A 285,494-nucleotide genomic window follows, 5' to 3' on the forward strand; every position below is an offset into this window, starting at 1 on the left:
CATAACCTTGCTATGAAAGGAGTTAATAAGGAAAAAAAATCAAGCAAGGGCTTTGTTTTTGGAACTGCTATGAAGTTCTTGATTAATTGATAATAAAATAGGCTCTTAAGAAACCAAGAAATGCTTAAGAAATTATTTCATTTTACAAAGCTCTCGTTCATGAAGAACAACTCCATAAACGTTATAACTTCTGATTAATGAGTCATCCTCCACATATTTGTTGCTCTACTATTATGATCCAAGTTTTTGTCATACCGAATGAATCTCTTAAAACCGATATACATGATCTCTCTTGGTCATACAGTTTAATATATTGTTGTTTTTTTGAAAGTTGTCTTTTATATCCATCAATTTTTTTGAACGGCAGATTAATGTGATAGAAGCCATGAAGGATAACCAACTGAAGAAATATCTGCAAACCAGGCCAAAAAGCTTGAAAGTGCGAAGACAGTGAAGGTTGCACCAAAAAAGAAGGTAAATTGAACCTATCTACCGTTTTAGTCTGTACGTTGAATATGTTATGGATTGTTCTCTTCTCCTGATCCTTACGTCCTGACAGCAACAACTTTTGTGTCATGGATGTTCGTGTCAAATAAAAAAGGACTACTGGATACGCTCGGTGGGAACGCTAGCTGGTCCAGCTGGCACTGAGGTGGCGCTGGGGTGACGTAATCATGGGGTGTCCCACGGGTCGGAAAGGGTATGAGCAAAATTCCTACCTGCATCGAACATTTCCTGGTGGAAGGAGGGCTCAGTGGGGGCTGCTACGCGGGGTGAGGTTCTGCTCCCCCCTCTCCTTTTGATGTACCAAAAAAAAAAAAAAGGAGGACTGCTGGAGTATCTGCAATGCTCTTTGATCATGAAGAATGGATATTATTTCTTTTGTTGCTGCTGGGAAAACTAAGATGTTGTATATTACTGTTCCTCATGAATCAGTGGAGTTTATAACTAAAGAAAACCTCATTTATTTCATCCTCAAGTTGCATAGATGGTGTTCTTTGAAGTTTGAAGACAATTGCTTGACGCTGCTCAAGGAGTTCATTGCAGTATTGTAAGTATTGCATGTTTTCCAACACTTACAGTGTTTCGATTGCTTGGTGGAATGGTTGCAGAAACTAAGCTTAACCCATAAAACAGTAGGTTGTCTATTTTGCATCTGTGGCATAGGCTGTTGGAACAGATCATTTGCAATCTTGTTCTGCAGAAAGAAAAAAAGAAAAAAAAGAGAGAAAAGAAAGAAAGATATTTGAGGATACAGGATGAAGAATAATCATAGATTAGCAGACAGATGGAAGCAGAAAAGTTCTTCCTTCAATGACTGTAATCTGATTTTTCATGATTCAGATTTTATAATCATAGTTTATAACCAATGAAATTATTTATCTTTCAATAAAAAATGGTCCGTGAAAGAGCAGTGGTCATTTACTTCAAAAAAGAAAGAGCAGCAATTACTATCTATATTCAGTTTGCCAGACGTCAGGTGAACCTCCAAACTGTTCATTGCATTCTAAAGGCCAAATTGTTGAGTTAGTTTATTCATGCATCTGCCAATTCCTATTAGTTTAGATAGACTTTGTTAATCAAGAAGTTTGTCATATAAAATGAACTAGTCATGCATATGTAGCAATTTCTTCCAAGGAAAAATGAAAACAACAATACTGTTTCAGGACTGAATTATCACCTATAAGGGCATACTGAAATTATTTATCTGCAAACTTCAGAGGAACTAGTACACTTATTTTTGACAAGCCTGCTAACTCTGCAGAGCATCATGTAGCCTTATGTGTGAAGGCATTCATAAAATTCTTAAATTGGAATCTGAAATCTGCAACATGCCACATAATCCCATATTTTTTCATGTCAGATAGGCATGCATTCAGTTATTCAGCCTCAATGCCTAAATTGAAATAAACTATGGAAAACAGTCCACAAACCTGTTTGAGAAGGTGGATACCGTGAGTACAAATTTCGAAATTTCGGATGTATCACGGCAGAAACAAACTAACAGCACTATTAAGACAATATCCTCCAATAGCACCTAGAGATGCATTAACATATATAGTTCATGTAAACAATAACTCCAGTCACTGAACCTGGATACAAGGATGGCTATCACATGGCTCTCTACTCAATGCAAGCTGCCTCGTAAAATATTTCATCCATGATAGCAACAGAGAGCCAAAACATCCATCCCACTCCCAAAAAATATACCTAGTCATACAATAATTTCAAAAAGCTGTGGCTTCTTCGAAAACTGTCTCTCTAAGATGCATCGGCGTTGTGCAGTCCTAGTGTTCCGCTGTCTTCAAGACATCACCCAACCTAATATTCAAACTGTTTCTCATGGTCCTCCTGCCAATTCCTCCAGTGCCCTTTCTCATCATTGCTGAAAACTCACTGTAGTCTATTTGTCCATCCTGAAATTGAGAGATGGAACTAGATTCAGTGAAATGGACATGAGTAACAAAGGAAGCACCAAGGATTCTGGCAAAAAAAAAAAAAGTGGAAGTTCACAACTACTTTCCTGAAGGAAAAATCACACTGCAACTAAGCTAAAACAGCTAATAATATTCAGATCTGGAGAAAAGGCTCCATTCTGGGGGATCCTCTGGCCTATCTTCTTCCAGTATACATTTTATACTCTCTTTCAAATGAATTGGATGGTGGATGTCTCCCTACCGGAAATGGGCTGGAAAAAGAAAAGAACTAACTCCAAATATTCAATCATAGAGATAAGAACTCACATTGTCTTGATCAACTTCTCTAATCATCTCATCAAGATGAACATCATCAAGACCAAATTCTTGACATGCCTGTGAGAGTTCATCAATGGTTATGTAACCACTTCCATCTTTGTCAAAAAAGGAGAATGCTGATATTAAGTTTTCTTCTCTCTCCAACTTATTCATGTGCACAGTTGCAGCAAGAAATTCACCATAATCTATTGTGCCACTGTTGTCGATATCAGCCTGTCACCAGTCCACACAAATCTGAATTAGAGCCTAAACAGTACAAATATAATCTGAAGACCCCAACTATCAAATGGAGTAGCACGGAGAATTCAAGCAATAAGATTTAACAAATATACCATGATAAGGTATCTTGTTTATGTACATACCGCATCCATAAGTGCCTGAATTTCAGACTCCATCAGATCAGACCCTACTCGTCTTAAGCCATCTTTTAGTTCATCAAATGTTATTGTCCCACTATTGTCAGTATCAATCATCTTGAACAGCTCTTTTAGGCCACCAATTTCTTCCTCTGAAAGATTTTCTGCAATAACCTGCAAGATAGACAATTTCCCTGTAAATGAAAAAGCTGAGCTTTTTCAAAGATAAGGTTACGATACAAGATATAGCAGAAGTGCAGTTTCCATAATCAGCTCGACGCTAGTGGCATTGTTTCATTCAAAAAAACAATACTTAAAACCCTGTGTATGCACAAGAACTCGAATGTCTTTGAAGATGAAGACAATAAATCCCTAAGCATCGGTTACAATCAGTCCTAACAAATACTCATTCAATGTAAAGGTTTATATAAAGCAAGATCTGCCTTTTTGCGGTCAGCATCTGGTGATGCGGTGTGGACCACTATCAAAGCCACAAAAGAGTAACACCGCCCTTGAATTTAAGCTGACAAGTACGGTAAGGTATTTCCCATATAGCCAATGCATGTGTGATATATTATCATTGCATCAGATATACACAGCTTGTAAATCTGGTTACCAATGGATCCAATATCTTAAATGCATTTGTTAAGTTCAGAAACACTATCTAATGGGACAAAGAATGCTACATGATTTAATTTTATTTGCAAGAAAAGCTAATTTATAGGATTCTCAATTTTCCATTGTCAAGTTTACAGAATCCCTTCCCACTCTCTCTCTCCCCCGACCATGTGTCTGCATGCACCATTTGGTGCTAAAAGAAAAGATACAAAAATCATGCCACAGAATTCATGTAACATATATGAAACTTAACATGCTTGTGCACTAGCAGAATCTTAAGTATCTTATTCCTTCTAACACAAACATAAACAGCCAGTTTTAGTCCAACTTCAGGAAGAAGCAGTATCAAAAAAATTATGTTAAAGCAGAGCACAAATACATAGAGCATATTATTAAAGCAATAACAGGAAAAAAAATTCCTGGGCTTGTTCCACCCGCAGTATCAGGAAAAAATTTATTGGCATTTTATTTTGCTTCAAACAGTTACAGCATAAGCTGGCCACAACTAGATAGATAATATGATATGTATCTTTCCGAAAAGAACAAAGATGGTTATGATAAAATAAGGGAACATAAGAAATTCTACCACAGCTTTGGACAATAATCTTGTAGATAATGACAATTCTAGTTTTCAGGACTAACAAGATTATAGACAGCTCATCATATAGAAAGGCAAAATAACAAAACCACTGTTATCAGTTCTCTACTCAAGGAGCCATATCCCATAATTTTGGTATGGTTGTATTTGTGATTTGTTGGAAGCCAATGTGATGTAAGTTTGCACAATGGGGGTGTCCTTCCATACATAAGCAGGAGGAATGGCTTGATGGCAGCAAATTCGCTCTGCAAAATGCAGAGATAGCCTTGTACCAAGATTTCTTGTTCTAGATTACAAATCAAATTTAAGAGAAAAAGAAGCCAGTCCTTAAATTTCTGAAAGTGTGATATCACAATAATAATGGACTTGGAACTTCTGAAACATTTCTAAGTTGGAATAGATCTGCAGCATTTCTCAGTCCTTTAGAACAAAATCGATTAATCATAATATAAGACAGAAACTATATGAATAAAGCAGATAACCTTCAACAAGTCCAAAAGTAGCTATATTTTCACGTGAGGCATGATAACCAACGGACGGGGATATATGTATTGTTGAATGTATGAAGAAAGATGTAAAACCGACTTAAACTTTTAAATGATCACTGTTCATGAATATCATGTCAATAACTTTGCTGCATTAGCATCAGAATGAAAAATCTTATTGCTAGCTTTACATAGACATTAAAATAACATGTGAAGAAAGATCACACCCGCAAAGCCATCTTTTTTAGTTTGTTCATTGCTGAGAACTGCTTCAGGCGTGATAAGACAGCAGAATCCAGAGGCCTATCAGGTGCCACTTTGTCATCTACAATCCATGGGTGACCTGCATGAACAACCTCACTGTCAGAGAAGGCCATACTTATTCTGCTACAAACCTTACGAGTGGCTTCTTTAATCAAATCCACATCGACATATGGGTACTTACAAAGAACTTCATGAGCTGTAAATCTTTTCTTTGGATCCCGATTTAGCATATTACGTATCAGCTCCTTAGCACTGTCAGAAATGCCAGGCCAAGGTTCAGATTCAAAATCCAAACGCCCTTGTAAAATCTGTCTGAAGATCCCTGCTTCAGTTTCTGTGGGTAAAAGAAGATGCAAATACAATGCCAGTATAAGAGATATTAGAATTAATGATCCTTTAATTTCACGGATCAACCAATATGCAAGACAAAGATTTATGGTACCTGCCCAAAAAGGTGGAACACCGCTTAACAGAATATATAAAATGATTCCAGCACTCCAGACATCTGCTTCTGGACCATAATGTTTACGCAATACCTCGGGTGCAACATAATAGGGACTTCCCACAACATCAGAAAATGTCTCACCTAAAAAAATATTAACATCATTAGCTCTGGTATAACAAGGCATGAACTAAGACACAATTTAGTCGCTGTAAATTTTTCTAAATTTAATTTCTTTGCATATAAATGAGCTAGGGATGCCAAGTTTCAGGATGATATAACCTTGCATAGATGATCGAGGACATCTGTGCATTAGTTAATGGACATAAAGAAATATGTTGGTTATATTTGCAAGAGAATTCAATCATAATTAACTTTTGAGTATTCATAAAGGATTGTGTTAGGTATCAATTGACAGATATTCCTTCTCAGACATCCATGTTTGTATGTCTATGTAAAGGACATGCTATGAGAAAATCAGTCTTATGTACTTCTTCAATCAATAAACTTTGATATGCTCATTGATCTACATTAATTTCATGCAGACTAATAGAACATTTGATCCCGTGAAAAAAGTGGTGTTTCTGAGAATACCCTAAGAATGTTAGACTAAGATTCGCTAGGTCAGTTGCTGGCTTTAATTTGGACACCTGTGCTTTACATATTTATTTATCTAATTTTATAGCAATACAAGATTAGTGTTGGAACAATGGGGAAGCAAATTTCACCTTTACAAGAATGGAACAAGAGTGCATTGCAATATCTAAAGATGCTTCCCCTAATTGAAACCCAGAGCTTTGCAAGAGAATCTGGCATATCATGGGAGCTCTGTCGAATATAAGAGCACATGACACCGTTCACTTTAGAAGCAATGTCTCGAACATTAGCTATTGAGAGAAACATCTTCCAATGGGCCCTCACATCCAAGTTCGAATGGATTGTCCATTACATCTGCATTATCTATATTGAGGGAAACAACTTTCAACGGGCCCTCACACCCAAGTTCTGATGGCTAATCCCCAGATGTTGTTATCCTTAACATGATTGATGATAATGGCAAATTCTATAAAAGATGCATAACTTCCTTTTTGTTAGATGCATTTCATGTTGATGTCACTCAACACCTTTTCGATATCAAAGGAGGTTGAAAATATAAGAAAGCACCTATGGAACTTCACTCACCAGTTGGGTGGTATCACCTGCCGTAGTGTAGATGTGGATCAACTAGATGAAAAATTAGCAGAAAGCTTTCAAGTGGAAGAGAAAAACAACCAAAGAACAATATAGCTTTTGGCATTTTTAGCAACTATTTCCATCAAGCAGTATTTTTTTTCGGAAAGCAATAACTTTCCTTCCATAGTTCCCAAGAAGCTTCTACATATAAATTATATCCCAAGCTTCCTTACCTAGAGTGGCAAAATTACCATACCACCCAAACTTCATATTTAAGAAGGTATGATTAATCACCCTTCCATATAGATCAAGAAAGTATCTTCCGATATGCAGATATTTTTAGCAAGAACAGGTTTATTGCTCAGTAATACTTCATTTTCTTTAAGACATGTGGCAAATTGTAAGATGGAGTGGCACCCGTCAGTTGTACTTTATAATGTATTTGCTTCTAACGGTTATAACTTGAAAGAGAAACTAACAAGAATATCCAAATATCCAACATTTAGTGAACCATACCATCACAATTAGTCCAAACATGAGAGATATGACGTCTAGAAACAGCCCACTGAAACCATGCCATCCAAACCACCCTTTGTGAGTGATACTCGATAACTCGACATAGTCATGGGTCCCTCAGCCTTTGCAGTTTCAACTGAACATATTTTAGCTTCCAGATTATGATCTTTCAAGGAACACAAATGGCCTGAGTTCTCAATTGAATCCCTAGACACACAACCCACAATAAACAAAATGAATTTCACGGAACTACCATTTGAAAGAGAGAAAAAAAAAATTCCATGAAAGTAACATAAGCACCTTTCCATCTAGTTCGTTGTAGGTGCAGCTCCTATACTTATGCAGAATTCTCTCCTGTTGATCCCTCATTATCAACCCCAAATGCCTAATGTTTGGGAAAAAAATGCTAGCTTTTTACTGTTTGTGAACCCCCCTTACCCTTAACCCTCTTATTCGGTCTAGAAGTCATCCGGACTCTTCTACTTCCTGTTCCCTCTAGCCAACATATCATCTTTCCAAATGTTTCTTTCATTGGCATTCTAAAAACTGCTGAACTATCACAGTTCCATACCTTAGATTTAAGCAATATGTTTTTAATTCACGGGCAAGAAATGATACACATGATCTGGAATAAACAAGGCACCATATACATATATGTATATATATGTGCGTGTATGGCTGGCCAAATCATCTAGAATTAACAGTAAAAGAAAGATCCTTTTTCTGCATAAATACTGATTTAAAAAAATCTCTCCAAAATGAGAAGCTAGAGATGTCACTACAAAATTGAATGCCGGGAAAGACAAGGAACCAGATATACCTTATTCTTGCCCGTGATCATTGGATTATACCTTGCAGGGAGGTAAGCAGAAAAAAATTGTTGATGGAAACTAATCAATGTCAGAGCATTGAACATGAAGAGGCGTTTTTAAAGCAAAAACAGATTTTCAAGGTTTCCAGTCAGGCAACATGAATCCTCAGCTCCTTGAGATGGAATTCACCAATAGAAATTTTGTTCCGAACACACCATGCATAAACCTTCAATAATAATAAGTGAACAGGACTCGACCATTTAGATCGTCCAGCAAACCAATAGAACAAAGACTATAATAAAGGGCAACTGAACAATTTTATAGAACCAATAAACACAACAAAGGGGCAGATAGTTTCAAACAACCACATTCCTCAGCCCATTTTAATAATTACAAGAGGCATCAGAATTCATTCTCTAGCATTTAAAAGACAGGCAGAATAAGGAGCCAACCCCCCCTCGCCAAGAAAAAAAAAATCAACGGACAGAATTGAATCTCTCAACTAATCAAAGCCACATGAACAATGAAATCTGGGTGTTAGGATCAACGATATAATTTTTTTTTAAAAAAAAAAAAAATTGGTCTCAAACAAGAAGCATAAATTAAACCCAACCTGGCTTGTAGAACACCGAGAGCCCGAAATCCGTGGCCTTCAGCATCGCATCCTCGTCGGCGCTGGCGAAGAGGAAATTCTCCGGCTTGAGATCCCGATGCATGACACCTAGCGAGTGGCACGCCTCGACCACTCCCACAATGGTCTTGATCAGCTGCGCCGCCTTCCGCTCGGTAAAGTGCCCCTTCTGGATGATCCTGTCGAACAGCTCGCCGCCGGCGCACAGCTCCATGACGAGATGGACGAAGAGGGCGTCCTCGTAGGTGCCCTTGATGCGCACCACGTTGGCGTGCTCGGAGAGGTGGTGCATGATCTGGATCTCGCGCCACACGTCCTCGTAGTCCTCCCGGCAGAGGAGCTTGCGCTTCGGGATCGACTTGCAGGCGTACTCCGCGCCGTCGGCCTTGTCGACGCAGAGGTACGTCGTGCCAAACTGCCCCTGCCCGAGCTTCTTGCCGATGCGATAATGGTCCCGGAGGTTCGGCGTCTTGTAGGGGAGGACCGACGCCGGCTTCGAGGAGGACGGGGGAGGCTGGGAAGAGGAAGATTGCTTCATTTGGAAACAAAATTAATTCCAACTACAAAGTGAAATTTCAGCTGAAAATCAAAGGAGGGGTTCTTGAATGCCCCCAAGAGAAGTAAAAACGGGGTTTTGGTTTGGCTTCTTGAAAAAGATCGAATCTTTATAGAGGATTTGGGGGATTGCAGGCTACTTCTGGGGGAAATGGGTTCTGGGTTTTGTGGGAGAAGGAAGGGTTAGGTTTTTCTTCTTTTTAGGTATTTTTCTCTCAGAGAAGCGTATGATAAAGTTGACGCATTGGAGGGTTTTAAGGTGAGGTTTGGGGTCGAGGGATTTGGTTGCTGAGGAAAGATGGAAACTTGGGAGAAAAGAGGGACTAATTTGGACCAGAGTTTAGGGTTTGGGGAGGGGTAAGGTGGGAGCTATTGCAGTAGGGAAAAGAGGAGGAGAAGAGGGGAATTTGGGGGTCAAGGGAGGAAGAAGAAGAACAGAGGAGAAGGAGAAAAGGTCACTCCCATCCCCATTTGTGGCAAGAAGAAGATGGAAGTTTGTTTCTTCTCATTTTGTAAAAAGAAATGGTTTTTCTCCTCTGGTAATTATCATGATTAGACTCGGATTTTTAGATCCTCAGATAAACCTAAGAGGAGTCGGTACGTAAGTTGTCTCGCAGGTTTGCATTAATCCTTGTAATTGGGCAAATTAGGGATTTGGATTCTGGGAGTATGCTGGAGATGTTTTGGGTCGTTGACTTGTTCCGGCAGGGCATCGGAAAGTAAAGAGCGTTGACTGGAGGGGGGTGGCTGACTGTTAATTACTGTCATCTTTGTATCAATTAGTATTAAGACTTGGGATGGTGGTAATTAAAAAATTGACAAAAGTGGTCCCCTTCGGTGGAGATCTATTTTAACAAAAAATTATGAAGGAATTTTAGCGCTTCGCTTTCCATTTTCCACATTTCCTTGCTGAGTAGATGAAGTGCAGGATCCTGATGGAGTCATCTTGTTCAGTGTATCAGATTGCTTTGTATTCTATCCATCGTATCTCTAAACAGCATACATATGTATACGTATATATACATATGTATGGACAAAATAAAACTTAACTGCATGAATGTGATGAAATGGGGTTAGATTTGATTTTGCCTTCAAAAATGATGGATAAGAGCCCTTTTATTCAATTAAACGATTATGACAAGTGATGACATATGAACCAGATTTATTCCAAGTACCCCAGACTCATATCTAGGGTTTGATGTAAATGTCGATCCAAATCCAACAACAATGAAAAAATCAGATCAAGTTAGGATTTCTTTTTTGAGATGATGATATTTACTACTTTAAAACTAAATTTAGAATTAAATATCTGAATCTAAGAATAATATCTTTCAGTCTTCATAAAATCTTAGCATATGGGCTAGATACGGATATGTTAAAATCTCCATCGATACTCATTCGGTCCGGGTCAAGCATCAAGCATGGAGTGGATTGGGTAGAAGAAATGAGACAAGAAGAAAAAGAAAATAATCTAACAAGTGGGTCGGGCTAGATTTAGACCGGTTAGATATGTATTTAATTTAATTTTATTTTTATGCCTGACTTATAAGTTTAACAAAATAAATTAACAGACAAAAATATAAACAGAGAGAGACTTGGCTGCACGCTCCAGCCCACAGAACACGGCATGTGGATAGCCATGGGATTTGCTCCAAAGGACGTGGATTCCAACATCTCACGCCCCCCACGGTCCAATCCACGTGGCTAGATGAAGGGATAAGTTATCCCACTGCATGCAATCCTTGCTTTAAAAAAGCAAAAAAAAAAAAAAAAGGACACGAAGGGAACTCTTTACATCACAAACAAAACTGAGAGCAACAGAAGTCTTGTGGAAAGAATATCACCCATATTTTAACAAGATTTACAGCTCACGTACACCTCATCTGATGAACGAGTCCAAAGTGGGATAGCGTGTCGGTGTTCAAAGTTGGACAGAATCCAACCGGAAGGAGCACGACGCTGCTTCGCAATGAGACAAAGCAAGAAGCTAAGGAGCACCGGCCAGACCGCCAGTGATCAAGTAGAGTTGCATAGAGCACTCAAGTAACAAACAGAGAAACTTTTGAATTTACAATCTGACAAGACAGGCTTTTCCCAAAAATTTGCAAGACAGTGAGAAGCATACTTTTAATTCTTTATGCCAGTGGAAGTAGATCTGTATTTCTCTATTTAGCTTGGCATTGGCATTACTGTTGAGTGTTTTAAGCAAAACTAACACTCAAACCCCTCTGTATATGTAGATTAGCTCCAATGTTTTTAAAGAGATGACACAATGAACCCCTGCGAAGTCAGAACATTCATTACGTATGATTCATCAGAGGAAACAATCATCGCATTCGTGCGAAGAATTGATGTTGAATTGAAGGAAACTCTGAGGACCACCATGAACAGTCACAATGAGACCCACATGCTGCACAAGGGAATCAATTTGTAGTCTCTGCACCAGAGGTGCTATCAGGTCGGGTCGGATCTGAGTATTGCTGAACTTAGAACCCTACCCTCAAGATTTTGCATCTAACTTTTGTTCGATATCCAGTCCATTAAATGGTCATGTTAGGCTCGGATCAGGTAATAAAAATATATACTTGGTTCGATCCAGCGGAGATTAGGTCTGAATGCATGTTATATTATATCTTGAAGAATTAATCAAGCCAAACAATCCATGCCATGGTAAGTTTATCAATAAAATGTCCAATACTTCTATGAAAATTAAACCATGAATAACAAAAATATGATGATGAACTATATAAATTTCATTCCCTGTAGGATGAAAGCCACTACCTCCAAAGTCTGCTGATAGTAATATTATGTGTCCTTGCAATGTTTCTTCTCTATGATATCTAGTCCTGCAATGTGTAGTCCAAAGTCTTTTGAGACCGGAACCGATCAGGCTTGGAGAAGACACAACGTTCATGTACAAAGTCAGAGACCCTGCTTGCGCTTGCTCAGTCTAATTTTCCAGGAAGAAGGCACAAAGGAAGTGGCGCTACACTTCCTGCAGAAGCAAATAAATTGGATTCATTAGCTTCCATTGCAACTGACTTATTTGGACTGGTTTTGGAAATGAAGATTATGGATCAGATATGGATTACAAAGTGACCCAAAGTGAACCCGAATTAGCACCATGTATTTTTCATAATCCTCCTCAACAGTACATGCTGTATCTGGCATGGGATCCTGGATTCTTTTGGAACCTGTTGAGTTTCTTGAAATCAATCGACCATGTCAAACAAACTTGCCTGCTTTGAAACCATCTTATGCATCAAAGTTTAATATATTCCAACAAATTAACTTCAATTATGATTGTTCTTAGGTAGGCAAGCATACCGCCCGGGCATGGGATACTTTTAAAAAAAAATGATTCTCAAATCTTCACAAACTTAGTGCAGGCTCGGATACAGAATTTTCGACCATTTGAAGACCCACTCGAGCCCATGATTTCGTGAATTCGCATACAGAGAAAATTGCAGTAATATGTGTACATTATATTGTATCTGCCACTGGTTTTCTTGAATGCTGAGCGGAACTACCCACAATCCTCAAATGTTAATCAGAGAAATTTTCAATCAATGGATACAAAAAATTATAGTGTTGTCATCAGCTGGATCTTGTGGAATTTGGAACTTACCCTAAATCTGTAATCCCTGCGTAGGTTGTCTTGAACAAGAAATCCAAATTGGGCAATTACCGAGCAAGCTAAATTTAATCTCCAAGCTAATTCAAGTATGCCAGCACCAAATCTTGGATGATACGTGAGTCACTGGTTTTAACCTAAAGTACTTTCTTATAGTAAATGAACAAAGAATAATATTAAGTTTGGGCTCCTGCACTGTTGAATCAGCCAAAAATGGTTGTCATGCATGCAGGTCTTGCATTTTGCAGAAAGATGTGGTGGTATAAATACTTAAGCAATGTTTTAATACAAAAACAATTAAGGTGAGGGGAAGAAGAAAAGAAAAATGATGCATGGTAAAAAGTCTAATGACATGTTTGGAAAGAAGAAAAATTGTGTCAACAGTGGCCTTTATCGTAGGCGCATCAGAAAAAGTTTAGAAGCAATGGCCAACTAAATTGTAAGATAAAACTATCTCTAATAGTTTATAGGTCTTGTGCATCATTTGCTAGATATACCTGAAGGAGAAACCAAAGAAAGTATAGGAAAAACTGAGTAAAGTTTTCAAGGTATCAGGCCTTCCAGGGTATTTGACTTCAGCAAGGCAGTGGCAAAACCATGTCAAGTCCCACACTAGATCGGGATAGCTATAGCACCTTGCAACTAAGGTTGGAAAGAACTTGATAGAATCACGTGTTTCTTGATCTACTGTCATCTAATTGTTTAAAGCACCTTCCATTTTATGATCTTCATGGAAAACACTCCGCGAAAATTGCATAAAATATTTATGTTTCCAAATACATCAGACATAAAGCAACCCACAAAGTAACATACAAATGCACATAGTGGTGCAACTTGATTAGCTGTAACCGAAAACAACAGAAAGTGCTCTTAGAGCTGATATGTAGAACAATGTATAGAATTAACCATGAGCGCACAGGGGTAATGCTCGAGTATTTAAAGCTCAAGGAGATAGAAGCTCAAATCTTAATGCATATTGTTGGGGGGAAAAATGGACCACCCCACAAATACAATTAAAGCACCCAAATCCGACAGCAAGGCCGAGCTCATCCAGGCCAAGCTCATCCAGGTCGAGCCGAGCTCAGAAGGCCGAGCCGAGCTCAGAAGGCCGAACTCGTCATCCACATGCTGCAGCCACGACCTGCAGCAGTCTCATCCAAGCTGAGCTCATGCAGGCCGAGCCAAGCTCAGAAGGCCGAGACCAGAAGGCTGCCGAGCTCCGAAGGCTGCCGAGCTCATTCAGGCCGAGCTCATGCAGGCTGCCGAGCTCAGAAAGCTGCCGAGCTCATGCAGGCTGCCGAGCACAGAAGGCCGAGATCAAAGGCCGAGACCAGAAGGCCGAGCACAGAAGGCTGCCTAGCTCAGAAAGCCGAGCACAGAAGGCTGCCGAGCTCATTCAGGCCGAGCTCATGCAGGCTGCCGAGCTCAGAAAGCCGAGCACGGAAGACCGAGACCAAAAGGCCGAGCACAGAAGACTGCCGAGCTCAGAAGGCCGAGGTGACCTCAGAAGGCCGACCTCGTCGTCCACATGCTGCGGCCATGCCCTGCAGCAGCCTCACCGCACATGCAGGCTGTCGAGCTCAGAAGGCCGAGCACAGAAGGCCGAGACCAAAAGGCCGAGCACAGAAGGCTGCCGAGCTCATTCAGGCCGAGCTCATGCAGGCTGCCGAGCTCAGAAAGCTGCCGAGCTCATGCAGGCTGCCGAGCTCAGAAGGCTGAGCACAGAAGGCCGAGACCAAAAGGCCGAGACCAGAAGGCCGAGAACAGAAGGCCGCCTAGCTCAGAAGGCCGAGCACAGAAGGCTGCCGAGCTCAGAAGGCCGAGCTGACCTCAGAAGGCCGACCTCGTCGTCCACATGCTATGGCCATGCCCTGCAGCAGCCTCACCGCACCATGATTTACTTGCCGGCCACGCCACGACATATCAACCAGGGACCATACCCTACTACGACTGTCAACGCCTCACCATTCCCAAGAATGGACTGCACTGCGCGCCACAAGCAAGCTCTGGCTGCATGCCATCTCCTCCTATGATGGGAACGGGCCATTCACGGCAACTCATTACTTCCACGCCCACGTCGAATCGTGACGGTAACCCATTAATTCGCCCAGTCACGTCACAGGTAACCCTGGCACTCCTATAAAAGGGGAGCTTCTCCCTCTAAAAAGGGGCTTCTTCCTCCCAAGGGAGGGCTTCGGACTTCTACATACAGTCCCTCTCCTTCTCCAAAATTAAGCCCCCCTCTAACTTAAGCATCGGAGGGCCGGCACCGGAAACCTCGGCCACCGGCATTTTGCAGGTCCTCCGGAGGACGCCGCCCGCCGATGTACCGCCATTCTCGCCGGAGCTCCTCCTCCTCGGTCCGCGGCCGCCCCCGGGTTCAATTTCCAGCAACACATATAAAACAGAAAAATCTCCGCTAAGAACAATAGTTTGATTATGTAAGTATGATTACAAATCCAATGAATAATTATATCAGAGCAGTCATATGCGTACCGCTAATAGGGGCGTAACAAATCATTGATTTATGAAGAACAATAGTTGGTTTCCGTCATTATTAGTTGCTTAAAATAATTATCACATCTAAATATTAAAACAATGATTATTTAAATGAAGATACTTGACTGAGAATTGAAGAAATGTAAGCTGTGCAAGTCTTCAGTACAATAAGTTGAAAAAAGGGTTGAAATTTACATAACTTGATACTAATCACTCTTAGTTTTATGTCCATTCTTCATATCAGATGGATCAAGATATCTCCATATAAAACCCAAAGTGCTACCCATGATATTCATAAGCACAGCTGACAATGCAGGCGGTAAGGCGACGAGCGGGGATGAAAAGTGGGCAGTCGCTAAAACAACGCCCAAGGAAGAGTTTTGCATACCAACCTGTGTTCAAACATGAAAAGCTTTCAGCATCCTTATAGCCACTAATCCATCATGTCATGCATCTTTGCATGAAATAAATACAGTTGTAATAATTCTTAACAATACCATTACATGTTCAGAATATATACATTAAGGAGCAGAGGATATAATGTGACAAGAATTTGTTGACATAAAGATTAAAATGGTATTGAATTTTCATAAAGGTCTTTCAGGTTGAATCAGTGAAATGCTTCTTCAGTCTGCATCATAAGGCAACAACATTTGTACATGTTTTATGTAACAAAATGCTACTGCAAAATGACAGATATCAATTCCTTATTATCACACCTAAGTACATATGCTAACAGCTCTCACTAAATTGAGTTACTGCTCTGATACACAATCAAATAGCAATACCTCAATTGAAATTGCTCGACGCTGCCTTTCTCTGAAACCACAAATGGTTGCAGACAGATATCTGTAGATGAAGCATCCTTAGTAATGAGTATAAGAAAAGAGATACTGGTGTTCTAGGAAAATGTTTACAAAACCTCTTTGAGCTACCAAAGGAAAACATCTTTGTAAGTTATAAATAACAATTCTCAGAGGAGAAATTTTTCCCAGCTAATACTGTATAAACATAACTTCCTTGACCAAAAATTTATGTATGGATGGGAAATTCAAACCAGCTAGATGGCCAAGGACAATCCATACCCAACGAAAAAGCCTGCAAAATGTAATAACAGAACTGACAGTACTGCAACCCCGAAATCTCCAGAAAATATGCCCTGGATCCCAAAATTTGATGCATCGGTGATTGATGATTTTAGACGCACAACATTTTCTGAGAATACACTGCAATTTTGAAAAAAAAATCATGTGTTATATTATGTGTAGATTAAAGAGAAGCAAAAATTAGTAAACAAAAGAAAGAATATTTGCTCAAAACAGACCTGCTTGCTAGAAGTGAAGAAGATGACACCGCAAGAAGAGGAGCAAAGGGCGTAATAACTTTTACAATGGCAGGAAATTTGCTTTGCATGTAAGAACCCAACAAAATGGGAGCAACGACCACCTATAACCAATCAATTTTAAATCAGACAGGACAAGGTGAAGATCATAAGAATGGATAGCTTTTACCTGCAAAGTACTGATAGAAAGTGTCACGGCATCCACAGGGACATAGGTTCCAGCCAGCATTTTGGTCAAGGTAGGAGTGAGAAGCACTGCAGCTAGAGTGGTGCACACAGTCATCACAATGGATAATGGCACGTCTCCTTGGGCGATTAATGTCACCTGTGACGCTACTCCAAAGATAAAGATAAATAAATGGAAAAATCTTACAAAGTATTGTAATTGTAAGCAGGTGGTGCAGCATGCTCCTTAAAATTAAAATCCCTAATGCATATGTATGCAAGACATTAGTTTCAAATTGCTTTGATGTAGCAATATGTAGTGTTAAACCTCAGAGGTTTTAGGAGGATTAGGTTGCAAGCAATGCCAACATTGAAATGCATTGCCTCAATGATGATTTAGAAGGCTGAAAGCCTACAGAATTCAGGTTTATTAGGGTAGTTAACAGTACAGAAGAAGGGACAATAAGTTAGCTGTCAGTATTTTCTCCATTTCTTCTCATCACAACCTTTTCTTTTGGCGGTCTTATCCACCGAATACCATGCTACTCTAGTAAATCTAGCAGTCCAAATGAGTGTCAAAAAATCCAAAATTGTTCTTCTCTACCACTGAACTTTTTAAGGAAACATGGTGATGGAAAAAGTTTTGAATAAAAAGGTGATTAGAGAAATTGCAGAAATTTTGCACGTATATTGGAAGGCAAACGGTGATGCAGATTGGGTTGCTTTTTTCGCGGCTCATCACTCTGGAGGTTTCATCTGGACAGACCACGGAGCTGTGTCAATGCCTTTACGTAGTATTTTGTTTTCTGATTTTGTTGGTTGTATCCACACCCGTCGAGTGTAAGCCGCCGATGTACCAAAAAAAGGAGAAATTGCAGAAATTTTAGGAATCCACATTCACTCACCATCTTTCATATCTTGCATCTTCCATCTGGAGAACTATACTTTATCTAACCAATAAACACCACTTCATCTATTTGGATCAGCTAAATCAGTACTATTTTACTCTATGTTTTTATAACAACCCAGGACTTCACCCAAAATGGCTAGCTGGAAGATATTATTTGGGTTTCTTGATCCTGTATAAATACCCAAGATCTATCCAGCGAATAACCGATGTGGGACTAAACACATGCCCGCACGGGTCCTCACATACTCCCCTCGTTCAAGCCCTGACGTCCTCGTCAGGCTAAGGGTTCATATCCATTCAAATCTAATCACAAACACCACGATCGGCTCGTAGTCAACCCCAATGGATCCGTGCTACAGTGTCCCCTAGTCCACATAGGTTATGGGCCAGGTCCGCTCTGATATCATTTATAACAACCCAGGACTTCACCCAAAATGGCTAGCCGGAAGGTATTATTTGGGTTTCTTGATCCTGTATAAGTACTCAAGATCTATCCAGCGAATAACCGATGTGGGACTAAACACACGCCCGCACGGGTCCTCACAGTTTTATCGACAAGATTATCTTAAAAGCCCAACGTATGGACTTGACAATCTAAGAAACCATAAAGACATTTAATCGTTCAACAAAATTTTAAACAAATTTGATTGTCGAGGAAGTTCCTAGTTCTTTGATAAATTTATTTCACTAATCATTACCAGTTGCATTCGGCATTGTCCATTTGGAGAGCAAAGATAAATGATTTTAACCAACTAGGCATATCCAATCAATCTGTTGCCAGCCTCACAAATTCCTCATCAACATTATGACTTATCAACTGCTAAACCAAAAGCCAAAGCAATGTTGACTAGATCGTACAAAACAACCCTATACAGGTATAACCCCCTTTTTCTTTCCTAGTCTTCCACTGAACTTTGAACTATTATCGGAACAAAAATCTCCTTCAGCCTATGTTGCACATCAAGATAACAATTCTTTTTTTTCTTTTTTGAAGAGTACATCAAGATAACAATTCAAACTACTTCTCACCACTTTATTTGTCATCGGTGCAACTTGTTAGCTTCCAGTCTTATACTTTTTTTCAAGTACCTCGCCATGCATCCTCCTTCCAATTCTCAAACATCTGGGATACCCATCTCATGTGCCCAGATCGTCTCCACTGGACAACATGCCAATCTATACAACACTAAGTTCTTTATTATCTTCCAATCCTTGAGGGGGGGCAAACTTTACCGATTAAGAAGCTGCAGTAACACGGTGGCAGAGCCACAAGCTCATTTTATTGCAGGAATGAAATGGGCAACCAAAGGCAAGATGAAGTAATCTCAGATGACTAACTGCTTAAGAAGCTGAATGGAAGTTGGCAACACATGCAATCAGCAAAATCATTAACCTACTGTATAAAGATGGTGGATGGTTAGATCCACTCTTAACATCTATTCGTACCTTACATTCATACAATCTTTCAAGATTACAAATACAACACTTGATGGTAGAGCAATTCATCAGAAAAAAAAGTGGATTGTTCAGAAAACCAGCAGATAAGCCCCAGTTGGATGATCTAAGATTGGTTTGAACTAAACGTCTTTGAGAAAATCCCACAACCATCTATTTGGAGGAAATATTTTGCCCAATTTTTTGTTAACAATAATTTGAAGTTGAGTACTGTCAATTTATAGCCAAAAACTGCACATGTTATTACATACAGGATTTGAGAAGTTCAGCAAGAAAGGATGGAGTTTTGAAGCTTTCTTGCAGCTTCTTTTTATGTAGTTGATGTCCTTAAAAGATTCTTCAGTTAAGAAGAACATAGTCTTCTAAGGAATGCCATACTGAAATAGTTGTTTTAGTATAATGTTAAGAATGATGCATAAATAATAGAAAGACTGGCTACATCATAATCAGTTTGTATTTATCTGCAATAGTATTTTGAATCTAGGTAAATCCTAATATCTTCTTCCTCACTTCACAAGGAAGAACATTTGGCCAGCCCCAAATTGATTCAGTATATAAAACAGAGTTTTGATGCAGAGAAACATGTCACCACACACAAATATGCATAAGAACTCAATATGTTGCCAGAAAAGCAATCTATATAAATTAAGACACAAAACAGCAATTATAATCACTCTATCAGCTTCAAGAAATCGAATAGTACATGCTCAAATGGCTACATGATTTGTTTTTGATGGGACTGTGGGATGGTGACAGCAAAAACTATGTCATAGGTCAATGAAACAAGCAAAGAATCAGAGTTATTCTATGAAGAAAAGCAAAGGCCAGATGAACAATGAAAATGAAAATGTTACCACATTGGATGCCATGAACAATGAAAATGAAAATATTACCACATTGGATGCCGTTCCTCCAGGACAACATGCCAGCAGAATGAGACCAACTGAAAGGGATGGTGGAAGTGCAAGTGCTCTGCTAACTATAGCTCCAAAAGCTGGCATTATTGTGTATTGAGCAACACAACCAAACAGTATCTGACAATAATACAAAAGGAAAAATAAAAGAATTGAAGAAAACACAGTAGGAGCAATCAGGTGTATTGAACATTGACAATATAACAGTCAGAAGAAGATTTTGATCAAATAGCAGCCATAAGATCATATAAGGAATCCTTATACATAATGAAGTTTGGTTTTGCCACATGACTAATCTGACAAATGGTACCACAGTAAGAAGCATATGATTCTTTAGTGACCTTCCAATAAAAGTTAGCAGCCACTCAGATGTAAAGCTTGACAGGGAATTGGGAATAGTTTCCATTTTGGGAAAAAAGGAAAAAAAATCATAGAGGAGAAGGGATCTCTTGGTGTCCCCAAAACAAACAAATTTCGCAGCTTATCCCAGTCTTACACAATTTCTATATAAATATGTATTAGCAAATAACACAGTACATGGCTGCTTATACTGTACAAAAGATCAACATGCACTAGAAATCCTCCTTCCAGCCTCTCCAATTTTCCCTTTACTTGCAACCAAAGACCTAGCATAAAACTGTTTCATAAATTGCAAGCTTGCAACCTAAAGAAAATGCCTACGGAATGTAAATACAGCACTTTTCCCCTTCTTTTTCCAAGCTAAGTGAAAGTTCTTAAGCTTGAGAGGAACTCAGGTACCATTAATCAACCTTTAAGTTTCTCATAAACCAGCTAACATCTGAATTACATTGACACTCAGCCTACATGTTAAATAGAATGTCAATTTGCATGGGCACAAATGAGCTCGGCTCCCTTTAATCCTGATATAAGTTAGAATATATAAATCAACCATAGCCATGCATAATTTAATTTCTGTGGATTAACTTCAAGATATTGCACAATTTTCATTAACCACCATACCTTTCTAAGAAAAGGCATACTGCATTGATGCCTATGAGATCATATTTTCAAGAAAGATAAAGCCTCTCTAAAAATGGGCATATTGCACCAAAAACCAAGAACCCAAAACTCCACTAAAAACTTCATCTTTAATTGCAAAACAACATCAGATATCTAACACATATATGTGCACTCAGTTTTCTTGAATAACTTAAAAAGCTATTCTAGAAATGTCAAGGAAGGCCACGTCGTTCTTAAATAAGCACAACTGCATTAGAAACCAAGAATGCAAAATTCCAACCGAGACCATCTTTAATTGTATAATAATATCAGGAAACCAACACAGAGCTCACATTCAATTTTCTAACCATAAACTTTAAGAAATTCTCCAATGTTCAAGAAAGATCAAATCTTTCCGAAATAGGCATCAAATCCATGCATGCAAACGTCCAAGAAATATCAAATATTTCCAGAATGGGCATACTTCATCTTTTTTAATTCCAAAGCAACATCATGCGTCGTAATCCGAAAAGTCAAAAAGAAGAAGAAGAAAAGATAATCAAGAGGCTAAAGTTTCTTATGACTCACAGAGAAAGGCCTTTGGCGTAGGAGGGAAAAGAATTCCCTCAGCTCCAGGGTAAGGCCCATAGCCAACATTATAAAACCCAGAGAGAAGCTATATGAGGCGGGCCCCCGCTCCACGAACCACGAGAAAGCCGAGGGCTTTACGCAGGCAACGGCGCCTCCGAAGGTCACGTAAAGCGGGTACAGACTAGCCGCGGTCGATAGCATCTTCTCCCATACGGGTTTAACCGGCGAGGCCGGGTCCGGGGTTCCGGCGAGGGATTTGACGGTGAGGAGCTTTGGAGGGCGATAAAAATTGGATCTTGGAGGGCGGAGAGCGAGCAATTTGGCTTGGCGTTTGTGGTTGGGGATCAAGGGTTGGATGGAAAGGCGGAGAGACATTGACAGCAGCAGCAGAAGCGAAACAGAGAGATGATAGGCAGTATGCGCTGTCTACCGTTCTCAGGAGAAGATTTGGTGAGGCTGAGATGTGCTTTGTAGACCGTGCAACAAGAAATGGTACATGTATGGGAGACACGTGTGAACCAAGACCTTGCGGCGCAAAAGCGTGGAAAGGTCTGTACCACTGGATTCTTAATTTAACTCTTATTTTATGTTTAGCCTCTAAATGAACTACATAATTACATTTGTTTTTTCAAATATCCTTGGGTTTGTTTAATAGCTCTTGTTTTCCAACTACTTACAAGTTTTAGTGAAAATCTCTAAATGGTGTTGTGTGTCACAGGCTCATAATCTAAAAGCTTAAACTATGAAAAAAACAATTAGTTCGGACAAATAAACTCATATAGCATCCTTTTTGTTAATCGATGTAGGACTATAATAATTTATCCCACTCAATCTTATCATAGTTGTCTCTTACTTAAGAGGAGAGGCCTACTTATAGCTTAGGTCCTACTTAACCTTACTAGATCCATCTCACTTTTATATTCTTTAGTGGGAGCCTATACGATTACTAAGGGTAGTCAAATTTACTGTGCATAGCTCTAATACCACTTATTACAGGTTCGATATTTTCCCAAGCACCCATGCGGCATTAAAAAGCTATGCTTGCCTGCAATAGTCTTTAAATCAGCTGATCGCCCTAACTCCTCAAGTTAGAACTCTAAGAAAGAGAGGAGCACAAACACGGGAGAAAGTAGAATTTGGGATAATGAAGAGTAGTATTCTACTAAAACACTCGTGCTTAATGATTTGACCAACGAGACCCTTTTTTTTTTTTTGTAGACTCTACCAGATATAATAAATGGTTAGCAATTACACAAGTGTTACAATTTAAATGGTTCGGATCATTCTTTAGCCTCATTTTAATAGAAAAAAAATGAACACCCAATGTTGCATGGCATGGGATTTGTCATCGAAAGGTAATTTGTTACGATTGATCTATTATTCCCTCCAAAACAGATCAAGAAACCTGCCATTTTCTTAACCAGAATCTCAGAACAAATACATATTAGGAATTACCACAATGATAAAGTTGACGTTTACAAGTTACTGACTGTATTTGTTTCTTTATTTTTTCTGGTAGACTATCTTTTGGTTGCATATAATTTGCATAATTCGAATTGCCGATCACTTATTCCCACATGCAGCTCTAATGTTACTGTTAGGAAGAAAGCATTGGCCTCAAAATCTTCAATCTTAATAAACAGGAACCGAGCCATGGTCATGGCATCAACCAATAATGATCTAAAAAAGAAATAATGATCTGGCAGCAGCAGCAAACATCAACCTCTGCTGTGATCTCTTAGATTAGTAGCTCGTTACACTCAATTGTCTGTCAGTGAGAATTCTATGACTCGCCATCTACCTTGGCATTTCATTGAGCTGCCATCACTGTACCTGTCACTCCCAGCGGTATCTCAGCGAGAGTGTTGTAGTTCCTTCAACCACTTAACAATTAACAAGCAGAGGTGATCAAATTAAGCAGCTGTGGTGAAGCTTATTCAATCATGCTAGGATTCAGGAATCATGTTCGCATAGAAGTCATTCATGTTCTTGGTAGACTGGTCCCAGAATTTGAATGCTTTTGAATCATGTATGGGTGGTTTACAGGATTGTACAATGATAGGGCTTTGTGATTGCTTATAGGTGGTCCTGCTTTTAGCTTCCACTGCAACCTGCCTATTTGCAAGCTCAATGATGCTTACTGTTTTCTCACCCCTCAAAAAGAACTGATGAATTCTGTTTGGAGCAGAGAGACAGAGTATCAGTCATATAATTTTTTTTCCTGCAACTCTTGTTTTCTCCAGTAACTATTCTAAAACAAAAGCTGCACAGGTGATTGTTTAATAATTGAGTCTCTCTCTCTCTCTCTCTCTCTCACTCACTCACTCTCTCAAATCTGCTCCTTAGCTAAGAAATGATGAACTGCCTCTAAGATTTGTATTGCCAATGAAATGGAGATTTGCATTAGAATAAAACCAATGCTCGTGAATAAGAACGTGTGCACAAGGTTAAGACCATATGAGATGATGTTGGCAAATATAAGGTGTCTAGTGAGAGCCAAAGATTATGATAGAAGTGATACTGAGGAAATATATTTATGTAGTACCATGATTTGGAATGAAGAGCAGAGCATACGACAATCCTAAGTTGGACTTGTGTTTGCATTAATGCATCAGGAACGTGAAGGTGGAAAGTTAAGAAAGTTTAATTTCCCTGTATTTAAAATTTATTACAATAAAGAAAAGAATGGACTGAAAGGTGATGAATGATTCAGAAAATTACCCTACTAAATGGTGTCGATTTGATCATCGATATTAAGCACCTTACTGTTCACCAAGCAATCTCATTTTATTATCCAAGATGGGTATACATACACACACATGCACAAATACTTTGATCCCTTGCAGCTCCAGAGACAAGTATAGCACAATTAGTGCTAACTGAACATACGGTAAAAAGGAGTTTTAGAAACCAGTACCTTACAGTGAGAACTTTAAAAAAAAAAAAGAAAGAAAATCACCCTGAAAATACTTTACTATTGCTGGAAAATTCATAATACTAGATCAAAAAGAAGGAAAAAAATCACTCAAAGCTTCACAATTCCATAATATGGTAAAGTTACTAAGAAGAAAGGAGTTCCTTTTTCCCCGAGAACTCGAAAGCAGAAGACTAAATCAAACTACAAAGTCAAAAGCTTGTCCACCTAATTCTCACTCGACTTCATAAATAGTTTTCCCTCTATTTCTTGTTCAGTTCTGGAGATGCTATGCAACTGCTACAGATCACCATGAACCAGCTTAAAACATTGTGTCAAACTAAAGTCCCCGATACTAGATTTAAAAGGACAGGAAATGATCTTGGTTTCGAGCATCTATGTCATAATCCAGAGGATTTAGTGGCACATTTGAGTTAGAAGATGCAACTGATTCATTCAGCTGTGATGCGAGCAACCTATCTAATACTTTCCAATCAATGAACTCTCCCCTGCAATCATGTCTTTCGTCACCATGGTCCTCATTAGCCACAATACTAGGTTCAAAGCATTCCTTCACAGCTAAATTTGTTGGTAGACTTGGACTACCAAGTGGTGGAATCTCAAGGGCATGATTAAGGTGGGTCTGTCCACATCCAAGCTCCATCTCACATCCAAATGACTGCTCATGAAAAGTTTGTGCTGCAATCGAGTTCACCAGATGAGCAGTCATACAAGCATCGGAAAGCGCTTCTACTCCAGAGCAGTTATGATCTCCAATGTAGTATCGAGGATTGTAAGTGTCTAAGCATGGCCTCTGATTGGTATTTTGTTTTTTAAATGCTCGGCATACAACCCATCCTTCCTCCTGTAATCCAAAGAATGTACATGAAGTTGAATTGAGTATTAAAAGAACTTCAAAGATTAATATAACTAAGAGCAGTTGTATTCTTGTGCACATAAGTTCAACATAAGTGTTAGTATAATTTTAGGATAATTCTGTATCAATCAATATTATTTTTTTTTGTTAGCATGATCTTATTAGAATGATTTTAGAAATCACATAATAATTTGTATCAGAGAGTAATATTTTTCTCTGTTAGTATGATCTTATATCAGCTTATATTATTATTCTTATATGAAGTGATAGAATAGAGATATAATATTTCTTTTTTTTTTGTTTTTCTCTTCTTCTACAAATCTTTTAACAATAAGCAAGGAACTTGAGATTTAATTCTTTATCAAGCTTATATTAACATCATCAAGTATCAATATGGATTGGTTAACTTGCCTGAGGGGGACCATTTTCGCTTGACTGAAGGCGGTATTCATGCATGATCCAATCTGTTTTCCTGCCATTAGGTGCACGGCCTTCATAAAACACAAGAGTTTTCCTCATTCCTATAATTCCATATTTTGAAATCACAGCCTTGTCCCGTCCTGTAGCCTTCCAAAATCCAGCAGTGGTGGCCCTATTAGTGCGTGTTCCACTTGGATACTTCTTATCTTTATGGCTAAAGAAGTACCACTCGTTCTGCTCCTCATAGCCAAGTTTGCACCTGTCTGTTAGACTAGAAGATGGCAATTACGTAGGTGTTCAATTAGGCATGCATATGATCTTTCGATGTTAAAGTTACCAACCTTGCAGATCCCAGGGTTCTATTCTGTAGAGGTCTATATCTGTAATGACCTCCAGATCAATCTTTTGGGAGGAAACTTTTCTTGCGAGGTAGTATCCCACAAGTTCTTCTTCTGTGGGATGGAATCTGAACCCTGGTGGGATACAAGACTCCACTTCCATGGTCAAGTGACCTGAAAGCACAAGAACTGTAGTTAGATGTAGATGGTGATGCGGACCCAACATGACTTCACACCTAATGCTGAGAATACTAGATTCTTAAGATCCATGTGGTATATAAAATTATTGGAACGAGACAGCCTTAATGCTCCATACTCTTGAGCTAAGCCCAAAAATAAACCTTTCATAGATTGTTAGATCTGCTGACTCTCAACTGTACTGTACATTGGATCATCAACTGCATGGGTGGTGGAAGATACATGATTCTTTAATAAGTTTTATGTTATTTTAGGTACCTATCAGACATCCTCAAGCACACGCTATAGAAGCCTTGGTAAAAGGTAGACAGGAAAATTGACTTTTGAGCTGCAGTCATGTCCATGTTCCTTTGAGTGCGCTCCATGGTTGGGATCAATGCTTTCACACAGCAACTCCCTCCACACTCCTTTTTTTTTTTGAGAAAAATAATAATAAAGAAAGAGATAAAGACCTCATCCACTGTTTAGATGCCAGGCAAAAAGAAGAAACACACTCATTCTCCGATTCATCTTCATTCTCCACAAAAACCAACAAGCACGCACTCATTGAAGGATACAACTAACCAAATATAGAACAAGAAAGAAGGAAAAACATGTTAAAACAAATCCACATGGAACCCAAGGATCCATTACCATGCATTCCAAGTGCCCTACTTCTCTTCCCAGTTCCCCTTCCTGTCTTTAACTTTGAAACACAGGGAAGATGGTAACACATCCTCATGCACGAAGCTACATATCTTAGCATGCACTAAAGATGGCATTACTCACCCAAAAAGGTGGTCTCGCTGCCCCAACGTAATTGCACTCTCACGGGAGGCGAGGAGGGAGAGGGAGGTGTTTGTTTAGAGGAGTGTGTGCTGTATCGTACTTGGTTTATAAGAGTACAGTATGTGCGTGGAGAAATCCAAAGGTTTATAATGTGGGAGGAAGGAGATGTCGAACGAAATATATAGAAATACATGGGAATGAGAAGAAAGGGACAGAGGGTACATAGCCATCGATTGCGCGTGGGGTGGCAGAGAAAGAGAATGAGAGAGGACGGAGAGTGATTTGGACGGCGGGACTATGAAAAGAACCCCTCTCTCCACCACCTCATTCTCTCTCGATCTCCCCATATAGAAAGCGGCTCCAGGCTAGCTACTGTACTGCCGACCATGCCAAGTGTCCATACCACTGTGCTGCCACCCAGAAGGAATCTTGTATTATACCACCAATCATTTTTGTTCTTCTATTTCTTATTATCTCTTTCTCTCTCTGAAATATATAGTCTGTGTATGATTAGCCATATAAAATGTCATCCAATTAGCTACACTAGTAGCTTTCCAGTATATATATATTACCTCACGCCAATAATCCTGGACAATAAGATGGTGTCTATCTTCTGTGGATGGTGAGCTTAAAAGCTACCTGATAGTTGTTAAAGAATCACCCTCTGAGCAAATATGTGAGACTCTTAAAATATCTGAAGCATATATTAGCCCTTTCCATATAGCATGCAGTTTTGCTATTGAAATCATAGTATCATAAACCTTGACACTACCAATAGTTATAAAGTGCCACTGGCACTTCTACTAACAAAACCTAATCCATCAAAGGCACTTCTCTCTTATTATACACTGTTGTTGAAATTAATCTTGAGGAAATAGAGAGTGGTGGCTTCCAGAAAAAATATGTTACCTGTAAAATTACAGAATCTGCATGGAAGAAGCCACATATTTTTTTCTGCCGTCAAATATTAATTCCTTTAGAGCAATCACTTGAGTTTAGGATACTCTAAAAAGAATTACTCTTAACACTTCGACTCATGCCTTTGGAAATAGGGTCATTATTTGCCAACTCTCTCTCTCTCTCTCTCTCTCTCTCTCTCTCTCTCTCTCTCTCAAAAGAATTAAGTTTTCTAATTTGGCGAGTAGTAGGATCTAAGCTAACTCTTTTCCATCCTGCCTCTCGCTCTTCTCAGGCTTTGGAAAGTTGACAGGAACTGTCTTAGAAACTAAGACACCTATATGGTTGCACCACAAGGACCTAAAAAAGGCCTTCCTCTTTTGCTCTTGTAGGCAAATTTGTTCTGCTAGCCAGGCCACCCACCACCCATTCATTAAAATATGAAAGCCCTAGGTAGGCAGTGCAAGTCTAGGTGGACAAGCCAATGGCAACTATTTTGGACACGAGTAGAAGCTCCTATCCACAACGACTAGAGTTTTATAGTGCAGTGTGTCGCTAAAGATTTAAACCGAGTGTCATGCTATAACGGCCTTTGTTTGTTTCTCATTAATCTCTTTTAACTAAATAAACTGCTCGACTTTCATATAAAATAAGATGTGGATGGTGCTAGATTAGCCGCCACATAAATCTCTCTCTCGTTTGGCTTTTTAGTTTTTTCTTTGTTTTATGGTGGGCAGTGCAGGTTTGTTGAGGTAGGCCACAAGGCTTCCCTTCCAACAGTGACGTTTCTCCTGCATGCCAGTTTATTTTAGCTGGAAAATTTTCCCTCAGAGGAGGATGAAACATACTGGATTACCGACCTGAAGGCTACATATATGCCTACTATAGGTCCGGAAACTATGCATGTCATATTTTAATAATCACAATATATATAGTGTTTTTAATTAGCGTCCAAGTGACAGGCTAACAGCCTAGTCAGTGAAGTCTTTGAACTCTTCAGAGCTCAGACAGCAACATCACTACAAAGTGGAGCAGCAAAATATTTGTTTTATTGTACTGAAAATCATTAAGAAATTGCAATTTTGCATGATTTTGTGTAAATTAATTAGTCATATGAGATGAGCTAGTATTTGGCGTTCAACTATTTATGAAACATGCGATGCATCCCTACAAGTTGAATTCAGAATTGGTGATGCAATAATCCTCCAGAGGTCAAATGCTTTAACCATAGCAAAGATTAATTCTTTGAGTGTATGTATTTAGACAGAAACAAATGTCCGCACACTGTAGTGGAAGAGCAAGAGAGCCATCGACCCTGCAATATGATCTAGTAACTATGATGATCATCTAGTACCTCTCTCCCTCTCTATCTCCACCTACCAAGAAGTTGATGCGGTAGGACCATATAATTTCCAATGAATAAAATCTCCACCAGCGATAGTTCATGAAAAGACCGAGTCAATCGATGATTTACCAAGAAAGCTCTATAACAGTTAGAATAGAGCACCTACAAGTTATCATGAGTCATGGAGAACTAGGATTCCAGCTAATTAAGCCTGGTTTAGAAGTTAGTTTAGACTGTAAATTTTTCAATAAGCTAGCTAAGGTGCAACAAAAAGGATCTTCTTCTTGTTAGGACCTCTCACTCCCCTCAAAACTTGTTCTAGAATGTACAAAGCTATATTCTTGGGGACATCGACATGCAAACTGCTTTGCATTATCTGACATATTTTACTGGGGTTGGCTTGCCTTCGCAACTTGCATGTAAAAAGGAGAGTGATTTTTTGTGAGCTGCCAGGAACAAGAAGGGCAATGAAGCCTTTCATGAATCACCTACCCCCTTGTGTATGGAGCACAAAAACCCGGTTTGATGCTCATTCGGGGCACACTGAGTGGTAGGCAAAGCAGTACTCCACATAAAAAATACTGCACCTCTAAGTTTGTTGGTGGGGTTTGGGTCGGCTTGTGGGGCGGAGAGGACTCCTTTTGCCACCCTATTCTACAATATCACCATCTCCAACTATAACCATATCTAAGCTTTTCCTGTGACAACTAAAGAAGGGTGTGAAACAAGCTTCTAGACCCTTAAACTAGCTTGAAAATGACCTACCTCCTCCCACAAACATCTCTACGTCTTAACCAATCCTTTGGCACCTTTTGGCAAGTGCAAGAAACATCTGATTTTTTATTCCTTTGCACCTAATTGAGCTCTTCTAAGAAAATAAGTTTCCTTTGATTCCTTGAGCTTGACTAAGTACTGTGTTTAATTGTTCTGCGGGAACAAGGTATGTGCACCCTGATTTAGCCTCAGTTCTTAGCTTCAGGGTCGTAGTCAGGTGTAGGTGCAAATAGTTGGATTATGCTTTAAAAACAGTATCATGTGATGAATATACGCACTATCCATGCTGCAGTTTTCATTATATGATAAATTATGTTAGTGCGATTTTAAACTAGACCAAAAAATCAAGGTAAAAGTGTAATTTAATTGAGCTCAATGTTGATACTATTGTCGTTGTCCATGAAAAAGCAAGCATCACCATCATTTGTCGGCATAAAGTGGTCCCATTCCATGGGTAAAATGAAGGTAATTTGTAGTTAGTTATAGTTACTCATGAACCATTATGTCTTACTTCTCCAAGGAGGGAACATGAAATCAATAGGGGAAGAACCAACGCCATTAATTGTTCTACACCCTGCGATAAGAATTAGACTTTCTGCTGCGTTTGAAAGAGAGATGGAAGAGAAGCTTCTTAGCTTCTCATCACATATATATCCTAGATCAAATTCTGGTTCTCACCGGAAAACGGTGTCTTCACCATAATTTCATGGAATGGCTAACAAGGAAACAATGGAGGAGCTTGAAGCAGCTTCTGAATTCATTTTCCTGGATCAAAGAAATACTTCACACCGTGAGTAAGAGAAGTGGATAAGAAGCTTCTCAATGATATCATTCTTTCCTCCTTTGTAAGCACAACGTATTAAAAGTTTCACACTCAAATCCACAGTTCAAGAATCGTGGTAGTTGTTAGGGGACAGAGAGCCCAAGAGTATACAACTCGAGCTTGGGTGCTATCAACAACCAATGCACCCGCCTCTAAGTTTAGCAGGATTAAGTTCATATATATAGTATCAGATGTTGCAGATTATCTGATCATTCTAATCAGTGCTGATGATGCTGTTCATCCTGAACTCCCAAGTTAATTGCAGTGGGAATTAGTGTCTGAAGAGGGACATGGGAAAGAGGGAATTGGATTTGCAGAGGATGGACTTCACAAGAGCATGCTAAAGAAAGATTATTTATAGTTACATAATTTATCTAGACTTCTTATATGGATAGTTTAAAAGTCTAATTTTACGAGTGGAATGACCTATATTAACAAAATAAGAGCATCTAATTAGAGGAAGTTGTGTACTAGTAAACATGAGAAGAAAATTGCCTACAAGTTGGCCCTACGTGAGGCCTCAAGCTAAAGGCCAACACTACCGTTTAGAGCCCATGAGGCATCTGTTGCACCAACCAAAGAAAGACACCAGCCTTCATTTTTAGGATGTTCTTATGAAGTGACCAGAATGAGAGTTGCTATTACCGCATCTCAAAAATATGTGATTCTTCATTTTTTGCACCAATGCTGATTTCTCTTTTACAAATCCTCTATACAAGAACCTGTGCAGGTATGTATTTAGTCCCACATTGGCTATACACTAAATAGATTTTGAGCATTTATACAGGACTAAGGAGCTTAAAATAATATTTTTCGACTACTCTTTTTAGGTAAGATTTTGAGTTGCTACAAATGATATCGAAGCGGACTCTGTTTCTAATCTATATGAACTAGAAGATACTGCAGCATGGGCCCAAAAGTTGATTATTATAATTGAGTTTGAATAAATTTGGATTCTTAGCTTAGTAAGGACGATTTCAGAGCATACACAGAAGAAGTATATATATATATATATATATATATATATATATATGAGGGACCCATCTGCTATAAAATCTTGTTATTTACAACCCATCAAATGAAAATTCTATTCCATGTAGAACATAAGCAAGACCATATTATGTTATAGAATCAAACATGCAAGAGTTGAATCGTTTATGTTTCTGGAGAAGGAAACCCACTACCTTACTTGCTCATTGGCACATTGTTAATTGTTTATGATTAACAATTGTTGCACCAACTGTATGTTCTACTTCTATCAACCTCCTTTCCAAATTGAAGCTCTAATTGTGCCATCCCTCACAGTCATCTTCCATTCTGAAGCTTTTTGGTGGGTATGCAGCGACCTGTACGCTTCTTTATGCACTCTGTTGGTCGAGCCCGTCCTCTCCTCTCTCTTCCTTTTGGTGGCTCCGGTGGCATTCAGTTTTCCAAACAGATCATTGGTGCCATTTATAACGGGCCGGGGTGGAGCTTTGCAATGCTGAATTCACGCAGAAGCTTGGTAGCTTCTGATCTGCGTCCTTCCCATGCATCTGAGGGGCTTGAAATCGCGTAATTATTTTTGGCATTAATACTGTGGAGTTGCTTCCTCTTTGCTTCCATGTGTTTTGGCAACCAAACCTACCTCCCATGGAGATGTCTTTATTCCACTGCAAATTAAAGCATAAGGAAGAGAGATTGTAATGTTGGAATCTCGTTAAATTGTGGCCCACATTGTCAAATGGCGTCAATATGGTCCAAGTGGAAGAATATTGGATCCTGTTTAATTAAACCCTAATCCCATTTAATTATAATCCATATTTGACAAGTGTCCTTTGAATTTCGTAAATTCTAATGATCTTAAGGGCATTAAGGTAATTTTGCAGCAGTGAAAGGTTATCTTGATGAGGATGACTCTTCATGGAGGTAACCACCCACGGCGTTTGGTTCCTAGAAAGAGCTATAAATAGCCTGTTAGACTCCTTCTCTAATACATATATTAAGAGCTCTCTCTCCATAAGATCCTGCGCTAATCTCTGTTGATCTCGGTTGCGGATCAGATTGCACACATCTCAAAGTTAGGTGCGTTTAGATGCATGACAATATTGATATTTCATTATTCATATATTCTTTAAAATTGCAAGTACAAATGTTTAGCTATACAGCAACCAAAATCGCATCACTATTATTTTCTAACTTTTGTATAATTTCTTGAGGTTGTACTTTTCTCTCGTTGTCATGATTCTTTGACCAAACACTTTTGAAGAAAATATATTAATAATTTTAAATTCTAAATATTGAAAATAAGGGAATTAAATTTATAGAAAAGAGCAAAATCATGATTTGAACCTAAAAGCTTTTAAAGCAGTTTAATATGATAATGAAGTAGAGGCTTTGGCGAGAGCTGTAAATTAAAGCATTTTCAGACTCTTTCGTTCCTTAAATAACCCAACCAACCATCAAAAAGAGCCAAAGTTGCCCTCTAGTAGGAAGCAGCTGAGCCAAGCTTGAATGGAGTCTTCCTGGTCCAATAGCATCTTGAACTGTCTTCAACTTGCTGATATTTATCTCCTTTAGCATTTACCCCAATCCAATTGCAACTCAACCCAACGAATCCAAATAAGTTAGGCAACCTGGTCCTTTTCCTAACCATAAACTTTCAAAGTCATTCCTTTTTTCCATTAGCACTCTCTATCAAGTCTCTTTGCGGACAACCATGCCTACCTTTGCCCACAATTTTGCTCCTTCATACAGTGCCAAATGTTAAATAGAATTCAATTCCAGAGCCAAACCACAAAATTCTCCATCTCCTACGTCGTTCCACTCTCACATAAGAGAAAAATTATACTCTACATTGTATGCACCATACCAACCTTTTTCCGTAGGCTCTATTTATGATGCACTCGTCTCGATGATGGATCTATAGAAAAAAGATATGATGCTTGATATGGCGGATATGGTGTATAATATAATTTCTTCTCATATGGAGTGTGGGTTGAAAATTATATCCTACACTGCATGCATCATATCGATGCACACGGTCATTCACATATGCATGTTAATATCCATGAATTGGCTATCTCCATATATATCTATAAGTGGCTATGATTATTTGCGGTCATGTTGCAATGCAGAGTATGATTGCATAATTTCTCCCGCCTCGGAGTCTGCCCCTTTCATGCTGCGTGTCGTTGCTCTCCATAGACTTCCCGCTTTCCTCACGCCTTCCTCGCCTCTCCCCGTTCTGATGACTTCCGTGTATGATTTAAATTAAAAGGTTCCGTTCCTACAGACACAAATTACTCATCCATTGGTTGACTCGATTCGTGCGATGCAGTTAAGATGGAGAGTTTCGAAGGCGTACTGGAACGCCATCCTCCCTGACGTCCTAATCCTTCATCTGTGGAACGATGTAAGCAAGCCAAAGGTCAAAGCTTTAGAGCTCGTTGGTGGGGGCGTCGGAGGCGGCGTGGGGGAGAGGGGATCTAGATCTTCTCGGAGGGAGGTTTTCAGTCCGCGGGTGGGGTTTCGACCGGAGGAGGTGGTTTGAGGTCCGGTGTATTCGATTCTCTCAGCGCATTTGATCCTTCCTTCTGTGAGTCGTCCTTCTCCCTCTTTGATGTTATTTTTTCCCCCTTTATTTTCGAATATTCGTGCTTGAGATGTGGGAAAAAGATCTTTTTGGGGGAGGTTTATGTGCAAAGATTGTAGCTTTTTTTTTTTTTTTATCTGCTTGTGGGGTTCATGATGCGTTGCGTTTTGGGGGATTGTTCTTGATGGGTTTTTGTATTATGCATAATTAGGGCTTTGGATCGATTGATTTGGAGTGGATGGCTTATTTCAATCTCTAGGGTTTTTGGATTGGTTTTATGCTATTTCTATGAAAGGTTAGCGCTTTTGGGTCTGTCTGGTTCGTGGAAACTGGATTCTTTCATATCCTTCCCGATATTTAGTTTTGTTGTTTTGTTTTTTTTTTTTTTTGCGTTGTTTTATATCATGTTATAATTTGTGGCCACTGACATAGACTTTGCTTGTGGCATAAAGTATTTTTATTGACTTTCGAGTTGAGATGGTGGGATTTTGATTGCTTTTTCGATTAAAAATGGAAGCATCTTGGAAAAGCTCAAAATTTTGAATAGTTTTGCATCTGATACAGAGGAGAGAAAAGACTAGAAATGGACCACGAGCGAATGCCAAGTTTTGAAGCCTCCTCTTCGACTGAAGATATTAATTCCAACCCGCTGTTCACCCAATTTGATTCGAAAATTCTAAGCTATGGCGCGGGAAGTGAACAGTCTTTCCCTGAGTACCCCCAGAATTTGGATTCCTCATCCATTTGGTCTTCTCATACTGGGAAAGTAGTTAAACCACCAGATCAAGCTGCTCCATTTGCTAACAACCAAGCAAATCCAGCAGTGGATTGGGATCCAAGGTCAATGCTTAGCAAACTCATCTTCATTGACCAAAAGATTCACCAAGTTCAGGATATAATCCGTTCGACTATTGATGTTGAAGGTCAATTCTCTATCCGACCAAATGACCTCACAGTGAAGCAGCAGCTCGTGACCACAGATTTGGCTTACATCATATCTCAGTTGATCTCAACAACTGGTTACCTTCTTCCGTCGATCAATAACACACTTATGTCAAATATTCCTCCAGTTGCCCAGATGACTGGTACTATTGGTTCCACCTCTAGCTTAGCTCTGAATGGTATTTTACAACAAAACAAGGACTTCCCCTGGAAAACAAGCAAGGCTATGCAACACAGAGACTTGATCAAGAGTTTGACTCATACCGGGGATGAAGGAATCAAGCCAGTTCCTATCAATCACCATGATGCGAAGGACCACAAAGATAGTGAGAATGGAGAAGATCTTCCCCCAAGCTCATATGAAGTCTTGGAACCAAAAAAAGAGGAAATTTTAGCTCCGCACACCCACTTCTGTTCAATCTGTAGGAAGGGATTTAAAAGGTCTGCGAATCTAAGGATGCATATGAGAGGCCATGGAGATGAGTACAAGAGCCCGGCTGCCCTTGCCAAGCCAAGCAATGAAGCAAGCTCAGAATCTATGGCCCTAAAGAGGTATTCATGCCCCTTTATTGGTTGCAAGAGGAACAAAGAGCATGAGAAATTCCAACCTCTGAAGACAATTTTATGTGTGAAGAACCATTACAAGAGGAGCCACTGCGACAAGAGTTATACATGCAGCCGATGCAACACTAAGAAGTTCTCTGTTCTTGCAGACTTGAAGACTCATGAGAAGCACTGTGGACGTCATAGGTGGCTCTGCTCTTGTGGAACAACATTTTCTAGGAAGGACAAGCTGTTGGGGCATTTCAATCTCTTCCCAGGCCACAGCCCTGCAATATCCATGGGCGATGTCAAAGCTTCAGGAGTGGCAGATCAAGGAAGGAGCAATGAAACAATGACTGAAATGGGAAGTTTGGGATCTGACTTCCTAGGAAACGCCATGGATGATGTCGATGATCTAGACCTCGAGGATGCTGATGATGATCCCGGCTCTTTCTCCCCATTAAACTTTGGTTCATTTAACTTTGGTGGACTAGATGATATTCCACAACAATCATTTGATGCCTCAGAAAGTTTGTTTTCCTATTTTCCTTCGGGGTCTTGCAACGGTGTCCAAATGAATGGAGATAACTCGAATTTGAATCACCTAGGCTAATGGCGATGGCTAGAAAGCATCTGATAGCTCAGCAGCATGTCTTCAGTTCTGTACATGCTCTCCCTAGCTCTCTCTGGTGATTTGCATTTGGTGGTAGGGGAACTTTTGTAACTCAGCCATGTAATGTTTAATTAGTGCTTCGTTGTACATGATTTATTTTATGTTTATTGCTAATAATTCATTCATGATGTTAATGGCATGCTTTTAATTCGCATGCATGGCTGCAGTTTAACAGTTCAGAGTATAGACTCTTGAGAGATCATACATGATTTTAGTTTTGATCCAAATGTATCTACTTATTTTGCACATATATCAAGGATAATTACATCGTTGTTATATGGGGATCGCAACCAGGCTTAAAGATTGAGAATTTGGAAACAGTGCAAAAAAGTCATCAAAAGTTTGGAAAGAATTTACACAACTGGGAATAGAAAATGAACATAGAATGCAAATAACAGGTGTACATTTTTATTCACATTAGAAATAAAAATCATGGAAGAGGCAGCAACCACAAACCACTTCCAACAACCATAGTTACCATTATTATTATGTAATCTATCAGCTTTTCTAATATGATGGGTGAACAGGTTGTGAAATAGAAATAAATCACCAAATTTGAGAATAGTTGAATAATTTATTTAAGTTGGTAACCTGAGAACAATTCAGAAATCATTTTGTAAACTGGAAAAAAAAAGAATAGTTGAAAAATCATTCACTAATTTGGAGACTGTTGGTACTATGAACAGAAGAACAAAATTATGATGGAATTAGTTTGCTGCTACTAAGACCTAGAAGCTTCAAGTCAATATGCCTCTTGGCATAACAAATAGCCATGCTCTGTGACGTGCAATACTTGTTCTCTTCTTTCTCCTCTCTTTTTATATGTAGTGACATGAAGGTAGTCATGCAGCTAGAGTATATTCTATATTAATTGAACGATGATCCCAATTTCTAATGAATGGGCCCCCCAGATTTGGTGACTCTGGTAAGACAGGTATGGATGAAAGGAATCTAAAGCAAAGGCCATTTGACAATTGTTATATGAACAATTACTAAAAGGTCTGTCATACTGTAGCAAATTTGTCCATACTGGACCCATGCTGAACTCCAGTCTGCAGAGAAAATTTGAATTCAGGTAGCCATAAAGTTTGTAGCAGGAATGCTCCGGGAATTGCTTTCCACCGTATGCTTACGATGTTTTTGACCGAGAAATTAATATAAATCATCTTTGAAGATCTTGTCTCTAAAAAACTACGATAAATCTTGAAGAGAGAAGAGTTGGTCATCCGATCGGAGAAAGAAAAATTTTTTCAACCCGCTTAATCTAAATCTCTCAAAAAATAACCCGCTCAATCAGACGTCGTATAACTAAGTTATGGTCTCCGGAAGTTTAGCTTGCGATTCGACTTTTCAATATAGCGAAACTTGTTTCTAGTTCCTATCCAACCCTATTCGTAGTGGCCTATATTGAGTCTGATGATCCTTCTAGATCAATTGGGAGAGAAAAGAAGAGAGAGCAAACACCTCGAGCTTGGGGCGGAAAAGTTTGTTCAAAGCTAAATGAGCTAGCCGACGGTAAATGAATTTCAAATCAAGCCATCAGCTCAACCAAGTTTGACTCAATTAAAATCAAAAATATATATTATATATCATATAAGTTTAGATGGTTGTGGCAGCATAAGATCTAAAATTCCATGCATTAAAATCATTTATGAATATTTATTTATTTTTTCTATCTATTAATTATAATTTAAATTTGAATTAAGCTTGGAATCAAACTTTAATTCAAACTTGAATCGAGCTTGGTTCAAGCTAGTCGATTTTTAGCTTGATTAAGAATTTTCATCTTATTTTTTTTATAAAATTTAAAAGTAATTATTTTAGCTAGCGTTTAGCTCAGTTCAAAATTAAGCTCAAATCAAGCTTTACATACTGGCATACAAATCAAGCTTAATCTTGATTTCTAAGCTTGATATTAATTTCAAATTAAGCTTGATCAAACCCATCCTTGACCTAGCTTAGCTCCAGTGCACCCCTCGTTCTTGAGTTCTAACATGGAAAGGGTATGGACCTAATTTGCTATTACAAGGACCAAGAGAACTAATTGGAAGCGGATAATATAAATGGTAATAAGGAATTAGAAACATAGAATCACACTCCATATTCTAATAAATACTACCGCCACCATCACTACTACCTTCCCTACATTATTGCTGCTACCACGACCTCTACTATACCATCACCTTCATTGCTTTCAACATTACACCATTGGTATCCCAACCATTAGTGCCATCACTGCCACCACCATCCCTATAGCTTCCATAGTCTTCACGGCTAATATCACCACTTTGGCTACCATGATCATGTTTATATTTCTAAAAATAATTGATTATACGAAATATGTTTATATTGCTATAATTTTTAGAAATCTAATATAAGCAAAATTTATATTTCTATTTTTGAAAATTAGGAAAAATGAAAGTGATGCCCAACCATATCCTAGTTTATGGTTTGAACTGAATTTTAGCTATATTATTTTTATTGAAGGCGTGACATGCTAAATGCTTTACATGCTTGTAGGGCAATATCCTATGAGCATGAGGTGGTTGTCGCATCTCCAACCTATGGAGGTCCCAAGTTGGTGGCATGATTAGACCTATGTAGGGGCGAGGCAGGGCAAAGTTTAGATTGGGCTTGTAGAGCTCCACTTAGCCTTCGGTCCTATCTTCTAGGCCTGAGCCTCGCTCTTACTCAGGCTTCCAACTTCAGGTCACGCTTTGAACTTCATGATCATTTTATTTTTTTTAAAAAAATACTAAAAATAATCAAAGTATTTTATAAAATACTAAATATAAATAATTAGATATTGTCAACAATCTATATGGTGTCTATTATTCCACCAAGTTCATATATCAGCAAATAGCAACAAGGCCCGTTGGATATGGACTAGATTGTCAGCCTCAAGCCCGAGCCCGACCTATTTATTAAATAAGCCTATTTTCCAAGCCTAAATCTCTCGTCGAGCCCACTCACAAGGCAACGGGCTCGGATGGGCTGGGTGGGTTGGGGTAAGCATAGGTTAGCAGGTGGGGATTAATCAAGGCTAGCCCATGGTCCCCTATGGAGCCCATGAATGGTCTCGAGGCCCCTTGGAAACCAAAGCATTCATCGAATTTCGACGCTTGTGCGCGCAATTTAGCGTCGAAAATCCCTCAGCCCTTTCGGTTCCGGAGCTGCGACGAATCGCCCGAGAATCCATCGCCTTCTTCCCACATTCTTCCAGTTGGGACTTCGGGTTCCTCGCGTCTCCCCCAATCCCTCCACCTCCTCGATCGAGCGAGGCTTCTAGGTCTTCGAGTCGATTAACCGATCCGACGCCGTCCCGCCGGAGCTAATCTATCCGCATTCCAACGCCGCCATGGTGTGTTTTTCCTATCTCTTCTCCCTTTCGGGATTTGGTTTCGTTTCCTCACGTCAACTTCAAGCTCAGGCTTATAGGGATTTTGGAGACCTCATGCGGATCCCGCTTGTGGGCATGATCTTTGGGTAATCTTTGATGGTTCAATCACAAAAAGATTTCATCTTTGATTTCTTTTCCATTCTTCTTGTTGCTTAAATGCCAATTAGTGGGAAATTCCCACCAATTCGTGCAGAGTTATGGACTGGAATCGGTTATAGTTTTCGATAGAAGTATGATCCTGCAAGTATTTTGGTTGGAGGGAGGATGGCCGTAGGTTCAGACCTTGGTGGAGATTGCACAAAAAATAATGCTAGGTTTTCCTCTCGTCCATTCGTAAGAAAGCAATTTTAACTCAATTATTGTAGCTATAAGAGTTTCTAAACTAAGCCAGAGGAACCTCCCTAAAATCTCAACATTACTAACTAATCATGTAAAATTTTATTTACATTTCCCATTTTGCAAGCTACAATCTGAGAAACAATTGCTGATGATTAAATTTCTTCTCTATACATTTACGACCCACATTTGTATCTACCATTACCTCCTGTCATAAATTCTTGTGCTTAACTATTCAACAAAAGGCTGAGATGACAGGGTAGATCAATTTGATGGCTTGTCTATATTTATTTACTTATTCAGCATAAGATAGCAGTGGCAATTTCATTCTTAGATGCAAACATAATTTTAACTTATTGAGGACCGAAAATGTATTTTAACATTTTAATGTATTCCACTTTCTCATGGCATACTTACAGTCTTGGCTGCATACATTCTCTTGAATGTTTCTTGATGTTCTAAGACCTTTTCTTTCTTTACACAGGCTACAAAGCTTCTCGCCAACTTGATCATTATGGGTTCTGGGATAGTGGGAAGAGCTGTTTTACAAGCATATCGCAAGGCACTAGAAAGTAAGTTTGGTGCCATATATTATCACTTTTTTTGTTGTGTGTTCATCTTTAATTAGATTATCTGTATTATCTTTTTTATTACAAGTCCTGTATGGCTTGTACACTTGAACTAAGAGTTGTATATGTATTTTCTCATTTTCATATCGCTTTTATATAAGCACTCTAATATTGGGCCCAAAGATGATGACAATGGATGCCTTTTGAGACCTCAATTATGGGGTATATGCAGCACCAACCATTTGAACTAGTGTTGAAATTTCTTAAGATAATTTATTGTTGGAAGCATTTATTACAGTTTGGTTAGAAAATATGTCTATTCCCTTTAGCCTGTAAAAGAAATTAGAGACTAATGAATTGGTCTTGAAGATTTTGCTGCAAGGATGTGTTGTTGAATAGGAGATCTGGGGGCAACATGGAGTTCAAGTTATACTATGATAAGTACATAATAGTTGTATCGTGTTAACATGATGGTCAATAACCTCGTGCTGAAATCTGTGCATGTTTATTTTTTGTTATTTCTTTAGACAAATTTATACGATTCCAAATCATCAAGTAAAGATTTAACGTTAATTTATCAAGGAAATCAAACCTTACAAGGAAAATGCATTATATAAGTATCAATATCAAGCATGTACTCCATAATGTGTATTTATATGTCTTTGCATACGAAAGTGTTTGTCTATCAGTACTTTGTGGAATGATGCATTATTTGATCATACTTGGTTTGGTTGGTAGATGTCTATACATGATATCCATAGATATGTATGTTTATATCATATCATTGGTTAAAGACCAAAATTGGTATGTATTATCATTACTATGTTATGTACTAACAAACAGTTTTTCTCTTTGCTGCCTTAAAGTAACTGGCCTGAAAATAATTGTGGTTGGAACCAAACATTGAATCTCATATCCAATATAGGACTTTTAACTCTTATAGTGTCTCTTCTCCAAGGACAGGTTACTAACTTATCTTAAATCTTCTTCAATGTTCTCCAAGGCCATGTAACCCTAAAATACCTAAAGTCTCCTGTTATTGCGCACAAGTTCCATTTACAAGCAATGACAGTTTGTGATAATGAACCCCTTTTCTCACTCCCGCTTTGATTTCCATGTTTGCCTTCCAATTAAAATTGACTTAGAAATGGATCGAACTCTGGTTGGCCTAGTGATACAGCCAACATTATTTTATTAAGGAGGTCCGGGATTAGATGCTGTAGTGTAAAATCAGTCTATGTGCATGTGTTCGCTCATAGGACAAACTTTTCACTTGCAGGGGGATAAATGGATAGAGCTCTCCTATTAGTGGAGACTTGGTTAATGTGCATGTGTTCACTTATGGAATAGGACCGACTTTTCACTTTCAGTGCAAAAGAAATGGATAAACCTATCTATAGGATGACCTTGTAGTCCTTAAACTTCCGAGGCTTAAAAATAGTCTAACCATAAGTAGGTTGTTATGTTACCATGTTAAAATTTTCAAGTTCCAAACTCGATGGAGATGAGAAGAAATCATCCGGTAAAGCATATATTTATATTGGAAGGCTAATCTTAGTGTGACAAACATATTTTTGAGAAGTGAGAAAAATATGAACAAAAAATTTGATATATCATAATTTTAGTTATCATGTAATATTTTCAGAGTTCACATTTTTTATTGAGGAAACTTCTTCTGTACCATTCTGAACCATTCTGTTAAGACACAAATTAAATAGAGGAGAATTTTTGAAAAGTATTATCTGGATAAACAATGTTGTCAATTTTATCTAGGAGTTTGTGAAAAAGGGCTTGCATTCATCGGCAATGAATAGAATTTAACATTTTCTAATGTAAATCAACGCTTTATGCAAGCGTAAGTCATGCTATCCATAGAAGTAAAGATATATTTTAAGTTAAGCATATTCGTGTGCCTCTTACTTTTAGCATATTTTAAAACATATGTTGGAAACTTGTAGGAGAAATAGATCGTGTGCTAGGAGTAACTAATCCCCTTAGGAATGATCAATTCCTTTTCCACGATGATTTATGTTATCACTAAAAAGCAGAGATTAGTGCCCCTTCCAGTTGCCTGGTTTCTTTCTTCCACCTGGCTTCCAACTCATTTTTTTAACTAAAATCCCCCAGAGGCCAGAAGATCTTATCAGGCCGATAAGATCTTCCAGCATCCAAACATCATTTTAAACATGCAATTTGTTGGTTCGATCTGCATTGGTTATTCCAGTTTGGGCAGACTGTCTCCTTTGTAGTTTCATTCTGATCAACATTCACTTCCCTTTTTTGTTGTTGCTATATATTAGGTTATCACATATAAAATTTGCATGATGGGCTGAGATGTATAAATTCCTCTCTATCTTTATAACGTATGAGATGCATGCCTTCATTTATGCTATGCTTGATTTTTTTTTTTCATTTTTTCTTTGCAGATGCAAATAAAACTGGTGTTGCACATGAAACTGTACAAAATATTCGCAGAGCTGGTAAAGCCATGACTGAACAGGAAGCTAGGCAGATATTAGGAATCAGCGAGCAGTCAACCTGGGAAGAGATTCTGCAGGTTGGTTTTCCTATTCATGTGTGCGGTACATGATTGTTGCAGTTCATGGCTGAGTGTTTGCATTTATTATTCTCCAAAAACTCCTGCATTTATTCATGCAATATAAATATGATTGTTTTCCCTTCGTGCATTTAATCATTTTCCCATGTTGAATTTATTGGGAAGCATAAAGTGAGTTTGACTGTACGCTTGATGAATCTTCCTGATCCAAGTCTACTCATGCTTAATACTCAGAACAAACGAAGTTAATTAACTCTCTACTTCTGAATAATGCATACCCAGCTGACACTTATAATTTACCCCCTTCAACAGTGCAATGATTTTAGAATATTAAGAAGTTGCGATTGCTGATTCTGAAATAAGTTATCACCTCATCCCCATCATATTTCTAGATGATATCATATTTTGGTATGTGAATCCGAGTCATATGTTTTGCAAACTGTGCAGAAGTATGATATCTTGTTTGAGAGGAATGCCAAACATGGAAGCTTTTACCTGCAGTCAAAGGTTCACCGGGCCAAAGAATGTTTAGAATCTGTATACCAATGGAAGGGCGATGGAAAACATTGAAGACTGCTAACTTCCCCTCGCCTGGATGCCGAAGTTTCTGCACTTGTGCAATCTTATACTCGATATGTCTACTGAGTTATGAAGGTGTCGGCAGATGTGTTTTTGATTTGGATGTCATTTTTCACTAGGAATGCAATTTATTACTTTTTTTAATCTTTACTCCTTTATATATATATATATTATCATCTTAGGTCCTATATATAGAAACTTCAGACTTTTAGGGACTTTTTCCCCTATACTGAAAGCTTGCATTAATGATATCCGAATTGCAAATTTCTCAGCACTTCACACTCCTCTTTTTAGAGGTAGACACCTTAATGAGGCTTATCTGCTTATTTGTAGCGTTTGAATGGCTTGCGTCTTCTAATATCGAGTCACTGAAAAACTTCTCCAGCTGCATTCGATTTTGCAACATGGGGGTATTCATCTTTTGCTGACTTCTGTACAAAGAAATTTCGCATGCTATGTGAGAGCCTTGTAGATCTTTGCTTATCTTCTCGTTGTCCAAAATTGAATTTTTTCTGCTACAGCACGACTAGGAATAATATTCCATAGAGCAGATGAGTTTGATGCAAGGTCCCATGATGATTCATCTTAGCTGTTCCTTGACATGAGTATGGACTCCAATCTGCACCTTCAGATGGGCATCATGTTTTAGCGGTTTCCAATCCATTCAACTTTATATGGAGCAGTATTACCTAACTCATCTTCTCATGTTATACTTAACCTTCTTGTCAGATGTTATATCTAATGCAGTTGAATCTTGGGACAGTACAATGGTTTGGAACTCTCAAAGGAAGGCCTCATGGAAGCTTAAGTTCCTTGGCAATGCAGTCGAGCATGGATCGCCGAGCCGAAAACTTCCCTAACAGGGAATGTTTCCATTGGCTGTGTGCCCTCTCAATTTCCTTGTCTGAGAAAATCACAGCCTCTGAATTTCTCTTGCAGGAGAGCTATTTCCTCATTGCTCTCTTTTTCCTCTCTATAGCACCTCCTGCTTTGGATAATGTTAGTCTCAGGAAGGGGATTGCTGCCGGCTGCCAGCCTGCCACACTGCCTCAGTTGGGGTTAGCAACCTCTGAAGAAGGCTCTCACCGGTGATGGAGATCGAAGTAGATTCATAGACCACCAATTGATTCCACCTCCATTCTCAACCATTGAAGAACTTGAACATATCATTTCTTAGAAGAGAATCAAACACACAGAAAAATATGAAAAAAATATGAGCCTTCCTACAAGCATCTTAGATGCCTAGGCCGATTGTGGGCAACTTGGCTTCCAGAGAGATGGCATTTGATGTTCAAGCTAATGACATTCACATCATTTGCTTCAAATCACTCCATTGATCCTCTTGACCTAGAAAACAATGCACTAACAACGCACCATGGATCAAGAGAGACAAGTGCAGTGGTAATTTACTAACTGGTAACGGTGTTGACGGGGTTGTGGAGTCTGATCTCGGCACACACAGGTATACAAGCATGCATATGCATGCACACGCTTACATACACATGCACAAATATCACAAACACATGCATACGCATGCACGTGCTAGAAGATGCACACGCTCAATTTTCTTAAATCACTATTCTATAGGATTTTGCCTCTCTTTCACATCTATATGTGGCTTTGGAATCACAGTTTCTGATTGTTCTCAAGCCTACTTGCTGGGTGGGTCTGGACACAACTTCGTATGGTGTTACCTTTTTCTATGTTTGTTGTAATATTGCTTACTTTTTCAGGATACATGTCTTCTTCTTTGTTCTTCCTCGGCTGTGATGTAATATATATACCTTGTCATACTGACTACTTGTAATGTAGCTTTCAGCCTTCTACCGAAAAAAATCAAAGACATGTTCTTACTTACCTCTACAGCCATCTTGGACTTTCTCGTGATCAAGCCACCATTGTTGAAGATCCTCTGCGCTGTGCGACACAAATCCAAGATGCCAACTTCGCATGTACTAAATCCTGCTAAAGCCTTTGTTTGATCTATCCATCCTCTCTAGATCTCTCTCTCTCGCTTTCTCTCTTTCATACACACACACACACACACACACGAGCCACCTCACCCCTTTTACACCAAAGCCCCCTTCAGTTAGGTTTTTGGCTGATAATATTACTAAATAATTTTTTAAAATATTAGATGACTTTATTATCATTTTATATGAATACCTTCAAAATATTTATGCAAAAACATAACTCTTTATACTATATACTAAATGTTAAATATTTTTGAACGGTATTCTTGCAAAAAGGTTGATGTATCCTTTCCTACGCATTACTCAGAAACACTTTCACACCAAAATCTAATGGGAACGATGTTATTGTAAAAACTATCTCTCTCTCTCTCTCTCTCTCTCTCTCTCTCTCTCTCTCTCTCTATATATATATATATATATATATATATATATATATATATATATATATATATATATATAGTAATTTTAGAAAGGTAAATATGTAATACTTTATTTTTTTTTGAAAATTACCCAATAATCTATATTTGCAAAGATCTATATGCGAAAAAGCTCGCAACCCTATCACATATTCTACTCCTTTGGACCATGATTAACATGGTTCTCTAAACACATGCATGGAACTTCGGCAACGTATACATATATCTTCGATTACGTTGTGCTTAAAATATTCCATATTGCCAAGAAAATCTATTATGGCTAATTCTGTTGAAGCTGTCTCTCCCTTGTTTGGACGATGCCTAACGTGGGACCATTTGATTCTTTGATTTCAAAGTTTCAAACCTTGCGGTAGGGGACGAAAGAAAATTCCAAATGGTTGCATACTGTACACAGGTCAAAGACTTGTGTTCATTTGTTTACACCTGTACCAGGAAATGGTAGATATGTCCTTCGAAAATGAAATCCCACGTCCACGTCTGACGAGAGATTCGCCGGCCGCTAACTGACCCTGGGACCCATTTGAATGCGCTAATAACTTATTCTGACCTCCAAAATGGAATCTTTCGATTGTTCAACTCCTGTTAATGGAATGTGACGTAGGCCGTGTCAATGGTAATCCGCACGGTTTCCCAGCACAAGACTCCACCCATTCGGTCGATGTAGGCCACGAGGAGACGAAGAAAAGTTTCCTCAACGCAACTTTACTCTATTTGTTTAAAGAACTCGCTAGGCATGGAATTCATCGTTTATGTGAGGATCCCTGCAAAGTAGATCTTAGATATGTGTATAGAGTCAAAAAAATTTAAATAATATCTTCTAATTAATTTTTTTAGATGATATTTTAGATCATAGGCTATATAGATTAGGAGATATTGTAGTGGATTCATTAAAGTTGGCTACGGACCAATTGTGGTACTTGTAATTAAATTTGAATAGATTTAGGCCTCGGTAAAGATATTAGAGTTTAAATGAAGGGAGTATGTATAGGACCCATGCGGCTATATAGTTAGTTACAGTAAAATTAAGAGATTCGAATAATACTTTTCGGATAATCTTTTTGGATAGTCGAATTCCATATAAATAAATGCTATAAGAAAATTAACCCAATCAAGGTACTTATACAAGTCAACAAAATGTTAGCTATGAACTATTTTAGAGAATAGTCTCTGCTCTATAGTTCTAAAGGATGCAAGAGTATTGATAGAATCAGCGAAATGCCAAAGATAGTAAGCTTATGCAATTTTACTAGTGTCTTCCTGTCACTTCTTCTTTTTGTTGTTCGTCGGGTTGTCTTCTCTCTCTCTCTCTTTTTCTTTCTTTCAAGTTTGATATACATTGTTGACATTTTTTTTCAATCAATTTAAGTTTTTAGGAATAATTGGTTACTCAACATAATATCGGAGCTTAGGTTTGGTGGAGATCAGGATTTCAAATTGCTCGATGATAATTATCTACATGCATAGGCCAGGCTATACGTGAACGAGGGGTTCTTAAACTTAATATACATTGTTGACCCTTTATATACCAGCTTAAGTGGTTATTCAACATGGTATGATTTTGGTTCTGGCTTATTTGTTTTTTATTTTATTTCCGTTCTTTGCTGCTTAATTTATACCTTGAATTATTTTGTTTTATTTTAATAAATGATCGAGAGTTTCTTTTGATCCCTGTCATTTGCTTTGAGAGGAGTGTGAACAAACTTAAAACACCTAGTGCAGGAGAATAAATCTTCTTTTCAATTGTATGCAGTTTTTTTATTATCACGAGGTTAGCCATACATGTTGACTAATGGTTTCAGAGCATTGGATCTGTCATTTAAACTTTGTCGAACATGAAACAATAGGATTTTGCAGTTCAACCATCTTTAGACGACAATAAACAAAACTATCCTTACATGGAAGACCCAACTTAATTAGAACTTTGCTAAAAGTTTATTCTCCGGCATGGAAATGTTCTATGACACGACAAAACCAATATATCTGGCAAAAGATTCTCCGGCCATACTCTGGCGGTGGAACCCAGGTAGATCATGACCAGATGAATTCCTACGACTGATATCCTTGCAAATCTTGATTAGGTGGAATCTTATATATATTAGTGATCCATAACAAGTTATCTCTTTGTCAGCCCCATTAGCACATAGCCTCGGCCGGAAGGTTTGACAAAGTCATGATCATATTATATGATAAGTTTCATAATCAAAAGATTAGAATCATTTTCTTGATGCCATGTTTAGATTGAGGTACATTTCAAAAAAATACTCTTGGTCGGGTATGTTCAGAGTTAACTGTTAAATAATATTGTTGCACTTCAGATGTTGTAGGAGCGACCTTATCTCCGACATCAGTACAAAAAATTGGCCCAATCAATCTAAGATGTGGTATAGATCATGCTTTTGTGCAAATTAAGATTTTATTTTTATTTTTTTAGAGGAAATTGCCGATTAAGAAGATAGACAGAAACATGTCAACAAGCTGCTTCTAAGAGTTTTTTCTTTCAGAAACAAAAAATTTGCTATAAATAAATTTAAATTTAATAGATATACGAGTGCTTATAGATTGTTATCACGAATGTGCAGCTGCAGCTGTTGTATCCAAAACAATTTTCTGTTATCTAAATTTTGATGCACGAGCGGTTCTTATATCATGACCATCTCTGCATGCATGCAGCAAATTTTTCTGAATTCTAATAAAGGCTGGATGGCCGTTTTTTCCTCCTCCCTTTTCATCAAAAAAAAAAAAAATCTCTGCATGCATGTAAGCTTCAAGCATACAAGTATTTGGTTTAATGGAAACATATGAGCTGGACATGAGATATCTAACAATTTTGTCCTTGAGGACGACTGGAGCAAAAAGTTTGATTCAAATGCTGGCATTTTTATTAGGTATACAAGGAACAGAAGTGCCCCTGAAAGAATATTGGATCTGCAAACAGATAGTATCTACCGTTCCATAAGTATCGAAATATGAGACATTCCCTGATCATTCCTCAGTTAATATTTGGAGCAAGATTAGCAAAAAAATAGACCTTTCTGCAAAAATATGAGAATTTTCATAAAATTGGCTTCTAGAGTTCATAGCAGAGAAACTCATTCCCCTCATCTACAATAAAGGCGAGCCTTCTCACAAATGACATAATGAGAAACTGAAAAAATAAGAAAAACGATGAAGAAATCAGAAATATGTCCCGCTGATTCATCGATGCTTTCGACAAATGAGAGCAGTAATAGTGTGTAGGACAGGCATAATCTTTATTTGAAATATCTACATCATCCGGGATAAAAGTAACCAAAAAACTAAGTTGATTTGAATACCAGTGAAAGATTGTGAAATTATATAATAATTAATGTAGATGGAGGGTGGAAACATTTAACCATCTACGAACTGCATCCAAGTGAGTGATTGGGCGACCGTACGCAGTGCCATGCAGAGACTGTTGCTAGATGCCTGTCTTGCCATGCTAAAGATATTGCCCGCCCTTCGTCTCTCTCAAGAATTCTAAACCCACAGCCACCATCATGCTCTATGGTTGATAGGTGACTCTTGATCTTCAACAGAAGCTTTGCTTGGCTCACAGACCTCGAACTTAGCTTTATTTCTCCGAACCCGAAGCTCTCCATCTTTCCCTTCCACGTATCCGTCCTCTCAAACTCCAAATGTTTTCCCTCTTCCTTCTCCTCTTCAGTCATGGCAATCTTGATCTCTCTACCCAGATGGTTCTTCTCAATTTTCAGCCTCTCGGTGCTCTCGGCAGGGAGGCAGTCATTCAGCGAATCGAACATGGCTGCATAATAATGCAAAGACTCCATAAATCTTGATAAGAAGGTACATGGTCTCCGTCCACCTTCTTTCTCGACGACGACCACCAGAGATGGATTCAATGAGCAGACAGCCATCAATGCATCGGATACCTCGGAAGAGCTCCTCAAGGTTTGCAGGTAAAAAACCAAGTTCACGACGAGCGTTGCATTCTTTTCGATCTTAAAATCGCTACGTACTGAACCTCTCAGCAGCCCTTCAAATTTCATGAACAAGTTGTCGCAGCCTTTTGTGAAGTTGACAAGCCTTGTTTCAGTTTCCCTGAGTTCCTCAATGCTCCTACCGAATCCAGTGATCCGAAGGGAGATAGGCTTGCTCCGTGTGGCTTTATCAGAGAGTGATTGGATTAAGGAAGGCCACTGGAATCCGTACGACACATCGAAATCTATCACATGCAGGCTTCTTCCGTTGTGCGGCCGCTGCTGGCCCTCCTCGAAGGCCTCCATGATCGCTTGGTTAGCGGTGAAATGAGCAAATTGGTGGAAAGGTGAAGCCTGGTAGAGTTCGGTAAAGGCCAATAATTGCTCTTCGGATGCGGGTTGCGCCATGATAGTTTCGTAGAAAGGAGACGTCTTCGTTAGAAGCCTCGCAGCCAAGCCATCTGCAAAGTAAGCTGCAACCCGTTGGATCGGATCACCATTCGTTGAGACAAGCTGGTACAGTTCATGCAGGGCGTCGATGGCAGAGATCGTATTGTTTGCGTCAACCGCGGCGGCAGACGCGAGAAGCAGATGGATCAATTGCAGACCCTCTCCATCCTCCAACCCCTTCCTTCTGGGATCTAATCCTAACATTCTCTCCCTGCTTTGAAGCAACCCGAAGAACTTCTTATCTAAGACGTCCGGCATTAAGTTACCGCAAGGAATAACATTAGATTCTTCTGTTCTCTTCCTCTTCTTCGCAGTGCTGCTGATACCCAAGTTTAGACTTAGCATCTCCTCTAGGCCAATATCTTCTTGCATGCTCTCTTTCTCTCTCTCTGAGTTACAGATGCATATGCCCAAAAGGAAAGAGGGTGCAAGAGTTGGCAACGGGCCGGGGACAGTAGAGTAGACGCGCGAGGGTAGGAGTCAGAATTTTAAGGGAGGCGGAGAGAGAAGCTTCATGAAAAATTCTCGTGTCACCGAATGAGAAAGAGAACAATATTGGAAGAGGAAGAGAGGGAGGACATGGTTTTGCCTCCTCTGGGCATATATATATAAAGGGTCTTTCGAGCGAACGGCATCTTCTTGCCTCGGTATTTCTTATTCTTGGCTTTGGATTCATGTTACATCATGGATTCCAAGGTTAAGACGGTGGGTGGTGTTTTCTTCTCCGTGTTTTATTCTACGTTTTTTTCTCTTTAAATTTTGGTCTGTGGTTTTGCTTTACAATAGTGGGTTTTGTTGGGGATTGAGAGAAGTGGTTGGAATTAGAATGGTTCAAAAGATGCCATGAGGTAGTCGACAAGGAACAAAGAAGGTGGTGGGAAAGGAAAGAGCTGGGAATCATCAGTTGTCTCCACACGACTTGTCGCCTTGTCCCGCTTTCTAGAAGCAATCCCTACCCCCCTCAAAACGATTCTCTTATCCCGTATTATTATTATAAAAGCTCCTTTTGTTCCAACCTCCTCGACAACCAGCTTTTCCTCTTCCTACAAGAGTGAGATGATAGCAGTGGGAGGTTACTGCGGGAAGGCATATTCTGCAGCGTGGCCCAAGTCCCTGTCTTCACCCTACAATACATCAATAGTTGGTATCTATTAATAAATAGGAACAGTTATTCCGCAAAATCTTCCATGGGTCCCTACAATCGAGCAGACTCTAACAAAACCCTCCATTGACTAATTTTTTGACACCCGGTCTACCTGCCCAGGTTTTTTTTACCAGCCGGTCCCTCCAATAACATGCACAAGATGGATAGGAGAGGGGGGCCGGAAATGAAAGGCCGATCCAAAATTACGGAAATTTTGCACGCCTAACATCAAATTCAATAATAAAAGTTGAAAAAAATGAAAATTTCAAATTAGGATGATATAATCTTAAAACGATGGCTTAGTTTTTCCCAAATGTGGCCCATCATGGAGTTTGAAAGAGTGGCTTGCGTTATTACACAAAGTTCCATTACTTCAAAACTCTCCCAGTGAAATCCTCTTTCTTTCTTTCTTTCTTTTTTCTTTTTAAAAATAAAGACCAATGACTTTTCCACCAATAACAGTCCACTAACCTAGCCAAAACAAAACTCTTCTGACATTGGTTTATTGCCTTATTTTTCCTTATTGTTTAAAAAATTAAATTAACGTACGCTTGGAAACGCCAACTGTCAAGTTTTTAAGTGGGGCATACCATGAAGGATTTGGAGGGTCAAATCTGACCGTATCAGCTGTACATTTTTTCTTTTTTTAATAGAGATCAGTTGTGCTTTTACTTTGAACCTCTAGATACACCTGCAATGCCTCAACAGATACGACATAAACTGAAACAAGAGATGAGACCAGAGAAAAATATAACTGACAGAGTGTCGCTTTTGTCAGAAAAATCTAATCCATGAATACTACCAAGGTAAATCCTGCTTGATGGCAACGCAAACATAGAGAGAAAAGACTGTTACCTAAGGTAGGCCCCCCACTCACACCCAATGCTTTGACATTGGGTGGCGACTCCAATGCTTTGACATTGCTGTTTGGTACAATAATCCCAGGATAGCAGCTTCCGACTGGCAAAAAAAATTGCTCTTGGACTTGTAACACATCATTTAACTCCTATCTATTACTAATAAGCCATATTCACAAAGCAGACGATGATCCATGCTTTATGCTAATCGATGAAAGCAGAGGACCAAAGAGGAAACCATCTAGTTGGATCCAAAATCATTTAATAACAAATGCTTTTATAATTAAATGTTTAGTGAGAGGCCTTTTCTTCATTGAGATTCTACAGCAGTTGAAGTTCTACATCCTTCCATGAAATGCATACATCAATTTAAATAACAGAATTTCCAGTACCAGCACCTTTTTCTTCAATACTTCTCTTTGATTTACAGCAGAATGAGCCAGCTCGTCAAGGAACTTGTTCAGCATGTATATCACCGAACTCCTCTAATGGCTAGATTAGAAATTTCAGTAAGCTTACATCTTTCTGCTTGGCCAGGAACGGAATGTCCTCTCTGATTTGGCGAGACAATCCTGCTTAGTATCTCTTAAAACATGTTCACCTATTTTTGCTTGTGGTCACGAGTGTCATTGCAGTTCTCTTACCCAAGCATAATGTTCCTCTGCTTTTTTACATCACGGCCGCAGCACAAGCGTGCTGACTTTTCCAGCTCTAAGTTGCCCATCCAGAGCCTGCAAAGGTTGCTTAGAGTTGCTGAGAAAAGGTGTAAGAAAACACCGGCAACAAAAAGACATTCAATTAGCAAGGCCCGTTTCAACTGTCATCAATCTACAAAAATTGAGTGAATTAACTAAAGGTCCTGCACGACAATAAAAGGAAAAATTGGAGGGCCTTCCAATTTGCCTGGTGCTAATTTGCACAACTGAAATGATTGTTGGCTGAATCTATCTCCCACACCCCTCTCCCTTCCACACACACACACACATGCGTGCATCAAACAGAATGCGAAAAGGAAAAGAGGGGTTGGGAGGCAATAATGCTGCCTGATGTAAAGTAATTTACATTGGGAAGTCAGAGTATTTGAGGAACAGATAAGCTAGAGTCGCAAATTTTCTGTTTTTTATCAACTCTTTCACCCTTTCTCTATACCTGGAACATTACTGCTAGTGATTTTTCAGTTGTTTGTCCAATCTGGCTACCCTCTCTCCATCCCTCCATGTGAAAGATAAAATATTTCCTCATCAAGAGGCTTGAGAATATGGCCATACCTCAATGTAGAGATTGTTGAGCTTTGTCTTCCTCTAGCAACAAATGAACAATAGATTTCACCACTTCATTGTTGACAAAGGTAGCCCTCTGAAATAAGGGTAAGCAAAGGGAAATTAAACCATATCAAATTTGAAGTCCAGAGTGCATCATGAGAACAATGGCAACTGCCTATACTGCAAACACTATGATTATCATGATATTTCAAACTAAGCAGTGTAACAGACATTACACTTGACTTGCAAAAAATTATGCTTGAGTTCATAAATAATGTTAGTTACCTTTGCTTCACAAACCACAACCACAATCACATCCAAATATTTTCCATAAAACAAGTATCAGAGGTATGGAGTTACGGAATCCAAAAGACAGAATGTGTTGAAGTATTTGATATTAATATGAGAAATCTGATGGTTTGGCTTACCATTCTTTCAATATCTATGATGAAGGGTGACATAACAACTGAACCAACCTAAAGCAAAAAACCTATGACATGGGTACTTAAACAGGAAGTCTTATCACAAGGTAACACGTAAGACAAACTTCCCAAAGTAGTCATGGAGTAAAGAATGGAACTTAATGATGGCTTTTACGGATCATAAGAAACATAGAATGCATTACCAGAGGAGGAAATTAAGCATGGAGAAAGGGAGAACTTTAAATACATGTGAGAGAGCAAGTGAAAATATTCTAAGATAAGAGTGAGCTTTTAGCTGCAGTTACCAACAACCTTGTCCATTTATCAAAGAGATATTTTCCCTATGCTATTTGCAGATAGTGAAGGGACTGAAAAGGTTAGTCATAGAAGGGCGAAATGCCAAATTCAAAATGTTTAATGAGCCTATGCCCTTTAGGCTTGTACATACAAGATATGCATTGCTTGTGCGCTATTTATAAACATTCCTTTAATGTTTATGAATCAGTAGGTGGTTGCTTAAGGAGTCCATGCAGAATGTGTGTGCAGCCTTTCCATGGAGTTCTATTTATAAGACATGAGTGATGAGTCCTTTGTAATTGTCTCTGTCTGTCCTGATAAGCATTCACACCACCACTTGCCCATCAATTGTGTGGTGTTAGAGAGCATGTTATAATTACTCAAGGCTATTTTACATTTGTTATTGTCTCTGTTTGTCTGTGTTTGTAACTGTATGTTTGCAATTGTTTGCATTCTAGAGCTATTGTGAGATGCAACCACACATCATTGAGTTCCACACCTGGGATTAATTATAATATGTTACTTCCAGCACTCAAAACTTAATTACCCACTTTGGGAACCTGTCAAAATCTGATGATTCATTATTGACAAGTTATAGCAGTTTTTACATTATCAAATGAGATGATTCAGTTACAGATGGCTCACTTTGACTGTCAGATTTAAGCAGATTGAACATTAGGGGGTACTTGTCCGCAAATTTTGATTAGCAAAGCAGCCTACCTACAGTCAGATTTAACCAGATTTTCTTTCAATTAGCAAATAGATTCTGTTAGTACAACTCATTTTACTCATGTAGGCTACCAGAAGAACAGATACTCTTTTAGTTCACTTCCTAGTCCCCCTTACAGTCCAAGTTGTTTTAAGTTAATCTTGGTTCGAGAAAGTAACATTTATTTAATCAGGAGTCTGGATTTACTATTTAAGCTTTGATTGAAACAAAATTAAAGCAACACATTTTTTTGTAATCAAGATCTCCATGATTTTCTGTTTCTTTATCGAATTTTTCAGCTCAGGATCACTTTTGATGCTAGATCCATTTTAGTTAACCCTTGTTCGTCCATATCTCTTGCAGTATGTGCTCATCTATATAAGCCTTTATTAGCTTAGGTTCTTCTTCTTTTCTCATTTTTCCTCTATCAATAAACGAAGTGTTTCATACCAGCTTCTTTTTGGGTTTTCAATTCTTTCTCACCAGGGATATTATTTTTAATTTGTGAAATTGATAGTTACAAGATGTTTTAAGACCTAGAGTTTTAGCTTGGAAGACAAGTCCCTAGCCCTTTACAGGTTGATCATGAAATTCTTTAATTTCTTTCCTCCCCATATTTGTTAAGATTCTAGGACTTCTACGAATCAAATGTCAAGCTTAACGGTGAATATGCATATGTACTAATCTTGGGACTTAACCAACTAGGCATTCACTTTTGGTGAACCCTCCAACATGGCCTCAAAAACATAATTTTCGCAGCTGTTTGATTGACAGAAATTCAGTCAAAAACTGTTAATATTAAACATGCCAAATGTTCTGGACAAAGTTTATATCCAATAATCAGAAACCAACCATAGAAACAACCGATTAGTAAGGAAAGTATCGGTCCAAAGGGAAACCATTCAATATTCCAACTTAAAAGGAAAAACATTACTTGCAGTATTCCTGATTTTAAAAAAAATATATTCTAAAGGAAGTGAGACTCGGTAGGTTTAAATGTGAAATAAGGATACAGACATCTGATCAGCAAATACATGAAGTCATGAACTGTATAAATGTCATATCAATACATCAACTTCTACCAGGTAGAGGTTCTACCAGTTGGATGCAAAGATACTGAAAAAAACCACTATGAGTCAGTGACCCAGTATGGACTGGGACAGTCCGTACTGCAAACCATGTTTCGCAGGATCCTTTCTTATCTTGACAGAACTATTTTCAACCACATGAAATTATAAAAAAAAGAAAAGAAAAAAGAAAGTGGCCGCATACCTCTGGCTTGCTAATAAGTTCCTTTAGAACAGCATGGAGTGTCATGCGGAGTTCCTTAAACAGAACAGCAATCTGTGCTGGGGCAGTCAGTTTTAACCAGCCATCTATAATGACCAGTCCTATCTGCAATAGCAATTCAAACCTGTTATGGCTAGTCTAAAATCAACAAATTAGCAGTCCCAAGAAACAGATCTTGATTAAAGACAAGAACATTTCCAATGATGTTTTTGCTTCTTACTTGAACTAATCTTTTTGCCAAGCCAATATACTAACCAAAATTTCCTCAAATTATTAAAAAAAAAACAATACCCAAAACCCATATAAATGCTTTTAAAACTTTTAGAATGATATTCTTGCTAGCATATATACCGAATCTTGGTGACATTATAAATATAAACTAGGTACATTGAGTATAAACTGCATTAGTTAATCTTTGCATATAGAGAGAACTTAACAATGCACACAAGGCAGTCCATCAATGCAGCTGGGTCAAGTTGGACTCCTAATAGAAAGGCAGCTTGCTGCTTGCTGGATATTTGACTTGATGGCCATATTAAGATCGTGACAAGATCTAAGTATGGGTGTCAAAGGACCAGGACAGACTGAATTTGGTCAGGACTAAAATCTTAGGCCCCAGCTTGGCTTGGCCCAAGCATAGCCTGGATTTCTTAGGCACAAGCCTGGTCCAATATGTAAACTTTAAAATGTAGCCCAATTTTGACCTATATCAGATAGTTGGGCCTAACCTTGGCTGACCTTTAAACCACAATACCACATCGAGACTTTTCCCAGCTTCTTAGCATGGAGGGAAGGACAGCTACCACTGAGATTTGTAGTTAAAAAGCTAGCAATCCAATGCTCTCTTTTGTACCACCACCCTCTAGGATCACTAGAGTCACCGCTAGAACCTAATGGTCACCACCACCCTCCACCCCTGTCTATGACACAAATCACACCTAGAGCGAACCACCAACTGCATCTTGACCATGTTCATTGTCACCGGATCATCATTTTTGTCATCCATTCGTCATCACCAAAGAAGTCACCATCTTCTTTGTCCTCCCAAGTGATGCCACTCAAGGTCGACTTTGCTACTATCACAAGGCTGGTTTGCCAATTAGATCTACATAAGAACGTCAGTCCCAAGTCCTCAGCACTACCAAGAAGAAATGAGGGTTGCGCACCACCAAGAGACCTTTTCTGAGAATGGACTGATGGATCATGGGGGCAGAAAGTGAGGAGGAATGGGAGCAGAGAAATATAAGGGTGGATTAGGATTCCTTTCATTAGGGTTTTTGTAGGTCAAAATAGGATGATGCTTTTACCATATCCATTTTAATCCACTCCCAGCTTGAGCTGCCTATATGTGTCAAATGCATATTATATTGATTGCATACAAAACCTCAGAAATACCCATGCCTAAACCTCATTGGCAATCTAGGCTCGAGGCAGGCCCAAAAACTAGTCAAGCCACAAATTCTAGGTCCAAGCCCAAATTGCAAGCATAAAGGCTAAGCCCAAGACCAGATTTCTCCTAATGATAATATTTTAGCCATAAATTTAGAGTTCAACTGGGCAGTCAAATATTCTATGCTAGCACTAATTTTCAGTTCAAACCAGAACAATCTTCTACAAATGCAAAATAGCACAGTATTTCTATATGATAGTAAAGAACTTGAGAATGAGCCTCATTCCATTTATATGAGATGAACTCCATATAGCAACCAAAGGCCATTCAAAAAAAAAAATCTTTGAATCGACTCTTAAGTACTTCATCAAAGATAATTACAAGTAGGTATGTACTTTTTGAACCCTTGGCCACAAGAAACATCTACGTTGCAGTCTCCTTAGAAACTCTTAGTTGCACCCACTTTCTAAGTGCTTCTCATTATTTTTTTCTCACTACTGCTCCCATGCCATGTACCCACATTCCCGCCCAACCCTTGCACTCATTTCTAGTAACAAAGGGACCATCCACTTTGGAATCTCTTTGGAAACTCGTCCCTGCACCCGCAACATAAACATTTCCATATTTTCCTTTTTCAAGATACCTGCTAATCTGCACCTGGACCCACACCCACTTCTGATAACTAAACTCTTACTCTATACATAAATGAGACCACCCTATCCTCATAGGAGTGGTCTATACAACACAGCCAATCCATAGTTCTCATTTTCATTACATTGTCCTCTATTGGTACTAGCTTGCCCATTCCTCATAGTAGTCATATCTAAATATATTCTTAATCTCATAACATGTCTTCATCTTTTCTTTATTCATTTTTGCCTATTCACTGTCCAACAATATTTTGATCCATACAATACAAACTAAGGTCGGAGAAATAGGTACCGAGCACCATACCGATTCTCCAGTGGCACGAGTCGGTATGGGCCGTGTCGGGCCTGTACCGACGAGGTCACAGTACCGTGGAAGAGAGGAAGAGAGAGAAAAAGAAAAGGGAGAGACAGGGAGGGAGGCTGGCGGAGAGTGGCAGAGGCCGCGACAGGCGAGGTCGCGGCCGATTCCTCTGTTTCAAACAACATGATAACCTTCATCTTTTAATCTTCCCCTCCATCTCTCTTAACACGTAACTCCTTTCCTCTCCAGTATCTCCATTCCAACCTATGCCCCACACCTTCGCCTCCACTCACCTTTGGCCTTCATAACTCTCCTTGTATCCACTAGAATTTGGCTTGATATCCATTTCTCATTAGCAATCTCCAACCATTTATGCTTGACCAAGCTTGCCGTGAACGTACAGACCAACAACCTACTAGTTTTGTTGCACTCCCCATCTCAAGCTTCACTTCTAATAGGTCCCCCCCCCCTTTCCCTATTTTCTTCTCTTTCTTTCTCACTCCCATCCCCTCCTTTCCTCCATTAATGCTCCTATCTCTAGGTTACCGTGAACATTTTAAAATCCTTGATGTTTTAGAGATATTGGATTTCGTACCGGTTTTCTTCCAGAACTATAATGACATACGGTGGTATCAATGCCAAAAACCTACCGGAATAGTACAATACCATTTGTACCATCCTATTCTAGTGGTATTTGAAACTAACCATCCATTCAACTAGAAACCTTAGATCTACAATTCAATTTCAAGGTACATGGTGAAACCCACCATGCATGGGGGCAAGGGTAATGGCTAAGCCCCCTTGTGTTTTGACGACCTCTCTCCAATGCACAATCCCTCACCAACTTTTGTTGCCTTGTTCTTGATCAATCCAAACTAACCAAATCTAGAACCGAAATTCTGAATTTCTAGCTCCGATCAAGCTCGAGATAGAAGCATCAAGTTAGAGGTCCATTTGTGGTTTGGCCCAGGCTTTTGCATCTTGCCCTTGATCGAACCTAACTACATGAGTTGCACCCCTAATTATTCATTTTCAGAAATAGAGACAATAGCATGCCTTGATGATAATGAATTATATTAGCTTCATCATACATCAACGCATGTTAAGAAAATGTCTTATCAAAGGTCAGATGTTTTCCATTTGACGAAATTTTTCAATAGATACAGCCAATGCATTTCCATTTGCTGGCTTTAGTATTGCCACATTTCAACTCTCTACAAGATGATTTTTTATCTAGATCCTAGATATAGATAGGACACTTTTCTATTCATTTATGACTCTGAATCTGAAAGCTACTCCTGATTTAAGATGCCAAATTTCCAATCATCTACCTACCTTTTTAGTTCTTATATTACTTGAATATTGAGCTTGTTTGTTCATAAAGCCTTCTACCAATAGAGGAAAACTTGTTGCATTTGAAAGTAGAAAATAGCCTAACTTGTTGAGATTTTGTTTTGGTTATCAAAAGATTCTTCCACAAAATACTGCCCTTATTTTTATGTAAACCGATAGAAATCAAACTACTTGTGTAAAATCAGTCTTGTTAATTAGTCAAGCTCTAATAGTCTACAGGCATAAACAAAATCAACAACTGCACATGCAAAGTACAAGCCTAAAGTTAGTATAGATAGGCAACATGAACCACTCTGCATATAATATGAAGCAAGCAACATGTCCAAAGTTAGAGATAGTTATTAAGATGTCACCTGATGTTGGATAACCATGGAGCCACCAAACAGAAGAATAGAGTAAGGAGAGATGATGGTAGTATCTCGAAGGAACACCTTGCTGGTCTCAACCTATGAAAGAAAAATAAATATATTTGAAATTATAATTGTTCAAAACCCAGCCTAATCGTAGTTTCTTAGATTTAGGACCACAATGTGGAATATTAAGAAATGCAAAAGTTATAGGCCTCCGCAAAGATATAAAACAGACATGAAAAAATTAATCCTGTCGATCAGAAATATATGAAAGCATTTTTAAATTTGCATCTCAATGATTGCACTTTTCCTTTTCTTTTTTTAAGAAAAGTTATACTGCAGAAGATCCACACAAAAATGAAATGGTGAAAATAATGACTACTCTTTTAAATAGTGAAAGTCATGTGACTTTGCAATCATATAGGAACTTGACATGAGATATGCATGTAACTAACTAAAAACCTTAGTTCATATAACAGCAGCAGGAAGATACCAACATCAGAAGAGAATTTAAGGTCGAGCAATTGCATCTAATTGCTAATGTTTCAACCATGGTCTGCCGAACCGGACCGGACCGGCCGGTTCATCCCGATATTAATGCCAAAGAGGGGTATTAAATGCCACTCTGTGGCATTTATCCCGCACGTCCGCGCGCGGGCGCCCACGTGCGGACGCTCGCGCGTGGACGTGAAAACCAGAAAAAAAATGCTTATCGGCTCGTATCGGACCAGTTCCGATACGAACGGAACCGTACCGGTCCGGTAGGCAACCGGTACTCCTGCCGGTACCGGTACGGTAGACCTTGGTTTTAGCAAATCCTATTGCTTGGAAATCCTTAAATAGATAGGACCTAATGTTCTCAATGCAACTTGGGGTATTTGTCTACCAAAAATTCCACAGAAACTGAATTCCAAATAGCAACGCTAATTCTAGATTGCAAGTATGACTAGCAAGTAAATCTAAAACATATTATTCAATTACAAAGAATTTTGTGGAAGTTGTCTAAGTTAATTGCCGGTCTAAAATCGCTATTGTCTAAAAAAAGAAGCCCAAAGAGCAGTTTTTCTTAAAAATATTAGGTCCAAACAAGGTTAGCCATATTGGTCTGTATCGCCCTATACTAGGTGTACTGTACCATATCATATTGGTACCAAAATAAGATTCGGTATGGAGGGCGTATCAAGTCTCGATACGCTGAACTGACCTCTATACTAGGCATATTGACACTATGCCAACATAGTAACGATACAGAATTCGACATGGAGAAGGCAACCTTGGATCCGAATATTTTTTTCCTACAAGCCCTTTATATAGAGACAAAAGCATGGATACTATAAAAAGATTCTCACATGTAATTATTCCATATCTGCTGGACCTTGTTTTTGTCGGATCATCCTGTATGAAAATTGCAGCATCTATGATTTTTGCTCCTCACTCTTTGTACTTATATTACAAATCAAGGTATATGAAACTGATCTGAGCTGCCTGGCGTCTTATGCTGAACCAATGGAAAACCGGGTCAATTTTGCATATTAGTTCGAGCAATATAGGAACTGGTCAAATCCAATCCAAGTCAAGAAGGGAATTGCCCAATTCAAGCAGTATTGACCTAGTTCAGCTAGGCCAAACCAATCGGGCCTGTTGGATAAGCCAGTTGGATCCTCATGATTAGAAACAAGATTTCTAGGATTACAAAACATGATGTCTGGCTCAGCCTATCTCAACCAAACCATTCCTAGCCCAATCCCACTGAATGAAATAAAGACTTGGGGAGGTCTTTTTTTCTCCCTATGGGTTGTGGGCCAACCCACTCCAAATATGTTCTTGTAAATTTTGTGAATATAGGCTTAGCCCAGCCAATGGTCCTATGAGTCCTAGCTAGATGGCACTGGAATATCCAAATAGGTCCTCAAGTTTATAAAACCCTCCCATCCCCCATAAATTCCTTTTTCTCCCTCTTCTCCCTCCCTAGCTTGCTCACTCTCACTGCCGGATTTCTTGCCGACTGGACCATACCAACCAACCTCCACCTCTAAAACTTTCTCCATTGCAGCCGGCTCCTGCTCTTCTAGTGATCCACCTAGAGATCCCCATCCAGCAGCTTAATTGGGCTCGTGGGGGCCATAGGCTCCACCACATCCACCAATATCATCATCTCTAATAGCCACCGGTAGGACATCAAACCACCTTTCCTCCCTCCTCTCTCCCTCCCCCTCTCTAGATCTAGGAAGAAATCCCAAATTGGGTAAATTGGCCTACGATCGGCACCAACATGCATATTGTGTGCTAGTATGGCATGATACCGTACCAACCCAGTACTTGATTGATATGGGTCATAGTAGCGGTTTACAATTCATGATTCAATTGTCCAAATTATTTTTAAGACTTGGCAAATCAATTCCCCCTAAATCTTGCCCATGATTAGAAATTCAAAGAGTCTTCTCAATATTATGAGAAATAACTACTAAAATTCAGAGTACATTATCATAGAACTTATAGACTTCATATATATAGGTTGTCACATAGAGATCCAAAAATAGAACTAGAAAGACCTTATTTTAGCAGGCCAATGAAACCCTAAAGATTGACTTTTTTGAAGCCTATTCAACCTAAAACCTTCCTAAAAATCCAATAATATAATACAACTCAAACTCAAAGAATTGCGTAGAAACTAAAACAGTTTATTCAACAAAACAACCATTCATATGCTCAAGTCAAAGAAGTTTAAAGAAGCAAAAGGGGCATTTCAAAAAAATCGATATAATCAACATCCTAATTTTTATCCACTTAAACCATTAGCATGGACAAATATGGATAAGACTACCATGCTAAAAAGGTGAATTCAAGGATTCAAATCTCGGTCCCAATGCCCGTACTAGTTGGGCACAAGTTACATACAAAAACAGCCAAGGTTCGCCGTACCGGGTCCAATAGGCGTACCGGTCACCTACTGGACCGGTACGGTTCCAGTTCGTCCGGCCGGTATGAACCGACCAGCTCTTTTCCGCCGGAACCAAAAAAAAAGAAGAGAACGAGAGAGAGCGCGGGAAAGAGAGGGCGGGAAGAGACCTGTGGCCGCCATCGGAGAACCTCGGAGGAGCGGCAGAGGCCGAGGAGGGGTGGCGGAAATAAGGGACGCGGCCGCGGCCTCGGCCTCCGCTGCGCCCCGGTGGGTTCCCCCGCCCCCCCAGCCTCCGCCGCCCCTCCGCGACTCTTTGATGGCAACCACAAGTTTTCTCCCTCCCTCTCTTCCTCGTGCTTTCTCTTCTCTTCGTCTTCTTCGTCTCCAGCACAAAACCGGCCCGTACCGGTTTCCACTGCTCCGGCATACCGGTTACAGGCCGAACCGGTCCGAACCGGCCGGAATGGGCTGGTTCGTCAGACCTTGGTACCAGCCGACTAGGCCTACCATGTATTTGCACATGCTGAGACTTTTGAGCCTGCAATTGAGTTTCTGGTGCCAGTACAGGTCTGCACCAATTCAGCAATGCTTTCTTTTATATTGGTTCTTTAATGATGCTTTAAGTTTAGCTAAGCTACTCCATGAAAAATATTCATAAGTTAACTTGCAATACTAAATGCACGAAACTAAAAAATCCATGCAAAGTAACAAGGCAATCATATCATGGTTAAAAAATGCAAAAGAAAATCTCAAATTGACCAGCCAGATTTGAGATGTCTTGCACTTCCTATTTCCCTCTCCGTCCTCGGATGTGACACAAATAGGGAAAAGGCCAGCCAGAGGTCATTTGTCTGCATCCTCGTTGGTGCCGGGGCAAACCAATTGGTCGTAGTTTCTGTCCCACTTGGTATAGGATGGTACCAAGCTAGATAGCATCAATACCACCTGGTCCTAAGGTTTTGGGTCCAAAATCCGTCCGAGGAACTGAATGGTCACCAGTCTGATCCAGAACATCCAGTACAAGCCAGTAACAACCAAGACCTAAATCCTTATATGAAATATATTTATCCTACATGATCCCTCCACTTCTGCCCCAAAGTGATTCCACACAACCCAGTTTTACCTGGTTATTGAACCCAACACAACTTTGAACTCCAAACAAGAAGCAATTTGCATCACCATAACAAACTTATTTTTTCAATTTCCATTATTATACTATCAAGTAAAATCAAAAAGCAAAGAATTAAACCATAAAGAAATGAAAATGAGCTGAGATTGGAAAGGAAGCTAAGAACTCAATAAACACAAAGCAACAGACACAAAATCTATTTTTTTTCTCTCCAAATTTTACATATTCCAGGAATCCTTTTAAGTACAATCTAAAAATTTAAGGGAAATAACATTTTCAAGAAAAAGATGAAAAATCCTTTCAAATTTCATGGCATAGGATTGATTAAAGAGTAAAGACAACAACTTCACCTCGATAAAGAGATACAACTAGGATCTGATGGCAGATAGAGGTACAGCTAAGACTAAATTTCATTACAGGGACCAAAAGTGGACTTTGCAGCAAGTACAACTGAAATTTGCCTTGCTAATACCATGATCTACAAGTTCCTGACTTGCAATGGAGCTTACTATTCTGGAACATTTTATTGGATGCACTATAGACCAAGCAAGAAGCGAAGGACAATACATGGTATCACATGGTTGGAAAATTATATGCCAACAAAAATTTACTATAACAAAACTGAGAATTTGCATAACTGAAAATGTCTCCAAGCTTAGATGCTAATATACGAACAGAGGAAAAAAAATCAGGCAGCCATTCAAATGCTTTTTCTTATCTTGGCCTCTAGGAAAGGAAACATAAATGAAACCAGATCGTCGATTTGTGATAATATATTCTAATAACAGGATTTTTTTGTAACTTAATCTGAGGACCATTTCAACAAAGTTCACATATAGCTCATATTAACCAACTCAGGGAATCTGAAACATGTGAGGTATCAATTTTAAATACAAATTATGAAAGAAGAGTACTAAATCGATTTGTATTGGATTCATTAGATAATCATGCATTGCTGCTCTTGTTTAACTCATTAAGGAGGGAGGTATAGTATGCTCTCTATGCAGTTCGACAACCAAGGATTGACAAGGTCTGAATTCTCTAGCAACATGCTTTTTCCTTGCTTCTTATTTACATGCTCTACAAAACTCAACATGTAATCACCAAGCTTAACATACTGGAACATTAAACTGAAGAAAGACAGAAGACTTTCAACTAGCAAATTACATAGATCACCTGTTGCAACCTGTTGCAAATCAACAGGCCAGATGTAAGGTACCAGCAGGTTAGATTATTAAGTACACTCACCTACTGGCACATATGGATAACTTGGGTGTTTTATGTAATACTATGATAAATGATAAAAAACAATTAATCAAAGGATCAATGAAACTGATTCAAGAAGCCGCAGCCGTACCTTTTCAAGGAATGCAAGAAATGAATACTGAAAACCTTTCGCATTATAATTTACAGAGGAAGGATGTATGTGCACTTCTCGCCTTCCATCATACCATATAGGACGATCCTTCACAGCAGGGCTACTGTATAGTGCTTTGCTGTCACCTAAAGATGCTCCAGCAATACCCTCTCTAGTTGCAGCCACATTGGGATAGAGACCTGCACATATGATTGACTGCATAGATACAATGAGAAACTCTTCTACCTCAAAGAACAAAAGGTGTTGGCCACAAGGTATGCCATACCGAACCAAACAGGACAGTACGGAGGGTACAGTACTGTACCGCACGGTTCGGTACCAATACACAATACGAAGGGCGTACTAACATGCAGTATACCAAACCAGTCTCCATACTAGAGTACTGAGACAGTGACAGCATGGCATCGATAAAGGGCCCAGTACCGAGACGGCGTACCTTGGTTGACCATATGGAGGAAAGAAACTATATTGGCATCATAAACTTATATAATATTTCGAGTAACAATATTTTTATAGATTTTGTTTCAATAGATGTCCACAGTCTTCCTGTTTCTACAGTAAACATAAGAAAGGAACAAACTCCCGTGTAAGGGAAGAATGCTGGCAAGTAAACTTTATAATACTTAACAGCATACATGGCATGTTTCTTTCTAGATATGAGTCATAGTACATTTTGATAACCTTATAAAAATAAAAGGAGAAAAAAGAAATCAATGATTGAAGGATTGAGTTGAAAAAAAGTATAAAAACCTTGCAGAAAGACCAAAAACAATAAATAGCACATAACATAAATACACATAAAAACATAATGCAACGATGTTCATGTGCATTTGGGCCAAAACCAACAGTATGTTACCTTAATAATTGAAGAATGACATGCATACATATTGAATGGCTGAGACAGATCGGCAAACCAACTGTCAAGCTTGTCTCTCCTTTTACCATCACTCTGCTCCCCACTCCCCCCCGCCCACAAAAAAAAGGCCTTTAGTCATATTTAAATGAAAAAGTTAAAGCATTTTATAGAATATCTACACAATAAACAAAAGAAACATAAGCAAAAAATTCACCTCTTTTCTAACTCATCAAGAAATCCATATTTCTAAACATATACTGTGAGTGCAAAATTTGAAAGCAACTAAAATAACCAGACATAAAATTTTAAAGAGACAAAGCATATGTCTAATAATACTGAAAGAACAAAGAAAAGGTCATATAATCACAGTCAAATAGATAAAATTACAGTTCATGACAGCCCAGACACCAGACTAACTGGAATAAGCTGCAAGCATTCTGTTGCCATCTGAAGTAGCAAACATAAGAATGACACTGGACCCTTAAAATCATTAAAATTGCTAGTGGAAAGAACCACATTTTGGGTGGTATAAATCCAATGAAAATGCTACCATGAGGACTGTTCATGCGGCATATGGCGCTTAATTAGATACAATAAAAGGAGTCAACAATCATTCTTCTTTTAAGAACCATAATATAATAAAATGTCTATTATCTTCTTCACTTACATCAGTCTAATTGCAAAGAGGGGGAAGAAAGAGAAGGCGGAGAAGAAGAAGAAGAAGCAGAAGAAGGAGAAGGAGAAGGAGGAGAAGAAGCAGAGGAAGGAGAAGTAGGAGAAGAAGAAGCAGAGGAAGGAGAAGTAGGAGAAGAAGAAGGAGAAGAAGGGGAAGAAGAAGGAGAAGAAGTAGAAGAATGAGAAGAAGAAGAAGAAGGAGAAGGAGAAGAAGAAGGAGAAGGAGAAGAAGAAGGAGAAAGAGGAGGAGAAGAAGAAGAAGAATAAGAAGAGGAAAACGAAGAAGAGGAAGAAGAAGAAGAAGAAGAAGAAGAAGAGGAGGAGGAGGAAGATGAGAAGGAGGGGGAGATAAAGATGTAGGATAGAAACATCAGAAAACATTAAGAAACTTCAAATTATACTTAAAATCATTGAAAATATTTTAAAAAATGATTACTATTAATTCAAACATAAAAAACATTGAAAAAAAAAATGGCGTGTTGGTTCGGAACCGGCACACCATTATGTACCGTGTGTTAGTACGGTACCGGTTACAAATTGATCACAGACGGGTATAGGTCCCAAAACTGGTTTGGCGAACCTTGCATCAAACACTATTTACACGAACAATTCATAACATTCACACAAATCTGACCCAATTTCACAAGTCTTTCCATACGCAACCCTACAGGGCAATGCTAAAGATTCACCCACTCCCAACCACCTCACTTCCAATTTTGCTCCCAACGATTGACCAAAAATACTTTGCTTTAATAAACATGATAATTTTTTCTTACATTCCTCTGGCTTTCATAGGATTTTTTCAATACATATATATATATATAAGAATTAAGCTATTCATTAATTACATATTATGCTGGCAAAGCATCAAATAAGCACTGCATGGGTAGCTGTCAATGCTTTCACACCCTTAGGACTTAATGGCCCAGCAGTATTATTCCAGAGGTCCTTTGTTCTCAAAAATACATTCTACAGCTTTTTTAAAGACCTCCCAACAGATGAAATGTCATTAACAATAGCATTAGGATGTCACGTCCTTCCGCACAGTTGACATACAAAAGAGTAGAAACCGATTAGACGGTACAGTGAATGAAAGAAAATCCAAGAACCAGCATACATACCATTCACGACTAGATAGCTAGCTTCATTATATTCAAACTAAAATAAAAAAACTTTACCATAGTAAGTTTCGGGAGATTGATGAGTCCAATGTCTGCTAATAAATTTCCAAATTGTATACGCATGTCCCTGCCATGTTGATGTAGTAGGTTGAAGAAAATTTTTAGTCCTCTTCCCCGAAGTAATTAGCATCAAAAAAGAAAGAAAAGAAGAAAAGAAAATAGAGGGGTAAAATGCATCCAAGATTTATAATTTTCCATTCAAGTATTTCAATACAAGTCCATATACCCTAACGAGATGTTTATGAGGATTGATCAGAAGAGTCTTTGAAGCTAATCCCAATGGTTGGGATAAGGCCGGATGATTACAGCATCTAAAGAGGCTTTAGATGCAATTAAATTCACATGCTTACATCTTAAAAGAAAGATGCAAAGTGGCCATGAGATAGTAATGTTATAGGAGAAAAGATAAAGCATCTATGAATAACATACAGGTTACTAACCTTATCATATACATAACAGAGCTGTTTAAGAAGTATGAACGGCAAAAATGTTGAGCAGCTTTTGCCCCATTCTGCAAGAATATAATCACTTGCATTAGTAAGTTTAAGTGATTAATGTCAGACAATACATAAGAGCAACTTTAAGCAGCACATGCTATGCATGTAGTTGAGACTAATACTTAGTATGGCTCCTTTTAATGATATCCAAAGCACAAATGGTGGAGAATAAAAGTCGGCAAACGAAATGGAAAGGCTATTCCACTACAAAAAGGAAACTCATAACCTCGTGTAGAATCCTGGCCCATTTATTGTAGGCAACAACCATTAACAGGTGGTCTGATTCTTTGTTGCCCTCATTGGAAGCAAGTATATTGTCCAGGCTTTCACTCAACAATGCTGATTTTGCTCTCTCCACATTTTGCTTCTGCAGAATAAACGTGCCAAAATTAAACAGATTCTGACAAGGTTGCGGAAGCAAGAAAATAATGTATACTATATACAAATTATTAATTATACCTCATCTTTGGGATAGACAAACGGAAACTTGTAACTCAAAAATGCTGCAATCGAAAGAATTGGTGATAGGCAACCAAATACTGCACCATACAACATCATCTGTATAAAGAAATAACTTTAGTAAGTGCTGAGTTTTGCATACATTTATATCATTTTTAATTATTTAAATTTATCATCTAAACTTCTGATTGGCCAATTGATACGTCAGCAAGCAAAGATAAGGGCCACTAGATGAATACAGTGTTAATACCAAAACCAGCATTAGAAGTTTAGTGGTTGTGACAACCTTCAATCTTAAATTCGGGATAAAGTCGGTGCTGAGAGATAATTTAGTGGTGCAGGAAGTAATTCCAACGTGCGGCACAGTGTTATACGTGCTTCTTATTAAATGACAATGATAGCAAGGAGGGATCAAAAAGGATAACACAAGTTGAAATGGCATAACTTTCTTCATAGGTTCATCTTCCATGCACAAACTCTCTTTACTGTCAAACAGTCTGGTTCGTACAACTTGCTTGGTCACACATATATAATCATAACTACAACCATCAAGCCTTGTCCCAGCTATCTGGGGTCAGCTTTATGACTCCTTATTCTCCAAACATTCCAATTTGGAGCCATCTCTGATATCAATTCTATAGTATCTTATGATCAGACAGCAATCTAAAAGCACCTCTGTACATGGTCCCTTCAGCTTTGCCTAAAGATTGAGCCTCATCAGCACATATATTCAGAAAATTTACATACATTTTGTGTATGTACAGGAATATAATACCACTATCAATCAAATGTAAGTAAAATTGCTGTACCAAAAGAAAGCACATTCAATCCCAAGGAAAATCAACAGACAATAAAAGTACATGTAAAGATACCTTCCCAATCAAAACATCCACGGGTAGTTTTGCCAAATGATATCCAAGAGGTGACAATACCTCATCTCCTTCAAAGGCTCCAACCTGAACCAACCAAAGAACTAGTTAATATGATCATCAAAAAGATCATATTCAGTACAAATTTTCAGTTAGACCTACTACTGATAATAAAGATAATCAAAAAATGAGTGAGCTACTTCAAGTTATAAAGCCATCAAAATAAATGCTAATTGTTAAGATTTTACAAATATGCAGAAAGTATTAAAAGTATTACCTTATATAATAAGTCAATTGCAGAGGAAATAACATCTTCACGTGGGGTTTCTATAGCCTGGTAAAATCAGAGTTTATGCAGTTAACTTCAAAATAACTCCTAATAAAATGGTTGACCTTGGAACTAGAAATAACATAAAGAGTATAAAGTTTCAGAAAATTGAATATAACCAATAGAACCGGACATTTTAAGCAAGTTAAAGGCAAATAGTGCAATTGCATTCATGTGCATAACATAAATGTAGAGCACACACATACCTTTAGTAAAAAGGATTTTATATCTCCTAAAGAAAGTGATTTTATTTGGAGACACAACTCGGTCAATGGCATCCGCAACATCTCAGGTACCTTTATTTAGACATTAGATAATATGAGAGCCTGATTTATGCTACAGTACAAAAATACATCAGGGGAACGATGATTAAAAAGTAAATTCATGCCATAATACATGACAAATAATGATTAATGTATCTCACAATCATCAATAGATGTAAATAATGGTGTAGAAGCAGGGGCTTGATTTTCAAAGCACCAAGAATGTGATCAGAAACCGGTGATGGGTCGCAGAGTCACAGGATAGTGGATGTGAAGTAGCCATATTGTTATTTTATCATAATCTAATATGTTAAAACGTACAAAAAGAGGTAGATTGTGTCCCCTATGATTCAACAACTTCATACACGTGAAGGCCTCAGATCTTGTATGCCCTTGTATCATTTACCAATATGGTACAAGACATGGTTTGCCCTGCATATCTACTCACAGTTCTTTTCTTTTTTTTTTCTTGGTAAAAAGTAACTGTTCATTGAACTGGACAATACCCATAAGTCAATATGGATCAATACAGCAAGTGATACAGGGTTGATACATAAGAGTATAATCAAAATTTGAAACCTTGCTACAAATGCATGCTCTAATGCACCAGTGGGTGTACTTATTGTGGAAATTTTATGTGCACAAAAACACCTGCATATAGTAGTGATAACAACATAGGGCTGAAAGTAGGTCGGATTATATCCAACCATATCTGTTTCCGTATCCGATTTGGATCGGATTCGGATATTTTTTTTGGTCTGATCTGATCTGAATACGGATTCAGATAGTCAGTTCAAAAATCTTCCAAATATGGATATAATTTTTTCGGATTCGGATCCGGATCCAGATATCCGTATAACAAGAGTAAGTGAAAAGAAGTTTAAATTAAGTTAAATCGGAGAACCAATTAAGTGATTAACCAAGCCTAAACTAAAAAAATCTAGATATCGGATAACTGTCACTTAATACGGAATATCCAACTTAAATAAAATCCTTCAAATCACCCAACATGCCTGAAAGGCTCAAACCTCTCGTTCGTCCATTTCGTCATTCTTTCCTCTTCGTTATCTTCAAGTAACTAGGATTTCAAAGATCCTGTCGATTTTCTAGTTTTCACCCGGCGATTGCAACCAACTACAGCCGTAAGATGCCTTGGAGGCGCCATAAATTCCATCACTTGGGTGATAAGCAACTTTGAGCGGTATATCTTTTATGAAATTGTTGGTTTTTATTATTGATAAATGCTTGTTAAAATTATATTTTGTTAATTGAATATTTTCTTTATCATCATGTCTTTATTGCCGGTTTTGATCATTGAATTTTGCTCAAATTTGATTAATATCCGAAAAAGTATCTGATTTATATCCGTATTCGGATAAGACAATATGGATATGTTTAATATCCAACTCATATCTGTATCCATTTGTAATAAATATAGATATGTTTAATATCCGATTCGTATCCGTATACGTTTAGAACAAATAATAGATATTAATTTTGATATCCATTTAATATCCATATTTGTATCCATATTCGTCGAAAAATATGGATACAAATAAGGATATATCAATATCCAATCCGTATCCGATCCGTTTTCCGCCCTATAATAACCTTAACACGATGTTTTTTCATAGGAATGAAAATTAATCAGGATCATATGAGAACTGAAAGGGAATGGTAGATTGGGGATCAGAACTGCCCATTTCTACTCGTTTTTCTCAAACACGAAATCAAGTATGCACAGAAAGCAATGGCAATTCGATTTTATTTAACTTAGCTAATTATTTTTAAATAGAATCAATTTATATTACTTTTCTGAATACACCCTTAAGTAAAGAACCAAATTTTAGAACGGCATTTAATCGTTTCGCAGGATTCTCATCATATTAGTAAGGTTCGCCGAACCATCTCGAACAACCTAGTTTAAGGCATACCAAACCAAATAGAACTAGAACTAAGGCAGTTCCTAAGTTCGGTTCAGGATAGGAGCAAAACTCGTCAGCACCAGTCCAAACAAGCGCAATTACCTGGTTCTATTTGGTTATACAGCAGTATTAACCCAATTTGTCTAGGTGAAACCAATCACTACTTTAAAAACCTTGACCCATCCCCTATTGATCTCGATCTCAACCCAGCTGTCTCCTCACCTCTCTGTCATGCAAGACATCTTGCCAACAATTATTCCACCTCCGAGACTTTCTCCACGGCCTCCATTAGATCCAACTCCCACCCTGCCGGTGATTTACCTCAACACCCTCGACGCCATCTAGTGGCTCGTATCCACTCAGATCTGACACCAACAGTGGGCATGAGCTCCACCACATCCACCACAGCAGTCATTTCCGGCAGCCATTAATAGGATGCCAGACCCTCATTCCTCCCTCCCTCCTTTCTTTAGATGTATGGCAAAACTCTAGATCAAGGACCCGAAATCAGATCGGTACTGGTCATGATACTAGTTTGGTGAACCTTACTATATATACATACATACATACAAACACAAAAATAATAGAAACACACATAATAGGCATGAAATAAGTAAATAACAACTGTTATAATGTTCTCATGACTGTTATTTTACATGTGGATAATTCCTGCTAACATAATAATACTTTTTAGATTCAAATGTCAATGAAATCACTCATTTCATTTTTTTTGATGGGATATAAAGCAAATATATCATTCATTCCCACTTTATGCCAAAATGGTGCTAATTAGCTCATAACAAAAATATAATTCTAACGCAGAACAAAAACACAAAAGGCCTGATATCATTCAAGATTAACAAAATTTCTTGCAAGAGAGAATTTCTAGAATCCACCAGAAATCAGAGAAAATTTCAGAGTAAATATTATCAAATCTCTATATCAATCAGTGCGGTACAAATCCTAACTATAGAGACTTGTTCCTACCCCTCTTACAAGGAATTAGCTAGTTTGACATGTAAACTGTTTTCCTAGCAAATATTTAAAAGATATCCTTATTTGAATAAGGAGACAACTGAAATTAAGAACGCAAAATAGACAACTAAATAGACACAAAGTCCAGCAATTTCTGAAAAGATGGTTGCTCAAGAATCCCTGTTCTACATCAAATTCATTTCCATTCCCCTAGGAATGACCATTCCTTCAATTTAATAGTGGAATCAAAATTCCTTTATTTATGAGAATGGTCATTCCAAAGCAGTGTGATTTCATTACTCGTGCAAACCAAATGTCGGGATGGGTCAAATCTACGAACCCCATTCCACTACAGCTCTCATTCCACAAACCAAGGTAGCAACTCAAAATGTAATTTAAAAAAAAAGGGCATGTGAATAACCTGAAAGGGGCGCATGAGTTTTTCGAATCTATAGCAAGTATACAAGCAAAAGCAAATTCCAGGTTTCACACGTCCAGCTCTTCCTCGGCGTTGCTTTGCATTTGCCCGAGATATCCAGTCCTCCACGATGCTTGACATTTTCTGCAAAATTGAATATCTTGATGGATATAAAACACATATATACTATTGGGAAGTTACTGAAATTTACACATATCTGCTAAATGTAAAATTTTTGTTACACGTCAACTCCAAAGAGTTCATGACAAACCAATGCTCAAGGGTGACAGAGTAGAAAACAGCTCAAACAAAGCTAAATCTAATGACTATGATACCGCGAACACCCCAGAACTTTTTTGTTTTCCCATGATATGCACATATATCAGAACTATAATCGGTTATCAAAGCAAAGGGCACGAAAGTAGAATGAAAATATGGCATTCAAGATATTCTTGGTATTCCATAAAAGAAGTCCCTCCATTAAAGAATTACAAGGTAAGTCGTAGAAGATATAAAGAAGTTTGCAATGTGGCATATAGAAGAAGCTAAAAAATCTAGCTTGCATTGTGCTCAACATTAAAATCTCTGGGTACCATGTAGGCACCTTAACAAAAACAGTACAATATGGTAGGGTACATCCCCATACAGACACATGTGAGACTGTTGGATTGGCACAGCAAATAGTACCACATGTGGGTACAAGAGCATACTAAGCTCCCACATAGGTATCTGTACCCTTTCAGGACAGTATGATATGCTCTCCAAGGTTTTTAAGTCCCAACAGGATGGGGTAAGTCCCAGCAGGACAGGGGCATCGCGGCCATCCCATCCTGTTCCTGTGAGAAAATGGGACTAAGACAGTGTCGGGACTCTGAAACACATCCATGCAGGGAGAGAAGAAGAAAGAGGAAAGAAAGAAAAGGAAGGAAAGATAAAGAAAAAGGAAAAGTGAAAGGAAAGAAAAAGGAAAAAAAGGAAAGAAAGAAAGCAAAGGAGAAGAAAAGTAAAGAAAGGAAAGAATGAAGAAGAAAAGAAAGAGAAACAAGAAGAAAAAGGAAAAAAATAAAGGAATGGATAAGGAAAAGAAAGAAAAAGGAAAGGAAAGAAAGGAAGGTAGAATAAAAAGAAAGGAAAGAAGAAGGAGAGAAAGATAGAGGATATATACCGGGATGTATGACTAGGACTACTACCGGTATAGGGCGGGATAGCGGGGCATCCCGTTTCATGGAGAAACCAGGACATGCCCATCCCACGGGATTTAAAACCTTGATGCTCTCTACTAACCAATACAATTCTTTACACAAATTATTGCATATGCCTATTTGAAATCAACTTTATATGTCAAAAATGATAAGTTTATTCTTACTGAGGAGCCACTATTCATTTCCTCCAAGGGTGTAAATGGTTCCAATAAACCAAGATTTGAGTCAAACGAACTAGAATAAATTGATGGATTGGAATGAAGCCTAAACCTTTACCTAAATGTGCATCTTTGCAAATTGTAGATTATCCTGCATAACCCAAACAGACTTGATTATACGATGGTTCACAAGTTTGCCTGACTAATAAAATCAAAGCAAACACAAATCAGACCAAGGAAGGCCAAACAGGACCGAACCGCCTAATTCGGCCCATACCGGGCCGACCTGCTGAAAAACTAGGTCAGTTTGCCTATTGGAATCGGTTTCAGCCCCGAACCAGCCTAAACAAGTTCCGAACCAACCGAAGCCAGCCGAAAAAGGCCCAAACCAGACCAAACTGGACAGAACCTTCCGGTTTGCACTGAGTTGACCCGGTTCAAAACAAGACCCTCTCTCTCTCTCTGCTTCAGTTCTTGTACAATTTTACTAAGACAAAAACGAACTCTATCTGCAGCATACTATCTGAACTCTTGGTTTCAGTACACCGTAGCTAGAATCGATATAGATGGCAAACTTCTAGTCGTTCTGTCTAATGTGATTTACAAGATAGAATTTGATCCAGAAATCGCGGCCCTATGTCTAGAAAAGGTAAGCTAACTTAAATAACATGTGTAAGTTAACTGGTATCTTCAATTATTAACATATTATAACACGGTTTTTTTCACAAACCAAAATATTTAGAAAGGGCACCGACACCTTGAAAGTCTTGACAGCTGTTGTAAGCAAGAAAAGTATGAATCCAGGTATGTTATACATCAGGAGAATATTTATATAGCGTTAGATAGTTACTAATATGGTACTATCTTACGTAATTTTTTTCAATATTTTTGCAGCTGAATGGATTCATTTTGGATTGTCCACGAAAAATCTTAAGTGGCTAGCTATCCGAATCCTCTCTCAAACGGTCTCCTTGAGTGGCTGTGAGCACAATTGGTCCACCTTCGCTCTCATCCACAGCAAGCAGAGAAACCGTTTGACACAGAAGCGCCTTAACGACCTTGTAATATTCACTACAATCTAAGATTGAGGTTGAAGTGCATTTTGAAGGAAGTAAAACTAAAGTACACAGATCGGATCAATAGTTCTTTCATTGATGATGAGGATAATTCTATGATCGGATGGCTTGTGGACCAACAGTAGGAGCCGAAGCTTGATGAGTGAGGATCGCCTCCACGATCGGCCAGCTTCGTAGCCAACAAGACTAGGGTCGATGCAGGGCAATGAGAAGAGAGTAATATTCCACACATTCTTCCAGCTGATCAGCCACAACGACAACCATAGAAAAGCCGGACACCACATAACTCCTTGTCTGAGACATCCTCTCAGAGATATGATCGAGAGATGCTTAGACGAGGCCACTACACTATCTGGTTGACTCGATCGGAAGGACGACATACATCCTCTTAATATAGCCAGACAAAAAGTAGCATGAAGGGCAAGAAGGCAGCTGCCCGGCACCAAAATAACAAAAGACACCTACAGCCCGAACATCCAACAATAAGGTGCCGAGCAGCTTTTCGTTCTCAAAAGCCATCTTAGACCTTAATGCGGCATCAGCTATGCTATCGATCCCGATCTTGATCCAGTCGTCGATGAAGCAGCGAGCCATGCTGCAGCCGATCGATCAATGACGTGACTTGCATCGGGCGCATCTACCAGCCTGCGCATCTGTGAGGGCCCATAGCTGCTGCCATGCCGGAAATCCCACCTCCGCCCCGCCGGCTAGAAGAAATGAAGTGTCATATAGAAAGGGTCATATGACGTGGCTCATTCCAAAGGAATTCCGGCTTAGATATCACTGCTCCAAACGTCGCCCCAATGAAGAATGCAGAGGAGGCAATTCACTCAGATACAGAGACTAGAAGTAGTAGTTCTAGCGGACATGGATCTGCTAGCCAGAAAGAGAGTGGAGAATATGAGACCACCTTTTATGAGACAACCACAGGATGGTCTTCGATTCACCGGTGAGTTCCAGTTGACACATGCTACGCAGGATAGGAACCATGGTGCACGATCTAATGGAGTCCGCAACAATCCGATTGCATATAGAAGACGGATTCCTCGAGGTCATTCAGAAGGACATGATGCAGCTGCAGATGACCTCGCACGTAGAGTAAAATCCATACACGTATCAGATTACAAGTCATATACTAGATCCTATTATCCGCAGCCACAGGCAGTATATGATCCATATGGATACGGATATGAATAGGTGCGCCTGAGAAATCTTTCGATGGTTACTACCCTACGCAGCCCGGAGCATCTTATGGGTCAGATTTTGTTACCGGCTTATTTGAATGGGCCCCTTCACAACCGTTTTATCAACCAGTTTATCAGTCAGAGGACATCTCTCAGGACCAGAGCTTCCACGAGAGATCCAAGAGTGTTTATAACCTAGAGCACGTTTCTTATGGAATGAACATACAAGACTACAACATCGCTTGGTTAGAGAGGTGGGCTGATGTGCCTCCTGACTATGCTTCTAATCCAGATATCTACGAGAGGCATCTCCACTCGACGAGATTTTAGATTCGGTATATATGTTGCATTTTAAATATATAATTAATTCTATTATTTTATATTATTTCGTCTCACTACTTGATTTGGGGATCTTTCATGTTGCTTCTTATAGCATGCAACATCTCACTAATCATTTTATATTTTGTATCATTTTAAAATAATAAGATGCATCATTTAGGTTAAACCGAAATCATAGAAATATCAAAAAACATCAAAAAAATCAAATTAGATTTAAAATCATTGAAAAAGTTCAAAAAGATATTGATTACCAATTAAATCAACTTGAAAAACTCCAAAAAAAATTAGGCGTGCCAGTTCCGATATCGAACCGGTACCGTACGACCCGTCCGCCGACTGATACGGGTCCTAATACCAGTTCAACGAACCTTGATCAGACCTATGAAAATAGAAAGTTGCTGAGTCGATAAATCATGTCCTAATCTCCCTCCCCCCACCCCCACCCTTCCCAACACAAACATGACATACGTAATATAGTACGCCTATTTGTATGTGTATATATATGCCTATGATGGACCTCAAGATGCCTAGGCAACCACTGCCTTGATCAACACTTATACAATATAATTTATGTATAAGTACATAAATTTATATTTTATATACGCATATATGGTACACATGCACACACACATATATAAAGTAAAGCTATTATGCGGGCGCCCACACAACAGCACTCGTGAGGTCGGTCTTGATTGGATGACAAGGGGTCCAACACTAATGATCCGAGCATTGGATGTGATCTACTATCTACAAGCTATTTATTGTCAAAAAATTATATGATTTAGATATCCCTAGACTATCCATTAAGTGATCAAAAAACATATATTGTTGTGTTTTTTAAAATTATCCATATTTGACCACTAGATGCGTAAGCTAGGAATCATCAAATCATATGATTTTTAGTAAATAATTTAGAGATAGTAGATCACATTCTGTGGCTTGGATCATCAGTGTTGGGGCCCCTATTATTCGATCAAGATCAACCTCACAAGTGTTATTAATATTTTCAGAGACAGAGCACCCATCTTGATATTTTTTTCTCAATATAATCTCTAATAATGTGCCTATCTTCTACTCTCAAGATTCGCAAGACAAGGCAATATGGCAACCTAAATAATTAGCATGTAATACTAAGGAGTGGCCTTTCCAAAGACTATCTATCTATCCATTGATGACAACATCATGACAACTTCAACCCTCTCTTTGCAAATGAAACAAAACTAGGGTTTTAATTCATCTTTTCTTTTCTTATTTTATAATTTTTATAAAAGGAATGCCATTTATTGTAAGAATTATGATCATCCTTGCTGCTCAAATAGAATTTAATCTGCTGTCTTTATGTTTATTGGCTATTTATGTCTTGTTTACTTGTTCTTGGGACTTTATTGGAGGTTGTACAAGCCCAAACTTATGTTCCACATGACCTGCTACTTATCAGCGAAATTTTTATCCTTTCATGCCTTAATTTGTGACCGGGCCCCTTCTAATAATAACAATAGATAATGAACAGCACCATGAAGACCATACAGCATCCTTCTCACATATCTCCATCTCCTTTCTCTCCTCTTTTATTCTCTCCTTTTCTCTCTTTCTTATCATGATACTCCCTTGATACCATAATAAAACTAAATTACGTCTTTTGTTCCTCTCAAGGTTTACTATCTCGCTACCAGACCCTGTACCGGTACCATCCTATTAGTGTATCGGTACACGGTACGATACGAGACCCGCAAGGCCAACCGAGTATCCGTACGGTACAAAGATTGCATACCGGTTCGGACCAACCGAGTATCCGTACGGTGAACTGACCTGACCATTGCCAACCTACCAATACTAAATTGATTTTCACTCACATCCTTCCTATTTTGCAAAGTATCATTAGAAATTGTTGATTGGTGCATTGTTTCATAACATCACACAATAAAACATATCCAAAATCTTTAATCCACATGTTAACAGAACAAAAAAAAATTGTGGCAATATATTTACTAAAATATAGGAATCTATCTTGCATCAATGCCTGGAACTGATTCATCAAAATCAAGAAGTTAAAAACTGAAACCAAGCACAAAGAGTAGAAAATATCAACAATCCTAACAAGAAAAAAATGGATCAAAGTAAATCATCAAATGGACCACACCTAAGTATTCCTGACATCATGAGATCAATTTTTGTATCAAAATGAAAGATTATTGAGCAAAATATAAACCTTATGAGGATTGTAACGGTTCTCTTTGTGCCTCCCAGTGTCAACGACATAAACTACATCATCTATTGTTATGCTGGTCTCTGCAATATCTGTGGCAACAATTACCTGCAACAGGGGGGAAAAGGAGAATCAGTAAAATACATAATTAAAAAACAAGTTAGTTTTGGTGTCAAGCTGCATTCTGCAATGCCTTCTGTCACAATCGCATGGAATACAGAAAATAGAGCATGACATATTATACCTAGTTTTAAGATATGGTGTATTTTATTAAATAAAAAAATAATTAGAAAGCTAAGTTATAAACCAATGCATTGGCTATTACCAAGAAGAATTAAAATGATGCATAAAAGGTAAAACACACAACAGCAACATTAAGTTTATTAGTCGCAGAAACCAATAGTATAATCTGCAGTGCAAAAGAGCCGAGGATTTAGACATGAAAGCTGGACAAAAAATGTTTATATGTAAAATCAATTCCCAAGGTCTGCAGAACCGTTCTGAACTAGGCAGTTTGGGGCGTGCTAAACCGAACCTGCCCAAACCAAGATGGCTCAGCCTTTCAAAATGAGATAGCAAAAGACCTACATATTTAAGCCCCTCACTCCTAATGCCTAATTTCCCTATTTCTCTCATTTCTCATGGCCTCTCTCTTGCACGCTCACTCTCTCATCATATCCCACAACTGCTGTCATCAACCACCACCACTCTCTTACCCATCCTCAACCCCCTAAGATTCCAAAACCCTCTGTCAGCATCTTCGCCCCTAAACCCTCTATTGACATCTATGTCGGCATCCTCAACCCTGGCACCTTCACTCCCGCTACCTCCTCCAATAATGTTGGGTTTTGGGTTTTGATCCAGTGCTTCCTCCTTCCTACAATAATGGGATCATGAGGGCTTGGATTCAGCCAGTTTATTGCGCAACCCGACACCATGATTAGGTGAAGGTTAACTCCAACAGGACAGCTCAGAATGGTAGTGCTGGAGAGAGGCTTGTGGTCAAAGATACCAAAGGATGTTGGCCGCTGGGGCAATTCCTCTAAAAGCCAAGTCAATTCTTATGGTTGAGTTAAACAATAATCAAGGAGGATCATGAACCAGCTGCTGACCACTATGGCCACATCGAGTAAGTCGAGTTTTGAAGTACGATATGGAACATCTAGACTTGATGCAAACCACAATTTCCAGAAGTCACAATTTTCTCATATGGTGCCTATTTAAGCATGCCAAACACCAAAAAGAAGCTCTCGACAAGTACTACAAGTGTGCAACCACCCTGTTGGGTTCATCACATCCCGATGACATGGGGTTTCAACAACATTTCAGTCTTGAAACAGGTCAGTCAAAGTAAAAGCTTCCTTTCTCAAGTAAGACTTTGAGTGTATCTTCAAATCTAGGAGGAATTAGGCCATGCAACAGAAGATAAAAATGATGCAGGAGTTGACATCTAACTCCAGAACAATGAAAGTTTTGATATCATTTTTCTGCTAGTCATTATTTTAGGAAAAATCTAATCTCTTTTTATTTTTAGCTATAAGAGGAAGCCAAACTGGATTCAAAATGGCGGACCTCACTAGTATATAATAAGGACCTATATAACATTTGTCTTTATCTTCAATGCAAAAAGGGTCTAGACTCTAGAGCCCTACTTTCACCACTCTATATTTTATCATTATTTACTTTGCAAGGTCCAAGTTTAGCAAATTGAAGGAATCACGATCCCTTCTCTCTATGATCAGATCAAACAAGAGCATGTGAATTGTGAAGGCAAGTCTTGTGTCACTGAATGTCTCAACCATCAGGCATTTGGTAAGAGGGAGACACCTTGATTGATCTCTTGGATCAATCACAAATCTACTTGTAGGCATCCTTTCTCACTAACAATATTGCAAACAGGTAGCACCTCACAATCTACTTTTATGGCCTCTCAAGTGTATCATGAAGCCAGGTAAGTGGCCAATGTCATAGCTGGTATTGCATGTCCCATCCAAAAGATGTTGTGGACCTCTAATTTCCCTCGAAAGTTGGGGATCTTTCCACTGTTGATGTAATAGGCTACCGCTATATTAGACAATAATTTGCAGCAGCCCTTCCCTTCATCAAAAAGAAAAAAAGAAAAGGAAAGGAAAACAACATGGGATATATTAAGCCAGTAGCCTCCAAGTATATAACTTGTATTATCATAGATCTTCAATTCCATGATTACAGACACGAATTATAGAACAGATGCGTGCTGCCATATAATTCCAAAGTTCAATTTATATAGCAGGGTCATCTTATTAAATTTAAGATGATATATGATGTGTAGATTAAAGTTAACTTATCAGAAAACTAAAGCTATAAGGAAAGGAGGTTCACCAAAAAAACTAAAAACATAAGGTATTAGTATCCATCAAATGACCTCAAAAACGACCATCAATTAAGTAGTCTAGCAACAATATACCTTAATTTAAACCTATAAAAGTTAGATAGTGGAAGTTCCTTTTTCAAGATATTACAATTATTAGGGGAAAGCACTGTCACCGAAAACCATTACCAATAACATGCACAAAAAAAACAATTTCTATTTAATTTGTTTACACAGTTTATGGAAGTACTTTACGAATCACATGGGTGAAAATATAGGTACAACTGTGCCCAAATGTACTTTAGACTGCTAAGATTACATCTTATATGAGCATATGGTTTAGCATTTGGAACCAAAGTCAATCCAATCGACTATTTGGACTTGATTATATGCTTTAATTAAGTGTTGCCCATGAATTAAATGTCTGTCGACATGGCATGGCATGTCACCTTACCTATTTGTGCCAAATCCTTACCAGCAGAGGGCAATTGCATGGTACTAGCTACGTGCAAATATTTGGCATTTTCCGTGAGAGTGCATGTTAAGCCCCAGCATCTAGGATTTTAAAAACATGGCATAGGACCAGTATGGAATATACATATCAGCCTATATTGAACCCATACCTATCCCTAAGGGTGTCATCCCATGCTAACCGAACTGTAAGTACATACAAAACTGTGTTGTGGTATGTGCAGTACTGACCCTCAACCATGACGAGCTTGTGTCATGGTCTTGAATAGCTTGGCTGGCAGAGCATGGCACAAGACATCCCGTGCAAATGCTAGATTGACCCATCGAAAGTTTATTTTACAGGAAAAGCATTATTTTTCTTCTTAAATCATATAATCACTATTTCTAAGATACACCATACACAGCACACCACACTGTACTGCATTGGACATCAAATGTTCGAGATGTAGACATCTTTCTAAGAATGAAACACTTACACTGAAGTACTGAACCAATTGTTTACTCACTTAAGGTAAAATTATGCAACAATTCTGGAACACACAGGCTGCTTTTAGGATACCAACAAATGCCTATGACACTGCCAAATAGATATAGCACTTTTAAGGCCAGCATCATGGATAAAGAGCTGTCTGATAAGAGAGTGGATTATTTGCAGAAATGGTAACTCTTTTAGCTTGTAAACATATTGTGCAAGAAAAAAAGAATGAACATAAACAAGCAAATCTCATGTCATGCTAATAAATTGAGAGAATATATCAGCTACTCTTCCTCTATGAAGACAAAATAAGCTTGAAGAAAACAGAATAATAAGAGTTCGGACTTGGAAACCCATATATGGGCATATAGGCCTGATCAGAAAGTAAAACTTGAGAGTATATTCAGATTGTGACTTTAGATCATCAACAAACAGTTTCTAATTAACTTCAGTACCATGTTAGAATATGACTAAGAAAATAAAAAGAAGACTAATTAATTTGAGAAGCAATGATGAAAAAAACACGAAAGAAACAGAAGAATAGAATAGGACAGGAGAAGAACAAGAGGAGAAAAAAAGGTTCTGTACAGTTGAGTTTACTTTGTTGAATTATTTTTTTGTTTTTGTACTTGGCCACCATAATCTGATGCAGTATGAGGATATTTTCATCCTGCAACCCTATAAAATTATTATATTAAAAGAACTATGTTCATGAGACAATTTGAGGAAAAAAATATATCTCATGAACACCATCAGCAACTCGGCAGAAATAAATGCCGGTTCGCTCTTATTATTTCATGGTGGCAGGCATCGTGGGATGGGGAACATACCATGATACATGTTTGCTGATAAAGTATGGAACCCCATTATTATTTTGGGGCTTGAATATCTTATTTTTTAACCGTCCTGGTATAGGAGTTATTACTCCGAATCAAATCATACCAATATGACATGTAGAAATTATGGCATTGTTACCAAGGTTTTTGAAAAAAAAATGGCACTATGGTTCCATATCACTTGCCAGCATGATATGTATTGCAGTATATTTTGTATTAACACTAGGAATCACAGAGTACACCCCCTCCTCCCCCCACCCCCCCCAACCCTCCAAAGAAAAAAAAAAAGTGGGGCTGTATAAACATTTTAAGCTTGATTACCAAACGATATGGGGCATTTCAGGCATATTCAGCGCAATACGGATGCACTCAGACCAGTTCACCTCTGGAACCTCCAAAGGGTTGCCATCTCCCACTCTCCAGCCAGTGCAGGCTGATATGGACAAGATTTCAAACCCTGGTTCAGGATAGTGCAAGCTTCAACAAAAAAATTTTCTTCTACAACAGTGTCAAATCATTTGATGTTATTTTGAGATTTCAAGTTGTTGATATAGTTCATCATCCTTGAATCAATAATGTCGAAAGATATGTTAGGTACGACTGGTATAATTATTGTAGTATTTGTTTAAAGATAAATTATAGCAATGAATGTAGTATATCAAGGCTATCTTTGTGTCCATTTGTGGAACTTTGACAATCCATGCCAGAGCTTGGGACAATACAAAATTGCAATCTAGGTCACAACTTGGCTTGATAAGGTATAAAAAGTAACAGTACAAACTTTAACTAATGTCTTATGCAATTGTTCTAAAATTTAATAAAAGAAATAACATGAATGTGAACAATGTTCGCAAGCTAGTAGGTTATTTCTGAACTTCTAATGATTGAAAATGAACATGACACATAAAATTGGTGCACAGCAGCACTTGGGAGAGCGATACAACTTATTGTGGTCATAGCAGATGTCCATTTGTCTCTCAGACACCAAGTGGTCAAGTTAACACATGTAAAGAATTAATAGAATAATGATTACTGGCAACTAAACAATTAAATTACAATAGAAACTAGAGGAGAGCGACCAATTTCATCTTAACAACTTAGCTCGGTAACAGGTACCTTGCGTATATTTTGAGGTGGGGACAGAAACACCTTTCTTTGGTCTGTTGATGCAAGAGATGAATGCAAGGGAAGAACCCAATCAGATGACACTCCACCAAACCGGAATGAAGCTGTTAATTTATCAACCAGCAAGTCAATTTCTGCAACACCCTGAGGAAACATCACAAGTCAGTAACCAAGGGAGAAAAAAGGTACGGAGAATAAATTGATATTGCAAAAGAAATTGATTAAGCAGATAAGTATAGATTCCTGATAGCTTACAGGAAGAAAGACAAGAATGGCACCCAGTGGGTAATTTTCATCAATATAGGATATCAAATCTTCAAGAAGATCGAAATCAATCACATCTTCGTTTAAGTGCTTCTGCATCAAACACAAAAAGGAGGTTATATTGGGCAAACTATAACATTCAAAAGATTACCAAGATGTAAGGTCATATACTTGGCACTCACTAGATTTTTGACGTGTTCGCTCACTGTAGGGACTCAAAAAAAATCTGGAATATAACAAGGATTAACATAGGTCTTCAGAAAGTAGAGATTCATCACCCCAGGAAGATAAAACAAGATTCTTCTTTCCCCTGTGATTATCCACAGACCTGCTACCAGGCTATCATAAACGCAAAGGATCACAGCTTAGTTTAATTAAAAGGTCAAATATCTAATCATAATTTTCATTAATGTTCACCAATAAAATGATAAATCATATCGGAATTATTGAGAGCAGTGCTCTAAGATTCATTCCAGCGACATAAATCTTGAATGAAAAAGTTGAACCTCAAATAAACCAATATAGAAAAGAATCTAATTTAATATTAATTGAAATAAATCTCATGGCAAGTGTCGACTGAATCAGATCTGCACTTCAAAATCTTTCTAATAGAGGAGAAAGGCTAGCTAGATTAATTGTCCAGCAAAACAAAACCTTTCCTTCGAGGCTCAAACTGGGAAACAGTGCTTACAAATTTTCACCAAGATAAAATTCTTTCCTTGGCATACAATGCTTGCTTATGTTAAAAATTCTACTTCATTTATTTCTTACTCTATAATGACTCAAGGAAACTGCATTAGGAAACAGCCAATGAACCAAGAAGTCAGCCAATTTAATTATTTTATGTTGTCCAAATAAAACATGGAAAATTAGATCCAGATGCCCTGGATCAGAATACTAGAGGAAATTGGGTGACATCTGCAAGTTTCACTAGTTGAACAGCAATGGTAAAGTGTGGGACCTGAGTGATGATGAGATACCCGTTCACTCATATTCCAAGACATAAGCCCCAGATCATCTCGTGATACAAGTGGTGATGCTTGATGGCAATCCGAGTGATGATGCACTTGGTGCCCAGGGGAAGTAGCAGTGGACGTGAGGGTGAATGCGACTCATAGCCACATGGTCTGATTCCATTCAGCAATGATTCTTATTTCACTCATGCATGCAAGATGTGGACCACGATGCATGATGTAAGCTCACGAGAATATGATAGCATGTAGGAGGTAGGCGCTTTGTGGTAGTTCAGGATCCGGCACTATTGCATATGCTGATGAAGCACATGGAGAAGAGTCCCTGGATGTTTCTAGATCCTCATTGAACACCGGGAAAATATTCAGCACAGCTAGTGTACAGCCCATATGCATATCTTTATTTAAGGTATTGTATTTGAGTACTACTACCCCGTCATAGCTCGGCCAGAGTAGGATCGGATTTTTGCTGCCGTGACCTTCCTCGGGTGAGATGGTCAGTAAAGTATCAGACAAAAGATTGGTATCAAAGTGACTATCCAAAATTCCCGTATTATCGAATATAGGGGTGGGCAAAGTATCTAGGTTGTAGTAAAGTCCAAGGCTCCGATCATGATTGAGGTTCTGACATCCATAAGCAACATAGACACTCCACAAGGAATAGACGTCGATATATATTTTATAATTCAAATCTATATGATATATGTATTTTCAAGCAAAAAACTATACATTGCGTATTTTTATTTATTACAATGACATCCATCAGCAATCATATAGTGTCCCAAGACCCAATATGAAACAAAATAGCATTAAAATCACAATTCCAAGATCCTTAAATCTTACAAAACCATAACAACCAAAAAATTAAAAGACATAAAAACAAAAATAATGAATCGGTATCGTACTGATACGGTTCTCCATACATCATAATACAATACCATACCAAACCAATACCAAATTGGCAAAGTACTCAATACCAAAATCGCGAACCTTAATCCTAAGGAAGGTTTTAAACATGGTCTTAGATCCCGATGGGACACCAAGACAAGGTACCTTCCTAAGTGTCAAAACAAAACCGTCTCGCCATTGTCTTAACTTCTTGAACGACATATCTTGGGACATCTCCAGTCCCAGCATCAGGGTGGGGTGGAATCGCAATGTGTCTCATTCGATGGGCAAACTAGGATAGTCCATCCCATAGAATTTAGAACATTGGTTTTAAATACCAGTGAGATGGTGGGATACGGATAAGGCACCATCCCAAATGTTAGGACGGGATACGACATCCACCTCCCAAGTATCGATACAAGAGATGTCCCGTTCCATGAAAAGAGGACAGCCCCATTCCATAGTATTTAAAACCTTGATCATAAGACTAGATATGACTCTTAGGTCGTCCTAGCTCCAATTACACTTTTTTGAAGTTAATCATCAGTTAGGGGGAGGAAGTCGAGTTACGTGGTGCAAGTAGATCATTATTACACAAGTTTTGATACGTTGGTCCGAACCTGGACCATAGTTGGTGTTAACATTCAAAACAGAAGTAACAAGTAATCGGCCAACATGTAGGGGTTATTGCCATTAGCCAATAAGGCATGGCCCCATACTTCTTCCAGTAAGAAAAGGTACACATGGAGTTGATATTCAGATGTGTGCTCATAATACCTTCATTAATGTCTTCCTTTTGACTTTTATAACAAGGAATGTCGAACCAGCGCGAACCGCCTAGTTTGGCCTGTAACGAGCCGACCCAGTGAAAAACTAGGTCGATTTGGCCTTTGGATTCGGTTCCGGCCCCAGTGAAAATTGGGTCGATTCAGCCTTTGGATTTGGTTCCGGCTCCGATCGGCCGGAACCAGTCCCGAAATGATCGGACCTTACTGGTGCGAACCGGCCGGTTCCGTTCAAACTAGGTGCAAACTAGCCGGTTCGCACCGAGTCAACCCGGTTCTGACCGGGCCCCTCCCTTTTTCTTTGTGTGGTGTTATAATATTGTTGAAAGGCCATTGTTGGAAAGGCCTGAGAAGACTTTTCCATAACATTAGTAGCAGCGGTCACCATTCTGCCATTCTCCCTTCCTCCTTCCCACCGGGTCAAAAATCACACCGATTTAGCACTTTAGAAGAAAGATTTAAGCCTAAATAAGGTGTGCTTTCTCTCTCCTATCTCATGCCCTCATTTTTTTGGGCTAAAAAAAATAACTCGAAAATTACAAATAAGAAAGATCATACCAAATTTTTGATTTGGGTTTGATTTTATTATATGTTGTTGATCTATAGACGATCTACACGATGACACAAAAAATTTAATTTTTAAATTTTATATTTGTAAAATTAAAATATATTTTGGATTAAAAATATTTTTTAAAAAATAAAAATTTTAAAAAAACTGTAAAATTTGAAGCATATTTAGGAGCATGCTAGCTACTTTTTAACAAATTTGGTGTCCATTCATTCAAGTTTTGTGCAACATACGCGTAGTAGTTTAGGCCTAAATTTAAAAAAAATTGAGAAATAAGTAACCTTTGATGCATGCCCAACAGCCTAAAAAAATATATGTAGCATCCATTATTGGATTCTACATAGATTTGGAATTGAAATTAATTTTTTAAAATAATAATATTTAAAAATTATTTTTTAATTCAAAATATAATTAAAAATATATAAATAACAACAAAAATTATAAAAAATAGTAATACGTATTATATAATTCAGAAGTACTTTTTGAAGTAAAAAACATATTTTCTGAAATTATGATATTTAAATATATTTTGAAATTTAAAAATTATTAGAAATATTTAAATAAATAAATAAATATGAAAATTAGTATTACGTATTAGATATATCAAATGTATTTTTCTGACGAAAAAATTATCTTCATCATAAGTTAATTTTACTATTTTTAAATAATCGGTAAACTGTCGCAGTTGATAAACCTACAGAAATGGAGCCATCAAGAAAAAAGAAGCCAAAGTGTGACATTAGTTGGGATCATGGGCAAATACTCTTGGATCGGCACCATTGGAAGTGCAACTGGTGCAACCTAGAGTTCAAAAAATGAGGGGTAACTAAATTGAAGCGGCACTTAACTAGTAGTTTACCCTAACATATCTACGTGCCGGAAATGTCCATAGAAGGTTCGGTAGCTGATGAAGAAGTACTTCGCTGATTTCAGAACAGCGAAGAAGAGTCTCCAACAAAAAGGTGGTGAAGCATCGAGCGGCAAAGCCACCTCCATATCACTCTAAGAAGTCGGAAGAGGCGTCTGCTTCAGATGACGAGGCATGGATCCAGGCTGCCATACAAGTGAGCTTCGATGATCCGGGGTAACAGGATGAGGTGGCCAAACACAGAGCCTGATTTGAGCCCTCATACTATGAGTCGGGCTCCGATTATGCGAGCAGCGGGACAGATCCAGCGCACCGACCGGTTCGCATCGAGTTCGAACTGAACCGGCCGGTTCCGAACGGTTTTGGCCAATTCCATGCTGGTTCGCAGCAGTAAGGTCCGGTTCATACTTTTTCTGGCCGATTCAAGGCCAAAACCGAATCCAAAGGCCAAACCGACCTAGTTTCCCACCGGGTCAGCTCGGTACGGGCGGTTCGGCCTAGTTCGGCATTCCTTGGTTTATCCTAAGGATTGTGTTACACATTCCTCACTCATTTCACTTTTGATATAAAATTATATGTAATGGCATGCGCCGCTGTGATGCCATTTGATGAAAAGAGGGCCCATTTTTAGTATAACAAAGAGTTCTTATTGCTGAAATTTATCAGAATACCTCAGGTATTTTTTAAGGCATGATAAATTATGGTCCATTTCTGATTGACCTGACTGTTGAACCGGTGATCCATAAAACATCACCTTTCTGGTTCAGATAACAGCCTGGGATTAACAATATTAATCCAAACGTTAGCTAGCATGGTAAAGCACTAAAATAGAACAAAGGCATCAGCAAATGACTGGTGTATACATGGATCAGGCAAATGTACCCGTCACTGCTGAGATACATGGTACCTAATACTACCAGAGAGACTGATCAAGCTAAAAATATTAAGAAAATAAAGAATCACCCAAAAACAAAATCAGAAAAAAAAATGGTTATAAAAAAAATTAGTAGCCATAAAGCTATATTTAGATTTTTTTTTAAAAAATGCATCTGGAGCAAAGATTTGAATATCAGCACAATGTCATGCAATACAAGGCAGGTGAACAATGTTAACTTCAACACTGGGATATAAATTACTACGAGATAAAGTTTTGAAAATATGTCACAGCCAGCAATTAACCTCTCAAAACCATGAATGGATTTATATATCAAAATTAAACCGGAGAATTTCGTATTTGGTTCCATCAAGAATTTCTTAGGCAAAGTAATAAATAATAAGCATATTCTTAGCAGAAAAACAGTTCAAGATCAGAGCAGTATATGCATTTGAAGATCTAATAAGTTGCAGCTACATCCGCATTCCTAGTGCAAGGAAGAAACTAACTTTTCCTTTCTTCGGTATCAAAAATGTTCCTGATGCAGGAGAATCTGAAGGAAGATTATACTCAAGGTTTTCATAAACATCCTCGAGAAAGTAAGTTGAAACTGGATGTGTCCTCCCTTCCGCGGTGATTACAGGGCAATTTCCAAAATACCTCGAGAACAAACTCGAATCAACTGTTGCAGACCTAGATATACAGTGAACATATAAATACAATCATTAGAATCTATGCACGGTTGTCCCGTATCTGTCAGAAAATTGGGATGTGCAACATATATTTTGTTGAAAAAGGAGACAAAGGAAGATAAAGAAAGAAAAAGCTTAATTGTAAGTAAGTACATGAGAACCACTTTCAATTTTTGCCTTCTATGAGAAAATTGCCTCTCGATCAGGTCTTTCAGAACAATGAGCAAAAAGTCCCCCTGTCAAATGGGAAAAAAAGGAACTAGCTGCTTGAATGTTAAACTGCTACTATTGTTTTGACCAATAAGATGGTATCCACTCAAATATATCATTGTACAAAAGCTTTCTAAACTTCTTGATGCACCAAGCAATGTTGTATATAGCATCAAATTTAAATAAATGATAGCTTTTCGGCATTAGAATGCAATTTTCTGAGCAGCGATTCATGAAGACAGCAGAAAGCTTCAAGAAAAATGAAGATGTACAATCATTCACCATGTATGCAAAATTAACAAAATCAATGTATATATTATGGAAACTGGAAAGCATAACAAGAAACCCACAAGTCAACTCAGAAATGGGTGTAGTGCCTGAATAGAAATGGGTGTATAACTGTGATAGACTTTTGAGAATTGAAGAAACCATTATGATCAAGGTTTGTCATACCGGTCGGTACCGGTGCATACCCAACCATATCAATACCGAACTAGTATGTGGTATGGGAGGCATACCGACACTCCATACGCCAAACCAGCCCCCATGCCAAGTATATCAACACTGCAATAGGATGGTACCGGTACCGAGATCGCAAACCTTAATTATGAATTCATGATAATAGTTAAGCATATACTACAAGGTATACTGATAAAATTTTATTAAAAAAATCTATTCCAAATTTTGTTAGCTTGAAAGGTACATCTTTGCAAGGACAAAGCTTTCCATAAACTAAGTTATTAACTTATTATAATAACCAATTTAGATATCTAAAGTTATTTCTTCAAGGAATATGAAAGAAAAATTCCTACCAACTGAAATCTATCAGTTTTTGGACATGCTTGGAAATTAATGAAGCCTTCTGTCAGATGTAGACTTGGTTGTCACATATTATATCATTGTCCTATTGCAGAAGATAAGGTTGGCACTCTAGAAAAGAACAAACAATGCCAGCATGCCTTCTCACTCTTCTAGGGCCCAGTTCCTCAGCAACATGCCATTGCATTTTTACCGATTCAAATTCCCACTCAAACAAAGTTTTTCCAAACTTTTATTGCCTCTGCCATCATTATTGCCTGGACACTCCATTTTTGTGGGTTTTTTGATGTGCTGAGCACCTCGACACTAGGGGCATCTCTTGACACGATTTCATACCATTGCATCATGATGTCATCGTTATTACATGTCTAACTTTGGCACTTCTATATGAAGGTTGTCAAGTTTGATGTAACAAGTAGCAACCATTTATCAAATTTAATTAACTTAAGGTATATAGGTGTTGTTCATTATTCAATATATGCACACGTAAATACACATGTCCCCATCCAATTTTCAAAAAAGTTGTCAAGTCAGATTCCTCTTGGCACATGGACACTTAACACCCTTGTCACATGTCCCAGTAACATTGCCTGTAATGCATACCTACCATCCAAACGCATGCCTGCCTCAAATATTTTACACTCTATCTATGCTAAGCCCCTACAATGAACTCATTTTGGATTCCCCCCCTAGTTTTGCACATAACCAAATCTAGATTTGCTCCTTTTAACATTCTCATTATGGACTCCTTTCTAGATTTGCACATAACTATTTCCAGATGTTCTCCTGTCCACACTGAATATCCTATTGTTCTTTCTTACTTTGTTTCGTTTAGTAATAATAAGCAAAGTAAGCCAAAAGAGTACAAAATAAAATATTTAAACATGCAATTAGAAAGACATGTAAAAAGCACACGATCACAGTAAAACACATAAAGAGATGGAGATTTTAAAGAACCGTTCATGCACTTCATCAACATATCATGTCGCCAGCCAAGTCCTTGTTTCCCTGCTGGAGACTTGCATGAATGATAGCAAATGTTATATTATCTAAATTTCACATACATAAAAAGTTGTACATGTTCCCAAATATAACATAAAAGAAATGTATAATGAGATGTAAACACTCATCTTGACGAGTGACAGTTTTTGATGCCTAATTCTCCAAATTAATTAGAGCAATTTATAAACAGCAAAGATAAAGCTAGAGCATAATGGACAAAGTGAAGAAGCACCTCAATAGTGTTTAAAGTACAGTTGCTAAAAAGGAAGCAACCACAATGCTAAATCATCTTTACTGATCATAATATGTACAGGAAAGAGTAGCATGAGGCTGCCAACAAAAAATATTAGTGGATCGTGATGTCCAAAATAATAAGGATATGTTGGTGCACAAAGTTCAGGATGTGAAACAAGTATACAAGTGATTTTCATCCATATCGGCACGCTTGGGTCAATGGGCCAGGGAAAGAAACCCCTACTGAATTTCAATATCCTTGTTTACCATTCCTGCCCCCAACAACCATCCAATACATGGACAAAAAAAACCTGCAGCAGCTTCCATTCCACCTCCAGATCTTTCTGTACTTAAAAAAGTTCCTATACCATTTGAAACGAATGAAACAAAAGAATGCAAAACCAAGCACCTACTCAGATCCTTTTCTTTTCCTCTTGAAAGCCAAATCCAACATGTTTGCACCCTCATCAAGGCCCTTTAATGAGAATGAAGAAATAAGCCTTGACACCAAATGGGGAGAAAAGCAAGATCTGCTCCCTCCCTTCCTAATCTCCTCCCCCATGACTGGTTCTTTATCAATTTCTCTTTGTACCTATAGCATCAATGGGATTTTGGCACCTCAAGTTCTCTCAGCCAGCTATAACCAGTATTACGTATTCCTCTCTCATTGCAAATTTAGCCAATTTCCTTTTCTTTATATATGTGTGCCTACCCCTTTTACTCTTTCAGCCCCTTGTCCAGATAGTAATGTTCTTCTATATTTTCTCTTCTTTTTTTTCCAGTACAGGATGAGAATTGTGCAAGCACCCAAAAAGAAAAAGAGAGAGCTCTGTTATTCTAACACTGCAAATAATGTAATGTCATATATTTGACTTCTGGAATCATGGGATCACAAGTCTTCCCTCTTAAATGGGTTTAAACTTTAAACATTTAAAGAGCAGATTTGTGATCACTTAAACTCTTAGAACATATTTCCTAGTTTTATTGCAAGTCCAAAATGCTATCCACTTTCCTTTCATCAAACATGTGCACCAACCCTTGTTGATGTCCAGCAACTTATATAAGTTGTCCAAATCAGACCTTTTTCTTCACTTTAATGATATGATAAGTTTTGTCATATTACAATAGTAGCAAACTAGCAATGTCTTTGGCCTTCATAACCATGACCATTATGGTCTAACTCAGGTCCGCCGTACCGGTACCGTCGGCGTACCGGTACCGGTCGGCGTACCGGTGGCGTCCCGGACCGGTACGGAACCGGTGGCGTACCAGTCTGTAGGTGGCGTACCGTCCGAACCGGTCCGTACCGATCCGTACCGGTTCCGTACCGGTTCTTCAACAATAAATTACCGGTACCGGATTTCACGCTGATCCGGTACCGGTCCCAGGCCGGACCGGTACGTACCGGCCGGTACGGACCGGTACGGCAGACCATGGTCTAACTATTTTCTGGAGGGCAGATGTGCACGGCATTGTTAAAAGACCCAGCATATAGTACAATCGGGACCACTTGCAATACACAATGTTTCTTCAGGTTCCAAAATGCAAATTTCCATATCTAGAATATGTGAAAGAATGAGAAGAAAATCTGACAGAAATCAAGCTAGACTTAATTTTCAATCTAAGATTTAAAATTATTTGCATAAAGAATAAAGCTACCGATAGTAATGATTTAAAAAAATGCATGGTAAACCTTGTTAAAGGTTGTAGCGGTAAGTTTCCGGTAGACACAAACTAAAGACTCGCCTTTATGTTTGTGATAAGAGGACCACATGAGATTTTGCTTATTTTCATAGTGCATTTTACAATAATATGTTTAGCTTACATCGTAATAAATGAACACATATATTTCTTATATCAATAGTGTTTCAAAAGGTGCATTTATCCCTCTCCCCTATCCCCCAAAAAAAAATGTAGACATGCAGGCACACAAACATATGCACATAAACATGCAAGCATGCATATACATGTGCACATGCACAAACATACACACACCCTACACATGCACACACATACAGACACCCTACACATGCACACTCAAGCAACTCCCCACCCCCAACCCACCCCAAAGGCACCTGCACATGCACACCCCAGACGCGCATGCAAGCACACACACAGATGCACACACAAGAAAGAAACCTGGGAACATTATGGTTTTGCACCCAGGTCTCTCTCAAAGATGCTAAGATGATGATGACAGACTAATAAGACAGTTCAGATCTACATTAAATCCATCAAGAAAACAAATGCAATTATTTGTACAAATACTGGAAACTGTACTGTAAAGGAATATACTGAAGGCCAGGCAGAATACATGACTAATGTAAAAAATTTACATGTAATAGATGTAAACAGTTAGACAGATCATAAATGCAACAAGCAAAACTTACTGCCAACTTCCTAAGAAGGATGCCTGTGGTACAAAAGAGAAGCTTTGTCTTCTCATTCCTAGAATAGTAAATATAAAAAAAACATTTTCAGAGATATGTAATTTCTTCCAACAATTTGTGTATATGGTATATACACTAACAACACAAAATAAAAGGTCTGTTTATCTGTCTGCATTACACGGACACAGGTTCTTGTGTCAGGTATCACTGTGCCTCTAGGCATCAAACCTTTCAATATCTAACAATTTCTTCTGATGGAACCATGTCCATGTGTCATGCCAATCTCTAGGTTTAGTTGTGGAGTACAGGTAATTGAGGCTACATGTTACATAGGTGTCTGTGTGCATAGCATAGATGCTGATTTGCAAAAATTACATATTGCAGTACCTGGCACTATCAAGGCGAACTTGATAACCAACCAATGAATCATTACTACCAGGTGAGGACTCGCATCGTTCATCTGACACTCTTTCTGCAACAGAGATGGCCTACAAAAACATGTAGCAGAAACCTGGTATCCAGTTCTCACATATAGAGAAATTGCATTGCAATTAACAGATAAAATATTAATATGACCAAAAACATAATTCCATAAATAAGAGCAATAAAGGATACTAATGTCTTGGCAATATTAACCTTATGAGTTTCAACATTTAAGACAATAAGTGCTTTCCAATGCATCACATGGAATACTCTTTTGAAGTTCCAATACTAAAGAGGATACCACATGTTGTCCTCTTAAGAGGATACCACCCTCTGACACGCCCGGAAGCGGTTAGAGCGACTTACACAGCATACCAGATATGGCTGGCAAGGAATACTCGAACATTTGGTGAGCATAGCATGTCGCCAAGGATCGTAGCGGAGAGCGCCCGGGTGGATGCGGCAAAGATTAGTCATGCTTCCTTCTTAGACCGGCCTTTGATAGCTCGAGACATCTGGAGTTCCCATTCTGCCTCGGCAGCATCCCGTACGGTATTCTTCACCTGGGAGCCCCCATCCCCTAGCTTCCTCAAGGTCAATTTCGATGAGTTGGTACTGTATGGAGGCACAATAGGTGGAGCGGGTTTCGTCATCAGGGACCCAAACTCCAGGGTTGAGGCAGCGGAAGGCTGTCCGCTATTCGATTGCACAATTCTCGGTGCAGAGCTGAGGGCGACTTGGGCAGGTCTTCGACATGCTCAGTGTGTGCTATCAGCTAGTTCAGTCATTTTGGAGGGTGACTCGGCCACGGTCATCAATTGGATCCAGGAGGTCCGAGGGTCACTACCGGTGACCATCCATTGCTTCGTGATATCTGGATGATGATGAGGGATGGAGAATTTCTCCAAGCTAAGCATGTGTTTAGAGAAGCCAATGGGGTTGGTTGCAGACTAAATGGCCACCTATGTGCCAACCACGTCGGCAGTACCGTGTGAACAGGGGATGGGAAGCTGCCTTGGGAGCTCCGAAATATTTTGTTTTCTGACTTTATTGAATGTATCCGTGCACGTGTTGTATGATTTACCTGTCGTAGCAAAAAAAAAGAAAAAAAAAAAAGAGGAGCATAGTATTCGTAGGTCTCTAGGTTAGCATCCACCTACTAATGGATTGATCAGTGGACTTCATCACAAGACATTTTCACCGTTACCCTAGATACTATTAGATTTTCCAAAATCTAGCATACTATCAACTTTAGAATCCTTTGGAAAGAGTTATTTGTCTTCACATATTAATATAGATGAGGTGAATTGTGGTTTTATCCCGTGTCACTATTTTATTTCTCAAGTTGGAGAGCAAAAATAGCTTTAGACATCTGTTATAATGTTGTATATGATTATTCTTCTTACATGCCAACAGCTGTTAGTCTTAGCTCGTTGGCATCCCACTCCGAATGGCTTGTCTTTTAGGGAGGTCAAGGGTTCAAACCCTGGTGGTGGCACATTACAACCATATAGCTCCAAAAAAAAAAAAAAATCTTCTTACACACATAATATTCTCAAGTATAGTGTTTGCAGTATCATACTACGTAATCTATTAAAAGCATATATTATGCTCTCTTCCATCACATTATGACTCCAACATTTAGCACCTAAAGTCCCAAAAAGAATGAAATATATATATATATATATATATATATATATATATTATCGAATGCATAGAACAAATTGTCAGGGGAAAAAAGAAGAAGAAAGCCACAATCCTAAAAGCATAATAATATCACGAAGAAGATTTTGAATTCATTAGGAGAATCCTTTATTGATAGAAGTAAAAGTGTAAAACTATATTCTAAATGCAGCTAATAGAATTATATTACTATTGGAGTGCAAAAACTAGCCCACAAAATTTAGCATTAACCATAAAATGCTAAAACATTATTTACATAACCAGAAAAAAGAAAAAACATAAAACAGACATGCAAGTGATTAACATATCTACATGTGTCCTCAAAATGTTGATGCTTCATTAAGTATCTGTTAGTCTGTAAATAACCATATAGATAATTTGCACATAGGAACAGAACTAAGCAACAATAAGAATGTGAGTATTCCATGAGGGAAATTAAAGAAAATCATAAATATAGAAGTTTGCTAATGATCCATTTTCTAACTGCTGGTCCATTCCTGAAAGCAATTACAAGCATGTTAATAAAGATGGTTGCAAGTTCAGCTCTCCAGTACAATTCGACTAGAGGTAAAGATCTAGTGTTTGAAAAAATATGAAGAATCCACTAAAAGTTCACAAGAATTTCGATTGCTAAAACATAGAGACATTAACAAAAATAAAGTAAGATACTCAGCGTATTTGTAAGATATTCGACATATTTATATTTTTATTCATCTTAAAATGAGAACAGACAGCAAAAAAACCAGCATCACCAGCAATTTATAATGCTACTCATCTGTAATTCACTAATGTTTCTTAAACCAGCCATCAATAGTTCATTGAATTGTTAAAATTGTGAATAACTGTATGATTCTTGATTAATTCAATTACCACAGAATGATTCAGAGATTCATTTCAGCCAAAGAAAAGAAATGGGGAATAATTTAAGAATTTTCCAATAATTAGGACAATATTGTCATTATGCCAATAGACACAAGGTAGTATACCATGTAGTAATGTATTGCAAATTGTTATTGCCAGAAGAAGCAGATGGCTGGCTTTGCTTATAACATAGAAAATAAATGAAATAAGAATAATCATGAAGATCCTGTCTGAGCACATGGCATCGTTCTGTGTGTGAACATCAAGACTAACATCTCCAAGAGTAAATCATTTTAAGGCAATAAATCAAAGTTCACTTCAACCACACTGCATGATAAAAAAAAAAACCACACCAAAGCATATCAACCAATATCCAACATATACATGCTAAAAATACATTTGAGTCAAACAAGAAATATAATGGGGATTAACCATACTGCTATTCTCCTGGGTTGTGTGCACACTATGTTACAACATCCACCTTGCCCTGAGTTAATCATGTCGTCCAAAATAAATTGTGGAACCTGCAAGTGTTAAGTATTTAGAAAATGATCACTATAATCTTATGCAAAAGAAGTAAACAAATATATATACCAATAAATGAAAAGACTAAGTACAGCAGGCAGAAGGCTTTAGTTCTAGGGGAAGGGGGTAACATAATCTTTATAATGCTACTTTTAAAGTTGTGATGGTGATATTAATCATGGTATGAATCCTTGAGTGAAAGGATTTTTTCCCCTAGAGGGGCATCATAAAGCAAGGAAAATATAATTATTTTATAGTTGTGAAGAAGCTCATCTTATTCAGAAAATTCCACATATACTTTGCTTAAGCAGTAGTGGAAATTTAGTAGGTTGTAGGGTATGCCATTTAACTAGAGGAGGGACTCTTGGAGCATAATTAGATATTATAGGCCAAACAACTACAAGAATTTCTCTGAACAATACAATTACAACATTGTCATTTCACCTGGTAGGGTGAAATCAAGGTTCGCAATACCGGTTTTGAAACATGCACAAGTATAATGTTGGTGTAATGCTGGTATTAGTTTGGCATATTGACACTCTACACACCCCCATACAGAGTATCGGTTCAGTACCAATACGGTACGATATGCACAGTACATGGCAATACGACTCGCATAGCAAACCTTGGGTTAAATATTGGCTCTTCTTCGTTGCTGGATCAAAATTTGGCAAGGTGATATTACACAAGGATCCTAATCCAAGCTACTGAATGGAGACCAACAATAGGTATAGACTAGCAGTTGAAACAAGGAAGAGAAATACCCAAGCAACACAGAAATCTTGCAAATTTTTTTATTGTTCCTCAGCCTGACAGCTTTTGTGGAGCCAGTTGCACTAGGAGATAATACATCAGCTGTGATTTCCATGTTAGACAAGGATTCTTGACACTAAATTGTCGACTAGAACCATACTAAATTTCCAACAAATGTTTCATTTGTCATCTATTTTGCTCTTAGGAATCAAATAGTCTGCACTATCTATACCATGAACACACTCAGCATCCATCAGCAAAAAAAAACATACCCAAACTTGTGGCAGATACTGAGAAGGCATGTTACCAAGACCCATATCATTCTGATAAACCACTTTATATGGTTCTTTTATAATTGTAAAAATATGCTCCTAAGTCCTAAATTAAAAACCACATGTCGCTTCTTATCTAGCATCATACCTTATGAAATCTCTTGATTTCTTGGATGTGTTTTCCTATAAACCAAACATCATCAAAGATACATATAAGACACAAAGGGTAACAATTATAGATATCCCTTTCAGCACTGCCATCTACTTTGTAGTGTAGATGACTTTCAGCAATCCCTTCAATTTTATTGATGCCGCCAACAAGACAATAATGTTTCAGAAAAATGGGAGACCTTTTATCCTTCAGAGCTTCAGTGGATGCTAGCATATTTACATTTCCTATTATGATAGCAAGAAAAGATCGCTATCTCGTTGGTTCCCAAGGATTAAGGTTTTTCATTTATTCATGGAATGTTCCCTGTCTGGGAATGATTTCAACTATCCAGAGGGAAGTTCTTCACAATTTCCTTGTTGTATTTCAATTGGCATATTTCTCTGAAGTAGACAAGAAATTTCTCTGTATGTTTTTAGAAAAAATTATACAGAGAAATTTTAAAAAAAATATCATGACTATCATCTTAAGCATCAAAATGAAAAATAATTATAACATACCTGTGTCGTTTTACCGCAACCTGTTTCTCCACAAACAAACAATCACATCATTGTCCTTCAGTAAATTAGGAAACTATCCTTCAGCCTAGCTATGGGAGTAGAGCAGGCCCTAGCTTCCAGCATTGTGCAATAAAAGAGATGAAATTGTGAATGAAATAGAGCTTTCAAATGAGTCAGAGATTAACTTGTGACTTGAAATTTTTAAGAGGCATATAATCATTTATCAAAAGTAAGCAAGCATAGGGCCCACAGTATAGCAAATCTCATTGACAGATGTGCAATTACATATAATCGAGATACTACTGGTGTATAATTGTAGAAAAGATGTTAGATCTCATTGGGACTATAGGTTGCATAGGATGTCAAAAAATATGCACCCTAAGACAAAGAACTAAAAAGCACTTTGCTCATTGATGCAAATTGATGTAGTCATGCCACAGTGACAAAATAGTTGTCAGGTCAATGCGAAGAGATACCACCATTATTTTGGCAGCCTTCATATTTTATTCTCTAGTTCTTTTTTCAAATAAATGCTTGCTGCTGCTTCCGTAGAACTCATTCCTACATGCACCCAATAAAAAAAATAAATAAATAGGATAAACAAACAAGACAACAATAGAAAAAGTAATCAATAACGGAACTTCATTACAACTAAGAAAGATAGGGAAATTCAAGTACATTTGAGACCAATGAAATGAAGAGAGAAACTGCTGATGATAATTTGATCAACTTATGAAGACAAAGAAGGCAAGAAGTTCAGAGCTGAGAACATTTTTTTAAGTCTCTCTATCAGGTCCTTTACTAGTACAGTATGGTACAGTACATCACCATACTGGCACATGATACACTTTTGGAGTCAGCACAGTATCTGTATGATGTGTTGGTATGGAAGTGTAAACAGCCTCTATACCGTACTGACATCCACAAACAAATTTTACAACTTTACCCTCTGAAGAACATGCCCACCAACTTATCAACATTGCTGCAGCATGACTATGTTCAATTAATCTAAAGACATACACATATCGCTCACAAACTGACCTTATTATAGCTTATCAATTTAACAAGATAAGTACAATGAGACGAAATGGTCTGTACATATTATACACATACATGCATGCATGCATGCATACATATATAGATAAATACATGCATACATGCTCCTCAAATTAAAGCAGAAACATCACAATCACATATAACCTTAATAAACTATAAGCAAAAGCAACACAAGGAACACATACTGGCTGCCACAGGGAACAAGCAACAGATATCAAGATAAAAGGTACTGAATATTCATGTGAATATAAGAATATATAAAAGCAAGATCATGAATCCTGATATCACCCACATTTCCACCTCCATATGTCTAACACCTCATGGTCCTCAAATTAAAGCAGAAACATCACAATCACATATAACCTTAATAAACTATAAGCAAAAGCAACACAAGGAACACATACTGGCTGCCACAGGGAACAAGCAACAGATATCAAGATAAAAGGTACTGAATATTCATGTGAATGTAAGAATATATAAAAGCAAGATCATGAAATACAAGAGAAGGCCTTTTTGAAGTCCTGATATCACCCACATTTCCACCTCCATGTCTAACACCTCATGGTCCTCATTGTATGTCAAAGGCTGGAACGCTGATACCATGACCAACAACTGGGACAGTGAATATCAACCAAAAACTCTTATAGGACTTTCAATATGAACAATAATATGGCTGGAAGTCTTTTTCCCTCATAATGAGTGCACATCAAGGTATGCTTCAGTCACTTATGGATCCCTTGGAGGGTACAGCTATAACCATAGTCAAGGGAAGCTCGATGACATTATGATCATCACCTATTACAGTAAATATAACCCACAACTGTAACGAGGAATTGTAAATGAACTTGTGGGGCACATGTACCATAATTCGTGGAACCAGCAACACTTGTAGGGTACACCATGTCCCATGCTTACTGCATGCACCTGGGGGAGTTATGAGGAATGCCTACCAAATGAGAACCATAAAACCAATAGCAAATAGCTGGGACAATGCTTGATGGTTATGGCTAGTTGCCACATACACCTGGAAAGGGATGGTGTGATGAAAAGCCTTAAACGAGGCAATAACAATTGGAGTAGGCATTAGAGTGCTTAGAATTGATTAACATGTCCTAATTCCCTAATTTCTGATATATTAGATGTTAATACTACCCAATCATAACTTATTAATTCATCAAAATATATAACCAATTATGAGTGTCTTAGATACTATATTTTCAAAATTTGAAAACTTTGAATCATGTTTACTAACTTGAGTAGGTAAATCTACAATGGAATTAAATAAGAATAAATGTTTTAGCAATAAAAGAAATATTTGGACTCATGTAAACAAAACGAATTCCTAAAGAAGAAAAAGTGTAAAATCCACCTCTTTGAGAATTTGTGAATCATTCCATTGCAAAAGATAGATAGAGCAACTCATAAGTGAAGAAAATCCAGATCCAATCTGGCAGAGTTTGCATGTGTGAAATTTTTTCATGAAAGAGATTTCGGACCCCTTCTTTTTCGAGAGAAAGGAACCTCATACTTTTAGCGTCAAGTGCATGAAAAGCTAGCACAATTTTATTTTTAGAAAGGAAACAACTACGTATTCAAAATCTATAATAATTGTTTGTCAAAAAACAACAATGATCTATAAGAGTTGATGACCTAGGTCTTACCCCAGTCGTCATACAGAGGTCCTAGTTCGAATCTTGGATGGTGCATCCCCAAGTACTGTGACCTAGGTAATTATTGTTCAGGTGGATCTCCCACTCTTACTCTCAACACAAAAAAAAAAAGGTTTAAAGAGATAGCCACACCTACAAAGGATGCAGTAAAAAATTAGTGCTATTTTAAATTGGACATACATTGTAAAAGCCATACTCCAAAGGAAGTAGTAAACAACTAGTGCTATTTTAAATAGCACGCATATTGTAAACTTTCCAGTGAGTTTCGTCTTTGAGCAACTTGACTATGAGTTTCTTAAAACCAAAAAAAGAACTAAACTGTTGAAGCAGTAATCACATAAGTGCACTTTTATATTAACTATGGTGACCTCTCCATATTTCTTTTTGTTCGAAAACTTTCCGTGACACATGTTTAAATAGCACAATACCAAACTGATGTGATCTGAACCAGGGATAGAGTTCACAACTTCACATCATCCATTAAAATAGAAATAGATCTGATATTTATTTCAGAAATAAGGATGGAATCATCACTCAATGGTACAGCCCATTATCTGGCCAAACAGCCATCTATGAGTCCCCATTATTCTGGTTAAATTATTCTGATCAGCACCACTGTAACCCAGTTAAACCTGGAATTTTTGATTTGAGGGAGAGAAGTATAGCAGTAAAGGTATCAAAATCAGAATCAGGGTGGTGAAGCGGGTGCAGGAACGGGTACCCATGTGGTGCAAGGAAGTGGATAGTATGGAAACACTTTTAGTAAGGAAGCACCTGCCAAACTGTCAAAATTCCGAGAAGATTCTGAAGCAGATTGTCACCCTAGGTAGAATATTCCAGCCACCAAGGATATAATATTAATCTGAGTGAAAGGGCCAAAATTATTCTAGGTCTTTTACCTAAAATAAATATATACTTTCAGTTTCATATAGTATAAAAAGAGAATTACTAGAATAATATTAACACAGTATATGATATTATTAAAATTACTGCATAACATATTTATTAATAAAATTAAATTACTACAATGACATTAATTTTAATAATGTCAGTCAAAGAAGTTGTGCATTCTTACAAGCTAGCAACACAGACCATATTGAAGGAGCATCAATTTGTGATGTTCGTTGATGACATCTAGATAACTGAAATATATTTCTATAATTCCACTTTTTTGATGCTTTTTGTCAGTGAGATGAGGTGAACATCATCATCATGCAGACTAATAAATATGCTATGAACTAGGAAGACATCCAAATACAACTCTGATAGATCAAAGCCAACCCTATAAAATGCATATAAATATCCTCTGCTAAGAATAAGTGCAAGGAACCTCAAGAGGTTTAATAGCCAAACATAAAACAAAAAAAAAGTTCCATGAAAGTTCTAAAGAAGTGAGGAAAAACAAAAAATAAATAAATGAATTATCTAGAAAGAAACCAAAGACTCCTGGTACAATAGACCAACAAAATACCAAAGACCCTACATCTCGTAAAACATTCCATAACTAATACCATAAGTTTCTTTATCTTGATTTCTAAGAATAACTCCATGAAATAAAAAATGACTTCTCCACCAATAATAGTTACCTGTATAAACTGATGACATGATTTTACCTTTTTCAGAGGGATCATCACAAGCTCCTTCCAGATTTTTGGGTTTTACTATATTTTCACCATCAAAAAGAATATTGGAATCCATGGAAATCATTGGCTGCGATGTATCAATGTTCAATAATGAATCGATGAAGCCTACTCTACGAATATCCTCGCTATCTTCCAGTTTGGCTGAGCATTCATCTGACCATTCATATATTTAAAATAGAAATTAAGAGTGCCGAAATAAAAGCCACGACAGATCTGGAGGAAAAAAATATGAAATCCAATAAATAATTCTCAGTTTCTCACCTTTCTGCCATTTCGAAACAAATGAAGAGTATGGTTCTCTAAGCATTTGGGAAAGTGGAAGATCCGGAAAAAGTTGGCAAAGGGCAAAAGCTGCTACTTTATTCTGTGCATCCTGGAAATAAGTATGGCTGTTTATAAAAAGTTACTTAAAAATGGAGAGAAAATTCTTTCTGTATACTTCATAGTAGTTAAAGCATATGGTTGATGCAGCAATTGTGAACATGATAAGTAGACAAATGGGAACTAAATTGCATCCTTGGTCAGGTATAGAGCATCATCAGCATATAACCATTTTGTTTTAAGAAAAATATAGGATAAGATTCTTTTGGAATATGTTGCCCTTAGAAAGCACGATAGATAAAAAATTGTCTCCATTAATGTATGTGCAAGAAGCAGTATTGCAAGATAACCATTCTTCAGATGTAGCTTACAAATTAAGCACTGATGGAATTTGGAAATTATCATTTGAATGAGCGTCCATACCTCAACAAAACCAAAGGCTTCCTCCAGATTGGGAAGTTGGATGGTAATCAAACCTCCAGCCTTCCGGCTTTTACCTCGGCCAGTTGCTGTACGCAATACGCTAACAGAATATAGGAACTTGTCATCTTTTTCAGATAATTTACTGTATTGGGTGGTTCCCAACCTAGTTTCTGGCAGAACTTTTGCAGAACAGCCTTAGGGATTCTTCCTGGGTCTCCCTGAAGAAAATATTGCATTACATTAGCACATGCATACACCAACCCCTTGGTTCAGATGGTACAAACCTTGCCAAGCAAGGGACATGGGTTCGATTCAGAAGGGCATTGGCCCTTGCTTCTATCCCCACATACATATAAATCCCAGTTCTGCAAGCAGTGGCCAGATCTGACCGAGGGCCCGGTCCAGCCTAGGTAGGGATGGGGTGGGTATAGAGTAAGGTGTGGGAAATAGCCTTTCCCAGTGAGAGAGAGAGAGAGGGATGGAGGGAGGGAGAGAGGGGGAGGAGAGAGAAAGATGCACATGCATGCCAAGGGAATACCCCATAGAGTTAAATGCAATCGTTTATATTGTATAACTATAAAATACAACAAAGGCCTAGCATCCTTTCTTTAAAGGACTAACTGACCGCACAGAGACCAGTTTACAGATGTGATAAATTACTCATAATTATTTGTCCCTGACTACTTAGACATGTTAAAACCAGAAAACATTAAAAACAGCTACCTTCTTCCATATTTCATCAATGCTCCCTAAAGTATGCTCATATGCAAATTGTAGCAATTTATCCTTCTTTTGTTGTGTCAAGAATTCGGTGGGTAATGCTACACCAGAAGACAAATCCTCGGAAAATAGATTATCGAGTTCTAACTCCTGTTCCTCATTATTTCACCATCCTCACTAACAGCTTTATCCTGACGACCAATGGTATGCTCGATCTCCTTCAAACTAAAGCTTTCACTTATGTTTGTATTAACTATTTGTTTGCTTTCATCTACGGCAAAGTCTACTCGACCGCCTGCACTATCTTGTGTTTTTGAATCGTTGGATACCCAGGTTGTGGAATCACACGATATGTTCTCCGAAGATCTATAAAGAAACTCATCCTGCAATCCTGACTTCAAAATGTCATTGGACAGTCCTGCACAAAAAAAATTTGTTGAGGAGCTTTCAGAACTGGGATCCAATAAGCTTAAGATAAGAGACTACAAAGTAAAACCTAGCATAGATAATTCGCGCTTGAGTTTGCTGATAATCTTTCCAAACTGGTCCTGACTTTTCTTGTCTCCTTTCTGTTTAGCTTCTACAGCTCCCAACACTGCATGATGGTATTCCTTAGCAATAGAAGCAGCACGAGAGTCCGGATCATCCTCCTAGTAATATGTATCAGTATCAACAAAAAGTTAAAAAATAGAAACAAAAATCAAATTGTATGAACCTCCAAGAAACCTATGCAATAGTCGTTTCAGAGATTCCATTCAAATTTGCACCAGGCATACACAACATACATGCACTAAGTTGTGGAAGCCAAATACTAAATGATGAATTCATGGAGATGTCGCCTATCTTAGTACTCAAGGTGGAAGCCATGTCACATCTCTTTTCTATAACATAAAAGTTTCAGCAGGTAAACATGAAAGTTGGTAAAAGATGCTTTACCTTTAACACATCTGGCATGAAAAATACTGTACAGGCATTGTTACAAAACAAGATGAACAGCAAACTTAGAACAAAATAACTGTGAAAACTATTAAATAATTATCTGATCTTTGAACTGATAATAAATGAATCTGTTATATGCAATGGTGTCAACAAATGAAAAGCTAGAAATATTGTCATCAAATGTAAGGTTATGTATGAAACTGTGCACATGCATTCTGTGGGTAGAAATCTGAGCCTGCTTCAGTATCAACAATTAACCATCTGAATTCTTGACAACTGTAAAGATTGTAACTTATCTTCATCTTGACCAAGTTTTCAGTGTTTATTTAGATAATTTGATTGATCCTATAATAGATCAAGCAAACCAAGGACCATGAAGAACCCAAGAAAAAAAGATTTATATCACCACCCATATTAGTTGCTTTGGACAAATGATACAAAAAAATGATAAACTAAAGTACATCTAGTTTTGATAAAATCTATAAATACTAATTGAGAGAATAAATTGAAAAATATAAGAAAAGAATATAGCAAACCAAGGACCATGAAGCACCCAAGAAAAAAAGATGTATATCACCACCCATATTAGTTGCTTTGGACAAATGATACAAAAAAATGATAAACTAAAGTACATCTAGTTTTGATAAAATCTATAAATACTAATTGAGAGAATAAATTGAAAATATAAGAAAAGATATTGCGCAGACATCAGAAACATCATTTGTAGTGTAAAGTCATAGAGCAGCACAAAACTAAAACTATCAGAAAGTCTTGAAGGATATAAGCAGATATGGCAGGAAAATTTTCAATTTACAATTTTTTGTGTAGTGACAGATCTTGCAAATTATTTTCCTCTTCTCACTTCTATGAAATTGATTTTTCAAAAAAAAAAAGGAAAAAAAATACAATATGCTAATAAGGAAAAATACTGCCAAATGAAATCATTTAAAAAAAAATATTGCATTAAGAAAAAAAATATTGTGCAGACATCAGAAACATCATCTGCAGTGTGAAGTCATATAGCAGCAAAAAAAAAAAAAATTGATATTCCAAATATATATATATATAATATGCTAATAAAGAAAAATGCTGCCAAATGAAATCAATTTACATACATAATATGCTGATAAGGAAAAATACTGCCAACGATGCTGCAAATGACACAAGTTGAAATTGAAATGAAGAAAAACTAAATGAGTACAGGCCAATCTGGATTAGAACTTAAATATCTGACAAGTCCAAGAACAAATGTTAGCATAAATTTGTCTGGGACATTCTCAGTCTCAAAAGGAGTCTAGATATCAAACATAGAGGAATAGGGCTTTTCGAAAAGATTAAACAAGCTTTTCGAAAAACATTGATACGATCAAACAATGAAAAACAAGTGAAGCACCATGTTTAACTTGATATGATCAAACAATGATAATGAACACGAAGCTAATGGGTTTCGGAAAAGATTAAGAAATGAAGCACAAAGGAAAAATTGCAAAGAATTTGTGCATGATTTGTTGCTGTATTAAGTGACACCAATACAAGCCACAATCACCTACATGGGGGATTCTGATCCTCCATAGTTGCTTTATTTTCTTTTTTTCTAGTCTGATACTCCATACTCTATAAAAGAGAAGAGCTTAAGCATGTAAGCCTTGCAAAATAGATGTGCAAAGTGGAAGAAATAAAGCAAGTTCAGCATATATGGTATGTATTGCTGTAAGCAAAGGGAGCAAAATTTGGATCTGCAGAAAAGATTGCAAGACATGGAGTGACAAGGTTTGTGAATTGCTGTAGATATAGATTGAAGAAGAAAAGGTTTCCAGCACTCTAGATTTTTCTTTGTTCTGATTTAATTTTAAATAAATATACTACTATCATTTATCGAACATTACTAACCCAAAACCTTATGAATTGCTTGGTGGGCTTTATAATATATCTGCTAAAGCTTGAGCTAAGTGAGACTACTACTATGGTAATCCCAGAACTCATAATACAGCATGAAATAATGCTATCTTATAAACATCATGAAAGGTACGCCATCTCGGTACCGAATCCGGTACCATTGCCACCCTATCACTATGTCGGTACACCCAGTACAAGGGCCAGTTCGGGATACCGACACTCGGTATGGCCTCCGTACCGTGTACTGGAACCGAAATAATAATGTACAATACGCCTCGTACCGCCCAGTTTGGTACATATGGCGTACTATGCATCATGCAAAGCCGATACTGTTGTCACTCATAAAGGATATGCATATTATTCAGAAACCCCAATACAACAATATATTGAAGTCATCCATAAACCTGTTTCTGTTGTTCCTCATCTTCCTGTTGTTCCTCGTCTTCCTGTTGTTCCATATATTGTCGTATCCAGTCCTTATGTGATGATTTCCCCAGATCTAGAAACTCCTCACTACGTTGTGCTTTAATTACAATAGAAACTCCAGGCATGTCTTTTTTCCTTTCATCTGGTAGATGTTGCTGAGGAACCCAATCATCCCGAGCCGTAGATATGATTTTAACTGATCGTTCTGACCCTGTATAAGAAATCACTAGATGCACATCAAAGTGTTGCAGAAAAAACTAAGTTAAATGGAAACAGATGCAGTCCATGCTGATTTCTTCTTAGTGCAGTAGTTCCAAAACAAAAACACGAAAAGAATAAAATAAGAACTAAAGATAGCACTCACTCACATCAGCCAGAAAAAATAATAAAAGGAAACAAATAGACTAGTCACAGAATAGAATAAAGAATAAATACCTTCATGAGTAGATGAAGAAGCCCCGCTTGAAAACTTCAGAGGAAGCTCATTTCCAGGAGTATTAAAGCATAACCAGTCCAGAGCAGTCTCAAACGTTGCACCCTCCTATGATTTACAGAAACAATTGTTTTACATATATAACAAATTCCAAGTACATTGCCCGATTTGTTACTCTTTAAAGAAAATCGATCACTTTAAAGAATTTCAAGAAATCTCAACCACCAAGTTTTTCTGAAAAATTAAGTCCAGGTTGAAATCCTTAATCAAGAAACCTCTCATCATCCAAACAACCAGGGAAATTGCACAAAAAATACTACGGATCAACCAGCAAAAGGAGTCACAAAAATGGAATAAATTAAGTCCGAATCTTTCTTGGACATAAAATTCAGATAAAATCCCTAATTCATGAACCAGAAGGTTGTGATCATGTGAAACAGAATCGTAGCATGCACAGCAATCGCATTAGAATTTCAAAATATAGTGGGTCAAAACAAAACATGCCAAGAAACTTCGATCATGTTGAGTTTCTAAAACCCAAAGTTCGCAAGAACCAAAAGAACGTCCCTAGCTAAGTCTTTCATCTTTAACACAAATTTAATCGCGTTAACATTTAAAAGAAATCCGAAAGAAAAAAACCAGTCCATGTTTCTTGAAGCCGGATGGACAAGAATCAAAAGTAAGTTCTATTACTCTTTACGTTTTATCTAATTTGTGTTATGGATCAAGTCTAGGTCTGGTTTGAACATTAGAAACTAGAAATAATCCAGAAAAATCGACCAATTTGTGTTTCTTGAACCCCAAGTTGAGAAAGGGATGTTTGTGATATAAGGAGAAAAAAATGTACATAAGAAAAAAATAAATAACCTTGAGAGCAGAGAGAGCCTGTTCGATTTGATCGGCAGAGAAACCTTCGAGCGAGAGCTTGTCGTAGATGGTCCGGAGCCTCTTCGCTTTTTGAGCTCTCGAAGCGGTGTCCGTACTGGCGGCGGCCGCCGCCGCCGGCGGCGGTGCCGGCCTCTCGGTATTCAAGAGGAGGCGGCGGAGGCGGCGCTCGTTATCCGCCGATATCTGGAGCTTCGGAGCCGATTTCGCGTCCGATTTGGCTTTCGCCTTCTGCTGCTGCCGCTTCTTGTTCTTGGGAGGCATTTTGCTATGGCCACGGACGGAAGCGCGAGCCAAGAATGAGCCCAGGTTTTATCGGATCTCCCAAGAGACAGGGAACCGCACCACGTAAAGTTTTCTTCTTTTTTTTTCGGGCAACGGGGGCGCTCTAGGTGTAAATGGGGCCAGCAAAATCAGAAAAAAATCTACTTCCAACCCAAACAAAACCACCGAAGTGGTGGACCGTATAGAAGGCCACCTAGTCAGCCGCCCCATTGGCCCCCCTGAACATGTGTGAAACCTAATGAGAGTCGCACTCCTCCATCAACCTGCGAATCTCAAGAATCAGCGGTTGTTCCTCAACAGTGCATCCCCGGATCCACTCAACCATTGTGGCCGAGTCGCCCTCAAAAATAATACGGTCCGCACCCAGTATCCGCCTCGCATAGAAGATGCCCTCTCAAGCTGCTCTAAGTTCGGCATACACCACTAACAAGTCAAAAGTCCACGGCCTCCTGCCGCAACTAATCTGGTGTCGTGATCTCGGATAGCAAACCCCACGCCACTGCATCTTCCCTCATCATCCACACTGCCGTCAAAGTTCATCTTGAGAAAATTAGAGGATGAAAGCACCCAGAAGACAAGTAATATCTTGTATGCTGTATGAGCAGAATAGGGGCCTCAGATGTCTCTAGCCAACTCAGGTGATACCTCTATAATACTAGTGATCTCAGCCGCTTGCATAAGGGCTCTAGCCGCTATCACCCTCGGTAATGCCGCAACGTTTACTTGTGCCTTTGCTGTGATTTATATGACGTTGTTGAATTTTTAGAGTTCCCCGTACATTTAAGCTTGGGTGGCAATTTAGTCTAACCAAATCTGTTCCTAATAAAACCGATTTTATCAGTCCTGCGGTCCTAATAAAACCAAAATAGTCTAACCGATTTTATCCTAATAATCTTGGGTGCTAGATATAAATGATAGTAAAACTCGCTCCGGTTCACAAATCTCCTTAAAAAACAAACAAAAAAAAAAATTGTATGAAATTTTTTTTGTCGCTATACCTAATTCGATCCATCCAATCCTCTAGTCTAACTCTATCCATGTCATCTCATAAATACGAGAAAGTTGCGATCCTTACACTTAACCAATATTATGCACGCGCAATGTATGTGACTCTGAAAATAGTAGTAAATATTCAAAAATGTGTGCATGGTGAACCTTCCATATCCAAAGCCTGGAATAGCACAGTTGCCATTATAATAACACGTTAGTATAAGATAACAAAAAATAATATAATTGAGTTATAGGTTTGGTTGGATGAGACATTTTGCAAATTATGTTTATTGAAATAGTTCCCTAGCTAGCGAATTTGCCTGTCTTAGTTGAACCACTTCAAACCATGATGTTTGTTGATGATTTTAAATGAGACCTTCCAAGTTTGAAGAGTTCCGGTATGAATTTACTCAATTCAAGGATTTGGTTTCTCGAGCTTGATATGCCCATACCTTCGGATGATCTATATATAAGTGTGATCTTGGTAAACTTGAGTTTCGCACTTGACTTTTGGACTATAATATTGTGAGGATCTATGTGGGCGTATATTTAGTCTCATATTGATTATTCGTGGATAGATTTTGGATACTTATACAGGATCAAAAAATCCAAATAATATATTCCAGCTAGCCATTTTAGATAAGGTTCTAAATTGTTACAAATATTCAAAAGTTAGAGGAGGTCTTGCCCCAACAGAGCAAGTGGTGTAAGAGGCTATTTCGAGAGATAAAAAGTGAAATGAACAATATTGTTAGGGATATAGCTAATTGTATACATTTGATTCATAATGCACATGAAGGGTTTTCATATTAACAAGCGTATAGGTAAATTATATTATTTTTATATGCTTGTGATGTCGTACTGGTTAATAAGGCTTCTCTCGATGATTGTCATTCTATTTGAAAGATTTTTGACATTATTACACCGCCGCCAATCTAGCAATAGATCAAAGTGCATTTGTCAACTATTGAATATAGATTATCATTAATTATTGTTGCTAATGAAACGACCAACCTCCACCCCATCCGATAAAATAGATTTTGGACCAAACTAGTCCAAAGATCATGCATATGGTCTATTCTCTGTCATCTATTTTTTTTTTATTTCTATATGAAATCTACAATTCATCCATCCAACCTCACAACTCTTGGAATATTTAACGATATCCATGACGGATCCTAATCCAACCCTTCACTCCCAAGCTACCCTCTTCATGTAACATTTTTGGAGAAAGAATTAGAAAGCCATCAATGCAATGTGGAACTGCATTTAGTGACTCCTACAAATATTTTATTTTCAAAATTAGCCGGGCAAGACTGATGACATGCTCCACATACATCATCTTCAATAGGCCATATGTACTACATGCATCAACTTCTTGGCAATGTCTCCGATGGCATACTTTCATTCAACTTCTTATTGAAATAGCTCTTATACAATGCTTGAAAGAGTATATCCAAGCACTTTAGCGGCTGGCTGTGTGAGGGCTATGACTCTGCTCCGTTCTTTCTCCATCACCTTTTTTTTTCTAATTTTTTTTGATGTATTTATGCTAAAAAGATACGTTGTATCCGACTTAAAATAAAAATCTCGAGTTTCTATTTTGTTATACTAGTGTCATATACCACATTTGAGGTGCTTTATATCTACATTATATTTTAAATCAAGAAAATTAGATGAAAGTGAGGGTGTATTTATCAGATAGGAGGCTGCTGCATCCAACAGAAATTATCAATAACTGCTTTAATAAAAAGGAAATATTAGAAGAAGAAGTAGAAAAGAAAAAGACCGGCTAAAAGTGGAAATATATTTATCAGAAATTACAGCCCTCGCCTCACTCACGTGTATTTCACGTGCCTGGGAGGGCATTGTTCGGAAAGGCTTGCGCCTCGCTAGATCCGCGCACCGCACCCTTCGTTTACTTCGCCGGCGACCCACCTTAAGCCAGATCCCACTCCGAAACGTCCATTTTCTGGTCACATCTTCTTCGCTTTCTCAGAAAAAGCGTGAACTTTCCACAACTCCCCTTCTCTCCTTCGCGGCGGAAGGAAGAAAAGCCGGCCATTTCTCTTCTTCCTCCTCTCTTTCTCTTCGTGCGCCCTATGCTCCCCTTAAAGCCCATCAACTACCTCGCCCCGATGCTCGCCTCCGCCGCCCTCCTCCTCCTTCTCCTCACCGGTTTTCTCGAATTCCCCTCCCTCTCCTCTCCCATCCCCTCCTCCACCTCCTCCACCTCCTCCGCCTCCTCCTCCGCCTCCACCGACTCCGTGGGCTCCCGGCCTAAAGAACCCTTCACCGATCTCGCCGCCGCTTTCGCCCGGTGGGACTCCGAGGTCGGGTGCGCGCGGTTCAGGGAGAGGTACAAGGGATGGACGGTCAACGCCTCGGCGATACAGCGGGTCGACGGTGGAGATTGCACGGCGCTGGGGATGGATCACGTAAGCGTGCTCGTGAAAGGGTGGACTTGGATTCCGGACAATATGGACAATCTCTACTCGTGCCGCTGCGGGATGACTTGCCTGTGGACCAAATCCAAGGTTCTTGCTGACAAGCCCGATGCTTTGTTTTTCGAGAACGTGACGCCTCCACGAAGGGTAATGCTCTTTCTTTGTTGAATTTGAACTCATTTTCGTCTTTATATCTGCGATCTATTGAAGATGTTGTCAATCTTTAGGTATTTAACGCCAGTCTTGGATATCTAACTTTTAGGTATTTTTAGGTGTTTAACGTGATGTCAATTTTTAGGTATTTTTATGATGAGATGGTAGGATTTTTTTTTTCAGCTTTGCTACTTTCAGTTGTGAGTTGTGACTCTCGTTGTTCCCCTAGATTTTGGTTTTTCATTGGAATATGTTATGTTTCCTTCCTCCTCTTTCGAATTGGATATCAGGAGAGATCGCTGTTGTTTTATGCGAGTTTATAGTCTTCAAATCCGATTGTGAAATTCTCTTATCCCACTAAAAGCGGTTACCATTCAGAAAAGGCAATTTAAATACATATTCATTAGAATGGACATCCAGTTTACAAAAAGGAAAATCTTCAACGAGTTAGATTGGATCTTGTCCCATTTATACCATCCTGTTGTAAGCTTTGTTACTGTTCAATACTTGCCCAAGTATCAACACGTGCTAACATCATATGCCGCATGCCATTGCTTACACATATTCTGAGGTATCCCTTTCTTATAATTTAATTCAGCTTTAATTATCTTGTTGTAACAAATAGGCAAGTTTGAGCACCTCAGTGTAAGTTCGATTGATCTTCTTAAGCTAAATCAAGCATGCATATGACTGGTAGTGAGCATATGGCAACCACTTCAACACAGTATTTTTTTTATTGTAATGCAAATTCTAGTCAGAAGCACTTTCTTTTCTTTTATAATTTTACACAAATTAAAAACTGTATTGAAAGAAAGCAAAGAAAACAAATAGAAGGAATCTCAATCATGGTTGTTTAGATCTACAGGATTCTTTACATTACACTGATCCTTTGATAGTATGACATGACCGTGAATCCACCCTCCGTAGATGCTAGAGCATATCATGAAGTCAGATATTTATGACATTCGATGGTGCACTGCTGAAATGCGGATCAATTATGACATTTAGCAGCTTCCTTAGGGCTTTGCCTTATGCTCATAGAGCAAAGAAACAACACAGTAGGCTTTGGCAGAGATCATAATATTTCCTTCATTTGAAATATACCTTGTCGTCCTGCACAATTCTTTGTGATGTTGTTGGCATCCTTCATGTCATCTGAAGGAGTTTTCTGCAACTTCACATGCTTCAAGTCATCGTCTGGATACTCTTTGTACTCTATTGTCATGTGATGGTCTCACTCAATCAGCCAAAAGGGGCAATCCTGAGTCTCTCGGTATAAGAAACTCTTATTTTTGATGTTATTTTGATTTCAGATAGTAATCTGAATAATTTTATACTTTTTAATAGGGTAGAAAAGTAAGCCAGAACATTTCCTCTTTAATTCTCTATCATACCCTTTTTTTACATATTCTGTTAGTTTGTTTGCCCTCCTGTACATTCTGGCCCTTCTCCTAGTAATAATTTTCGCATATGCATGATAGATGCCTTGATTTTGAAGCTTTTTTTTTTTTGTACAACAACTTGTCTAAAGGAGTTGAGGAGAAAACCTAACCTCTTTCATGGTGTTCTGAACCTGCTAACATGTCGAATCATAAAAATCATCATATTCTTCTCAGATAAATATTTAGGTGCTCTAAGGCCATATGTATCCCATGTTTCTTCTTGAGCTTATCACTAAAAGGGACATTTTGAAATTTAAATGAGCATCTTTTTAGTGACGCAATATCCCAACAGGGCCCTTGATGCAACTATTGCTGTTACTAGATAGGAAAATGTTAATTTAACTCATTTAAGCTGGAATATACAAGCCTTGGATGTTGAATTGGATCTGTCGAGCAACAGCTTTTGCTTCCTTTCTTCTTTTGGCATTCAACCTAATACTAAAACAAAAGGAGAAAAAGGAAAGAGCTGAGGGTTTATATTGTTGTCAAGTTTATAAAGATTCATGATGCTGCAAATACTGTAAAAACACACATACACAAAGAGGAGGTGCACCTTGCACTTGCTGAGGACAAAATAGCAAATACTGTGACATACCAATTCCTATCATAAGGTGTATGGTTGGGCCAGCTTAACATTTGTCATGAATGGTTTTGCTAATACACAATTTTCCCAACCACTGCATTTCAAGCAAGACAGTCTGTATTCAAACCTTTTTCTTAATAAAAAAAGCATTACATTTGATCAATGCAGATGCTTATACACAACCACCTTCTTCATTGAAGGTACTCTGACCAGCATTCAAGCTTTTTGATAAGAGATTTTTTTCAGCTTGCTGGGTATCCACTTTAACTTTCTATGGCCTTTTCTAAGACATCCTTGGAGATTCACTTTGCACTGCAAAGATCAATTTTGTTCTATAGATATTTGGAGATTTATGAGTGCTGTCTTTTGGAATTTTATCGAATAGTTTCCAAGTGTGAGATTTCGTCATGAACAAATTTGCATCAATGATAATCATGTCAGCATCATAGAAGTGGTTTACTCCGAACAAGTTGTTGACAAGAGTTGTTGAGGAGGCAGTCCCACAAATTTCTTCTCTTCTCCCACAAATTGAGTAACATAAGTATAATTTACTCAATTTTCCAGATATTATTGCAGGAGAATTCATGACTTCAGCTCCAAGTTTTCTCTAGGTTATTTTTTTTTGCAGCATTCTGCTTTTTCTATAATAGTCTGCATGCTTTATTGCCACTTTAGCATAATTTTTGCATTTTAATTCAATTTTGGTTTGCCAGAGGCGAAAAGGTGATCCTCTTCGTGTTTATGTGGACCTTGAAGCCAGTAGGAAGCGATCAGGCTTTGAAGACATATTTGTTGGTTATCATGCCAAAGATGATGTTCAATCAACATATGCGGGAACACTATTTCATAAAAATCGGAATTATCACGTGTCCTCTGAAAAAAGAAATGTAAGTTATCTGGTTATGCTTTCAACATTAGTGATTCCCCTGTTCTTCCGGGCCATCATATTTAGTATTTATTTTTCAAAGTCAGATGTAGCTTAATATTTCATTTGCCAAACTGCATTTTCACGTCATCATATTTGCCATCACAATTAATGACAAATCTTATCTTAACTATCTCCCTATCCATGATTCAATTGCAACTGCTGTATCCTGCAGTAAATATCTTCTCATGCTTGAAGCTCTTGAAACTTTGTTGGTTAAAAAATGGTTTCTTTCAGTACGTTGCCTGGAATTGGTGGCAGTTTGTTTCATTTTTTTCTCCTCTCCTTGTAAAATGTACTCCATAGATTAATCATGATCCAAGAGGATCACTGGACTCAATATGGACTACTTTGGCCACTACGAGTATTCAGGAGTATCACCAAACTCGATGTGGATCACTTTGGCCACTACGAGTATTCAGGAGTATCATCAAACTCGATGCGGAACACTTTAGCCGCTACAAGTATTCAGGAGGATCACCAAACTCGATGTGAATCACTTTAGCCACTACGAGCGGGGTTGGATAGGGTTCGGGAGTAAGATTCGCCACATTGGAAGCCGAATCGCAGGCCAAACTTTAGGAGGCCATAATTTGGTCATATGATGCTTGATTGAGATGATTTTTTTTAAAAAAATTGGGTATATTTTCGAAGTCTACAACTTTGGATTTAATCAGGCCGAAATTTTATCGTTTAGGCTCCGAAATGGGCCGATCAAACCGAAAGTTTTCTTTTCGGGTAAGATTTTGACCGAGCATAGCTCTCTATCCGAGAAGAATTCGGCGGAGCGACAGAGGGTAGAATTGATGCAGAAGTCTAGATCTATCTCCTCGAGATTTTTAGTCCTTTTTGCTAGAAATGTCTATTTAAGAAAAAAGAGTCCTACTAGGATTAGGAAGAGGAATCCGATCCAGATTGTGTTAGGACGGACCTCACATTATAAATAGAGGCTATGTACCTCATTTTTTGAAGGATCAATGAAAGAAAAGGGGACTTAAAGCCCGCTTTCGAGATTTCTCTATTTTCTTCTAGTTTTCTTTTGAGAGATTTGAGTTGAGCGGGTTGATAGAAATCTTCTCTCTCCTCGATCGGATCAAATCAAGTACACATGCGTGTTCATGTTTGTGTATGTTGGGGCGACAAAAGTCAGCACGAATTTGAAAAACTATTCCTTAGAGAATACTAGCGCAATTCATCATAAACTATTTAGCTCAAATGTTAGTTGTAATTGTCAGATATTGCATTTGTTGTGATTTTTATTAAATAACTAATATTATCTTTCACTTTCGGTTACTTTCTCAGGACAGCCTTGTTTACTGGTCATCTTCAAGATGCCTTCCCCAGCGGAACCAACTTGCCAGAAATTTCCTCTCCCTCATATCCCATCATTCCTTTGGCAAGTGCCTGAATAATGTTGGTGGTCTTGACATGGCTCTCTCCCTATACCCTGAGTGTTTGATGGATGATAACTCAGCCCCTCATTGGTGGAACCACCTACACTGTGCTATGTCACATTACAAGTTTGTCCTTGCCATTGAGAACACCAAGATTGATAGCTACGTGACGGAGAAGCTCTATTATGCTCTTGATGCCGGTGCAGTGCCCATCTACTTTGGCGCACCCAATGTATGGGATTTTGTCCCTCCAAATTCTATAATAGATGGATCTAAATTCAGCTCTCTCGAGAAATTGGCTTCGTATGTGAAGGCCCTTGCAGATGATCCCATTGCATATGCAGAGTACCATGCTTGGAGGAGGTGTGGTGTGATGGGCAACTATGGAAAGACTCGTGCTGCCAGCCTTGACACGTTGCCGTGCCGGCTTTGTGAGATTATTAGTAGGAAGGGTGGGAGGAATGCTAGAATATTGTGAGCTCGCTGTTTGGATTTTCATATTTTATTCATTCGAGGCTTCGATGCCTTGTATTTACCCAGGCTGTGGTTATATCACAGGCTTAAAGAAAAATTCTGTTCTGTTTTGGTGTGAACTGAATCCTGTAACTATTGTTGTCCAAAGTCACACCAATGTAATACGATCCACATTTGTATCCATTGACTTGTTATGCAGCATCAAAGAGCAGCACTCTTTTAATCAAATATTTGCAGAGAGCAATTACTATTGAACTAGTCTATGCCATAGTATAGATGGTACTGCAATTGATGAAGGGCACAAGCAGAAAGCCTGAAATACCATATTGTTGCAAAGCTGAGCAATTTTAGAATTTCTTTTTTAAATTACGATACGACTACATTGGGATGGCGGCAATTATAATTTGCCCTCTTTTCAATCCAAGTCTTCCAGATGTGGAATATTGTGTGACTGACTTCAGAGCTGCTTACACCAATCAGAAAGCCGAGAGTTGCAGACTGGCTTTCTGGACATGGCATTATTTGGTGAGAAAAATTTGGATCCTAAGTTTTCGAAGTTTGGGTACTTTTTCCCAAGTAGAAAGCAAGGTTTTGTCTGCTATTATGTTTGTAATGTTACTAAAGAAGCCTGAAACTATTATGAGAGCCATTGTGATGTTGTAACAGCTGCTGTTCTAAACCTTGGCATAAAGTTCAGCCACCAAAAAGTTATCTTAAGGGAACAAGGACAAAAGTGCATGGTGAATTAACTCTAGGAAAAAAAAGTTTTATTAATAAAAAAAAGTATAATGAATTCATTGAGGAGAACATGAGAAAAATGCTAAATGAGATGAGAACATAAGTTTTGTTGTTTGACACCAAGAAGTGCAGGAAAAGTTTTGAGTAACAAATGGGGAAAAGTTTCTAGTTACACCATGTAATTACTTGAGAATAAGAATTTAGACAAACCAAATTGGCTCGTCTCCTGATGCACCATAGACGAAGTCATCTAGTCTATCTCTATTTTTTTCTTTTCAAATAAAAAAAAAAGAGGCAAATCACCATTCAACATTTTTTTTTTGTGCTAAAGACGGACGTTTTACATAATTCGAGCATGAATACGCCCAACAAAAATAAAAAACAATAAAGCTCGGAGTGCTCTAGGCAACTCTCTCTCTCTCTCTAGCCATAAGGTGTCTCCGGAGTGACAGGCCACATAAGAGGCCACTCAGTCCGCAACCCTGTTAACCTATCTAAATAGATGCCTAGTTTGAAAAGCCACTCTATTACTTATCATAGTCCAAATATCCCGACGCATGAGAAGTCTCCTTCCACTGCCGCCCGGGCCGACACTTCATCCGTAACATTTATTCCCGAGTTGGGGTCCTCTCCAGTTCGGGTTGAACCGGTGAAGGACATTCAAAGTTAGCTCAACCCTTGTTAATAAATCCGATCACAGTTTTTACGGCCCACATAATATCCATTAAAACACTGCAGTTTCTCATGCAAAAAACAAAAACCCTAAAACAAGAGCCAGAGATCAATCCACGCACATAATCTTAAGGCAGCCTAATTAAACCACTTGCCCCACACAAACAATCGTCAAAAAATCGACCAAACCAATCCACCAGCCCTTTGACACGCCTTTAGCTAGCTAACCCTCGCCCTTCCTCGTCTTTAAACATTTTGAGTTACACCACTAGAGACCTTGCCATGCTGCGTGTCGTCAGAAGACCATGCATGCCTGGTGGCGTCGTACTTCTCTCCATCACCCCACAATGCGTAGGCCTCCTCCCCATGCACGGCGTCGTCGCCGATCGTCAGCTGCTCCTCCGACATGCGGAGCGGCATCACCAGCCGTATGACCACGCAGATGATTGTCGTCACGACGATGTTCCACCCCGTGATGAAGCCAGCACCGGCAATCTGTTTGAGGAACTGCACGCCACCGGAGCCACCGTAGAATCCGCCGCGAGAGTTGGTGACGGGGAGGAAGAGAGAGCACAGGGAGGGCTCCGCGAAGAGGCCGGTGGTGGTGCCGCCGAGGAAGCCGGCGACGGCGTGGGTGTGGAACACGCCAAGGGTGTCGTCTACCTTCTGGAAGAGAGTCCAACGCTTGTGGACCACCATCATTGTGAACCAAGGGATGCTCCCGGAGAGTATGCCCATCACTATAGCTGCCCAACCTTGGACCAATCCTGAAGACAAGGAAAAAGAATTGGTCGACAAACATTTCGAGACAAACAGTATACATATAAATATATATGTTTGTGCTATGATTAATTGGTTAAGGTCAATTATATGCTCCACATCTAGTCTTTCAGCCTTGGCTTAGCCTTTTGCAGGCGGGTTCGGGTTGTATCTTTTGCGAAAGTACGATTGATCTTCTTTCGCCATGTGTGGACTGTTGGATGTGCCATCCACACAGCTCTTAAAACAGTCCGGACTCCTTGAGTCATCTTATCTGTCTGCACCGATCTTGAAGTAACCATACCGCAATCCAATAATAGATGCGTGCGAAAAAAGATGTATCATTCTTTCATGCAAAAGATACAACCCAACTAACACCTAATCCAAATTCATGATGTGCCTGGCGTTCTAAATCCAAAATCCGACCCAACTTCAAAAATTTTCAGCTTAGACACAACTTGAGTTAGGCTAAATCTAGTGAATTCAGGCCAGATCAGGTCAGGCTGGAGTGGACTGATTCTTGGTGAAGTTGGGTGGTGCAAACCATACAAAAACTCGCATTTAAGTCCGATAACAACCATGCCCTGTACTCGGGGGACAACCACACAATAATAATTAATTACAGTAGTGATAAAAAGGAGAAAACTTAAAAATCCAATTGCAGCACAAGGTATAAAGAAGTCCACGTATCACAAACCTATTAACAGGAGAGGCAATCAGAAAGCAGTATGAATGGAGCAAAATTATGTCCCTCTCGAACAATGGAGACAAGGTTTGAAAGTTCAACTCTAATCGACTCTTCAAGTATCACATGTTACGATGCTTTTTACACATGGTAACACTTGGTCAATGTATTAGCCTTGGATTCAAAGCGATGCAATTTTTCTAGACGAGTATAAATAAAATATCTTTGCCAAAAGAAAATTAAGATAAGGTCATGTGTGGTGGCCAGCGTTGGTTAAACTGTTGTCTGAAATCGAGGAAAACTAGTCAAAGAAAGTGGGCTTAGTGCTGCGTAACTTGCAATTAACATAAAGCAACACATCATGCTTGAAATAAATGACCCATTTTTTGTTTTCTAGAGAGAAAACTTGATCACATTTTTAATTGTTATCCCTCAAACTTAGGAGCCTAAGTATCAGAGCAAGCCATTTTTCAAAACTAACTAACTTCACCTAAGAATCTATTTATTTTCCAATGGAAGTTTATCTTGTCAAGAATAAGAATAATTACGTGGTTGAAGAAAATCTCGTCCACCCAACTCATAGATCTAAGTTTTAATCGACAGCCACACAAGCTCCTATCATAATTACATATCTATTCATGTTATACTAGAACTACTCATAATCTAAGGACAGTGTAAACTTTAGTTTTTGTGTGATTCATGAGAGATCGGAATCAGCCAAAAAATGCCACTTTCGATTATATTAATCACAAAAAAAGAAGAAAAAAAAGAGAGGGAATAATAGGAACTAGAGTGGGCTCTAGCTTGTAAACTTTATTAAAGCATGTAATTTTTTTTTTTTTGGCAGCTCAAGAAAAATGCCAGCTTCATTCCTCTGCAATTCCAAAGAAAAAATCAGTTATATAACAGTCTTTCCTATATATTTTTTGCCGGATATATATTGCAACTTCCTCAATAATGAGTTGCTAGCCTTTGACTTACCCCACTCTAAAACAAAGATACCTCTTTAGAATCTGATCTTTCAAGGATAAGATTCTTGCGTGATTGGCTCGAAATTATCAAAGTTTTCTTAAACTATAATTTTTTTGATAATAAACTATATTTTTCGTAAACTAATGGTATGATGACGAAGCATTTTTCTATTCTTTACAACACTCTCTAGAAGAACTCCAGTGTATTTCCACAGTCAATAAATCTAATAATATTTAACTATAATATATGGACTCCTCACGGATTCCGGGCGGCAGGAAGCCAGAAATCAACGTCATGGGCCCTGCTCTGGTGCAATACCAGTGGAGGATTCGTCATTTTCTTTTTAGCAGGGGCAGATCGAGATGGTTTATCAAAAGCTAGAGATTCCAAGTCAAGCTCTCCGGCCGAAGCTTCCCAAGATGGTTCATTCACCATTATTTTATATCAAATATTTAATTTATCGTCACAGTTAGCCATAAAAAATTCTGCTAGCTCTACAATAATTGCCATCGATCACATAAAGATAAAAGATTATATATATATAATTTTAAGAGAAGAAGAGCTTTGTAATTTAAGAGCAGTGGTCCATGGGAGCACAGAGATGGTGCATGCACAAATATTGACGCGCTTACCAGCACCAGGAGTGATGCAAACGAGCCCAGTGATCATCCCCTGCACCGCTCCGATGACCGACGGCTTCTTGAAGAAGATGACATCGAGCGTCGTCCACATCAGAAGGCTGGTGGCTGCGCATATATTCGTGTTGAGGACCGCCATGGACGAGTCAATGTTTGCTGCGTACGGGTCCCCTCCGTTGAATCCAGCCCACCCCATCCACAGCAGTCCAGCCCCGGCCAGCATCAGAAGCACGTTGTTCGGTGGAAACCTCTCCCTGTCCTTGGTCGATCTCGGACCAACCTAAATAATTCGCATAATTCAACATATCAAGATTAAAGCTACCGTTGAATCACTGCAAGTAATTGTATGCTCCATGGAGATAAGAGATTTGAATATTTTTGCAGTCCATGCATATAGAATGGAGGTATGTAGAGAGAGAGAGAGAGAGATATGATATACCCAGTAGGCGGCGGTGAGGCCGGCGATGCCGGAGGAGACATGGATGACATAGCCGCCAGAGTAGTCGATGACACCCCACTGGAACAGGAATCCGCCACCCCAGAGAGAGAAGGCGCCGACGGTATAGGAGAAGGTGAGCCACAAAGGTACGAACGCCATCCAGGCCTTGATGTTCATGCGGCCAAGAAGCGAGCCTGCGAGGATGATCACGGTGATGGCGGCGAACACGCACTGGAAGTAGACCATGGACGCCATGGGATAGTAGGGCATGATCTCGGCGGTCTCTACTGCCCCGTTGTGATAGTAGTGCGTGGTGGCCGGAAGCTGGGCTCGTTCGATGAGAAACTTCTGGCCGAGGGCCGGCTTGGCCTTGCCCCAGAAGGGGATGAGCTTGTCGCCGAAGGACATGTTGTAGGCCCAGGTGACCCAGCAGATCCAGACGGCGGCGTAGGCGTAGAGGGCCATGAACGCCGAATTCACCGCCCACTTCTTCTTCACCACGCTGCCGTAGAGGATGACGAGGCCCGGCATGCTCTGAAGGCCGACCAGCGTCGCCGAGATCATCTGCCATGCGTTGTCTCCCTTGTTCAGCCAGTCGCGGACGGCGAGCGACGTGTTGCCTTGGTACGCCTCGGGCACCGCGTCCCCCATGACTCACTCTTCTTGCTCGCTTCTTTGATTCTAAGGACGAGGGTTGCAAGGACAACGAACCAAAGGACGAATACGGATTCGCCTTTGATCTAGTGGTTCAGAAGTTTAGAAGGCGTGGCCGAAGGAAGGGAGAAGACTGGAGAGAGGTGGCCATGGGAATGGACGGGCAGATGGTATGTAAGTACTGGTTTGTGCAGCAGCGAACTGGGGGAGGGGGGGATACAGGAGGTTGAATTGGGATTATAATTAATTAATCACTTTGGAATCTTTATGAGGAGAATCCCTCCAATTTATTGAGGAACCGGATCTTAATTTTAATGCTGATCATTTTTTTCTGCTAAACTGATTGGGTGATTATCTAGAAAAAAAAAAAAAAACAAGTTTTTGGATTGGTTGGTTTTGGCTAATGGATGGATGGACATGGAGGGGTTCTATGATTGGGTTAGCTTGAGTTGGCTGTAATTCGACCGTTGGGTTGGGTTGGAGAGTGATGGGGCCTCGGTCCTCTGCAGCTATTCCAATTTCCAAGCTGCATGGGGCCACTATCAAGCTAATGTTGAATACTAATTTAGAGAAGGGTAGCTTGTGAGCTGTGAAGCGTTGCCTTTGCTTTCACACTTACTTGTAATCGAGGTCACGGACTGTTGACCTCCATTGTCTTCTTTTTGGGTGCGGTTTAGCTCCGCTAGCATAGGCAGCTCATTTGGGTGGTACCCCTTATACATACATACATACATGCATATATATCCTCTGAGAGAGTGAGAGCAGAAGAATACTCAAGATTGCTTACCTGAGGGTCCTCTGGTTGCCCATATATATAGAATTGGGTAAGTATCCGTTGTCTTATTTGTTGGGACAACTAGCCTTATTCACTTAAAGCATAGTAATGACTCCTCATAAAATATTTGCGATATTAATTAATGTATTGATTATGTATTTATGGCCAAACTAGAATAATTCTTGCTTAGACCATAATTACAGCTGCTTCAATAATTTTTGGTGTTACTCTAGGGCAGAACTGACCATCATAACATATCGGCCAATACTGAGGTCATTCACCTTGGTCAAGGCCAACGTCAAAAAAATCGGAATAATCCAAAATCAGGATGACCAATATTTTTCCCCATCAGTACCTTTTATATATACATACATACTTTACTTGGACATGTAACTATTATGATAAGAATAACATAGTGGGCATGGAATTAACTTCAGCTCAGCCTTCCAAGATTCCATGCCGATAATGTCATTCTTACGATGAAAGTTACATGATTTTTTTGGGAGTAAAGTGCAAGCGAAGTATCTGGATGGTCATCCAGATAAAAAAAGCTAAAACAATGTAGAGGAAAAAAAAAAACTACATTAGCTACCTACTGATATCTCTCAATGGGTATTTAGTTTACAATGACGACGTTAAAGATTAGTAACACCTGAGGAAGCCAATGTTGTGGCCGCGTTAATAACAGGAATCTGCCGGCCTGTCCATGAGAAGGAATTAAGCTTGATTTGCTGATGCTTTCATGGTCTGCAGAGCCTGTGACGCAAAAAAGCTGGGCAATAAATAATGTCGTTAATTCTCGCAGCACTCACCAAATCGTAAATTGATTCATGCTCGAATTCTTCAAACATTTATTGAAGCCATGTTGCCACCAAAAAAGCTTCATGTAATAAATATGGTAGATGATCCATTGACCTGATCTCACAAATTCCAAGCTATGTGACCTATAAATTGCGATTTCTAGAACAATTACAACTGCTTCAGCCCCAACTAATGTCACCTTAGAAAATTTATCATAGTAATTACTAATTATAAAGTCTAAGGCCAAGAATTCTTCAGATTGTCTTAATTAAAAAAAAAAAGAGTTATTAAGATTTTATTTCTCAGTCAATCGACTCATATTTAAGAGCACAAGAATTGGAACTTCTAACCAGAAGAGTCATATATCTTTCATTTTGTGATGGGTGATGTCTTAATCACACTGATAGACTCCTGATGATTCATTCCACAAAGAAATAACCAATTATATGGATTATAAAATGCTATTTTGATGTAAGTAGCATGACGGCATCATGAAGCTGGTGGTTAGGTGGCCATGTATGCATGGATGGAAGAGCTGATGACTTGGTCTTAATTAAAAATTCTTGGAGTTAACTAATCGTATGATGTGTACCTGTTGAATCACATTGTTAATGACAAAGAATTTTGTTGAAGGGCAGCATGATTGTTCGGATTATTAATATTATTTTTTTTAACATATGTTTTTGGAGTTTGACGTTTGGAGGTTGATGCGTGAGGTTTAGGTGGTGCCTAGGTCATAATTAATTAGATAGCAAGATAGTTCCACAGGTTGGTGGTTCATGTTAATGGAGGCAAATCAATGGAGGCATCTAAGTTTTTTTTTTTTTTTATGATTGCAAGGGAGGCAAGAGACACCCAGAATGGAGACATCCAAGGTGACAAAGCCGAGTGACGAAAAGTATTACTGATCTTTTAGAACATCTGCTTTAATTGTGAAAATATGTATCGATTTGGACAAATCATAGGCACATTTTTTATTCAATTTTCAACCTTCATTTAGAATGAATATCTTCATACTATTGGTGCAGCCACTGCAATAATCATTATCAATTGGAGTTTTAATTTTATGAAAAGATTCAAAATTTTAAAAATAAAAATCAATCGTACCTTTTATTTGTTAGTTTTTTCAAAGGCTTATTTTTTTTTTTTTTTAGTTCTATATCGAATATGTGAAAACAAGTCTTCTTACTTAAATAAAAATCTATTTCTAAAAAGCATAAGTGGACTGGTGACCACACGTGCGCACCCTCAGCCTAGCTCGGCCAGCCATGCTTGTTGGTGACTATGCACCTTTTTGCCAAATATACATCATGCTCGCTTAGTCATTGGTGCTTTGGTTTTTTGGGATAGAGATTTTTTTTTTTGCTGCTTTTTTTTGGGGGATAGGGGATCCGAAAAAATCATTTGGATCAAGATTCTCAATAAAAAAATTTAAACTGAGTTGGATTGTTGTACCTTAAAAAATTACTGCTTTCCACCTGCAAATTCTAATCTTAATTTAAGCCACAATTAATATCGATGTCGCTAAGACCATAAGTGAAAAACAGAGACACCCCTGCACAAAGAAAGCCCTAGAAACCGGTTGTAAAATATTTGTTCTTTGCTAGGCTCCTTTCAAGTCACGATGCCTAGAGTTGGCAGCAATTTTGACGCAATGCTGCACCACCTCAGACCCAATATGAGAAGAGTCAAGTCAATGGTGAAGGGCAATACAGCTCTTGAGCAACCACTAGTTTGAGAGGAAAGGAAAACATCTACCAAATCAGGACGGTGACGTTAGGCCACTTAGGTTCCCTTTTTTTGGGGGCAGATCATGAACCATAAAAATTAGCAAATTTTAGAAGAACTATAACACACAAGTTGTGAGAACCAGGTCAACTGGGCCTATCCTGGACCAAAGTTAGCAGGCCCAGCCGGCTTCAAATAAAAAAAAAGAAAAAGAGAGGGAGGGAGGGTGCACGCAGGTGCAATGAAGGAAGAAGACTTCTGATGGAAGTCTCCTTTCTTCCAACTTTACTGGAGGAATCCGATGCCGAGGTGGATTCCGACCTATTTTGAGGCCCCTTCGATCTTCTATTCGATCCCACCGAAGAACCCGAGGCTTTCGGTCGAAGCTCATCGACTGATTTCTTTGATTCTCTTTTCGATTGTCGGTCATCTTTCACACCATCGTTGCACTCGAATCCTCACTAGAAAATCGGTAAGGACCTTACCACTGTCGAGTTACTTCTCTCCTCTTCCTTCCAGATTGTTTGGAGCTTTGATTACAGCCAGTGATTGCCAGAATTTGACCAAGAAGGACGACCGCTGTTTCCGCCACTATTTGTTTTCTCTTTTCTTTATTCCGATCACCTCCGCTATCGGCATTCATTGTCGAAGCCCTCAACCCCTTCCATGTATCGCCCTTTGGCTGGAGCTGGACCCCACAGTCGCCGGCAAGTGGGCTGAGATCCGAGGACAACCGAGTCAAAATTTTTCTGTCCGACCCTATTTTGGCTTGAATTTGGTCGGCCAGCTACCACCGCCGGCTGCCCTTCGTTGCATGCCACCGCCACCTTACCAGACTATCACGGTCACAACCACCAGTTTTTCCCTTTTTCTTCTGTTTTGCCAAAAAAGAAGAAAGAAGAAAAGAAGAGGAAGAAAGGAGAAAAGAAGAAGAGAGGAAAGAGAGAACCATCCCACCTTTTCTCTCTTATTTTCTCTCTCTTCTCTTTGTTTCTCTCTCTACTTTCTTTCTTTAGAAGATCTATGGAACCTAATATTAGGTCCTGTCGACCTGATCTACGAACCCTTGTTGACCCCTGTAAAGAACCCTGATCCGTCTTTGTGCCCGAGTTGCCTACTGGACTGATCATTCTGGCCCTGTTGAATGTGCTTGAAACCTTCATTGATGAACTGTGTTGATTAATCTTGGCCCTGCTTGAGTCCAATTCATTAGGTGATTCGTCTAGACTTGCCCCACATGAAACTACTGTGCACTCAATCAAGTCTTCTCGTATTATTTTATTAAAGTCATCAAATAGAAATTAATTTTATTGTTAATATTTTAAATAGGTCCAGCAGAGTCGCCTAGTGAGGTATGACATTCTAAGATAAAAAAGGTAAGTAAATCTTATACTTCTTACTAGTTTTCGAATTTATAAGTAATCCTGACATTTCTTATTAGTTTTCAAATTTTCACATATTTTTCATGCTCATAATTGTGGAGTGATTGATTAAAACCCCATTTGATTTTGATGAGCTCAAAGCAATTGAGTATATCTTGTGATTACTAATGAATTCAATTGAGTGTTTCAGTGAAAATCCTGTCCAAGTGTTTCTAGACTTGGTTCATAGTATTTTGGATAAGTTAAGAAGTCTGCATGAACCAATGTCTGAGACTCGAGTCGACTCCCGAGTATCACGAGTCGACTCCAAGCGTATCAAGTTCACTGGCACGAGCTCGAGTCGACTCCAGATTAGTACGAGTCGACTCCGACTGAGAACAGAAGGAAGAACAGAAAGCTTCATCTCAGAACCTGTCAACGAGTCGACTCCTGAAGTGCGCGAGTCGACTCCAATGTTCACCGAGTCGACTCCAGGGAAGTAAGAGTCGACTCCAAGCAGTCACAGGCAAAAAAGTCAGAGAACGATTTTCGGACTCTGAGATTCGAGTCGACTCCCGCAGTACACGAGTCGACTCCGAGACTGAGCGACCATCAACAGACAGAAGACCATGTTACTGCCTCTGAGATTCGAGTCGACTCACAGACAGCTCGAGTCGACTCCAAGACAAGCTTCACGTCAAAAGGCAGAAGACCAACTTTCGGAAACTGAGAGCCGAGTCGACTTCAAGGAGGTTCGAGTCGACTCCAAGACTGGATGAGCCAAACGACAGAGAATCGAGAGTTCGGGCTCTAAGATTCGAGTCGACTCCCAGGACAGTCGAGTCGACTCGAGTGGACAAAATTCAAATTTGGATCCACGGACTTCAGTGGATGAGCCGACTCCAAAAATTGCCAGGTCAACTCCAGAAGTTGGCGAGTCGACTCCAGGTCAAGACGAGTCGACTCCCAGTCAAGACGGCAACTTTAATTCAAATTTGGAACAGTTGCCGAGTCGACTCCGGAAAAGCGTGAGTCGACTCCTGCTACAGACGAGTCGACTCCTGATCGCGCGAGTCGACTCCAACCCACCAACGGTCATATTGTCAGGCTGCGCAGAGTGTGCAGAACGGCCAGAAAAAGCAGAGTAACGGCTAGTTTCCGTGGGGGTTGGCATAAATAGCCACAGAGGACTGTAGCAAGGTAGAGAACAGATATTCCACTCCAAGCATTCAAGTTTTCAAGCTCTCCAAGTGCTCTTAAACGAAAAAGGGGAGATCTGCATTTACTGCTCCAACAACTTCTTCCCAACAATCAAAGCTTCCTCCTCCTGCATTCAAGTCGACCACTCTTTCAAGAGGAGACCGGAGTTCCAGAAGCCATACCTCTTCACCAGCTTAAAAGCGTTTGAGGGCTTCTAACTCCTTTACGATTATATTGTCTTAAATCTGCTTTTTGAGAAGCTATTTTCTGTTTTCTCCTATCTCTTGTATTTACTTGATTCAATCGGGGGATTGAATCAAGGGGTTTAAGGTTGGTTGGTGAGCCAAGTTAAAACCAACGTGTGTAAGGGTTTGATTGTGAGCCCGGAAAAACAATCGGGGTTGGTTCTAGTCGGTGAGCCTGTGAAAACCGACCGAGTTCGTTGTGAGCTCGTAAAACAACAAGTTTGGTTGTGAGCTTGCAAAACAACCGGCTGTAATCCAAGGGGGTTATAGTGAAATTCCCAAGTGAGACTTGGGGAGTGGACGTAGGAGCAAGGGTTAGCTCCGAACCACTATAAAACTCTGTGTTTGTAGTGCATTGTCTCTCATCTTCTTCCCCGCACATTACTCACAGCACTAGGCTTTAATTAAATAACTTGCTATAGTTTTTAATTAATCATCCACAAAGTTTTAATTAGCCAAATTATATTAAAAACCCAATTCACCCCCCCTCTTGGGTTGTCTATCTGGGCAACAAGTGGTATCAGAGCCAAAAACTCTTCCACTCAAGAGTTAAAAGATCAAAATGACAACCCCATTTGGATCTTCTCACATTGAGGGTCAGTCCACCCAAAGACCCCCTTTCTTCAATGGATCTGACTACTCATACTGGAAGGCTAGGATGAGAATATTCATCCAAGCCCAAGACTATGAGATGTGGTCCATTGTAGTAAATGGGCCATACATCCCATCCATATACGTAGATGGTGTTAAGGTACCTAAACTAGAAATGGACTGGGATGAACATGACATGAGGAAGGCACAATTAAACTCTAAAGCTATGAATGTGTTTTATTGTGCCTTAGACCGTAATGAATTCAATAGGGTCTCTACTTGCAATTCTGCAAAAGAGATTTGGGACAGACTTGAAGTGACCCATGAGGGCACGAATCAAGTGAAAGAGTCCAAAATAAATATTTTGGTTCATAAATATGAACTATTTAAAATGGACTCTAACGAAACAATTACATGCATGTTCACTAGGTTTACTGATATTGTCAATGGCCTAAAAAGCCTTGGCAAGAACTATACTAACAGTGAACTTGTCAGGAAAATCCTTCGGTGTCTACCAAGGTCGTGGGAAGCTAAAGTGACGGCAATCCAAGAAGCTAAAGACTTGAACAAGCTTCCACTTGAAGAGCTCCTTGGATCCCTTATGACGCATGAGCTTACCATGAAACAACACAACGAGGAAGAGTCCTCCCATAAGAAAAAGGTAATAGCTTTAAAATCTACTTCTTCTAACAAGGACTTGTCTTGCAGCAGCAGCAGTGAAGAAGAAGAAGATGAGGAAGATGGTGGTGAGGCTCTTCTTGTGCGCAAGTTCAAGAAATTCATCAACCACAAGAAGTCCTATCATCAAAGGAGAGGCCCCTCAAATTCCTACCGCAAGGACAAAGGTAAGGAAAGGGAAAGTGAGGGGATCGGCTGCTATGAGTGCAAAAAGCCGGGACACATCCGAGCTGAGTGTCCCTTACTAAAGAAGAGCAGCAAGTACAAGAAGAAGAAGAAAGCCCTTATCACCACCCTATCGAACTCCGACGCATCATCTTCATCATCGGATGAAGAACAAGAAGAGAAGGCCAATTTTTGTTTCATGGCCAACGAAAATGAGGTAACTTCCGATACGCACTATGATTTTTCATTTGATGAACTTTATGATGCGTTTAACGAACTAATGATTGAATATAAGGATGTTAATGTTAAAAATAGGGAACTAAAAGTAACTAACCAAACTTGTATCCATAAGTATGATTCTTTAATTAAGGATAAAGATGCTATTACCAAAGAAAATCTAGAACTTAAGACAAGCAACCAACTCTTAATTAAGAAAACTAATACCTTAACTAAAGATAATGAAAAACTAACTAAGGAACTTTCAGAACTCAAAAACCATAAACAAGTCTTAAACAAGGATCTAACAAAAGAACTAAATGATCTAAAAGCCGAAAATCAAACATTAACTAAAGAACTTAACAAATACAAACCCTTAGTTGAAAAATTCACATATAGTTCTGAAAAGTTAAACATGATACTTAACAGTCAACGAGTCGTATTCAATAAAGCGGGTTTAGGGTGTAAACCGAAAAATAAACAAAAACTTCTTAGTAACCTCTTTGTCAAAGCTGGGGAAAATAAAACTAAGAAAATGACCTGTTTTTGTTGTGGAAATATAGGACATAAGGCAAATGCATGTGACTATAGGAAAAGAAAAACTAAAAGAAAAATTAAACGGGTATGGGTTCCAAAAGGAACCAACTTGACTAACCATGAAGGACCCAAGAAAACTTGGGTACCTAAGATGACATGATTTGCTTGTGTAGGAGTGTCTTGCAGACAAGGTCAACAAGAACTGCTGGTATTTGGATAGTGGCTGCTCAAGGCACATGACGGGTGATAAAGACCAATTTTTCACCCTTGAAGCTAAGAAGGGAGGTGCTGTGACGTTTGGAGACAACAACCAAGGTCACATCATTGGTATTGGTAAAGTTCAAATCACCCCTTCTACTTTTATAGATAATGTTAGATATGTTGATGGTCTTAAACATAACTTGTTAAGCATTAGTCAATTATGTGATAAAGGATATGATGTTATGTTTAAACCATCACTATGTATTATAACAAATCCTAATGATAATAGTTTAGTTTTTAAAGGGATTAGACGTGGAAATGTATATGTTGTAGACCTAGAAGATCTTGCAAAACATAACCAATGTCTAGTTGTAAATGAAACTAAAGATAATGATGCTAGTTGGTTATGGCACCGTAAGTTAGGTCATGCAAGCATGGACACAATAACTAAATTAGTTAAAAGAGACTCCGTGATAGGTTTGCCGAAATTAAAATTTGAAAAGAACAAAATATGTGAGGCATGTCAATTTGGCAAACAATCTAGGAACTCTTTTAAATCCATAAAATGTGTCTCTACCTCTAGGCCTCTAGAATTATTACATATGGACCTATTTGGTCCAACTAGAACAACAAGCCTAGGTGGAAATAAATATGGTCTAGTCATAGTAGATGATTACTCTAGGTACACATGGGTCATGTTTCTAGCACATAAGGACCAAGCATTTTCCATGTTTAAAAAGTTCCATAAGGAAGTAACAAATGCTAGAGAGTCTTCAGTCATAGCCATTAGAAGTGACCATGGTACCGAATTCGAAAATCAATTATTTGATGAATTTTGTAGTAAAAAGGGGATAACCCATAATTTTTCTGCACCTAGGACACCACAACAAAATGGAGTTGTGGAAAGAAAAAATAGAACACTAGAGAAAATGGCTAGAACGATGTTATGTGAAAGTAACCTCCCTAAATACTTTTGGGGAGAAGCCATTAATACTTCTTGCCATATATTAAATAGAGTTCTATTAAGACCCATCATAAAGAAAACACCTTATGAACTGTGGAAAAACAGAAAACCAAAGGTTAACTATTTTCATGTTTTTGGATGTAGGTGTTTTGTACATAATAATGGGAAAGATAATCTAGAAAAATTTGACCCTAAATCTGATGAAGGAATATTCTTAGATTATTCTACAACTAGTAAAGCCTATAGAGTCTTTAATAAAAGAACACTAGTTATAGAAGAATCTATACATGTTGTATTTGATGACTCTAGTGACATCTCCTCTAGTAAGAAAGCCAATCTTGATGATGATATTGAAATACTTGAAGAAAAGATAGATGAGATGGGATTACAAGATGATAATCAAAAATTGATTGAAGAAGCATCATCAAGCCAAGAGCCTATTGTGGATCATGGGTTAACAAAAGCTTGGAGGTATGCTCACGGGCATCCTAAGGAACTCATTCTAGATGATCCATCTCAACCGGTTAGGACTAGAGCATCTCTTAGGAATTTGAATAACCATCTAGCTTTTGTTTCACACTTTGAGCCCAAACATATAGAAGAAGCCGAGAATGATGTAAATTGGATAAATGCAATGCAAGAAGAACTAAACCAATTTACTAGAAACAAAGTGTGGGATCTAGTAGAGAGACCTTCTGAATATCCAATAATAGGTACAAAATGGATATATAAAAATAAACTAGATGAAAATGGAATTGTTATAAGGAATAAGGCTAGACTAGTAGCAAAGGGTTATAATCAAGAAGAAGGCATAGATTTTGATGAAACATTTGCTCCCGTAGCTAGACTTGAGGCGATTAGACTTCTATTAGCATATGCATGCTCTAAGGACTTCAAGCTATATCAAATGGATGTAAAAAGTGCTTTTCTAAATGGGTTTATTAATGAGGAGGTGTATGTAGAACAACCTCCTGGTTTTGAAAATCATCAATACCCTAATCATGTGTATAAACTGAACAAAGCGCTTTATGGACTAAAACAAGCACCTAGAGCATGGTATGAGAGACTTAGTAAATTCCTATTAGAACATGAATTCTCTAGGGAAAATGTAGATACAACATTATTTCTGAAAAAGAAAAATAAGGATATGTTATTAGTACAGATCTATGTTGATGATATCATTTTCGGTGCTACTAACAATCGCCTCTGCGAGGAATTTGCTGATTTGATGCAGAGTGAGTTTGAGATGAGCATGATGGGAGAGCTGAACTATTTCCTCGGGCTTCAAATCAAACAATCTGAAGGAGGCATCTTCATCAATCAAGCAAAATATATCAAGGAGATGCTCAAGAAGTTTGATATGGAGGGAAACAAGTCAATCAGCACCCCCATGAGCTCATCATGCAAGTTAGACCAAGATGAATCAGGTAAATCTGTAGATCAAAAACTTTATAGAGGTATGATAGGTTCTTTACTGTATCTTACTGCAAGTAGGCCTGATATTATGTTTAGTGTGTGCATGTGTGCTAGATATCAGGCTAATCCTAAAGAATCACACCTAGCTGCAGTTAAGAGAATCTTTAAATACTTAATTGGAACTAAGAACATAGGGCTGTGGTACTCTAAAGAATCTAGCCTAAACTTAATAGGGTACACAGATTCAGACTTCGCTGGATGTAAGCTTGATAGAAAAAGTACCAGCGGGTCTTGTCAATTTCTAGGAGAAAACCTAATCTCATGGTTTAGCAAGAAACAAAACTCGGTTGCATTATCCACTGCAGAAGCTGAATATGTTGCAGTCGGGAGTTGTTGTGCTCAAATCTTATGGATTAAACAACAATTAGAAGATTATGGCATTAAACAAGATAAAATTCCCATTAATTGTGATAACACAAGTGCCATAAATCTAACTAAAAATCCAATTCAACACTCAAGAACTAAACACATTGAGATAAGACATCACTTCATAAGAGATCATGTATTGAATGGTGATGTGTCACTCCAATTTGTGTGTACTGATAATCAATTAGCAGATATTTTTACAAAACCCCTAAGTGAAGAGAGGTTTAGTGTGCTTAGAAGGGGATTAGGAGTGATTGATCCATCCTAGTGGGAGTTTTTCAGTAGATTAATTGATTTTGATGATTAGAATGAGGTTAAAATAGAGTTTCTATGCAGTGATCATCAAATCAGTCCTTAATTAGGTGATTTTCCCTCATTTGGCACGATTATGGCATGGTTTTTAGGTGCGTGCCAAGGTTAGAGACGACTCGAGTAAGTTTCAGAGCCGGCTCCTAAGGGGGAGTCGACTCGCGCATTAGCGGGAGTCGACTCGCAAAGTTGGCAGCTGAGGGGGAGTCGACTCGCACACTGTCGGGAGTCGACTCGAAGTCTACATGCGCTAACAGAGAGTCGACTCGCGCATATTCTGGAGTCGACTCGAGATCGAGTCGACTCGCGACTCAGGGGAGTCGACTCGCAGTCGGGATCCGACTTTTTAACCCTAGGTTTGTCGTTTCGCAAACACTTTTCCTTAAGCCGCCACTATTCACAAAGCCCTAGAGCCGACTCCTAGGTCATCCCCGATCGTCTCCAAGCCCTTTTCCCGTCGATTCTTCGCCGGACATTGAGTTTCCGTCCGTTCCTAGGTCATTTCCGGTCCGTCCCGAGCTTCCTCTGTCGGTTCTTCACCGTCCTCTAGGTATTTTTCTTCCCGTTTAAGTCAAGATGCCTCGTAAGACCGTCGTTAGGAAGAGGTCCCGTCCCGAGGCCGGTCCCGAGCGACGCTCCAAGGCGCGGCACGATCCCGCGAGGCAACCACCTCCGGATCGGTCCCCGCCTAGGGTGGTTCTCGTTAGGCCGTTGGCCGGGAAGGCCGTCACCTCCGGGAGGTTTGTCGATTTCGACTATCTCTCCCGGGAGGGGTTCACCATAGGCGATAGGCTTAGAGCCCAGGGCCTAGAGTACTTCCTCACCTTGGACCTTCCCACCTATCCTGGCCTAGTTCAAGAGTTTTACAGTACCGTCCATCGGGGAGATGGAGGTATCGAGGGTACGGTAGTAGGTGTCCCGTTGCGTGTCACAGAGGACCTCATTGCCCATATCCTTCACCTTCCATTAGTAGGGGTGGCTCCCGCACACCCTGAGGATAGAGTTGCGGCCCTTACGGTCGTCTTAGGGCATCCACCTCAGTCCCCCCTAGATGAGGTATCTGCTAGCTCACTTCCTATTGAAGTGAGAATCCTTTTGAGCATTCTGTCCAGGTCCATCTTCCCTAAGACAGGGAGATTTGATTTTGTGAATGAGAGGGACTTAGCTATTATGTCTTATATCCTTCAGGACACCCCGATCAACTTCCCAAAGCTCATTTATAGGTATATGTGTGAGCCCCTAGATAGACCTAGGCTCTCACTCCCATACGGGATGTTATTCACTCTTCTTTTTAGGCAGTACGAGATTCCCATTCCTGAGAGGGAACCCTCTCGTGCCTTGCGATGGACTGATCGCTTGTGTACGGGGACTATGCACAGGATGGGATTTCGGAAGAGAGAAGGGATCTGGGTTAGGAAGTCTACTCTCACTGCTCAGACCACCAGACCATCACCCAGTCCTGAGCCAGATTCAGACTACCCAGACCTTCCAGACCATCCAGACCTCCCATCCACTCCTCCTGCTCCTACCACCTTTGCCGGACCTTCCTCCTCAGCTACACCATCTATGGAGGTTCGGATTGATCCAGAGCAGCTCCGGGAGCTGCGGCAGGAGATCGTCCGAGATCTGAGGGACGAGCTGCTTCGGGAGCTCCGAGGTGCGGTGCCTGCTCCCACTCCTGCACCCGTATCTTCTCAGTTGGTCCCTTCCTTGACAGCCGTGACTGACATGACGGCTCATGTACGGGAAGAGATCTACAATATCCGGAGTTTGGTCCAGGCCCAGTTCCACAGCATGAGTGAGGTCACGAGCTCCACTCGACAGATGCGAGAGGAGATAGGTCGTGACATGCACACCACCACCGAGGGGGCCGAGCGCTTGTCGAATGTACTCATCGACAAGCTGGACGCACTTCAGACATCGGTGACTGGGCTTCAGGCGTCGGTGACAGAGCTCTCCACTACACATAGCAGAGCCACCACGTCTATCATCGCACAGCTTGGCCATGTGACAGATGCAGTCACCCTCCTCATGGAGCAGAGCCGATTGAGAGGAGGAGCCACATCCTCGAGAGGAGGAGCCACATCCTCCAGAGGAGGAGATGCATCCTCGAGAGGGAGAGCCTCATCCTCGAGGAGGCCATAGATGTTTTTGTGTTTTGTCTTGTTTTACTTTACTTATTGTATTCTCAAATGTATTCACATTCATATCAATACAATGAGTAGACATTTTATCTTCAATTATGTGCCATTTGATGTGCCATTTGTTGATTGTGCCATTGATTGTGTGTGATTACCTCCTTTTTGGTATGATGACAAAAAGGAGGAGAAATATATATAAAATATGATAAAATATGTAAAAGGGGAGAAATATTAAAAAAATATGTAAAAGAAATCAATGGAAATAAATATAACGATAAACTCTTAAAAACACACACAAATTTGTTCTAAGTGGATTCGGTACCTCGAGGCTCATTATCTCTCTTTTGGGGCTCCTAATGGAGTAATCTCCAGAATCTATTCAAGGGATATTCGGAGATTAGCTGAATCCTACTCAAGAACAAATTGACAGATTTTCCCTCTAAAAAGATAAAATTCAGTTCAAAAAAAAACTTCAAAGCATGAAGAGGAAATTCAGAAAATCAAAATATAGTTGAATGCATATGTTGAGGGGGAGAATCTGAATTTTAATCAAGCTAAAACATTAATGACATATAAGCCAAACAATTGATTGCATAATATGAAGGCTTATATAATTCCAAATGAAAGGGGGAGCTTTAACTCCGAAATTTAATGTTTCACTCCTTTCAAACTTGGATAAATTAAATTATCAGACATTTGAATTCATTTATAGATTTTACTTCATTGTTTTATGAGCAATTCATTTTACATATACTCAAAGTTTTGTCATCATCAAAAAGGGGGAGATTGTGGAGTGATTGATTAAAACCCCATTTGATTTTGATGAGCTCAAAGCAATTGAGTATATCTTGTGATTACTAATGAATTCAATTGAGTGTTTCAGTGAAAATCCTGTCCAAGTGTTTCTAGACTTGGTTCATAGTATTTTGGATAAGTTAAGAAGTCTGCATGAACCAATGTCTGAGACTCGAGTCGACTCCCGAGTATCATGAGTCGACTCCAAGCGTATCAAGTTCACTGGCACGAGCTCGAGTCGACTCCAGATTAGTACGAGTCGACTCCGACTGAGAACAGAAGGAAGAACAGAAAGCTTCATCTCAGAACCTGTCAACGAGTCGACTCCTGAAGTGCGCGAGTCGACTCCAATGTTCACCGAGTCGACTCCAGAGAAGTAAGAGTCGACTCCAAGCAGTCACAGGCAAAAAAGTCAGAGAACGATTTTCGGACTCTGAGATTCGAGTCGACTCCCGCAGTACACGAGTCGACTCCGAGACTGAGCGACCATCAACAGACAGAAGACCATGTTACTGCCTCTGAGATTCGAGTCGACTCACAGACAGCTCGAGTCGACTCCAAGACAAACTTCACGTCAAAAGGCAGAAGACCAACTTTCGGAAACTGAGAGCCGAGTCGACTCCAAGGAGGTTCGAGTCAACTCCAAGACTGGATGAGCCAAACGACAGAGAATCGAGAGTTCGGGCTCTGAGATTCGAGTCGACTCCCAGGACAGTCGAGTCGACTCGAGTGGACAAAATTCAAATTTGGATCCACGGACTTCAGTGGATGAGCCGACTCCAAAAATTGCCAGGTCAACTCCAGAAGTTGGCGAGTCGACTCCAGGTCAAGACGAGTCGACTCCCAGTCAAGACGGCAACTTTAATTCAAATTTGGAACAGTTGCCGAGTCGACTCCGGAAAAGCGTGAGTCGACTCCTGCTACAGACGAGTCGACTCCTGATCGCGCGAGTCGACTTCAACCCACCAACGGTCATATTGTCAGGCTGCGCAGAGTGTGCAGAACGGCCAGAAAAAGCAGAGTAACGGCTAGTTTCCGTGGGGGTTGGCATAAATAGCCACAGAGGACTGTAGCAAGGTAGAGAACAGATATTCCACTCCAAGCATTCAAGTTTTCAAGCTCTCCAAGTGCTCTTAAACGAAAAAGGGGAGATCTGCATTTACTGCTCCAACAACTTCTTCCCAACAATCAAAGCTTCCTCCTCCTGCATTCAAGTCGACCACTCTTTCAAGAGGAGACCGGAGTTCCAGAAGCCATACCTCTTCACCAGCTTAAAAGCGTTTGAGGGCTTCTAACTCCTTTACGATTATATTGTCTTAAATCTGCTTTTTGAGAAGCTATTTTCTATTTTCTCCTATCTCTTGTATTTACTTGATTCAATCGGGGGATTGAATCAAGGGGTTTAAGGTTGGTTGGTGAGCCAAGTTAAAACCAACGTGTGTAAGGGTTTGATTGTGAGCCCGGAAAAACAATCGGGGTTGGTTCTAGTCGGTGAGCCTGTGAAAACCGACCGAGTTCGTTGTGAGCTCGTAAAACAACAAGTTTGGTTGTGAGCTTGCAAAACAACCGGCTGTAATCCAAGGGGGTTATAGTGAAATTCCCAAGTGAGACTTGGGGAGTGGACGTAGGAGCAAGGGTTAGCTCCGAACCACTATAAAACTCTGTGTCTGTAGTGCATTGTCTCTCATCTTCTTCCCCGCACATTACTCACAGCACTAGGCTTTAATTAAATAACTTGCTATAGTTTTTAATTAATCATCCACAAAGTTTTAATTAGCCAAATTATATTAAAAACCCAATTCACCCCCCCCCCCTCTTGGGTTGTCTATCTGGGCAACAATAATATTAAATGCTGATGATATCATATTTTTAAAAAAATTAAGAATCAAGTATACGATATTATGAAACTCATGATTTATTACGAAATAATGGTTTCATGAATATTTTAATATTAATGACTAGTTTATGAACTATGAACTTCATATTTATGAAAATAGTATTTTTGTTATGAAAAGAATAATTTTATGATTATTTTACCTTTAAATGCTTATTTATGGGCTATGAACTCTATAAAGTTAATTAGTATTTTATTCATTTATGATTCAAGAAAATATGATTCGAGAAATATGACTTAAGAAAAATTGTCTTAAGAACTATGGCGAAAAGACTCTCAGATAGCTATGTATGGTTTCTAAAAGTAGGGTAGATCGACATCCAGTTGGCATACGACCCTGCCAACAGGGAATAGTAGTTGGCATACAACCTTGTAAGCAGGTAATAGTAATTGGCATACGATCCTACTAATGAATAATAGTAGTTGGTGTTTGTCGATTACAACCTCATCATGGATAAAATAGTGACTTTAACATTTAGTCTAAGACAAGTAATTTGAACAATAATATAGTTATATGGTAAATTATTTAAAATTTTATTTATGCTATACACTTAGAACCCTGTTTATGACATATTGATGATATTGCATATATGATTGACTTTATGACTTACTTTATCATATGATACTATGAAATATTCTATCTTATGCATCAATTCATGTAAAACCTTACGTTTGATCCGATAAGATAGTGAAAGGTTTACTTATTAAGCCGCGTCGCTCATAAATCTCTATTTTTATTTTTTTTCTCTAGACGAATAGGATCAGTAGGGACAAAGAATGGTACGGGCTTAAAATTTGTGCTAACAAGCTTAGCGATTTATATAGCATAACTTTAGTTCTTTAGTTGATGATGAATTTGCAGCATAGTAATTTTCTACATGTTTGAAATTAGAAACTTTGGACTAATAATAGTCGTATTTAATGGATAACAAAATTAGATTTCTATTTATTTTATTTTATTTAAAAAATTAAAAGTTAAATATAATATCAGCTTCATGTTATGGTAGGGCTTTCACTTCCATCACCATTCTCGATGAAGCCCTAATGTTCAAGTTGAAGAAGTTATGACCCCAAGTTTCTCCTGCTGAGGTCTAATCTGAGGCTAATGGAGCATCACCCATTTTTATGGATTAAAAACAAAGGAACGAGAAAATATAGAACACAAACAAGAAGCAGACCAAGACAAACCAAATGCTTCCAAGAGAAAACAGTAATAGGATTGGAACAACCAAGAACTAGAGGCATCTTCTCGCACCCCATCACCCCAGCTAACACCCGTTCCCACCATTCAAATCCTAAGGCCAACCTCCGCCTCACAACTCATATCCTCCTCCTGGCTCCTCACCACCTTAATAAACATAAATATGCACGCAGCCACTAGCTCGCACCCAAAGAGAATACTCAGCCCCCAGGGAGAGCAGAGAGCTCGAGGACACAACTTTCTTACGCTGCAAATGGCCTCGGCTACTCTCCTCAAGTCTTCCTTCCTTCCCAGAAAGTCTGAATGGTTCAATGCCCGGCCATCGTCGAGCTCTCAGCCCATGGCGGTCTCCTTCACTGTCCGTGCTGGTGCCTACACCGACGAACTCGTCAAGACTGCCGTAAGCTAACCATTTCATAATTCTTTGTGCTATCAAATATCTAGTACAGATACTAAATATGATTGCCGTGTGACTGAAGCACTGCATGAACTGCTTGAGACCATATGTTTTGATCTTGGTGCATCTTAACAGGACATAATTAAGATTTTTCGTATAATTATGGCTAGAAATTTTTTTCGCATATAATCCGCTTGTGATTCTGTTTATGAACTCCTTGAAGTTATATTACTAGGATCTTGGGGAATAATCCTAGCAACATAAGAATTCTGTACTAGAACTAGTTGATAAGTATCACTATCAGGCAGCATATATGAAGTTCTTGGCTTAATAACGCCAGTTATATTCTAAAGCTGATAAATGCAGGAATCACTGGTCAATTCACTTATCCATATGATTATTGATTAATCAGATCCTCTATGCAAGCCATAATAAAAAAAGGAAGAATCAGCGCAAAAAAATAGACTTCCATGATGACATAACCATTTCAACGAGAGAGCGATATTTTAGATGACAAACTTCTTCTAATAGAATAATTTCTAGTATGTCGGGGGATTGTCATCTCATCATCAGGGCTAGTTGACAGATATAAGATGAAATAGTCTCCTTGTTGGTAAGCTAATGTGGAATATTCCATGAAATCCTGAAGTCTGAATTCAAAACCTGCAATCAGATTCGAACATTTTACATTGTAGATTTTCTCATTCTCATATTGCAAATATGAAAATAAATTTTCCTCCAAAAAATTGAATTCTGTCTGCAGAAAACCATTGCATCACCAGGTAGAGGCATATTGGCCATGGATGAATCCAACGCCACCTGTGGCAAAAGACTTGCATCAATTGGGCTGGAGAACACCGAGGCCAACCGACAAGCTTACCGTACCCTTCTTATCAGTGCCCCAGGTCTGGGTCAATACATCTCCGGCGCCATCCTGTTTGAGGAAACACTTTATCAGTCAACCACAGATGGGAAGAAGATGGTTGATGTTCTTGTTTCACAAAACATAATGCCAGGGATCAAGGTTGATAAGGTAGGCAATTCACTCAACACCATGTTGTTATTATGCTTGTAAGTGTTCATTGGAATCACATTTTACATTCAGCCAAAGTTGTGACTAACCTGTTCGTGTCCTAGAAATACACTTCTTCCCCTCACTACCACAATCCTTAGATACAAAACTTTTCCAAAACCTCTGTTTGAGCTTTATATTTGAAAATAAATAATCACAATAAAGAAGAAGTATCTCATACCATGCAACAGCTCTTTAGGTCCTATACCATTATCATAACTCTGATCTTTGTAGTTTATCCATAACCACCGCTCGAGCCCTTCATCTCTGCTAAACCATCATTTGATTAATGTATTACTGATAATAAATAGGGTGCAGGATAACTGATTTTCTTAATCTTATAGCCTAAAGGACAATCTATTACATAACCGAGCATTAGTATAACATAAAAGTGGACCTCAACTTCAGATTGTATCTGAAAAGAATGAAGGCATACTCGGTCATTAGAACAAGTGATGAAGGAATCTCTTTCGCCAAAAAGAAGCGATGGAATAATTTATAGAGCAAAGCCTTTGGTTCTGAACAAATTCTTCTTGTTATGGTCTCTGCACATTTGCAATAACACATATGGAGCAAGATCATTTTGTAGTTTGTGTGTGCATGGATGCACATGCATGCGCAAGCATCTTCTGCATATGTATGAATATTTGTTTCTGTGACGAAAAATCACTAAGATCTGACCCAAAGATTAAAAAGCATACTTGTTATAAATGTTTGTAGGAGAGGTGAGTAACAGAAAGGAGAACTCTAATTGAACTCTGTATTTCTGCTGATTCCCAGGGTCTTGTACCACTGACTGGCTCAAATGATGAGTCATGGTGCCAAGGATTGGATGGCCTAGCATCACGATGTGCAGCTTACTACCAGCAAGGCGCTCGCTTTGCTAAATGGTGAATCTACTTAGTACCCATTTTCACTATGAGTTTTCCGACATAAATTTCTGCAGAGGCTTATACTTGTCAAGGGTTTTGCAGGCGTACAGTGGTTAGTATCCCAAATGGACCATCAGCTCTTGCAGTGAAGGAAGCTGCTTGGGGTTTGGCTCGATATGCTGCCATTGCTCAAGTAAATAGTTTTTTCTCTTTTATTGTTCAATTCCTCAAATATTATTGCAAGGTTGATAAGCTTTATCTGGAAATAGCATTCTAGAACTGTAGAACAGCTTGCAATTCGAGATTGACATCCAATCTACTTTAGTTGATAAAAATATGACTAATCCATCTGAAAAAAAAAGCAAGAATTGGAGGAAATTATTGCAGTAGGGCACTAGGAAACATACACAGAAATCTCAATTCCTGATATAAAGTTTTTTTCTTATAATTCATAATATTGCAGGAAATTGCTTTAGTTTAAAAACAACAACAAAAATAAAGTTTATCTATCTCCATGATGCCAATCAATCACAGAATGGAGCCAAATGAATAAGCACTCGATAGCAGTAGTTGTCAAACAATGGAACGGATATTACGAACATAAAATCGATTCGAAATGTTGTGAATACAAAATTGCCTCAAATATGTATCCAGTTCTTTCGAGTAATCGGTCCAAGGGATTACATCTGTGGCTCAATGCAGGATAATGGGTTGGTTCCTATAGTCGAGCCAGAAATACTGCTGGATGGAGATCATGGAATTGAAAGGACCTTCGAGGTCGCGCAGAAGGTATGGGCTGAGGTCTTCTTCTACATGGCTGAGAACAATGTCATGTATGAGGGCATCCTTCTCAAGCCAAGCATGGTAACACCTGGTGCTGAATGCAAAGAGAGAGCCACACCAGAACAAGTGGCTGAATACACCTTGAAGCTTCTCCACAGAAGAATTCCACCTGCTGTCCCTGGAATTATGGTACTCTCTTAAAAGTTTGCAGAATCTATAGCAATTCTCTCCTAAAGGTGATGACTAACAGTTACAGAAACCAAACACTCAAAATCTTTCAAATTTTTGTGGCAAACAGTTCCTCTCTGGAGGTCAGTCTGAAGTGGAGGCAACGCTGAACCTGAATGCCATGAACCAGAGCCCCAGCCCATGGCATGTCTCCTTTTCTTATGCTAGAGCTCTTCAGAACACTTGCCTGAAAACATGGGGAGGAAGGCCAGAGAACGTGAAGGCTGCCCAAGACATTCTCCTTATCCGAGCCAAGGCCAACTCTCTCGCTCAACTTGGAAAATACACAGGTGAGGGTGAGTCAGCAGAGGCTAAAGAGGGAATGTATGTCAAGAACTACAGCTATTAAGAACCTAAAGATGGTAAGACATTTCAATGCTATAGAATTTGTGAGCACTGCTATGTTTACAGCAGGAGGTGGTGAATGTAATGCATTATTCTGGAGCTGTTCTGAATTATTAAGTTTGTATAAGAGTGGAGTGGCATTAGGTAAAACCCACATTGATGGGGTAAATCGTGTTGGTTATGGCTATTACTATTGCAGATTTTTCCTCTGAGTGAAGCGAAATTCTTAAAAACGCGCTTGCACTGATAGCGCCTTAGAATCTAGTTTTACTCAAAAAAAAAAGTTAGAATCTAGTTAGGGTATGTTCAATTGGCTTGAGGTCTTTATTGTGCACAATTGATAAATCCAGAAGATGAGACTGAATTATAGAGCAATCACCACTGGAACAATAAAATTTGAGGCATTGAGGCAATATATAAGACCATAAATAGAAGAAAAGAGGAGAAGAGACACCTCAAATTTATTGCAGAAATTACAAGAAAGCAATTGCTCAACCCCATAATGCCCAAGCTTATGGCTCGCTCTATTTTTAACCTTTTTTTTTGGTTCTTTATTGGTGACAAATAACCCCTTTTTTTGATGGAATAAATGACCCCCTTCTTTAGCACTCTAAATAACTTTATAAAGGAGGCTTACAATTCAACCACCAACCCAGAAGACACCTTTGAGACACAAAAGACACAAACTCAATAGAGATAGATATCCTGTACACAACTGAATCCAAAATCTCTTCTCCATTCCCTTGACAGTGAAACCAAATGCTAGAAGGAAATATCCATCATGTCGGTGACCAAGTTTTCCATGATCACGCACTCTGCTTCAGCTCCACAAGGCCTGCATTGGAACTTTGGAAGCCCCTTGCCTGCACAAAAAGCTTCCCTTAGTCAGATTTAGTACTAGGAATAGTAACAAGAGAGAAGCCTATCCAATTTACACAGACAGAGAGAGAGAGAGAGAGAGAGAGAGCCTACCATCATAGAGAGAAGATAGGATAGGATCCTTTGGATATGGGAACTTAAGTGGACATGAGGAGAGAGGAAGCATAGGGAGGTTTTCGCAGTTGCATATCTCCACCATATAACCATCCGGGTCATGGAAGAAGAGCTGATCAACCTGAATACCACTGTCCTCGACAACTGCAGTCACGTACTCAATGCCCATCTCTTTTAGTTTGCGCTTCAGAAGATTAATGTCTGAACATTGAAAGGAGATGTGGTTGTCTTTGGGGTTTATAACACCCTTCTTCTTGGGCACATCATCTGGAGAGTTGCATTGCAGCAAATGGATGCCAACTCCATAGTTAAACAACCTGAGAATTTCCACACTCCCATGATCAGTTCACAAGTAAAATTGGTGGACCGTGCTTAATCTTAACATGCTGATTTCTTTTTAAACACTGCAAAGGAATCAATTTTTGAACCTTGGAAATTGGGATCCATAGTCTGCTATACTATACCTGCTCTATAAGAACACAGGCCGGAGTTCTCTAGGCTAATTTAAGATGTAAACAATTTATTCTTTAAATTATAAATATGAGCAAAACAACAATTTCTTTTTTTGAGCCAAAACATGCTTCAATCATTAAATAAGAGTCTTTTTAAGTGTATAAATTAGAATAATGTGATTTCATGTGTTCTGTAGAAATCAGAATAAATGATTTCAAATGTTTTATCAGAAAATGAACAGAAATTTTGAGATGAAACAAACATACAAAGATTCTTCTTTTCAAAGAATTTTTAACAAAGAAGAAGTACATAAAACTTATCCAACAACAAAAATGCAATTTTAATCTGCAGGAGGTGGGGAGGGAGGGTTTCCATAAAGTCTATTCTTACCAAGCACCATGGAAGTTAAAGGAAGAGGGTCGCTTAATGCTCACAAACCCCAAGACCTCCTCATAGAACTTCACCGACCGGCTAACCGACCTGCACACGAATGAAACATGATTCAATGACATCAATGGCAGCGGCAACGCGGCATTCACCTCCTCCTCGACAATCTCCAGACCCATCTTCGATTATTTTTCTATTACTTCTGTTCTTGAATTCTATCGGTCCAAGTGTTGCATAGATATCCTTTATACTACCTCTATCTATCTATCTATCTATCTATCTATCTATCTATATATACCAAAAGAATGGTCTTGGTTGCCACTCTAAACTCATGCTTCCCACTCTATTAGATTTGTCCTTTGTTTCTTGAATAACAAAATGGAGAAAGAGTCCCCTCCAACGAAAGAGAGAGGAAACATGTCTTGGTGCTAACGTTTAGAATGTGTAAATGATAAAGATTGGCTTCTTTCATGGAGATCATTCCCTTTACTTGAAAGAACATTACCGAATAATAAGTAAAGAAAGCTATCATGTTAATGATGACATAAAACAATAATTATTAATAGGTTTGCAATATAAACGACAGATAAATTCATTGTGCTCCTCGCCGTAATCTTTTCTTCTATGTGAGGTACAAAAATTTGTACATTCCTTTCGCAGGGAAACTTCTCTTGAGGTGAGAAGACGATGGAAGGAGTCTTTTGTTTTCTAGCATTTGTGATTGGATACTTTTTGTAGCCAAGATCAACAAGAAACTTCGTGTTAAGTGTAAAACTATTTATGATGCCACCTGGGCTACCAATCTTTACGAACCAAACCATAAAATCTGAGGACTACAAGTAACCTCATATTATTTTTTTTTCCTGCAGTACTGTTTTCTAGTTGATCGGCAAATGGAGTCATGTACCTCATCCACTTGCATCACATGCATGTAATCCTTATAGATCTTGCACTCGTATGAGCCATAGTTGTTGATCTCATGCAACATATTCATGTAAATCTATAAATAGATTTATATATATATATATATATATATATATATATAATCTAAGAAGATTTATAAATAGATTGTTCCCACAGGTATAATATATCACATAACAAGAAGTACACACCCGTCACCTTTGGAGATGAAAAGCAAGAAAGAGTTCCAAGATATGGCTATTTTATTGCATTAGTTTCCTCGCTCTTGCAGACATACTCTGCTACACAAGAATCTATAAGATAAATCTCTTAAATATCATATATACTATAACTGATATAAATCCATTACAGTATAATGGCAACGGATATCATCGACTCTCTCAAATCAAAGACCAAAATTCCAATTTGGATCCAAGTAATTAGATATAAACCGTACAATGTCAAATACGTCTGTAAAAATGCATACTTGTTCCTTCTTATTTCCTTTTTTCAGAACAGGAATGGGGGCATCAACTGTTGACATCTTTGTTGAATTTCAGTAGAACAACCATAGAAACTGCTCAACATGACTTCGAAATAACAAGTAGATCCTACGTTAATGATGGATGCAAAGTGGACTCTATCAGAATTGGATCTCAAAACCCCTCTGTATGTTTCTTCTACTTCTTCATCATCACCCCAACTTGTAATATTAGGCTCTGCATATCATTCTCCTCAAGATCCATTTCATTTGCAATGTAGTCGGGAAAAAAAGTCGAAAATTAAAAAAAAATACCCCTATGTTTAAACATCAGCTCAATTGATGGGATATAGCCTTAGCCTTAGGGACGCTGTTGGGTTGGGTAAAATCTAGGCATACCTAATCCAAAGCTGACTCGTTAAGAGGTTCAGATCTACATCTGAGTCCATGCCCTACTAACCAAAAATCAGGTTGCATTCGCTTTTTTATTTATAAACACTAGTCAATATGATTGAAAATATAGGTAGTATTGACATGAATAATCGAAAACCTAAGAGAGAAGTGGAGATCAGTGTCAACTGGATCAGTGAGTTTATATTTGCTTCTTTGTTCTGAAGGCAAGAGGCCTTTTGAGTAGATTAGATGTAATTGAAGTATAATCATAAATGCTAGCAGAGAATATAGGACACATTTATGTTAGATATTATGGTCTCTCCTCCTTATTGTAAATGACTATAATTTTGTCGGCATTAGCAAATCATTGGGGATGCCATAGCTTTTGACCCAAAAAGCAGTTTTTCCCAGAAGTTGTATTTTGAAGTTAAAAAGCTATTTTGGGGCAAAGCAGTTTTTTGCTGTAAAAGTGTTTGGCTGTCAAGATCCACAAGCCGTTCTCTACCAAAATAAGATAGAAGGTCAGACTAACAATTTCCAAGGAAGCAGGGGCTTTCTATTTCTTTCTAAAGAGCGAGGAGTCGAAAAATCTAGACATTTGATTTTTCTTTTACTTTTTTTCAATAAATTCCTACACATCGAGATAGTATTGGAGAGAATTAAAGCAGCTCTTCTTGTGTTGGATTGCTGATTTAGATGCCGCCTCTATGATTTTTGAAGTGAGAAAGTAGAAGGATGGATACAAGTGTGGTTAACCATCTCCCAAGTCAGTTGGTTCTTGTCCCTTTCATCTAGAGGTTCAGCAGGTCCAACTCTGGACATACGCCATCTATGTCAAGGATCCATGGACTGTTAGTTTATATTAGCTGCAGAGAAGCTTCTGCGTGCCTTAAAATAGTCCAAGGACAATTGGAGATTTGGATTATTGGCATTTGGAAAATTGCAGCTAAAACATCTACAAATTCTGGCCAGACTGAATCAATAACTGGCTAGCCCAGCCCGGTGATTGGTGAGGATACTATAATTTGTGATGGATCAAACTAAAAGAACAAGAAGAAAGGCTTATATCACAATCGATCAGTATCTCAGTATCTTGATTGCTAAAGCAAAGAAAATGAACCAAAGGAGGAGATTAACACCGATCAGGACTTCTTTTTTCATAAAACAATGATTGAGAGGAGTTAATGAAAATTATGAGGAAAAAGCAGGATGAATCAATAGATGAATGGAAAGGAAGAACAGGTTGCAAAAGCATTTTGGTGCACATGAGTGGAGAAACGGGTGCAGCCAAGCCTGGTGTTATTTGAACATTCAGTAGCCTGTTTTTTTGGTTGGAGTGTCTGAAATAGCTGCACGTAATTTGTTACTCCGTAATTCTACAATATAGTATGCTGCATGACAAGGTCGTACCAGCATTGATAATTGTACAGTGTTATAAAGTACTACAGACACCATATTTCAGAAAAAATCAACTCAAACAAAACTTACAAAGATCCATAATTGACATTGAAAGACCAGGAAAGCACGAAATTACTTCCTTTCCCCTTTGTTCACCTGTTATTTCATCAACTGATCGGGAATTCTCCACTGGCATGGACTTCCTTGACCCTCTTATCATACTCATCTTCTTCCTCCTCATCATTCTCTTGGTTCTCTTGCTTGTCTTCATCCTGCTCATCTTCCTCGGCCCATCCAAAGCCTGCAACATTTGTGGATGATGGCGGAGGGGTCCTAGCCTCCCTAACAATCCTCATAATCTCGTCCACACTCTGAAGGGAGTAGGTGGGGGCATTGATGTCCCTCTTGTAGTACACTGCTTGCGCTGTCTCCGTTAGCTCCCTTGGCAAGTTCTTCAAGAACCATGGATGATTCCTTATCTCCCTAATCGTTATCCTCTGTGGAAAGATGGGAGAGGAAAACAACCTTAGAAAGCCACTTTGTCATAATAATATTGTATTCCTTTCTTTTCTCAAACAATAATTTGGTTTCCTTCAATGGAATTCATTCAGAACTAGAATTTAAATTTGATGCGGGGGCAATAACTAAAGAATTTGAAATTAGTTCATAATTACCCTGGCTGAGTTAGCAACAAAGATTCGGGCGAGAAGTTGCCTGCAATCCTGGGATATGTGCACATATTCAGGTATTTTGTACTGGACTGACATTATTCTCTGAAACCCAAACAAAGTGGCAGACAATGATGTTAACATCGAAAATGTATCAAGAGAATTCCTTGCTTCTTAATACTAGAATCAGCTGAAATGAAGAGATATAGGTCATTACTAAGAAGAAAGTATGGGAGAAGAAAAGAGAGAATTAGACGATTACCTGAATCGTCCTCCTAAAATTCTTGGGGTCATTTGGATCCTCAAAGGGGTAGGCTCCGACCAGCATGACATATAGAGTTACTCCACATGACCATACATCAGCGAGCTACAACACCACAATATGCAGCATTTAAACAAAAGATACACATAAATATAGAGTTTGTACTAACAATAAATTAGACAAGATTAGAATTAAAGAATTGATCATAACAGAACTCAGCAGTTAAAGGAAGCTGATCTTGACTGCATGGAACGCTGGAGTCTAGCAACAAAATGACCAAATTGAATATTCTTACTTCCCCCTATATATAATCGAATTTTATTATCAGAATTCATAGATTCCTGAAATCTGTCTCTGTTAAACTATAAAAACTCTAAAAGAATAACTGTTTACACATCAATCCCTACAACACTGTCATGCAGTGCATATGTTTCCACCCATTAGTTGCCATTCTATAAATCTGACGCGCTTTGAACATACGAGTGAACCGGAGAGGCAAATAACCTGTCTGCCCCCCCCAATTGGCCCTCTCATGTGAGGTTATCCTGTTTTCACAAAGCATCTTCTTTCCTCCTAGTTCCTTCTTTGAGCTACCCGTTGAATAAAATTGACAGAATTTCTTAGCTCTTTTTTTTTTGCATGAACACATGCATACAGTTTGTCTGTGAGTTATGATATATCTCACAATATACGTTCAAAAATCCATCTTCAATCAATGAGGCAACTTAAGTACTGCACACCGTTCCACAAATATCAAAGCTGATATCTTTTAACCACCACCCAAAAAGAAAAAAAGGGCAACCAAATCCCATGGCTGTGAAGAAAAAAAAGGTAAATCCGGTGAAAATACAAGATAGCAAGTATGGGGCCCTCAAAAAAGACTGGTTACCAAACCAGTCATCATAAATAGTCCTAAGATAAATCTCTTTCAGGAAATCACGGCCATCCATCCAGTAAACTTAGACGATGCTGCACGCAGGCCCTGATCTCACCAACGTCATCCCATCAATTCCATGCACCAAACAGGCGCATGAAATGGACAGCTGAGATACCATACCATCAAAAAATCATTAAAACAAATTTGTACACCAAATCGATCCAACGGCACACCATACCAACTGCATACACGAATCACTCTCTACAGGAGAAGTGATGGGACACAAGAAAACGACCGCGGAATCCACCCACTTCGGAGCTTGGACGCATGCTCCGGATTTTCCACCTCTGAATGCGGGCGGGACCCAAATCGGGCCCCACCACATCCCATCCAAATTCCACTCCGCCAAAAACCATCAACAACCCGTCCCACTCGAGCTCTCCGATTCCAATACGAAACCCTCGTTAGGCTCCACGTAGCATCCACGTATAATTCGTCCCAGAACGTGCAATGCATGGATCCAAAACCCGTTAATTGGAAAAGGGGAGAGCTGGGAGAAATTACGGAACTTACCTTGCCGTCGTATTCCCGGCGGGAGAGGACTTCGGGGGCGATGTACGCCGGCGTTCCGACGGTCGATTTGGGCCGAGAGTGGAGCAAAGAGGACTGGATTCCAGACAAAAATTCGATCGTTAGTAAAGAAAAGTTACGGATCGAGACCGACTAATTAATTTGTGATTTCGTGAAGACATTATTAAAAGAATCGGACCTTGGAGTAGCCAAAGTCGCAGATTTTGAGGCGGGGCGCCGGACTGCCGTCGAGGAGAGTGTTCTCCAGCTTCAAATCTCGGTGGCAAATTTGCTGAAATCGATAGTTTTCCGATTCAAAATAGTAAAAAAGGATTCTTTTTATTTTGTACTTTTGAGATGATATTTTTGGGATTTCTCTTTCTTTGGGATGGCCGGGATTTTACCATGAAATGGCAGTAGCTGACGCCGGAGATGAGCTGCTGGAAGAAATACCTCGCCTGAAAAAGAGGGAAAAAAAGGGGAAAAAAAGCTTAGTATAATTATCCTATTTAATCTTTTTTTTATGAAGGTAAGTATCCTATTTCATCGAAAAAATTGGAAAAATCACTAAGAATAGGAAATTGGAGGACCTCGTCTTCGCTGAATCTCCCGGCGTTGCAGATCCTCTCGAAGAGCTCCCCGCCGGCGGCATACTCCATCACGATCGCCAGATGCGTCGGCGTCAGCACCACCTATAGCAAAAAATAATAATAATAATAATTTCTTAGGGTTCCCTTCAGAGAAGAATCGAATGAAACCCTAATAAGACGCCATGAGAGAGACTCGCTGCTTCGAATCCCCAACCTCTTTGAACCGAATGATATTAGGATGCCGCAGCGAGCGGTGATTAATGATCTCCCTCGCCACATTCTCATCGATCTGCACCAAAAAACGCCACATCAAACCCGATAACAACCATCATCCAATCTCGAATCAAGAGAACAAAACGAAACGATTCGATCGGAAATCACTCACCTTCTGCCCTCGGGGTATATACTTCATGGCAACGAGCTCCTTGGTCTCCTTGTTCCGCATCAGCCTCGCCACCCCGAAATTCCCCGACCCTATGTCCCTCACCAGCTCGTACTTCTCCATCTCTCCGAAACAGCCCCAAATCGCTCCACAGCACCGAGAAATCGATGGACCGAAAGGTTAAAGGCGAGACGTTTTCGACGGATCGAATGGAAGGGGGCCAAAAAAGGGATCGATTGGAGGGATTTAAGCGAGGAAAGGGCGGATTATTCTACTGCGAGGACCACGTGAGAAGCCTCGATCCGATGTCTTCCTTCCCCTTCTCTCTCTAAAATAATATTTTTTTATATTTTCTCTTTCTTTCTCGATCGTCGCGAATGGGAAACGGTGGGAGTTTCTTACCGCAGGTGGGGAGCCAAGCCAACTTCTTGTTTTCTAGTGCTCAAGCTTCGAACGCAGAGAGAAAGACAGACGAATCGAATAATTACGGGTATTTGACGTCGTATGTTGGATGTAGGGATGGCAATCACCCGGACCCGCTAATACCTATCTCCGTTATCGGGTCGGGTCGGAAAATTATTGGTGTGGACCGGTTCGAGCCGATAAAATGAGTTGGATCGGATCGAATTTGCTTGAATAAAAAATTTATCATACAAATATTTTATAATAATTATAATTTTAGAAGAAGAGATTTAGATTAAAATTATATCAGACTGAATTCGAAGCGGATATTCTGTATTGACCTAAATCCGTTTCGAATGTTTTGTCTAGAATCTATACCCATCTTAAGATTTAAATGGGTCGAATATTTGGTTTATTGGCTGCAATTATCTTCTTTGGTGATTTTTAATGAAGGGATGGTTGATTTTTTTTTAGGTGAGTTTGATTTCAAGGTGGGGGCAGTGTGGTGGTCGGATTGGTGTAGATTTGATTCTTTATGATTGATTGATAGTGATAATTTTAGGTTAGAAATCAACCATCACTAATTACTAGAAAGCAGGAGGGGGCCACGGATTGATTCCAAGGGGACCAGCCAACTGAAGTTGAAGTTTGGTTCCAATATTTGGCATCTGCACTTCCCTTTTATGTTGTCACGATCCATTTCCTTCTTTTTGGAATCTAGACTTATTGAGAGAAGGATTATAATTACTTAGACCTATCCTTTCTAGGTAGAAGAAAATTTAGTTAGTTGGGTCATATGAGGGACATGAATAGGTCTCTACAAAGTCTTATCCATATTAATATGATTAAAATTAATTGTGAACCAGCTCCAAGATCATCATCTAGCATTTTAATGAAAACAAAAATTATTATTTACTCGATCCATCCTTATGATGAATTTTGGCAACATGAAACAGCATCATTTAATTTGTCATCATTCAAATAATAGACAGATCAATACATTCTCTAATGATAAAAGAAATTAAATCTTACAATATACCAAAAAAATAAAAATTTTCAAGAATATGCTATCCATCATCACCCATGCTACGTTACCTTGCCGTATGCGGCAGTCGAGGGTTGGTATAGTATAATATGGATAGGTGAGTCTCCATTGCATCTGAGCTATTGTTAATTAAGGCATCTTGACACTAGCAATAAGGAATGTAGGAGAAATATATCTCATATTAGTCTTAAAATAAGATATATATTAAATTATTTAATAGTAGAAAATGAAAACATCATATAATTAACAATCATATTTATCTGTTACATAATGATTGGTCTTTAGATTCTCATGCTGTAAATTTATAACATTGCAAGAGACTTTTGGAACTCTTACAGCTGCCAATATACTATTGTAATGGCCATTAATTTGGACCTTGGTGTCTCTCCTAGTAGTTCATTTGAGCCCATGTCGGCCATGGAATAGAAAAGTAAGAGCAACATTTAAATCGAGATGGTAGCCTCGCGGGGGCAGTGCAGCGTTTCCGGTGGCATGGGATGGGCACCGACACACCATCAATCTAGCTCATTTAATTCTGTAATCTCTCTAGGTAGAGAGCTGGCTTTCAACCAAGAAGACTTGACCATATTTCTTGGAGAAGACAATGTCTATGTTCTCTTTGATGTAAAAGGATAATATAATGTTTATGTTACAGAAGAGTTTAGCTTGTGCCATGTGTTGGAGAAGCTTTATATAAGTCAATACATAGTATAGGATCCTGCATTATAATACTAGAGATAATGTAGCATGTCAAGAGTATAGTTTTATACTTGGTAGCTTTCACTGTTGTTTGAAGGCATGTGCCATGATCGTAGGTAGATAGATAGTTTAGGCAAGATTCCATGTTACGTTGTAAATATTAATTGCGAGCTTCATTTGGTATGGTCAAGCTTATATCGTATTCATTACCGGTTGCGTTGATTATGATATGTGGAGTTATGTTTGACCTTATTAGTAGAGCTTCCTCTGGCCATACTTATAGTGTATTCGCCGATGATCACCTTGATTTTTTTATTAGAGTAACGTGGCCTTGTTAGTTGACTTTTAGATAACATTATATTTGTGTTACGGAAGAGTTTAGCATGTGCCATATGTTGGAGAAAGCTCTTTTATAAGTGAATATATGGTATAGGAGCCTTGGTTCTTGTTAGAGCAGAAAAAGGAGTTGTGTTTCTGCACGAGGTATTGTCCGCTTTGGGATGGTTTCAAGCTCCTCTTACGGTTTTGTCTAAAAAGCACCTCGTGAGAAAAAAGAGGATGGAGACTCCTTATAAGCATAATCCTTTCTACTACTCAAGCAGTATGTAACTAAAGGGTATGCCCCCCTTCCACCCCCAACACTAGCCTCCCTAGTGGGAAATATTCGTGCAGGGTTATAGTGGGAAGGTCCACGCACCTTCGGCGCGCCTTATCTGTTAGAGCAGGAAAAGAAGTTGTATCCTGCGTGAGGTATTGTCCGCTTTGGGATGGTTTCAAACTCCCAGACGGCTTTGTCCAAAAGGCACCTCAGGAGGGAAAAAAGGATGGAGACCCTTTATAAGCACAATCTTTTCCACTACTCAAGCAGTATGGGACTAAAGGGTATGGCCCCCCTCCACCTCCAACAGTTCTGATGGTAGAGATAACGCAGCATGTCAAGGCATAGTTTTATATCCTTGCTGGTTTTCATTGTTGTTTGAAGGCATGTGTCATGATGGCAGACAGATAGGTTAGGAAAGATTACATGTTATATCTTAAATATTAATTAAGAACTTCATTTGGCATGATCATAATTATATACTGTGTTTGCTGATCACCTTGATTACAATATGTGGAGTTCTTATATAATTCCATTGAATCCTTCTCTAAAGTTATGTTACTACTCAACAATGAGTGCACTGAGACACCAAATTATACAACTTGATATCCTTGTGCCCATATATGATACAGTATCTAAGTAATATTATATGCTGACATATGCCTCGACTCATATTGTAGTGCCAGCTTATAGCTAGCATGCTCAAGAATTATAATCCGATACATTAGCATAGGATGATCGGCATGCTGAACCATACTCTAAAGACACTTTCTTTAAAAAAGTTTCTTTTGTAAGGTATATCTATGGCTATTTCTTTGTGAAGTTCATGGAACCTAACTTCTAAGACATTGAAAGGAGAAGAGGTCAGAATAAAGTCTTCTAACTGTTCAAAATCAGGGGAGACCCATATTACAACACATACAGTGAGTGGTCCTAGCATCACAGGACCACGCCACCTAAGTTGGGTCAATGGAGTCCAACTACTAGGTGTTATGCAAAGGGATTGATGGATTAGGGAAGCTGAACAAGAGGCAATCTCAAAAATTCCCAATCTTTTAGCTGTCACACGTTACTCCATGAATGGGGAAGCAGTGACACAGAGATCTTTCTCCATGTACCATTTCATGTTAGTTCGTAGTCGAGATAAGGCACAAAGCACTAAACTTTGATCTAAATTGAATCCTAGTTAGACAGTTCGCTAATAATACGGCGATAGGACTATATGGTTTACATTTGGTTCGGTAATATGACTTTATTTCACTTGTAGATGTTAGGAAAACAGAGGTGTAACAAAACAACCATGATTTCTAAACTTGGTGGCACACAAAGACATAACCTAAACATTGCTTACAGATTGCAAGAAAGGTCATATAGTCCAGTCCTTGTAACTCTTCACCATGAAGATTTTTTAAATATTGGGAGGTTCTTTTTTTGTGTGTGTTTTTCGAAGTCTTTTGCATGAGCAGTTCTTCAATCATTTATATATATAGAATAACTATGGTGTTCCCACCAGCTTGCTGCTTTGTTCATGAATTCCATGCCGCAGGTTTGCTCGGAGATATGCTTGTGATCAGGCTGAAGCTCATCTCCTTCCGTCCATGGATACCCACCCCTTGAAGCTCCTGCTCACAATATGGCTAGCAAGATTATCAAGGAGAAGGTCTTATCACTAGCATCAAATTCTTTTTTGGTTTAATGTAAAGGGAGGCAAAAAGAGCCATATGGCTTTTATTGAAGATTAATCGTATTTACAACAAAGATGAGAGACAGAGATGAGTTATATTATCAAGGGAGGAGATGAATAGATGCAAGAAAAAGAAACTAAATAGTTCCAAACCAAGTGTTTGATAATTAGGACAGAGAATGTTGATGCTCGTAAAAAAAAGCAATGGAAGAAAGAATATCATCCAGACCAACAAGCAGGAGCATTCATTGCTTGAAAGTTTCCAACCAATTTCATAAAGATTCTCAAAACAACACTTTCCTGCTATACTAGCATTGAATTCTAAATATGTCTAAAAGCCATATATCCTATTCAAATATCAATAGAATATATCTCATTCAAATAATACATTCTTATGTGTTATGTTTAACATTCATTTTATTTTATTTTCCCGAGGCATGCATGTTCATGGAACTTTCCTCTCGGGCGTTGGCGTTGACAAGGAAAGGGCTTTTCCCTCGCATAAACAAGAACAGGTTAAGTCTGGTGACTCGTCTCTTCTGACTGCTTAGAAACAAGCGAGACCCCACCGTAAAGCATCTGCATGGCTCCGGCGATCACATGACCGACTGCCCCAATGTTGGGTCCGAGGATCCCCAACTACTCTGGTATCATGGAGGAGAAAAAAATAAAGAAAGAAGTACTGTGACATAGTTCAGATCTGCACCTACGACAATTGAGGTACGAATAGGCTAAGAAGTTAAGTCAACGAGGTGGTGGGTGGAAGGACCGAAGGAGGCTTTGCCATCCATGAATGCTGAAATATAACCGTCACACTTCGCTCCCAAAATGCTGAAATCCAACCCCTTCAGATGGTAAAGATTCCTGGATTTGGGTTACATGTTCCGCACGAAAAAATAATTATTTTCGACCATTGGATCCTGCCCTATATTGATCTTAGAACACTCCAAACTCCAACCATCTTTATGCAGAAATTTTAAAGCAGCTATTGTGCAATCTAATAATAAATTCATGTGAATTATTATTTTTTTTTTGCGCGGAAGATACAACACGCCAGGGGGAAAAGAGAGAGAGAGAGAGAGAGAACATGAGAATATATGGTCTGGATATTAGTTATAAATTGTGAATAGCAATGTAGTTGCTGTGAATAGTGGCGTCCCCATCAACTTGAGGACTGCTCATGAATACGCGAGCGTCCATATCAGCTAAAGTAAAAAGCTTCCAAGAGTGTTCTATCAATTGATGGGACGCAACCATCCATATGATGTTTCTTTCGCTTGAATCAGCCACGCACAGCACCGAGCAGATACAGAATGGCTGGACCACCGACTTCTCTTTATGCTGCTTTAAAAAGTGTCCTTCCTCTATTTACTGTAGCATATATTTTACTGTGGAACAAAATAAGTGAGAAAAATAATAGGTGGAAGCCGAAATGCAGCCACGCGAAAGAGGCGGAGGCCGGAGATTCACGAAAGCGGAGCTCTACCGTTCGAAATAGGAGCCAAGAGAGGAGCCTTTTATTAAAAAAAAAGAAAAATAAATAAAGTCGGTCATGAATTTACCAACTTTTACTTAAAATTCTTAAAAATAAAAAAAACCCCTCCGGACCCTTATTTCAAATAAAACAGGTGCAGCTCTCCAGTCTCCTCCACGTGAAAGCTTTCCGGCCTCTCTTTCTTCCTCTCTCTCTCCCGCTTTTTCTCTCTCTTCCTCTTTTTTCTTCTCCATCGCTGGTCTCAGTTTCATTGTCGGGACTGTCCCAGTTTGCCGGCTCGAAATGCCCCGAGCCGGACGGTTCAAAACGGTTCCGCCCGACCATGCATCAGATATTCAGTTCTATCATCCAGGAAGCATGCACACCAAACATCTCAGATTCTCCCTTAGCTCAAAAACCTGACAACTTGTCAGCAGAAAAGAAAAAGGAAAAAAAGTGGACAAGCTACTTCTTGCATACGCTAGCTTGTTCATATTTGCTTATGACAATGCTGAAGTTCTTCAATGTTTTCCAGCTATACGAAAATGGTACTGGAACACCTCCCTTGGATGTCCATCCTATCTCCACCACCCTTGCCATCACCAACTTAGTCTTGTTTTGCACAAATTGATCCAGCCTCGTCGTCACCAGATGATTTATTGCTTGATGCGATGTCCTCTAATGCTGCATGCTGTTCCACCTGTATGCAACTCTGCTTGACCTCATCAACCCCAGCCTCCGTACCAGCCGACTGCTCTTGGGCCACAATTGGATTCTGAGAACTCACAGCATTCACGCTTTGGCTCTTGCCGGACACCCCACTGGCCGATTTAGTGCCCTCTTCAACTGGAATCTGAGATCCACCAACATCAATTTCCCTGGCTTTGCTCTCAGCTGTTCCAGTGTCAGGTGGAACTGCTTTGTTATCGACAGTTTGATTCTCATCAATTTGTGATTTTGAGATATCCATACCTCCAGCTACAGCTTTTTGCATGCCACAAGCAGCATTGTTGACAATGTTGTTGTCATTCTCACCCACATCCAGGCTCAGCAATTCTGTTTGATGGTTCTGTGCTGCAGCACCATCCACTTCCAACTCATCTGCACCTTTAACCTCTTCAGCCAACAACTCATCAACGTCAATGGTTGCGATAACAGGGAAAGCGATATCACTATTGCTATCAGCATTTTCTTGTGAATCAGCAGATGGCTTGGATTCTGACAATGTTGGTGGAGCTGACGAGTTTGGTACTGCAGCACAGCCGGTCGGAGGATTGCTTGTAGGTCTTTGAGAGGAGCCTTGCAGTTGCTGCATTCCATGCCTGGGCAGAGTCGGTGACAAGACTGAACTTGCTACAGCTGGTGTAGGCATGGTAACTGCTAGCTGAGCATGGCGGACACTTGGTGGCTGTGATCCCACCATGTTGGTGGCAGGTGATGATTTAGCTGCCATAATTGGAGATTTTGGATTAGCACCTCCCCCATGTCTGATATGAACAGCACTTTTGGATTGTGCAGCTTTGAACAAAGAGGCAGCGGTGGACGGAGTTGCAATGCGTCCTCCAGCAGCAAAGGCAGCGGCTTGTATCAAAGGATTGGGACCTACAGACGGCTTGCCAGGGGCCACTGGTTTCTTGGGGATTGTTCGAGGCTTATTTGAAGTGTTTGAGGCTACTTTTTGGGATGCTGTCTGGGTGGAAGCTTGTAGAGGAGCAGAAGCAGGCAATGCCTCAGATGCTGAAGCTGAGAGCGTAGCAGAACTGGCTGGCGTGTTTGATTGTGTAGAACCTGTTTAATATTCAACTGATTTTGGTTAGTCTCCATTACACTGTGGATCACAGATAAAACATAAAATTGATGCAGAAGAATGGGAGAGAAAGAGAGAGACAGAGAAGCAATTTCACCCGGAATAAAATATAAAGAAACCAGATTCAGAATTTAATCTTTTGCTATTAATTTTCTAAGTTACACATTACATGGCACATAATAGGATCTGGATTTCTTGTAAGAGGTGAAAAAATGCTTATGTATTATTGGAGTAAGAAAAATATCCTTACACTGCAACAAAGAATGTAGCTACACACATCATGTCTGTGATGATGATGATTCTAAAAGTTTAACATTAAAAAAAAACAAAAAACAATGGAAAAACCTGATAGTATAGCTGATAAGCTTCCAGTCATAGGCATATCAAGAGCCAAGGAAAATGCCTTTTGTGCTGCCAGCCTCTCCTCAGACCGTGTTGAGTTGACTGTTTTGTTGCCGGAACCTGCAAATAAGTTGGCCTGGCGCCTCCGAATTGTGGCCCATCTCTGAAGATATTTAAAAGATATAGATCATTATCCACTGAAGCTATGATGAATATTGGAAAATTAAAGGCAAAAAAGTATCAGTTACATTTCATCATATTCTAAATTAGCAGCAGTTCTGCATAAATTCCATTTTCAGATCCAGATCAACACTTTTTTTTTATGTTGCAACTTTCCTCTAGCTAATGCATCTGTTCATTCATAACTAGAACCCAGAAACTCAGCCAAATACCTTTCCCACATTGGCAACGCCAATGACGCGTTCCTAAAGAAGCATATTCCAAAATTTAGATGTTAAGGTTAATTTAGAATTCATCAGTAATCAGTTTAGCCACCATCTGATTATTTTCATTGGTATCATCATCTAGTAGCAAAAGGAGATCAGGTAGAAACAGATAGCTATGGAAAATGAAGATCATGGGAAGGAAGGAATGTACAGATCTTGACAATGAAAAACTGATCTAGTCAACAACAGCATATAATTAGATCCATCCAGATTACACGTGCTATATAGATTCTCAAGAAGGATAATAAGAAAGTCATTTGGATGAAGGAACGCTTCAACAAGGAGAAGTCCAAGAAAAAGTGATAAAGTTCCAACAGGCATTTCTTTCTCAACTCTCTATTAAGCGAATTGTGCATACATATCAGCACCAAGGTGAGAACATGTGGCCATTAGCATTGACTCAGAAAACCACGTCAAAAATCAACAAATGAGCAGGAAAACCAAGAAAGCTATAAACATCATCTTAATATATAAGAGTTTTTTGAAAAATAAAAGCTCAATGCATAGTAAATATTCTGAGTAGTGGTACCTGAGATAGCTGCGAAGCAGTTCTGTTGTGCTTGAAGTCTCCTTTAAGAATGTTCGCCCAATTCCCTTCCCCACACTTCTGCACAGCAGCTATTAATTCCATATCCTCCTCTTTAGTCCATAATTTCCTTTTCTTTTTAGCAGGCAAGCCTGAACCTGCTGATCCATTTCCATCAGACACTTCAGCAGGCCTTTTAGTTGCTAGTTGTTGTTTCTGAACAGAATGAGAAACCCCAGCATTTGTTCCACTGGTGGCATGAGCAAGCTGTTGTTTATCTGATGGGTCATGTGGTGTCTGTCCATCAGGTAAGTTTCTGGTCAAAGGAGCTTCTAGGTTTGTACGATTTGTTGGGCCTGATTCCCGTGAAGAGCCCGACACGATCAAAATCTGGCCGTGTATTTAATAAAATAATTATGTTGTCATCATTCAGATGTAACAAGTCAGGAGATTAAAGAAAATACTCGGAGAGAGAAAATTCTTCCTCTTCTCTTTGCAAGGCGTGCATCTACTGACAGAATGTGGGAACAGTTTCAAAACAATCTCGAGTTAAAACCAAGCATAGTAAAAATATAAACTAATGCTTCAATCTTGTGCTCATTCACTCACATTACTAACTTATATGCATGTTTATGTGAGCACAGAGCTCGAGATACTTGTCATTGTAAAGGTAATTAAAAAATTCTTAAGTACTGCAACCTGTCTGATACTTCTTGAGTAATCACTTTCTATGTTCAGGTCATGTGCCTTAAGCAAGGAAATATACTATTGATTTTTAGAGAGGAAAGGAATACATTTGTGTCACAGGCTCTTGCAAGGCTAGCAGAATCGTGGTCCACCATATCGCCAAATGCAAATGTATAAAAGGTAATTAGTAACATGGCTAGACTATGATACTGATAAAAGTGGTAGACATCATTCTTTCAGCAAATGATAGAATGCAGATAGATATAAGCCCTTTAAAATAAGTAAAGCAATCTTCAACTGTTGCAGATCAATCCCTAAAAAATTCTTGAAAAGCCACTGCAAAATCTACATGCCCTGCCACTCAAACATACATGTAAAAGAACAAATCATGAAAGACAGACTATCAATACAGTAATCGATTTAAATGTCCATGCCCTTCGCCCAGTGGCAGGTCACCTTCTGAAGGTGGCTGAGAACAGTCACATGAAGCAAAGATATCAACAAACATAACAAACTAACACCAGGATTCAATAGAAAACAACTAAACCATTAGGCCTTATTCATGAAAACTTTACACATGCATACATGTCACCTCTGCAAATAACATATAAAAGAAAGTACTATATTCGAATAGGCTTATATGTTCAAAATATTGATGATTATACCTTAGCACATGCTGTGGCATCCGATAATGCTTCAGCACTTGGAGCAGGAAAAGCTTCTAATTCAAATTCCAAATCACTGTCATCATCCTGCAATTTTACTTGCATCAAATTAGTATTAGTTATTATGAGAAAGCAAAGATTAAACAGGAAAAAAGAAAATGATTTGCTACAGATGAGGGTAACTAAATATGAGTAACAAACACCAAAAGCATTTTTCCTTGATGGTAATAAGCACAATCAACATGAAATATGATTTTAGTGGAAAAGTGAAGAGGAAAGTGGAATTCTGGTAAGGAGTCTGCCAAATGGAATGCAGGCCAAGTTACAGGGATCAAATGCATGAACTTAAACCATATAGAATATCATGGTGCTCAAGGTTAAAGACCAGCTTGTAAATGATGAAATCTATGGTTAGATTTTCAGTGAGGGTTTAATTGAAAACTGCTATTCTGACAGTACGGTAAGGGGGCTTAGGCTCTGTAATAAACATTGAAGTCTTGACAGTTGATCAAGATTTGGAGGTGGCTATATGCTGCTTTATAATGTTCTACAGCCTTTATTGGCAGGGGAATTCATGTTCTATGATAAATATCAATATTTGGCAATTAGTTATTATTCCATCGGAATTTGTTTACTGTAGAGGCAAGACTGTTCTATAAAGTTTTAGGTTCCTGACTCTGGCTTATGGTTGTAAAAAAGTCTTCACGAAAGTTTATAACAAAAATCTACATGCTGAGAATAGGATGGATTCTGTTGAACATAAGTAGCTGATCCACTTATTGCACATGCAAGGTTTTGTTTGTCCATAGCTAAAAGAGGCTTACCATTTTATTAAGTGGATCACTTTCTAATACCTTCATGTCTTGAGGCTTGATTTTCTTTGCGATGCATTCTATGCTGAGAAGTGTCGGCAGTAGTTGATTGAGTTCATGTAATGTAAGCACAGAGAGTTCACGATATTTTGCCAATGATGGAAATCTAGCCAGCTGAATGCTGGAATTGGAAGATATTGTTGATGAATTGTAGGTTTTTCTTGGACAGAATTAAAAGAAGAATAGTTGTTTGGAAATATCCTATAGCATAATTTGCATCTTCTTTTCCGCAAAAGGAAGTGTCACGGAGGGGAGAGAGAAACCAAATAAGGCTCAATGGAAGGAAGAACAAGGATTTTTGAAGGGAGCACAAGCTAATGATTTTTTAGGAGCAAGTGTATCTAAAACCAACTATTTTCACAATAATACAAATGCTTGTCCATAAAATATTGGAATGAGATATAACATCATGGACAGGAGATGGGTGGTGGAGAAAGGGATTTATGGGGAAACAGTAATGTTCGTTAATTTTTTTGTCCATTGCTATGACCAACAGAGTGCTTGTGGATATTAATAGAAGATAATGCATGCACTAAGCCATACTACAGGTCAATTTAGGAATCCAATCAAGAGATGTATTAAAAATAGATATATTACTAAGTTTGCTCATTAAAAAAAACTTTTTTTTACTAAAACTTGTTTTAACTAAAGTTTGCTCATTATAAGAACTTGTGACGGTTTGTCAATGGCACATATTTTAAAAGTGAAATGTAGAGGATCATGAAGATTGTTGACATGTTACTCTACCCTGATGGATGGTTATAGCATGGAGGTGGTTCCCTAGAACAGTTGAACAGGGCAATAACAAGAACAATATTCCACAAGCCTGGTGCAACTGAGATTGGGGCCAGATCCTTGATTTGGTCTATTCAGAAACATGTCGTGTTATAAGTAAAAGGAAACAAGAATTTTACTTAGGTGGTTCTAAGAGAGCACAAGTAAATTTGTTCCTTGATCATGCGCCTAGTAGAATGGTTCAAAGCCACATAAAGAGATCGATTCATGGGAACCTCTTTGTTGCATCACTATTAGTTTCCAATTGATGATATTCTCTGAAGGGAAATAGGGAGGATCTGAACAGGTTCCATATGGTTTGATGAAATCAGGTTTCTTTAGTAATATAGTTGATACAGCAACCAATGATATGTAGAGCAGTACTATTCAATATATACAAAACCCAACATCTTAACAACTAGAAATACCATCTTATCTGAGATGCCAGAACCCCAGGTTAGATGGCTATCACTAGAAGAAGTGAAAGGTTGGAAGTGAACAAATCTATGATAAAAACCTAATAAGAGTTGCAAATGTTCCAAATATAATGGAAGTATCTGGTAGATGCAACTCTGAAAATATTTTATGTTTTATGTAGGAGAGTCAAACAAACCAAAGGTTCACTCTTGTCTTCCACTTTGTCCAGCAGTTTATCACGGTAGGCCAGATGTCGCCATAGCATCTGATATTCCCGAGGATTAGTGATCCCAGTCGAAGTTTTCTTAACGAGTGCACTCCAGTCTATTTTTGGTCCAGCAAACTGAGAAATCTCCTGGAGAAGAGCAAGAATTGATGTCGCAGAGTACCTGAAAAAACAAAAGTTGATGTAAGCAAGAGCAAAGGACATCAGCCAAATATACAAGTCAAAAGGTTGACATAATCAGCTTCATACAACAACAAATTATCCTTCTTTTTTTTTTTTGGCTGAAACACATGTATCATACATAGCGGATACGAATACATCTAAAGAAATCAAAAGATAACAAGTCCCTGAATGCACCGGGTAGTTCCCTCTCTCCCAGCCACAGGGTCTCCCCAGAGTGGTTAGCCACATAAGAGACTACCCAATTTGCTGCTCCGTTGGCCTCTCGATATACATGCTTGGCCTACAAGGCCATACCACCCCTCACCATTTTCCGAATATCCCTAAGAAACGGATGGTAATCACCCACCTCTCCCACACTCTGCTGGATCCAACCAATGACAGTAGCTGAGTCGCCCTCAAGCACTAAGGTAAGATATTGGCCTGCAAAATGCGTCAGACATACCTTAGGCCGGTCCAGGCAGCCCTCAACTCCGCCCTCGGGACAAAGGTATCGAAAATCTAGGACAAATTATCCTTTACTGAAGATTGGAATATAGAGAAAGCTTTACTTATGTTGAAATATGATATATACAACATAATTTTGACCTTGTAGAAGGAAAATTATTCAATAGTTCTCTCTATTGTTAATTTACATAACAATTACAGTAAGAAGATAAAAGAAATTATAAATAATGTTTTGGTTCAGCTCTTTTAACTTGTCTTCTAAAGGTGAATGTGATTCCCCATATCAAATCATGCCTTTTTTTCATTTCATCTATGTCCTTCCAAAGCCCAACACAATCTTTAAGAATCACTCCCTGGTTGCATGAGCTTAACCTGTGCAATTAATATGGTCAGCTTTCTTCATATTAACAGCCTTGAAAGAGAATATATACCATTTCACAGAGGCTTGCATTCCATCTAGATCATGTAATAAAAGGTTCTCGAAATCTGAGGGATCATAATAGACATATAGAATCAATCCATATATGTGTGATAAGACTTGCAAATGATGTAAAGACATTTTACACATATGCTCAATAATTCTGTGGTACTATTCTTTCTTTAAAAGCAAAACCTAATGAAAATATTTACATGCACCTAATTGAATATGTGAACTTTGCGTATGGAGACAAGGAGTGCATAATACTGAATGAAACATTATGTCATCTGTTAGCTTGTCATTTTTGAAAACGTGCATCATTACCATATTTACACTTACAAGCCAATGAGCTCATTGAATGTCTCCAAATGTTTGTTTGGGAATTCGAACAATGATAACAAAGTGATAGCATTTATACTTTCAGTAATAATCAGGAAAGAATTAAGACAATAAGAAAAAAAGAAATTCTTATGAAGCCAGATGTGAGAGAGAGAAAGCGAGCGAGAATCACACGTATTTTAACAAATGGACTGTATCTTCTTAGTCTTGCAGTATGGAGAAGAAAATGCTTTTTTTTATCTATACCATGAAAAATGAGTCTCAATTTCATAAAGATTTTGACAATCAATTTTCCTTCCCAATTTACCATCAGCTTCTGAACAAAAGTAACATAGAGTAATATATATACTACATTGGCATGTGATTGTTATTAAAAATTAACATGCTTGTTTCGTATAAGCCACTTACTAAACCATTCTCAACCACAAAAACCACTAGCACTTATTTCCTTTTGTCTCTCTGGCAGAAGAACGTGGGATGCAGTTGCCATAGCACTATTATTTCCTTCCATTATTTCCCCAGAATCAACCATCGCCATAACGTGGGATCCACAAACCCCACATAGTCCTTTCCAACATAATAAGGTGCAATTTTCCTCGAGCTATCATAATATGGAGATCTCATGTGAAAAGCAAAAGAACCACACGGTAGCTTTCACATTGAAGCTACAAATCAGCTGCATAACCCTTTTGCATGACAATGTTATGTTATCAGAGTCTTTTCTAACTACTACGATTAAGGCGTAATAAAGCCGATAGCGGATCCCATCTGACCACTGTAATGGAAAAAACAGCTATAATTATCTGATTCGAGCATGTGGTTAAATGTATTTAAAATAACAGCCATTATGACAGCTATTATTGTCTGCTGTAACAGGAAATAACTGACGGCGGTGGGAGAGTAACTGTGTTATTTGAACCATCCATAGAATAAAAAGCTTGTCCTGCACATATGGTATGGAGTTTTAAATTGGAAAAAAAATGATAATATTTAATGGTATGAATGTCGAAATATCACATAACATCAATTTCCATGATATTCCAAAGTGTTCCATTGATATACAACCATTCAATGACAGCTAAAGAGAAGGGGCTAGCAGATTATCTAATAGAATTACAAGCATTCAAAGAGTCGTAGGTATTTAACTAGATGGTTTTTCGGGAAGTTTTGTTTCTCCCAAATATCATTAGCAGTCGCCATTTTGAACAGCTCTAAGACATAAGGGTGTGTTCAGGAGAGACACAAAGCAGCGGACTGAGTTTGCAGAATGAACTTGTATAAAGCCAATGGCAATTTGAATCCAGAGCTTGCATAATATGTAAACGATGGTAGGTGAGTAAACTTGGATTAGCATGAAGTTCATATACATTGCATCTGCCTCCCAGAAAGGTCAAACCAAAGTATGCCCAAAACCTATATTCTGGAGCATGACAAAATCGTGGCAAGATACCGTTTTTCCCTCTCCAAAACCCTAATGTGAAAAACAGTAAAATCCCAAACATGTCACAGTTGGTGAATCCGTGTCCAAAGTGGTAACTTTGGTTGAGAATTCCAACGAGATCTAGTAAAAACCGCTATATTGATCTTCTCACACAAGCAATTCGCATGGTAACACAGAAACAGGGGATTTATATAAAAACCCAAATTCACAATAAACAGCCTAACCCGGTTCCAACCTGGTGCCCATATTTTTATGATTATTATACAAAGTAGGGTTTTTTTTTAAAACCTGGTTCATGAAAAATATCATCCAAGAACAAAATCGCATTTTCTTCTACCTTCTACAACCTCACGAATAAACACCCAAACTTCTTCGATCAGAGATTAGTATCGGCAGTACATCCAATCCATCTCATGGATTGAAATCTCTCAAATAAAGAATCGATAGGACGCATGAAGACTGTCTAAGACCGAATTAAATGATCATTGAGGAAAGAGAAAAACCTTTGGACAAGGATCGAGACATCATCCTCGGTGATGGAGCCCTTCTTCTTCGACCCCATTGTCGCCCTCCCCAGCCGAATCGGTGAAAGATTCGAACGTTTGGATAGCTGGGGATCGAAAAACGAGATGGAGAAGATTAGCGTATCGTCATTTAAGGGAATTCATTGATCAGCGAGGGAGGGAGGTGATTCGGGCAGAACCCGGGAGCCATCGAGACGGATTTGTTTTTTTTCCTTTCTTGTATTTTGTCAGGGGGAGGGTGTTGTTTCACAGAACTCGGGCTCGGGCTCGGGCTCGGGCTCGGTACCGAGCTCTGTATTGAGCTCGAGCTCGGGCTTGTTTGGTAAAAGAAAAGCTCGGGCTTGGGCTCGTAAAGCTCGTTTCGAGCTCGGGCTCGAGCCCCATAACAAAAATCTACATTAAATACCACAAATGAGGCTCTTACATCATTAAAATGAGGCCCATTTTCTTGGTCTCACTGTTGTGGCTCGAGCTCGTTTGGGCTCGTGAGCTGCTCGGGCTCGAGCTCGGACTCGAGCTCGAATTTAAACGAGCCTCATTTTAGACTCGGGCTCGAGCTCGTTTGACTAACGAGCCGAGCTCGAGCCGAGCTTTTAACGGGCCGAGCCCGAGCAGCTCGGCTCGTTAACAGGCCTAAAAATAAAAAAGCGGAATAAGCTCGTCAGCCCAATTTCGCCAACATATAGTTATAAATTTTTAGTATATAACATATATTGTAATTTCAATTTTATGTTTGCAAAGTTGAGATTGGTGGTTGAGTGGTTGTCTTTTAGGGCATTAGGTGACAACAATTCTCACCCTTTAATCCTTGATTTTGGTGGCCGCTTCAATCGAAAAGCAAATAGTATTGTTGATTGGGAGGCTACCCTACTGCCATTGTTCCTCCATAAAATTTTTTAATGCCATCGATGTGTTTATATCAGAATTGTATAATTCATTTGTTCTACCAAAAAAAAAAAAAAATAAGATAGTGAAAATCTCTCGAAAAAAAACTTGAAGTGAGCAGCTTTACTCTTCTATCAGCATCCTGAAAATATTATTTCTTAATTCAAAAGGGCATCCATCTTTAGTCGAATTTGGCCTACATTTTCTGGTCCGATGCATATAGAGTTCGATATTATAGAGTTTAATTGATGTTTTGTTTTGTTCTTAGTCATCTTCCATAAGTTTTATTAATTGTTGGTCTATGTATAAAGTTTTCTTTTTTTGTTTTCAGTGATTTTGATCACTTGTACAAATGTGCTCACCTTGGATAGTGGAATAATAGAATATGAAGAAAATAAATTTGAAAAATTCAAATGTGCTTGCTTAGACAATGTACTGATAAGAAAATGGGAGATAATCAAAAGAAAACAAATGCCGTCCTACTATATATACTTTGTTACATCTTTACAAAATAGAGAGATGGGGAGAGAGAAAAGGGACATACCTTTTAATTTTCATTCTTATTTTAAAAGTGAGTTTTTTTCTTCTTTTTTCTTTTCTCTTTACTATGGTAGTGCAAATACCGACTCTACCCGAGCTTTTGACTCTACCTCATTTTAAAGTTTGTTCAAAAAAGTTCGAAACAACTCCGAACTCCTAGAAAGGAGAGGAAAGATCCTTGGATGCATGATATCCACATTAAGACTTATTCTTCCAATCATAGACTTATTTTTGGATCCTTGCTTTATACTTTTTGTCTTCTTTTTCTCTTCTCGAGTATGCATTCTAATACTATGATGATGCCAAAAATATGCACAAGCTTTGCTAGAAGAAATATCAATACTTTATCAATATGCAAGGAACTCTAATTAAAAGAAGTCTCGATGAGATAGCCTAGTGGTCTCGAGGGTTCCAACTAGCCAAATTGGTAAAGTTACTTGGGTTGATACCCCTATTCAAGCATACTCTTAATTAAGTATTCAACCAAGTTTCCAACTATCTAAATTCTTAAAAAATAATAAAGAAAGAAAGAAAGAATGCCTCTAATTGAGCTTTTTTTTTCTGTTGAAGGGGGGAAATATTTTTCATAACTTCATACATATTAATGCTAACGAACATGTTATGTCTATTTGCTTATATAGAAAATCTCATTACGTAGTTTTTATTACTGTTATGCTAATAAAACAATATCTCTTTGATAGTACAATATACTGCAATTATATTGTTTGAGAAAATAGTGTGTTGTATATGAAAGGATGAGAATACATTTAAGGAAGTATTTTTAATAAATAGAGCACTTGCAATAATGTCTCACAACATCTAAACAAATGTAGCTTTTATATATTTTCTACTAGATCATATGAGTTTTGACCTCCATAAATGCGCACATGAACGAACGATGTCAAAATTGAAACTTTAATTGGGGCCGCATAAGTATTTATGCAATGCAAGTTTTGCTTTTTACTATCAACTCAATTTTGCTTGCTATTATTTATATTTACTGCAAAAAAGAGTACTGTCTTACTGGACTATGGATGATAATCTAAAAAGCTAGTAACCGGTAGAATGAATAATTAAAATTATGTTTGTTATTTTAACCATACCGATAGTAAGAAATTCTAACTCCATCTCGATTTTAGGCCTTATTTCTCAATTTTGCAAATATTAAACATGCAAAATATGTTTAATATTTATAAATTAGTATAATGAGAGATGTACGCAAATCCTACCACTATCCTTTTTCTTTTAAGATATCTCTGTCCCTTTTCGGTAATCACCTATTGGTAGAAGTTTATGTTATTATAGAAGATATTATTGTAAATACAATAAAAAAGAGGAAGACAAGTATGAATATGTTCTTGTACTCAAAGTCTATATTGGAATCATAACAAATCACTAACAGACAATGGCAAGTTAGCATCAAGATATGTTGCTACAAATATGTGACTCCCTTTGCATCTCATGATATGTCCTATTTTAGCAAATTTACATGCCACTTTTTACATAATTTTGCACTAGAAATTGCCATGAATGATGGTCCATAAAACTCCTTTCGTACACACTTAGACTGATGATTTGATATTAATATATATAACATCTTGATGTTTAAAGCATTTTTAAAATTATTCTCACTGTTTTATTTTTACCAAACACTACACCAAAAATTATTTTTGGCGGCAAATTCCTTGTGATATTTTTTATTATATGCTATTATTATTATTTTGCTGCATTATAGTACAAATGCTACTATCTTCCAATAAATATTTTTTTATTAGTGATACTTTATTATAAATGTTGCTATAAATTTGTATCCTATGGCATATAACTTGAAATGTTGGAAACTAGAACTATTATTTTGGTATTTAACTAATATATCGGTAAATAATATCATAATTTTGGAAGATTACCACCAAAGTTTAAATTGTCAATTTTTATACAGGGCTTGAGTTTGGTCACACTGATGCCATCAAATATGTTATCGTACATATATTTTCTTAACATTACCATATATATAGGTTATTGGTTCAATTAAGCTTGTATTAAAATATTAAGAATAAAATTGTTTATGATAAAAATGCAATATAAGAATATTACCAATTTTTGCATAAAAATTATTACTTGTAGCATAGCATAAATAAGATTAATCACGAATTGACTATTCTTAAAGAGTTTGTGAAAACAATACGGATGAATATGGTGACACACAAAAGTTAATTTTTAAATATTTTTATCAATAACATTTGAAAATATAATAAAAATAAATAAATTAAGTTTATTTTTATGTTTTTTTTAAAAATAATGATTAAAATATTAAAAATGTACGTCAAATAATTATTTAATGATATGAATGTATGTTAATAAGTTAGTAGCAGTACTTAATAATTAATTGCCAACACCATCTTAACATGACACATGTCATTCTTTCTAGCTTATAGTGGCACTTTAAAATACCACTATTAATTATTTTTGTTCCAGTGAAAATAAACAAATTTCTCCATTCATTTCCATATTTTTAAATCCACACTTTCAAAACCTTGCTATTCCCCCTGCTCCACTCTCTTCCCTCCTCTTTTGCTGCCCTTCACGCGCATTTTGGACTCAGGCCCGGTTGGGTTCTTCTACTGGGCCGAAGTCTACCTCTCCCAAACCGGGCTAGATCTGGCACGGCCCGAGCTCGGGCCCATTTCCAGGCCAATTAAAAATTAGCCTGTTCCAAACCCCGGTCTCCCGAGTCCCGACGCTTCACTCCGCATCCACCCTCTTCTCTCAGTCTCTCTCCGCCCCCATCCGACCTCCGGCGGCCCGCCGTCCCCTTCGCTGGAGCCCTTTCCCCCTCCGGATCCCGTCGAAATCCGAATCCGCCGGCTACGGTCGCTGCCCGCCGATCTCACGAGTCGCGCGCTCTACCCAAAACACTCTCGCGGTTGCCGTGGCCGCGCTTCTATCTTCGCGGCGGAGGAGAAGATCCCGTAAGCCCAACCCCAGATCCTTACTTATATTAGATCACATAACCTAAGCCAGACCTCTTTAGCACTATATAGAACTCATAATCCAAAGCTCTATCCCTAATTCCTTAATTTATATCTGCTCCAAACTTTTATAGTCACTAAGGTCTCTGTTTTTAAGCCCTAATCCTAATTTTAGCAGGCCAAATTCCCAATTTGAGTTAAGAAGAAGAAAGAACGCCTTTTTATTACTAATATAATGCTGAAAATTTATTGTAAATCCTTAGAGTTGTCTCGACGGCATTGTTACTTTCTAGATTTATTAATGGTTCTTTCGATATGTTTGGTTTGAGTTGTGTTCATGCTGTTGTATAGTCTTTTGCAGGAAAATTGCATTTGTTATAGCTATGGATAAATTATTGGAGTTTGGAAGGAAAACGTGGTTTATGGTCAGGGTGCTCTCGGGATACGAAGAAAGAAGAATTAGAGCATACAGATTACAACTCCAAAAGCGTATAGAAAAGGTTCACCATTTGAAGCACAAATATATGACCATTAGTATTTATTTCGAGGCCACCTTCTGCTACTGTCATCTGTGCTATTTTTTCATAGTTCTTAGATGGATTTATATACAGCACAAAAGAAAGTGAAATTAGAAACTTCTTGTGTCATAAATATACACGTCATTTCATGTAGTTGTTATGATGCACATACATTTTTATTCATTCTTTGATCAATTTCTAGTTGGATTATATTTAAGTGGATAGATGTTTTACACGAGCAGTATATGATGCCTTATATATGCGCATGTTGCCGCCGTATCCGAACTGAGGTAGGAGTGCAACTTGAATGACCTAAAGGTTGGCTAGAGACGGGTTAAGCAGGTTGGTCGAGGCATTGGGTGCTGGAGTGCTTCGCTGGGTGGTCTGCAAGAAGTCTCCTTGCGGGAGGATTTCCTGCGGAGACCCTCCGATGCCTAAATCAAAACAACAAGGCAACAGTATGAAAAAAAGAGATTTTAGCAGAGTGAGGGCTCTCTGAAAAGGATAGTATATTGCGTACCTCAAGTTCTCTGGATTGTTCTCCTTCTATAGGGGAGCCAACCTTATCGTTACCTGGGCCAACGTAACGTGAAATAACGTCAGGTAGCGACTGGTGGTACGACCGTGGTGTGGGGGTCAGTCCTTGTGGGCAAAGTGCGGTGCAGGTCTAACGTGAGACGTGGGGCTGCCATGATTACAGACTGACAGGGTTGTCGGTTGTTGGGTTGTCAGCCTTTGTCGATGCGTGCCGATTGTTCTCTGCGGCTGGCGACTCTTCGATTGGAGCCAAAGTCGTTCATCTTGGTTTACGTCCGAGGACAGGAAGGTCGGTTGGGCCCAAGGTCAGGGTGTCCAGTATTTCTACCATTAGCGCACATATGCATGCATGTTTTTGGGTTAATGCATGACTTTATACTGAATGTTGTTTTCTAGAGGGCCTTATTGGGCATGCACACAAATATTTTGACACCTTTTGTGCACGAATTTGATAGCAAACTTGTTTGTTGCTTAAGTTTTATGTGGCACATCTTTTTTCCCCTTTTTGCTGGAGGAGCATGCATGCATATGTATATAGCTTCATGCATTAACAGAGCGGCATGTTTTCTCCTTAATTTTTCTATGCTATCATTTCTTAGAGGAACTTGATGGGTGATCAGAGCACAGGAGCATCCCTAGGAGCTGTTTGTCCAAAGTTGTCTCGAATTAGTGAGGGTGGTGAAACTGATAATTTGTCCAGTAGGTGGTGTAAAGATTCTGTGAAGACACTATGAGAATTAGAAGAGGCTATCATAAAGGATAGCATTCTAGCCCTGGTAAATTGCTAAATTTCCGGCAGAAATGATGGTGGTATAGGCCAGAGATCAAATGGAAGCCTCCACAGAGAATATTGTGCAAACCAAATGCTTTGGCTGTTTTGATGCTAGTAAGTGCCATATGACGGGGTGCATAAATCCTGAAGACCTTCAAAATTGTGTTCAAATTCATGGACGAAGACTTGCATGTAAAAAGCTAGGCAATTAAGATGGCTTTACATTCATGCCTATTTATGGAGATTCAGGCACTAACTAGACGACATAAACTTTCACGGTAAGTTGCTAACAAGCTGTACATCCATTTCTGGAGACAGAAGTGCTTGCGGTGTTAGGTCTAGGTGGTCATGGTGACTAAACCATGATTAGATGAAGAGGGTGAATGGTCCATTTTTATAATAATCAGGTTAAAATAATGAAGAAAAAAGGTCAAAAATCATGTATATCAGGAATCCAATAGCAGATAAAGGATCATCATGCTAATTCCATAAGCTTTACTTATCTGGATCTTCTTCCACATATATATACCTTAAGTAATGCACTCACGGAGTTTGAAGCAATACAAGCTTAGGGAGATAATTCTGAGATATAACACTGTGAGAGACCTTGAATAGATAAGTTTGTTTATTTGTTGTGACATCTATCAGTTCATTGCACAAGATCCACCAATTTTTTTCACCTACTTGCCTTTGATATGTTTATTAGTGTTTGGGATTTCTCTTTGAGCCTTGGACAGATGTTAGGTTTGTTCTACTTGAAGCCTTGCACATCTATCATTATAGTTATCCTTGTGTATGGCCATCATAGGTTTTTGAAATATGCATTTATTCCTGCATTAGGACTTTCTATTTATTTTATTTGTTTAGGCACAAGCTAGGAAGGAAGAGTTGAGGAGGATTCCAGAACAGGCTATTTTGGCAGAGGTTCGTCGCATGGTTGAGCAGATGCAAGCACTCAACCATCAGCTGGAAGAAACGGTAAGCCCCCTCTCAAAATACCTATTGTCTTGAATATTTAAACAATACATCTCTACTTAAAGGTATGCACGAAGCATCAGGAGATAGAGTCCACAATTTCTTCATACTTACACAAGCGCAAAACTTAATGTACCTTACATGCTTTTAAGAATTTCTGACGACATTCTAATTGAAAGAGTGACAATAATACCTATAGTATGCATGCAAGATGTATCAGACAAAAGAGTATGGACATTATGAGTTATGCCGCCACATAAACAACAAGAAACAATACTTCATCTTATTCAACTATAAATGAACCGAACATACAGAAACCAAACCTTAATATATAAAATAGGAACGGCGTATAAAGGCATAAGTATGGTGGGTACTACTGTACTAGGCATATGTGATTGATATTGCCCCAGCATCTATTATATAAAGGACTAAAGAAGCATCAATAAACTATCATTTACTTCTTCCCTAGTTTTTGAATTGTTTGAAATTGGAGCATGTCTATGTATTCGTTGGTTAAAAAAGACTTAGTCTAACTGAAAAGCGGAATCACAAGAAGAGATGGAAGAAGATGCATGATGTTGTGTCGAAAATCAGTTGGCCAAAGAATAATTGTGTAGAGCAAAAGATCCCTAGGTTAATTGTTGAAACCATTGAAAAATAACTCACATAAGCTGAGGTGATTGGACACGACTTATTGATTAAATGACGTGTTCTGGCCAAGCAACACTTTTGCGGCCCCCCCCCCCCCCCCCCCCCCTCAATATTATATAATCCTCTCTGGAAACAAAACACACAAGCTTCTGGAAAGATTTATGATGTTGGCTTAGTGCAGTGAGCAACCTGAGCTTCTTTTGCATGTGAAATAAAAGTCTCATAAATTTGGCCTCTTTGGAGTTCTTTCAACCATAGTGGTGAATGATCTGTGTTGATTAGCTCTGCGATCTATTTATGATCGCTAGCAGGGGAAAGCAAGAATTCTGGTTGGAATTTTACTCTGTTTCGGTGTGTCACCTCCCTTTCCAAAGGCAATGACTCTGGGAGATTGATAAAATAAAATTCTTTTCATAGGGATGGTTGCTTTTGTCAGTCTGATGGCACCAACATTAATGCTTGCCAACTTGTGTCTTCTTCTGCAGGAAGCTGCAATCGAAGAGTACTTCAAACCAATTGATAAGAATGCAGAGATCATAATGAGTATGCAACTTGAGAAAGAAGAAAAGCAAATGAAGGAGATGCTGAAGGCTATGCACGAGCAGGCTATGCTGCAAAGAGAGCTGGCAGCAAAGAAAGTTGTCGACAGTGATGCAATCCATCCCACTCAACAAATGACATCCACCCCATCAAACCAAGAACAGGCCAAAGAATCATAAACTAACATTTGGCACAGAGTTAAAATTAATTAAGTGTATCTTTAATTTTTGGTCATGCACATCTGGCTGCATAATAAAAATATTACTACTGTTTCAGAAATTTGTTCACTCATCAAAGAAGTCTAAGATGCTTCAGTTTTGGCAGTTTCTGAGTCTAATACATCCTTCACTTTCTCCTAATAAGTTGCATGAATTTAAACCCAGAAAGTCTGTATGAACTATTGACAGCTAAGATTTCGCTACTTATGACCAACCGAAAATAAATTCCTTGTATACCTTTCCATAAGGACAAACCTGGAAGAGCCATCCCATACAAGCTACAGCATACAGGTACCTCCTAGCTAGCCTGGTCAGTGGGTTAAGGAAAATGTAAAGCTTCAACAGGGATTGGAGGACTCCAGCTGATACTCCAGCATGACAAAGAGCTCATATCTTGCATCTGATGGTTTCAAGCATTTCAGTAAGTTTTTTCTGAACCCACAAGAAGGCCTTTTGTCTTTATAGATTCAATAGAACAGTTTGTAAATAAGAAAAGAGATTTCCCTACATGAAGCTCAGAAGACTCCTTTTATTCATAAAAACATACAAAATCTGTCTGTATATTTCTGTTGACACATTGCATTGGATAAGCATGTGAGATTCGTTAGCAGCATTAGGCTACGCTCTAAATGAATGACTTATCATGAAGCCTGAAATTTGTTCATCATGAAGATATTGTCCATCCGTTCTTTGCAGAGGAAGTTGATAGCATTCTGATAGTCGTTACCCTAATACATCTATTATTCTCCTTTTCTGTGTTATTTTTGAAAAGATGGGCATAAAGCAAGATGTTATTATTTAATTATGTTAAAAGTAAAAAAAAGCTCCATCGCTTCAATTAAATAAAATTCAAGAAAGCATAGAACAATACAGTTTGGTTGGGGATGACTCAAATATTTGGCATCGAGCCTCGGATGGCTCCATTTCTACAAGCATTTCCATATAATAATTAATAATATGGATATAATCAGCATTTACGGACAAGTTAATAAAACCAGCATGATTTCTACTAGCTTAATCACCAGGCCTTAAACCAACACTTAAAATTGACATAATCTTGAAGCAGCATAATATATGAAAAATTATATCCTACACCGTATGGACGGTATCAGTGCACTGCACCAATCAGCTTTCTTATTTCTAGATCCCATAAGTTTTATAGATTTTTTCTCCTCTCATTTGTTTCGGTGGTGCATTGTTGAATCCCAAACTTGTGGCCAGACATTTTCCTACGTTTACGTCTTGCCTCGTGTCACGGAACATGAAAGCGTCTTGGCAATAGATTTGGGCCTCGTAACATTGTCTCATTGCACCATGCACCACAAAACGCGTACAACTTTCTTTTTGTTTCTTTAGCCAAGCGATACCCAACACGTGCGACACGGATTTCTTGTCCTCTTTTTCGCCAAGCCTCCAAAATCTTTGTCACTTTCTTTCGCCAAAACAAACGGTGGTCAAATGCGTCAAATTAGATTCGCCTCCCCTCACGGCGTTCAAAGTTTCAAACTTCACGCGAGCCACCACATGGCCCGGCCTTCGAGTAACTTCCACGCCACCTTCTACAAATATCTACCTGATTTATGATGTATAATTAGTAGTTATAGACCCAATATTTTGAAATCCAAACACCTGGGAATCGGGTGGGGGAAAAAAACCAAAAAAAAAAAAGGTAAACGGCGGAAGGCGAAGGTGGGCGAGGAGAAGGGAGTCAAATTAAAGACCCTCGGCCTTTTCTCCGCCCCACGTTCCGTCCCAAACTAGGGTTTCCGATCCGAACCTAATCCCAGCTCGAGGATGAACACCCACCCCGTCCCTCCGCCGAGAAGGAATCACTTAGCCGCGCGGCGCGGCCCGTCCGTTGGGAGGAGGACCTCCGCCTCGGAGAATGGGGGCGGAGCCGCCGCCGTCAACGGGAACGGGAACCCCGCCAAGCCGACGTCCCCCAATCAAGCCTCGTAAGAAAGTCGATTCCTCTCTCCTTTATTGTCTCTTTTATCTGAGAAAGTGTGGATTTTAATTGGTTTTTGGAGCTGGAGCAGGGGGGAGAGGACGGTGAAGAAGCTGAGGTTGTCGAAAGCTCTGACCATTCCCGAGGGGACGACCGTGTCTGATGCGTGCCGGAGGATGGCTGCCCGGAGGGTGGATTCTGTGCTGCTGACGGATGCTAATGGGCTTCTCTCTGGGATTGTTACTGACAAGGTTCTTTTAATGATCTTATTTTCCCTTTCTTGGGGCTAAAGTTTGATCTTTTAATGGGCTTTGTGCTTTCTTGGTTCAAGAATGACTAATTATGTGGATCTATGTGGTCCTTGTGTGGATAGGATATATCAACCAGGGTTATAGCGGAGGGGTTGAGGCCAGAGCAGACGATCGTCTCAAAGATTATGACTAGGAATCCGATGTTTGTCATGGCGGATACTCTGGCTATTGAGGCACTGCAGAAGATGATCCAAGGTTAGTCTGTTCAAGATTTTTTTTTAAACAATATTTTCTTTTTGGAAAAAAGGGGTATCTTTTGGTATGTGCCATGCTATTGCTGTGGGTTATGTTACCAAGCGAGATTGCTGAACGTCTTTACTTCAGTTGAGTGATTATGAAGTGCAAAAAGCTACAGTTATTCTTATTTCGTGGGCAGTATAAGAGTAACATATCTAGCACGAACCGAACCCCATCCTGGTCGACAGAGCGAGCTTTCTGGGGAACTGAAAATGCAATTTCTGATACTTTATGTTAATAGTAACGAGCACTCATGTAACGTGAGGAAATGTGAATTTCTAGGAAGAAATGTTTGATTGTTTCATTTACTTGATGGGAAAAGAATGTTTGGGGTATCGGGAACATGGGGAGGTCACCCCATGTATGCATATGGTGGACCTTTGATTTGGATTGTGTAGGGAAGTAAAAAAGAAATAGAGCATGTTTGCTTAGAAGGGAGTTGTGCCCCAAGTTGGGTGGAAGGTGCCATGATATGTTTAAAGTATGATCAGGATATGAACTTTTTTTGGTGATCAGAGAGAAACCGTTGTCCTCTACCGCTTTGTAAGTTTTGTCTGATCACTGATAATGCTCATTGTTGCATGAAAACTTGTTATTTTGGTTACATTTCCTAGCAACCAACCTGGGCCTTTATGAGTGGCTGTTAAATGATTGGTCAGCACCTTTTAAATTAGTTTCAGTGGTCCTTATGTACTTCTGAGGTTGGAATGGCTTTGGCAAGAAGTTATAGTTTCAGGCAATCAAACTGACTGGGCACCTGGAAGATCCTGTTAAACAATGCTGGACATGGAATACTTTGTCAATAATAGTCAACAGGGTTAAGCATGATGGTCTACAAAATTGACAAGCACAATAAATATGTGCAACATGAAAGTGCATTATTAGAGATGGCCACAGTATCTTTGGTTTTTCCCCTTAACTACTATGTTTTATAAAAATAGATTTTTTCCAAGTAGGAAGAAACCTGAGAATAATAAAACTAGTAACCAGAGATAGATTACTTGAATATGTATCTGATCTCTGCATCTAATTACATGCATAATAAACCTTTTGAAAAGTTTAAAGTTACTAACTACCCAAAAAATTTTGAAGTTACTAAGAATATAAATGTACTGTTGATCTCCCAAATAATGCTGCAGAATTTTGAAAGAATTCATTGCATAAAGGTGGGGATGGCCTGGTTCATCTCCGAGTTCCTTTTCTTTTAAAAAAAAAAAAATTGTCTGCTTAACATCTAAGGTCATTCTCTGCCTCTGTTTGTTAACCTTTTCTACAGAAACTTGACAGATACTTGGGATCATCATCTATATGAATCATAGAATCCTGATTTGTGATGGTCTGCAAAATTTTCTACCATATTAAAAGAAAATTATATCTTATGTTTCTCTACATTCTAGGAAAAAAAAAGGTGAAAGATCTAAACTTTCTTGAACATTTTCAGGCAAAATATGTGAAAAATGCATATATACTGTTTTGTTGAGTCCACAATGGCATGTCATCTATTTTATTTTATTGCATATAGATGATGTGCGAATATTATTTATATAGTTATGTTACAAAATTGTGGTCTTATTTACATATGTTTATGTATTTCCCCCTCTTTCTTACAGATATGATTAAATCATTAAGTTTTCATGACAGACCAATCTCATATTAATGCATGCTCATTTTCTTCTGTTACTAAACTTGGTCTTCCATTATGACTTATTTATTTATCCCTGTCAGGCAAATTTAGGCACCTTCCTGTTGTAGAAAATGGTGAAGTTATTGCCATGCTGGACATTACGAAGTGCTTGTATGATGCTATATCAAGAATGGAGAAGGCTGCAGAGCAAGGCAGTGCCATAGCAGCTGCTGTGGAAGGGGTTGAACGTCAATGGGGAAGCAACTTTTCAGGTTATTACTTGTTCAGCCCTCTTTGTATTGTCAACTATTTTGTGGATCACTAGAGTGGATCCTTGTCAGTATTGTAGCCTTTAGTCTCACATGAAACCATGTTTTGAAAACAGTGGTACATGATTGGGTAAATTTAGAAACAAGAAGAGGAGCTTGAACTGTCAAAAACATATAATTTCTACCCACAGGTTGCTTTTACTTTGTTGACATGGCAAACTGTCTGCCAAGGACTAAGCAATCATTTAAGCAAAAATATAATGTCATACAGAATTGTTGTATTGATTAAGGAATAACATTAACTCTAAAATATGATAAAAAATAGAACCATAAGCTTCATGCTCACCTGAAGATATTCATACTAAATATGTTCGTAACATAGCATCTGGCATTGTAGTTTTGAGTAGCAAAAAGTAGGCTTTTCTTGTTTTCAGTTAATATTTGTTAATATAATTGGTCTGCATCCTATTCAGTTTATTGACGTTATCATTCCTGTCTGCAGCTCCTTATGCTTTTATAGAGACTCTTCGAGAGCGGATGTTTAAGCCTTCTCTGTCAACTATCATCACAGAGAACACCAAGTATGGTGAAGATTTATGTGCCAAATACCTGGTCTTAATGATATTTCTAATACTGTTTCTAATAAAGAAACAAGTCGTTGTTTTTGGTTTTATAACTATCCATATTTGCAGAGTTGCAGTGGTATCTCCTTCAGATCCTGTGTATGTTGCCGCCAAAAAGATGCGTGAACTTCGAGTTAATTCAGTGATCATTATGACTGGAAGCAAGCCTCAAGGGATTCTAACGTATGTTTGTTGCTGTGAATGATTTGTCTTTCGGAGCTCATTTTCTGTAAATTTGGCAGTTAACTTGGTTTTGATTGCCATTCTTTTTAAGTAGTCACTAATGTCTGCTTCATCGCAATATTCTGCAGCTCAAAGGACATCCTCATGCGAGTGGTGGCTCAGAATCTTTCCCCTGAGTTGACTCTAGTGGAAAAGGTTTCTTTATGCGAAACTCATTTTACATTGTTATTTCTTTGAGCAATTGGGATAATGTACTCTGTGATTTTCTCTCCCCTTGATTGTGCTTATATATCAGGGATATGGTTTTTGTGTAGTTCAATTACACTAACAAGCTCTATGTATAAGTTCACACGGGCATCTTGCTTTTGAATGGTTGATGCTTTTCTAGATAAGCTTAGTTGACTAAAGGCCTGCCAGAGTAATCTCATTCAAGCACTCTTGCCAACATGGTTCATAACATCCGAAAATCTAACAGAGCAATAATCAATCATAATATTTTCGCATCAAGCTTTTATGCATTGCTTCATCTACAATACACTTTTTAATTGGAGGAATACATAAGAAATGGAATTTTATTTTTATTGGAGGAACAATTAGGAATTGCAATATATACTATAGTGCAGATTGTGGAATTTATTATGACAAATACTTCAAATGTCAGTCTTTTTGAAATACACTTCTGTAGGACTTACACTGCATGATTATCTGCATATTTTCTGTGTGTTGATTGCAAATTCATTTTTCAAGAAATCGAGATGCAAGAGTTGAAAAGATTTTGTAGTAGCAAGATACGATAACCTGATCCGCACTAATCTAATTCGCTGTGGATTCAATAATACATGCGGCCTTTCTCCAAACTTGGCATGTGCAACATAGACTACTGGGTTGTTTGCTGTATTTGCATGCTAACTTCTAAGGTGGCATATAGAAAATTGAATAGCTGTAGGCTTTTGGTTGGCATGTATATTTATGATCTCCATTAAGAAGTTACCATCAGAATGTTTTTTCAACATGGAAAGTCATGTTCCTAGAGTAAAAATTTCCACTCTTTTTTTTTTCCAATGAGAAAAACGAGATTGGTTTCTGCATAGAGGTTTAATTTACTTTGATCACATATGGTGTTTTGCTAGAAGTCAATGTGGTAAATTGCAACATGGCTCATACTTTAAAAGTCTCATTTCTTTATAAGGCATCAGTATCTGAATGTCAAATATGCAATGCGCACATGTCAAGGTTGCAGAAATATATGATATTGTGTATATAACATTAGGGCTATCAAGTATATGATATTGTGCTAGTTTATGTGTTCAGAGCATTTTGTTTTTCGCCCTCCGGATTCTTGCTTTTGCTTGGACATGTATCTTTCACCATTTTCTTCAGAAAAAATTGTATAGTGTCATTGCAAGCATGCATGCATGCCTGCTTGTTCCTTTCTTTGATTAAGAATGGTTCCTCAGATTTGTTCTATTGCTGTTATTCTGACCATCAATATACTTCATTAGGACCCCATGAATCTCCTTTTCCTGTTTATTTCTTCTCAGATGATGAGTCTGCCACGATTTTCTTGTTAGCAAACTTCACCGTTCATGTCTCATTATTTCTTCTCCTACTCCCTTGGTGTATGGTTGCAAACTTCATTATGGCTCCATTATGTATAATTCAAGTGGGTGGTGATGCTAGCCAGCATTCCCATCTAACCATCAATATACTTTCCTTACATTAGTGCCTCATGAATCTCCTTTTCCTGTTTATTTTTTCTCAGATGATGAGTCTGGCACGATTTTCTTGTTTATCTCAATCTTCTCTTTTTGTTTACTTGATCAAGATCCATGAAGAGTACATTGATGAATCCTTAAGTTGCTTTTGCCAATTATTTGTCCGAGTGCCTGATACATTAGTAGTTTTGAACCTTGGACTGATCTGCCATTGACAGATGACTTAGGGTGTCTAGCGTAACTAAGTCTACGGCAAATATTTAAATAAGAGCACGTGAGCAATCTATCGCCAATTTGAGGCTTCAAGGAAGGTTAAAAATGTTATACAAGAGGAGAGAGACAACAGGCATACATCTTTTTTATATATTATACATTTTCTTATTTATTCATTTCTCATGGACTTCTTTCTTAGGTGCTACTGAGCTTCTCTTTGCAATCTTTCTCTAGGTTCTATCTCTTTTTAGGCTCTCTTTCACTCTTACCATCATCACTAGTTTAGGTGATAGGTATGGCATGACATATTATGTACTATGCCAATGCCTCATTGACTTACAGCACTGGCGTGATCCTTGCTGCATGTTAGTACTTGGCATATGTCGGGGCAGCGTGTTCCAAGCATGTCCGCACTGGAACTGGCATGGAACTGTTGTACTTGCTAATGCTACGTTGGCATGCCGTTGACAGACATTATTTCAATCCTTGCAATGAATGCTTTAAGGTAATCATGAGCTTCTTTGTGCTCCTAGTCCATCAATTTTTGTCAAGGGATGTCACCCTTTGGTCACACATTCACTCCCACCTCATGAGACTATAGTTTCAATATTTTTTGCCCTAATGTAGCATGGAGCATCCACTTTGAGCTAGAATAGAAAATAGTTGCTTCAGTCTTGCCAACCTCGAGGTTTGCTATGGTTATTTTTCTTGGGACATATCGATATCATCACTATCTTTATTAACAATATGGTCATCATGGTTTCTCTGAGAATTATTAGTGTTCTGAAAATTCTTCAATGCCGAAAATTGAAACTTTTCTTTTATATGCTGGTCTTCTGTAGATACCATAGATTGGTAACTGCTGGCTAGCAATACTTTTGTGCATCATAAACTATTACATTCTAATGGAATACCTATATCATCAATGTCTATATTGCATGGTGGTAAGTGGTAACAGATATTTATTTAGTTTATGTTAGTTATATTACCGGCAATATCATTGTACTGTCTTAAACAATGTATCTTGACACTGGTATGAAAATGTGCTCATATGATGTTTCAAATGCTTCATGACATAATTTTTGTATGGTTAGTTTTAGACATTTTTCCTCTCATTAGTTTTTGTGATGTGTACCTTTTTATGATTATTTTATAGGTGATGACTGCAAACCCTGAATGTGCGACACTGGATACAACAATTCTTGATGCACTGCACATAATGCATGATGGAAAATTCTTACATCTTCCAGTGCTGGATAGAGGTAAATAATGTTCACTTGTAGTGGGCAGCAAATCTCTTTGCCTTCAGTTAACTGACGCAACTTCTCAGACAGATGGCCAAATTGCTGCTTGTTTGGATGTTTTGCAACTTACGCATGCAGCAATTTCCATGGTAAGACCCCTTATATTTGAAATGCTTTTACCTGAATCATGCACTGTTTAATTTTCTAGGATTGCTCTTGAATGTGGATGTGTGCACAATGTAAAGAAGTTTCTTCAATGTTCTTCACTCTTTATTACATCAGAAGAGTGCAATCAATGTCTATTTAGAGATATCCTAAGCCACCAATTTGTTTCAAACCAGTAGATTGATATTTACTTATGATGAAATAACTTTCCTTTATTCTATATCGCTTTCTGGTGCTTTTTACATACTACAAGCACAGAGATTTAAAATGCTGCAAAAATTTATTGATTGCGAGGAGTATTGTGTTTGAAGTTGGGGACTGCCGCCAGATGGTGTCTTCTTGAGTGTGTTACTATCTGATTATTCCTCACATCTTTGGCTGATTACTCTGATTGAAACATATACCACTGAATTTTATGGCTTAGTGAAAAAGATATATTCCTACTAGATAAATTTTACACGTTGATTGTATCAAACCGATTCCCGAGCCAGGTCGCAAGCTTTTTCAGTTAAGCTGATTTTTGTTTGTTTGATCATGAATATTGTGTGTTGAACTGCAATACTTGATTTATTCGATGTTCAGTTTTGATCATGAATAATGTGTGTTGAACCACAATATTTGATTCATTCGACGTTCAGTTGAACTTGTTCATGAGTATATCTGTATTTTTTTATCTTACTTCCTTCTTTTCTTCTTGAAGGTTGAAGGAGGTGGTGGAGTTGTAAATGATGTGGCAAACACGATGATGCAGAAGTTTTGGGATTCTGCCCTTGCTCTGGAGCCACCATATGAGGAGTTTGATACACATAGGTGCTATGCGTGTTCTTTTTATTTTATTTTTTGCTGACCAGCATGTTCAATGCCTCTGAAAATTGTTTAACTGCAGTGAAATGTCTGCATTGATGGCATCAGAGTGCACAGAAAATGGGAAGTATATATACCCACCTCTAGGTCTTGGAAACTCGTTTGCTTTCAAGGTTGAAGACCGAAAGGGACGACTACATAGATTTGATTGTGGTTAGTGTGTAGCAGTTTTCATATCAGAATTTGGGTTGTGATTCTTTTTTTTGTTGTTTATTCTCGAAATATCGAAATGTGGCTCCAATGTATGACCATTTTCTCGCTATAGGTACAGAGAGTTTAGCTGAGCTTGCATCTGCTGTAATGCAGAGAATGGGGCTTGTCAGTGACACAGATAAAATCCAACTCTTGGTGAGGTTACATTCTTGTGTTTCTCTTTGCAGCCGTGGTTTCCATTTGATAGAAATTGAATTTTGACCATTCTGCTTCATGCAGTATGAGGATGATGAAGGTGACAGAGTGCTTCTGGTTACGGATAAGGATCTCATTGGAGCTGTGAACCATGCCCGATCAGCTGGGTGGAAGGTGATTCCTTCATCTGCTTTTCTTTCTAAACTAGGTTCTGCGAACATGCTAAAATAGCAAAAAACTACAGCCCTGAAGAAACAGGGTTAGCACGTAAGTATTTGAATTTAGGTGTGAAGGACCATGTGCAGTCCCCACCTATAATTTGAAATTTCATGCAGCTTGTCCCTGTTTTTTCTGGGTGTTTGTGAGGATTGTCTTTTGGTGTAGCATTGATCCAAGGATTATAATTGCTTTCATCATTAAGAAAAGATCAAAGCAATGCCTTGTATCAGGCTTTCTGTTAGTTGTGGGGGTTGTGCATATATAAAGAAATGTAAATTAGGGATGGATTATACATAGAAATTGTTGTGATCCAACATAATTCTGCTACGGGCCTAAAGATTGATGCTGTTGCTGTTAGTACCGTCGGTGTCTAACTATTCTGACACTTGACATGCATCAACACAAAAAATTACTCAAGGCTATCATCTAAAAGGAAGCAAATGCTGGAAAATTTTCTAAAAGAAGCAACTGCTGAAAATTTTTCTAAATGAAGCAACTGCTGAAAAAATTTCCCCTTAAATTACACTACTCTGGATAGCTGGTCTATCCATATGGGACAATTGGTTTGTAGATAGTGAAAATGGATTCTGCATTGATAATTTGTGGATAATGTTAGACATATCCTACCAATGCTGATGGTCCTTGACAGATGTGTGGCACAGAGAGCATTCATTTGCGACCCTTGTAATGAGGCCATTATTGACATAATTTATCCAACTTCGTGATACTACTATTTTTTTGGGCTTCTTGAAATGTATGGCATATAAATAGCACAAGTGCAACATTCTTGAATAAGGCCATCATGGATAGAATTAGTGCCTCTTTATGGATTATTTAACCTTCAAGAAGACATGACCTGTAGACATCATATGGATTGAACCTTGTAAATGTGACCATCTTTGACACAACCAGCCCAACATTTTGTTTACAAAGTACAAAGAAAAGTCAAACAATTTCCAATTTCCCTTTAAAAACAAGACATTAAGAACATTTTCTTCTTTTGAAAGTCTTAACCTACCATGGGTACGATTTGATTACAGCTAGATGATTATAGGGGGCAAGGCCTCCTGTGAGATGTGGCTGATGTTCTGGTCCTGCACCAGCAGATATATGAATTTGAAAGATGCTGGAAATGTTTTCTTTTATACAAGAACTGTATCTCTTAGAAGTGGTCAATCTTTTCTTATCACCTTCCGCTCTCATGTTTTTGACGTGATTGAGAATGGGCCTTATTTGTTTCAGCTGTCATCATTTGCTTATTTCAGATTTTAAGGCTGCATATTGAAGACTCTGATGCAAAGAAGGAAGCCACAAGATCGAAGTCAGATCTTGCAACACTACAGAGAAGAGGATGGACATCTCTGCAAACTGGGATCGTGGCAGGTGCAGTCATACTGACAAGTATTGGAGTAATGGCGTACTTGAAACGATCCAAGATGTGATTTCTCTTGCAGGCAAGCAAAAAAATATTTGAAGGGTAGCATATACAGGTTCATGCTCCTGTATAAGTTGGAGAGCAACATCGTAAGTTAAAAGCTCCCTGGAATCAGAGCATTCATCAAATGGCTTAAACTTTAAGAGTCTCGTTCTTTTTTTCTGTGATACCACATCATATAATACAAATGATGCAGTTGGCTGGGGAAGGCATAGTCGAATGTAGTGAATGATTGTTGCAACCAAGTCATACATGACAAGGAAATAAGCTACACAGTACACCATTCTGCGATCTTAAAGTTAGCATGCCGCTAAGTGCTGTGCATCTATTTTCTTCACATCTTTTGCATCAATGACAGCAGTTTTTTTGTCAGTTAATCTGTCTGTACAGATAAAAAAGACATCCAGAAACTAAGATTATATACATTGAAAAGGAAAAAAAAATTACTAGGAACATCGAAGGGTGTGCATTCCAACTAAACGATATTGGAGTAAGCTCACCAGAAATTTTAATGGTGTTTTATTTCACTGTTTAATGATTATTTCAGTTTGAGATTTCCTCTTTTCCATTTCCATGGTGGAAGTCAAATTGGTTTTCTTCTCTTTTGCTGTATCTGCTATGGTTCTTCTCCTGTCGGTACTACAGATTCCTTCTGATATTTTTGGCCCACACTGGGAGACAATTCCTTGGATGTTCTCCAGCTCCAGGAGGAAGTGGGTCCTGGTGTCATAGCTCATCTACCCTGGCTTTTGTAGCGGCTTGCATGGCCTGTTTCTTTTGTTGAGACAAGCAAGCATGGTAGATGCACTGCCTTCTTGCCTTTTCTTCTTGACCATTATTCGCTAATGTACTGTGGGTATTACATTGCCTGATAAGCTGCTGTGTTCAGTATTCCGATCCTGTTGATTTGTGGAGACTAGAAAGGTCAGGTGCTCTTTGTGATGTAAAACTAGAATCTTTGAACTTCTTTTTGATTAATAAAAAATATTTAACATTTTTATGGACCTTGTCTTTTGATGACCGTAAGAACTGCTATACATCAGATTTAAATGTTGGAAATCGAAACATTTGCGGTTCTACTTCTGGGTGCAGCATAAACCGACAAGGTGGCGATGGAAATACCAACCCATTGAAACAGGAAAAAAAAATGAAAAGAAAAGGATGCAAGGCAAAAAAAAAAAAAAAAAAAAGTTGGAGGCATTTAAAGAGAAGGCTACAAGGTTAGATGGGAAGGCATGGTGGAAAGAAACTATGTTAAAAAGAGACGATGAAGGGAAAAAACAGAAGGTTCAATCTGAGCATTTCCTTCTGACTTGGTGGTAGTTGGTGCGATTCTTTTGCTACGTGGAATGAAGTTCTTAATTTAGACCATATACTGTAACTGCTCTAGGCTAAATTAGCAGGGGAGGAAAAAAAAGATGTCTGGAGAAAAGCTTTTGCTTCAAATCTATTTCCAAATTTTTATTCTTTTTAACCAGGTTCCTTACCAAAGCCTTTGGCGGCGCATGGATCCTTGCTGTTGCTTCTTCTTGAGAAATGAAGTTGCGAGAATATTACAACTTGGGTTGTGGATTGGCTTTGCCGTGAAGAAGAGATCAAACTTCCTTCCAGTGGAGTTGAATGTGATCTAATGAGGATTGTGAGACTCATGTTGAGAGCATAATCCACGTTCAATTGGACCCATGAACATCTCTCTCCAGATATTCAAACTCTTGCATTAAAATTTTGATATGCTTCTCTATATGCCACTTGGCTATGGTGCAATACATTGCGTGTACGTATCCTCCAGAATGTTGTTAAGTGCCCATTCTTTGGTAAATATAGTAAGAAATACTTATTAAAAAAAATATAGATTTCTGGTAAGTTTTTTACCCTCCAAAGAATGGGCCCTAAAGGTATTTAAAGATCTCTCTTTCTATCATGCACAAATACACATGATTAGTGGGGTTTTGTAGCCAATAATTGGAATAAAAATCATATGGGGCCAGCACTGGAGAATGAAACATTGGACGAGCTTCCTATTCTGCCACGTTTTTATTAGTGTCTATCTTAAAGAAGAAACCCAAATGTCAGAAACTTCCTTTACTGACAGAGTCATTAGTCTCTTGATTTTTTTTTTTTAAAAAAAACAAGAAAGAAAATTGCACTCATTATCCTCTTTCTTCCTCATTTCTAAAACATACTTTTTTTATCGGTCCACATTATCTAGTTAAGTGATACACAACAAGCAAATTAGTCATCTAACATCTTACCTGAAAATTGCATGGGTCCTTACCGTCCCGTCCCATATGATTTTTGTTTCAATAATTACCTCATGCTCTCACGTGAGCCATGTTATTGTAATGATTTGTGCATGCTAAGTGGCCAACATGACAACTGTTAGGATATAAAGCTGAATGCCTTCTAGGTGTCTACTTTGTCATGCGCCCACTGGCCCCAACTCCATATCAACCCGGACCGAAACCACCACGGGAAGCCGTAAAACAAAGGAGAGGTCCAAACTAATGAAGGATCAATGTCCTTGTCTTTTGCCATGGACCCTCTTGGCTCAATGGTCCAAAGACACCGGCCAAACATCGGTGGCATAGATCACGGGTTCTTCTTCTGTTCTTTTTGGGTCTTCTCCTCTGCAACGGTTTGCACTAACGAATACACGCCAAGAATAACATCGTACCTGAAATCACTTTATTATTATCCTCTAATTTTAGGAACATAAATCTAGAGAGAAGATGTCAGTTATATTTCAGGCTTCTAATCTATTGAACTTCACTTATATACTTTTTTCTTTCTTTCTTCTTTCTTTTTTGCATTGAAGAGAAAGATAAAGTTGGTTCATCACCATTCAGATTTGGCTACGTACGTAGCAGTTAACCCTGTTGGTCTTTAGAACATAATTGTTATATGTTTTTTTTTCTTATGAGGAAAATGCCTATAGGAAGTTATTGATGACCATGCTCCAATATAACAGGCAATTATCGCATAATGATGTCAACATTTCTGCATATTCCTTCTTATATGTGATGATCATTATTATTTTTACACCATTTCTAAATCCTTTATGGGATCACAAAGAAATTTTTTATCTAAAAGTTAATGAACTTTCCTAGATTTGATATGTATACGAGCAGTGAACATAGATATGCATGCGGAAAGATAGCTGGATAAAGCCACTGATTGATGGGAGAGAGGGAAAAGGATGCAGGAACTACCCCATCCTTGCATTCCAATACATAAAATTAACCAAAAATTGGAAGGAATATTGACATCCAAGCAAGAGCTCGACTCCTTTTAAAGTATTTGTTCTAAGAACATGGCAAAAAGGTGAGTTGTCTGATTTGCTAGATATAAAAGAACACAAAACTATTCATTTTGCAAGTGAAACTAGATATCCCACATTTCTGTGGCTGGAGATTTTTGTTTAGAAAAACTTTGAAGCTATTGGATGTGACCATGGAAGTGGATAGCTAATGCTTCGAGATTGAATTCGTAGGGAAGGGCTAAGATGCTTCATAGTAGTTCGACAGCTACCTTTTTGATGTTGCTCTTCCAAACTGCAATCTTTCTGAAGTTTTTGTTATTTTTCTTTGATGAAAATTAAACGAAAAGGTTAAATGAAGTTTAAACTTTGCAAGTACTTTGACAGATGATTTCATGAAAAGGAAATTTTGCTAAGAAAGGGGCCTATCATCTAGACAAGTGGCCTTTCCTTCTTGTAGGTGGCCTATCATTTCTCTTGTCAAGATCAGCAGTCAGTGTTATATGATTAAGATCAAAATACCTCCATGTGGGACTCTGAGAGAAACTTAGCTGCTTTGATGCCATGTTATCTGAGCTGATAAGGTGGAGCCACGCACTTTCAAATTCTTACTCCAGTATAGCTATGCGACATGCCGAGGGACATCACCTTGTAGGGCCGATTAGGATTCAGACATCACATCATAGAATGCTATGTCCCATCTTGTGTGAGACAGCCAAGCTAATCTCTTGTCGAACAGCTGAAATCAGTATATTGGAATGCAACAGCACAGTCCACTATAAGGAAGTAAGCGAAGCAACTTGTCAGCCACCAGTGGAGGCTAGGGGGTTTGTGTTTTTGGTTGTGGTGTCCTGTTTGAATAATTTGATTCATTTTTTTTGTTGTATCCATGAATATTTTATCCCTGCCTCTATAGTTAACTTTGGTTTCCTTTAAAAAAAATTAGAAGTAAAAGGTTTCATCATCTTTAGTTCTTAAAAGGGATCTCATCATCTTTCAAAAGAAAGGAATCTGCAATGATTATTTAAAATGCGAATGTCCTGCTCACCTTTTACTAAAATATTACTTATGTCATCTTAAATAACAGAGCTTAAAGCTCAAGTTGTGGTTGCTTGGTTGTCTGGATCCTACTACATCACCAATTCATCTCAAAGCAGGAGGAAATTAAGTGGAGGCTACAACTATAAAGCTTCAACTCCTACTTAACCTAAATTATGGATTCAGCTCTCTGCATATTATATATACTTGCAGTTGTATGTTCTTCTAGCATCATCAACTATAGTCAAGTATGTCATGAGGTCAGGCCCCTGCAATATTCAGTGGGGACCGAGAACTTTTGAATATACTTAGGCTTAAGGCAATGGTTTAACATTAACCTTAACGACCTTAATATTCAGCTTCTATATGATCAAGAGAAGATGCAAAAAGATCAATTATTTTCACTGCATGCAATGCCAATTTGGCGACACTATCGATTCATCCTAAATGATCAAAAAATTTAATCTACTTATCTAGACTAATCACAACCAAACAAATCATGCTACCTTTCTCCTGCATTGCTGCGGAGCCCCCAACATTAAGTGCACACAGAGAGCATGTGTGATAAATTGCCGAGCATCTTTATAATTGCACCAACCACTCTGAAGCAAGTTAGGAATCCTCATTTGCATTCATTGCAATAGAGAATTAGACCAAACTAACCATCTAGCAAAGGGATTCAAGTTGTATCTTTGATTGATCTTTTTTTCGCTGCGTCAGCCATCGGATTGCATGTCGTGAAAAAAAGTAAATCATTCTTTTGCACGAAAAATACAATCTGAACCCTAGCACAGACATCCAAGATGAGGAAACTTATGTTAATGTTAGAAGGGCAATTCAGGGGTTACAAGCCACAACAAAGTCAAAGTGTCAAGCTATCTTACCAGTGGGACCCAAATAATCTCATTAGCTAAACCTTTTTATTTTATTGGTAAACCATCTAAAACCTGTGTAAAAGAGCATAATGTAAGATTAAAAATAAAAATCATTAGCAACTGTACTTTAATGCTAAAGTAATCAATATAAAACAGGCAGGTAACAGAGTAGCTGCGAAAAAAAAAGAATGGGAGCAGGGAGCCAAGGGGAGCTCTGAGCTCTCTCTCTCTCTAGCAAAGCTTGATTGTTTAGTCCTGAGAGGAACCGAGAAAATACTCAGCTGTGCATCTTGCGGGCGCGAACAAGGCCGGCTTCGTTTCGAAAAAAATAAAGAAGCGGAGTCCCCGACAAACTGAAGAATAAGGCTGAAAAGGGCTTCCAAGGAGGCGACTTTTTTCTTTCCATCACATGCGTTCGCTCCAAAGTGGTGAGATTGATTGAATAAATTAATGGGCGAACAGTAAACTAATGTTTCTTTGGATAAATAGTAGCGAAATTGGGAAAAATTTTGAAAATAAAGCATTTTGGATTCAAATACCACACGCCGATCGTCTTCTCTGTCGACATTCCCCACATCCCTCACGCGTTCCTCTCTTTCGGGTATTAATGCCCTCTGGGTTTGATTTTGTTGTTTTTCCTTTAAAAAATGGCTTTTTTGGTTGTGATTCTGTTGGGTTTTCCACGGAAAGATGAGATTTTGGGGTGATGAGTAGGGTTCTTCTGGGGTTGTAGATTTTTGATCTTGTGGGGTTTTCTTTAGGGTTTTGGTTGGATGATTAAGTTCTTTCTTGATCAGTGAAATTAAGGGTTTTTATTTCAATCTGATCTGGTGATGATTTCTCGTTTGAAATGGTTGGATCTTTTGGGGCATTTGCTGCTGGTGATCCGTGGAGGAATTGAAGTGGTGGTGGGTATGGAGATGGAGTCCAAGTGCCATTTTTCTGTTAAATGGTCGAGGTAGCAAGATGGATCGCCGCAGTTGGCTTTGGAGGCGGAAGTCGTCCGAGAAGAGCCCCAGTGATTCTGAGAGCTCGGGATCGATGTCGTCTCATTCTGAGAGGTGCTCAGATGATCAGGTTTGTCTGCTGTCCTCTCTGTCTCTTCCTGTTTTGTCTGTCTTCCTTCTTTGCCCCCCTCAAACATTTACGCAGATGACCACCGCAAATCCTTATCCCCTTAAAGCTTCAGAAGCAATTCATATAGTTGAAGCATTGCATTCTTATTTGAACTTTGGATGATGCTAAGGATGTTGGTCCTGATTAACTTAGAACAGCAAATTACTCTTTCTAGCTTAAATGGATTCCAAAAAAGAGGAGAGATTGATGAAATTCTCTCCAGCAGGACTGAAGCAAAATGCTTAAAGTAGAAGTGCCTTTTGAATGCCATGTTGTCATCTGATGCCATTGAGACCTAAAGGAAAGTCAATTAAATGATTAAAACATTCCCCTGAGTTATCGATCAGAATGATAGGTAGTGAGGAAATCCCATCAGCGTAAGATGTATAAAGGAGAGATGGGGATGTTGAGCTGGAGTGCAGCAGATGAGGATTTTGAACTCATTACGGTGATAAACTAGGAAGTATTAAATGAGTAATGAATAAGATAGTAGAAGATTCAAAGCTGCATTATAGAAGACTAGTGAGGAAGAACTGGTTTAGTTGGTTTGGCTGTATGTGGTATAGGCTGTGAAACAGCCCTGGCAAGAAAGGATTTTGAATACAAAGGGCCTAAACAAGAGCATTGGACACAGAAAACAATTGAATGGATAGACTTAACTCTTTTTAAATCTCGGCCTATGCCATCTCTTGCATATAAATGTTGAATATAAATTTGATACTTTCCCCCTCAAGGTGAAAGCTCGCCTTTAAGTAAGGTGCTATAAATTGTTAATGTGTAGCTCAACAGCTTCATTTCCTGCAGCAATTTGACGATATTGTCTCTTTCTCTCTCTCTCTCATTATTTCCTGGAACTATCTAGGTGTATAATTCTACACTGCATAATTGTTCCTTTTTCCATGATGATTATGATGCTCATACATTTTAAGTAAGAGTTCTCAACTTTCATCATGTGGTAACCTGAGCCTACTTTTAGGCTTGTGTTCTAATTTGGTTCTTCAGATCATTATCTTCTACCTCAACGATGAATGCATGGATTTTTTGTGCTGGATAGCTGTTTATTCTTTAATGATGATTGCACCAAAGATATAAATTATGCGAGAGCTTGCTGATATTAACATGTAATAATGCCTTGATCGTATTTTGGGGCTTGTGCTTGAAGTTGAAACTTTGGCGTCTGACTTTATACCTCAACAATGATTGCTTTCCTTTATGTATGGTTTTTTCCTCTTCGTCTAGACTCTTTCCAAGTCTTGGAGTTCTCAGAAGGTTGCTCCTTTTTTATCTGAGCTTAATAACAACATAACCGCAATGTAGGATTTCCTTCAACAGAAACTAATCATCCAGCTGCTGTTACTACAACATGCCACTCTCCTGGCTAAAGATGCTTCATCCGAAAAAGTTTGTAGGTGGTTAATGTTAAGTGCTGAGTACTAAAAAAAAAAAAATCAAACTTGGTAAATAATGTTTTAACATATCAAGCTATCCCCACGCATGACAGGCTTGCTGCTTAAGATAAAGTTGAGGCCCATAAACAACACTGCTTTGCCTTTTTTGGAAAAAAATTACTTCATCAAAAAGATAAATGTGTGAGATGTGCTGGAAATTGAAATTGGAAGAGAAAATTTTAAATTTAACCTGGTGTTTAGCTATAACTTATATGACTATGGTGGGTCATAACATGGTAAACTGATTGTTAAACAGGAGGCAATGAAGGGTTCTCCAAATAATGCTTCCCCAAATCATGCCCAAATGCTAGAGGTTTCATCAAATATTGGTGATAGTGAAGTCCATGAAACTGCGAAGAGTTTGACTGAGAAATTGTCAGCTGCTCTTCTGAACATCCGTGCTAAAGAGGAATTGGTCAAGCAACATGCAAAAGTTGCAGAAGAAGCTGTTTCAGGTTAGTGGTGCCATATTAAGAAGGATAGGTGTATTAGTTGGGCATGCTGAAGGTAAAGAGAAATACCATGCTTGAGAATTCATACTATAACAGATGGCTTCCTTGAACAGATGCGCATGGATGCAGGTTTATATGCAGCAATTACTTAGGCTGCTTCTGTTAGTAATAGCTCACATAATCTTTTTTCTTAAACTTTATAACATAATTTCACAAATTATATGCACTGTAACTTTAGTCTAGACAATTGCTAGCGAATTTGATGATTCACTTGATTCAATTCAGTTTCACAATTTCACAATTCATTCTTTTCCTTTCAACTTGATTTGCTTGGGTTAGGATGAGAAAATAAATTTGGCTTCTTCTTGTTTATATAATGTTATATTAAATTTGTTTTGAAGTATAATATTTTTTTCATATTTTTTTATTCATTAAGGGTACCATCTCTGTAGAGAGGTAGAAGCAGAGGACATGCAGATCTAATGAACAAGGGTTGATATTTTACATATAAAATATAATGCTTATCTTTGCATATAAGAAGGAAACATACTGCTAACCTGTACATTTCAGAGAAATCCACAATTTGCTTATGACCTAGCAAATTAAGTAACTACGGTTTGGATCCTCATTTGTCTTCCTGGTTTGGACTTCTCTTCTACTTACGCTCCTGCTTAATGATTCCAGTTATTTGTCTATCCTTAGTATCATGATGGTCAACTTGTGCGGAACACTAATTATATTACAATTTGTTGCTGATCTTTGGTGCTGTTGAAGCTCTTTCACTAATGAGCAGTTGTATGCTTTGTTGGGCCATTCAGTCTGTGGTGATTACTTCACCTGGCTATTCATGTTCTCCAATCTTCTATAGAAAACTTGTTAGAGACTTTTCTTCTTCCATTCTTGATTGTAAGACTCTATAGAGGCTGACATGACCATGCCCATTTGAACATGTGAGTCAAAAAGTTAACTTGCTGAACAAATAAGATAGTATCTCAATAAGTTCAGAATGTGAATTTCTTAGGTCTAACTGGAACAATTCTTAAGAACTTATCAAAATTTCCCTTTGCCTTTATATACTTGTATATAAACATAGGTATTCTAATTTGTCCTGTGGTTCCTTTCTTGTCTAAATGCAGCATACCTCGTTATCACTTCACATCATAAGGCAACTTTATCTCTGCAAAATAAGAAAACAATAATGTCGTGTCTGTTGTTCATGAATTATGTGTTGTAATATATCACCATCTCTCTCTCTCTCTCTCTCTCTCTCTCTCTCTCTCGCGCGCGCGCGCGCGCGCGCGCACACAGAGGTCTCAACAGATATGCATACATCATGTATAATAAATAATTTTTGTTTTTTACTCCAAAAAACACAAATATTTACTGTCTTGATCAATTGTTTCACTATTATTTCTCTCTACATGTGCAAGCATATGTTCCTTCGCTGTGCAGTCAAGAACACATGTTGATGCAATTGGTTGTTAGGCTAACAATATTTATTCACTAGTTAGCAACAAAGCATGGAGAAAAATTTACTACATATTTTTAAGGAATACTTGCTAAAGCTTAACTCTGTAAGATAAGACCTAGGTGAACTTGTTTGAAGAACTAGATGACACATTCAGAATATTAACCCAAGATTCCTGGTTATGGTGGGCTTACTACTCTACTTTATTTTCCGTAGATAAAGCATCTGTCAGTTAATGAAGTCACACAAGCTTCTTCTTCTTCTTCTTTTGCTTTGTTTAACTAGAATTGCATAATTTTTTCATTTGATTGTTTATGAATGTTCAAACTTTATATTTCGATAGGCTGGGAACAGGCAGAAACTGAAGTTTCAGCTCTGAAGCTGCAACTTGAAGCTGCAAACAAGAAAAACTCTGCTCTTGAAGATAGAATTGAACACCTTGATGATGCCCTCAAGGAATGTGTCAGGCAGCTCCGCCAAGCAAGAGAGGAGCAAGAGGAGAAAGTCCATGATGCTGTCATTAGCAAGACCCGTGAGTGGGAATTGGAGAAGCTTGAGCTTGAGAAGCAGCTTGTTGAGTTCAAAGCGCAACTGCAAACTGCGAAATCTGAAGCTGCTGCAGCAGTTGACCTTGGTCTTCAGGCAAAACTTGACGCCTCTAAGAAAGAAAATGCAGCTCTCAAGGTTGAAATATTCTCTCAATCTGAGGATCTCCGGATGCTGACTTTAGAAAGGGAGCTGAGTAATCAAGCAGCAGAGACAGCCAGCAAGCAACATTTAGAGAGCATAAAAAAGGTTGCTAAACTTGAAGCTGAATGTTGTAGGTTACGGTATCGAGCACATAAAACAGTACCAGTTAACGACCACAAGCCTATTGCAAATTCAATTTATGTGGAATCTGTTACAGATAGCCAATCAGATAGTGGGGAACGGTTGCTTTGTATGGAAAATGAGTCAGGCTGCTCGGATTCTTGGGCATCGGCTTTAATTGCTGAACTTGATCAGTTCAAGAATGATAAGGCCAGTGAAAGAAACCTCACTGCTTCTGTGGAGATTGACCTAATGGATGATTTCCTTGAGATGGAGAGACTTGTTGCTTTGCCTGAGGCTGACCATATAAGCTCTAGCATTGAGCTTGAAGCTGATTCTGAGCGAGTTGATATGAGAGATAGCCCACTGAAAGCTGAAGCTTTGCATCAGCAGTTGGCTGAATTGGAAGAAAAGATTGCGAAAATGGGAAGTGAGAAAGCAGAATTGGAGATGGCTTTAGTTGATTCACGAAATCAGTTCGAGACTTCTTGCAATCAGCTTGGAGTTGCTGAGGATAAGTTGCTTGAACTGCAGAGGCAGCTAGACTTGGCCAATGAATCAAAACAAGTGGCCACAGCAGAAGTGGTGGCTGTGGAGGCAAAGAGGAAGGCACTGGAGTCTCAGCTAGAATCAGCAGAACTGGAGGTCAGAAAGCTATATGATAAGGTGTGTTTGTTAGAAGGAAAAGTTGAGGGTGAGAAGACACTGTCTGCAGAACTTAAAGCTAGTGTAGAGGCTGCAGAGGCTGCTAAAAGGGTATCGGAATCTCAGCTTGACTCAGCTCATCTGGAAGTTGGCAGTCTGCGTGAAATGGTGGGTCTATTAGAAAGCAAGGTGGAGGAGGAGAGGGCATCATCTACAGAATTTGCAGCTAGCGTACAGGCTGTAGAGGCTGCAAGAAGGGCATTAGAGTCTCAGCTTGAGTCTGCACATTTGGAAGTAAGCAAGCTTCGTGAGAAGGTGGGTTCCTTGGAAATGAAAGTTCAGGAGGAGAGGACAAAATCTGCTGAATTTGCAACTAAAATAGAGGCTGTGGAGGCAACAAGAGAGGCATTAGAATTCCAGATTGAGATGGCACATTTGGAAATAGGACGGCTGCACAATAAGGTGGATTTATTAGAAATGCAAGTTAGCAAGGAAAAGGAATTAACTGCAGAATTTGCAGCCAAGTGTCAGAAATTGGAGAGTGAGATATCAAGGATAAAGCGAGAAGCTGAACTCTGGCAAGTTACAAGCTTTGGAGACCTGAAGATTAAAAAGGTGAATCCTAATGTTCCTTCACTGGGAATTTGGAACGATATCTTCATTTTCAATTAGTTTTTATGTTATTATTATTATAACTATTCTAATGCACTTTCGGCTTTCATAATCATTCAATGATTCGATGCTTTGAGTGGCCAATGGACATTACAGTGCGTAAAACAAGACTTTCGTATGACAAAAAGCAAACTAGAATTTGCTATAGTCCTTAAATATTTCTTTTGAATGCCATTAAACTTTTTTATACTTAGAGGTTTCCCGCTATACACCAGTTAAAGCTCTCCTTCATAAAATGTTTCCATGACTGCTCATTTTAATGATCTTCTTTATCACAGGAGAAAGAGCTTGCTGTGGCTGCTGGGAAGCTGGCAGAGTGCCAGAAAACAATTGCCTCTCTTGGCCAGCAATTGAAATCACTGACAGCTTTAGATGACTTCATGCTTGAAGCTGAGAAGCTAGAACCTAATGAATGCTCGCCAGATCTTATATTTCATTCTAGCAGTTCCTCAGAGAAGATGCACAGCTATACTCTTCCCAGTGGCAAAGAGAGGGGGTCTCCACTGTCTTCGGTCTTGTCCTCATCCTCTACTCTTCCTGGGTTTACAAGCTTCTTGTCTCGAAGTAGGAGCAGCAGCTGTATAGAAAACTAGTAGATTATAGAAAAGCTGAAAGTTTATATGGTTTTGGTGGTCACTGTATTACAAATGTACATTGAAAAGAAGTGTTCTGTTAGATTACTGGTATTAATTTTATTTTTTCCCCTGTTCCATTCTTTCTTTCTTTTTTTTTTTTTTGCTAGAGCTTCTTTCTTTCTTTCTTTCTGTTTTTTTTTTTTGGCTGTCAATGGTTAGCTGTACAATTTCTTTCATTATGTTGGAATCCTAAGTTAATCAACAGATAGAGAATGAAGATTGGTGGGGTTTTAACTTTCTGCATTTCTTTAAGATGTTATTGTAGCATTATTTAAAGAAGGGATGAATGCTTTTTGACTTGCCCAACTGAACTTTCATCTCTCTTTGTTACTTGTTAGTAGAAACTCGACTTAACCTTTGATTTCTGCACCTAGTCGATCCAACATTTATGCCTTGTTGTTAGATTCCATGATGGCAGACTCTATCTGACCGCAAATTGATATCTTACGTTTAGATGCGCAACCTATTAGCCGATTTTTTGGTTGCACACCTGGATTAAAAGCTTAAAACATCAACCACAAACTCTGTTTCTGCATGATGAACTTTTATTTTGTTGACCAAATATTGGCTGGCCCTCTCTCCCAGAATATATGAAAAGACTAGGTCTTATAGAATAATCTGCACATAAAAATAAATAATAAACTCAGATTATTTATTATTTTTTTATAAAATGGATAGATCACGCATGTTTAGTATGAATACATTCCAAAGAGTAGATAGATAGCGAATCAGTTCATAGAAAGTCGGCTGAATGCTAAGAGGCAACCTAGTTAGCTGTCGAGAAGTGAGGCCAATTAATTCTTTCAGCAGTGCGCAATTTGAGAGGTGATTCTAACCCTTGAATGAGAACTATCTTTCAGATTCGTTTGTAAACAATAATATATCTTTGGGCCTGAGATCACCTTGGTTCCATGGTGTAGTGGTTAGCACTCCAGACTTTGAATCTGGCGACCTGGGTTCGAATCCCGGTGGGACCTTTTTTATTTCTATTGATTTTATAAATGGAATCAAGAGTTTTTCTTTCTCCTTTTACTTTTTGTCATTACACTCAGCCATTTTCTGTATTCTTTTTTTCATAAAAAATTAAGTTTTCTCTGTTGAATTGATTTTATAAATGGAAATAAGAGTTTTTTCTTTCTCCTTCTCCCTTTGACATTACAATCAGGCATTTTTAACGGTTAAATTATAAATTGATATATAAATCTAATACATGGTAATGTAGGACAAAAATTTCATTTGAACATTAATCAAAATTGATATTTGATTCCTAGGAGAAAAGAGGAGAGCCTAACATTATGTTAAAAAAATATACTACAATATGCATGTGTCAAAATCCATCAACCATTAAATTATGTGTTTATTATTTAGTTAGGGAATGCTTGATTGCATGGAAATCGATGAATAACAAAAAGAAAAACTAAAATTTTTTATAAAAAATATAAAATTTTAAAAATATAGTTATAATTTTTCTAAATTTATCAGTTGTTTAATAAAACAAATAAATAGAAAACAATATTTTCAAGAATTTTTTTTTTTTCTATGCATCTAGACATATCCTTGACACTTGTATTTCCAATTTTTTTTGTTAGTATTGGGCTTGTACAAAATTCATGAGATACTTAAATTTGTTTCTCAAGGATTAGGCTTTGATATGGACACATACTCTTTTCCCAAAAAGACTTGTGGCGAGTAGATGAACGGTCATCCGACAAGATGATCAAAGTATAGAGACCCTGTCTATTGAGAATGGAGTCAGAGAATTCTGCATGTCATGTTGCTAGGGTTTTCTCTACATAGGAACATGAGTTATTTCAAAGGTTATGGTAAAACTCCAATATACATATAGATAAAATGTATAGGGCAACCACGATAACGTTTGCAGGATCCTTTCATTTGATGATGCTCTTCATGATGTAGCATTGGTCTTCAAAGAAAGTCTATTGTAATTAGGATACGAGTTTCGGAGATCAAAAGACACGATATGCACTTCAATTTCATAAAAATCCTTTTAAACATAAAAAAAACTACTTGAATCTTTGATATTTTTCCTCCTTTTGGAATGAAAACTGTAGGAATATCTACCCATCATTTCAAGCGCTCTAATAGACACTTATCATGTATCTGAATCCATGAGAGAGAGAGAGAGAGAGAGAGAGAGAGAGAGAGACAGAGAGAGAGCGCACGCGCAGAGCCTTGGACCCCTTTTGATAGAGGATAAATATTCAGAAGCACATTTCTCAAGATCAATTTTGATGGATCGGTGCTGGATGGAGACACAAAGGGTAGAGCGGGTTTCGTCATTAGCGACCCGAATTTCAGAGTCATGGCAGCGGGAGACGGTCAGTTATTTGACTGCACGATTCCTGGTGCAGAGCTGAGTGCTATCTGGGCGGATCTTCGACATGCTCAGCGTGTGTTCTCAGCTAGTTCAGTCATCTTGGAGGGTGACTCAGCTACGGTCATTGGCTGAATCCAGGAGAGTCCAAGGGTCATTGCTGTTGACCATCCCTTGATTCGCGGTATCTGGCCGATGATGAGGGATAGAGGGGTTGTCCAGGCGAAGCATGTATTTAGAGAAGCCAACGGAGCTGCAGATTGGATGACCACCTATGTGGCTAACCATACCAGTAGCACTCTGTGGGCGGAGGATGGGGAGCTGCCTTGGGAGCTCCGTGATATTTTATTTTCCGATTTTATTGGGTGCATCCGTATATGTGTTGTATGAATCATCCGGTCTAGCAAAAAAAAAAAAAAAATCTGGATTCCTTTACAAATAGATTCATGGCTGAGATATTCCTCCCGCCCCGATCAAAGGGCAAAACAAGGACCATCTCCCATCAAGTTAAACGCACGGTTGTGATACGCCATCAAGCTGGTCCATCATATCTACACCCCCATTCCACATCGGTCCAAACCGAGGCGGCAAGATATGGAGGTCCACGTAGCAAGATACTGGGGCTCCCCAAGGTGGGGTCCGTAGAAGCTTGAGATTGGGGAGCGCCACGTCATCCAACGAGTCCTCCAACGGTCGCACACGTGGCAAGCCCCGGTAGAACGCGAGCAACGCTCGCCTCTTATCGGCAAGCTGTCCGGCATTAAAATATATAAATTCCCGACAAGAATTTTCATCTATATTAGCCGTATTTTTCTCTCCCCTCTGCGATCTTCGCCTCTGGATCTGATCCCCTCCATGACCACGGCGGCGGCGCTGTCTCTGCTCCCAACCTCGCTTTTCCGGCCGTCTTCTAATTTCTACTCCAAAAAGGTGAGATTTTTATCCTCAATCCATAAGGGGACCTTTGAGAAATGAGTTTCTGACCAAAAAAAAAAACCTTCTTTTTAAAACTTTTAATATTGAAATCTAGAATCATTTGATCAGATCGTTAATAGAGCTAGTTGTGGCCAAAAAGTTGACTTTTTTTTTATCATGTTCAAAAGTGAAAATTTAGGCTAACTTTTAAATGGGAAATGTGACTTCAGAACAATCCAGAGAAGAATTCCTGAATCCTGTGGTTGAGTTAGGTATTGCAATTGCTTGATCCAAGAAGGTGAGCTATGTTCATGTTATGGTGATTTAGAAGTAGATATAGTTAGTTTTAGGCAAATGTGGTGTTCATTAAAAAGATAATCAGTGATGGCCATGGAGAAACTATTTCCGTGATTCAAATCTATAATCTGTAGGTCACTATGGAGTAGCACTATCAATGTACTAAGGCTCACCTTTATTTCCAACATTCCTGTTGTCACTAAATAATAAAACTTATTTGTTTCTTTTATTGGTCCATGTAAACATATGGAAGAAGCCACGCATCATCTCTTTTTCCATGAACCGGTGGAGCAAAACTCCTACACTTGTAACAGGATAGCTCTACAAAATGAGGAGATGGATTCAATTTGTTTTGAATCTGCCATTATTGTCAATCATAGACCTGAAAATATTTGTCTGACATCAGTATTTTGTGATAATGACCAGAAAACCCATTTCCATCAGAAAATACGAATGTGATTCCTTCAATTTCAGTAATAGGTTGAATCATTATGAGGGATGTCACCATTTTGTGCTTGCGTGAATTCCTATAAGCCAACTCTAATCACGACAGTAGATGATCAGGAAAAAATAAATGTTCTTCTATTGTTCTAGACGTCAAAAGAATCCATGTCACCTGAAATCACCCTGATGAAACTAATTTTAAATTTGATATTTGAAACACTGAGATCAGTAAAAATTTGTTATGCTGGTAAGAGAAATCTTTTTTGTCGGCATTCTGTTTGATATAGGTATTTGTACTAACACTATCATCAGCAATGGCACCATAGAATCCTCCCTTATATGGAATCTGAAGAAATCCTGTTCCACCATTTTCTTTCACATTCATGAGAATATCTCATAATGTAGATTGCACGAGTACTTATTATTGGTTCTTGTGCATGGATATATGTTCAAACTATAAGTAGAGAAGTACAAGAGAAAAGTAGACAAATAGTATGTTTGAGATCGGTGAACATATAAAGCTGTATTTTTATCTCATATTCTAACAGACGTATTTAATGCATGCAGCATTTGAAGGAGTGGAATTGAGAAAGGTTGCACATCCGTGCATCTTTGTCCCTCTCATCATAATATTGTATGCTAATATTACTGATAATATGGCAAAATGAGGAAGAGTTTACAGGAAATTTTAAGGTTGGTGAAGACACTTTTGAGCCAGCCAATTCCATGTTACTTTCATACCGACCATTCTGTTGCTCTCATAAAGCAGCAATTTACCCCAGCAGCTAGACATTGCAGTTCCTTCGAAAACTTCCTACGCCTTACGGTCTCAGCTTCTCAGCCGGCAATTCCATGCAACTTTGTTTACGTGCTGATGAATATCCTTTTGATTGCAGGTCCTGAAGGAGGACCTATGGCTAGTGGTTGGGCAGCAGGACAGGATGATCAATGGGGAAGACATTTGAAACTCGCCATTGTTATATGACAAGCTTGGGGTGAGGTACAGGCTATGGAGAGCTGCACTTGAGAGGGGTGCTGAGCATTTGCTAAGCAAGACAACTAGTCCATGGTCTGCATGCAATGCAGCTGCAGTTCAGCTCCTGTAGGTATCATCTGGAACTGGATGGTGTTTACGTGCGATAATAACCAGATCTCTCTGCAGCTCTTAATGATCAAGACATCTTTACCAACCATAAGCTGTTGATTGAAAGCTGGGAGAAGATGAATAGGCCATTCCTTGTAATAAGTTGTACACTAGCCAGTTCACCAAGTCAATGCAATTTTTTTTTGGCCATTCCTCCATATTTGGGTTTCCTGTTTCCCCCTTCATTTTTCAATTTGGTGAGGCACAGTTCGATGATAGTTGTAGAACTACCAGCTACCAGTTGGCACTAGTTAGCTGAAATCCTTTTTTGTACCAATAAAAGGGATCGAACACCCATGCTGTTAATGTGCTGTATACTTACAAAGTATAGGTTTGGTAAATGGTATTTGAAGAAATCAATCCTGAAGTTGTAGTGATTAAAATAGGTGGAGCATTTTTATCAGTTCAAACCAAATTTCTTTCGGATCTCCACTGACAGCCAGCAGGGATTCTGCGGTTGCACAAGGGTGAGTTGAAAAGATGCTACAGAGTGCGTTGTTCAGGTTCCTCAATGGCCTGCAAGAGAGGATTAGAGATTACCAGGTCCGCCCAGGCTTCTATTTGCAGGTCAGAGACAGGGCATGTGCAACAGCAGAGGTCACATTTGAGCACAATATCCGGCCTCATCTGTGATTCCAAGTTTGCTCACAAAGTTGATGAATTGTTTATGTATGTACACTCAGGACAAAAAAGCAGCATTTTTCCTTTCAAAATATAGCCAAATAGAAGGGTGTATCTCCCATGACATTTTGATGAGAAATTTCCACATGCTGATAGGTCCAAAACCATCTGCGGTTCACAATATGATTTTTAATAATGGAAGCATTTATAAATTGGCATCCTACAAGATGATTTTGCTCATGTAAGACCAATCATGAGTCAGCCATCCCACTAGTCAATTGATTCAAGCTAAATGTCATGGTTATTGGCGCTAATTGGGCAAAGAAGCATTAAGGTAACATGTGACATTACTCTATTACTTATAAGGAAATTATTGTGTGCTATACTTCTTACAAAAAGGTTTCTCAGAAGGGGTTGGTCTTGGATATCCATATACAGTGGTTAACAACAATGATGCCTCTCATACTGTGTTCGATAACAATGTACAAGTCCCTCAAGAAATATCTTCAGTGAGGACTCCTGATGTATGATTTATGCCATCATGTTGTAGTCGAAACTGCAGTATACTCACAATCTAAGCTCTCCCCCTTAAATCGACTTTCTTTAACTCTTACCCAATAAATCCGCCACTGCTGAAACAAACTTATCCTGCATGATATAGAAACCGTCAAATAGGTGAATAGCACTAGGTGCGCAATTGAGAAAAGATCAGAGTACCTAGGCCAACATTTGAAAGATAGGACCTAGTACAGGAACAAAAATACAAAAATAGATTGTCCAAACACAAACTCCACAGAATTTTCTTACAAGCAGGCAATCATCAAACCGTGCCACATGTTTGGTGCAAGCTGTTTCTAAAAAGGTTGGCAGAACCGTCCTGAACCGCCCAGTTCGGGATGTCCCGAGCCATACCGGAACGGTTCCAGCAAAGAAACTGAGATGTCATCGCCGGAGGAGGAGAAGGAGAAGAAAAGAGAGAGCCGAGAAGAAGGAGAGGGAGGGAGAGAGGGTGGTGGAGGCCAGCGCTAGCCAATGATGCAGATGGCAGAGGCTGCAGCTGGACCTCGATTTGTTGACTTCACCTAAAAATCGTAAAATTTTTTAGCAGTCGAACCCTGTTTCGAACGAAACAGGGGTTCGGCCGCGGCCTCCACCACCTGCACCAGCACTGCCCTCCCTCCCTCTTCCTCCTCTCGCTCGCTCTCTCTTTTTCTCTCTCCCACGGTCTCCTGTGTTGGTATAGGCTCGGCCCAACATGGTGCAGGCCCATACCGACTCATGCCGTCGGGCAACCGGCACGGTACTGGTACTGGCACGGCAGACCCTGGTTTCTAGTGATAATTTTGCTGCACAAAGTACATGACATGTGCTTGTGCTTCGGAAAACTTTTACCATGTCAGAGATGAAGTAATTTGACAAGACATTGTCTCTTTGTCCCGGCAATTTTTTGGCTCAAATGGGCCCAGCATTTATAGGATGTGGAGAATAATATCTGATAAAGAGATCAAAGGAAAGGCATACCTATCAGCCTCAATACTCCTTTTTGCAAGCATGAGTGTCAGAAAAACAGGAACCATTGCAGCACATAGATGCTTGAGTGTATGTCCACTGACAATGTGATGAGTCCATTTATATATCACTTTGTCCATGGCTTCTTCTACCTTGGCCAAAAGATAAAATCCTGCATTTACCAGATAACAACGTCATAATGATTATCGCGAGAGCATTGCAAATTACCTATTCAGATCAGCAAGAGAAGGAAGTTTTAAAACAGGTACCAAAAAAGAAAAAAAAAAAACAAATTCTTTACAAGACTTGTGTAGATGTTTTCAGATGTCCAACTAAGATTATCTCTAACAAACACAAAATTATTCATTGAAATACTGTAATTCATGAAAAAGAAAAGAAAACTCGAATTCTTGATGCTATGCTTTAGGTTTGGAAAGAGACAAATTCCGAAAGTTACAATATTGTGCAGCCCATAAGATGTGATACTCATTCAAGTCAAGAGGATGGAGAAGTGCTGGTTTCTATTATGCCAGTGGGCCCACGTAAGCTAGAAATGAAAGTTCTAAATATGTTTTCACACTAAATTTCTGACACTTGAAAACAACTGTTCCTTGTTGAATGGTCCACAATTAAAGAGATTAACAAGATTATCGAAGCAATGAAGATGGAAGGCATAGCTCCAGCCATCTCAAAAGTAATAACCATGGTTACATAAGCAATGAAGAGGAACTGGGCATTCCTACTTGAAGATTCAAACAGTTTCTTCAAATTGTCAAATGGAAAAACAAGAGAACACAAAAATAGACAAAGGTAACAACCGCAAAAGGATTTCAAGTATTGCTGAAACCCAACCTGCTGCCCACAGCCAGTAAGCAGAATGTGTATACATTGGAGGAATTAGAATAGCCATCAAAGGTATAATGATGCAAGGAACAAATTGAACAAGTGCATATAGGCGTAAATCATCAAAGAACCTGCAAAAAAAGTCAACAAAAGGTTTAAGTCTGATTCAGATATTCAAGATTCATTCAAGTAATGAAAGCACAAAAATACGAGCATAAGATGGTATAGATCAGAAAGTAGTATGCTTGCCTCCAATATAAAATGCTTATTATACCCGCCATAACAAGTGGTGCAATTGACGTCATTCCAGTTTTTTCATCAATCCTTTCAATGATGAAGATTGCCATGATTGATGTGAATGCGATAGTCATCTACATACAGAATAGTTAAAAATATCAATTTTACTGCAATCAGCCGGTTGAACAAAGGTCAAACCATATGCTAACTAGTGGTGAGATAATATAATTGCACAACGTAGAATGTACTGGCTCATTGCAAGTACTGGCAACAGCCACAGCCCATGAAATCAAGTTTATCATGACAAAGAACAGCTTATGTTGGTAGTATAAAATATAATATGGATATGTTGTAGATAGCCAGAGAGCATGCTACTTAAACACCTATCACAGGACAACTTCTGCCAACAACTCAGCTAACATGCACAACAACATGCACATTGCACACCATGCTACACCAATCAAATTGGTTTCTCCAATCTCTTAAATAAATAAATAAATAAAAAGATAAAGCATCCTTGAATACCTATCCATGAACTCCATGAAAGAACCCAAGTGCCTCAACACAACTGTGAGTTTCCACAACCATGTCATTCCAACAATGGAAGCATTCAAGTGTCCAAGTAGTTAAGATTATCTATTGCTTTTCAGCTTATGCTTCCTACAATTTGTCGATGCTAGGCTTGGCTGCCTAGCACTTTTCCTAGTTAATCATTCTAGGACAATTTTCAGCCACAAAAAAAAAAGAAAAGAAAAACTAGATTTTATGCTGCTTGTAAGGGGCCTAGACATATTAACTGGCTCGGTGTCAACACTAAACCTTTATTAACATATTTCATTAAATTGATGCAGTGAGGCTAAATGTTGAAAACTATTCAATGAATCTTACAGGTAATCGATCCCAAACTAGTCTAGCATCATTTGGCTTGAGATGGTAATAGGAGGAGCCAAAAGCAACAGCAGCCACACCAATAAAGAAGCACGACCAGCCCCAGACTTCACCTTGCAAGCTGTCACAACCAAAAGGATCACCTTAGCAAATGAGAATCCTTCTCTTTACCAGAAAAATGTCAAAAGATCTAACATTATGAACATCACCTTAGCCTGAAGCTTCCACGAAGGCAAAGTACAAACCCAATTAAACCAATCACAAGAAAAGGAAAGTTTGAAATCACATTCAACGTATTAGGTATCCCTGCAAAAAAAATAATATTTAAACAACACAATGAGCATAACAGGTGATAAGTTCATTACGTTTGTACATGGAACTCCAAGAAAACACTACTTGAACAGCACCACTGTTAGCTCTTGTTGCGACTTCACCAAAACAATCCAGCAGCAATCAAAGTTGTAAAGTCATGGAAAGATTTCGATGCTAGAGATACCATTTATCATCAAATTGCGCAAGTTTGAGGTCTAAATAATACGGGCAAGCGAGATAAGAGGCACCAGGATAATAGAGATCTAATCTTGTCTGATGTCCTGATATAGAAATTTCTGTAATACTATACATGAAACATAACCAAATAGATCAGCTTCACATAATTAAAACTTTCCTACTTGGCTTCATATAAGTGGCAGGCTTTCATGCCCTCTTGAACGCTACTTTTGTTGGTTTTTTCAGTAAAAATTTCTCCTTTCCCATTTCTAACGTCTCATAACCTCTTGATTCCATCACTACTTCTTCATGATTTCCGTCACAATAATGCATATAATAACAAAAAAGAAAGTGCTAACAATCAAAAAGTTAGTCAGGTAACGGAACAAACCATAGTAGCAGAAAATATCAAAATATTGAAAACGATTTGAAAGCAAAACCCTAGAAATCAACCATTCAAGAGGAGATAGAAACCCTAACATCAAAGAGAGGCGATTCTTACCCAAGAACAATTTGCGCTGATCAGCGAAGTCGTGGTACTCCTGAGACTGGGGAATCGCCGGGGTTACGATCATTAACACTATAAAGATTACGATCGCAGCTCCCCACCCATAAAATTTCCTTCTCCCCATCGCGCCCTTTCTCTCTCTCCCCCTCGACCTTCTGCGTTCGGTAGCCGCGAGAGGAATAGGCGAGTAATTGGGCTGGCCCACTTGTTTTTGGGTTACCCCGGGTGACATTTGGACTATAATATAATGAGGCTGGCCTTGGATTTTGGGTCCAATGGACCATAATAGAGTAATTAGAATATTTCTCATCATATTTCTAAGAGAGAGGATGACAAATGGCTACCTCATCTAAGAAAAGCTGCAGTTGCACAAATTTTGCAATCATGATATGGGGAGAAAGTAAAAATAAATAATACTAGGCTCTTCGGGTTTGGTAATTAGAATAAGAACAATCAAAATCCATCAGAGGGCATGTTTGCTGCAAACATATGTGGTAATTTCAGCTCCACTAGCGTATACTTGAGTTGCTATGGTTAAAAATCTTGTAGTTGGAACTTATGTTTGGTAGGCCGACCCAACCCATTATATGCACCGGTCATTGCATCCCTTCTACTGGTGATGTGCTTATGTCCTAAACTGGATTGGTCCTGCCTCAAATGCTGTTACCCTGAAGAAATTTGACTGCTCAAAGCAATCCCACATATTAGAGACGTTATTAGATAAATGGTTGCGGACCAATATGGGGCAATCATATTTCATGATTAGATGTGAAATTCTTGGATTTATGAAAGATGAACCATCATGAAAGTATTTGCCAAGAATGTTTTTATTAATCAAGAATGAAAGTTGGCGGTTCGAAGACCATTAGATAATATGTGAGTCTCAACTATCGATGCCAACCCGGAATTGATAGATGTTGCTTTCAAGATTTTTTAGGATATTACCAGAAATCAAAATTTTTGGGCTTTTTGGGAGCACAGTCGCAAGGGTGAAACTTAAAAGAATTGATGGAAGGGCCCTACTAGAATTGGGCATGTCGCTTAATTTGATTAAACATGATGAAATTCACCAAGTCTAGACCTAGCAAGAATTGATAGACAGAGAGCTTTTTCTTAATTCTAATGGTGGTGGTACATGGCTATTTTTAGTTGTTGAGTGATTTGTATGGTTAATTTCATTAACGAATACGAGCTCAACCGACTAACTAGCTATGCAGTCCATAACCATCTTTCTAAAGGAATTGTGTCTGCTTAGGCGACGTAATTGCGAAGCAATATACGGTCTATAATCCTCTTAGATGTTTGATCCACAAGCATGCTGCACCGATGTATTCGATAAGTCTATAGCCTTGGTAGATAGGCTCAGGAAAACTTTAAAAATTTCTTCATGATGGAGATAGATCGCTGCAATTTTCACTCAATGGAAGGAGAGGGGTGCCATCCAGCTAAATCGAAGCATCATTGTTGGTCATTTAAAGAGAAATGCCACATCGATCCATCATTGTAGTACTCCTACCTCATTTCTGCATTTCATGGTTCAGCTCCTTGAACTAGAGGGACCAAAACAACTTGTCAGTGCATATCATGCACCTAAATCAAGACAACAGACAGCAGAAACAATCCAAAGGGATGTTAGGAAGAATGTCTGTTGGATCCCAATTGGATCACCTTGCTCCTGCGAGAAGACTTAGCTCTTCCAGACAAAGCCCTAGCCTAGTAGTTGGGCTAAGAGTACAAAAAAAAAATAAAGTAGCCCCTTAGTGGTTGGGATAGGCTAGAAGATTTTATGTTTCTCCAAAAGTAACTTGGGGAAAACCTCAGTGAAATAATGGAGATGGTGGAAGTAGGATTGAATCAAAGTTGGTGGCGTGGTTGGTTGGTGTTTCCAGACACCTAGAGACAAGCAAGTGGGGAAAAAGAAGCCCCCATCCACGGGGAATGTAGATATTAGTTCAGTATCCTTAAATTCGTTAGCGTGATGAGGCAGTTGTCAAATGATCACGGACAGGAGGAAAGTGAGCCAAATAAATGAGAGGCCGCTGAAAAGAAATGGGAAATATAAAACTTTGGATAATCAAAGTTTTTGGCTTGTGTAGGCAAGTGAAGAGAAGAGAGGATGGTTGCTATCTCTCAAGACATATGGACCTCCTGCAGACTTCAATCAATCATGTGAGAGAGAAGAATTGAGAGAGATTTAAGCCCAAGCTTGTTGGCTTGATTCAATTTAATCATGTGGCAGCTTCAATTTTGTCGAGCAGGCTGTCTGTGTTTGCGATCGACATCGACCACATCGGAATCATGACGATGCACTGATGTTTTACCAATACATGATCATAGGAGGGGGTAGCTCTTCTATCATGACTTGAGCACTGCTTGTTTTATTATCTACAAGACCTCAATATGATTACTTTGTTAGAAAGCTTGTGCTTTTTCTTCCAGAAAAGAGAGAGTTCTAGCATTTGAGTACCATCCTTTCACTCATCCAATGGTTTCGTGTTAAAAATTCTCTCTTCCTTTGGAAGTTTTCCGTAGCAAAACTTTTCTAAGCTCAATATTTGACTTTTCACTGTGCAAGCAGCACGATTCATATAACCAATTAGAAAGTCATGGAGGTTTCCATAATTCTGGGATTCAGGATGGGTTAAATTTATTTATTTATTATGGTATACCATTCTCGGACTCATAGGTAATGCCTTTTGGACAAGCATCAATTTTGCAAGTGAACTCTTTGTTGAAGAATGCATAGGTTCAGAGTTGGACACGCAGCAAATTGCAAAAAATTGCAAGTCATTTAATGCAAATTCCTATAACTTTTGTGCCAATGGAGATATAAGTGATACCAATCATGGGGCCTCATCAATGAATTTGGTTATACTTGTTTTTCTCTTGCAAACCTGACTGAGCTTTAGGAAGCTATGCACATCTATTATTAATATTTATGCTAGATTTTTCGGCCCCAGTGCATGTCGTGTTCAACATTGCCATGTATAGCATCCACATAATGAAGGACATTGTTGAAGCCATCACTTTCAAATGCAAATATAATTTAAGAAGAGGTTCTGAGTAAGCTCCACTCAATTAACAAGGTCATTTGATCAACATGATATTCTTTCATTCTTTCACGGTTTTGGAGATACATGGATGCTTCGTAGTATTTCGAACAAAATCTAGGATTAGAAAAATTTCGATGGAGATTAGGGTAAGTGTGGAAAACGAACCGAGGCTCATGTTAGCGACCACCAAAAAAACAATTTATGCCCATCCTTGATGGGATATTAGCCTGGATGCCCATGGGATATTTGATTTGCAAACATGAGATACAATTGGAATAGTAAATGATCAATTGTCGGAATTATCCCTCATTTTGCATAGCAAACACTCAATTCTTGTTTTATAATTGAGATTTAAGTATAGTAGGCATTCTCAAATCATTTGATCTAAGCCAATACAACAATTAAATGGACTCCTAAACTCTCACATACAACAACACAAGGAGTGAATAAATCAAGGAGATGGGATGACGTTAGAGGGATTTGTAGGGGATTATGAGGGGATTTGGTCGGTGAACAAGAAATTAATCCAGCTCAAACAATGTACGAGAGACTTGGGTGGGTGGGTGGGCGTGTGGGCCATTGGATTATTCTTGTCTCCTATTGGTACACAGTGGCGGATGGGTAATAAGCCACGGCTCTCCCGGCTCTTTCCCTCCATCCAGTTCCCGGGAAAAGTTACCGTTAAAAACAAGGCGACCACCTCAAGACTCTGTCCTTGCCCAACTCCCCACCACGAGATAACGGTGTTGACAAGAAACGATACCACCTCGATTTATTTCGTCCACTCCACTCTTAAGAACATTCCGATTGTTCTCATCTTGGCATAAGTTATTCTTTTTTCTTGCTAACTCCGCCTTTAATCCGTCTATATATACACCAAACGTCAAAGAAGCCGGCACTCTCATCACTCGTAGATTGAAGTGCAAATTTCCATTCATGGGCCTCTTCAGATCTGCAGGGAAGGTCTACAAACCAGCCCCCGATGTCAATCTTGGCCCCGACAGCAAGGAATCCTATCTGCATGCTAATGTGAAAGGTACTCTGTTTTGATTCAGGGAATGGCTTAGTTCATTGTTTTGAGGATTTGGGAAGCTCTTTGATCCTGCTAGTTTTTAGTGTGATGATATGGGTTTTTGTGGATGCTTAATTTTAGCTCCTCGGGTGGCGGGGTTTCTTGTGAAGATTTTTGTGTGGATTTTGGAGTCGAGGATTTTTGGACCGATCGCGGTGTATATACTGAAAAAGGATAATCTCATCCACAAGGTATTTGAAAGTTTCTTTTTGTTGATTCGTATGACATGTTTGGCATTGTCTTCTTTGCTTGTCCCCTGCTCTCTCTTCATTCTCTTCAGGACTAGCGTCAGGTCCTTGCAAAATTTAGCTTTTTTTTTTAAAAAAAGTTATCTTTTAAAGTTTTGATAGCACATCTACTGATAGCTTTGAAACCAGTGAAATTTGTATTGCAGAAAAGCGATTTCCACATAAGCTAGTTTGGGATACCAATAATCACAAGTTCCATAAGAATTCACTGAGTTTTAATAAGCAATAAGGTCTGATAATTTGTTTCGATAACTGAAGTTTTGACTACGGGTCTCAACTTCTTGCAGCTTGTCTCATTTGCCGTGATCCAGGAGCCACCTCTGTTCACCAACACCCATAATTGGGAAGGTTCACTTTCTTCTAAAATACAACTTCTTTTTTCTTAAAGAATTGGTTATTTTGTTTAATTTTTATGATGGTCCAAATCTTAGCAAAATGAAGACAATTTTGAGTCATCAACAGTTAATGTGCTTGAGATCTAGTTCTTAACTGGTTTCAAACATTGCGCAGACATAGCAGAGCAAAATGTTAATCTCGTAAAGCACAACTTATCTCCTGCTGAGCGAGTTCGAGAAGCCATGGATTGTCTTCCTCCTTGCCTGGAATCTACCCTGAATAGTCCGGGTTCTAGCTTCAAGCGTTGGACCATACGGGACTTCTCAAGGGCCTATAGATCAGGAGAAACAACTCCTCTTGCGGTATTTCATCTCACTAAAAGAATTTATTGTTGAGTGATGTTTCCCAATGATTATTTAGTTCTCTTGGGTACATGAATACATATGTATAAAAATGTCTTCCTCAAGACCAAGCAAAGTTTTTAGAATGTTTTCAGTTCATTTCTTACTTGAGAACATCCACCTAATCTTCTTTCTGCTCTGCTTTGGGTCTGCCAGTAGCACATTTAGATTACTTGTATGCACGCTCCGCCAACAAAGTCTTTTCCAAGAATATTTGCATGTTTTCTCCAAGTTTATGCATGAATATATGCAGGTAGCAAAGCGATTTTCAGTGGCTGTGGAGGAGTCTACAGATCTCCAAATGGCTTTCTTCATCAATTACAATGCTCGAGATATTCTAAGGCAGGCTGAAGAGTCAACACTTCGATACAAGAGGGGTATTGATGCTCTAACTTTAATATGTTGTAATAATAATAATTTGCTGTCTTGCAGTTTTTTTCTTTTTTCAACTTGATTTTCTTTTTTATTCGTCATGTAACGTTCCTATTGAGGGTTGATCACCATATACAGTACTTTCTTGCAAATTGCCAATATTTGTCATACTTTCAGCATGATCGCCTGAAGCTCGTTAAAAAAATGACTTCTGGTCTAGGTTACATATTAGTACAGAATCAGTACACCTCGATATGGATGTCGGTATAGAGTACTGAATGCCCCACCGATTATACGATGTATGCCCAGTAAGAATTGGTACGCACCGCAAACCTTGTTCAAAACTATTCGAGCATATTGTGCATGCTATACTATGCCAAACATCATGATATAAGTCCAGGAAACAGTAAAAATATCATGAGGTTGCCACCACTCATTTGATAGCGTGAAATGTGATATAGAGGAGCTAGCCTAAGGATAGCATAGAGGGAATCAAGCCCAAACAAATACAGGCGAATGCGAAAGATGCTTAGCCACAGGACATGGAAGCAAAAGAGTAACAACTATATGAAGAATGAGACACCTCATAAACTTGATTCAAATTACCATCATTTATTTGCCACCGTTGCATCAATAGATTATTTAGCACTTTCTTTTCTCTGTTTTGATTTAAATGAGGATGTTATTCCATTATTCTAAGAAAGAAATAAAAAATGTTAAAGATGTATAAAACAATGAGGATTTTCCATATATTAGGAAAAAACCTTCATCAAGCTAGCATGAAGATGTGTAAAACAGAGTTGAGACCTTAAGACATTAGTTTATGATAACAAAATCATGTATCATACATAAAATTTCGATGGTATGGCTGGCTTATATACATCCCTCCATCCTTTTTTTCCATCATTCAAAATATTTTTCATGCATTATATTTCACTTGATGCCAAGCGATCTCTCTGTCCCTCTTACAATTAATGCCAGTTTATTTTTTTGGAAGCGCTTGCTTATTTTATGTGGTCCATGGTACCTTTTACTGTTTTACATTAAAAGCCGCAGTAGTAGTTAGTTTGGAAGGTGAGAAGGTATTGCAGCTGAGCTGTGAAACTTAATGTTGTGTTCCTGTGTCTCTAACTGCTGTAATGGTCCTCATCAGGGGCCCCAATTTCAGTGATGGATGGAGTACTAGTTGCCATCAAAGATGAGATCGATTGCCTGCCCTATACTACTACTGGTATCATGTTCTAGTGTCAGTTTTTAGAAATCTATGTTCAGCTACTTCTCCATATAGTTGTCACATTCTTCTATGGTTGGAATGCTGGTTTTTATAGGAGGAACAAAGTGGTTGCACAAGGTGAGACCTTGTGCAAATGATGCAACCTGTGTCAAGCAATTGAGATCATGTGGTGCTATATTTGTTGGCAAGACTAACATGCATGAACTCGGTGCCGGGACCAGCGGGATCAATCCTCACTATGGGTACAACATGCCCTTCTCTTTTCCCTCGAAGCATCATCATAGTCCTAAATAGGAATACTTGGCAAATGAGAATTTATAAAACTAATTTCATATAGTTGGGATCAGGTTCGATGGTTACCAAGGTCCACTATGATGTTGAAATAGTGGACGGAACAGGGAGTAATCCGTGTGATTAATATGTTATTAGTGTTGGGATGGTCATGGAACAGCTGTTCTAGTGAAAGCCTTGATCCAAGTTATTCCAGCACTTACTCTAAACTATTCTGAATTATTCAAACAAGTGCTTGCCTAGGAAAAAAAATTATAGCTAGGCAAAAAAAAAAAAAAAGAGGCAGAGAACAGGACTAGCTAAGATAGCAGTTTTTATTTCAGTTTCCTAATTCTTGAGTACATTTCTTCAATTTATTACAGGTCTACTAGAAATCCGTATAACATCAACAGGGTTTCTGGAGGCTCCTCAAGTGGATCAGCTGCAGTAGTGTGTGCTGGATTATGCCCTGTTGCACTTGGTGTTGATGGGGGAGGTAAGTTTGCTGTGGATAAATTCATTCAGAGTAACACTTCTGACTGTGTCGCGGCAAGATCATATGTTTTACCTCTCCCTTCAGATCTACAGCTATTTCTGGTAATCTTTTTAGTTGTCGACCTCTTGGAGGGGTCAATCTTTGATGGCAGCCAGCCTCTAGTTCAGAGTGGTCCACAACATACACAGCATAGACAATATTGATGTTTCTCTGCATGTCTTTAATGTGCACTACTTATAGGTTAAGAAAATAATGTCATTGAACCTCCCAGGTCCCCCCAAAGTAAAAGTAAGCATCTTGGTGACTGTGAGACTGGCCTGAAACATGTCCCTTGCACGTGCGACATCGAACACAACACCATTCACCAGTCAGCACATTTTCGATTCACAGTCACTACTATCAGTAAAAAGTACAGATGAAAAAGCCTGCAGTTTTAAATTGCTTCTGAAAATACTTGCCCTTGGAGATGGCTTCAGTGGTATATTAGCATTGGAATTTGGTACAATAAACCACAATTGAGGACATTTTTCTCTTGAGCATAGCGCAGAAAAAGTTGTTCAGCTTTTCAAGGAGTAACAGTCTTTAATCATCTAACAGACTCTGAAAAAATTCGATGGACAACTTCCAATACCCCTTTAAAGCAGCAATTCACTTGGATGTTGCTCGCAGACTTTTTGATTGCTTAATGACACAAATGACCATCACCTGCTTTCAGCGATACGAACTGTATGGTCAGATAAGTAAAACACCATCTTCAAAGATAAAACTGGATGACAGAATTTGTCGATCTCAAGTTTCACTACTACACATCATTGATAAAGGATTACACATACAATCTTCATCAGCACTGCATGATTATAATATATATGCTGATTAGTTCTAGCACACGTAATATCTTTGGCTGATATTTTATCGAAAATTCACCTTCGAGAACCCTATGGATCTTATCAAGGTTCTTATGCTTAGGGTCGGTGCGGATGCCTGCTGCTCTCTGTGGCGTAGTCGGTTTCAAGGCGACCTCTGGACGCTTGTCTAATTCAGGGTAAATTAACTGGCCATCAGAAGCTTCTCCACTATCTCCATTGCTTGTACGCTATATTCCCCCTACCATCCTGATAGGCATTTTATGTCGTTGTTTCAGTACCCTTCCGCTGAATTGGACAGTTGGAATGCCAGGCATATTAGCAGCAACTGTTGAAGATGCACTAATAGTGTCAGTATTTGATTCCATAAGATCACAAACATTTCTATTTTTTGTAAGGTCCTGCTGCAATCAATTACTATCTAAATAAACATTCTTGTTCATACCAGTTATGCAGCTATTTCTGGTAACCTCTCTGGTCACCAAGCACCTTTGCAGGTGAGAAAATCGTCCCCCATTCCTCATATCTCAGACATATTTAAGCAGTGCTTTTTCTTTCATTCTTCAGAAATTAAAGAAAGCAGAAAAAGTTCTCTTCATTGTGCTTGGGTGCTGTGAAGAGATTCTGTTACTAGTATTGTGAAATTCATTTTTTTCAGGAGTCTGATAAGTTGAATTTTTTTTTTCTTCTCTTTTTTTTCGAGAATCCTCCAGCCTAAATTGAGTTTTCCTCTGCTGACATCCACACAATCAATCACGAACATCAAATTAGCCAAATATGGGGAGGTTAGCTCTGAATTTCCAAACATTTCGGAACTAAGCATTCTTACAATTAATACTAAGCATTCTTACAATTAATCCAGTTTGATGGATCGATTTCAGTTTCATACAAACTCTTTCTTTTTATTGTATTTCGGAGACAGATGCTAACATGATGTAATTCTTGTTTGGAAAAATCAGTGGTTTAATGACTGCACAAGTGAAATTAGAAATTGCTGTGACCAAGCTTTGCAAATGCTATGCAAGCATTATGGGTGGAAGGTACTAGCATTTTATTTAACTGCCTTAGTTCATAGAGCGAAGTGCCTTCTTTTCTTCAACCATCCTAGTAAAAGTTCCAGCATCCTCTGATTTTCTAATGTACACGAAAAGTTCCATATGCTAACATAAGTAAATATTGAAACATCATTTTCTAATCAAATGGAGCTTTCCTACCTGTAAGACTCTGGCTGTGACTGTACCTGAGATAGAAGAGATGCGTTTGGCTCATTATATAACAATTGGATCTGAATGCACTGCTTCATTGGCTCCACATCTCGAAAAACTGTAAGTAGCTTTACCTGGATGCAGTTTAATCAGTTCTGCCAGTGGTGTTAAAATCATAAATATAGGACCTTACATTATGTCCTTGTATTACTATAGGAATTTTGCAGAGATAGGGTGGGATGCAAGAATAGCTCTTCGTGTCTACCGTTCATTCAGCAGCAAGGATTATTTGAATGCTCAGCGGATAAGGTACTTCAGCATGGCAGTACCAAGAGAACCATTAGTTTTTGCAGCATTTTTTTACTTTAAAGATGTTCATCTTTATATTGAAATGTCAATATCATATTAATGCACGTAAAGGCTCCAGTTCTATTGCCATTTTCTTATGAGGTAAGGCAGTTGAATATGTGTACTAAATTGAAAACTCCAATTAAGATCCGCTTACATCCTTTCTTAATTTTGCCTTTCAGCATTGCTGCTAATTTAGAAGAACAATAATGGTTATGGCTTATGAGCCTTGCAAGTTTAAATAAGAGATGTAATGATTCAATGCCTTAATATCTAATTATTCATTTCTGTCATGTGAAAAAAGGCAAATCTATAAGGCCCTCAAAATGGGAAAGTGAGGAATTTAGATGAAAATGCAGTATCTTATTCTTTGAAGCAGAAGGATAAGATAGATATTAGAAGAAGTGGCTGATCAATAATAGACATCCATGAGTGATACTAATAAACAACAGGAATTGAGCTATGACTCCCAAAGCAAACTATGAGAAGGAAAAGATGCCAATAATTAGGCCCTTAACCATTTTTAATACTTTATCACTATTGTACCCCCCCCCCCCCTAAAAAAAAAACTTTCCACTATTGGGAATTCTAATAATCTCAAGTATAACAGATAAAGGATTGGTTCTTGTCATGACATGCACAAAACAATCTCTGACAGTCAAACACCATCTCATGCTAGAATGCAAGTTTAGTTATATGTGGTCTGCCAGGGCCTTGCACTTGTACGTGTGATGCTAAAATCCTTTATTGGATGAACTGCTATCACATGTATATTGTGAAATATATTTGTTTAATGATGCTTGATATTGATACCTTGAAAAATTAGCGATATAAATATAATATTTATTTATTTATTTGGTAATCTAGCCAATAATTCTTCAATTCTTTTATTTCTAAATAGCATGTTTGACCTACTCTTACGTAGACAGCAAAACCTATGTCCATCAGCATCAGTACATGCATACATACATAGACACCATGGTTTGTCATGCAAATCATGTAAATCAAAGTTTTGGTTGTGCATAACGGCATGGTCCTTTTTTACCATATATCTCCAGGAACCGTCAGATGTACTTCCATAAGAAGATTTTTGAAAGGGCGGATGTCATTGTCACACCGACAACTGGGTATTATGCTTCAACCATACTACTGTTAGCAAAATATGCAGATAAATATGTTTAAGTAGGTTATGGGGTTATGGATATGTTTGAAGTTTCTTAAGCCTCATAAATTGGAAAAGTCTTCTTAACCCATTTATAATCCATGTAAATCACCAATCATGCATGGTCATTGTGAAACATTTTCAGTTTTGACACAGACCAGTCCAACAACACACACAGAGCACATACCATGCCATCAGATGACCTGCACAGGTTATGTGGGCAGGCGACCAGGCAAGTGTACTGGCACCAGGACTTATATCCTTGGTTATAATAACCTCATATGGATAGAGTTATCATCTCGGCAAAAGCACAGGCAGATGAAAGGTATAGTTAGTGTGATTTTTTACTCGGTAATTGAGCATGTCATTATATTTTGTTTGGTTAATTTGCCATTGTATTCTCCGACGCCTTCATGTTGTCAGTTAACTCATTTCCCTCTATTCCTAAATTTGTATATTGACCAGAAGGCAGCATGATCGAATAAAATTTGTCCTCACTAAGATGTGTAGTTCTATCTTAAAACTAACAAAAGAAATTAATCAATAAAGAAGTATTTGCATCATCAAGATGGCCAAGATAAGGAAAAGGGAAGCAGCTTATAAAGTGGAGCACCACTATAATAGAAAGCTCCATAAATGGAACCAATGCTCAAAAAACTGAACTGCAGATCTGATATTCTCCATCACATAGTTCCATGCTCCATCCGCCTCTGAAGACACTTGTTGGAATTTTCTACATACGCACATTTACTGGATTTGACAACATTCTCATAAAGTCGATTGCTAAAGATTTCATATAAGAAAAGACAGTAGGAAATTAAGCAAGATTTTTGTTGATAGCAATCTGTAGGAGTCTGTATGTTGATCATTCCCATACAAATAAGGTGTATAAAAAAAAAGAACCACACGAATGCATTTCCCTTTGCTGCTTTGTTGAGCACTGATTTGGAAGGATATGACAACATGAAGTAAAGCAGTAAGCAATGCATCACCTTATAATGAGATAACAATGCTTTAAAGCAGCACACATGCATAGCCAAATTAATATCTTGATACCATAACACTATACCTTCAACTAATTTGATTGTATTCGTGAAGAAGAAGAGAAACATAAGTTGATCGGAAAATAATTGTCCTTGGGAACAGATAACATGGCATTGCTATATTGATCACTTTTGTGCATCCTAAGTGGCCATTTTACTATAATGATCTAATAATTGTCAGCAGAATGGCAATTTATTTTGGAGGCAAAGTTCGGACATTAGTATATTCTTAAAAACAAAAAGTGCAAAAATAGTAGGGTGGATTACTGTATTGATCACTTCTGTGCATCCTAAGAGGCCATTTTGTTACGATTATCTAATAATTGTCAACTGAATGGCACTTTATTTTGGAACCAAACTTCAGTTGTTCATATATTTTTTTAAAATAAGAGGTATGGTAATAGTAGGATAGATGCTCATAGTTTTCCTCCTACATAAATTTGTTTCTTATATGTAAGATGTTTACGTTTTTTTCTCATATACAGTGTCACTGCATACCCACTGCTAAGTGATGCCTTGAATAGTGGAGAACTCGATTACATAAATGGAGGTACTAGAAATCTAGATTGTGGAGCTTGGATATCCTTTCAAAAGCTCAAAATTGCGTTTTTCATCATTTTCATATGGTTTTCTTAGATTTTAGGGGAGTAACTTGATCCTTGTATCTTTTTCCAGCGGCACTTGTGAGGTTCTCAATAGCAGGAAATTTTCTTGGCTTGCCTACAATTACTACTATGGTACATCTTTTCCAACTCCTATTTGTATTAGATACCTACTCTATCTTTATTCTAAAGGCTATGCTACTTCAAAGGTTGGGTATGACAAGGGGGGCATGCCTATTGGCCTTCAGTTTATTGGGAGACCATGGTCCGAAGCAACCTTACTCCATTTAGCATTTGCCATGGAGGTAAGCAGTAATTTTGCAACATCAAGTAATTTGTTGGTTTATTCGTGGATCTAGAGGAGCAAATTTTTGATTCCTTTTCCAGTCTTAATTTGTTGGCAAAAGAAATGTTGAATGTCCGGCACTTAGAACAAGAAATTTTTGATTTCTTTTCCAATCTTAATTTGTTGGCAAAAGAAAAGATAACCAATGTAAATAGTATTAATAAAAAAATCTAAAGATGCAGCTCTCTCATCTACTCAGCATTGGTTGGTTACATGTAAAGCACATCTACTTGTCCATACATCTATACAAATAGCATGAATCACATATTTTATGTTAGAACCACAAAGGACTAATGCTAAAACATCTAAAATCATGCCTAGTTTCAGTGTTTGCTTACACACTAAGTTCAAATAAATTGATTAAACTTCGGTGTTTACTTGCAGTTGCATTAAGACTAAGGTCTGTACTATTTGTTACTGTGCCCTTTTAACATAGTTGATATTTAGTTAAAAAGACTATGGGCACCCAAAGAATGACTAAAATGTGCTTCATAAGATTTTGGATCTTAGCTCTCAGAAATTTTAAGACCAATGCTTCATTTGATGACCTTGCTTGAGAAGGATGTAATATGTTAAATTTCAACACTATAGTTGTGACAATACTATTCATGTACTGAGAGGGATAAGCCCATTTTTGGTGTTTCTTGCAAGTCCTATGCTCATTTCCAATAGATAACTGAGTTAATGTATTTTGTGGTGACAGGCTCTATGCATTGGTAGTTACAGAAAGCCAAAGGTGTTCTATGACCTCCTGAAGAAGGAATAGAGAAAGCCGGTTATGCTATATTTCCAAAAAAATGTTGGCCTAGAGGAAGGCAGAAAGTTAGTTGAGCCATCATTAAACAAAAGGAGTGGCATTTTGATCTGGGTAATTATCACGCAAAGAGGGCAGTGCCTTCAACACCATATTATAGGGTGTGAATGATTCCAGTACTGTAAAGTTGGGATTGGCCATATATGTGAACATTAGTAAGCTTAGTTCCTTTTATTGTTCCCTAATTATATAATATGCAAATCCTCACTGAATTTTTTTCTGAATTCACCACATTTTTCATGAATTCTGAACCACTATTCCCAACCAAATTGTTCCTTATGCTAAATTAGTGAATATGATTAATATCAATATTCCCATGCCTATAAACCACAGGACAAAGGATGCATTAGTCTGCAGAACAAACATGTTACCAATGCCAATAAGTTTCTATGCAATATATGCATACAGCTTGAATCATCATCTACTCTGGTAGACTTTCCAGAGGAATCATTTTTCTTGAATAAAGTTTGGATTTTTCATATCATATAACTCACAATCCACCTAATAAACTACTAGACCACTAAGTTCCAATCCAAGAGTTCAAACCAAAAAGATCAATTCTTTTCACTAAATAAGAAAAAAGATCACCCCTTTCTTATTAGATACCAAAAACAGAAGGGAGGAAGACACTGATTAAAGCAGCCATTGTGGGAATAACCTATTAAGCATTCTGGCGATCGCTGACGCGTCCATATTCCATTCATGAGCAAACCCGTTGCGGTGATGGCTTCGACCTCGTCGCGGAGTGGAATCGAGGAGAGTTAGGGTTCGGACCGGTTACCAGATCCCACGTCGAGGCAAGGGCGCTGTAGCACTTGGAGGCGGCTCCAGATTTGGGGAGAGCGGCGGGAGCCATCTCCATGGATTCGATTGGAGAAGAAGAAGAAGAAGAAGACCAGGGTAGAAAGGAATATCCATAAATGAATACATAATTATTTATTAGTTCTTCGGTGCAACTCATAAGCTCGCAGTGCTTGGGCTCAACTTGCCTCGATTAATTACAGCTATTAATTTTATTTTTTTAACATATTTGAGTCATTGGATTTTCTAAATTCTTAATTAACTACCAAATAATAAAAAAGTCAAGACTATTAATTTATCAGCTATGTGGTATTAAAAACTGAGATCAATTTGAAGATTAAGCTGTTTTACCGAAAAATTATATTCTGCACCGGAGAAATTTAAAAACCACGTATCCAAAGATGTGGATGGCTTGGGATACCATATCCCTAACATCCAAATCCTAATGACGTTGGGATTTGATCCCAAATTATTTGATATATCACAAGCAAAGAACTTACCAACCTGGCAACATGAGGTTACTTTGAAAGCAAAACCAATTTTAAAAATGCATGAATGTCTTGGAGCCCAGATACAGCTGAAGATGATGTTCTTCCCACCAGATTTAGAAATCTTGGGAAGTGATACATGTATAAGTAAGTAGGAATGTAACTCTTTCACAATATGGACGATAGACCTGATGTTAACATGGAAACTCCATATAAATTATCCAAAAGTAGACCAGGCCTAAATGTGATCCAAAATGCAAGTGAATTTGGCACCCAAAAGGCCAGTCCCCTGGACTAGGCTAACCCGGTTGCAACCTCATCCTACGTGGCAACGTATGCCCCAATGAAATCAAGCCTTTTCGCGTGATCATGATTTGTCCATGCAACTCACGGGTGACTCCCGATCAGCCTCATATATTACCCACCCAATCATACGAGATAATAAAATACTTATACATTTCCGAAAATCTCCTTGCATCGAACTCCGACGATTCTGGTGAAACGTGTAAATTAATCAAAATCCAGGTTCACTCTCATACCTCCTCAATCACGAGAAGCCTTTCGGGCTCTTCTAAACCCCCTCTCTTCTCATAGCCCCAATTCTTTCCTTCTTCTCACCCCCTCCCCTCCCCCGGAAATTCTATAAATAGGTTAGGGTTTCCAGAGATCTCTAAGGTTTCTTGGATCTCCGCGACGATGTCGAGCTTCAGCGGCGACGAGACCGCCCCCTTCTTCGGATTCCTCGGCGCGGCGGCAGCCCTCGTCTTCTCATGTGATCCCACGGTCCCTCTAGGGTTTCTTCGGATCTCCGATCTGGGGTTTTCGCTTCTTGATGAGGTTTTCTCTGGTGGATTTTAGGTATGGGGGCGGCGTACGGGACGGCGAAGAGCGGGGTGGGGGTGGCGTCGATGGGAGTGATGCGGCCGGAGCTGGTGATGAAGTCGATCGTGCCCGTGGTCATGGCCGGAGTGCTCGGGATCTACGGGTTGATCATCGCGGTGATCATTAGCACAGGGATAAACCCTAAGGCCAAGTCGTATTACCTCTTCGATGGCTACGCTCATCTTTCCTCCGGGTTGGCTTGTGGGCTTGCGGGGCTATCCGCGGGCATGGCTATTGGGATCGTTGGCGATGCTGGAGTCCGGTAACCTTTTATTGCCTCTTCTAATTTCTTGATCTGGATTTCTGGATTCCTAGATTCATTTGTGTTGTCTGGTTGAGTGGTGCCTATTTAATCTGTGATCTTTTGCTACTTCTTCTATGACGACTAATTCATGTCGAAAGATTGATAATATGATTTTAGTTAATATATGTAGAGGTAAGGAGTATCAGTCTCATTACTCCGCAAGGCCTGATTTTGATAGGTTTTTGTGGCGAATGCATGCCTTTCCGTATTGTCAGATTCTAGAGAAAAAAGTTCACGTGGGTGATGATGATGTTAAGGATGATAAGTGATGGGATGTGGCTTGTAGTTTTTGGCCATGGTTACAGGTGATGAGGTGAAGGATTATGGGAGATCTCAATTTTACGTAGGATTGAGAATTGGGAGCGAGATTAAGAGAAATTAGATGGAATCCATTATTATTCTGATCATGGTTTAAATTTTCAAATAATCAATCTTTGGGTCTTTCTGCTGTTTTCGGGTTGTAAAATTTGTCGAGTTCCAGTCTTTCTACTTTTTTTGTGGTTGCAGAAGATGGTGTTGGAAAGTATGACTGATTTTACCGTTCTACATTGTCTTGCTAGTTCTATGGTTCGAATTATTATCCATAATAGTTTGTAAATTTTTCATGACAGGTTTTTGTAAAAAAGTGAATGTGTTATAGTTGAGCAGAGATCGATTAGTACATCCGACTCTTCAATTGTTGTTTCAGAGAGATTTTTTATTATTTTCTGTCTAGTTATTTGCTATTTAGCAGTTCCCTTTTTCTGTGATCACTCACATCTAAGATAAGATGTAATTTGTTTATCATTATAATTTGAGGTTTCTGCTTCTGTAGATGATCATGGGCCTGCGTGCTTCCATGCATTGCTACTTGGCTGATGTCTACAATTCGTATTCAATTTGTGAATTCTTTGCTTCATTTTACTCAGAAATTAAATAATAATTGTTTGTGTATTGATGTTGTATCAGAGTTATTTGTTTGTTAGTAGATTGATAACGCTTATTTCTGTTATAACAGTTTTTGGGAAAGAATATTTGCTTTATTACTACTTTGGCATCAACTGTTCTGATGGCATCCACTTGTGATTAGCATTTTTTTTTTTTGTTTGTTTGGAGGAAAAGTAATTTCCTTCTTCAGAATATGACCTCACCACTACTGGCTTTTTGTGAACCTTCCTCCATGTATAAATCAAAGTAGAACTTTTATAATATTTAGACAAAAGTTTTGTAACTGTACCACATTTGTATATGAACATAGCTTACTGACTTTGAGACTAAACCACCAACTGATTTTAAACAATATTTGAAGAAGGTTGAAGGATTTAAGTTCCATTACTAGGATGAGTTAACCTTATGTGGAAATGACTGTGGAAATTAATTTGGTGTAGCTGTGAAGGTGTTGAGCAAGAAATTTCCCCCTCTTCTGTAATGTGTACTTGTAAGACATGTAATGATTACAGATGTGCTAGAGAAGGTGCTGAGCTGTTTGCTGTTTTTGGAAGAGTTGATGAGGCAAAATATGGTTTGTACGTGTAGCTGTGGATATGATAACTAGAACTGGAAAACTAATTAGTAACTTGATGCATGGAATGAAACTCTGGTTTGCAAATGGAAATTGTAACAAGTTTATGACCAACACCAATAGCCAAATGATGCAAGCTTGGTCATTCCTGCAATCTATCTAATTTACTGAAACATTGAAATAAATGTAGACTTTTATTTTTGTCGGGTTGAAGAAGTGGAGTATGCTTTTTGGCTGTGATTGTTGGATATAACTGAGGCTTTCTATTTCATAAGATGGCACTAAGTTGGAATTGTTATATGATCGCAATGTTAAAAAGTAGAGAAGATCAAGTTACACAAGATGTCTTTTGCATGAGATTATGGAGTCATGATGCACTAACACTAAAAAGATAATTTTTGTAATGAATAATAGGCATAGGTGTCCCACCAAATCAATTTAGTGGACAAGCAACTGGAACAGTATTGCACATGTATCAGAGGCCCCGTTGATGATGGGTTACATCAAAAGATTTGGAAGGCGGCAAGACAACATTACAAAACATGGAAGTTAGACTTTAGCAAGGATTTTGTAAAGCTTGTGCTGGTAGGGAATGCAGGCTTAATAGGAACGCATTGCGGACGAGTGCTTGTTCAACTGGCATCAAATGTTTTTGATTTCAAATGTTGATAATGGTCATAGTGAGGTGTGGAGGTGCCGATATTAGGCGTGATGTAATGCTTGTAGCTTATGGCTGGTCAGATGTCTGAAGTAGCCTATAGCCTGATAGGAGCATTTTGCATCTTATGATTTCTGTAGAATGGATGACTTGATCCTTCTCATATCATGATGGGCCTAATGTAAAAAACTAGCCATTGTCTTATGATTTACTCTGTCACTTCATTCAGATGAGTAGCTATAATCTCTGCATTGTTCTTATCTTTACCTGTTAATTGGGTGTTTATGAGCTGTGTGACCGTTGTCTTTGATCAACTATTTTAAAAATCCCAATTTGCTCGACTTAGATTAATTCGTAGCATGACAAAATGTCTGAGCACGATGGTTTTCATATGATAGCACCAAATTTGATGGTTTCTGGTTCATATTCTTTGCAGGGCCAATGCACAGCAGCCAAAACTTTTTGTGGGCATGATTCTCATTCTCATTTTCGCTGAAGCACTGGCCCTCTACGGTCTCATTGTTGGCATCATCCTTTCCTCTCGTGCTGGCCAATCTCGGGCGGACTGAGACACGAGCAGCTGGCTATAAATGATTCTATGGGCCTTTGTAATAATTATATTGAACATGCACTTTGAGAATTTTGTTAATTTTGTGATTCCATTGGGATTGGTATTTCCAGATGTCGCAAAAGATCTTTCCACTTTGTGATCTGACATCTATAAATTTATCGATAGTTATGCAAGCAAACGCCTGCTTGAGTCTCAGTTGTTCGGCTGTTGTTCTTTCTTGGGAATGCTGTGTTTGCGATGAACGGGTACAGTAATTTGTTCCGCGAGTCATGTTTAAAGGTTCATATAGTGTTCATATTTGCTTCAGCCGATGTATTAGTGGTAGTAGCAGACGAGAGGCGACGATTGCCAGTCTCTCCAGCCGGTTTGGCTAATTGTGATCGGCATACTGTTGGTGGTTGCAAGGCTCCGTGAGTGGGGCTGATGTGTCTTGTTATTCACTGCATCTATCCCAAATATTATATATATATATATATATATATATATATACATATATAAAATTCAATCCGTCTGTGTGTCTCTTTCTGCTCCTCTCTTCTTGGCACAAAGTGACTCGATAAATGTTAAATTGATCACAGATTGTGTCCATCAGTTTGAAGAAGTCTTTTCAACCAGGGTGAAAAGTGATATCGGGAGCGGGTGAAGAGCGTGGGAGTGGAGGCCTGGAGACATGCAGCTAGTGGGATGCGCCTCTCATCGGTCTACACATACATCCACAGGAAGTTTTATTTGGGAGAACCACACATCTATCCCTTCTCCTTTGCATTCTATACTTTTTTCTAATTTTGTGGGCTACACACGTAGTATGCCAAAAGAAAAAAAAAAGTGATTACAAATCGCTATTTTCCACCCAATATTTTTCCCTTGATGAGAGTGGTCCGCAGCAGTGCGATTTCTGGGCCGATGATAAGGTGGCGAAATTATTTCCTTGAGAGCAATGGCGTGCGTGATACGCAGGCTCTCCAATCGGGTCCGGTCATCGGGTGAAACGGTCCGTCCGATTCGGGCCCAAAGACGCATTTAGTCGCCGGCCGGCCCATACCGGGTCCAAGCTTCGATTGAAGGCGAGCGACGATGGTGGGGACGGCAGAGGCGGCGGCTCCGCCGGCGATCGTGCGGAACGAGAAGGACGGGAGGTTCGAGACGGAGGACAAGCAGGCCTTCCTCCAGTACCACCTCCGAGACGTCACGGTCCTCGCCGTTGAAGGAGGCCAAGCCAAGGAGAAGAAGAAGACGGCGATGGACATGGTCCACACCTACGTGCCCAGGAGGAAGCGGGGGTTGGGCCTGGCCGGCCACCTCTGCGTCGCCGCCTTCACCCACGCCCAGCGCAATTCCATGATCGTCATCCCCACCTGCTCCTATGTCTCCGTAATCTCTCCCTCTCTCTCACCCACACGCATAAAAGCTTTACTTAGACCTCCTCTCGAACAGTTTATGGCCGTTCTTAGAACTCCTTTCTGTTGAATTTTGAATATCGATTCGGTTTTTGTTATGGTTCTATCTTGATTATGATATCTAAAACCTCGAAGTTTTCTTTTTTGAGCAGTTAGGTTAAATTATGATTGGAAAAATATGAATTAGTCCCTCAAATTTAGTGGATCATCCAAAACAAAGCAGTTAGGTTAAATTGATTTAATTCCTCCAATCTTATGGATCATCCAAAACAAAGCAGATGAGTTCATCTAGGTTCTGATATACATATCACCTTCGGAACAAAACCAAATTAAACTCTGAATACAAGTAGGCGCTTGGTATGCATGGATTACTCAAGTTACACAGTAAAAAAAGAATCTTTTTTTTTTTTGGCTACAAAATTGTTGGCTTTCGGGGCCAAGGGCTTCTACTTGTGCTTCTGTTCATAGTTGAAATTTTAATTGCTGTGGGAACTGGCACATACTGATTGGTGTTTATCTGCTCGGCAGGACACGTTTCTTCCTCGAAACCCTTTGTGGAACTCACTTGTATACAAGGAGGAGAGAAAGTCATGTATGTGAAATTCTACAATGTGCTTTCAGCTCTCTGGAATAAATGTTGTATGTTAGTAAAACATGTTTGTTATCTTATGTTCTTATAATCAGGTGATTGTTTGCATTCACTTCTGAGCCTATTCAGGGACAATATATCCCCAGCTTTTGAATGAACCATTTAATCTTAGTGAATGAGTTCCTTTTGTATTTATATTTCCAGTCATATGCTTGGAAGTTCTTGTGTTTTCTTGTGGAACATAAAATAGAGTTTTTGTATATGCTGGTTCTCTGAATATGAAGCACTCCAAACTTTCTGGTGCAACCAACAAATATACTGAAGATGGTTGAAGTTTTTATGGAGTTGATGTATTAGCTTAATCAGACCAAGGCTTTCAAAATAAAGAGAAGTTGTGATGATCTTAATTTCCTTCAGTTTGCATGGTTGTGCATTTTGAAAGACAAGATTCCTCCTGGCAAAATTACTTTTTGTATTAAACTGAACTTGGTAAAATTGCTCTATAAGCTGGCCAAATGACATTTTTGCTCAAATTAAATGGGTTTCTTTTTTATTACTCTAAAAAAAGAATGCTTTTTTTTTAAAAAAAAAATGATGTTAGTATATATAAAATTGGTTTCAAATGGAATTTGAAATTATGTATAGTTTAAGTTTCATTAGTTTGATGACAATATTTTCACTTGCGCCTAAAAATTGCACTTTTTAAAAACCTTGTTGCCATGATTATGTGTCTTGGTTCTTCTCCCCACCATGCTTTAGAATCAATTCTTTCACTTAAAGTAAATTTAGATCTTATACAGGTTTAGACAGGGCTGGGTTCTTCTCTTTTTCATAAAAGATGAATCCCATATAATATGTTGGGGGCCTACATTATTTCTCTCAGAATAAATTTCATCAATGCTCAAGATTCTATCAGTATAGATTCCTCGCCTCTCACGTATTTATAGGCCTTTTGAGAGATTTGCTTTAATTGTGAAATCTGGGTCAGTAATGGATGGAAAGATGATAGCCATTTTTCTGTCTGATTTTTCTAGCAAACCTCACTCAACTGGAGACCAGATAAATTGTATGGCCGGAACTTCTGTACAGTAAACCAATCCTTTGATAAAGTGTATGGCATGTGTATCATTCACAACATATTGGTGGCATATTCAGCCTTAAAACATGGGCTGAGAAGTGTCTTATTTGATGCTTAACTAGGTTGTCTGTTAGTTAGAGCCTTTTTTCTTCCAGAAAAAAAAAAGAAAACAAAAAGAAAACAAAAACCATTAAGTGCCTTGGCCCCTCCCTCCAAGAAAAAGGAACTTTTGTCAAGGAAACATTTCATATGTTCGTATCGAGTGTTTATTACCAGCAAGCTAGATGTTAGAGGAAAAATTAGGTTTCAGTTTCAGTTTTTAACTTGGATTTCTTTAAAAGATCAGTGCTTTAGATGCCCACATACGAAATGCGGTTCTTATAGCATGGAACTCTCATGATGCAAATTTAGGTTCATCTCAGGAAGAACCTCTCTTTCATGTCTTGTTAGCAAGATGAAACTGTGGTTGTTTTATAGTTACATCTACTGTGGCTGTGGCACTTAGATACTACTGAGCACCTAAAGGGACCTAGGCGAGGTGACTCTATTCAACAATTGCATTGCACATGAGCATTTAGCATTCCTTTATTGATGGCCCTAATATTTAGGCACATTGTGTAGCAGGAACTTTGTGATAACAAGGCTGAAGGTTGAAACAAGTAGCAAACCATGCAAATTCTCTGCTCCTGCCTCCAATACTCCTGAAGTGACTCCCACCAACATCCAAACCTCAGAAACCAATCAACAAGTTGCATGACCTCCTGCTGTTGCAGGCTCAGTGCAAGTCTAACCACCCTTCACATTGCAAAACTTGGAAGAGAATTTATATCATAACTCATGAGCAAATATGACCTGTTCCAGCTTGAACGGTCATTACTGGATAATGTAGTGGACAACAAATTGAAAAAGGATGATCAGGACTCAGGAAGATTCCATTACTCTGGATCTCCTCCTTCAGTGCCTGAGGTGACCAATGCTTTGGATTGGACTAACTTTGGTCATCTGAATCTCATATTCAGTGCATCGGATGCCTTATGATATATCCATTGATGTAATTGCTCCTCCGTTCTTTAGGTCTGCATATGTCCCAGTTCTCCTGCTGATCTCTGTTGTGCTTTCTCCATGAAGATGAGAAGATCCCATCCTTGCATTCATCCATCACCATTTTGCCTCTCATGTCAAGTGTTGAAAAAAGGAGGATGAGAAGAAAGTGAGGGATGAATGTCAGGATGGATGTTCCATGAACTGAATTGAGTGCCCCACATAGAGCACCATCGCAGCTTCGTAGACCCTCCATGGTGAATGTTAGCACCTTTAAGGGATGCTATCAGTCTTTCATATTTGATCCCAACTCACCCATCAAATAAGGAACGGAAGAAAAAGGAAATCTCTTAGCAAATGAACCCAGAGGGAAAGGAAGAGGAGCAAAGTGTGAAGATAGAGAAGCTACATGATGGTGTTCAATTAATTGGATACAAGATGGAGAGAAAAGCCTTGCTTGTACCTTTCCCATGCTGCCTGTCAGGTGACTACAAGTATAATAAAACTACAAGATGGATTGACAAACACACAAATAAGCATTTCCTCAGGTCATTATGAATCAATGAGCTTCGCAAGAATAATAATAATAATTAATTGAACTAAATGATGATTTTTCCAAGTCAGAAGTTCATATGAAACCAGCTTTGACTGATGCTATGGAGAGGAAGGGAAACCTAGTAGTGACATTGGAGCTGGCATTCGCATGCTTGAAATCAATCACCAGAATGTAGAAATGTAGGATCAACTATAATAGATGAAAGGAGGGGATGGCTCCAAGCTGTTGATGAAATCTTGAGGGCTTCTTCAGTTGGGCAAGACTCTAGGTAGTGATGATTCCTGGAGATTGTCCTCTTCCAAAGACCTAGCGTGTTTTATGGAGATTGGAACTCGGCTATAAAGAGAATTTTAGATAGATGAGCAGGGTGAGAACCATCGACCATGGAAGTGGCTGACAACAAGGACTTGATGTGATGAGAGTGCCTTTGCCTCATGATGGGTGGTTGGTCTTCATATAGATCTTCACACGCTAGTGAATCCAGGGAAAGGATCTAGCCAGTAATTACTTTACTTTGTAATTTTAAAAAGATCGATATGCATGAACCCTGGTCATCAGTATCCAGTCCTGGTTCTTTCCTGAAATCCACAAGTCTTGGTTCTTCCCCTTGAGATAAAATCAGGATCTATTGAAGGGCGAGATGAGATTAGGTTCTTCTCCTAATTACAAAAGAATAATCTTGTACAAGATCTTGTTAATCTTGATTCTCTCTCATGAAATAAAGTTCATTAATACGGAAAGACTATGGTAGCATAAGTTCTCTCTCTCTCTCTCTCTCCCCCCTATATATCCATAGATCTTTTAAGATATTTGCTTTGATTGTGAATGGGAAGGCTGTATCTTAGTGAATCTCAGGAAAAGACCTAACTAATACTTACTTTCTAATTTTAAAATTCCTTCCAAAAAAATTATTTTATAAAATACCTATATGAATAAAACCTACTCCTAGTTTTCTCCTCTCCGCTAATATGAGCGTGGTTCTTCCTCTCAAAAGTAAAATAATGGCATGATTACGATACATTCTTCCCTATGTGGCAAAATCAATGATCTGAGTTGATAGGAACCAAAAGCTATAATACAGTTCATTTCACCATAATACAGTTCATTTCACCGCCTGAATCTTGTCCTTGGAATATGGCAAGAACGACCTGTGGTTGCATGAAGCAAATGGCATACTGAAGAATGCGTGAAATACCTTTGCAACACCTAATAACAATGCATTAGTAACATGTTTCATGGGGTTAATTCTGTTTCTTCGAAGCTTCCAATATCACTGCTCTGCTGATGTGTTGCATGGTTGACTCCATAATGACGAGCGCTTCCCTTCTTCTGGTTCCAATCAACTCATTTCATTTGCCGGAAACCGGACTGCAGATTGGCTGGTGAGAGATTCAATGGGGACAACAGAATCAGAATTTCTTTGGAGCTCTAATTTTGATCCTGAACTTGATAATACTGTTATTAGTTTGGAAGGGGAGTTTCCCCTTTTCTCTAGCTCCCCACTGTTGCACTGATTTTGAAGTTGTTCCCTACAACCAAATAGGTTTCCCTAAAACAAATGGATTGAAAGCACAGCATGACTGAAGTGTGCCAGCAATTGCAACCTCTATCATACAGCACAAGCTTAAGAAAGTAAAAAAGAACAGAATCTCTTAATAAACAAGAGAACCATGGATCCTGCAAGCATCCAAAGTTGATCAATATAGCTATGAGAGCTTTACATTGTACCCTTAACAACTTGTCCAAATAGGTGGATTAAAAATAAAGCTAGATGGTTCTAATACCAAAACAAGAAGAAATACATTTCCAGGTGGAATACCCTGTTATCTTGCAGGGGCTGCATGTCATCGGAAGAACATAGCTTCCATGATCGAGGTTCCTTGAAGAGAGAAAACAAAGTTCTTGACAAGGATGACAATGTATGGTGTAGATACCGATGAAAACAGAACAAGCCTGTATATATTTACACAAGACACCAAGCACTTCAGTATCAGCCAGGAACAAAGTAATCCATCTTGTCCACAGGAAGATTTAGAACTGATGTTTCCACCTGTAACATGTCCACAAAATATGCTTGTTATTCCATTGTATCCACAAGAATGAAGTAAAATAAAATAAAATATAATAATAATAATAATAATAATAATAATAATAATAATAATAATAATAATAATAATAATAATAATAATAATAAGGGAATAAATTATTTGTTCTCCATCCAAAACAGGTTATTATATGTTTTTCAGACATCTGTGTGCCAACTTCACCCATTTAACCCATACATACATTTCAATGTATGCTTGCGCTTATATCCTCGGATAGTTTGCGTACTTTGCCAATATTGCTTGTTTCACTTTGTTTGTATGTCAAACTACCTTACATAAAGCACTGAATGTATTTTGTCTATTCATAGTTGTTCATTTGATATCCTATTTGAAGCAGTTCTATGCTTCAAAATAGTCTAACCAATTATTTGACAACAGAGGATAACCTCTCTGGTCAAACTAGACAGAATTACAGCAGAAGGTGGTGAAACACAAAATTTCATAACAACAAACAATAAAAGCACCACTTGCTTGAGAGCTTCACTCCTGAAATTCAAATTTTAAAGAAACCACTTGTTTCAAAGGGCTGAAAATGCTCTCAAAGCCAAGAATAACAAAATGAAGAATGCCTCAACAAGGAAGGCAAACTTTTCTGTTGAAATGAATTCAAACCTCTAAAGAAATTCAAATCAGAAGTGAACTCAGAGCGAACATACATTCATTCTAATGATGTATATAAATTTTTTTAGTGGCGCAACTAATAACAAAGTCAGCTGCTGTAGAAGATGCCGTAAGGGATTAGCCAACCAGCATGCAAAGCTAGCAAAGCCCAATAATGAACTTGCCTGGTGCCATAAAGTGCATATTTGAGATGTGCATTGCCCCAGATCTAAAATAAGGTTAAGCAACAAATTGAAATCATCAGAGAGACCCATTACAAGATATACCTATTTTGTTAAGTGTATTAACTTTCATATAACCAGATGCTTACAAAAGGTGGAAATGATTTCTTATACACAAAAAATTAAAAAAAAAATACTGCTTTCCTAGGGTTCTCAAATAATCAATGAAGTTCATCAGCTGAACTTTTTAACATGCTCAGAAAGAAAAGTACAAAAAGAATAGTACACAGAAAGGAGACTGTACAAACTAGAATTAAAGAGCGACTAACTCTAGTGACTATTTCACTAATAGTACAGAATTTGCTAGAAAGTCACATACCTCCTCAAATGGAACAAATACAAAGGGTGTCAAACCCCTTCTATGGGAAATAGCAGGCACATCAGGGTTATGCGTCTCATCCTCCTGCCAGCCTTCTACAACTCCAAGCATGTCTTCCTGATTTCTTATTTCACTTTCATTTACACCAGTTGTAAGAAGTTTTAATAGGTCCAGACGATTGTTTGCCCCAATTGTAGTACCTCTAAGCCTGCAAAAAGCCACCAGTTTAAAAAGAACTTAGAACTGCATCCATGTAAGTGGCATAACAATTTTATCAGTTGATGCAAATAGGTGCGCTGAAGCTTCAGCTGTGCACTTTAAAGCTAAATGATACTAGAAGGTACCATAATGAGCAGTATTATTAACAGAATACCTTAGGAGCATCCTTAAAAGAGTATGACGTGAGCCTGGGTACAACAGCGCAGCTTCAAGCTACAACAAATGAAACAAGATATGCATAAACGAGTCAAAAACTTTTTAGCTTCCTGAAAACAAAGAATTTATCTAGCACTGTCAATGTGATAGACTTTTCGAAGCATGTATTTGGAGAGAGAGTTTTAAGGCTTTCGAATACAGACATGGTCTTCAGTTAATGTGTAATCACCCTTGAAAACAGAGTCTGCCTTAGATGCACGGAAATTCATGCATTTTGCCACCTCCTTTACTCTTTGAGAAGAAACCTGGTAGTATAAAATAATAACTGTCAGAACAATATATCATAAAGAAACAAACTTCTACTGACCACTTTCACCAGTTCATGATTACAACCTTGTAGAGGAACTTTCCACTTGGATAAAATCTCAAGTAACGATAGTAGCAGACCTGCAAAGCAGAAGAGGTAGTTATAGATCAGAGCCTAAAAGAATAGGGCCAACTCGAAGAGAAAATGAATAACCCACATTCCCAATATAAGGATTTGTTTTCTCTCAGTCAATAACCATCTGACATGTAAATTACATTGTAAACTGCCTGTAGACAATTATGATGATAAAGCCATAAAAACATATCATACCACATGGACAGGATTTGTAACTTTCCACTCTGCAACTCCAGTACGAATGTAAGTATTCCTACTCACATAAAGGCCTGATAAAATGAGAAAGGTTGAAGTCAGTTTTTTTTTTCTCCTTTAAAGGTATGCCCAACAATAGACCATAACTGAGGGAAGCTTAATTTTTACAGACTGCAGAATCATGAAGAGATAAAATAAATATGAAATACTTAATGTTGCAGGATCCCTTTTTGTTGAAAGGAAAAAGAGTATACACAGATCTATGTTAAATGAGATTAGTACTTTTATTTTAAGTAAAATTTCTTTTTTGTTTTACTTTTCTAGTCTTGGTGAAAAATGTGATCATATGAGCATCCCTCTAGTGCTTGGTACTCATACAGTCTTTGTTCATGAACATTCAGATAACAGACGATGTCTAAGATAAAATGAAAGAGAAAGGGGTTTTCGAGCAAAAGGTTGGCCTTTGTTAAGGGGCACCAATGTGGGGAAAGGCAATGTTCCTTCTATTCATCACTACTTAGTGTTAGAAAAATAACTGATTTACCAGAATAGTAACAGATGTTAAATCATAAAGATAAAAAGGAACAACTATTATGTAACTGGGTGGCCAATGAAGAATGCATTCATTATCTATGAAGTCAGCAGATTCAGACAGATGTAAAATTGTGATGAACCAGTTAACCATATGAAAACAAGTACCCTAAGCCAAAGAAGTTTTTGAATGGAAACAATCAGAAAGTCACTGTGAGGACTTTGTCTCGAGCACATCAAATGGTGCTTAGTGCGTATTTACCATCACTGCGAATCCTTGGCCTTCGAACCCACATTTTCCTCCAAGAACCCTCATACATAGACTGGACAATCTTGTAGTTTGTTTCTGCTCCAGACATCTTCATAAGCAGGTTTATATGTTTCAGTTGATGTTGATGCAAATAAAAAATAAATTTTGTTTTAACAGGAATATAAGTACCTGCCAAGTTTTTAGGCACACAGTGCGCCATAAACTGGGATTACGGATAGTATATCTCCATTTGCGGCAGACACATGCTGCCCTTCCTAAAGTGTAAGGACTCGTTCGTGCAAAAACCTGTTATGATAAGTCATGTCATTACACAATTGTTATCAGTGGATGCAATCAGTACTCAGTATATTGCTGAGATATGGGAGCTTGATCTCATAAGCAAAAAGATACACCAACTCATATAGTTGTGGAAAAAATAAATAGTGGATAAAAGTAGCACATTGAACATCAAATATACCATATCAAAATCATGGCACATAGGGCATCACTCCATAAAAATGGACCCAATTCAGGGTCGTACCACAGTGCTATGAATAAAGTATGGGAACTTGCTGAATCAAAAATTAAACATTTTAACATTATATGTAGTTTATTGACAGTGACCCAAAAGAAACATTCTCATGCAACATTTTGCAGTGAAGAATATGTTAAGGCAGCCATAAGACAAGCAGACCTAGCTAAGCTGTTTGGCATCCCTCTCCATACGGGAGAGGTCCAAAATTTGAACCCTGGAGGTGGACATCCAACTGCGCTTCTTTAAGGGGGAAAAAAGACAACTACTTCAAGCAGAGTACCATATCAACTCATATCAGTAATTCTTATAATCAATTGCCCTTTTTGACTATAATGCACATACTACAGCTTGAACTGACCAAATTCTTTTTCTCGAACCCGACCTGCTTGTTAACTCAGATGCATTCACTTGAACCAAGATGGTACCCCCACCCCCCAACATCTAATGTACACAACCCAATAATGTAATTTCCACTTCTTAAGTGTTAAATCCTCTTGATTTACAGTAGAATGTAGATATCAAACAAATGTAGAGCTACAACCAAACAACTTTATCACCAAAAAAAAAAAAAAACACTAGTAGAAGCCATGGAGTCTATGTAAAACTTGGGCAAAATGGAAATTTGCATGGAGCTACATGCTTTAAAAGTATATTGTAGTCCTCCTAAATATACTCATGTTATGCAGATGAAACATATTTATTGCATAAATTTCCAAATCCGTACAGCATATAGAGAGTACTTTGATATCTTTCTTTTAGACAAAATACATGATTGTGCGGAGCATTAAACAATACCTCAAAGAGCAACTCATCCGGCAAACAGCGATGTATAAGGGCTGGATCAGAAAAAGGCTTACCACTGACACTTCCAAACGGTGCAACAGGCCGAACCCTAATCCCATATAGATCTAATCAGAAAACCAAGAATAAGTAACAAATAAATTAAGAAACATCCAAAAAATTTATAAAGAGACATTGGATTTCATGAATTATCCAAGATCTAGTAAACAATAAACTAATAAAGTAGACTGCAATTGCAATCATTTATTGAACAAATTATATACATATTGCATCAGTGTAAAAGGAGAAGAAAGGAGCATCTGCACAGGTAAATAACCATTAGTCTCAACATATAGGTACTGCAGACTTACTCAGCCAAGGTCTTTCTGTTCCAAGGAACTGCACAGTTCTCAAACGGGAGAATGAGCTAAGTTCTGAAGGAACTGATATGGAGATGTCTGCATAAATGCATTAACAATGACATAAGCATGGCAACTATCAGATAACAACCAAAGCAGTAAATAATTATGCACAAATGGTGCATCAACAATCAATATTTAACAGTTTGAGCTTCATTTTTTATCAGCTATCAACTAAATGTCAACCTCCACTCTTTTAAATCTAGGCTTGGGACTGGCACTGCTGGTGTTAACCGAGGACTGAAATTTCTTAGTAGATTATCTCTAACAATTGAATGCCTGAAAGCCTTGTTCTCCGATCAACAAAACCTCAAAAAATGCATTCTAATCTCTTAGGTGTTTCCCAGTTTTCTTTGTTTGAAAGTTCATAAAAAAAAATAGTTTTACAAAAAATCGTTGTTTTTCTTTCAGGAAAAAAGTACAAGTGACATAGACAACCTTTTCCTTAGATAGGGAAGTTTACTCCATTCAGTTGAACCAAAGAAGAGCAATGTTCTAAGCATCTATAAACAAGCAAATTTAGACTTCAACCCTGATAAAAAAAAGTATGAAAAATCTAAAAACTTATCAAATTAGCTATTTGATGGGTAAATCCATCTTTCTTTACGCTGAACCATCGCATGCACATACTAATGCCAATATCCCCATATTACAGATCCACATATTCCTAAATTCAAGATAGTGAGAGAGAAGGGAAATGACAAAAAAAAAAAAAAGCATAAAAAGCTTGGAGTAAATGCAAAGAAAACCATAATTTGTGTCAACTGAAACAATCAAAGCTCGAAACCACATGATCATCCAAATATTCTCGACCAAGAAGTAATTGGATAACAATACATCGACAAATGGATTATGACATGGATTACAACCACGATTTGTACAAATTCATGCGAAAAATCCCATCTTTACCAGAAACCCACACTCAAAACCATACAATCCGCATGCACCAATCGAGAAGTCCCAAACTTTATCTCCTTTTTCACCCGCAGAGTCATGCAACAGCTTAAATAAGGAACAAAGATCCCATCTTTTTGAGAGATCGAAATGCCCAGAAAATCCCAAAATTTCTCAACAATTACGAAGGAATTAGTCTGTAGTGTTCAGAAATAAACCAAAATAGGGAAGAATTCGTAAGAAGAGATGCTACCTGAAGCCATTGGAATAAGAGATCGATGGATTTCTTTCAAGTTTCTACCGCGAGGGCGGATAGAAGAAATAGAAAACCTCGACAAATCGCAGGCCGTTGCGAAAGCAGAAGACCAACAAAAAGAGAACCCCCGCCCCACCAATCCAAATCCTAACGGTTCGTTTCCACACGGACGGCTGTGATGTCTACCAGATGATGAGCGAATCTTCCCGGGGTTTGGGACTTCCGGGTCCCAGCTAGCAGTCTAGAATCATCTTCCCGCCGGATCACCCCCGTAGATTTTAGTACGAACTTCTGATCTGAACCGTCCAATTTGTCTAATTTCGGCCTTGCCGGGACAAGTTCTCTTGGTTTGTTTTCGGCCTAAAAATTATTGAATTGTTGGTGTAGGCGAGCCCAACCTGACCTAATTCATAGTTCTGGTCCGTTTGGGCTCCAATTACAAAATTTGTGTTGGATTTTGGGGTGAATCCACTAGTCCTTCACCAATTGCTTGTATATTTGGATCTGCTCTAGTTAAACTTTGCAATAGAGAGGTGTAATTTATCAATCAGCTCTAGTTAAATTTTGAAATAGAGAGGTGTAATTTATCAATCACAACCGTTCATGTGTTGCACAGTAACCATGATTGAGAGGGCCTTACAAGGTACACAAGATATAAGCCATGTGAAACCAAACAAATCCCTCCCAATGATGCTCATCATGCAATACACAAGCGACTGTGATTGGCAAGTTGGACTTCCCCAATTCAACTACAAATTAGAGAAGATGCTCACTCATTACTTACTTTCAGTAAAACACTAGTTAGATTCCCCCAATTCAACCGTGAATTAGAGACGATGCGGACTTATTGCTCATCTTAGCAAAACAAACACCACTTGACAATTATTTCGGTCATACTTATCAAGCCTTTATCTCCTCCAAAATGACAAAACGCCGAATATGATTATCGAATGAATATCAAATATGTAGCTAAATGTCATAAATTGCATAACATAATTGGAAGGCTGCTCGCGCTGCTTGAATGAAGAAATATACAACATGCTTGTACTGCTCGCTTATTGCATGCAAGGCAAAGTATGAATCTTGCAATTTTCTAGCATTTTATATCCATGATAAGCTCCAACATTTTTTGTATATATATATATATATATATATATATATATATATATATATATATATATATATATATATATATATATATATATATATATATATATATATATCCTTGTCCACCTTTTATGCCTAAAGCTTGTGTGTTAAATAATCAAATAAAAAGGTTGTATGTCACTGCAAACTTTCTGTATGACTAATGCTCTGTTTGGGATTGCTATTGGTAATAGAACTTTTAAAGTTTTTAGAAGTAGAGCTTTTGAAAAGTAGAGCTTTTGGAAGTAGAGTTTTTATTAAAAACTATTTGCTGTTTGTTAACTACGTTTCTAAAGAACTGTGAAACTTTAACATATTGAGAAAGTACTTTGGTATGATAAAATGACAATAAAAGATATTATATAGTATTGCATAGTGGAGTATAATACAATATAATATTATAAATTATTATATATTAAAATAATATTATTTTGTATAATATTATTATAATATAGTGTAATATAGATTTGAGTACTACAACATAATATTATTAAGATCCTAGCTAATAAAGGTAATTTGGATTATGGTCATACTTTAACAAAAAGGGGTCCTTTTGTCCTTCTAATAGCATGGCATGTTTTTAATACATTATGTAGTCTTCCAATTAGCATTTGAATTATTTGTTTCACAAATTCATGACACCACATTATGCAAAAGACTTACAAAGAGACCACATTTTATATACTTTAATTAACTTAAAATAACCTGCATAACTCACAACTTCTAAATTAATTACTAGGTTTCCATTACTATGGCATGCATACCTGCAGCATTTCAGAGCTTTTTATGGTGTCAAATAATCAAAGACATGAGAAAATATTGTTTAGTCATTAATTAAAATCTAAATAGGGAAACTTGGGAACTAAATCCAATAATCTATGTTGGATATATATGTCAGGAGAATCTTATAAAATTATATGACCTATGTTGCTACGAATCCAATAAACATAGCATGATATATGCTGCTATCAAAATCTACCATATATCCAAATAGCTATTACCAGTAGGCGATGCATAGCTCCTCCTCCTCCTTCAAAAAAAAAAAAAAAACAAGAAGAAATTATAAGAGCCTTTTGCATAGTCAAGCATAGTTGTTGTTTGTGTAATAGCGGTCAATTCCATCAAAATTCTAAATTTTATATATGCTCTAAGTTCAACAGGCTAGGTACGTATACATGTAAAAGAGTTTTAGCATAAAAAATAACAATATCCAAACTAAATGGCCACTGCTCGAGCTCGGTTAATTCCACTGAATGTTCGAGTTGATCCATGCCTAAGTTCAAGGGTTACATACATATGTAAAAGAGATTTAGCACAGATATAGATTTGTTTGAACTAAATCGTCATTGCTCAAGCCAAATGACCATGATAAAACATTTATGGACGCACATCATGGGAGCCTAAAGTTTAAGGTCAAGCTCAAGGGAAAATACAAACATAAGCCTACAAGCAACCAGAGCTAGCTTGGTTCGTCTTGGTGCTATATGTCTCGTCTAATGCCATTGCATAAAAGAAGTCAAAATAACAATAGAATAAGGTTAAATAAAACTTCTAAAGTCATTACAATGTATCAAAGATATAGATGACCGGTAATTGTACAAAGATCAGACTCTTTGGTTTCAATCAAAAGAGCCATCAAGGTTAGCTAAATGAGGGACTACAAAATTGAAGTGTTTTAACTTAAGATTGGATTAGTGGCAACCAAGAGAGCAACATCATACGACTAGTCACTGCAAAATCCAACTAAATTCATGGATATTGGTACTTTCTCTAATGGTTCGAAATCTGTTAGCCACGGTTCAAGAATCACAAGAATAAACTACTTCCAGCTTGCGCAAGGACACATCGCTTGGATGCATGACATTTAGGACTGTATCTTTAACTCTAGCTCCCTACCACACCCCACCATAACCTTTTTTTATTTTATTTTTACGTTTTTTTTAATTTGGGTGGTAACCCCTATTATATATTTTCAACTCACAAGATGCTCGGTTCTAGGGTTACCATCACCTATTTACATGGAAGGGGACAACTTGGTAGGAGCTAATCGTGTTTTGGTCACAAAAAGGCAAAGATACTTATGCAAGGGGTTCTTTACAAAACAATTTTGAAACTTGCTACTAATAACATTATCAATGATCACTTTTGTTTTTAGATTTATATATATCTCAAAAGTTTCAATTAGCTCATGCACTCAAGAAAATTAAAGTTGCCAACAAGCTTTCAGGTAAATTAAATCTTTTGCTAGTGTATCTGAGAAAGAATCCTGCACATCACTTATTAGGGAGGATTATGCATGCCACCATGCCCAAAATTATGTAATTAGTTTCTCTCTATGGAGAAGAACAGTTTTTTTTTTTTTTTTTGATTAACTGAGAATATATAGTTTTCTCACTGGATGAAAATCATGATCCTACTCGACTTTGCATAAATATCTTTACAGTTGGAATATACAATCGTACGTCTAGGATAGGCTAGAAATTAATGCTCACCGTTAGATGTATCCTAGTTATGGTAAGTTATTACCAAAAAAGGAAAAAAAAGTAAATGATCATATTAAGTCATCGATTTCTTTTTTTAGGAGCCTTTTGACTCGATGATTTAAAGCCAACTCACGATCCAGACCTTTTCGGATTTGGAAGCCGTTTATTAAGTGATAACGTCTCCTGGATCAGCGGGCTGGGCTGCTCATAGCTTACTAAGATTAGATTGTATATGATAAAATTGCTGCAACGGTTTATGTGTATGATGTGATTAGATTACTACATGTCGCTTTTCCCATTAATTCAATCAAAAAAAAAGTTACTAAGATTACTCGGCAACAACTTTCCATAATCAGGACATATCTGGATGTGGGGATTTATATCCGAAGCCTATCCGTTCTAGATGATCTTTTTTGGCAAATCTATCGTAGATGATCTTCGAAGGTGAACATATGTATGCAAAGCCGAGTAGGATTATGATTCCCACTCCACAAACTGATCTCTCCAAGAAAACGGGAATATTTCCGGTCCCTATATATACTATTCAAGAGTTTAGAGTAAGAGAGTGCAACAGTACGTAGGAGATCGAGAGAAGAGAGATGATGTTTACGTGGAAGAGAGGAGCGAAGTTGTTGGGGAGAGGAAGCTCGGCTTCGGTTAGCTTGGGCATCCTCAGAGATGGATCCTCCTCCTCCCTGAAGAAGCTAATGGCAGTCAAGTCCGCACCAGTCTCCAATTCCTCCATCTTGAAGCACGAGAAAGAGATCCTCGATCTCTTACAAGATTGCCCCGAGATCATCGGCTGCCTCGGCGACGATATCAAGCCCGACGACGATGGCGAGGCCACCTACAGTCTCTTTCTTGAGCTCGCAACCTTCGGCAGCCTCTTCGACGTCCTCCGATCTTCCCACGGCCCTTTCTCCGAGTCCGAAGTCCGGCACTGCACCAAGTCCATCCTTAGAGCCCTCGCCCATATCCATGCAAAGGGTTACGTGCATTGCGACATCAAGCCGCACAACATCCTCGTGTCCGGCTCCGGCGAGGTCAAGATCGCCGACTTTGGGCTTGCCAAGAGAGCTAAAGAGAGGTCCCGAGGGTTCTTTATTCGAGGCACACCACTGTACGTGGCTCCGGAGGGTGTGGCTCGGAACGAGTACGAGCCGCCGTCGGATATATGGTCTCTCGGGTGTACGTTGATCGAGTTGGTCACCGGCAAGCCAGCAAGAAGTTTCCCGGCCGACCTCGAGCTGCCGGCGGTGTTGTTTCGGATCGGTCGCAGCGACGTCTTGCCGGAGATTCCGGAGAGCCTTTCGGATGAGGGGAAGGATTTCTTGAAGAGGTGCTTAGTGAAGGACCCAAAGAACAGGTGGACGGCCGAGATGCTACTGGATCATCCCTTCGCATTAGGTTATGGGGAAGAAGAAGATGGACATGGTGCAATACCATGCGGAGCCCAAAAAAGGGTGTTTGATTGTGCTGCAGGGTTAGGAAGCGAAGTTTTGCATGTCGCTCCTGGGCAGCAACCCCTTGTAAATTGACTTGTCTATTATATACATACGCACCCGATTCAATTACTAACTTGTTTATGATCTACTTAACCCGCCTTGCTTGATCTATTTAACCTACTTAAATTTATTTAATTTGTTAAAAATTTGTTTAGCTCGGCTTGGGTTAGGCCGGATTCAAATTTGAAACTAGCTAGTTGGTACTTTAATTTTCTTAGAGTGCAACAGCATTTGAAGCTATTGAGTTATAAATTAAATTTAAAAAAGCGAAGTAATCACTGATTATGTTATTCTATCAAGTTTCCAAACTATTTTGTCACCATCTCCCCACGCAGGAAGGAAGTGTCATGGCATATTATTTACCGTTTGACGGCTGCTGGCCGTTGGAGCGTACGCGACAATGCTAGATATCCGTACGTGGTACACCCCACGCTTAGGTCCTCTTTTGTCTTCATACTACTCATCTATTTAACATATTACGTACAGTTTGGTCACCCTCCGCCTCTGCGTGGACTGCAGTCATGGAAAGCTAATTAATTAGTCAAGCATGGCTCCATGTCTCCATCGTAGCGACAAATTGAAAGTTCAAATAAAAAATTTAAAAAATAAAATTTATTTAGATAATTTAACTAAAAATTTATTCAATCAATAAATTTAATTAGTACAATCAGCAAAATTATAATAATTTTGCTTATTATATTAATTTTATTATTAAATTTAATGAAATTTTCAGCTCAATTATTTAAATAATTTAGCGACGAAAGTGCGCGTGGAATTGAATAGTTTGGACGCCGTGGTCCCACCCCGATCTAAATTTCTAATTATTCGAACTTTACAAAACCTTAATAAATCTAAGACTGGGTATCTGGTAAGAATCTCAAGATCAGACGGTCCACACAGCTGCCAACGCTGCGCGGTGTGGCGATCGGACGGGGGAGACGACCCCCCTTGGCGGACTCCCACGGGGACCCACCTCTCCTACGATTTCGCACTCGTACAACGGTAACAACGCCCCCTCCTTGTAAACCGGATTTCATCCGGATTCCGAAATGGGGGGAGTAGTCGGTTACGGATATACTTCAATCCACGCGGCTCTCTAGGGGCAATATCGTCCATCTAAATTGGCAGCGCGTTTCCGCCTGTTTCCGCGCCGGCACTCTATATAAGCTCTTCCGACCGAGAGCTCCAAGTAAGCCAGCGACCGAGGCGAGCAAGCGAGAGAGATATAGAGAGGGAGAGATAGAAACCCGAACCCTCCATCTATTTTTTGCCGATATCTCGAGCTCTAGAAACCCCAATGGCGATCAATGCTTCTACCGAGCTGCCGGCGGTCGATTCCCAGGTCTGGTACGCCTGCGCCGGCACAGCCGCCAAGCTCCCTGCAGTCGGTTCCCTCGTCTGGTACTTCCCCCAAGGCCACGCCGAGCAGGCCTCCTCCCCGCCCGATTTTTTCCCCGTCTCCACCGCCGGCGGCCAGTGCCCCGCCCTCTTCCTCTGCCGCGCCGCCGCCATAGGCTTCCACGCCAACCCCGACACGGACGAGGTCTTCGCCCGCATCCTGCTCGAGCCCCGCACCACTCTGCCGCCGCCTTTCTCGCCGGAGCAGCCGTCGTCCTCGGTGGAGGAACCGGACGACGTCGGGGCGATGGCGGTCATGAAGGTTCTGACGTCGAGCGATGCGAACAATGGCGGGGGGTTCTCGGTGCCGAGGTTCTGCGCGGACTCTATCTTTCCGCCGCTGGACATGGCTGCGGAGCCTCCGGCCCAGAACTTGACGATCCGCGACATTCATGGGAAGGTGTGGACCTTCCGGCATATCTACCGGGGGGTTCCCCGCCGACACCTGCTGACCACCGGGTGGAGCAGGTTCGTTAACGCCAAGAAGCTCATTGCCGGCGACTCCTTGGTCTTCATAAAGAACCGGGACGGCCGGCTCTACGTGGGAATCAGGCGGGCGTCGAGGTTTTCTGCCCGCGTCCCCCAGGCTCCTCCTCCCCCTGCGGCGGCGCCCCCGGAGGGGAGGTTTGAGGTGAATGTGGGCGCCGGACATGTTTTTTCGAGGAACGCCAGCGGGAGGATTCCGGCGGAGGCGGTGGCGGAGGCGCTGAGACTGGCGAGGATGGGGAGGCCGTTTGAGGTGGTGCACTATCCAAAGGCCCCGGCAGCGGACTTTGTGGTAGGGGTGGAGAAGGTGAAAGCGGCGTTGAGTGTGCCTTGGACTGCCGGGATGAGGGTCAGTATGTCGTTGGAGACACGGGGGTTGTCCAGGACGAGACTGTTACGGGGAACAATCTCCGGAACCACTTCCCAGGACCAAGACCGGTGGCCCCTTTCTCCGTGGCGGATGCTTCAGGTAATTTATTTCCTCTGTTTGTTTCCATTAGGCGGGGTTCCGATTATAGAACTCCGCCTGCTGTTGAGGTGCTCTGTTGAGGTAATTTATCTCCTTTGTTTATGTTCCTGCAAGTCTTTATTAGTTACTGTTGAAACTGCTAGATTTTTCTTGAAACTGTGGCTGTCAAGTGGAGGGTACACAGAGGAGTGTCTTGTTAGCTAGCAACACATGCTACCGTGTTACTGTAATGGTGTTTTTTTTACAGACATCACAAAAATAAATTCAGGCATCAACAATTGACTTATTTTGCTGAAAGTCCTTCCATATCTTCTTTCAGCATCTCCTTACGAAATTCAATTCATTCAAGTAGAAACTAAAAGAGTAGACAGCAATTTGACCATGAATGTGTATTATGTAAGCTCACTTAACTGATCTTGTGTTTACTGTTTCTACCATTTAGGTTACCTGGGATGATGCAGAGGTTTCGGCAGATGTTAAAAGTGTCAGTCCTTGGCAAGTGGACTTAGATTCTGCCACTCCTCAGATGCAAACCCTAAACTCTGACGCAAACAGACCAAGGATTTTACAGTGTTCCAATTTACTCATAGATTCAGAGGGAAGAATGCCCTCTACCATGACAGGAATGAGTAATACGATGATGGCCAGTGCAGCACCATCACTGTTCAGTCACAATTTGTTTCCTGCTGGCATGCAGGGAGCCAGGCATAATTCAGTGAGTGTACCTAATTGTCCCGGTTTTGCACCCAGCAATACTCATAACTTGCACTTTGATAATCGGTTTAGCAATGGTGTGCTGCAGAAACCAACTGAGGTCTCTAAGGAGTTGAATGTTGCAAATACATCACAATCAGAGAGCTCATTTCCTCTCAGCCGAGGTAGCATCCATTTCCAAGGCATGGAGCTTCATGCTACTGCAGTTCGCAATCCAAATAAAGAAGATATTAGGCCTTCTTTTCAGTTGTTCGGTCAGATCATCCACATAGATCCGCCCTCTGTGTTCAGGTACAAGTGCATGTATGAGTGATCGAATTATGTTTCTGTGCATTATTTCATATTATATTATTCTGTGCACTAATAACTTCTCATTTCTATCTCGAAGATAACTGATCTTATTACACAAGCCGCGATACTCGCTAACTGCACCTAGAATCATGATTAATGACCCTCATTTTTGTTAAATAAGTGAACTAATAACTTGGCTCTTTAGGTGGTAGTATGGTTTCAAGGTTGATTAAAGGTGGACCTGAAGGAGGAATGAAGAACTAATATGCATCTACATAGATATTAGTGCCATGAGTCACTGGTTTTTTAACATTTGAAAAACACTAACTTTGTTATTTGCAGCCAAAACTGCTGTCTTTTTAACTATAACACAAATATGTATTCCATTAATCTGCAGAATGCTTTTATTGCTAGGTCAAGCCATCTTTTCATTTTTAGTTATATTTTTTAGAATAATAACACTAGACACAAGAGAGGATTTTAAAGGAACATGGTGAAGGCTAATGTCACAAATTATCTCCTTTTGAATAAATATGTTTGGATATATACCTAATGCATAACTAGTTGGATTGGCTAACACATGGCTAACGAATATGAGTAAAACAATAGATAACATTAGCTTGGCACATTTTGCTGGAAGAGCCAAGCATTGACATAAAAAGATGGTGCCATTATAATTGACCATGCAGTGTCATGAAATAATGTGGAGTATCCATTTCTAAGTGTATGACATGTCAAAAAACCCAAAATTTCAAATGCCTAGGTGACATCACTATTTTGTTTTTATCTCATACCAGTCCTTGCTTTCAAATACTTAGATTTGATAATCAGAAGCTAATGTATATTCTTGGATTTGAGTTCTCAAGGGCAACAACTGAATTACCTGAGCGAATGCTTGCTTACTTTTAGGTAATTAAGATTTCTTCTGAAACTGAATTATCTTTGATCTATTGCCTTTGTTGTTTACTGCTATTGGGTTAACATTCATTAATCAGTGCTGCCAAATAATTTAGACATCAATTTTCCACCTTAGCAAGTTGGTGCTTCAGAATTCTTTTGTTAAATATTTGAGTGCATGTTGTCCCTGTTTCCATGGGAACAACCTCTGGGTAAGGTTGCATATATCTGGTCTTCCCCAACCCCACAGTGGTAGGAGTCTCGTGCATTGGGATGCTCTTTGACATTGTCCTAGTTTCCATCTCATTATCATTGTAATAATTAGGTTTTATTCAGATAGATCAAACTCTGATGAAGTAGGGTTGTCACCAAGGTACCTTGTATTGAAGGCTAGATACAACCTCGGTGAAAATTGGGGTTCTCTGATTTGGGTGGTAAGGACTTTCAGGGATATGGGAGCTCAAAAAATGGTCTGGTATGTGTTAAAAAGCAAGAAAACAATGATGGAAAATATAACCTAAATATTAATTGTAGAGGAAAATAAATTGGAGAAGACACAAAGGCGTGGCATTTATATTTTTAAAAAATAAATGTTAAATAAACATATGGAGTGAGTTCAAGTGCTTAACACAGTTGTACGAACATGTATCTATGTAGTTGTGTATGGTTGTTATAAGGTGTAATTTCTGTTAGATTGGAAGCTAAATAGCTCAATAGTTCTAGACCCTTGAAGTGACATCGGAGTTGACATATTTTGCTGGAAGTGATAAGCATTGACATGGAAACTATTGAAAGATAATTTCACCACAGTTTTGACAGCACGTGCCAAGGAGGGTTATTATTAAGTGCCATGCTCTGTACATGCATTCTTTTGCTTTCTTATGAGCACTTTTTAAGATTTATTTAACCACTGTGATATTCTATTAAATTTTTAATGCCACTGGGTTTTGATATTTTGGTATATTTTCCCTACTACAAGCAGAAGTTTAGGAATTGAGTAGTAGGTGGAAAGTAACAGGTAAATTTAGGTAACTACTAACAAAAATTAGCAGCTCGCTTGGTAAGTTGGAGTTCTTCCATTGGGATGAGTTTTGTGGAGATCTAGAGAAACTAGATGTGATTTTTAAGAAGTTGAATGCTTGATTTGAACTAATAAGGAAATAGCACAAACCATTTCTGGACAAAAGGGGCAGCATCAAATGGTCAATATTTTAAGAATTTAACTTAAATCTGAAATTACTTTGGAATGTTGGCAAAGATACAGTCATCAGAGAGATATGCGGTAGATCCATTTTAGTTTAGAGTGAATAAAGCATGATGATAATCCAAGATTACATAATAAGGTTAATATCTGATTTATGGAGGTTACTAAAAGCAGAAAGATGCTTCATAAGGTACATGCTTTTTATCAAATCATCGTCGTCCATCATTATTTGAGGACCCCTAGTTGTCATAATTCTCACTTTGAATCCATCAATGAGAAGAACAACCATTTGAGATTCATGATAAAATAGAACTTCTTTTGGGATGATCTCCTGGTGTTTTGATCATAATTGGAGGATCTATTATCAATGGGTGACTTGGAGAGGCAAGATTGATGTCAAGATTCCTTCATTTAAGAGTCTAGAAGCAGGATTTTTTTTTTTACATTTTTTTTGTAATATGCAAATTTGTTTTCTGTGTCTATCCTGTGGTAGGTTTTGAAGTCTTATGTTAAGTCAAATCATTGTCTACATTTCCAAACCCGAAATAGAGAACAATAACGAAACTTTTGAAGTTCGTATGATCATGTTTAAAGTGGTCTTAGTGGCATACTATGTAGGGTTTCATTTATCTGAGTTTTGTACTTTTGTGGTGTCTTTATTTTCTTTTGTTAGCTAAATTTTGGAAGACTTAAATGTAACGTATGATTTATTAGAGTTCAGCATAGGATTAGTGATCCTTTGCCTCTTGTAGTCAAGTTTTTATCTGGAACTTAATAAGAAAATTGAGATTACTTTTTTATCTTGGTAAAATTGTTTGTAAGAGTATTCCATCATAGCTTCTCCTATACTAATTAACAAGAGGCTGATTTCTAAGACAATATGAGCTAAACCTTTTAGATTAGCATCTTTTGTTGGAATTCATTACCCTATTGCAAGAGATGTTAAAATCCAAACTCTTAACTGACCAACAGATTATACCTATCTTTGCAATTCCAGCAAACAATTTGGAAATAAAATCAATTCAAACTTACTAGTTATATTGCACATATAGCTAGATGTGACTGCTAAAGATTTTAGATTCAGATAATTGAACTAAAAACTAAATTCTAAAAGTACTTGAAAATAATTAATCCATAATTAACTGAAATGCATTATAAGTCTTTAGGTTCAGAAGCAATGTTGGCGGAATTGGTACCGGGCAGTTGGGCACCGTATCGATTGCCCAGTGGGATGAGTCGGTACGGACCTGCGCCGTGCCGTGCCGGGCCCGTACCGATACATCTTCTACGGCGGGGGAGAGGGAGAACGAGAGAGGCGCGGGTCCATACCGACACATCTTCCTAGCCGGTCTCTCTCTTCCCTCCTCTCCCTCTCCCTCTCCCTCCCTCCTCCTCTCTCTCTCTCTTCCTCTTCTCCTTCCCCTCCAGCAAGGCATTTTGGTTTCAATGGCGGAACCGTCTCGGTCCGCTGCCGGTACAGCCTGGGACACCCCGAACTGGGTGGTTCAGGACGGTTCCGCAGACCTTATTCAAAAGCATCTCTTTTGCTGCTCTTTTAAAACTTTCAGAGTCCAAATATACTGACATATCTTGTTTTGAAGTTTTTGGAGTCCCTTAAGTCTAGCATATTTTAAACCTTTTAAAAGATAAATCGAATAAGGGCTATTTTTGGAATTGAAAATTTGAGCAATTAAGCCACTTCTGTATAGTTTAAGTGTTTGGAGTTTGAGTAAACAATTTTATAGTTGCAGTTATTTGCTGGAGTTGATTTTTAGTAGTGTCGAATGTCTTTTCTTTGCAGGAGTGATCCTGAAAATTTAAGTTCTAAAAGCTTTGTTATCATATTGGGAACAAAAGTTGATCTTGTCGTGCATCAAATTGTTTTTGTAATTTAGGATGGACAAAACATTATGCTAAGGTGTAGGGTTACACTAAGTGATGAGTGGAGATTTCAATGTCGTTAATAGACAAGAAAGAAGTTTCTTGATTTTGAGAAATTTGCTTTTGTGATTCAGGGATTACTTGGCACTGTATAATTAAGCACTCTAGATAGGTGTCTGAGCTTTGAAGGTTAGATTTGCCATATAACTAATTTACCTGCGTTTCATATATGAAGAAAATAAACTTGATTAGGATGCATGGCACTATTCGTTTATTGAGCATTTATGGTTCAGGTAAAATTACTTCCCTGATTCGGTTTTTTATGACATATCAATCATGAAAAGGGCACATAAATAAACAATCTGATGACTGGAGGTCCCAGAATACTCAAAAGTCAAAATATTGGATAGAATTTAATAGCTAAGGGAGAATTTTTCTGGTATTTACAGAATAGCTTGGAGGGTCATCCTCGGCCTGTTAATTTTTTACTATTTATGCATTAGATGATGTTGATGGGATATATGTTTGACAAGTTCTACTAAAATGTGCCTAAAGTGTAAGCAAAATCTAAAAATAAACGAGTCTTATAAAAATACTTATTTGGTTGGTTTGTATAAAACTTGTTTTTGGAAAAACTGATGAGGCAGAATACCGAAAAATCTGTTTAATGAAAAAGCAGTTCTTCATCTGTTTTTCATCAATATTTCTGTGCCAAGCTTTGTGATATCTGTTTTATATATCTACAGAACCAAATATCACCTGGGTCTCCTAAATAGGCATTTATTGTGAAATTGGTGATAGTTCTGAAATCCAAAGTTAATTTGGATTCAGATGCTTTTACTAGTACCATCTGCTATAACCTTCTAATAGTTCTTAGGCATGACAGTACTTGATTGATATAAAACATCATTGATAGAAGAAAGCCCCTTTTTTTCTGTACAAGGAATGAGTGTTAGCAATTGAAATGCTTGAAAATATATTTATCTCCTCTAAAATCCAAACATAGGGCTACGTCCAAAAAAAAAGAAATCCAAAAATAGGATAACATGGAGTCAAGCTTTAATAGATTGTAGGAGATAAAAGCAAAGTTGTTAGTGTGACTTAGATGGGGTACATAATATTCACATTCTATATCATAAATACTGGTATTTTACTTGGCATGGTATACAACGATTCCATTTAGCTTTGTAAAATTAAATTGCCTACCACAGTGCACACATCTCATAAAGATTAACATCTTAGCAGTATAGTGTGATCGATAATTTTATGAATCTTTCTGGTTCCTTCATTTCTTCTCACTTGTTCATTCCTTACATTGTCGATCGGCTTTTTCATGTTGAATTATATTAAACATAAGGGACTCTTGCTGATGTATGGTAATTTTTCAATCCAAAATGGTAAAATTTTATTTTTATGCCTTTTGCTACTTTAAAGATCTACCAAGTCCTTTACAATGTTTTTCTCAATAACATCCTACATTTCCTCTTGTTCTTTAATAGGGTTAGTGAAAAGCTGTTGTTTTTGCTTTCGCGTAGTACATGGTTTGGGAAACCTCAAATAAGATGGTCCATCTTCAATACCTTTTTTGTAATTTATGATTATGCTAAATGATGCACCTTGAGCTCATCTTTGTTTTTTAAATTCCTTGATAGTCACCTCCCTATGCACCAATATATACATGTAAATGCTCTCCATCCTCATATCTACTTTTTGAACTGGCACTTAGTCTTGTAAGTTGAGGCAGATGACAATGAAGTACTCTGGCCCTTTTGATGTTGATCAAACACACCAGCCCAAGATCTAGAACAAGCACTGATAAAATAAAAAAAATAAATAATGGAAGAGAAAACAATAATATATAGAGAAAATTTTAATATAAAAATGAAGAGAAAAACTCTCTCAAACGCTTCTCTGTCACCCAAAAATGCCTACAATTCGTTTATATGTGGTAGCACCATCAAGAATCTTAGGTTTCTATTCAATTGTTTTCCACATATGCTTGCAATTAGCCAATCTATACTTATTCAAGAACTCAATACCATATTTTCTTTGACAATACAGTAGCCATCTTTGAGTTTAGCTACTTCAAAGCCAAGAAAATTGAAGTAGCTATAGATATTCATGAACACTATGGACGTCATCAACATTATTGTAATGACAATCAAGACATCAACATAGAGGCCAACAATTAACTATGCGTTTACTAGCGTGCTTCACATTTGAACTGGAATCTGTAGAAAATATAGAATAATCACAAAATAATAAATACTATGCAATATTTTCGTACCATGCTCTGGATGCCTGCTTGAGACCATATAAAGCTTTCTTAAGTTTGCAAATAAATTCAGAATGAGAGTCAACAATGCCAAGAGGCTGGAATAGATAAATGTCCTTGTCAAGATCACCATATAAGAAGGCATTCTTTGCATCCATCTCACAAAGACCAATCCTTGCTAGCTGCTAAGAAAATAAGTGCTTTGAATGTAGTTAATTTTGTAACTAGGCTGTAGGTTTCATCAAAATCAACTCCATATTTTTGTGAAAATCTTCTTGCTACAAGCTTAACTTTGTAAAGTTCAATAGAGCCATCACTCTTCCTTTTCACCTTATACATCCACTTCCAAGCAAGAGTAAGAAACACTACTAGGCAAAGGAATTAAACCCCATGTCTCATTCTTCTGAAATCTTTTCTTCCATGGCATCCTTCCAAACTATCAATACTCTTGGCCTCATTATAAGAAGTGGATTCTAGCTGATTAATAATAGTGGAAGCATAACAATAAGCAATAGAAGAATAATCCCCATGAGAAAGATGATAGTAGCATTAGCCATGATGATTCATCCATCGAATCTCACCAATAAGAGTCTTAACACTTGCCATGTAGCGAATTACTGGAAGCATTTGAATTACCACATCTCATAGTCCATGGTTCTGATACCATGTAGAATGGCATGCTTTTCGATGTTGATCAAATGCACTAGCCCAAGATCCAAAAATCGCACCAGCCAAATAAAAATATAAGTAATGGAAGAGAAGAAAATAATATAGAGGGAATATTTTTATGTATGAAATATGAAGAAAAAACTCTCTTAATCATTTTTCCTATCTCGTCTAAAAGTAAAAACATGCCACACTATCTCTCTTTCCATAAACTCTCTCTAAAACCACTGTGCAGTACATTCTCAACTCTATCCTACTTACTAAAAGACAACCTTCAATTTGATAATCCATATCTAACTGATCAACTATTTTTTTTTCCCATCAAGCAAGGTTCGCCGTCTTGATACCAGACCTTGTACTGTTACCATCCTATTATAGTGTTGCTATGCGGTATGGTACTGTAAGGTTTAGCGTATCGAGTGTCGATATGGTACGTCCAGTATAGTACGGTACAACAAACCTTGCTGTCAAGACTGGACTTTGTATCTATTGTGCCAAAGTCTTTAACCTAACCAACATGGACCAGCACTGGAACCAAAAAAAAATAATTAATTTCTTGGAGCTCGCGATGACTCCAGCATACATATGTTATATGTGATGCTAGTTAGTCTGGTATCAAATTCACAAGCTAATTTTCATTTTTCTGGCCTGTAGGAGAGGTATTCCTGAATTAGAAGATCATTCTGCTATTGAGGCATTTTATGAGATCATTGAGAAATCATCTAGTTTATTTTACTTTCCTTTGCCTTTTTGTTAAAGAAACCAAGTAGGGGGTTTGATTTTTATGATATTTAATGAATGCTTAGAATATTCTTCAGCAACTTTGAGGGATGTGGGGACAGGGCAGAATAATGACATGTTTTATGTTATTTTGCTTGTTTGTTCGTGGTAAAAGCAAAATGCTATAATAGCTCACAACTTGGCATATTCTCTTCACCTACCTTGGAAATTCTAGGCCTCCTTGGCGTGAGCCTCTTTATTCCAAATATGGATTACCAAAATATGGTTTCTTTAAGAGAAATGACCTAAGAAGCTAGTATATCATTTTCCCTCATAGTATATAACATTTTAAATTAGGAAGCCATGGCCTAATTTGTAGTATCTTATTTAGATACTATTTAATTAAAGTTTTGTGTATGTCCTTGTAAGCTACGTAATGCTTTTGTTGTCTTCTCTCTTTGGCAGATGTATTTGATGAAGAAAGGATGGAGATTAAATTTAGCATCTGACTCTTGCACCAGTACTGGTTTGACTCAAGTCACAGGATTAGCAAGCGGCATTTTAAGTCCTACCTTGTCTCTCTTATGTAGTAACACTGAAAACTGAATTTCTGTGATATTTGAACCATCCATTTGTGTGAGCTATTTGACAATTTTCATCTCCCTCTTGATGGTTTGGAGGGGCACCACCATTTGGTATATTATTTTTTGTTTCTTTTTTCCTTGTAGTCGTAGTTTCGTGGATCCTTAGTAGATTATTCATTTTGAACCTGAGATGAGGGATTGCCTGCTGTGTGTCAGCCCTACTTGCTGACATCTTGACACCAGGAGGTGTCTTTTCTGGTTTTTCCATTATACTGAACTATTTGTTCTGATCATTCTTATCTATGAAAAACTGAGATAATAGTTACTCAAGCAAGCAAAGGTAGAAAATAGCTTATTAAGGCTTTAATTCCATTATGTTCATGGTTATCTTTGTTAATTCAGTACCAAGAAATATGTATTCTTTTCTTTTTCTCACATATGGTGAAAAATGCTAATGTGTTGAACTATTGTTTATTTTGTTCTGAGGGTATTACATGGTTCTGTGATGGCTGATAAGAATATCAATCATTCTTCTTATGGCTGGATCCAATATCCTGATTCCTATGGAAAGAATAAGAATTTCATGTTCTTCCTTTTGGGAAAGGGGGGAACAAAGAAAATCCTACTTATTGCTGCTTTCTCTCTCTCTCTCTCTCTCTCTCTCTCTCTCTCTCTCTCCCTCCTAAAAAAGCAAGGAAAAAAAAGGCTCGAATAGGGTGGGGGTGATCCCCCTCCATCACCCAGATTGGAAGGAGCGATGTCATAGTTCTTGCTATGTTCATTTTGCTTGCAGATATATACTGAAAAGGTTCATCCCAATTATGTAATAATTTTGGGTACTTTGTAGTTCACTAAGATCTTGGTGGGTTCTTCATTATGCTGGTTTTTCATGTATAATTGAAATTCTTCTGTCATAAACTTTCTTCTGCACAGGTTGAGTTGGTCCAGATTGCCAGTAATACGATATGTTTTCCTCTTGTAGCTGAATCTTTTGCACACGCTGCTTGTTGGGTTCTCTAGTTTGCTAAACAGGTATCATTAGCAATCCATGTAAGACCAACACTAAGTTCCGGAGTACGTTGTTATTTGGACTCAGAAAGCTAAAAACATGTCTATGAATTTGGCCGAACAGTTAATTTTGCAAGTTTAGAATTTGAATTATAAATATTCTGATGTAATAAACTCTCTTGTTCTCTCTCTGAGCGGGTCTGTGTTTGTGCCGAAATTTTTATTTTTTAATTGAATTCTCCATAAATGATGGGTGGGCTTTGATCTCTTTGGTTGGAACATCATTAGAGATACGCTATGCCTGTTCAATTCTTACATGGGAAGGATTTTGTGGTCTTCTTGAAATGGTAAGAAGGACTTACGAATGTTTCCTGGTTTGGCAGCCTGGAAGAAAAAGTACACCTGCTAATAGTTGTGTCAAACCTATTTCTCCTGGGATTGGACAGCATAAGATTGAGTAACCATTCAGGGGCTTCTCCCACACATACACACACAATCTCAGGATTCATCCACTTGAATGTACCATTGTATGAGTAATTGCATTTCTGTGTTCCACCGTTATGATCGCTGCTCGTTTTCATGAGCACAAGGTGGAGGGAAATATTCTGTTGAAATATTTGGGGAAGAAGAGAAAAATAAGAGAAAAAGAGAAAGAGAATTGTATTTCTGCCAGTCTTTTACAATGTACAGAAGTTAGGAGCAGTTTTTATATAGACTAGGAGGCTAAGACCGACTAAATTTGGCATACAATCAATCACAAATCAATCAAGATAAAGTTTAATGAGGCCGAATAAGTTTGGCATAATCAATCAATTAATAGATTCTAACATCTATCACAACCCATAAACCAAGATCCTCTAACCTACCTCTACGAATATAATTTAAACTCCTACTGCATTTCTCTTTATTCTATGCACTTGAGCTGGCCATCGACGAGTTGCATTATATAACTTGTCCAATCTGCTTCTATTAAAAAAAATAATGAAATAATGTATCATCAATTTTGCTGATGCTTTTGGTGTTTGTCTTGTCGGATTGTAAACTAGGATTATCCACTCCCTAAGCTTTCCCTGTCATATATATATATATATATATATATATATATATATATATATATATATATATATATATATATATATATATATATATATGTGTGTGTGTATGTATATATATATCTATAGATCTGTTATTTTTTTTTCTTTCAAAAATAAATTTTTATTGAAACTGTTTATATTCGGTCCGATCATTAAAACCAAAGTAATACACACACACACACACACACACACACATATATATATATATATATATATATATATATATATATATATATATATATATATATATATATATATATATATATATATATATATATATATATATGTCTGTGTGCTCGAGCGTGTGAGAAAGAAAACGAGAACCATTTTAGCTGGGTCGCGAGAACGGGTGGAACGGCATTTCGAATCTCTGATGGACCCCCAGATCAGATCCGTAGTAGACCACGCCGATCAGACGGTCAGAAGCAACCAATAAGGCGCAGATAGAATACGAGCCGATGGCAAATCCGGAATTTTAGGATAAGCTATCCGCGGCCTTCCCCCGCGAGAGAGAGAGAGAGAGAGAGAGAGAGATCGGAAGCTGCTTGGTCGGTAAATGCCGTCAATGGCCGCCGCCTTCTCCACCCACCCCCTCTCCTTCGCCCCTCGCCCTCTCTTCTCGCCCACCCCGCCCAAACCCGTCAAAACCCTAACCCTTGCTCTCCCCTCCACCCAAAACCCTAGCGGAAGATCCACTTCAGCGCCCACAGCCCTCTTCGCTTCCCAACTTCCCCGGAGATCCTTCAGGGCAGCTCAAAAGGTCGCGGAAACAGATCCAAAAGTGCGTATTTTCCTCTTCTTTGCTCTTTGATTCCCATCCAACTATTCCGGTTCTATATAATGTTTTGTGGAATAATGCGTGTGGCTGTTCTTCCTTTTAGCCGTATCCCCAATCTCTTTTCTTCATGCATGTTCTAAGATTCTTGTTTTTGGGTTATTTTTACCTTATACGTGGAATAATTCTTGAAAACATAAGAATCGAGAGCTAAAGGTGATCGTTTCAATCATTTTGATATATATGCTCAAGGTAGCCTTGATTATGTTATTTACGCACGTGCTACAAATAATATCTAGCTTCGTGTATGCAAAAAAAGAGAGAAAAAACTCTTTATTCAGAAGAACTGTGAAGATATGTAGGTTTCTTTTGGGGAAGGGAGACTAGGAGGGAGGGTGATTCCAAATTTTCTAGCTATTAGTGATGGAGAGAGTTTGCGATGAGGGGAAAGAGGAAAAAGGAAAAGGGGCCCTGGAGACATATTATAGTGGCCAATTCTGTAAGATTTCTGTGCTTAACTGCAGCAATTCTGCAGAAAGGAGATACTGCTCTCTATATATTTTAACATCTTTGTTCCCTGACCTTATAACAAAGCATGCTGTGAAAGCCCAGGTTCTCAATGGTTCAGGCTAGTAGTACACACAGTTACAAAATGCATGCATGTATCGGTGGGTTCGCTCATAATGACAAGTTTGGCATCCACTAATGAGTAAAATGAGTTTGAAAACGTTGATGAATGAGTAAAATGAAAAGAAGGATCATCGTGTGTAATATTGCATATGAAACCTAAAATTGAGAGTCAATGACAAGAAAGAATAGCTGCAGTAACAACACCAGAAGCGAAAAGAAAAAATGATATGTCATTGTTCAAAAAAGTACTTTTATCGCCATTATTGTGTACTTCTGCTACTTGCTATCACAAGTGGTTAATATTTTGTGAAACTCACAAATCATTGAATAACTTGTGATTAATATGACATTTCGGGAATGAGTAAGTGATCCATTTACCAAAAATAAAATGATATTCCTTGATCAATTTAAGGGGATAATTTATCAACAGATTTTTATTATTGATGTAGAAGACATCATCTATTTTGTTATTTTAGAATATTCCTACTAGTGCAAACTAGATATTGAAAGATCACGAATTCTTCGATGGCATGAAGCTATACTTTCTTGCGGAATTGTAAGGATAGTGTTATGAATCCATTCAAACAGCAATGATAGCCTTTTCTATTAAGTGCTAATCCTTAATTATCCAGCAAACATGGCATATTGATACTGTTCATTTTTCTTCAGGCAATAAATGGGGATGAGGAGAACCAGACCCCGGAGAATAAATCAGAAGACAAGGAAGATAAAAAGGATATACCTGCTATGAAGATGCTAATTCAAGCTTACAAGAAGGCTATCATAGATGGAGATGAAAAGAGTGTTTGTGAAATGGAGGTGGCACTTTGTGCTGCTGAGAACGAGAAGAATGATTTATCTGCGAAATGTACAGAAATAGCAGCAGAAATAGCTTCTGGGAGGGATAGACTTCTCCGCTTGAAAGCTGATTTTGACAATTTTAGAAAGAAATTTGAGAAGGATTGTCTTAATTTTACATCAGATATTCAAGAGGAAGTATTTCAGAGCTTGTTGCCCATGGTTGACAGTTTTGAGCAAGCCAAGCAGAAGATGAAACCAGAAACAGATAAGGAGAAGAAGATTGATGCAAGTTATCAGGGTATATACAAGCAGTTCGTGGAGATCATGAGAAGCTTTCGTGTATCTGTAGTAGAGACAATTGGCAAGCCATTTGATCCTGCAGTAAGTGGAATATTACAGACCTTTCTATTTCTCCAGTCATATGCTTCCCGTGTTTCCCTGAGTCATTGGCTGTAGTTTCTGTTTGTTGAGTTATCAATGGATATAACTTACTGATTTCTTCGGTTATTTAGCAGTTTTTCTTAATTGCATATCAAGCAAAGAAAATTATACTACAGAACCATGGGCTTGTCTTGTTGCATAAAATTATTTTATATTATCATAGTCATGTGCATAGGTTCATTAGTGAGTTGAGCAATTTTACCAATATAATTGCAAGATTCTTTTTTCCTTTTTAATCTTCCTTATTTCATATGTAGATATATTGTTGAAGTCCTCCCCAACCTTGAGTGGAACTTTAAGTTCAACTATAATACGTTTTGAATGTATTTTAACTAATATCTTAAACAGAACTATGTGATTGCCTTTTTGATTATGTTTTGCCAGCATAGATTTGGAAAACTGCATCCACCAGACTAGCTTTTGAGAGAAAGTTTTGGGCAAAGCCAAATTAGCTTTTCATTAAAATAATGGAAAGGAAAACATGGTACATGGTGTTCCTAGAGCTCTAGACAGAGGGGGACAAAAAAAAAAGGAAGCAAAATAAAACTACATCAGCATAAGGGTTTTGAAAACATGAGAAAGCTCTTTTTTTGTTTCTTTCTGGCGTAGTTCCAGACCAGTTTTTGACAAGGAATTTGATGCTTTCTGGAGTCTGCAAACTGGGCTTGCTGGAATTTTTGAAAGTTCATGCTGCTTCTATAACCAATTGCTCCAGCAAGGAATAACCACAAAAAATATCCCATCCTTTTTTCTACTTGGGTCTAGTATCTCACCTCCATGTTGTCCAGAGAAATCTGAGAGTTAGGCAGATTTCTAAACTTCAGCTTGTGTTTAAAATGTCTCCAAGCATATATCTACAGCCAAAGAGGAGATGGTTGGTAGTTTCCTACTCTAGAGAACAAAGGCATGGGAACTTGGAGACGACCAATTTCCTTAGATTTTCTGCAGTGAAGTGTTTTATTGATGGCTAACCAAGTAAATAGTATATCTTCTCCTGAATGACACTCTTCCAAATGGCTTCTGGCAAAAGTAGATAAACTCTCCTTTTATTAAAGACCCTGTAAAAATTTTCTAGCATCAGCTTGACCAGTTAGTGTTAGTTGATTTTTATCAGATTAAAGTAACTTTGAGAACTTGAAGGTTATTTCCAGTTGTGCATAATATTTATTATTTTTATAGTTGATATTATTAAATATAATTATGACTTTCAGCTTTCCTATGCATAAAGGATATCCTATATGTGGTTTTGTTCAAGCATTTGCAAAGTTGGTAACTCAAACCATAGGCAATACTCTTTTTTCCCATCAATTCCAATTTTCCTTTTGTTAAATGATTGGAACATTTTCATTTAGTGTCCTATTATTCCAACCAGAAATTTTGTCATGCAGAAAACTGTGCATAGTTTTTGACATTAGGTTGATAGGAAGTTGTAAGATTCTTTAACATTCTTTTCATTTATTGTGGAGCTTCCTGGAAAAAGATGTCCTCCACTGTCCTTATGCCAATGGAATGAAATTTGTTGTGTTGGTGCATAAAAAAACCAGTGGTTATCTAGATGCATAATATGAAAGCGCAACACTTGTCTAGGCCAGTTATTTTTTTTCCTTTTTTTGTGGGTTGGAGCAGGGGGGCGGCTTCCTTTCATGGTTAACTGCTAACAGAATAAAGAACCGTTAAGCTTGTTCTGAGGTAATTCTTTGAATCTATAGAAATTAGAAAGTATATTATTTGTTTTGGTCAACTTGAATCAGATAGTATTCTAAATCTTATTACAAGTAAGCAGGGTTTATTTTATGGAAAATGAATTAAGTGATCCTAAGCCTAGTTATTCTCTCTAGGAAGGTTATGAATTATTATTCATTATGGAGCCTCCAAGCAGAAAAATCATAAATGGTATGATATAATGAGAATTTCTATTTCACTTTAGGTTTTATAAGTATGACTAGCTATGTGAGTACGTAGCACATCTTGGGTCTAAACATCCATCATTTTCGGACATTGCATTATGAGTGTCAGAGCTGTCTGTTTCACATATAAACTTTGAAGAAAATTCAAATATATGCATGTGTCTCTGAAGTCGTACAGGGTGTTGATTTGGTTATAGAAATGTTTGCTAGATGCATCTCATTATCAAATTTGTCGAAATTTTCCCCACTGGTTCAGTCATTCTTTTGCTTCACATGGATGAAAATCATGCTTGCTCTGTTTGTTGGAAAAGGGATGAAAGAAGTGCTATGGCAGACACCTTGCATGCAAGAGGACACCATGGTTTTGTCTTGTTTGTGTGCTTGATCAAGGTGGGTTGATTGGTACTTGAACCTGATGATGCAGATTGTCGCTTGACCTAGGCCAACTTTTATTTTGACGACAATATGTAGGACCAAGAAGTCATACAAGCTGATGCATTAAGTGCTTCACACCCATGACTCATGCTTAGCATGAGTTGTACTCGGCCCCAATATGAGTACAGCTCAGACTAGGTTGGATCTACGATTTAATTTTATAATGTCATGGCTGCAACTTGCTTGTCCCACATGAGAATGATTTAGGAATGCTTTCACTTGGTATTGGTTCAGTTATGAGAATATGTGAATTAGTTCTCTAGGTGGTCGAGGTCACATGCATAGCATGTGATTTTGGTACATGATCTTTCGCACATGCAAGCTTATTATGTTTTCGGTATATGTGCCTCCAAGTAGGTCTAAATATGTGTATATCAGACACTTGCTATGTAGTTGCCAAGCTGATAATTGCAAAGTCATGTGAGAACTACTGGGAAGATGTCTATCTCATGGGCATAGGAATCCAAATGTTTACCTAATAGAAGGGCTTAACTATTCTCCTCTCAATGAGAAGATACCAAGTCATGGAGAGAAGTGTGGCTTCTTCCATGGCTTCCAGCACCCAAAAAGTGTGTTGTCATTACAACTAGGATCTTAGAGTGCTACTCCACCCCGGAATTATCTTCGTGTGCATGCACCTGCTTTCTAATGCTTCCAAGAAACATTTAAGCCAATCTCCATATCTTCCATATACCATGCATGCCAACCTTCAAATTAAACATTAATTATTTAGTCCTATTTAAATCCAACTTATCATGTAGTTTGCTCTGCTCACTTGGTTCATACTATGTAATTCATTCTTTCAAGGTAGTCATTGGCATACCTGCACCGCAAGTTGCATGATGAGAACAAATTCTTGATGCATGGGAGTCCAGGTCCATCCAAAGGCTTCGAATACATTGTTTGGAGAAAAGGTGTCCATATCCAATCTGAAATATGATAGGAGTAGTTGTTAGGCTTTGTTATCTAACATTTTATTCATGGCTGCATAGTCAAAGTTTGTCTTTATTATAGTCCAAGAGCTAGTCTAGTTTGTCTTTTGGGAGTTTTAGAACTAGTTGAGTGTGTAGGATTAGTCTGTAACTGAACTATATAGATGTGCTTTACTTGTGGAAGAGGAATAGTATAGCTAGTTTTCTTTCTTCTCAAGCTTGGCTTCCCAACAGTCATTCTATACATGCTCGGCCATTGTTAGGAGTTTTCTACTTCTTTTCTTCCCAATTCGAGTTGTCTCTTACTTGGGATATCTTAATTTTATCATGTAGTTAGGACACCATTCCCAATACTAGATACTTCATACTATACATGGTGTCATATTAGGCTGGTTTGACTGAATTTGCATATATTAATTGGCTTGATGGGATTAAGTCAAATGTGTTTGTGATGTGTCAACCTTGCTTTATCATGGTACTTTATATCATCCGACAATTTCCCACTAAATACTTCATTCATATTTAGATTGTCACACAAGACTTACAGGTCAATTTACATAGTTAAATTGGTACAATTGGATAGGGTCATCTATTCAAAAGGTCATCATACTTAATTTTGTGCCGCATATTGCCATATAAAGATGAGTCGATGCTCCTTCAAAGACCATGCCCAATGGACTCAAGCCAGGTGATCACATGGCATATATGTCTTATGGGCAAACTTGCCAAGGCAAAAAAGCTAGAATCTATATTCTTCAGGGCGCATTAGTATTTATTTTAGACAAAGTGAAGTTGAACCCAACTTGGCGAGGTCCTGCACAAATCAAATACTTTAAGTGGGGTCTAGCCCACAGCAAGAAATGTGACACCAAGTCACCTTTACACAGTAGATAATTCTTTTTATCTCTATATATAAGCTTTAACTATGATTTATTAAACAGAGTTCATTTTAATAACAGAAAATAATGTGGATCCGCTGTTGTAATCGAGCATTGGAAATTGTTTGTGGGGCCTTATGAGGTCCCACTTATGCTTGTTTACCCTAAGATCTTTTGCAACGTAGCATAAATGTCACAAGAAGGATTTAAGAAACTTATGTTAAGAAAAGATATAATTTTACAAAGTAATTAAGATGTAATGGGCCGTTATACTGGATTGAAGTTATAATCACCAATTTGCTATAATATTGGGTGCTTAGCTCTACGGGCTTCTATTAGTTACTTCTATATTGCCTCTATTTGCATTTTATCGTGTCTTCCTAGTAAGCAAGGTTCGTCATCTCAGTACCGGACTCTGTACTAGTGCTACACTAGCACTGTATCAGTATGGTATGGTATGGGATATTTTTGGTGTATCGCGTGTTAGTACGTCATCCGTACTGGATACTGGAACCGAATCGGTATAGCACAGTATGGCCCGTACTGTCCAGTTCGGGCTGATACGACGAATTATTCCAGTAAGCTTCATATCATGTTTGTAAAGGCATGGTATGAATTATCACTTTCACATGATCAAACTTCAGTTTCATAACATTCCTATATTTCTTTTGGTATGTAGATTCATGAGGCTGTTGCCCGAGAAGAGTCTCCACTGTTCAAGGCAGGCATTGTTTCACAAGAAATTCGTCGTGGGTTTTTCTTAGGAGATCGGCTACACCACAGGCTCTGGTGTAGCAAAAACAGCTTCAGATACTGAAGATTCCATTGAGCAACTGGAAGAGGCTGCTGAACCTGCTGAAGATTCTACTCCTACATCCAGCAACAGCTAGTTCAATAATGGGTTTAAATTCTAACTCCATTTTAGGTATCATATAATCTTGAGTGAGGTTTTTGATTTCAGAATCAAAGCATTGCTGGGCTGCAAATTGGCTTTGGACTGTTATTTTTCTACCCAAATCAGTCCTGCTCGAAAGTTTTGTCCAATTACCATACCAAAATATTTTCTACAGATCTCTGAAACGAGAAATGAGAATCAATTTCCCTTTTGGTGCTTAGATTGGAATCATTGGATTCTAAATTCACTTTTAGCTATGAAATATAAGCCCACATAGAGTTTCATGTCATTGCAAAACTTACTTTGTGGATGTGTTGGATACTAGAATCAGACAGGCCATGTTTGTTTTGAAATTTTAGCATCTTTTTTGTTATCTGCCAGGAAGAAGTCTGAAGTTCCGAGAGTTTTTTCGGACTGGTGTTCCTTGGAGATAACCGATGCAGGCAACAACTCTTTTTTTCAGGGAAAACACCCTCCAAAAGCTACTTTGACAATCCACTCGCCACAGCAAAGAAGTAGCTTCCTAGATTTGTTCTGGTCCAGATTATTCAGATAACTTTATGAAAATAATTTTGCTTGTTGGATTTAAATGTTACTACAGTAACTTTTTTTGTCTAGTTTTTCAAGGCACCACCACTTCCAAATATTGGCACCGAAGGGAGTCAAAAATGTGTTACTCTGTACTTGCAAGTGCTCTGTTTCATTTAAGTAGTCGCCGAAGGAAGAGTATTATCACTTTATCTTTTGAAAGCTTCTGCTTTGTTGTCTTTCTGCAACTGCAGTGTCTGACCTGAGTGCATAAATTGCTGTATTGGACATGGAGATTGCTCTCCAAGTAGAAATTGGTGCATAGCATGTGTGCCCACATTACAGGCAATGGCACTATTGAGAGAAAGATCAGACCATCAGGGGAGAGGGTGATGACTCTGCCAGTTCTGATCGGCTCAAGTTAAGTATCGATCTTGATCATGAGCATGGCAAGCTACTCACTTTTGGAAAGCCATGAATCTAAACTTAAGCAGAGGGTAGTCTCCATTTCTGATAACAAAATGCTGCAATCCTTGGGCGTAAATAGTTCGATAACCGAACGCGACCTAGGTTGTTGCGGTTATTGCTCTTGCTGTCTAGGCTCCTTGTGAAGACGATGGACATCATATGAAGGGTAAGCAACATCTGAACTTTGGTCTTTTAGATTATTACAATGGGTGTGAGATGAATGATTGTATGGAAAAAAAACAACCACATGAAGGAGAGGGGTTAATTAGCAGACACTCAGGGAATGCTTACTTAGCAGAGGATGATAAATGACACATTCATGTGGATTAATTCATGGTGCTGCATGCGCACATAATTCTGGGGATGGTCTCAATATGGACCTTCTATATGCCAGGGTGCTGCTCTGGAAACTGGAGAGTTCATCCATGGAAAAATTTAAAGCAGGGGCAGATGAAGATTGGAGTGGCAGTAACACCAGGTGGTTGGGTCAAGAAACAGGCCAACAAACATATGGTGGAGAGGGTTCGGCGGGGCATTATTGGAGATGAATGTGCTAAGGGTCATATGAATTGAATGGCATGGTATCCTGAAAATAGGAGCATGTGAACCTCCTTCCAGTTTCTTAATCATGGTCTGGTGCAATGGGCAATCAATTGCTCTCGAAAAGCGACAAGTATTGTGATGTAGAAATGTTTGACCAAATTGTTTGAAGGTGGGAGAATAGATCCAGTCTTGTTGTACTTGGATAACTTAGCTCCATTATTGCGTGATAAAAAAAAAAAAAAGAACCAATTCCTCCAGCATAACAGTCACTTACTGTGCCATCCCAAGTTCTTTTTTTAGCCCTGCCTTGAACTATATTTTGCTTTATGCACTGCATGATTGGAGGAAACAAAGGAAAATGGGTTTATATGCTTGTATATTTGTTCTTCTGTCTTTTTTTTTTTCTTTCGCTACGAATATATCTGCTCTTCTGTCGCTCAGAAAGACCACCAAGTACCATGGCAAGCAAATAATCACCTTATGACCAATATGGCTGGATGTACTGTCTTCAATCTTCATGGCAAGTTTTAACTTCAAAAGTTCTGTATATACAGCAACAATTTTCAAGTTCTCAAAGATCTTATCATGGTCAAGCCAAAAGGTAATAGGACAACCTCAAACCAAAAGGTTATCCAGCCAACTAGTTGTGCAAACATCCTGTCTTACTAATCTCAACTAGACTTGCTACTCTTCCGAATTTAATGGAAGTAGTCCCCACTCTCACCCCATCATGCACAAAAATACTTCTAATAAAACCAGTTCATACAGAATTCTCCCATAATATTTTTTTAAAGCATTCTGTTCAGCAATTTACCCAAATAACCAGCTATTTGATCTCTAGAGATATGGACACAAATAAGACTCAAAGAAGGCGGCTTTGGCCATGCATGCTCGCTGCTGTCATCGTCGTTACTGAAATCTTCAAGCCATGAAGAACAGTTGTTGTTGAGGCAAAACATATCTGAAGAACTAATTCCTACAGTCTTGATGATGATGAATGCCACACACCATAAGCTTGTGAAGGTGGGGAAGGGGGCACAATGACTTTGGACCACTCCCCAACGCATGCATACAAATGTGATGGCGGCCGTATGTTTATCATGTGCTTTAACGAATGTACCACTTGTTGTAAGGATCGAAAGGGGCCACGGCCAAGTGGGCGATGGATGTGATATCCTACCTAAGATCGTATACAAAGAATCTCCTCTCTCTCTCTCTGTTTGCAGACCCTTTTGTTGTCTCGTCATCTTCTACCATCAAATCTCAGCTCTTGTTGGTGAAGCATGGATGGAAGATTGGGCCACTCCCTGAGCAAGACCATGTGGTGGAGAACTTGTTCTCGTGGCTGCTTGTATGTCTCTAACCATTTGCATGGCATTTCTTATGCTCTGTTTTTGTCTCTTAATTAATCGTGCATGATTAAAGCTAAGGAAGTACCAGTTAAGAGTCTTGCTTAAATGCGCTGTCCATGCAGTGTTTTCTGTACCCACTGATATGGTGAGATGTGGTTGGATTAATGTATTGAACTGGAAATTGAAAATATGTGATATGGCCATTGAAATGGAACACTACTTACAGTTACATGTTGTCATGTTATTGCGTAGAGAGAGAGAGAGAGAGAGAGAGAGAGAGGGGGGGAAAAAAGAGTGTAATAATGGTGAAAGTCTATCAAGAAAACAAAGATTAAACCTGATCAGGTCTATTCTTGTTCCACTGATAGAATAGCTAGTTAGGATGTGCTTCCAAAATAGACAACCTGTCGGTTGGTACATGATGAACTCCCTCGTGATATGTCCCATTCTTTCTTGATGTTCTGTTTGAGATTGTTGCATTTGATTAACCATTTATCATCCAATGCTAAATTTAGATGCTAGAAATGCGTAGAGAGTGATATGAATCAATTTATCATATATATACATATATACATAGCTAGTGAATCGGTCTAATCATTTGTCGATTTGGGTGCATCAGACTCTTTAACATTTCCAAAAAAAAATGTATCACTACTCTGTAACAACACCTTTAGTTTGTCATTTTCAGAAAAGAAATTTAGTATATCTATTTGAGGAAAACTAATATTGTATATTTTCTGCTGCTTATCGATCGGCTAGGGCATCCAATTCCTAATTTATCTCATGCAGCAGCAAACCACCATCAAGGAGTGCAAGGATAACACAATGTTGTAATCTAAGAGAGAATTTTAAAGCAATAAGAAAGAATCCTCATAGTATATATTAAACAAACTTAAAGATAATTTGTAACCTCAGATTTTAGTTCTGCTGCAGCACACAGCAACAGTCGTGTTCTCCATCACGATCATCGATCTCAATGAATTTTTGATGCTTCCTAGCTAGTTCTATTTATGGTAAACCAAGTTGGAACAACTTTCTCTGGAGAATGGATTCTGTATAACAAAATAAACTACATTTGGAAGCAGACAAGAAGCTGATTCCTTAGGAAAAGTAGACATGCTTCAACATGTTCCTGCAAGTAACTTTTGCACTACAAATTAGAGACCTGCTACTTTGCAACCAGACCGACACTACCAACAAAAATCTGCGAGCTATCTCTACCAGAACCTTGTCAAGATCTAAATTAGAATTTCTAATTACAGATCCATATATATATATATTTAATTTGCTAATGAAGTCCATCTTAATTCCCTCATACATTTAATTACATGCACCGTTGGCAACAGAAAGAAAGAGCACTAAATATTTTTGTCACGGTGGAAGCTTGTTGTGTCTTTTTTTCTGCCTCCACCTTCTTCCTTCCTTCTCTTTACTTTGAGGTGGTCCTCCTCCTATGGCTCTCCTTTCCTTATCCAACCCTTCCTCCTCTCAATCCTCCCCTTCCACGTGCCCGGCCTAGCGAGTCGCCATCTTCCACCTTGCAAGCTTGAACAGGCGGCCAATCCGCTTGCGCCACCTTGGCACACCAGGTTGTTTATCATACTCCACCACATTTCCTCCATTCTTGTGCTGCCATGGCATGGCCTGGTGGCTGCTGCTGGTGGAGTCCACAAGCTTCAAGGAAGCCTTCATGGTCGATCTTTCATGACCCTGCGGTCCATGCTGCTCGTTGTCGAACTCGATGGTCATGAATGAATCTGGTAAAGAAGAAACGGATGCACCGAGCTCAACTACTGTCAATTTCAGAACATCTTGAATTTGCTTCATATAAATATGCTACATACTTCATATGATTTAAGAAACGATAGAAAAAGAAACATCTAGATGGTTTTTGCGAGAACTTCTTTTACTTCTTTCAATATCAAAAAAAAAAACAGATAGAAGCAGAGATTGGATGAGTACCTTGACTGGCGACGTCCGAGCCTTCATTGAAGCTGTCGTTCGTTCTTTGATGTTGGAATCTGAAACGGTGGAGGATTGAGCTCAGAACAAAGAATCTAGGAAGATAGATGGTGAGCTTCCCTTTGAGAACTCGGAAAGATCTGTGGGTGTCTTTGGCCTGGTGTTGATGGCCTTGTTTTGCGGCCAAGCACAGGAGCCTCTCTCTCAAGCAAAGGGAACATATCCCCACAACGATTTGCCTTGGGTGGAAATAGCAGCGTGGGAGTTCTTCTCCATAGCCATTCATGGTGCTAAGGTTCGAAGAGATGAGCAATGGAGGAAGAGAGAGAGAATAGTTGTTGGTAAAAAGAAAAGGATGGTAGTGAAAGGCAAGGTTGACACGTAGGTTTGTTTGCATGTCCATGCGCGGAGTTTTCGCTCGTGGATGAAAGGCTGGTAGGCTTGTTCGTATCTCGAGCTAAAGTCGCCCACCTTTCGAAGCCGGAGAGCATCCCAACTTGGCCTATTCACCGGCACTGCCACGTGCGATGAATGCGATCGTGCGAAAGCGTGAAATGCCGTGATCTCATGTCTCGTAAATACGCTTCGATTTTTAGTTGGAGCCCCTTCATCTCTCTTTTTTGATAAAAAACTAAGGGATTGCTTGATACTAGAGTTAGTATTTGGTTTCGATTCTATTTTTTTTTGTGAAAACGGCATTCAATATAGCTCTTACATAGGTACAATCTGCCAAGTCAGAGATAATAAAATGATAGAAAGGAAAAAAGAATCTTAGAGGCACTAGTTCTAAAAAACTCTTTGGTGTGCCGAGCAACGTAAGAGGTGACCCAGTTTAGGGCTCTGTTCGTCTTCCGATATATATGTGCAGCTAGAAAAAAAGCCAACCTTCTGACCAGTCTGCGAGTCTCAAAAACCAGCAAAAGAGAACTCTTTTTTTTTGCTGTTTGATTTTCTAGAAAAGCATTTGAAAACTGGTATATTTTTCTACCCCATGCTCGCAGGGAGTCCATTCTTGATTGATAACCCTCTCTCTCTCTCTCTCTCTCTCTCTCTTTATATATATATATATATATATATATATATATATATATATATATATATATTACCACACAAAGCAATGGATTGTTTACGAGACGATTCCTGATTTGTGGTAGAAAATTTCAAAGCTAAATATCACAAAGCTAGCAATGCTATTAAGACTCAAATAATGGATAGATTTCGATGCAGCTTACACTTTTTCATTAACATAACATCAAGTTGCACGCCTACACCTAGCTGATTTCGTGGCAATGAAAACAGTGTTTTTTCTTCTTTTCTCTGTTTTTTCTTGCACTTAGAAGTCATAGACACAGAGCCCCATCTTCTTTTTCTTAGTGAAACCTGAAACCTCTAGCCGTCCACCCCTGGTTTATTTATCAACTCGATCATTGGCAAGAGTCGATGTTAGCATCAGCTGTCCTCTGAATCCATCACAAATCTGAAGAACAACTGTTGGGCACTTAGCTTAGCAACAGTTCCTAAATGAAGCTTGGTGAGTGCTGTTAGAGAAACCCAAAGATGACACTCGAGCGAATGCGGCAGAACCTTTTTCAGTGATTATAGAATCAGCATGACTGCAAATATATGTATATATTCCAAGGATTGTTAAAGATTATTTAATCATGTTGCCATCAGGGAGAATGCTGATAGCCCAAGGTGGGCACAATGGTCGTCATATATCTTGGGTAACAGCACTAATCCGAGGTCTAGATGAAGCCTGCATGACACGATGGGAAGGCCAATATGCCCGGACCCATCAAGAATCTTATGGCCGAGGATTTTTTTGAAAAAAAGATCGCACTGAGCTTCGGCCACCGAGGTCTTGCTTTGCGCCGCCGACGAGGACGCCCTCTGCCGCCCTTGCGACGAGAAGGTCTTGTTCTTAACCTCTCCCTCTCTATTTATCGCATCAATAGGAATATGGAATCGCCTTCGGTGTTTTTCGCTGGAAAGATCCCTTTTTGGTGTCGACTGAAGAGTAAAGATTCCGTTTTCCCTTCTCTTTGAAATCTTTTGGTCGTTCGTTTTTTTAATGAAGTTGGCGGGTTTTGAGGTGGTGGACTTGGAATAACTGCAATGCTTGATCTTTCTTTCTTGGTATATGAGCTCTTTTTCTTGATTTCGATCTTTCCTTTGAAGTAACATTTCTTGAATTTGTTTGATTCCGGGCTCTAATTGCGGTATAGTTGCTCCTCAAGTGATTCGATTCTTTTTTGAGTTACTCGTCTGATCTCCACTTAGACTTACCTACCTTCTAATTTCTCCCTGTCATGGCTGTGCATGCTAGTGTTTCTGATCATTCGTGAAGGTGGTATGGAACGAAGGTATGAAAAAGGTACCCCTTAGTTGAAAAAAAATGTTTGAGGTTAAATGGTTCTAAAATTGAATTGGGTTTTGATCCCTGGTCAAGAGCTTTGGGGTGTATCAATTCAAATCATATTCTTAAGCAGACTGGCAAAACACAGTTTCTTGCAACTTCACCCGCCCCCTCCATTTATCAACTAGTTAGTAGCTATCGACTTACTCCACTGATTAATATTCATAACATGTTCTTCCTAAAACAATTATAGTTTTTTTTTCTGTTTGTTGAATCACCTGTACTATCATCAAGATTCGCCATCTCAGTACCAGATCTCGTACTGGTCCACATTAGTATAGTGTCGATACGGTACATGGTTCTTTTGGCGTACCGAGTGCATGGCTATAATAGATCCTAAGACTTCGCTTCAAATCCATGGATGTGTTAATTAAATTATTAATTTATTATAGAACTAAAAGCTAAGGAATTATCCATTAAATTTATGGGTTTTCCTCCTTTTCAAGAAAAAATTATATTGATTACAAAAACAAATATCAGTTCTTCTGAGTGCAGTATCATATTTCTGTATAATCATCCACATCCACTGGCCCATGTAGCTCATTAGAATTGTATTTCTTTTATTCATAATTATCAAATTGTCAGCATATTACGTTCCTCCTCTTTTTTTCTTCCCCGACTAAGAGCTGATTGTGTTGTATTTGTCCTTTCATCGTCTATGTTGTAAATTTCCTTGAAAAGAGTGGTGATTTTTAAGGATTAAGAACAGTTGTATTACCAGAAAGTAAAATGAGCAATTCTGGAGTCAAAATTTGAATTTCCTTCGATAAGCAGTATATCTGTGCTCATGAGTTCATAGATTAATTTATTCTAGTATTTTAAATTCAAAAGAAAATTAAAAAGAGAAGATAAGGGAATCAAAGAATAGAAGCTGTAAAGGAAATATAGGATCATGGGTGTACTTCATCTACACATGGTTTTAAATCATATTCTGGATTATTTTGGTGGTCTCCTTCACATAAACTGAACATGATAAATTTGGTCGCTGGGATGTATGGGTCTCTCTGAAATGAATATTGGATTATAGACAGCAGTTTCCTTATTTTGTTGGCACTTGCAATGGTCTTGCTTTTTGTGTTGTTAATTGGCATGCCCAACAGTATGAATGGGTTTTAATCCTTAATGCTCGCTGGAGGAATGTGATTCCATGCCCACACACATAAAAGCATAAACAATTTGGATTTGAGCAGTATTTCACATACCGCAGCAACATTTGTCACAGGCTTCATGAAATCACAGTAGTTTCAGTGGAGGCGAAATTCACCATAAGTGCAGCTTCTGTTATGACTCGGCCTTGCAGTGCCAGTGGCAGTGCAGCTTCCCTAAACCTCAATTTCATTGTCTTGCATATGATAGAAAATTTCTCTTACTAGATGTGCGAGGTTGCTGTTAGAACACCTGGTATATGTCATCATGGTATCATAACCAGACATCTATTCTGCACCTTAATAAAATTCTTTGATTCATTGACTCAAGAGTTCATGAGCTTATTTAATATCTTATTGAAAATAATGCAATTGTAGATTGCAGATTCTCCAAAAATAAGCTGTATTAAAAACTAAATATTTCGATTGAAAAACAAAATTAGCTTGCACAGAACATAGGGTTAATAAGGACAGTTCCACATCAACAAAAAAAATAACCATCTGCTGCATCTGTTCAAACTGAAAGCCTCATGAACCTATGATTCAAGCGTACAACTTGGCAAGATCATCAGCAAATGCCTTTCTAATGTTTTCTCTCTTCAGCTTGAGTGCAGCCGTGACAAGACCAGACTCAGGTGTCCATGGTTTGGGAATCAATTTGATCTTGGATGGAATTTCAAACTTCTCCAAGCGTGCCTGTTTTGCTGCCTGTACCATATCAGATCAAAATGAAAAATCAGCAACTGATTGTATTTCTGTTTCTCCATTGTAGAAAGTATTGGGAGCCGCAAGTACAAGAAAACATACCTACCAGCAGTTTTGTGGGTCATTTCAAATATTATAAATGATAAGAAATCAACCATAAATAAATCAGTTGCAGAAGGCCATAGAAAAAATAAATAATGCAACGATACAACCTTGAAAGAAAGATTGAGCGTGCCCTATAACCATATGATAGAGTAGCAGTGACGGGAACCAGCAACAACAGAATAATTAGCAGAGCTATGAACCAATGTGTAAGCATCATATGTTAAAAAGAAAATTGAAAATTCCTTAGCCAAAAAAACAAAAAAAAAAAGAAATTGGTGTTCTAATTCCCACTTTTGGAAAATTTAGCACTCTCGAGACATTTGAGAGGTGGGATTGCTGTCCTCCTTTAGAGGTTGTTCATTTAATTTCCTGCATAGTTGTCAAAGTCCCAAGGTGCAGCAACACGCCAAGATTTCTTGGAGCAAGGTGCAAGGTATAATGCAAGGCGGACACCTTGACAGCCTTGACAAAGTGAGGTGCAAAAATATCAGCATAGATACAAATAATAGTGAATGCATGATTCTAACAATGAATTATCAATTTATGAACATCACTACAAACAAAGAAGCATTAGAATTCAGATTTATACATGCCGGATATGGCATGTCAAACATCAAAAATTCAAATATGGCTGCAGGCCTACCAGTCAGCTGCAGCTGAAGAGGGGGAGGGGGAGGAGAAGGAGCTAGTTCCCTTTCTGCTGGATAGAAAAATGGCTGCAGGCGTGCAGCTGAAGAAGAGGAGAAAAGCAGCAGCAGCTAAAGACGAAGAAGAAGATCAGGGGCATCCTCTGTTTCTGCTGGTGGTAGAACAAGAATGAAGAAATCTACCAGATGGAAGGATCAGAAACCTAATCTGGATGCCAGAACCCTGGATTTGGCATCTTCCCTCAATCAGGAATCCTAATCCACCTTTCTCTTGATTCTGCCTTCATATCTTGCTCCCCTTTTGACCATAAGCCACCAAATCATGATTATTAGCAACAGCTGAGATTTAAAAGAAATCAGGCGCACTTTTTTGTGCCCCGGCTTTTTATCAACATGCATACAAAAGGCGCGTTTTTGTGACATCTAAGCAAAGGGGGGCTCGCCTTGGGGTAGGCAAGGTGCAAGCCCTGAGCTTTGCATGGGCCATGTCGTCTAGGTGCACCTTTGACAACACTGATTTCTTGCAGCAAGACCCTTTCAGGATAGGCCACTTCTTTGAACTGCCACCTAAGGAAATGCCTATTAACATAGCTCGTAGCATAGACCCCTCCAAATTTAACATTATTATCCTCACTTCTTTCAACAATAATTTTTTCACAGATTAACTTTCTTTAAAACAAAATAGAAAGAAACTCTCAGCTGCATCCACGATGGGCCCTATCATAAAGCTCTGCTATAATTATGAAACTTCAAAAACTGCTCTCACCATCATTAAATTGAGATGGAAAAATGTGGTAGGGCTGTCCTAGAGTATATCAGTAGGGTCACCATACAATAGCCTGGGTGTCTTAGCAGTGCATGGTAAGTTGCCAAATAGGGTGTGGAAAATCAGCAGGCATTTCATGTTAGTCAGTCAGAGTCATAATCTTTTGCTTGTCATAAATCTAGGCATTCAATTAGGACATAAGAACAGGTTTTGCAGAAAAAAAGATGCTACAGATGGATTATTTTTTCTTGTTTGCATCATGTTTCATTTTCTAAATTACAACAATGTCTAGTATATCCCTTAAATCTGATTCGGAAAATTTAACTCCTACTAATAGACATGTAATAATAAACATGAATCAGACCTACTAACTTAGCATATTTTTACAATGAGCATTATATAATGACATTTTAACAACTTACAACCAGATTTTACAAAACTAGAAACCTTAAAACTATTTTTGGAGGCAACGAGGATAGCTGTCCCAGTAAATCATACTTGATGAAACCAAGGGAACCACCTTGCATTTAACACAGTTGCTTATAATTATTTGTAATAATATAATAATAAGAAAAATAAAAATGCAAACCTGTACTAATGATCCATGTACTTCTTTGACAGTTTCATCCTTTTGGCATAGATCTGCAAAATCACTGTAAGCAATTCCCTGCTTTATAGCCCAATTTTCTACTGCTTGTTGTGCAGGCACCACAAGTGCGACACAGTAACTGTAAAAAGGATCACAATGGAGCATGATGTTGTCAACATAAGGGCTCACAACGAGAGCAGCTTCTACCTGTGAAGGAATAGTTATTTTGTGATAATAACATGACTTTGCGAGCAATCTTCATATGTGAAGTTGGTTTGAAATAATACGACAGTATATATAAATTTTCATACCTTGCCTAAAGAAACATATTCACCATGCTGGAGTTTCACTATATCCTTCTTACGATCAATAATTTCAAGGCAACCATCAGGGTGAATACGCCCGATATCACCAGTATAAAACCATCTCATCCTCCTTTCATCAACCTTTGCAATAAGACATCAATACCTGGTGATTAGCCTCGAAAGAATTACATAAAACAGGTTCCCACAGCATCGTGGTAGCAACCTACCTTGTAAGCCTCCTTTGTTTTCTCTTCATTTTTGAAATATCCTGGAGTTACGTTTGGACCCCCAATAACTACTTCCCCTCGAGGCATTGGTGAATCTGTAATTAAATAACTGCCTTCTGGCCAATCAATCAGCTGATACATAGAAGTACCTTATGTTAATGATTGTGGAAGTTTTACACTTAATAAGAGGAAAAACTATGTAAAGGACATTTTTTCAGTCAATACATCTGTGTTCAGTGAAAAATAAGTATTCTTCATGTGGAATATAAGGGAAATTACAAAATATTGGATGGTGATGCATATATAGTGAATAAATCAGATTTGAAATTATGCGTGGAACCTCTTATCAATTGCAGTTCTCAATACTATCTAGTTTCCCTGACAAATGAGCTTCCACGGGCTAGTCTTCAGAAAGCTTGAACATCCAGGGCAGCAAAGATACTATTACCTCTTC

The 285,494-nt window shown here is 38.5% G+C and overlaps 25 protein-coding genes, 1 long non-coding RNA gene and 1 other non-coding gene across 41 annotated transcripts in view; 14 read left to right on the plus strand and 13 right to left on the minus strand.

Moving 5' to 3' along the window:
- Positions 1-2,013: 2,013 nt before the first annotated feature.
- On the minus strand, positions 2,014-9,738 carry LOC103701286 (calcium-dependent protein kinase 28-like). Its single transcript, XM_008783296.4, has 7 exons — positions 8,634-9,738; positions 5,520-5,663; positions 5,259-5,411; positions 5,041-5,156; positions 3,119-3,286; positions 2,745-2,969; positions 2,014-2,417 (listed from the first exon to the last, which is right to left on the minus strand). Exons 1-7 carry the CDS (start codon positions 9,187-9,189, stop codon positions 2,289-2,291), a joined length of 1,491 nt encoding a protein of 496 aa, XP_008781518.1. The 5' UTR covers positions 9,190-9,738; the 3' UTR covers positions 2,014-2,288.
- A 5,707-nt stretch (positions 9,739-15,445) lies between these two features.
- Positions 15,446-22,133, minus strand: LOC103701285 (probable sodium/metabolite cotransporter BASS1, chloroplastic). Of its 2 annotated transcripts, none has more exons than XM_039133210.1 (7): positions 21,674-22,133; positions 20,105-20,245; positions 16,851-17,006; positions 16,664-16,785; positions 16,425-16,565; positions 16,128-16,270; positions 15,446-15,731 (listed from the first exon to the last, which is right to left on the minus strand). In XM_039133210.1, the coding sequence occupies exons 1-6, from the start codon at positions 22,049-22,051 to the stop codon at positions 16,129-16,131; spliced, it is 1,080 nt and encodes a 359-aa protein (XP_038989138.1). In that variant the 5' UTR covers positions 22,052-22,133; the 3' UTR covers positions 15,446-15,731; position 16,128. The 2 variants fall into 2 exon arrangements, with proteins under 2 accessions (XP_038989138.1, XP_008781515.2); XM_008783293.4 differs by having other exon boundaries at positions 16,128-16,188; positions 21,674-22,130.
- A 2,818-nt stretch (positions 22,134-24,951) lies between these two features.
- On the minus strand, positions 24,952-26,388 carry LOC103701395 (NAC domain-containing protein 37-like). Its single transcript, XM_008783433.2, has 3 exons — positions 26,229-26,388; positions 25,879-26,150; positions 24,952-25,455 (listed from the first exon to the last, which is right to left on the minus strand). Exons 1-3 carry the CDS (start codon positions 26,386-26,388, stop codon positions 24,952-24,954), a joined length of 936 nt encoding a protein of 311 aa, XP_008781655.2.
- An 8,046-nt stretch (positions 26,389-34,434) lies between these two features.
- Positions 34,435-36,964, plus strand: LOC103701284 (zinc finger protein STOP1 homolog). Of its 2 annotated transcripts, none has more exons than XM_008783292.3 (2): positions 34,435-34,607; positions 35,169-36,964. In XM_008783292.3, exon 2 carries the CDS (start codon positions 35,188-35,190, stop codon positions 36,700-36,702), a length of 1,515 nt encoding a protein of 504 aa, XP_008781514.2. In that variant the 5' UTR covers positions 34,435-34,607; positions 35,169-35,187; the 3' UTR covers positions 36,703-36,964. The 2 variants fall into 2 exon arrangements, with proteins under 2 accessions (XP_008781514.2, XP_017696850.2); XM_017841361.3 differs by having other exon boundaries at positions 34,450-34,607; positions 35,152-36,964.
- Positions 36,965-39,849: 2,885 nt separating this feature from the next.
- Positions 39,850-46,060, plus strand: LOC103701282 (mitochondrial import inner membrane translocase subunit PAM16 like 2-like). Of its 6 annotated transcripts, XR_003384540.2 has the most exons (6): positions 39,850-40,248; positions 40,356-40,495; positions 40,983-41,070; positions 43,494-43,624; positions 44,072-44,613; positions 44,725-46,060. XR_003384540.2 is itself a non-coding variant. In XM_039133211.1 (5 exons), the coding sequence occupies exons 2-5, from the start codon at positions 40,427-40,429 to the stop codon at positions 44,192-44,194; spliced, it is 411 nt and encodes a 136-aa protein (XP_038989139.1). In that variant the 5' UTR covers positions 39,850-40,248; positions 40,356-40,426; the 3' UTR covers positions 44,195-46,060. The 6 variants fall into 6 exon arrangements, 5 of the variants coding, with proteins under 5 accessions (XP_038989139.1, XP_026658105.2, XP_008781513.2 ...); XM_039133211.1 differs by having other exon boundaries at positions 44,072-46,060; XM_026802304.2 differs by lacking the exon at positions 40,356-40,495 and having other exon boundaries at positions 44,072-46,060.
- Positions 46,061-49,655: 3,595 nt separating this feature from the next.
- On the minus strand, positions 49,656-51,584 carry LOC103701394 (GRAS family protein RAM1-like). The gene has a single exon (XM_008783432.4). It carries the CDS (start codon positions 51,392-51,394, stop codon positions 49,991-49,993), a length of 1,404 nt encoding a protein of 467 aa, XP_008781654.2. The 5' UTR covers positions 51,395-51,584; the 3' UTR covers positions 49,656-49,990.
- A 1,681-nt stretch (positions 51,585-53,265) lies between these two features.
- LOC103701281 (DExH-box ATP-dependent RNA helicase DExH7, chloroplastic) lies at positions 53,266-112,834 on the minus strand. Its single transcript, XM_039133905.1, is given in 38 exon segments — positions 53,266-53,776; positions 54,292-54,379; positions 56,986-57,108; positions 61,051-61,143; positions 66,436-66,651; positions 67,313-67,405; positions 69,166-69,235; positions 69,609-69,679; positions 69,892-70,032; positions 70,125-70,223; positions 70,997-71,080; positions 71,271-71,327; positions 71,528-71,617; positions 74,906-75,046; positions 81,071-81,175; positions 86,316-86,468; positions 86,580-86,681; positions 86,771-86,839; positions 86,841-86,927; positions 92,052-92,235; positions 92,388-92,470; positions 94,119-94,126; positions 94,219-94,244; positions 94,246-94,271; positions 96,890-96,947; positions 97,277-97,377; positions 100,294-100,380; positions 102,076-102,236; positions 106,388-106,597; positions 106,706-106,817; positions 107,189-107,337; positions 107,340-107,406; positions 107,912-108,075; positions 108,078-108,326; positions 108,405-108,558; positions 111,148-111,380; positions 111,605-111,710; positions 112,470-112,834. Coding segments are annotated over 37 exon segments (4,341 nt in total). The 5' UTR covers positions 112,752-112,834; the 3' UTR covers positions 53,266-53,776; position 54,292.
- Positions 112,835-115,652: 2,818 nt separating this feature from the next.
- LOC103701280 (alpha-(1,4)-fucosyltransferase) lies at positions 115,653-121,435 on the plus strand. Its single transcript, XM_008783287.4, has 3 exons — positions 115,653-116,356; positions 119,101-119,274; positions 120,615-121,435. Exons 1-3 carry the CDS (start codon positions 115,865-115,867, stop codon positions 121,182-121,184), a joined length of 1,236 nt encoding a protein of 411 aa, XP_008781509.1. The 5' UTR covers positions 115,653-115,864; the 3' UTR covers positions 121,185-121,435.
- Positions 121,436-122,603: 1,168 nt separating this feature from the next.
- LOC103701279 (ammonium transporter 3 member 1-like) lies at positions 122,604-127,000 on the minus strand. Its single transcript, XM_008783286.4, has 3 exons — positions 126,084-127,000; positions 125,639-125,924; positions 122,604-123,357 (listed from the first exon to the last, which is right to left on the minus strand). Exons 1-3 carry the CDS (start codon positions 126,732-126,734, stop codon positions 122,837-122,839), a joined length of 1,458 nt encoding a protein of 485 aa, XP_008781508.2. The 5' UTR covers positions 126,735-127,000; the 3' UTR covers positions 122,604-122,836.
- Positions 127,001-144,499: 17,499 nt separating this feature from the next.
- Positions 144,500-148,295, plus strand: LOC103701278 (fructose-bisphosphate aldolase, chloroplastic). Its single transcript, XM_008783285.4, has 6 exons — positions 144,500-144,781; positions 145,542-145,811; positions 146,631-146,740; positions 146,825-146,915; positions 147,425-147,694; positions 147,804-148,295. The coding sequence occupies exons 1-6, from the start codon at positions 144,545-144,547 to the stop codon at positions 148,080-148,082; spliced, it is 1,257 nt and encodes a 418-aa protein (XP_008781507.2). The 5' UTR covers positions 144,500-144,544; the 3' UTR covers positions 148,083-148,295.
- On the minus strand, positions 148,212-150,877 carry LOC103701277 (metallothiol transferase FosB-like). Its single transcript, XM_008783284.3, has 3 exons — positions 149,915-150,877; positions 149,051-149,388; positions 148,212-148,941 (listed from the first exon to the last, which is right to left on the minus strand). Exons 1-3 carry the CDS (start codon positions 150,088-150,090, stop codon positions 148,841-148,843), a joined length of 615 nt encoding a protein of 204 aa, XP_008781506.1. The 5' UTR covers positions 150,091-150,877; the 3' UTR covers positions 148,212-148,840.
- A 2,164-nt stretch (positions 150,878-153,041) lies between these two features.
- Positions 153,042-156,887, minus strand: LOC103701276 (serine/threonine-protein kinase SAPK7). Its single transcript, XM_008783283.4, has 9 exons — positions 156,436-156,887; positions 156,265-156,339; positions 156,051-156,152; positions 155,865-155,918; positions 155,660-155,752; positions 155,464-155,556; positions 154,014-154,118; positions 153,758-153,856; positions 153,042-153,580 (listed from the first exon to the last, which is right to left on the minus strand). Exons 1-9 carry the CDS (start codon positions 156,553-156,555, stop codon positions 153,251-153,253), a joined length of 1,071 nt encoding a protein of 356 aa, XP_008781505.1. The 5' UTR covers positions 156,556-156,887; the 3' UTR covers positions 153,042-153,250.
- Positions 156,888-162,325: 5,438 nt separating this feature from the next.
- Positions 162,326-172,698, minus strand: LOC103701275. The gene is made up of 6 exons (XM_039133214.1): positions 172,425-172,698; positions 169,067-169,259; positions 166,808-166,894; positions 165,459-165,845; positions 164,487-164,646; positions 162,326-164,122 (listed from the first exon to the last, which is right to left on the minus strand). Exons 1-6 carry the CDS (start codon positions 172,481-172,483, stop codon positions 162,942-162,944), a joined length of 2,067 nt encoding a protein of 688 aa, XP_038989142.1. The 5' UTR covers positions 172,484-172,698; the 3' UTR covers positions 162,326-162,941.
- A 3,899-nt stretch (positions 172,699-176,597) lies between these two features.
- Positions 176,598-181,155, plus strand: LOC103701273. 2 transcript variants are annotated; one of them, XM_008783281.4, is made up of 4 exons: positions 176,598-176,839; positions 177,191-177,339; positions 179,534-179,644; positions 180,778-181,155. In XM_008783281.4, the coding sequence occupies exons 2-4, from the start codon at positions 177,223-177,225 to the stop codon at positions 181,009-181,011; spliced, it is 462 nt and encodes a 153-aa protein (XP_008781503.1). In that variant the 5' UTR covers positions 176,598-176,839; positions 177,191-177,222; the 3' UTR covers positions 181,012-181,155. The 2 variants fall into 2 exon arrangements, with proteins under 2 accessions (XP_008781503.1, XP_008781502.1); XM_008783280.4 differs by having other exon boundaries at positions 177,201-177,339.
- Positions 181,156-182,650: 1,495 nt separating this feature from the next.
- Positions 182,651-193,014, plus strand: LOC103701272 (CBS domain-containing protein CBSCBSPB3). The gene is made up of 14 exons (XM_008783279.4): positions 182,651-183,005; positions 183,090-183,249; positions 183,372-183,504; positions 185,272-185,442; positions 185,942-186,020; positions 186,132-186,245; positions 186,374-186,440; positions 189,330-189,435; positions 189,508-189,566; positions 190,283-190,392; positions 190,469-190,599; positions 190,712-190,794; positions 190,879-190,968; positions 192,279-193,014. Exons 1-14 carry the CDS (start codon positions 182,845-182,847, stop codon positions 192,453-192,455), a joined length of 1,641 nt encoding a protein of 546 aa, XP_008781501.2. The 5' UTR covers positions 182,651-182,844; the 3' UTR covers positions 192,456-193,014.
- Positions 193,015-197,803: 4,789 nt separating this feature from the next.
- Positions 197,804-229,198, plus strand: LOC103701393. The gene is made up of 25 exons (XM_039133906.1): positions 197,804-198,694; positions 200,438-200,636; positions 202,445-204,171; positions 204,507-204,820; positions 217,333-217,436; positions 218,901-219,182; positions 219,300-219,409; positions 219,754-219,814; positions 219,977-220,164; positions 220,457-220,580; positions 221,729-221,806; positions 221,904-222,051; positions 222,463-222,575; positions 223,542-223,617; positions 223,717-223,788; positions 223,887-223,935; positions 224,152-224,223; positions 224,398-224,478; positions 224,660-224,763; positions 224,860-224,952; positions 226,050-226,118; positions 227,682-227,746; positions 227,872-227,933; positions 228,008-228,103; positions 228,848-229,198. The coding sequence occupies exons 1-25, from the start codon at positions 198,584-198,586 to the stop codon at positions 228,908-228,910; spliced, it is 4,461 nt and encodes a 1,486-aa protein (XP_038989834.1). The 5' UTR covers positions 197,804-198,583; the 3' UTR covers positions 228,911-229,198.
- On the plus strand, positions 205,769-205,840 carry TRNAQ-UUG. Its single transcript has one exon. It is a non-coding gene; the product is annotated as a tRNA-Gln (tRNA).
- On the plus strand, positions 207,992-210,787 carry LOC108511085. Its single transcript, XR_005514631.1, has 2 exons — positions 207,992-208,128; positions 209,751-210,787. It is a non-coding gene; the product is annotated as an uncharacterized LOC108511085 (long non-coding RNA).
- On the minus strand, positions 210,949-215,255 carry LOC103701271. The gene is made up of 7 exons (XM_008783278.4): positions 215,088-215,255; positions 214,306-214,402; positions 214,097-214,217; positions 213,221-213,342; positions 212,981-213,102; positions 212,141-212,300; positions 210,949-211,267 (listed from the first exon to the last, which is right to left on the minus strand). Exons 1-7 carry the CDS (start codon positions 215,215-215,217, stop codon positions 211,159-211,161), a joined length of 861 nt encoding a protein of 286 aa, XP_008781500.1. The 5' UTR covers positions 215,218-215,255; the 3' UTR covers positions 210,949-211,158.
- A 1,626-nt stretch (positions 229,199-230,824) lies between the features above and the next one.
- LOC103701270 (V-type proton ATPase 16 kDa proteolipid subunit) lies at positions 230,825-234,364 on the plus strand. The gene is made up of 3 exons (XM_008783277.4): positions 230,825-231,019; positions 231,106-231,391; positions 234,029-234,364. The coding sequence occupies exons 1-3, from the start codon at positions 230,944-230,946 to the stop codon at positions 234,159-234,161; spliced, it is 495 nt and encodes a 164-aa protein (XP_008781499.1). The 5' UTR covers positions 230,825-230,943; the 3' UTR covers positions 234,162-234,364.
- A 619-nt stretch (positions 234,365-234,983) lies between these two features.
- LOC103701269 (acetyltransferase At1g77540) lies at positions 234,984-238,699 on the plus strand. 3 transcript variants are annotated; one of them, XM_008783276.4, is made up of 3 exons: positions 234,984-235,534; positions 236,089-236,152; positions 236,245-236,356. In XM_008783276.4, the coding sequence occupies exons 1-3, from the start codon at positions 235,238-235,240 to the stop codon at positions 236,304-236,306; spliced, it is 423 nt and encodes a 140-aa protein (XP_008781498.2). In that variant the 5' UTR covers positions 234,984-235,237; the 3' UTR covers positions 236,307-236,356. The 3 variants fall into 3 exon arrangements, with proteins under 3 accessions (XP_008781498.2, XP_008781496.2, XP_008781497.2); XM_008783274.4 differs by lacking the exon at positions 236,245-236,356 and adding an exon at positions 237,849-238,699 and having other exon boundaries at positions 234,987-235,534; XM_008783275.4 differs by lacking the exon at positions 236,245-236,356 and adding an exon at positions 237,852-238,699 and having other exon boundaries at positions 234,988-235,534.
- A 1,758-nt stretch (positions 238,700-240,457) lies between these two features.
- Positions 240,458-246,870, minus strand: LOC103701268 (F-box protein 7). 3 transcript variants are annotated; one of them, XM_008783270.4, is made up of 11 exons: positions 246,765-246,870; positions 245,570-245,656; positions 245,276-245,310; positions 244,073-244,189; positions 243,896-243,992; positions 243,103-243,176; positions 242,859-242,912; positions 242,669-242,770; positions 242,464-242,522; positions 242,091-242,298; positions 240,458-240,874 (listed from the first exon to the last, which is right to left on the minus strand). In XM_008783270.4, the coding sequence occupies exons 1-11, from the start codon at positions 246,772-246,774 to the stop codon at positions 240,815-240,817; spliced, it is 903 nt and encodes a 300-aa protein (XP_008781492.1). In that variant the 5' UTR covers positions 246,775-246,870; the 3' UTR covers positions 240,458-240,814. The 3 variants fall into 3 exon arrangements, with proteins under 3 accessions (XP_008781492.1, XP_008781490.1, XP_008781494.1); XM_008783268.4 differs by having other exon boundaries at positions 245,214-245,326; XM_008783272.4 differs by lacking the exon at positions 246,765-246,870 and adding an exon at positions 246,527-246,743 and having other exon boundaries at positions 245,276-245,326.
- A 4,233-nt stretch (positions 246,871-251,103) lies between these two features.
- On the plus strand, positions 251,104-251,934 carry LOC103701392 (mitogen-activated protein kinase kinase kinase 17-like). The gene has a single exon (XM_008783430.2). It carries the CDS (start codon positions 251,104-251,106, stop codon positions 251,932-251,934), a length of 831 nt encoding a protein of 276 aa, XP_008781652.2.
- Positions 251,935-253,068: 1,134 nt separating this feature from the next.
- On the plus strand, positions 253,069-255,281 carry LOC103701391 (auxin response factor 18-like). Its single transcript, XM_026802258.1, has 3 exons — positions 253,069-254,254; positions 254,697-254,969; positions 255,057-255,281. Exons 1-3 carry the CDS (start codon positions 253,199-253,201, stop codon positions 255,279-255,281), a joined length of 1,554 nt encoding a protein of 517 aa, XP_026658059.1. The 5' UTR covers positions 253,069-253,198.
- A 10,686-nt stretch (positions 255,282-265,967) lies between these two features.
- Positions 265,968-274,032, plus strand: LOC103701315 (protein GrpE). 2 transcript variants are annotated; one of them, XR_005514632.1, is made up of 4 exons: positions 265,968-266,369; positions 267,663-268,175; positions 273,067-273,312; positions 273,664-274,032. XR_005514632.1 is itself a non-coding variant. In XM_026802317.2 (3 exons), the coding sequence occupies exons 1-3, from the start codon at positions 266,145-266,147 to the stop codon at positions 273,202-273,204; spliced, it is 876 nt and encodes a 291-aa protein (XP_026658118.2). In that variant the 5' UTR covers positions 265,968-266,144; the 3' UTR covers positions 273,205-273,556. The 2 variants fall into 2 exon arrangements, 1 of the variants encoding a protein (XP_026658118.2); XM_026802317.2 differs by lacking the exon at positions 273,664-274,032 and having other exon boundaries at positions 273,067-273,556.
- Positions 274,033-277,416: 3,384 nt separating this feature from the next.
- LOC103699511 lies at positions 277,417-278,668 on the minus strand. The gene is made up of 2 exons (XM_017841088.3): positions 278,136-278,668; positions 277,417-277,930 (listed from the first exon to the last, which is right to left on the minus strand). Exons 1-2 carry the CDS (start codon positions 278,536-278,538, stop codon positions 277,689-277,691), a joined length of 645 nt encoding a protein of 214 aa, XP_017696577.2. The 5' UTR covers positions 278,539-278,668; the 3' UTR covers positions 277,417-277,688.
- Positions 278,669-282,029: 3,361 nt separating this feature from the next.
- Positions 282,030-285,494, minus strand: part of LOC103701266 (long chain acyl-CoA synthetase 9, chloroplastic-like) — a 13,415-nt gene continuing 9,950 nt past the window's right edge. For both annotated transcript variants that reach the window (XM_039133217.1, XM_039133218.1), the window contains exons 9-12: positions 285,041-285,172; positions 284,820-284,954; positions 284,509-284,715; positions 282,030-282,404 (exon numbers count right to left, since the gene is read on the minus strand). In XM_039133217.1, the coding sequence (XP_038989145.1) occupies positions 282,240-282,404; positions 284,509-284,715; positions 284,820-284,954; positions 285,041-285,172 (639 nt within the window). In that variant the 3' untranslated portion in view covers positions 282,030-282,239. The remainder of the gene's footprint in view (positions 282,405-284,508; positions 284,716-284,819; positions 284,955-285,040; positions 285,173-285,494) is intronic.

The sequence above is a fragment of the Phoenix dactylifera genome, chromosome 14, assembly GCF_009389715.1.
Source record: "Phoenix dactylifera cultivar Barhee BC4 chromosome 14, palm_55x_up_171113_PBpolish2nd_filt_p, whole genome shotgun sequence".
In the NCBI taxonomy this organism is placed as follows: Eukaryota; Viridiplantae; Streptophyta; class Magnoliopsida; order Arecales; family Arecaceae; genus Phoenix; species Phoenix dactylifera.

Bases quoted from the DNA above. Each gene is read 5' to 3' on its own strand.
- LOC103701315 (XM_026802317.2), top strand. From the start codon at position 266,145: ATGCCGTCAATGGCCGCCGCCTTCTCCACCCACCCCCTCTCCTTCGCC. The intron at 266,370-267,662 runs GTGCGTATTTTC...ATTTTTCTTCAG, and splicing joins TCGCGGAAACAGATCCAAAA to GCAATAAATGGGGATGAGGA. The intron at 268,176-273,066 runs GTAAGTGGAATA...TTTGGTATGTAG, and splicing joins GCAAGCCATTTGATCCTGCA to ATTCATGAGGCTGTTGCCCG.
- LOC103701277 (XM_008783284.3), bottom strand. From the start codon at position 150,090: ATGGGTCTGGAGATTGTCGAGGAGGAGGTGAATGCCGCGTTGCCGCTG. The intron at 149,389-149,914 runs GTAAGAATAGAC...GGAAATTCTCAG, and splicing joins TTTAACTTCCATGGTGCTTG to GTTGTTTAACTATGGAGTTG. The intron at 148,942-149,050 runs GTAGGCTCTCTC...CTTTTTGTGCAG, and splicing joins CCTATCTTCTCTCTATGATG to GCAAGGGGCTTCCAAAGTTC.
- LOC103701395 (XM_008783433.2), bottom strand. From the start codon at position 26,388: ATGGAAGTGGAGTCTTGTATCCCACCAGGGTTCAGATTCCATCCCACA. The intron at 26,151-26,228 runs GTTGGTAACTTT...CTAGTCTAACAG, and splicing joins AGAACCCTGGGATCTGCAAG to ACAGGTGCAAACTTGGCTAT. The intron at 25,456-25,878 runs GCAAGTTAACCA...TTTGGATTACAG, and splicing joins GCGAAAATGGTCCCCCTCAG to GAGGAAGGATGGGTTGTATG.
- LOC103701284 (XM_008783292.3), top strand. From the start codon at position 35,188: ATGGACCACGAGCGAATGCCAAGTTTTGAAGCCTCCTCTTCGACTGAA.
- LOC103701272 (XM_008783279.4), top strand. From the start codon at position 182,845: ATGAACACCCACCCCGTCCCTCCGCCGAGAAGGAATCACTTAGCCGCG. The intron at 186,441-189,329 runs GTTTCTTTATGC...ATTATTTTATAG, and splicing joins AGTTGACTCTAGTGGAAAAG to GTGATGACTGCAAACCCTGA. The intron at 189,436-189,507 runs GTAAATAATGTT...CTTCTCAGACAG, and splicing joins TCTTCCAGTGCTGGATAGAG to ATGGCCAAATTGCTGCTTGT.
- LOC103701279 (XM_008783286.4), bottom strand. From the start codon at position 126,734: ATGGGGGACGCGGTGCCCGAGGCGTACCAAGGCAACACGTCGCTCGCC. The intron at 125,925-126,083 runs GTATATCATATC...CGAATTATTTAG, and splicing joins GCCTCACCGCCGCCTACTGG to GTTGGTCCGAGATCGACCAA. The intron at 123,358-125,638 runs GTAAGCGCGTCA...CCTTGTCTTCAG, and splicing joins TTGCATCACTCCTGGTGCTG to GATTGGTCCAAGGTTGGGCA.
- LOC103701271 (XM_008783278.4), bottom strand. From the start codon at position 215,217: ATGGGGAGAAGGAAATTTTATGGGTGGGGAGCTGCGATCGTAATCTTT. The intron at 214,218-214,305 runs GTGATGTTCATA...TGGTTGTGACAG, and splicing joins CGTGGAAGCTTCAGGCTAAG to CTTGCAAGGTGAAGTCTGGG. The intron at 211,268-212,140 runs GTATGCCTTTCC...TATATCATGCAG, and splicing joins AGGAGTATTGAGGCTGATAG to GATAAGTTTGTTTCAGCAGT.
- LOC103701285 (XM_008783293.4), bottom strand. From the start codon at position 22,051: ATGTCTCTCCGCCTTTCCATCCAACCCTTGATCCCCAACCACAAACGC. The intron at 17,007-20,104 runs GTAATATTTTCA...GTAGCGTCACAG, and splicing joins GAGGAACGGCATCCAATGTG to GTGACATTAATCGCCCAAGG. The intron at 16,786-16,850 runs GTAAAAGCTATC...GATTGGTTATAG, and splicing joins TTTCTATCAGTACTTTGCAG to GTGGTCGTTGCTCCCATTTT.
- LOC103699511 (XM_017841088.3), bottom strand. From the start codon at position 278,538: ATGGACATGCAAACAAACCTACGTGTCAACCTTGCCTTTCACTACCAT. The intron at 277,931-278,135 runs GTACTCATCCAA...CTTCTTTACCAG, and splicing joins CTCGGACGTCGCCAGTCAAG to ATTCATTCATGACCATCGAG.
- LOC103701268 (XM_008783268.4), bottom strand. The intron at 242,913-243,102 runs GTATGATATGTT...TCTGCTTTGCAG, and splicing joins TTACAAATCCTGTCCATGTG to GTCTGCTACTATCGTTACTT. The intron at 240,875-242,090 runs GTATGTGACTTT...GACATGTTACAG, and splicing joins TATTTGTTCCATTTGAGGAG to GTGGAAACATCAGTTCTAAA.
- LOC103701269 (XM_008783276.4), top strand. From the start codon at position 235,238: ATGGTGGGGACGGCAGAGGCGGCGGCTCCGCCGGCGATCGTGCGGAAC. The intron at 235,535-236,088 runs GTAATCTCTCCC...TCTGCTCGGCAG, and splicing joins CCACCTGCTCCTATGTCTCC to GACACGTTTCTTCCTCGAAA. The intron at 236,153-236,244 runs GTATGTGAAATT...TCTTATAATCAG, and splicing joins CAAGGAGGAGAGAAAGTCAT to GTGATTGTTTGCATTCACTT.
- LOC103701286 (XM_008783296.4), bottom strand. From the start codon at position 9,189: ATGAAGCAATCTTCCTCTTCCCAGCCTCCCCCGTCCTCCTCGAAGCCG. The intron at 5,412-5,519 runs GTACCATAAATC...TTTTACCCACAG, and splicing joins TGTTCCACCTTTTTGGGCAG to AAACTGAAGCAGGGATCTTC. The intron at 2,970-3,118 runs GTATGTACATAA...GACTGGTGACAG, and splicing joins TTCAGGCACTTATGGATGCG to GCTGATATCGACAACAGTGG.
- LOC103701393 (XM_039133906.1), top strand. From the start codon at position 198,584: ATGGATCGCCGCAGTTGGCTTTGGAGGCGGAAGTCGTCCGAGAAGAGC. The intron at 221,807-221,903 runs GTATCATGTTCT...TGGTTTTTATAG, and splicing joins CCTGCCCTATACTACTACTG to GAGGAACAAAGTGGTTGCAC. The intron at 228,104-228,847 runs GTAAGCAGTAAT...TTGTGGTGACAG, and splicing joins ATTTAGCATTTGCCATGGAG to GCTCTATGCATTGGTAGTTA.
- LOC103701276 (XM_008783283.4), bottom strand. From the start codon at position 156,555: ATGGAGAAGTACGAGCTGGTGAGGGACATAGGGTCGGGGAATTTCGGG. The intron at 156,153-156,264 runs GTTGGGGATTCG...TTTTTGCTATAG, and splicing joins ATATCATTCGGTTCAAAGAG to GTGGTGCTGACGCCGACGCA. The intron at 154,119-155,463 runs GTAAGTTCCGTA...GTGGTGTTGTAG, and splicing joins GCCGGGAATACGACGGCAAG to CTCGCTGATGTATGGTCATG.
- LOC103701392 (XM_008783430.2), top strand. From the start codon at position 251,104: ATGGCAGTCAAGTCCGCACCAGTCTCCAATTCCTCCATCTTGAAGCAC.
- LOC103701391 (XM_026802258.1), top strand. From the start codon at position 253,199: ATGGCGATCAATGCTTCTACCGAGCTGCCGGCGGTCGATTCCCAGGTC. The intron at 254,255-254,696 runs GTAATTTATTTC...TCTACCATTTAG, and splicing joins CTCCGTGGCGGATGCTTCAG to GTTACCTGGGATGATGCAGA. The intron at 254,970-255,056 runs GTGAGTGTACCT...GGTGTGCTGCAG, and splicing joins AGGGAGCCAGGCATAATTCA to AAACCAACTGAGGTCTCTAA.
- LOC103701282 (XM_039133211.1), top strand. From the start codon at position 40,427: ATGGCCGTAGGTTCAGACCTTGGTGGAGATTGCACAAAAAATAATGCT. The intron at 41,071-43,493 runs GTAAGTTTGGTG...TTTTCTTTGCAG, and splicing joins ATATCGCAAGGCACTAGAAA to ATGCAAATAAAACTGGTGTT. The intron at 43,625-44,071 runs GTTGGTTTTCCT...CAAACTGTGCAG, and splicing joins CCTGGGAAGAGATTCTGCAG to AAGTATGATATCTTGTTTGA.
- LOC103701273 (XM_008783281.4), top strand. From the start codon at position 177,223: ATGGATAAATTATTGGAGTTTGGAAGGAAAACGTGGTTTATGGTCAGG. The intron at 177,340-179,533 runs GTTCACCATTTG...TTATTTGTTTAG, and splicing joins TCCAAAAGCGTATAGAAAAG to GCACAAGCTAGGAAGGAAGA. The intron at 179,645-180,777 runs GTAAGCCCCCTC...CTTCTTCTGCAG, and splicing joins ACCATCAGCTGGAAGAAACG to GAAGCTGCAATCGAAGAGTA.
- LOC103701394 (XM_008783432.4), bottom strand. From the start codon at position 51,394: ATGCAAGAAGATATTGGCCTAGAGGAGATGCTAAGTCTAAACTTGGGT.
- LOC103701270 (XM_008783277.4), top strand. From the start codon at position 230,944: ATGTCGAGCTTCAGCGGCGACGAGACCGCCCCCTTCTTCGGATTCCTC. The intron at 231,020-231,105 runs GTGATCCCACGG...GGTGGATTTTAG, and splicing joins GGCAGCCCTCGTCTTCTCAT to GTATGGGGGCGGCGTACGGG. The intron at 231,392-234,028 runs GTAACCTTTTAT...TATTCTTTGCAG, and splicing joins GTTGGCGATGCTGGAGTCCG to GGCCAATGCACAGCAGCCAA.
- LOC103701278 (XM_008783285.4), top strand. From the start codon at position 144,545: ATGCACGCAGCCACTAGCTCGCACCCAAAGAGAATACTCAGCCCCCAG. The intron at 146,916-147,424 runs GTAAATAGTTTT...GGCTCAATGCAG, and splicing joins GATATGCTGCCATTGCTCAA to GATAATGGGTTGGTTCCTAT. The intron at 147,695-147,803 runs GTACTCTCTTAA...TGTGGCAAACAG, and splicing joins CTGCTGTCCCTGGAATTATG to TTCCTCTCTGGAGGTCAGTC.
- LOC103701275 (XM_039133214.1), bottom strand. From the start codon at position 172,483: ATGGGGTCGAAGAAGAAGGGCTCCATCACCGAGGATGATGTCTCGATC. The intron at 169,260-172,424 runs GTTTTTCTCTTT...TTGTTTTTTCAG, and splicing joins GTCTCGATCCTTGTCCAAAG to GTACTCTGCGACATCAATTC. The intron at 164,647-165,458 runs GTACCACTACTC...AAATATCTTCAG, and splicing joins CTGCTTCGCAGCTATCTCAG to AGATGGGCCACAATTCGGAG.
- LOC103701280 (XM_008783287.4), top strand. From the start codon at position 115,865: ATGCTCCCCTTAAAGCCCATCAACTACCTCGCCCCGATGCTCGCCTCC. The intron at 116,357-119,100 runs GTAATGCTCTTT...TTGGTTTGCCAG, and splicing joins ACGTGACGCCTCCACGAAGG to AGGCGAAAAGGTGATCCTCT. The intron at 119,275-120,614 runs GTAAGTTATCTG...TTACTTTCTCAG, and splicing joins TGTCCTCTGAAAAAAGAAAT to GACAGCCTTGTTTACTGGTC.